Source organism: Leucoraja erinacea, chromosome 8 (genome assembly GCF_028641065.1).
Source record: "Leucoraja erinacea ecotype New England chromosome 8, Leri_hhj_1, whole genome shotgun sequence".
In the NCBI taxonomy this organism is placed as follows: Eukaryota; Metazoa; Chordata; class Chondrichthyes; order Rajiformes; family Rajidae; genus Leucoraja; species Leucoraja erinaceus.
This window is the reverse complement of record NC_073384.1, coordinates 72,638,508-72,926,865: the sequence shown is the minus strand read 5'-3', so window position 1 is coordinate 72,926,865 and position 288,358 is coordinate 72,638,508. Positions and strand designations below refer to the sequence as shown.

The following is a 288,358-nucleotide window of genomic DNA, read 5'->3' as shown; positions in this document are numbered from 1 at the left end:
AGTAGGTAAGAAGTAGAGGGGGAACTGCTTATAATTCCTAAGGGTTCCTTCTCTTCAAGAATTATTCCTCAAATAGGGACTTTGGTCATATTAGTGGAATAGGATCAAGGAGGCACTAAATTTGTTTCACAGCCAACACGAACTTCAAGGGGAAATAAACAAGAAACGTGACCAATAGGTAAGCTCTGAAGTAAAGCCGGGGGCGGGTGCACAAAATTATGTTTAGTGCGTTGGGTGGTAGGTTAATATGATAGACAGTTGTTTCAAAGACTCAGTCATTAGAAAAAGTTAATTTCATGACCTTGTTGTGCCTTTAGTGAAGTTTGGAGAGTACTTTAATTACATGGATCCCAGTAGAGGAAAGTTAGGGACCAGCTTTACATTCCACGAGGAACCTGGATCAGTGAAGAGTCATAGTAGTTAACAAGGCTTGATGATGCCTTTTGATCAAGCAAGATGGGGAGAAAAGTGAGTAAAACAAATGCCTTCACCTTTTTTCAGATTTGTAGCCCATAAAAGTATTATGCAAATTAACCCATAGAAGATTAGAATAATGCATGGTTGGATTAGTTTGAAAGAACCCTGGTTGCTGGTTTTCAATTACCATTTGGAATTAGCAGTGACCTTGCACATTCAGTCATTTCCTTTTAAGAAGGTATTGCTAACGTTCCTACCCATTTCTGGAACAAATCAGTATTTAATAGGGTGATACTCATTGATAAGTAAGTCTTTTTTGAGAATCTGTTAGTAAGTAATAAAGTATTGAGATGGTGCGATAATACGATAATTATGTTCCTAAGAAATCTCATGTTACAAATTTAAAAGCATCTCTTTTAGAGTGCAGAAGAGTTGCAGAGAGCAAATCCATTCCTGCACAGAACTATTATCTTCAAAATAAGTACTAATTTTCAACAAAATAAATTCATCTTCCCCACTGTATTCCTAACGTTCAGTAAACATTTTTTCCTGGTCATGGGGAACAGATTTACCACTGGAATACTATGGATTGGTTTTCTCCTTTTGTAGGAAGAAACAATTCACAAGGCTTTGCTTGCTGCTTTCTCATAATCGACACTCAAATCTGTATTATCTTTTATTACAGTGAGAAAACAGCCCACCAAGAGACATTCATTTTATAATAACAAGCTTATCGAATGGATTGATTGACTAATTGAAAGGCACAGTATGGGAACAGGCCCTTCAACCCTCCTAGCCCACAGCGATCATCCATCACCCATTCATTATTGTGTATCAAAGTACAATGCTAAGTATAAGAATAAAGTGTTCTTTTATAATTAATCCAAAAGACAAACAAAAATATTTGTTACCACTATGGCATTAGCCAACATAAGTATCTTCATTAACAATCTGTTCTTTTACATTCTGAATTCACACTTACCTTAATAATTTTGGATCCCATTTTAAAGGACCCGGTGCTTAATTTTTGAAGAGCACGAAAAGCATCTTGCCGATGAACCATGCAAACATACGCACATCCTCGAGGAGGTATCATCTGAATTAGAAATGTAACAATTGATGTAAAATATCATAGTCATGGATTTTATCACCTCCTTTTTTCCAATAACAGAGTTTACTTAGTTCTGACAGATTAATTGCTCCTCCAGCTATACAGATAGTTCTGATGTAATGTGATAGGTGCATTCATAAGAAACATGTTACATAAAATTGGGGCAGAAAACTAGTTGCTTCAGTGGGGATAAGGGGGCTGAGGCAAGAGTGTTTCAGTCTCGCAAGAAAAAGTTAATCTCTCCCACAGGGTTTTCAAAAATAGAGGTTGTTTTAAAAACCACAAGTTTATTGTTGTTACCGCGAGTTAAAAAAAACACTAAAGGCTATATGTTGCATTGTTTAGTAGAGTATTATTACACAGATGTCTATGGAAGTGACTTGTCAGTGAACGGTGTCCTTAAGAGACCACAAATCTGAAGGCAGTTATGTGGAAATCATTTCTTAAACTTAGACCCCTCCCACCACCCAGGCAGTTTTTTTCCTGCTTATCAAGTTTCAAAGTAACTTTTAAGTAGTCCTCTACTTTATCAATCATGTTCAATTCTTGTTATGGAAACAAGTATTTTAGCAGAGCTATCTGTATGCAATACCAAATTCATACCAACCTGGAATTTGTTTAGTGGATCAAGCTAATTTAATAGTTTTATGTTCCAGATAATGGAAAATGCCAATGAGTTTAATCTATTTAATTAAAGGGCAAATTTCTTATATTTGCACATTGCAATTATTATCGAGAGAATTTTCCAGTAGGTGACAAGCAGAGGAAATGACCAATTATAAATTGCCTTGGAAAAATTACACAGGCCAGATACATAAATAAAACAAATGAACACAACACTAATGTTATTGTTTCTGCGTTGTTGCTACACACTAATCAATTCTAAACCACAACTTAGGTAAAACAAAAATCAGTCACAAGAATGGGATTGGTGGGCAGAAGAGCTGCCAGGTTTGTTGTATTTTTAAATATTCTATCAATTCTCATTTTCCATTTAATAATTAACAAACCCAAGTATGCTGACTACCGAGAAGGTCCAAAAATATCTAGTAGCTATATTAAACTGTCAAATTGTATACAATATAACAAGAACCAAAGAATACATACATTTATTGACTCAATCTGACCAAATTCCTCAAAAAGGTTTGTTATATCCTGTTGTGTTGCTTTTTTGTCCACTTGACCAACCCATAGCGTGGTACTGCATACTAAAGTATGAAATAAACAGAAAGAACAATTAATAAAAATTGATAAAAATTATTAGCAAACTTAATGTTCTTATCAGAGCCGGAGAACAAGTTCCCAATCACCCAACTCAGATATTAACAAAGATACGGATGCCTGGGTTTAAAAACTAGACACTTGTGATATTATTTGGCATTTTCCAGGACCTCTGGATTTCAAAATACGTTTACAACCACTTTATAAGTACGTGAAAAAAGTTATCTGGTAGCATGGCAGCCAATATCTTACAACTTGTTAATGAACCAAGGAATTGTTTTGATAATGTTGATGCTGTTTGTAGAAGACAGAGATCGCTACCCCACCAAGTCCCAAAACCTGGTTCTATTACTATTAACATACCTAATCACCTCTTTAAAAAAAAAACACGAGAACAGATGCAGCCTTGGTTAAACCCCACCCATTTAAGTGGCAGCATTTCAGACAATCCAGCACTCCAACATCACTGTACTGAAGCTTCCACAAGGTTTTGGAGTGGAACTGGAGACAATTTTCTGACGGAAAGGTATGAGCGCTAACATAGAGCAACAGCTGCCATCTGAAGGAGATGTATGAGCATATGGGGCATGCTATCCATGACTATAATGTCCTATCTATAACAGTCAGGGCGGCACGGTGGCGCAGCATTTGAGTTGCGGCATCACAAAGCTTGCAACGCCAGAGATCCGGGTTCAATCTCGATTACGGGTGCTGTCTGCATGGAGTTTGTACGTTCTCCCCGTGACCGCATGGGTTTTCCCCGAGATCTGCGGTTTCCTCCCACACTCCAAAGACCTACAGGTCTCTAGGTTACTTGGCTTGGTATAAAAGTAAACTTGTCCCTCGTGTTAACGTGTGGGGATCACTGGTCGTTGTGGCAGACTCAGTGGGACGAAGGACCTGTTTCCGTGCTGTATCTCTAAACCAAACTAAAAACATAGAGCTGAACATAGAACCCTCACTGTAACCTAATCAGCTTAATTTGAACTTTCAACATATAACATCCTAGAACTTTTAGTTTGAAAAGTACAGAAGAATTTGAACAGTGCAATTGTCCAGGTCAGCAGAAGAGGTGAGAAACAGCAGTGCTTAAAAAGTAAGTCATTTGTGTCCATATCCTTTCAGTTTGAAAAGAGTGGGCAAGTTTGAACAGGGTACAAACAATCGGAACAGCTGAAGGCCGTGAAGGTAAGAGGCAGGCTAATTTAAAGGTAACCATTGGATTGGTTGCAGCATTAAATCAGTTAATTGAATAGTAAATAAAAAAATAAGGCACGTAAAGTGGCTGTGGTGGGATGAAGTACTGGGGAGAGGTAAAGTGTGAGTCTTTGGCTCAAGTCTTAAGTGCTGTTGAGGTAAAGAGTGAGTCTTTGGCTCAAGAAACTTCGGCAAGGAGGCTATCAGCAGCAGGTAGGAGAATAAGGTTCAATCAGCTCTGAGTCTTTTTAGTTATTTAATTATTGATTTGGCTGGAGTGGTAATGGCAGGCAAGTTGTTGCAGTGTCTCCTGCAGGATGTGGGACGTCAAGTGCCCTTAAGCTGGAAGGTTGAAGACACTCGGAGATTAGGTCGCCCAAGTGGAACAGCCCCTTTCGGGAACTGGAGCAGCAGCTGGATGACCTCGGGACCATCTTGGAAACTGAGAGCTTCTTGGACAGGATCTATAGTGAGGTACACCCTCTTGGGAGCTGTTGGGGCAGATGACACTTCAAGGTTGAATAGCAGGCAGGGTTCTGACATTAACCGTGGCCCTGAGGCTCATATATGAAAATATGCTCTCAATTGTAAAGAAGTTAATCTTAATGTTGTATTGTTACTCAGACAATCTTGGTGCAGGTAGTGAATGACTGACAATGATAGCAGCCAATAGTAACTGACAATGATAACAGCCAATGAGAGGTACTGTAATTGATGTGTGAGCAAGTGTGTAAATAAAGTTTTTCTTCCAGTTTGAACAAGATGGATGCCCCACTGTTTTTTACTGCTCTGAATTATCTTTGGTCTAGCACTGGGTAGGCTGCAAGAATCGCTGCACAATGCACCTCTGCCAACAGGTTATGGGCCCAGCTTTACCCAGCTTTACCTAGAGTTACCCAGAGGTACCCAGAGACAGGTTACACAAAAAAGCTGGAGAAACTCAGCGGGTGCAGCAGCATCTATGGAGCGAAGGAAATAGGCAACGTTTCGGGCCGAAACCCTTCTTCAGACTCCCTGAGACAGTTACCCAGGGATTTACCACCGAGAGAAACGTCCGGTGAGAGTTAACTTGCTAAGCTAGCACCATGAGTAGACGGAGCACCCAGTCGAGTAGCCGCTGGTCTCGGCTAGTTTTTGACGGAGATGAAAAGAACTATGAGCTGTGGGAGACTAAATTTTTGGGCCATCTTCGGTTACAAGGGCTAAAGGATACTATCTTGGAAGAGCCTACCGACAATGAAGAAGGAAACGAGGCCAAAAATTCAGAGGCATATGCTGAGCTAATCCAGTTTCTGGATGACAAGAGTTTGTCGCTGGTAATGCGAGAAGCAGCAGACGATGGGCGGAAAGCGCTAACTATTTTGAGAGATTATTATGCGGGTAAGGGAAAGCCACGTGTAATAAGTCTGTATACAGAACTGACTTCACTTCAAAAGTTGAGCAGCGAGAGTGTAACTGAATATGTTATAAGGGCAGAGACAGCCATCACAGCATTGAGAAACGCTGGTGAGGTATTGAGTGACGGACTGTTAATTGCAATGATTCTGAAGGGACTGCCTGAATCTTTCAAACCATTTGCTATCCATGTCACGCAAAGTGAGCAGGCAATGCCTTTTGCCGAATTTAAAACTAAACTACGGAGCTATGAAGACACGGAAAAGATGCGTGCAGCAGCATCCGACGACAATGTCATGAAGGCACGTGTGCAACCGAGTGTGAGACCCGACACGACAAGTACAAGTGCGGAGAGAGCAGACATTGTGTGCTTCAGGTGTGGCCTAAAAGGACATAAAGCCAGAGCATGTCAACGCAAGCAGTGGTGTAGTCACTGTAAAAGCACCACACATCGGGACGCAACCTGCAGACGGAAACAGCGGCGGGACAACGCACGACAAGTTTCCGGGGAGACTAACAACAAGGAATATGCATTCCTGGTGAGTGAAAGGGACGCGAAGATCCAGTCAGAGCGTGGAGTCGAGTTGAAAGGGCTGATGGTCGATACGGGGGCAACTTCGCATATCATCACTGATATAGCAAGGTTCAAGAAGTTCGACGTTATGTTCCAGTCCGAGACACACTGCGTGGAGTTGGCTGACGGAACAAGGTGTGATGGAGTCGCGGAGCGCAGAGGAGACGCGGAGGTTTGCTTGGTCGACAGCCAAGGGCGTCGCCACAACACAACACTGAGGCAGGCATTGTACATCCCCTCATACCCGCAGGACATCTTCTCTGTAAAAGCAGCTACTTCCAGCGGAGCAACCGTAATCTTCAGGGACGGGGAAGACGTCCTACAACACAAGGACGGTACAAAATTCCACATTCATGAGTACAACAGACTGTACTATTTGCACACGGTAAACGTTGAATGTGATGACCAATGTAAGAGCAGTTATGATATGCAGACATGGCATGAGATTCTAGGGCACTGTAATTATGAAGATATTCAAAAATTACCAAATGTTGTTGAAGGTATGGCAATTAAGGGCAAAACAGACAAACCTGCTCTACACTGTGAAGTGTGTACTCAGGGAAAGTTTATCCAAACTAGGAACAGGGACCCTGATGTAAGAGCCAAAGCAGCTTTGAAGTTGGTACACACAGATTTAGCGGGACCGATAGACCCAGAGTCCAGAGAGGGGTACAGGTTTGCGCTATCATTCACTGATGATTATTCCAGTGCAGTGTTTGTGTACTTTCTAAAGAATAAGAGTGACACAGTGCAAGCCACCGAGAGGTTTCTTGCTGACACAGCCCCATACGGGAAGATTAAATGTATGAGGTCTGACAATGGTACTGAATTCATGGGAAAGAATTACCAGGCACTACTCAGCAGAAATTGCATTAGACATGAGACCTCAGCGCCATACTCACCACACCAGAATGGTACTGCTGAGCGAAATTGGCGCACCCTGTTTGACATGGCCAGGTGTATGCTAATAGAGAGTGAGTTACCTAAACAGTTTTGGACCTATGCAGTGCAGACAGCAGCTATAGTGAGGAACAGATGCTTTAACAAGCGCACAAAGCAGACGCCTTACTTGATGCTGACAAGAAAACGGCCCAACCTGTCTAGGATGCAAAAGTTTGGGTCTGAGTGTTATGCCTATAAACAGGACAAGAGAAAACTGGACTCAAAGTGTGAGAAGGGAATCTTTGTCGGGTACGACAAGAATAGCCCAGCTTACATGGTTTACTATCCTGACAATGGGAAAGTAAAGAAGCACAGACTGGTGAAGTTTGTGACCAAAACAATTATAGAGAGGCAGACACAGACTGACATGACCCCCAGTGACGATGACTTTGAGGTGCAGAATAGGGCCAGTAGGATGAGAAAAAATACTGATGAGAGTCCAGGACATACTCAGGGCCAAGATCCAGTAACTAGGCCTGAGGTGAATAGCCAAGCACAGATAGGTGAAAACAAGCATGAGCCTGCACGTTACCCTTCTAGATTGAGGAAGAAACCAGGTTACTTAAGTGAATATGTAACTGGCAAGGCGAGTGATGATCATGTAATGATTAACATAGATTATTGCTACAGATTGATGTGTAACATCCCCCTAACATTCAGGGAAGCTGTAACCTCAACTAACTCAAAGGAATGGGTTAACGCAATGCATGAGGAAATGCAGTCGCTGAGAGAAAATGACACATTTACCCTAACCAACTTGCCTGAGGGTAAGAAAGCAGTGGGGGGTAGATGGGTATATGCAATCAAGAACAATGAGGATGGATCTGATAAATACAAGGCACGGTATGTAGCCAAAGGATACAGTCAAATATTGGGTGTAGACTATGAGGAGACATTTTCTCCTACTGCTAACCTGACCAGTATCAGAGTGATGATGCAAAAAGCAGCACAGGAAAACCTGATTTTACATCAGATGGATGTCAAAACTGCCTACCTACATGCACCAATAGATTGCGAGATTTCATGGAAAACCAAAAAGCAGCCCACCGTTGCACTGTCAACTTGTGAGGCTGAGTATATGGCGTTAGCCGCAACACTACAAGAGTGTATGTACCTAGTACAACTACTAGAAGGTATTGATGGACATCAGTACCCAACACCCAAGGTTTATGAGGATAACCAGGGTACAATTGCATTAGCAAAGAATCCTGTAAGTAGACAGAGGTGTAAGCATGTGGACATAAAATATCACTTCGTGAGGTCCACTGTGAATCATGGCAAAATAAGTTTGGAGTATTGCCCAACAGACCAGATGGTAGCAGATGTGATGACAAAACCTGCAACAAAATTTAAGTTGATGGAGTTTGCAAAGTTTATGTTTGGAGAGTAACCATGTATGTAAAAGTCTACATGATGTAAGGTAGAAAACCTTAGGATGTTTTATTTTGAGTTAAGATAACAATGCGAGAGCAAGTGGGGGTGTTGACATATATGAAAATATGCTCTCAATTGTAAAGAAGTTAATCTTAATGTTGTATTGTTACTCAGACAATCTTGGTGCAGGTGGTGAATGACTGACAATGATAGCAGCCAATAGTAACTGACAATGATAACAGCCAATGAGAGGTACTGTAATTGATGTGTGAGCAAGTGTGTAAATAAAGTTTTTCTTCCAGTTTGAACAAGATGGATGCCCCACTGTGTTTTTTACTGCTCTGAATTATCTTTGGTCTAGCACTGGGTAGGCTGCAAGAATCGCTGCACAATGCACCTCTGCCAACAGGTTATGGGCCCAGCTTTACCCAGCTTTACCTAGAGTTACCCAGAGGTACCCAGAGACAGGTTACACAAAAAAGCTGGAGAAACTCAGCGGGTGCAGCAGCATCTATGGAGCGAAGGAAATAGGCAACGTTTCGGGCCGAAACCCTTCTTCAGACTCCCTGAGACAGTTACCCAGGGATTTACCACCGAGAGAAACGTCCGGTGAGAGTTAACTTGCTAAGCTAGCACCATGAGTAGACGGAGCACCCAGTCGAGTAGCCGCTGGTCTCGGCTAGTTTTTGACGGAGATGAAAAGAACTATGAGCTGTGGGAGACTAAATTTTTGGGCCATCTTCGGTTACAAGGGCTAAAGGATACTATCTTGGAAGAGCCTACCGACAATGAAGAAGGAGACGAGGCCAAAAATTCAGAGGCATATGCTGAGCTAATCCAGTTTCTGGATGACAAGAGTTTGTCGCTGGTAATGCGAGAAGCAGCAGACGATGGGCGGAAAGCGCTAACTATTTTGAGAGATTATTATGCGGGTAAGGGAAAGCCACGTGTAATAAGTCTGTATACAGAACTGACTTCACTTCAAAAGTTGAGCAGCGAGAGTGTAACTGAATATGTTATAAGGGCAGAGACAGCCATCACAGCATTGAGAAACGCTGGTGAGGTATTGAGTGACGGACTGTTAATTGCAATGATTCTGAAGGGACTGCCTGAATCTTTCAAACCATTTGCTATCCATGTCACGCAAAGTGAGCAGGCAATGCCTTTTGCCGAATTTAAAACTAAACTACGGAGCTATGAAGACACGGAAAAGATGCGTACAGCAGCATCTGACGACAATGTCATGAAGGCACGTGTGCAACCGAGTGTGAGACCCGACACGACAAGTACAAGTGCGGAGAGAGCAGACATTGTGTGTTTCAGGTGTGGCCTAAAAGGACATAAAGCCAGAGCATGTCAACGCAAGCAGTGGTGTAGTCACTGTAAAAGCACCACACATCGGGACGCAACCTGCAGACGGAAACAGCGGCGGGACGACGCACGACAAGTTTCCGGGGAGACTAACAAAAGGAATATGCATTCCTGGTGAGTGAAAGGGACGCGAAGATCCAGTCAGAGCGTGGAGTCGAGTTGAAAGGGCTGATGGTCGATACGGGGGCAACTTCGCATATCATCACTGATATAGCAAGGTTCAAGAAGTTCGACGTTATGTTCCAGTCCGAGACGCACTGCGTGGAGTTGGCTGACGGAACAAGGTGTGATGGAGTCGCGGAGCGCAGAGGAGACGCGGAGGTTTGCTTGGTCGACAGCCAAGGGCGTCGCCACAACACAACACTGAGGCAGGCATTGTACATCCCCTCATACCCGCAGGACATCTTCTCTGTAAAAGCAGCTACTTCCAGCGGAGCAACCGTAATCTTCAGGGACGGGGAAGACGTCCTACAACACAAGGACGGTACAAAATTCCACATTCATGAGTACAACAGACTGTACTATTTGCACACGGTAAACGTTGAATGTGATGACCAATGTAAGAGCAGTTATGATATGCAAACATGGCATGAGATTCTAGGGCACTGTAATTATGAAGATATTCAAAAATTACCAAATGTTGTTGAAGGTATGGCAATTAAGGGCAAAACAGACGAACCTGCTCTGCACTGTGAAGTGTGTACTCAGGGAAAGTTTATCCAAACTAGGAACAGGGACCCTGATGTAAGAGCCAAAGCAGCTTTGAAGTTGGTACACACAGATTTAGCGGGACCGATAGACCCAGAGTCCAGATAGGGGTACAGGTTTGCGCTATCATTCACTGATGATTATTCCAGTGCAGTGTTTGTGTACTTTCTAAAGAATAAGAGTGACACAGTGCAAGCCACCGAGAGGTTTCTTGCTGACACAGCCCCATACGGGAAGATTAAATGTATGAGGTCTGACAATGGTACTGAATTCATGGGAAAGAATTACCAGGCACTACTCAGCAGAAATTGCATTAGACATGAGACCTCAGCGCCATACTCACCACACCAGAATGGTACTGCTGAGCGAAATTGGCGCACCCTGTTTGACATGGCCAGGTGTATGCTAATAGAGAGTGAGTTACCTAAACAGTTTTGGACCTATGCAGTGCAGACAGCAGCTGTAGTGAGGAACAGATGCTTTAACAAGCGCACAAAGCAGACGCCTTACTTGATGCTGACAAGAAAACGGCCCAACCTGTCTAGGATGCAAAAGTTTGGGTCTGAGTGTTATGCCTATAAACAGGACAAGAGAAAACTGGACTCAAAGTGTGAGAAGGGAATCTTTGTCGGGTACGACAAGAATAGCCCAGCTTACATGGTTTACTATCCTGACAAAGGGAAAGTAAAGAAGCACAGACTGGTGAAGTTTGTGACCAAAACAATTATAGAGAGGCAGACACAGACTGACATGACCCCCAGTGACGATGACTTTGAGGTGCAGAATAGGGCCAGTAGGATGAGAAAAAATACTGATGAGAGTCCAGGACATACTCAGGGCCACGATCCAGTAACTAGGCCTGAGGTGAATAGCCAAGCACAGATAGGTGAAAACAAGCATGAGCCTGCACGTTACCCTTCTAGATTGAGGAAGAAACCAGGTTACTTAAGTGAATATGTAACTGGCAAGGCGAGTGATGATCATGTAATGATTAACATAGATTATTGCTACAGATTGATGTGTAACATCCCCCTAACATTCAGGGAAGCTGTAACCTCAACTAACTCAAAGGAATGGGTTAACGCAATGCATGAGGAAATGCAGTCGCTGAGAGAAAATGACACATTTACCCTAACCAACTTGCCTGAGGGTAAGAAAGCAGTGGGGGGTAGATGGGTATATGCAATCAAGAACAATGAGGATGGATCTGATAAATACAAGGCACGGTATGTAGCCAAAGGATACAGTCAAATATTGGGTGTAGACTATGAGGAGACATTTTCTCCTACTGCTAACCTGACCAGTATCAGAGTGATGATGCAAAAAGCAGCACAGGAAAACCTGATTTTACATCAGATGGATGTCAAAACTGCCTACGTACATGCACCAATAGATTGCGAGATTTCATGGAAAACCAAAAAGCAGCCCACCGTTGCACTGTCAACTTGTGAGGCTGAGTATATGGCGTTAGCCGCAACACTACAAGAGTGTATGTACCTAGTACAACTACTAGAAGGTATTGATGGACATCAGTACCCAACACCCAAGGTTTATGAGGATAACCAGGGTACAATTGCGTTAGCAAAGAATCCTGTAAGTAGACAGAGGTGTAAGCATGTGGACATAAAATATCACTTCGTGAGGTCCACTGTGAATCATGGCAAAATAAGTTTGGAGTATTGCCCAACAGACCAGATGGTAGCAGATGTGATGACAAAACCTGCAACAAAATTTAAGTTGATGGAGTTTGCAAAGTTTATGTTTGGAGAGTAACCATGTATGTAAAAGTCTACATGATGTAAGGTAGAAAACCTTAGGATGTTTTATTTTGAGTTAAGATAACAATGCGAGAGCAAGTGGGGGTGTTGACATATATGAAAAATATGCTCTCAATTGTAAAGAAGTTAATCTTAATGTTGTATTGTTACTCAGACAATCTTGGTGCAGGTAGTGAATGACTGACAATGATAGCAGCCAATAGTAACTGACAATGATAACAGCCAATGAGAGGTACTGTAATTGATGTGTGAGCAAGTGTGTAAATAAAGTTTTTCTTCCAGTTTGAACAAGATGGATGCCCCACTGTGTTTTTTACTGCTCTGAATTATCTTTGGTCTAGCACTGGGTAGGCTGCAAGAATCGCTGCACAATGCACCTCTGCCAACAGTTGAATAGCAGGCAGGGTTCTGACATTAACCGTGGCCCTGAGGCTCAACGGGGAAGGGCGAGCTGTAATGGTGGGCGACTTGGTAGTAGAGGTGCAGACAGGAGATTCTGCAGCAGCAGTCGAGACCCCAGGATGGTGTGCTTCCTCCCTGGTGCCAGGGTCTGCCTCTGTGTGGTTGCATGACATCCTCATGAGGGATGGGAGGCAGCTGGAAGTTGTGCATGTATAGTGTGTATATTGTATACTGTGTACATGTATATTGTGCATTGCAAACTATATAGGTAAGAAGAGGAAGGCGGTTCTGCAACACGGAATTAGGTAAAAGGCTGAAAAGCAAGACCTCCAGGGTAGTTATATCTGGATTGTTTCCAGTTCTTGTAAGGGGAGATGAATGTGTGGCTGAGGAGTTGGTGCAGAGATAGATTTATAGACCACTGACATTTGTTTGATTTCTAATTTTCATCTATTCTGCTAAAGGATGATTGTCCTGACAGACACATTCAATTTTTATACGATTCTAAGAAATATAAATCACCAGTTATTATATCCAATTACATTACAGTCACAAATTAAAACAAATATGCCTGGTTTTAATAAAGTTGAGGTCAAGAAAACTTTCAATTTCTATGTCCAGGCATTACAATAATAGATCTGTTCATTTACTCAAATCAATATTTGTTTCTCAAATTAACTTTAATTAAATTACAACTATGCTTTCCTATATTTTTTTTATTTTGCAAAGCTTTCAATGAAGTGCAGATTCCTTACTCTGTTTTCTAGAAATCTTTGTTGTAAATAATAATTGCTGCACCATGCAAATTTTTACTATACATTCCAATATGTACTTGGGGAACACTAGGATTTTTGAATTAGGGAGAAACATGAACCAGAATGATTCCTCTGGTTAATTCTGTCCTGAGCAACAATTATAAATTGAGAAACAGGTGTTTATTTGATTACTGATGTGGTACTTGCTACAGACGTAATCTGATGTATTTTAGCTAGGGTTCTCTGATTTGATGAAAAATATTTGACAGTCAATTGTGTTATAAATTAATCTTTCGGTTGTCACATACCGCTAAGAGTCTTGGACCGGACAGGTGGAAGGCCCTTTTTCTGACGTTCTTTTTCACGTTCCCTTGCTCTTCTTTCACTGGAATATGATCGCGAGGACTTTCTTTTTCTCTCTTTTGACCGTGACCGCGAACGTTTCCGATGCTTACGTTTGCGAGAGCCTGACCGAGATCTGGACCTTTTCTTTCGTGGTGACCTAATAAAGACACTTAACATTATATTGTGCAACAAATTGATCTTTAAAATGTATTAACCAACATTTGCAATGAAATGCTTCCAATGTGAACACCAAGTACACCACCTTGAACGGGACCTTGAGCGTGTCCTTGATCTTGAACGCACTAAAATTTTCTTTTCTTCCTGCTGAAATATTTCTTCTTCAATAAGGTCCTGACCATCAGGTGCATCAATATCCATATCCTTAATGATCCAAAGTAGCATGAAAGCAAAGGTGGTATCAATTAACAGACAAATAAAATACGGACCAAATACTTTTTATTTGATCTGGGCCATACAAAGGAAACCAATTGTGTATGTTTAGCTCTTTCTGAATATTCTTACTCAAGTTTGGCTTTGACTCTCGTATCATATTTTCATGGCTAAGTCCCAATGACCTAATATCCCAATGTTCATCTAGGGCATTATACTTTGCCTTGAAATCTATGTAAGAATTCAGAAATGCAAATGGTAAACAAAGAGCAACATTTAAATAGTGCATCTTATGCACATTTAAATGACTTCCTTTGTGAAAGTAAATATATAAGCTCACTTGCTATCTTCTGAAGAGTGATTGCAACTTTTTAAAGCCAAAGTGTGATACAAATTGCTTTAACAAATAAAATATTTACTGCATGAACTGGTTTCAATTGACCGAATATCCTTCCCGTTAAAATGTTCAAGAATGTGTTTTAGAAAAAAAACTGCAAATAAGTCAATTAGTTTTTTTTTTTACTCAGAAAATGGTGAGCATGGAATGCCTAATTATTGAGAATAATTGGCATTAGTATCAGCATTAGAGAATTTGTAAGACGTGGCCTCCTTTTGCTCATTTGTTCAACAAAGTTGAATTTAATTCTGACAACACATTCCAGTGTTTCATTCTTAAAATAACCCGAACATATTGGGCAGATATAGATTGGAAGGGTTCAGAGGGCTCTGTGCCAAATGTCAGCAAACAAGACTAGCCTTGTATGCCAGCCTGGTCAGCATGGACAAGGTGAGACGAAGTGCTTGATTCCATGCTGTTTAGTACTATGATTCTAGCCCAGTATGCTGGAAATGTTCAATTTCCATTCTTTTTAATTTGGCAACCTGCTGAGTAAACCCTGACAGACCAGATATCTTATTCCGTTGTAACAATGGTATGCTCTCAAAATTAACAAAAGTGATATAACCACTTCACACTTACCGAGTGATACCACCGAATGGTACTGATAGATCTCACATTTTTTAATAAGTTTGAAAATTGGTATACTATGTATGTCACAGGTAATTTCAGATTCAAGCAAGTCTATCATACTTTTCACAATCTCTGACAGTACAAACTGAAAATCTATTTTTATGTCTTCTACCTGCTGCTGTTCCTCAAGTGGATCCTCCACTTTTATTTCCTGCTCTTGTTGTTGTTGAGTGCTGCCTTGGGAAGGGGTGACTGACGGTTCAGATCCAAAAGTTACCTCTTGACTATCCAATGTTGTATTCTGCAAAACGAATGCATTTCACAATTAGAAACCTGTATCCAAGGACAATGTACCTATAAACCAATAACTATTCAGTTCCCAGACATTTCCAGTTATTGAAACTTCATAGTGTAAATATTAACTTCAGTACAATAATTGCACAAGTAGGCATTTTAAAATCCTACGTTATATATAAAGAATACATTTATGACACTATTTTGTCATAAGAGGACTTGGTGGTTGCTTTAAACAAGTCTCACATTTAAATTCATGTCATTCTAGAATTCCAAAAAAGGGTCAATAATGAGAACACTTTCATTTCGACTCTACCCATCTGCATTAGGGCGTGTTAACTGCAAATAAATGAAGATCGGGATGATAAAAATGCATAACGCAAAGCCAATTTAAATACCAAATTTACATAGTTTCAAATACTAATTAAAAAAACTTGCGACGAAAAAGCTAGTTTGTAGTTAAATTGTAAATGAAAAGATGCTCATCTGTAAATCATTATCTCATCTCTAATGCAGCCATGAAAATAGTATTTAAGATATTTTTTTAATTGATTTAAACATATAATATTTGCACAACACAGCTATCAATATGCATCAATAATATGAACATAATAAAATAGATGCAAATATCAAAATAATTGGTTGATTTGAGAACGAGCTAGCAGAGGTGAAAAAAAACACTTCAGATTGTATATAATTATTTGACAGCATTGCACAACAGAAATTTGAACAGATGTTTGGCTTTGATCTAGTAACTTTGTTACAATCCCTGCCATCAGTGGCGCTCCAGATCTGCCGATTGCTGTGCGCGTGACTCGAGGGGGTGGGGGATGGGGGCAGTAAACTGCAGGGTTTTCATTGTTGTCTGGGCGGGATTTCCTCTTACAACAAGCTTATGATGTAGAGGAAATCCCGTTCTGTCATCTGTTCGTGTTTTGCTTTTAACACGTTGCTGGTCTATTGAATCACTGGATTTGAAAGTCGGGGCTCAAATTCATGACCTTCACGGATCACAAGTTCATGCTAAAACAAAAGGTCTGTAGAACGTTTACTTAACATCTTATCTAGTATTATCTGTCATTTAATTTTAATCTGACGAAGCGAAATAAGTTAATTAGGCCCCGATATCGGCAACATGATCACTATCCGTATTGTGTAATTGTCTATCCGTGATCATTATTTTCAAGCTAACTATCTGACTAAAAGCTTCCACAGTACATACAGATCGGATTGTGGCCGCCCTCTGTTGAACATCTGTATGTCTGTGTAAAACGGCCCTTTTCCTCAATCACAGCTTTTAAGTTAAGTCAATACAAAACAGGAAACGAGATGCTAATTTCCCAGTATTAAAAAGGCCATAATGTTTTTAATACTGAAGATATGAAAGTGAATTAGGTAAATATTAAAGTTTTTTTATGCTTTATCTGATGGGATAAATTACAGGCTTGATCTAGATGCTACATTTTGCAAACCTTTGCATAAAGCACCAGAAATATATTGGTAAATATTATGAATTTTTAATCAATATGTATATTTTGCAGGCATAATTATAAACCCTGCATATTCACATGTTCACATAAGAACAGAGTTTGCTTCAAGGAAAAGAATGGAAGTATAAACTAAATTGCATCACTTCGTAGGCACAATATTATTTTCTTTTCACTGATTCTTTGCTTTGATCATTACGATTGAAATAGTTAGAAAACGTTAATCCAAGCATTGTACCTAGGATCTTACAAGACCAAACATTAATTATATTAACAATGACTCCATGCTTATGCACGTACCTGCTGGGTCTGCTGTTCCATTAACTGTTGCCGAAGCTGCTCAAAGTTTTGTTGCTGGAACTGTTCAGCCAGCTGCTGAAAAAGTGACGTGTTCATGGTCTCAGTCACAAGAGGTCTGCAAGTCAAAGAGGTAGCAATTTACCATATAGATATAGAGATATGCTGAAAAATTTGCACCAATGCATCAGGTTGACTATAATGGCCATTGATTAGTAAAAATATCTCAGTAGGACAAACGACAGGTGAAGGACAGATTGCTCCTGGTTCCTCTGGGAACTGAATGACTATTAATCAGTGGCGACAGGTGGAGAGGGAGAGAACAGAAAACAGAACTAATACATTGAAAGCAAGTATGTTCCTACACTGCAACACAATACGCTAACAGCATTTTAGTTTAGTTTAGAGATACAGCTAGGAAACAGGCCCCTCCGGCCCACCGAGTCCGCACCGACCAGCGATCCCCACACATTAACACTATCCTACACACACTAGGGACAATTTACATTTATACCAAGCCAATTAACCTACAAATGTGTACATCTTTGGAATGTGGGAGGAAACCGAAGATCTCGGAGAAAAAAACCACGCGGTTAAGGGGAGAACGCACAAAGTCCATACAGACAGCCCCCGCAGTCAGAATGCAACCTGGGACTACTGGTGCTGTAAGATAGCAACTCTACCGCTGCGCCAAGGTGCTGCCCTTTCACTTTATTACATTTCTTCATAACTGCCCTTTGCTGACAAGCATTTAGGAAAGAAATGTTAGACATGGGTAGAATAATGTAAAATGAAACCTACATGTCCCAAGGATTATTCACATACATTGTTTGAGAAGCATGGCATAAAAATAAATAGTGCCCAGATAAGTTCTGAAAATACACTGCAACCGGGCATTCAGTTAGAAAGTATTAAGAACTAAATTTCTAAACGCCGATTTCTTGATCAGTTGTGAAATGGCTCTTACTTTAATTTTTCCCTCCTGTAATACCCAAAGTCAATGTGCCTCTTAATGCACATAATGAAGAAGGGTCTCAACCCAAAACGTCGCCCATTCCTTCTCTCCAGAGATGCTGCCTCACCCACTGTGTTACTCCAGCACTTTGTGTCTGCCTCTTAATGCAACAGCTATGGCAACCTTCTGATTTTAAAACTAAAAACAAAACTGATAACGTTTGAACAGTTAAATTGTTGCTGATATAATGCAGCTGTAATGCAAAATTTATTTTCAATAAAATGAATAAGCTAGAAAACGAAAAATCTTAGTATTATTGTGATGGAATCAAAACCAAGTCATGGTTAAAACACACGATAGACACAAAATGCTGGAGTAACTCAGCAGGACAGGCAACATCTCTGGAGAGAAGGAATAGGAGAAGGAGGCCAGTTCATTGGCTATATTTAAGAGGGAGTTAGATGTGGCCCTTGTGGCTAAGGGGATCAGAGGGTATGGAGAGAAGGCAGGTACGGGATACGGAGTTGGATGATCAGCCATGATCATATTGAATGGCGGTGCAGGCTCGAAGGGCCGAATGGCCTACTCCTGCACCTAATTTCTATGTTTCTATGTGACATTTCGGGTGGAGACCCTTCTTCTGAAACGTCACACATTCCTTCTCTCCAGAGAAGCTGCCTGTCTCGCTGAGTTAATCCAGCAATTTGTGTCTATCTTCTGTTTAAACCAGCATCTGCAGTTCCTTCCTACACACAGTTAAAACACAATGTACATGGCCTTCCTTAGTTATGGAAGACCCGAGTCGAGGAAATCTGATTATATGCAAATTCATTCTTTTCTAAACAATTTTTCAAGACAGAAAAGGCAGTTCAGATATGCAAACTTCTTCAGGTGTTATGGAATAGGCATAATAGCTGGTTAAGTTAAAAGAAAACCATTTAAAGTGTACAAATAACCTCTCTAAAGTAGATAGAAACAGGTAAAATTGACTTTAAGAACATAGCTGCCAGTTCACAGCAGGTTGATGAAAGAGAATGGTTTTGGAAACTGGTGTGGCAAATCTCTTCTGCAAAAACATAAAATACTGTCAACGAAGCAACTTCCATTTAAATGTTAAGACCTTCAAAACTAGCCATTGGAAGTGTGGATTCTGATGTACCCTCATTGAAATTGTTCGTTTCTAATATACAGAAAAAAAAACCCTGTTTCACGACAGTTCTCAGCAATGGAATCCTTATGTAACCTGCCTGCAGTTTGTTTTCATTCAAAAAATCTAAAAACCACTGCACTCCATTTTGATTTTTTTTTTTAATTTCTAAAAGAAATAAACAAACCATTATCTCGTATTATGTGGATTCCAATCCCATGACACGCATTCTAATGCTTCCTCAATTCAAATGTGCAATATGAATGACCTAAATTACAGCATTTGAAACAATTGTTGAAAGCGAAGCGACCCTTTTGCTTGCCAGACATAGGCACTACCTCTGCCCACTCCCTCCCATTCTTATACTCGACAAAACTCCACAGCTGACCAAAATGAAATCGTTATGCAAATTACTAAAAGTGCAATCCAGATATCAATTAAAATCAAGTATCAGAAAACATAGGACTTTTTTCTGATACAGTTTGGAACTCACATTGCGCCACAAACACAATGTACACGAATGAATTACCGGTACTCATTCGGTTTAATCTCCAATATCTTTAAATAAAACAGAAGTACAACTGCATTCTGACCCAGGATTCTCAGAAGCAAGAAATGCACCCATTTACATTTGGAGAGAGAAAAGTATATAAATTAACTTCTTACAGCTGGGATGTAGTAGACGTTTCTTTCTTAGTTTCATCTGAGCGATCAAGCTCTTCATCATATTCAAATCTATCTAGGAGTTTCTGCAACAAATAATACGTCAAATTTAGTACTTTACGACCAGTTTCTTCCATAGTGTTAGGTCATATGGCCCAGTCAACTCGTATGCCATTTGGTTTGTAACGACTACTTCCTACACACATGGGTTTGTTTGTAAGTTCACAGATGACGCCAAGATTACTGGGGCAGCAGACTGTGTGGAAAGTTGCCAAAGTATACAACGGGATATGAATCAGCTACAGAAATGGGTGGAGAAATGACAGTGTTTAACTCGAGCAAGTGTGAGGTGTTGAAATTTGGGAAGAGAAACTCGAGGGGATAATATAGAAGGGAATGCTTTTAACAGCATTGATGTACAGAGGCATCTTGGGGTCTAAATCCATAGCTCTCTGAAAGTGGCAACACAAGTAGATAGAATGGTAAAGGTGGCATATGGTGTGCTTGCCTTCATTGGTCAGGGCATCAAGCATAAGAGTCAGGAAGTCATGATGCAGCTTTCTAGGACGGTCAGACCCTTTTCACAAGATCTAAATGTCAAATACCAGCGGAGCGGGGGGGGACAAAGTTTAAAGGAGATGTGTGACTTTTTTCTACAGAGAGGATGGTTGAGTGCCTGGAACAGTCAGACGTGGTGGTGCAGACCTATACAATCATGGCATTCAAGAGAAGTTTGGATAGGCACATGGATATGCAGTGAATGGAGAGAGAGATATGGATTATGTGCACGTAGATCAGTGTTGGTCATGGCACCATGTTCAGCACTGACATTGTGGGCTGAAGGCCCCGCTTCTACGCTGGTCTATGTCTAAAGGGGGAAATTTCTTTAACATATTCTCTCTACCCAGGCTTTATCCCATCATTTCCCATGTAATGCAGTCAATATAAATAAAGAATATTATAGAAAAATTATTGGGGCTACATTAAATACTGAAATACTACAGATTTTTCATTTTTTAAATAATCTTTTTAGATGTTGCATGTTAAGTCTAGTGCAAAAATCCCAAAGGCATCTTGGTAGTTCTAACAATTTAGTTTGTCAAAAAAAGTTTAGTTCTGAAAAGTTAACTGCACTCATTTCTGTACCTTATTAAAATTGAGCCTAGGTTCCAATGGGTTGAGTGTATTTGCTGTTGCTGCTGCTGTCAGCTGTGCTGTCAGGGCCTGGAGTTGGACGACAAGCCCAGCATCAAGAGCCTGAAGTAGAGATGGCTGAGGCTTTTGCTGCTGCATCTGAAGATTCTGTACCAACTGCTGGAGCTTTACAAAAAGACAAGATTACAGTTATATAGTTTCTAATGCGCACCGTACATGTATATTGGAAATAGAGATAAATAGGGTGACAGCATGCTTTTTCTAAAACAGTTACACATGAGGTGCATGGTACTGCTGCCGCAAGGACCAGATCCAGGCATTTGATCTGTCTGTGACCACATGGGTTTCCCCCAAATCCTTCAGTTTCCTCTCGCATCCCAAAAAGATGGTGGTAGATAATTTATTACTGCAAATTACCTCACAATTTAGGTCAATAGCAAAAAGAGTAAGGGGAGTGGTGGGGGAGGAGGTTGGTGGCAATAATGAGAAATAATAACTTTCAGGGGTACTAGGATATATGGAAGTGGAAAGTGCCAAATGGGACTGCTTTCCTGAGAGCTGGCAAGGATCCCAGGGTTTGGGGCAATAATGAGTTTTCGTATAGAATGTGGACAGATTTAACAAAAATGTAATTATAGATTTAAACAAAATCAGCATAGATTGTTTTTATCATTATTTCTCAGTGTTCTGTGTGCAGCCACACTGCCACCCAGGTCATTAATAGTTTTTTTGTGTTAGTCCCCATAAAATATGAAGCTTAAAATAAAAATCCTTCAGTTATTTTTTTAAATCCCAAAAAGATGGTGGTAGATAATTTATTACTGCAAATTACCTCACAATTTAGGTCAATAGCAAAAAGAGTAAGGGGAGTGGTGGGGGAGGAGGTTGGTGGCAATAATGAGAAATAATAACTTTCAGGGGTACTAGGATATATGGAAGTGGAAAGTGCCAAATGGGACTGCTTTCCTGAGAGCTGGCAAGGATCCCATGGGTTCCTACTGGTTTCGTATAGAATGTGGACAAGATTTAACAAATGTAATTATAGATTTAAAACAAAATCAGCATAGATTGTATCTATATTTGAATGGGCATATTTTTAAATAAAACATGCAAATAGTTTTATCATTATTTCTCAGTAGTTCAGTGTGCAGCCACACTGCCACAACTAATATCTTCATTAATAGTTTTTTGTGTTAGTACACCATAAAATATGAAGCTTAAAATAAAACTCTAAACATTTTGTAAATATTTTTTTAAATAGTTGGAACTAGCTTACTAATAATAAGATATGAATACATACCATGTGTTTCCAAATAAACAATAGTTAAGTATTTCTCATCCATTGCCACCCAACAAAAAAAATCGGTTTTAGTTTAAGCAGAATTGTATCAATTTATGGGAGATAGAGGAGCAAACATGTCGACATGTTACCAAAAGATGCCAAAGCAACAGCTGTTTTGGTGAGTGTCTTTAACTTCCCAAATATTGACTTGGGCTTACTTAGTGCCAGGAGCTTAAACCTGGCAGAATTTGTGAGGTATATCCAAGAGAGTTTCTTGAAACAGCATGTGGACGGCAAGCCAAGATAGGAACATGTAGGACTTTGTGTTGGGAAATGAGCCAGGTGACTGATGTTAAAGAGGAAGAGCATTTCAGGAGACTAATCACAGCTCCATAAATTTCAAAATTGGTTTGCATAGGGAGCAGGCTGGAACTTGGAGTAAGGCAAAGTACAACATTATTAGGCAAGAGCTCGAGAAGAGTACATTTGAAACAATTGTATTGGGTAAGTCCACATCTGAAATGTGGGAGTCATTTAAAGGCCAGATGATCAAAGTTCAGGACCACTATGTTTCAGTAAGGAGGAGGGATAAGGATGGGAAAGCAAATGAATCTTCGATGTCCAAAGAGGTTGTAAATTTGGGCAAAAAGAAAAATGTGCATGCAATGTTTAGTTCAGAGAAACAGCGCGGAAATAGGCACTTCGGCCCACCGAGTCCGTGCCGACCAGCGATCGCCCGTTCACACTAGTTCCGTGTCAACCCGCGGAAAGGAGAGGATGGGGAGAGAGAGAGAGAGGGAGGGAGGGCCACACACTAAATGTTTAAGAGAGGTTGGAATCAGATAGGGCCTTTGAAGAATATAAAGGAGGAAAGAACTCAAGCAAGTGATTAGAAGGGCCAAAATGGCTTTGGCGAGTTGTAGTAAAGATAATCCCCAAATGTTTTTATACCTAATTAAAAAAACAAGAGGATAACCAAGGAGGATGTAGGACTGCTTAAGAATAAAGGAGTAAATTTGTGCTTGGAATGAAGGGATTAATTAGGAAGAATCAACAAGGCTTTGTATGTGGCAGGCTGTGTCCAAGTAACTTGGCCAAATATTTTGTGGAGGCGATGAAGGCGATTATTCAGGGTAGATAAGTGGATGTTGTCTACATGGATGCCCAATGGTAGGCTGATCCAGAAGACTAAGATGCATTTGGTTAACAGTAACTTGGTTGCATGGATTCAAAACTGGCTTACTGATAGAGCAGAGGTTTGTGGTGGGAGGATAATATTAAGGCTGAAGGTCTATGACCAGTGCAGTTCCCCAGGGATTCGTGCTGCCTGTGAAACATATAAATGACTTGGACATAATGGGTTGGCAAGTTTGCAGATGACACCAAAGATTGTTGGGGTTGTGGACTGTGCGGAGGATTGTTAAAGTAAGCGGGGTATAGAACAGCTAGAGAAATTGCAATCCATTTCCAAGCAAGTGTGTGGGTTTGCACTTTGGGAGGTGAAAACATATACAATTCAAGGCATGACTAAACAGCATTGATTTAAAGGGATCTACCACATCCAAGGCATGACTAAACAGCATCATGATTTCCAAAAACGGGTCTGATCTTAAGATCATCAAAGACCCCTCGCACCCCAACCATCCCCTCCTCCCATCAGGGAGGCACAGGAGCCTCAGGTCACGTACCACTAACTCCCCAAAAGTAGCAATTATTCACGTGTAGATAGTGACAAAACTGCATTTCGACATACTTGTATTTGCATATGAATTGCATGGTTGCCCTCATTGCTCCCTCATTGGGCATTGCATACTAGAGTCTGCAAGCCCTGATGCAGCTTTATAGGACTATGGCGAGGGCGCATTTGGCATATCGCATGCAGTTCTGGTCACCTGATTGCAAAAAGGATGTGGAAGGATTGAAGAGGGCGCAGAGGAGGTTTACTAGAAAGATGACCAAATTAGGGGGTATTAGTTACGGGGAGAAGTTTGACAGATTCACATTGTTTTCTCTGGAACACCGGAGGTTGCGGGGAGACCTAATAGGAGTATATAAATTTATAAGAGGCATAGATAGGATAGACATATCCTATTTCATAGGATAGAAGTATCAAATATTAGGCATGAGGCTTTTGAATTGGTATATGAACATGCAAGGAATGGAGCGATATGGATGATGGGCAGGTAGGTACGATTTGGTCTTTGTGTCACGTTCAGCACAAATTCAGTGGACCAAATGGCTTGTTCCTATGTTGCAGTGTATTGTTCTATGCTGTATTTGCATTTGGAGTGTACTAAAAAGACTGGGAACTAAAAATTAAAATTTTGAAGTCAGTTCCTAAAGTTTTACTGCCGTAGATCTTGCATGAAATGCACTTTATGTTTCTATTTCAAAAGTACTTCTGTTTCCAATATTTAAAAAAGGCTATATTGACTAGGACAACATTTACTCTGATACTTGCAGAGGGGAAAAACCAGCAATGCCAAATGTCTAAAGAAGCGTCCGACCCAAAATGTCACCTATATCTGTCTCCAGAGGTGCTGCTGGCCTGCTGAGGTCCGCTAGAACTTTGTTTTTATTTACCCGAGATTCCACTGTACGTTTTTGCATCTCAATGGCTATATGCATGTATGCAAAGTTACCAGCATGGGGGTTAGTATGTAAACTAGCTGAGGTTCCATCCTCCAACTACTCCCATAAATTTACATTTACAATTATTGGTATTTCAGTGGTTGCATCAAAAAGAAAAAAATAAGCCATTCTCACCCACGCCAAACAGTGAGAATGGCTTATTTACCCACGAGGAAAACACCCTTTCCTATTACTCCCACCTCTTAACCCATAGCCCTTTGAGCCAAGGTGATTCAAGTGGAAGTGAAAATGTCAAATGGGATTTTCGCACTGTAAACACTGTATAAGTTTATTACTCATTTACAATAAGCCAAAGCAAATGGCACGGGTGAATCAATTGTGCTGGAATGAGAAATTAATTAAAGCAAAAGAATTGTCTACCTGAAAAAACTTGTATAGTCTGAAGAAAATGTGCAACAGCAGAATTGTGTCAGAGTTAGAAAGCTTCAGGGAGGCCCATGCATCAGGTAAATTCTGCACATTCGCTGGAGTAGCAGGTGTAGCTGGAGTTCCTGGAAAATTAAGTATGAAAATTATAAAGTTTACTGTTGCCATTAAAAAATATTAACAATCCCAACTACAGCAAGACAATGAAATGTACATAATGCATCACCTGCATCCATAAATAATGAATAATCCACAATTTTTAGCAATGTAGTTTCATTTCACAAATCCGATTTTTCAAGGGTTGGAATTTCTTAGTCTCAATGATTCTATTCAAGCAAGTATAGATTTTTTATTTTAAAAAGCTGCAACTTTACAAAATTGATATCTTCAATTACCCTTGTTTATTAGACAAAAAAAAAAAATTGCACATGATGATTGCCAAAATTAAACAGTATAATTATAGAAGTTTACTGTTGCCATAAGAAAGGATAGAATTAGGCCATCCGTCTACAGCAAGACAATGAATCATGGCTGATCTATTTCATCCCCATTCTCCTGCATTCTCCCCATAACCTCTGAATCTGACATGTACTAATCAATGTATCTATCTATCTCACAAATAAAATTATCCACAGGGTTGGAATTCCTTAGCCTTCTGTGGCAATTCAAGCAAGTATTCAGATTTTCTTACTTTAAAAAAATTATCCTCACTTTCCAAAATTGATATGTTCAATAAACCTTGTTTATTAGAGAAAGGTTGAATAATAATGATGATTGCCAGCGCAGAAGGTTACACAGTATACTTGAAAGTCATGTTTAAAATGATGAGAGGGATAGACAGAGTTATGGGACAAGCTTTCCCCTTTGAGAATAGGGAAGATTCAAACAAGAGGACATGACTTCAGAATTAGGGACAGAAGTTTAGGGGTAACATGAGGGGGAACTTCTTTACTCCCATTCTCTTCGGTCCCCAATGACCTCAGACATGAACTAATCAAGAATCTATCTATCTCTGCATTAAAAAATAATCCACAGGCACTTGGCCTCCAATGGAGCCTTCTGAGTGCAAAGAATTCCTGGGAAAAAAAGTTCCCACGGACTTGTAAAAAAAAGATTCTCATCTGTGCTGTAAAAGAACGTCCTTTAATTCTAATAAGCTCCAAGTTCAAAACCATCTTGTGCATTAGACTACTGAAGAAATGCATACTTTTTATTCATTTTCTGACCATGCAATAATGAATTAATTCAAACAAAATCACACCTAAATAGCATTTCATAGAAACTGCAAATGCAAATTTCCAGCATGCAACTGATATTAACCGTATCAAATTTTAATATTTAACTACTAATGAATATATATCTGTACACATGTACACATTTCATTTTATGGTATACTCAAAGTGAATATTATGGTGACTATTAGAATAAATAAAACAGTATTCAAATGTAACATTGCACTTACTTAAGGTTTCAAAACAATTCATTGCCAAAATAATTTAATGAGTTGTCAATTTGCAAGTGTCATAAAAGGTTCCCTAAAAATTGACCAGATAATTTTAGTACTTGGTTGAAGGATAAATGTCAGGCAAATGTCTTGTTGGTTTTCAAAGTGGTCCTACAATTTATGCACACCCGGTCCATATGAGTTTTGCTTAACATTTCAACCAAAAGATTGGGCAGCAACTTTATTACTAAACTGAATTGTCTGCCTATGATAATACAAGCTAGTGGGCTTGAATTCACAAAATCGCCTGGTTTCATGGGTGAGACGAGAATGCTATATAATTTTTAAAAAATCGTTTTTTTTTATATAGCGGACAGGGCCTTTGTGAATATAAAGCAAGCAGGTAAAAACTCAAGCAGAAAATTAGATGTGCTGAAAGGCTCAACAATGCCAAAATGTCATTGAGTTAAAATAGGTTTTTTATCCCTTTATTAAAAAGAAAAGGGCAACTAGGGAGAATGTGGAACCACTCATGGATAGAGGAAATTTATGAATGTAGGATAGGTAATAAACGGGTACTTTGCAGATGTATTCACCAAGTAGAAGCACAAAAGAAAGTTAAATCAGTGCAGGCTACACCAACACGCGAGGGCAGTTTGAGATCAAGAAGGTCGTGGCGTTGGGTCTCTTGAAACCATTAAGTTGTATAAATTGTACTTTGAGAACACCTGTGAAGAAAGCAAATGGCATGTTGGCCTTCATAGCGAGAGGGTTGAGTATAGGATCAAGAAGGTCCGACTCCAGTTGTACAGGGCCCTGGTGAGACCACACCCGGAGTATTGTGTGCAGTTTTGGTCTCCTAATTTGAGGAAGGACATTCTTGCTATTGAGGGAGTGTAGCATAGTTTCACCAGGTTAATTCCCGGGATGGCGGGACTTTCATATGATGAAAGAATGGATCGACTGGGCTTATTCACTGGAATTTAGAAGGATGCAAGGGGATCTTACAGAAACATAGACAATTCTTAAGGGATTGGACAGGCTGGATGCAGGAAAAATGTTCCCGATGTTGTGGGAGTCCAGATTCATGGGTCACAGTTTAAGAATAAGGGGTAGACCATGTAGGACTGAGATGAGGAAAAACGTTTTCACCCAAAGAGTTGTGAATCTGTGGAATTCTTAGCCACAGAAGGCAGTGGAGACCAATTCACTGGATGTTTTCAAGAGAGGGTTAGATATAGCTCTTATGACTAACGGAATCAAGGGATATGGGGGGGGGGGAAAGCAAGAATGTGGTACTGATTTTGGATGATCAGCCATGATCATCTTGAATGGTGGTGCTGGCTCGAAGAAATATATATATTTTTTTTTAATAATGGGGGGGGGGGGGGGGACTGCAGATGCTGGAAATTTGAAACAAACAGAAAATACAAAGTCAGGGCAGGCAGCATCTGAGGAAAGAGAAATAATTAATGTTTTGAATTTAGTAAGTCTTCATTCTCCTCCCTATTCACATAATTGTACTCAAAATAATCCTTAATTTTATCGTTCCCATTCTAATTTATTCTTAATTGTTATTCACAAACATTTCATGAGATGGCGATTTCCATATACCCAAAATTTCCTGCAGATATTTAATACTTAGATAGATTTCCAATAGATGCCAAAGCAACAGGATTGCCTTAACGACTTTAACGTCTCCAATATTGACCGGGACTCGCTCAGTGCCAAAGATTTTAAAAGAGCAGAATTTGAGAGGTGTATCCAAGAGGGTTTTTTGAAACAGTGTGTGGCTAGTCTAACCCGGGAAGGGAACATACGGGACCTTGTGTCAGAAAATGAATGGTGAATGGTGTTTCAATGGAAGAACATTTTGGGAATAGTGATTGCAACGCTATTTTTGAAAATCGTTTTTAATGGGGAGAAGGATAAACCTTGTGGGGAAGTACTAAACTGTAGTATGGCAATCTACAACTATATTAGCCATGAGCTCGGGAGGGTACACTGTCAGTAATTGTTATCCAGTTGGTGTACATCTGACATGTCGGAGTCGTTTAAAGACCAGGCGATTAAACTCCGGAATCGGTATGTTCCAGTGAGGAAGAGAGATAAAGATGGCAAAGTAAAGGGAACCTTGGATGACTAAAGAGGCCGCAAATTTGATCAAAAAGGAAAAGCGTATGTAAGGTTTAAGCTGTTGGTCGAGTGAGTAGAATTACTCCAGCATTTTGCATCTATCTTTAAGCTGTTCGAATCAGACAGGGCCTTTGAGGATTTTAAAAAAACTATAGCAATGCTGCCCAGTGGGCAATAAGAAAGATCAGAAGGGGACACAAAATGTCTTTGCCGAGTCGGATTAAAGAAAACCCCAAAGGTTTTTATACTTATAATAAAAACAAGAGTAACCAGGGAAAAGGTAGGACCGCTCAAGATCAAGCAGGAAATTTTGCTTGGTGTCTGGGGATGTAGGAGAGGTACTAAACAAGTACTTTGCATCTGTTTTCACCACAAAATAAGGTAATAGAGGACAGTGAGATAAATGTGGGGAATACTAATGTGCAAAGGCAGTTTGAGATTTAGGTGGTGGTGGTGTTGGGACTCTCAAAGATCATCAAGGTGAATAAACCCCCAGGACCTGATGGGATTTATCCCAGTGTAATGAGAGAAGCACGAGAGGAGATTGTGGGAGCCGCGACAAAGATCATTGCATCGTTACTAGCCACAGCCGAGGTCCCTGAGGACTGGAGAATAGCTAATGTTGTACCTGAATATAAGGAGGAAAGGAGAGAGAATCCAGGTAAAATAGGTGAGCGAGTCTCACATCAGTGGTAGGGAAGCTATTGGAGAAGATACTTTGGAATATGATTTACTCCAATTTGGAGAACAGGGTAAAATTAGGGATTGTCCGCATGGCTAGTGCAAGGCAGATAATATTTTTCAGCAGCGATGAAGATGATGAATGAGGGTGGAGATGTGGTGGAGGTGGGGATGTTATCTACATGGTTTTTAATAAGACATTTAATAATGGTAGGCTGATCCAAACGATTAAGATGCACAAGATTATTAGTGACGAATGTCTGGATTTGGAACTAGCATACTACATAGAAAATAGGTGCAGGAGGCCATTCGGCCCTTCGAGCCAGCACTACCATTCATTGTGATCATGGCTGATAGAAGACAGATACTGATAGAAGACAGAGGGTGGAAGGATAATATTGAGGTTGGAGGACTGTGACTGATGAATTTCTATTGGGAATGTGTTGGAAGGAACTGTAGATGCTGGTTTACACCAAAGATACACAAAATGCTGAAGTAACAACGGGCCAGGCAGAATCTCTGGAGAGAAGGAATGGGTGCATTTCAGGTTGAGACCCTTCTGCAGTCCTTCTCTCCAGAGTTCTATAGGGATCTGCGCAGGAATCTCTGCTGTTTGGGGTATATAAATGACTTGGACATAAATGCAGACAGGTTGGCTAATACGTTTGCAGATTACTAGGATCGCAGACTATGAGGAAAGCTGTCCAGGTATACAGTGGGTAGACACAAAATGCTGGAGTAACTCAAGCGAGACAAGCAGCATCTCTGGAGAGAGGGAATGGGTGACATTTCAGGTCGAGATCAGCTAAAGGAATCTGCAGGAAAATAGCGAGTGGAGTTTAATCCGAGCAAGTTCTTTTGGAAGTCAAATGTAAGGGGAAACTATCCAATTAATGAAATGACCCTCACCAGCACTGAAGTACAGAATTATTCAAGCCCACGGTTCCATGAAAGTGGTAAAGAAGGAATATGGACATAAAGGGGGCTGGAGTAACTCAGCAGGTCAGGCAGCATCTCTGGCCAACATTGATAGGTGACGTTGGGACCCTTCTTCAGAGTGATTCAGTCTGCATAATTACTCCATAACTTATGTTGTTTCACCTTAAAACTAGGCATCAGAGCCCTTCCTCACCCAGCTGCTGCACCATTAGGTGACGCAGCTATTGTTGTGGCGCTCACTGTAGCCCTTGGGGACAGTGCTTTCTTTAGGCTGCTGCCAACAACAAGACGTGCCTGGTCACTGTGGGGCACCCTTCCCTCTCACTTGCTGCCACTTCCATGGTGGACAATGCCGGCGACTCAGAGGTAGAAGCACAAGGAGGCAGTGCCGAGGTAAAGGCTGATTGGACAGAGCGATGGAAGGAGGTGGCGACGACGATAGGAAGAAGCGGCAGCAAGTGAGCGGGGAGCGAGTCCCACAGTCACCGAGTGCGTCCTGTCTCTGGCTATCCCCAGGGGCTACAAAGTGAGCCGCGACAACAGCAACGTCAACGGGACCATGCGATAAATGACGACGGGCTCGCAGATGCACCATGCTAGTCAGGTCGGGGCCGGGTGTCCTCAGAAGCCTCCACTCTAAGCGGCTGAAGAGGCGGTGCTTGTCTGCTTTAACCAAAATCTATTGTAAATGGGTCCGTTAAAACGAGGGTTTACTGTATATAAAATTATGAGGCACAGATAAAGCAGACAGTCAAACCATTTTCCCGGGTTGGAAAAAAAACAACTACTAGCTTTATGGTGATAGGGACAAAGTTTTAAGGAGACGTGCAGAGCAACTTTTTTTTTTTAATATACAGAGGGTGGTGAATGCCTGGAATGTGTGGATTGGTGGTTGCGGCAAATACGATAGTAGCATTTAAGAGGGGTTTGGATAGGTACATGGATATGCAAGGAATGGAGGGATATGGATTATGCACAGATAGATAAAAGATGATCCTCGCATTATGCTCAGGAGGGACATTGTGGGCCGATGGACCTGTCCTATTCTAATGTACATTCTATTCTTCACAAATCACTTTTAAAGTTGCAGTGCCTTTATGACTCAGCAAATTAAGTGACTCGGCAAATGAAGTGAATATCCAATGAAATTCAGCTGATGCAGGCCAAAAAAGTAGTCTTACATGGATAATTTCAACTAGGTGAGACTAAGTAATATCTGAGAGGTCTCCAATACTAAAATGAAGACAACATTTTGAATTGACAAGCAACTATAAACATGGTTGTAGAATTCATATGCTAAAGAAAAACCGAACATCCACAAAATGATTTTGAACTATACAGATAAAAAAAAAAGATCGAGGCACTCAATATATTGCATTGACCAAGAAACAAGCATCCAACACATGATTTCCCAACACTTTCTCCATCTTCAATGTGATCCCACCACTAGTCACATCTTCTCACCCCACCTTTCCACAGAGACCATTCTTTTTGTAACTCCTTGCTTCACTCATCCATTCCCACCCAACCTGACCCCTTTGCAGGTACTTTCCCCTGCATCCACAAGAGATATAACGCCTGTCCCTACAACCATCCAGGAACCCCAGCAGCCGTTCCAGATGAGACAGATGTTTATATCTTCAAACCTCGTCCACTGCATGGGAATGTGATATTACCGTTGTTATAGAAACATGATTGAGGGATGGGTGAGTGGCAGCATAATGTTCCGCGGTACTGATGCTTCTAGCATGACAAGTAGAAGTAAGAGAGGAGGGGCCACTGATTCAACAGTCAAGAGTTTTTCATTGTCGTGTCCCGAATGAGAACAAATAATTTTTTTGTTGTGCAGCAGCACAGCAGATATTTTTTGTTTTAGAGATTCAGCACGGAAACAGGCCCTTCGGCCCACCAAGTCCGCATCGACCACACATTTTTACACTGTCCTACACACACTAGGGACAATTTACACATACACCAAACCAATTAACTTGCATACCTGTACGTCTTTGTAGTGTGGGAGGAAACCGAAGATCTCGGAGAAAACCCACAGTCACGGGAGAACGTACAAACTCCGTACAGAGAGCACCCGTAGTCAGGATAGAACCAGATCTCTGGAGCTGCAAGTGCTGTAAGGTAGCAGCTCTACTGCTGCGCCACCGTGGCTGCCCGTCATAATCTGTCATAGCAGTTATAATCATAACGTTCCATGGCATCAGACAGGAACTCAGAAGTTAATTGAAAGTGTTTATTTTCAGATAAAGGAATATCTGGCGTGGGAGAATTTTAAATGAGGAATAGGAAGAATTCATGGCCAGCATGTTCCTGTTAAAATGATTTGGATGACGAGAGATATTGAAGGGCTGGTCAGGAAAAAGGAAGCATAGGCGGCTGGGATCAAGCAACTTCCTTGAAAAGTAGAAGGGACATAGGAGGATACGAGGAAATTAGGAGGCCGGAAGGGAACCAGGAGATATCCTTGGCAGATAATATAAAGTCCAAAAGATTCCATAAGCATAAGCGGACTAGGGCAGCTACGGAGAGTGGAAGTCACCTTAAAGATCCGCACAGTGGAGAGTGCAGAAGGATTCACTAGGATATTATCTGGATTGAATAATGGAGAGTTTGAGGCTGGGTCTCTTTTCCTTGGAGCAAAGAAGACAGAGATAGACCGAAGGGCCTGTTTCTATGCTGTACAATTGTATGACTGTCAAAAATGCTCAACACCAACATAGAGCACAAAGTAGCTTGCTTGTCTGGTGTTCTACCCATCGCACAAACCATTCATTCTATTCACTTTAGACGTTACAGACAGAATGGAGACAGGCCCTCCGACCAACCAAATTCACGCCGACACCCCATATACTAACACTATCCCACACACTAGAGACAATTTTTCCAATTTTCCCAAAGGCCAATTAACCTACAAAACCTGTACATCTTTGGAGTCGAGTGTTTTATTGTCATATGTCCTGAAATGGAATAATGAAATTCTTATATGCAACAAAACAGATATGTAAACATATTACTCTGAAAAACCCTTCATAAACAACAACAAAAAGTTAGTACTGACTGCAAAGTCAAAAATAATGTCCCCAAATCTATATAATTTGGAGCCTATTTGGAGGCTGTAGTGTTTAAGAGCCTGGTTATATGATTGTTGCCGGGAGGAAGAGGCTCCTAAACCTCAGGCTCCTGTAACTTCTTCCCGATGGCAAGAGTGAAATTCGAGCAAGGCCAGGGTGATGAGGTTGGCTGGCTGCCTTTGAGGCAGCAACTCTTGTCGATCCCTTCGATGGCGGGGAGGTCAGTACCCATGATGGACTGGGCAGTGTTCACTGCTTTTTGCAATCTTCTGTGTTCCTGGGCATTCGTGTTGCCGTAAACAGGCTGTGAAGCAACCAGTCAATATGCTCTCTACTGTACACCTGCAGAGGTTCAAGAGCGTATTCGAAGACATACAAAATCTTCTCAATCTTCTAAGTAAAGTTGTTGATGTGCTTTCTTTATGATTGCATCAACATGCTGGGCCCAAGACAGATCTTTAGAGACATGCACGCCCAAGAATTTGAAGCTTTTGACTCTCTCCACCATCGATGAAGTCCAGTCAATTCCTTGGTCTTACTGACGCTGAGAGCTGTTGAAGGTTGTTATTCTGGCACCATTTATTCTGTAGATCAATCACCCTCCTATATACTCGGACTCATCATTTCCAATGATGGCAAAGAGGAAACCGGAGCACCCCGAGAAAACCCACATAAGGCTAACGCAGTGGTTCCCAACCTTTTTTAGGTCATGGCCCCCTTGATCTTTTAATTTTTCTGTGGCCACCCCCTGACATTATTAGTGGAAAAAAAGTACTTCAATATTATAATACCTTCCATAAAAATATCAGTATCTATTAATTGCACATATTCTCTTTTATTATATTCCACAATCATAAATATTTCAACTACATAGATTTAAATTTATTAGAACTGAAATTTAGGAGGCAACAGGGTGGTAGCTCTGTGGCCCCCTTCAATGAACCCTCTAAATCCCAATTTTTTTCTGTGGCCCCTCTGAAATTTGCCATGGCCCCAGGTTGGGAATCACTGGGCTAATGTACAAACTCTATAGGTACACAAAAAAGCTAGAGAAACTCAGCGGGTGCAGCAGCATCTATGGAGCGAAGGAAAAAGGCAACTTTTCAGCCTGAAACGTTGCCTTTTTCCTTCGCTCCATAGATGCTGCTGCACCCACTGAGTTTCTCCAGCTTTGTGTACCTTCGATTTTCCAGCATCTGCAGTTCCTTCTTAAAGTACAAACTCTATAGTCGGGATCAATCCCTGGCACCGTAAGGCAGCAGCTCTACCACTGTGTTGCCCTTCAGCACATCATGGCTATAGCCTATATCACTCGCAAACTGCACTGCAGTTTATCATCTGGGCTACTCTCACAACACCAAGCAAACAGCATTACTTGAGTGTTCCTTTCCAAGCATTCGCCTTTCTATATCCATTCATTCACCATCACTGGATCCAAATCCTGCAACTTCCGACCAACAACGTTATGAAGAATCTTTACCAGAAAGACTATTGTGCTACACAGTGGTAATAAGGGTTGCTCATGTTGATAGTAATCTCTCTTTGAAACCATAATGCTACAAGTTGAAGTTTCATTTTGCCTCTGATATCATACAACACAACCCAATCAATTTCTAAGCTTTGAAATAAATTAAAACCATGCAAGTCATTTTTTAAGAACGTCCATCCTATTTCTAGATGAGAAATTTATATGACACCTGCTTTTTTGAGGATCAAATGAAGGTTCAAGAATGAAGGCTTCACTAGACTGCAGGCAGCATCTCTGGAGGACATGGATAGGTGACATTTCATATCAAACTGATTGTAGTAGGTGGTGGTTAGAAAGTTGGAAAAAGAGGCAACAAAGTCTGGCAAATAATAGGCATACAGATGAGACTGGGTTTTATTGGCAGATTGTGTGCACAAAGGCTAGAAATGAAAAGGAGACAAAAGAGCATAAGGAGAAGAAGAGTGAAACGCCGTCATATTTTTGAATTTGATGACTAATTAAAATGGATTTACAGAATACTGCAATGTTATTTCATGTTTACAGCATTGCAGATGGTTGGCCTGCATTCACACCATACCATTATAACAAACATATATTTTTAAATATTTTTTTAAAGATTGCATATATTGAATATTTCAATATCCTTGCACTGGGCCTGTGTCATTAACTCTACATTACTTATTTTATCAGCACTTATACCATTCAGAAATGCTTTAAATATTGTGACCACATTTGTTTTTCCTTCAGAAAACAAATTAGGAAATTCACAATAGAAATGCAACATAGCCTACTAAACCCCTTTTTTCACGGGGTGACTTGACGCAAGAGTTAACCAAAGTTGAACATCGTGGGAACCTCTTGCGATAACCGTACGGCATTCGTGGACCACCGTGGCGCTAATGGCAGGTACTCGTGTAACTTTGACTCGGGAGAAAATTCAAACAAGCTTGAATTTCTCCAAGAGTGACTTGTACACTTGTGGTTGAATATTGCAACATTATATGCACATAGTGGCCAGTGCGATATCCGTACTGACTCTTGCGTGTACCGTGGGAACTCCTGCGAACGGTGAACCCGGAAGCTGGACAGAGGGGACAGAAGGTGAGTAAAAATTGTCTTCTGTGGGATTGAATTTAAAAAATAAAGATTTGAATCCGCATATGGACATCAACTTATTCATGAGTTATGTTAATGTGATTCAAGAAAATAACTACAATCTTTAAAAGGGACTTTACTGAAAGGTCCCGCATTTTTATGGTCCATGAGAAATTTTTCACATGTACTTCTTTGAGAGATACAGCTCGAAGTCCTCGCCAACCAGCGATCGATGCCTTTCCGAAGCAGGGTCCGGAACGCTACCAATCAATGTTCTCCAGATACCCGTGTAAAGGAGTGAACTGCACATGCTGGTTTAAAACGAAGACAGACACAAAAAGCTGGAGTAACTCAGCGAGTCAAGCAGCATCTCTGGAGAAAAATAGGTGATGTTTTGGGACGAGACACATCTTCAGACTCAATTCCGATTAGGATGTCTGAAGAAGGGTTCCGATTCGAATCGCCACCTATACTTTTTCTCCAGAGATGCTGCCTGACACGCTGACTTACTCCAGCTTTTTATGTTTTTCTTCCCAGATCTGACTTACCTGCTGAGTTACACCAACATTTTGTGCCTGTGTTCACTATGAACATTGAATTATTTAACGTGTTCACTATGAACATTATAACATTAAACTCCGCAGAGAGGGGACTACCAACCAAGTCTGTTTTTGTTGTTTTACCTCCCGTTACCAGGTCCTGATTTTATTATTATTTTTTTTTTAATTACTATTGCACCTCATACTTGTAATAGGTCCAGAAACATAGACCACGTCTTTTGGAATTGGTCTGCTTTACCTGCTAAGAGGAATCTCATCTCTTCCAGATGTAATGTTTCAAACATATTTGATATCCACATTTTTATTGTTGGTGTGGGCGCATTTTTCCAGAATTTAAGTATAAGCTTTTTTCCCATTATTAGCCCGTAATTAAATAAATTCTTCTGAAACACGTTTAGTTCAGGGTTACCTTCCGATATTCCAAAAATAATCCATTCTGGTTTTGGTACCAGTTTTATTTTGATTAATTTTGAAAAAATATCAAATATTTCATACCAGAATTTTTGTACAAAAAACAAAAGAGTGCACTATGGTAGCTTCTTGACACAGGCATTTATGACAGATTGGTGAAACATTAGGGAAGATTTTATTTAATTTAGTTTTTGAATAATATAATCTATGTAATGTTTTAAATTGGATGAGAGTATGTCGTACGTTGATCGAACATTTATGTACCTGTAGTAAATGATTATCCCAGCTCTCTTTTGAAATGTTTATAGCTAATTCTTGTTCCCAATCTCTTCTAATTCCATCTGTTGTGGGTATTTCTATGTTTAAAATGATATTATATAGGTACGATATTAGATTAGCTGATTCCGCCTTTGTCTTCATTGCTTCATCCAGTAAGTCTGTAGGCATATTATGATAGTCTTTTGTGTATTTTTTCAGATAATCACGAATTTGAAGATATTTAAAATATTGGTTATTTTTCAAATTATATTTCAGTTGTAGTTGTTGAAATGATAGTAATTTTCCCAATTCATACAGATCTTCGAGCGTTTTGATTCCCATTCTTTCCCATTGTATAAATGATTTGTCTATGATTGATGGTTTAAACGATGGATTATTAACTATTGGTATTAAAAGACATGGGTTTCTTAATTTTAAATTCTGTTTTATTTGTTTCCATGTTCTAATTGTGTTATGTATAATTGGATTTTTATTATAATTTTTATTATTCAAATTTATTGGTGAGAGGATAGTCGCTCCTATATTACTCGGGGAGCAGTCCCCTTTTTCCATTACCATCCAGTCCACCTGCTGGGCAGAATTGTCCAGCAGGTGAATCATATTTTTAATATTTACTGCCCAATTATAATACATAAAATTAGGGAGCGCTAGACCCCCCAACTCTTTTCGTTTATTAAGGTGTGCTATTTGTATTCTATGGGATTTATAATCCCATATAAAATTTGTAATGTCTGAGTCCAATTTTTTGAAAAACTTTTTTGGCAGATATATAGGTATTGATTGAAATAGGTATAGGATTTGTGGTAAGAAAATCATTTTTATAGCATTTATTCTGCCTATTAAGGACATCGGAAGTGTTTTCCAGAATTTAATCAAATGATTTAATTTCTTGAGTAAAGGGATTATAATTGGCTTTAATTGGCATATCAGGGAACCAAATATAGACATAAAGTGCTGGAGTGACTCAGTGGGTCAGGCAGCATCTCTGGAGGACAGGGTTAGGCGACATTTCGGGTCAGGACCCCTCTTCAAAATACCCTGCTGAGGTCATCTGTTGTTGGCCCTGATTTGACCCTTTCTTTTCTTGCTTCCAGTTCCCCCCCTACAATCATCCCGAAGAAGGGTCCCGACCAAAAATGGAATCTATTCCTTTTCTCCAGAGATGCTGCTTGGCCCGCTGAGTTACTCCAGCATTTTTTGTCTAACTTGCTGATTCAGACAGTTTTTGATTTACTCTGAAACACACGTTGGAAATTTAAACTTGGGCGCAACTAACATCGTCTTACTACCGTGGTAACGCTTTAACTCAGCGGGAAGGCAGCAGTTAATTCTTGCTCCCTTCAGTTTCCCAAGGGGTCGGGACGGGACTGGAGTTGGGAGGGAAAGGTGGGGGAGTCGAGGGAGAGGAGGGGGAGACAGAAGGGGGTGTCTTCATTTACTGGCGGCGGGTGTCTGTCACTGAAACCGGCAGGTGAAATTTCACATCCACCTTGTGTGTGCCTCTCTCTCCCTCCCTCCCTCTCACACAGGCATGACTGGAGGAACTCCGCGGGCCAGGCAGCATTTACGGATGGAAATGGACAGGCGACCCATTCTTCAGGCTGCCTTATGTCTCTCTCCCCCCCCCCCCCCCCCCAACTCCCACTCACATACGCGAATGCTGGAGAAACTCAGCGGGTGCAGCAGCATCTATGGAACGAAGGAAATAGACAACGTTTCGGCCCCGCTGCACCCACTGAGTTACCCGATATTCCAATTCCATCTACTACCATGTTCATAATATTGTTGGATAGAGGTTTATCAAACTCGGAATTTAAATGAATTGTGCCGCCATCAATTGATATTTTATTGGACAGACTTCCACAATTCTATCATCTGTTATGTGGTGCTATCTAACTTCCATCCTGAAATGTCTTAACAGTTTTTATGTTGCCTAGGGCAGAATATTATACAGAGAATAACAAAATTGCTTATCTATCCTCAATCAAACTGAACATTCATATTCAGAGAACACAAATTTGGTTTATACCATCTATCTCTATATATCTATATTTATATACACACACACTATTAAAAGTATCTTCTTGTTTGTCTGTCAGTCAGATCAAGGAACTACGCCAAAACGGTACACAATAGCGCAAAATGTTTTCGCAGAATCTTACACAACTTTTTCCTGTGGTCGTTAGTATCAAGTTTGTTTACATTTGATGTTATATTTCACAAGTTATTAATATTTAAAGTTTAAAAAAAGCCAACTTTGAAAATAATAACTGCCTGTGACTAAGAGACTTTTTTTTAGCAACTTCCAGTGTTGACACAATGGCATCTATCGTCTAATCACAATGGGATCTCATTTACAAACGGTGCCGTGAACATTCCGACAACCGAAAATTACACAATGTGATCTCTGCCACCAATACAGAAGCTATGAGAGTTGATGGAGTGGGGGATGGGAGAAGACATTTAAACATTGTCTTTATTGGGGGTGTGTGAAAGGAGAGAGGCGAGGCAGTGACTGAGGGTGGGGAAAAGGAGAGAGGGAGGGAGGGGTGGCAGAGAGGCAATGGGATCAGCAGCTTCAAGGAGAGGGCGAGATTTTTGCCCCCTCTCCACGTGGAAGGATTTATTGCATCTAGGGAGCGCCATAAGTCTAGTCAAGTCGCGTCGAGCCCCCCCCCCCCCCCCGGGAGGATTGATTGGCTCAAGGGAGCGCTGAAACAAGTTGTATTCAGATTGATAATATTCTACAAATTATTGACATTTTAAACTTTACAAAAATCACTTCCCAAATCACTTTCCCACTTGCCCTGCCCGTCAGCCACGTTACAATGACGTCACAATAGGATCCCGAATCTCATTTACAGAAAAAAAAAATCACGATTTAAAATAAATCATTTTAAAAGGTTTTTTTAAAAACTGCGATTTTCATTGTGGGGGGGGAGGTGAGGAGTGGGGAGCAGGGTGACAGGGAGAGGAAGGTGATAGGGAGCAGTAAGGGGTTAGGGTGGGAGTGAGTGACTGAGGGTAGGGAGTGGGGAGGAGGAGAGGGGGAAAGAAGAGGAAGGGTGAAGAGGAGGGGGCTGGGGATGATGGGGAATGGAGAATACGGCAAGGAAGAGGGATGGTGAGGCACAGTTGGGGGAGTGTCGTCACAATGGGGATCTTAGGCGTCACAACGTAAACCCCTCAGCCGCACGTGCTCAGTTGGGGGCTATGGATGAGTGACGGAATATTGCGTTGGGGACGGGGCTCAACGGGTCCGCACCTGGCCTAGTTTCCTTATAAATGTACCCATTGGTCACTGTTAATGTGATTGCCAATTTGCAAGGTCCCCTTTCAGAGGCCAAAAATAACCTTTTTAAAGTACATTACATTAGGAACTTTATGTCAGATATGGCCTCAAAACTGTACAGCTATAAGCAGATTTTTTTCCCTTTGTATTCCAGGTGATCAAATATAAAGACAAAAATCCTATCAGAAATTTTACTCGTTCAATTATGCATTTCACTTCACAGAAGCCTAAATTTGTTTGGATTCCACTGATCCAAGTTTAGCACTAGTTCAAAAGTATACAACATTTTTTTCTGGGTTTGGAAACTTGAAAGGGGAGGTTTCAAATCTATTGTCCTAATTTCTTAAAAAATGTTGATTCCACCTGCCATTGTTTTATCCATTCACATAATCGGTTGAGGACCGTTTGTAACAACAAAACAATGACGGGTGTAATCAACATCGGTTAGAAATGGGGTCATTCAATTTGAAACCTTCTTCTCTGACAAAGTTCTGTCAAAGGGTCTTAAACAATAATGTTAATGCTGGTCTTCTCTCACAGAAGCTGCCTAACCTGCTGAGGATGTCAATCCAGCATCATATTTTTCTTTCGCATTGTCAAGGACCAACAGGTTGTTCCCCTTAAACAGTCCAAATATCTCTTTTTTATATGTACGTGGCCAGACTACTAACACGTTTTTGAAGCGCAGTTGCGGCGACAGACAGACAGACACACACACACACACACACCCCTCCCTGATATTATATTAATACTATTAATTTGCTCCTTTTCCTTCAAAATTTCAATATAATTACATTATATCTATTTTGTGCTCCACTCTGCCTTAAATTCCAAATGCTTTGATTTTAAGTAACATCATTTTAGTTGCCTATATTTTGTAGGCAGGTTGGACAATACACAAAATTCACTCCATCAGGTGACCAAACCTCAACAGTATATTATAATTGGATTGTAATTACAATATAATGCAAACATGTACTCGCCCTGCCTGCTTCAATGTCTCCACTATTGTCCCTGTACCCAAAAAGGATTTCTTGTCTTAATGACTACAGGCCTGTCGCACTGACCTCTATAGCCATGAAGCCACTCGAAAGGCTTGTGCTGGCCAAGCTGAAAAATATCACAAATTCCCTGCTGGACCCTCTGCAGTTTGCATATCGGGCCAATAGATCTGTGGATGACGCAGTCAACGTGGGCCTGCACTTCATCCTACAGCACCTAGACCGCCAGGGGACCTAGGCGAGGATCCTGTTTGTTGATTTTAGCTCTGCATTCAACACCATTGTGCCAGAGTTACTATACTCCAAACATTCCGAGTCGACTGTGCCTGAACCCCTCTGTCAATGGATCACCAATTTCCTGACAGACAGGAAGCAGCATGTGAGGCTGGGAAAGCACATCTCGGACCCGCAAAACTCAGCATAGGAGCACCGCAAGGCTGCATACTCTCTTCTACACCAACGACTGCACCTCCACAGACACCTCTGTCAAGCTTCTCAGGTTTGCGGACGACACAACCCTGATTGGACTGATCCAGGATGGGGAGGAATCTGCCTAGACAGGAAATGTCACAGCTGGCGTCCTGGTGCCGTAGCAACAACCTAGGGCTCAATGCTCTTAAGACAGTGGAATTGATTGTAGACTTTAGGAGAGCTCCCACTCCCTTCACCATCAACAACACCACAGTCACATCTGTGGAGTATTTTACGTTCCTGGGAACCAACATCTCAAAGGACCTTAAGTGGGGGGCTACCATCGACTCCACAGTCAAAAAGGCACAACAGAGGATGTACTTCCCACGGCAGCTGAGGAAGCACAATCTGCCACAGGTAATGATGGTCTAATTCTACACGGTCATCGTAGAGTCTGTCCTCACCTTCTCCATCATGGTCTGGTTTGGCTCAGCCACCAAGCACGTCACTTGGAGGCTGCAGTGAATCGTCCAATCAGCAGAGAGGATTATTGGCTGCAACCTTCCCTCCATTGATGAACTGTACACTGCAAGGGCCAGGAAGCGAGCGGGCAAGATCATCTCTGACCCCTCTGACCCTGGCCACAAACTCTTTGAATCGCTTCCCTCTGGAAGGCGACTCCGGATTGTCAAAGCTGCCACAGCCAGACATAAAAACTGTTTTTATCCACGACTAGTTGTTCTATTCAACAGTTAAAAATCTGTAGCCTCCCTTTGATCTGGTATTTTGTTGGTTCACGTGCTTGATCAATGGTGTTTTATCATTAATGTCTTATTATTATTATTGTTTAGTGTTTTCTGAGTCATTCGTAACTGTCACTGTATGTTATGTTGTTACTTGTGGGCGGAGCACCAAGGCAAATTCCTTGTATGTGAATACTTGGCCAATAAACTTACTTACCTGCTTAATGAACGGCATCCAAAGCACACAAGAAAGACCAAAAAAGGAGAGTGAGAAAACTAGTTAATAGGAACAACATTTGTATGTCAAAATTTTGAATTTGATAATATAGCAGTTCAATCACATGTGTGGGTATTCATAGTCAGGCATTCAGAGTCCAGGAATTTGCCTATACAAGGAAAATTCCTGAATTAAATGTTTGAGGAAAACATTTACATTTTCCTACCATGCCTCCTTTAAAACCATGAAATGTTAGGGATCCAAAAGTAGTCACAAATTTTTAAGAACACTATTTTCTTGCTGCTGTTACTTCTAATAAATCCATCACCAGATGCCATTACTTGGGACTTCTGACCTCAGAACAAGTAAATCTCCAGTTAATATCAAGGACCAGCTGCGCTAGACGGATGAGAGTGTTGGTAAGGGAAAATTACAGGTTCTGCGGTCGAGTAAGAAACAGAGGGCTTTCAGGCCTTCCTGGTGGGGAATGGGGGTGTAGAATGAATGTATGTCCATAGTAAAGATGAGGGAATGGGGGCCTGGAAAATGGAAGTGTTGAAGAAATGAAGGGCGTGTGAGGTGTCTAGGACATAGGTAGAGAGGGATTGGACCAGGGGGATAAGATGGAGTCAAGGTATGTGGAAATGGATTCAGCGGAAAAGGAGCAGGCAGAAACAGTCGGTCTGCCAGGGCAGTTCTGTTTGTAGATTTTGGGGAGAAGGTAAAGCAGAGTCGTGTAGGGCTGGGAAACGATAAGGTTGGACGCTATGGAAGGCAGACAGCCAGAAGTGATAAAATCAGAAATGTACTGCTGGATTATGGCCTGGTGCTCATCTGTGGGATCATGATCCAAGAATAAGTAGGAGAAGGTGTCCGAGGGCTGGCGTCTGGCCTTAGCATGGCCTCATCTCATTATTCAACACTTCAATGCTGTAGATGCTGGAAAATCAAAGGTACACAAAAATGCTGGAGAAACTCAGCGGGTGCAGCAGCATCTATGGAGAGAAGAAAATAGGCAACGTTTCGGGCCGAAACCCTTCTTCAGACTGATACGTTGCCTATTTCTTTCGCTCCATAGATGCTGCTGCACCTGCTGAGTTTCTCCAGCATTTTTGTGTACCCTCTATTATTCCTATTCTCCATTCATAGAATAACCTAATTTGTCACAGTCAGTAGATCTCAATTTTGTATTTTAGGCAGATAATTATATGGAAATAAAGGCAGGCAATAAATGCTGTCTATCCAGCCACACTGGGTCGGTGAGGGCGCTACGAGTCCGCTGCCCTGCCAGCAGCTTGTTCGTTATTTCAAGTTTTTGGGTTTTTTTTAAAGTGTGTCCAAATGTTTGTTTTAGTCTCTTGGCATGTCTTGTTTTAGTCTCTTGGCGTGTGGGGGGTATTGAGGAGGGGAAAGGGGGGGGGGGGGGGGGGGGGGGGGGGGACTGCTTTTTTGGTCGCCTCCTCGACGGAGAGGCGACTTTTTCCTTGTCGCCTCCCTCGACTGGAGCTGCATTCCCGGAGTCGGGCCCGGAGTTTCAGCAGCGGACGCAGTGTGGACTTTTCCATTGCGGAGCGGACAAACCCTTGCCGGAGGTCACCAGAGGACTGTTCCGATCGCTGGCGCGCGGATTGTTACATCCTGAAGCCACGGTCTGTGGAGCTTCTAGCCACGGGCGTGGCATGGACTTACCATCGGGAACCTGGGTTCCCTCGCCAGGGATCTATGGAGAAGAGCTCCGACCACCAGCCTGCGGCCTACAACACCCTGAAGCCATGGTCTTCGGTAAGAAAGTGCCAATTCCGGACCTCCAACCCGGCTGTTTTTGACCGTCCCGACTTCAGAGTTTCAATCATCCCGACGAGGGGGCCTATACATCGGGCTGTCTGTAGCGGCGACTACGGAGGGTTCATGGACCCGACCATGCGTGAACAAGGAGGACTGACTGAACTTTATGTCTGCCACCACAGTGAAGAATGCTGTGGTGGATGTTTGTGTTAAATCTTATTGTGTATTGTGAGTTATATCGCTGCTGGCAAATTAATTTCACTGCACCTTTGGGTGTATGTGACGAATAAAATTGACTTTAGACTTTGACACTTGCATCCTGAATAAATTAACAATAGAAAATATTGGTTTCCGGTTCATACTCATGGTTCCAGTGCATGCAAAAGAGGCCAATTCTGTTAGATACAAGTTCCAAATTATTTTAATATTCACTTAACCCATAAATATTAATTTATGCTACAGCTGCAAGATTGCTACCTGGTGTGTTGCTGCTCACAGTTGCTGCAGTACTGGCAGCAGCAGGGGTAACAGAGGGCGGTGGAATCCCTGCTGCCAGATCCAGAAGTGGCTGTATGACCTCACTTTTGAACACACCATTCTTCTGCCACAGGTTCAGTACCCGTACCACTTTGCTCTGTAAAACACATACGGATCGGCCATTAGATTGCACTAATAACCACCAGCAGTTTGACTACTTTACACACGTTGAAATATTTGCAAAATTCTTCAGAAATTAAAACAACTTATTCAGTTTTGTAATTTGTTCTTAAAGGAGCCTGGAAACTTGCTCTAAAAATCAATATAATTGTTTACAATGCCTGTTCTTCAGAAGGTTTTTTGGAATTGCCATTTTGGGGGATATTGGGGATGGGACAAGGGAAAGATCAGGTTAAAAAATCCATTACATTGTAGAACTAAATGAAGAGTCCCCATAGCAATCAGATCAGGAAATGAATTGTAAAAAAATATACAGACCTTCATGGGAAGTTCCCATTTGGTCATATGGTAAAATATCTGTCCACTGGCTTATAAAATAATTTTGATCACTTTATCGAGTTTGTTCTGCATGTTCTACATGATTAACGCCATAATTTAAGTTCCAGCTATAAAATAGTTTCTGAGTGCTGAGGTACTAGGACCTCTACACAGTCATCGACCTTATGGAATGGGGAAATGCTGGGTCTCTGCAAGAAAATTTTAGTACTGCACTACATATATGATTTCTGCCATTATGTCATCACAACTTATGTCATACTATTGCCTTACAGAATAAAAGCACTATCTGATGTTGTACAAAGCTGCACACGACAGGAAAGTCCCAGGTTCATTTCTAGTACCGAGAATGCTAATTCAATATTTTTTAGAATATAATTAGTTCTTGCAATGAAAGGATTTGGATGAAAAGTAGAAAATGTATAGTTTTTCATCCTTGCTGTATGTTACTATTGCTGGAAATACAATGGGTTAAGCGGACTGATCTTTGATACCCAACATGTCTCAACAAAGTGCAGAAAAGATACAGAAACATATCACAAAAATTGAAAAGATCAAGTAGGTTGTGCTTTTTGCTCAGTGGAGACCCTTAATCATTTATGGATACAATTTATTTAGAAAAATTCTCACTAGCATACTGTTTCTATGGAATTTAGGAATGCTTTTTTTCCCATAATGAGTTGAGAGGATGGTTGTCAGATGGAATGATGTAAATAGATAAGATTCAGGCATTTATGGATGAAAGGGAACAGAAGAGAGAAAATGCAAAAATATATGAAATACCATAGTGGGATCCTAGATCCTGAGAACATTATGGTTAGGGAAAGACAGGAAAATATTTTGATTGCGTAACTGAATCCTAACTAGAGAGCACTATTAAAGCTGGTTAAACAAGCATCAATAAAAATATGCAACTTTGTAATAAAAATTGATAACAATGGCATGAGGGATATATTCAGATGTTTAATGCTACGTGCAAAATATCATCCCTTCATGGGGTTGTTTAGCAGGAATACCAAATCTGTTGCTATAGAACAGTTAAATCTGATCAACATTAAACTGCGTCAAGTCTCCAGGCGCAGTCTTTTAAAAATTACATTGCAGCAAGGACATAACAAGTTCCCATTTTGCATCACAAGTTTGAAAACACAGGAGCATGATAAGCATAGGGGTGAGTGTGGTTCAAGTGTTCAGAGATGCTATGAAGCATAGATGAACAACGCTACTCTTCCATGCTCCACGGAATGCAAAGTAATTAAAAAAATATATTTTCTTTAACGGCCTCAAGCCCTCCCTTTTAGGATATAAGATTAAAAATCTAGTTGACTCATCGTTTTGTATATTTCTAACACAATTTTCACACATTTTACAGAATGATCCTGCAACTGCTGCATTTTACCATCTTAAAAGTTGACTCAATGCTGATATTAGATAGTCACCAAGAATAACATGTGGAACAGCAAGAAGCTTCAATATCTTTACAAAAAAAACGATTTATTGAGGTTGCAGTTGATGCAGCCAGGAATTGTTTTTACACCAAAACCCACGATGCTGAATGCATATACATTAAGATGATGGAACAAGTCCTCCATGTTGCAAATGTTTTGCAGCTTTGCTGAACTCTAACACCCATAACATTTAGTTTATAGCCAAAATCTACGCCCCTACAATCCTATCCCTGCCTGCAGTCTAAATGCAGACACATGCACACAGCAGAGCAAATGTTTCATGTGGATTGGAGGGGGGGACAGGGGTGGGAGATTGCAACCTTCATGTGTTTCGACGAATGCATTCGACCTGGCGTGCACAATCAAATAAGATCAAATGCACCAAGTTGTCCTACAACTTTAGGCTGTGCACGCTGTACGCAAGAAGAAGAAGAAGAAGAAGAAGAGGGAGGACAGGTGTTAGGAATATTATTAATGTTCCATTTTCATGGTTTTAGGAGATCTTCCAGAAGACGTTTTTCCCCTTTGCGAAGTAATCAGTGTTATTCAGATTTTGTAGATTAAAGTTTTACACACCAGCTTGGACAGAGCAGATTTAAGATGGTTTGTTTAGCTCATACAGTTTCACTTCTATCCTTCATGCAGGAATCTGCTCAAGATTTATTCCCAACTTAATTAGAATAATCAAAATCAAAGCAGGCGGGTGAGAAAAATGTGGGTTTAATTTCCCTAAAATGATATAGGAACCCTTAAAGGTTTGTACAGCTATATAGACAGAATGAAAGGAATTGACAAAATTCTGAGACTGGAGAAACAGAAATCAGCCACTATCAACGAAAGAGAAGTTTGGAATTTTCACCCCTATAATCCATTCACATTCAAATCCATGACAACATAGGTTTGCACATAAGTTTAGCTTAGAAATACAGCATGGAAACGGGCCTTTCAGCCCACTCAGACGAGCAATCACCCATACACTTGTTCTATCCTACACACAAGGGACAATTCACAGAAGCCAATTAACCTAAACACACGTGTCTTTGGAATGTGGTAGGAAAATGGAGCACCCCGGAGAACGTGCAAACTCCATACAGTCAGTACCAGAGGTCAGGATTGAATCTGGGGTTCTGATGCTGAACGTGAAATAGTGAAACAGAAGTGCATGGGGCTATTATGGAGTTTTCCCTTGATGAAGATAAGATGTATACAATTTTAACCTACTGAATTCTGCAACTTTTACTGTTCCTATCTACAGTACCTATTAAGAAACCTATTACCGATGGATTAATTAATACTTCGTTGTGCCAGATCATATTTTCCAATAATCCTTCTGAAAGTAATCTCATTGCAGACCCCATTACAGAGGTTTTGCTTTTCTATATTGCTCAGCCTGCACTAATGTGGAGGATGAATACAAGAGTGAATATTTGGATAGAAGTACACCAGGATCCATGAAATCAGCAATTTCATCGGCTCTGCAATCTGCCGTCTTTCGTTGAGATGCATAATATTTTGTCATCCCAATTATAAACTACAAACTAAATAACTTAGAAATGTTTAGTCCAGTACAATTTTCTATCAACCAGATGGTACCACCTTCCCAAGCTGCTGAAGGACCACCTTAGTACAACATTCACTTTTAGGTAAATAAATTTAAATATTCACACCTCCTTAGTAATATTTACTGTGAATGGATTAAAGGACTTCAAAAACCATATCAGATACGGTTCAGGCAAGTATTTTAATACATTTTTTCCCCCACAATTGGCCAGTTTTGAAAAGGACAGGTAAAGGCTGGCTTCAACTCTTGCCAAATCACTAACAAAGCAATAGGAATGGACTACCATAGTAAGAATACAGAGGGTATTAAAACAGAACTATTTCAAATGATTTATCAAGACAGAAATTAATATTTTATTTTTAATGAAGATAATTAAGAAAAAAACTTAATAGGACAAAACAAAGAACATGTAAAGTGGGATTAGAGTAAGCAGGCAACACAAGGCAGAGTTAACATTTCAGGTTGATGACTATTGTTCAGTGGAACAGTGGCTTTCAGTGGAAGGTATAAAAACTAAATGGGCCGGAAATAACAATTTTTATCTGCACAGATGCTGCCTGATTTGAGTGTTTTCAGCACTTCTTGATTTTATTTCAGATCCCCAGTATTGGGCTTTAGTGTCATAGAAATTGACAAACGTACGAGAAATGTTTCCTTTGTCAGAAAAGTAACTGTTGTCTTTCCTATTTCTACAACCACCATTCCAAATAATAGTAAAGACATCCTAGAGAAATTATTATATTTGGAACATACTCAGTTGTTCTAAAAACATCGCCAGGACAAGTAGTATGTCACAGGCCAGGAGAACCCAGTTATTACTATGAAAAACCCAAATATCATTAGATCTTGTGTAGAAGAATTGAATATCTAAAATATATTAGATCCTGGCAACATATTATATTCAATGATGGAATGTTAGTAATGCATGAATTGCAGTGATTGATCGCCAAAAGCTTTTCAAATGGTGAACAGTAAACAGGAGCTCTTTCCTGAGTACACTAACACATCGTAATACTAGTTCAGGGTGATAATTCCAGAGCTTTAGCAGTGGGTTGTCACTTTCTTTCAAAGATGCAATTGATAATCTGCTGGTAAATATTAATGAATAGAGTTGGAAATTTATTTCTTATTTTAGTCAGGTGGGTGAGCTGAGCGAAAGACAGAATGGTTAATGCTATCCATTATCTGGAGTAAAATACGTTGCACTTCCAATAAAAGACCAAACTGAATGGAATGTACTCTTAAATCATGCTCAATTTTTGAAAGGGAAAGTATAAGCAGAAGTTAATTTTTTTTGTCCAGCAGGTGATTACCAAGCCTAATAAAGACATTAATTTTCACTTTCTCATGAACATGCACGAGCCAATGTGTAGTTCAAATGCAGAACAATCCACTTTCCCAGCCACCCATTATTTTAAATTTCTGGCCAAATAACACTTGAATGTAATGGATTTCTCCACTATTTAAAGGTCAACTCTGTTGATTTGATTTTTAACAACTTATGTCCTATTGCCATACAACATTTGTTTCCACTTTTTCCTTCATTTAGTTTTTCCTACTTTCTCAACGACCTTCTGTTTTGTTTTCCCAACGCTCCCCTAATTTCCCTGCATTTAACACATTTAATTTTTTAATTTCTTGACACATACTGTATGTCCCAAGCATATCAGCTGTATGTCGTAGGAGCCAGAGGGTAGTGGTGGAGGGATTTTAAAAATGTAGGTGGTCAGATTAACAAATGGCATGCAAATTAGTGGAATTGCAGACAGCGAGCAAAATTGTCAAAAAAATACCAGTTGGATATTTGGGTGGAAAAATGACAGATAGCGTTTAATCTGGATAATTGTGAGATGGTGTATTTTGAGAGGTCAAATGCAAGAGTATTCAGTAAATGGTAGAACCCTTTGTGATGTACAGAGGGAGATTGGGGATCCAAGTCCATAGCTTGCTGAAGGTGGCAACAAGTAAAGAAGGCATATGTTATGGTTGCTTTCATCGGTCGAGGCACTGAGTATAAAGATTAGCAAGTCATGTTGCAGCTGTGTACAACTTTGGAGAAATGTGTCCAATTCTGGTGGCCAGATAACTGGAAAGATGTGGAGGCTTTGGAGTGGATGCAGAAGAGGTTCAGTGGGACGTTGCCTGGGGAGTAGAATATTAGCTATTGAGGTTGGACAAACTTTGATGTATTTTCATTTGAGTGTAGAAAGATGAGGGAAACCAGATTCAAGTATATAAAATTATGAGGCATACATAGGGTAGATGGTGAGAAACCTTTTCTCCCCGCGTGCAAATGTTGAATTACCAGAGGGCATACATTTAAGGTGAGAGGGGGAAATTCTTAAGTATATCTGCGGAGCATGATTGTTTTGTCGAGTCATAGAATCATACATCACGTAAACAGACCCTTCGGCCCAGCTTCCCCATGCTGACCAAGGTGCCCCGTCTATGCTAGTCCTACCTACCTACATTTGGGCCCATATCTCTTTAAACCTTTCCTATTCGTGTACTTGTCCAAATGTCTTTTAAATCTTGTTATTGTTTCTTCCTGAACTACCTCCGCCACCAGGTTGGTCCATATACCCACCACCTTCTGCATGAAAAAGTTGCCCCTCAGATTCCCATTAAATCTTTCCTCGCTCACATTGTAGTTTTGGAAACACAAGGGCAGTAGGTACCTGAAATGCACTGCCAAGGGAAGTGGTAGGAGCAGACACGATAGATAAGCACAGGAACATACAAGTAATAGAGGGATATGGATCTTGGGCTGACAGATGGGATTAGTTTACTCTGGCATTATGGTTGGCAATGTCATGGATCAAAGGACCTATTCCTGTGCTGCACTGTGTTTGGTTTTTAGTATCCAGTTTATTTTTCCCCCCCATTGTCACTGATTTCCGACCAGATTTTTTTAAAGAGCTACATAATTAATTTGTCATCCTCCCCACCATTAATAACTGTGATTAAGCCCGAGATGTAAGCACCATTCAACTAGTGTCAATCTGTTATCATGTGCACAATGTTACTGTAATTTTTCAACTTTTGCTTTCCTACTTTCAACAGGTGCTCTGATCAGAAACCCAGTTAATCACTTGCAAATTCAAAATATGCTAAACAAATTCAAAAATTGTTACAGATGCAAATTTTAAAACTATTAAGGCCATGTCTCTGACTACTTTTGATGAAATGGTTTAGCCTTCATTGAACAGTTTTTTTTTTAAAGTCGTATTAGTCAAGTTGGATTTATTAATTTTAGACAGTCATATGCCTTTGTTATAAATAATAAAATTACTTTGTTACAATGCATTAAATCTGCATACATTTAAAAAAGAACTGGAGAGAAACCACATACCTTGTCATCAGCAGGACATTTGTATAAGTTCTGGAAAGTTGAATTGATGTTCTTGCAAAATCTGGGAGCAAACACATCCTTTTCTGGACCAAACTGATGACGAGATTGGCGCACAATTGAGTCGATAACATACAGCCCTGGGACTTTGTATTCTGGTTTACACTGTGAATATACATTTAGATACAAATGAAGTATTTCAACAAGATTATATCTAATTTAGTTTGGAACTTTACACTGTAAAGTTTACAGCTACCTTTGATGCTGAATTGTAATCTACCATACGGTGCCTGAAGTAGCATAACGTAGGTTGAACCCCATGGTTCCCCATACGCCATCTTGTTTGTGCCACCCAGGTTATGCTAATTCAGTACTTTTTGAGAAGGACCAAAAATTGGATAGAAAAATTACATTTGCCAGGATTCCACTAAATACCATATCAGCAAAATAATTTAAATCACCCCAAAACCTTTGGGTAAAATTTGGAAAATGTTATCTTCAAAAGTGTGGTCTTTTACACTTCTGCATTGAAGAGACACCAAATATTCAATATAGTCAGCACTGCTGATGATTACATATTGTTTTCACATCCACATTTTTTTCTATTGACATGGTAATTCCAGAATTCAAAAATTCTGGATTTATAAATATTATTACATTCCTGTCTCAATGAGAAATTGTAGACCAATTAAAATCTCCCTCTTCCCAACAAATTGATTAGACAAACATGGTGAAAAGATAAAAACAAAAAAAAATGCTGGAGATACCCAACAGGGCAGGCAGCATCTGTGGAAAGAAAAGCAGTTAAGTTTTCAGTCAAGGATATTTAATCAGAAATTGCAAAAGCTAGGAATATTAGTAAATTTAACATAAATGGGGAGAGAGAAACTAAAGACTTGTGATGGGAGAAAAGAAAGAAATTGACTGATTAAAAATGCAATGCAAAAGTGAATGCCAATGGGGAAAAGAAACATTTAAAAAACTGCTATCTAAAATCACTGATCTCAATGATGAGCCTCAAAGACTGTTTTGTGTTTAATCAAATGACCTTACATTAAGCTTCACTGAACAGTTTAAAAAGCCAATGTCATTGAGGATAATGTGTGGGAAGAATAATTAAAGCAATGGGCAATTGAAAAACTGTGCTATAGTTAAGGATTTTGTAAGGTCATGCTTCAAACCATGCTGCTTTGAGTCCCCAATGTACGAGAAAAACACAATAGTGAGATGCAAATAAAGTATGCTCAACTGAAAACAACAATAATCTACAATTCTATTATTTAGAAATTCTGATTTTGGCACCTTGCCCACCTGGTTGTTACCAATGGTCCCTTCAAACTCACTGGGGCCTCTTTTCTTGTGGTCCCTTTAAATTCACCAGGGCCCCATTTCCCATTCTCTTTTTAAACTCAGAGGCCAGTTTCTCACATTATTTAAACTCGCAGCTCCCTGTTACCAGCACTCTCCTTAAAACTGTTTATATTTCTCATGCTCTTTTTAAAACTCATTGGGGGTCCCCAGCTCTTTGCAAGATTTTGTTTCTCGTATTCTTTTTGGGTTTCCCTCACGGGTTTTATTTGACATGGTCCCTTTAAATTAGCCTGGTTCACCAGAACGTTTATCATGCTACTAACATCTAAACAAAGTGAAGAAGGATCCCGACCCGAAACGTCACCATTTTAATCTTAAACATTTTCTCCAGGGATGGTGCCTGACCTGCCGAGTTACTTTAGCATTTTCTATCTTTGAATTAAAACTATGTTGGTGCATTAAAAAGAGAATAACTTCCAAAAATGAGGAAAATCTGCCAGCCTGGCACCAAAGTCCTGAGGGTACAAGATTACTCAGTTTTACAGTAACAAATAAATTGCTATTTCACTTTAGTGCCCTAGTCAAGACCGAGGGAGATGAAAAGGTCAGGCATTTATTTTGCAAAAAAAACAAAGTGCTGGAGGAACCCTGGTCAGGCAGCATTTGTGGTGAGGAAAGGACAGATGACATTTTGGGCTGGGACCCTTCCTCAGAATGATCAGAAAGGTCCTGACCCAAACAAAGCCTTCTCTTGTCCTTTCCCTCCCAAGATGCTGTGTGACCCACTGAGTTTCTCTAGATCTTTGCTCGGGAATTCAGCATCTGGAGTCTCGTATTTCCATGCATTTCATTGACTTGTGGTGGAAGAGAGAACACAAACAAAGGACAAAATTAGGAGAGGGTGAACAAGATATTTAAAGATAATGTGGTTCCATAATGATCCACAGAACATGCAGGCAGCTGGAATAAAAAAATGGAAGTTGAGGGTAGCCCCATGGTGATTGGGAGGGAAGATGTAGATGTTGAAATACAGCAGACTAAGTTGGGGCTATGATGTATTTTCAGCTAAGAAAGTGGAAAACATATTGGAAACACTGCTATAAAAGGCTGCAATTAGCAGAATTGAAGAGAACTGTCAGAACAGAATGCTCACTGGTGGGTGGGAGGAAGCACTATTGAGGTATTGGATGATTTATTCTGTATATTGGTTGAAATCCTGCGCCGAAGGTAAAGGCTGAGGATGGTATGAAAAGGAAATAGGCCATGTAATGGACAAAGCAAGTGGTGGAAAAGAGAGGGTAAAAATTTAATTTCAAGTTGGCGATATTTTAGTACAAGGAAAAGCAGGAAATGGCATTGCAGCAATCAATGTGCCTGAAAGAGCTAAAGGAAAAGATTTGAGTTGCATTTAAAACAAAGAATGTTCAGAATACTGCATTAAAAAAATGGAATGGAGACGGCAAACACCCATGTATGTTCTCAGACTCAAAATAATTGTTCAAATTGGCAGTGGATGGTTTTTAGTTTAAATTGCATTAAAAGAAAAAGTTGATTGTCGGCAGTCCTTAGGCCTTGGAGTTTGGTAGTGATATAATTAGTTTTGTTTATTACCGTCATGCGTACCGAGGTACAGTGAAAAGTTTTTGTTGTGTGCTATCTAGTCAGCGAAAAGACTACACATGATTACAATCAAGCTGTCCACAGTGTAGAGATACAGGTTAAAGGGTATGTGTCATAAGGAACTGCAGATGCTGGTCAGACAGCCTGAAGAAGGGTCTCGACCCGAAATGTCACCCATTCCTTCTCTCCAGAGATGCCGCCTGGGCCGCTGAGTTACTCCAGCTTTTTGTGTCTATTTCCAGGTTAAATGGTGTAACGGGTTTCGTGCAAGATAAAGTTTACAAACTTCTATACCTTATGTCTATATAGAAGGCATGGACATTCATGTTGAAAAATATATTTTTGGTCCAGGAAAGTGTGTAGACTTAAATATAGTGCAGGCAATGATAGAGCAACGGGTGTTGACAAGAATGGATAGGACAATGATAGCAAAAAAAAAGAACGAAATGAGGATAGAAAATACCATATTTTGGCTCCTGGGAAGATAGGGTTGTGTTGGAAGAGTGATTATGTGAGTGGAGTTTGCAGAGGGAAGTGGGAAGAAAAATGAGGTCAAGCCAATCTAGCAAACAATAGCTTGAGATTTGGTGGAAGATTCAGAGTCCTGGCAAACAGAAGAAAAAGCCAAAACATAGGTACTTTGCCTAAACAAAATAGAGACCCTATCAGTAAATATGAACAGCAGAATCTTAAACAGGTTTAATGACAATATTAGTTGGACCATATTGAACTATCCACACATGTAGAGAAAAGTAAGTAAAATTGGATAGACGTTTACAAGGAATAGGTACATTATTGGACAAGACAAAAGTCCAAGTGGTGAAATGCTGATTTGAAGATAGGATTCGCAGTGATTGGGGTGAACTTCTGCCTGCAAAAAATGAATTTGGAAAAAGAGTTCAGCATTTGAATTTCAGCATTTGAATTTCAGCTTGAATTTCATTGGAACACTGGCAGAAAACGTGGAGGCCCATTCATAACGAGACCATAAGAGGAAGAGAGAAGATAGACACAAAGCTGGAGTAACTCAGCGTAACAGGCAGCATCTCGGGAGAGAAGGAATGGGTGATGTTTCGGGTCAAGACCCATCTTAAAATAATATGGAGCTTGGGATTATTGACACCATTATCAATATTAACTTGTGGACAAGGGTTGCTTTGAGATAGGCAAGTTAATGTTGATCAATCCTCACCTGTATCAATCTATTACCAGCTTGGTGTTGTGTTGCCCCTCCTCACATCCAGCTTTCTTCCCCTCCCTCTCCTCCAATCATTGTGAGTGCTGCCTATCCCCGATCTCCAGAGATGGTGCCTGACTTGCTGAGTTACTCTAGCAGTTTGTCTTTTTTGCAGGAATGAAGATGTGCATATAGAACATAGAAAGTACAGCACAGGAACAGCAGCCCAGGGTCTGTGACAAACATGATGCTAAACTAATCTCCTCTGCATATGTGAACCACATATCCATGTGTTATCTAGATGCCACCATTGTATCTGCTTCAACCAGGCACTCGGGTAGGATAAAAGAGACCAGCAGAAATCCCTATGGAGAAGAGAATTTCTTCAAGTTGGGTATTCATGGGATAAAAGAGCAAATTAAACATTTTCAAGCGATACACATTGCAAGTGGTGGAAATCTGAAATTAATAAAGGAAATTGCTAATAAGCATCTAGAGGCAGAATTAATGCTACTGGCTTATCACATTTCAGTTAAATTTGAGAACAAGATGCAGATAAATGGAAAGGTGGTCAATGGACAACAGTTGTGCATAATAAAGTATACATCTTAGTTTCTGAATATCGACAGAACTAACATTAAAATCTTGGCATTTGAACAAAAAAAATTGCAGATTTTGATCAATTCTGCTAGTTTTATGAAGTATTTAGGTAAAAAGAACATTTAACGTTTGAATGCAACTGGATATTACATTGAGCGGCAGAGTGGTGCAGCGGTAGAGTTGTTGTCTTCCAGCTCCAGAGTCACCAATTTGATCCTGACACTCCTCGCATTCCTTCCTCTAGCTACACAATTTGCACCTCATCAATCCATTTTACATTCACAAATCGCAACCTTATAATCCTTTTGTCTCACACCTTGTGGGTGTTCATCTCTGGCCTTTGTCCAACCACCTGCCTATCAAAATCCACCCTAAGTAAATAATTCATTTTGTGGGACAGCTCCGACAACAAATCTTGGAGTAGGATTTAAACTCCAGGGTTTTAAAAGCAAACAACCAATGGGTATAGCACAGGAAGTGAGTCCAAGTAATCATCTGGATCAAGCCCAACCCAACATTAAATGAAGAATTTCATTAAAATGAAGAGCTCATAATAGAGCAAACTAAATCCAAAAATGGAAAACAATGTCGTTATAGGTTGAGGCTATTAAGTATTTGTTGTGGTTATATTTCGTGTCAGCCAGAAAGAGAAGGAAAGTGCAGGAAAATATAGTTCCAAGTTATGGAATCAGAAGTCCGAGATTACCAAGACAAGAGAGGACCAATGAAGACAAATACTATGCCAACAAGGTAGAAGAGCACCCAATAACTTTGTGGAACATTGTTATGCTTCTTAACTTATTACTTTTGTGCAATTTTACAGCTATAATACACTCCAAACAGTCAAAGAAACTTCTGGCTTGTAATGACTTGGATCTCATTGAAACATAAGATTATTAAGGGTTTGGACATGCCAGAGGCAGGAAACATGTTCCTGATGTTGGGGGAGTCCAGAACCAGGGACCACGGTTTAAGGATAAGCGGTAAGCCATTTAGAGCGAAGATGAGAAAACATTTTTTCACACAGAGAGTCATGAGTCTGTGTAATTTTCTGTCTCGGATGGCAGTGGAGGCCGGCTCTCTGGAACTAGATAGAACTCTTAAAGGTAGCGGAGTCAGGGGATATGGGGAGAAGGCAGGAACGGGGCACTGATTGGGGATGATCAGCCATGATCAAATTGAATGGCCGAATGGCCTACTCCTGCACCTATTGTCTATTGAGTACTGCGGTATACGAAATGTAGCAGCCAAGTACCTGCAAAACATCTTAGAAATATATTGAAAGATAATACTGGCAAGGATGTCGGGGGCTTCTGCTCTTCTTTGAAATACTTTTCATCAACCGAATTTTGGGATATCACAGTAAGACTAATTCAAAGGTACCTTTTATTCAGGGAGGTGATGGCGGAGGGAAGAACTACTGAGCAGGTCTAGTAGAGACCAATACAGACACAAAGATCCAATCACCTCCATTCCATGATTTTACTTGTTTCCATTGTGGAAGGCTGTTAACTGTGCAGTCAGAGGAGCAAAGCAACTTCAGAATATCACGTGCAAAAATCCACAGCATACAAATACATGATCAAGGGAATAACGTTTAGTGCAAGATAAAGTCCAGTAAAGTATATTTAAAGATAGTCCCAGGTTCTCTAGTTGTAGATAGGAATGTTCAGTTCCCTGATAACAGCTGGGAGGAAACTGTCCCTGAAACTGAAGGTGTGCATTTTCACACTTCTGTACCTCTTGCCGGATGGGAGAGGGGAGAAGAGGAAGTGATCAGGGTGAAACTCATCCTTGATTATGCTAATGGCCTTGAAGTGGCAGCGTGAAATGTAAATGGAATCTGTAGAAGGGAGGTTGGTCTGTGATGATCTGGGTTATGTCCATAATTCTATGCAATTTCAAGCAGTCTTGAAAGGGATTGTTCCCAAACCATGCTGTGGTGCATCCTGATAAAATGTTTTTTACGGTGCATCAGTAGAAGTTGGTGAGAGTTGTTGGGGGCATGCCGTACTTCCTAAACCTTCTAAGGAGGTGGAAGCCTTGGTGTGCTTTCTTGGCCATTGATTCGATATGGGAGGTTCAGGACAAGTTGCTGGTGATATTAACTCCTCTGCTTCATCATTGTCATTTCATACCGTATGATTTACGTATCATACGTATGATTTACATCAGGGTGTAATTGCAATCTTGCACAGCTTGTAGCATTGTTGGTTTCATGCAAGTCAGCTGGAGTAAAACTCTAATTCTGGAACAAGTGTATGCCCTGTTTTCAATCTCTTGAACATGTTATCAACTGGCAAGGAAGAAATATGACAACTGCATCTTTTTGGACAACTCTTGTGTTCTGCATCTCACAATTCCAACATATTCTCTTTTGCAGGTGGAAAAGATAATGATTTACCTCTTCAATTGGCCAAACATATTTTCCTCACCACTAAATAGCCTTAGTCTTCATCTCTACCCCAGTAGAGGCCTATCCTTTCTTCTTGCCAGCCTTCCTCCCATCTTCCACTTCAAACACACTTTCTGAAGGATCATTAACCCAAAAGTTAAATGTGGTATCTCTCCACAGATGTTGTCTGATCTGCTGAGAATCCCTGAATTAGAAATGTAACAAATTTTGAGCACCCTTATCTTAGTAAATTATTTGAAATCCCCTGCTTTCAGCAACTCTTTTGGCCCAGATCTCTCTCACATCTTGTCTTAAGATAGCCACTCCTATGGCGTCTCACATGCTCAGCCTATCTGTAAACTCCTTTTCCTCTCTATCTTCATCTCCTTCTTCATTCTGTTCCAGGTTCCTGTCGTCAGCCTCAAGTCTTTGCAGCTTTCACTCCCTTTGTTTGCTCTCTTGTTATTTTCCTTATCTGCTCTGTTTTCACATGCACTCTCCACCTTTCACACAGATAGTTCTGTGCCCTTTCTTTCCCGGTCATTTATCCAGCTTTGGAGACGCAAGGAACTGCAGGTGTTGAGGAAAACACAAAGCGCTGAAGGAATTCAACAGTCAGACAGCACGTGTCAGACGCAGGTTTGACCTGCTCTCAGGTACTCGGTGAGCAGTGCTCCAGTTTCCTCCCAATCCTAAAGATGTTGGTTAATTGGCCTCTGTCAAATTGCCTCTGGTGTAGGAAGTGGATGCAAAAGTGGGATAAAAGAGAATTAGAGTGAAAGTTGATCGATGGTCAACATGGATGCAGTGGGATATGTTTCCAGGCAGCATCTTTCAAACAGTTCAATTTGCATGCGCTAGTCAATCTATACTATTACTAAAACACTCATCTTGACCACTTCCAGCCTACGCTGTAAATACATTTTAGCAAAAATGATACCCTATATCGCTACGGTTTTTTCGCCATCTTACTCACCGTCCTCCTCTCCTCCAAGCACCCGAAGGTTTTTTCCAATTGGTGAAATAATAGAAAAGTTATGAATGTTTAAAAAATCATGAGATCAGCAGATTGGTCTTCTCACCTGTCAGTCACCATGATTAAGGTATCACCCCCTCCTGGGGCCAGGGGAGTAAAGCCCCGGAGGCCGGCCATGAGCCAGTCAGCCTGGAAGACCGTAAGTACGAGTTGAGTCCAAAACTGTGAGTCTACGCTGTGAGTGAACTGAACTGTGAGTCTGCACCGTGCTGAGCAAACTGAACTGCGAGCCTGCACCTTGCTGAATAAACTGAACTGTGAGTCTGCACCGTGAATGAACTGAACTGAACTGTGAGTCTGCACCATGCTGAATCCAGAGGTCGCACTCATTCCGGAAGTCCCGCGCCGTCAGTGATAAGGTCGCGCTCATTGCGGAATTCCCGCTCAGTCCAGAGGCCGCACTCAGCCGTGTGAGTAGATTCAAGAGAGGGTGTGAGTGTGTGTGTGAGATGGAGGGTGTGTGAGTGATGGAGGATGTGAGTGTGTGAGATGGAGTGTGACTGTGTGTGAGATGGAGTGTGTGTGTGTGTGTGAGTGTGTGAGATGGAGGGTGTGTGTGAGCCCACCAGCCGTGAGTGAGCTGCCAGCCCACCAGCTGTGAGTGAGTGAACTGCCAGCCCACCTGCTGTGAGTGACTGAACTGTGAGTCCAAGAATACATTCGGCCCACATTGTCCATACTAGCCCTCAGGAAACCAATCCCTTCAGCCCACAACACCCATACTAGCATTCCTGAAAGCACCCCCACTGGCCACCAATATTGGAATTGGTGGAGATGGAATATTGGTTTAGGGGACCAGCCCCCCGTCGTGTGAACATGGGACCCAACGGTTCCACTTAAGTCTAGTATCCACTAATCTCTCCTCCCTTTTTTCTGTAATCCATGTAAAATACCATGGGAGATTTCATACACATCAAATTGCAAGACCGTTTTAAAAAAGTTATTTGTCAACTGTACTTGTAGCTGTTCAGTGCAACATGCTTTCACCATCTTATTGTGATAAGTTTGTAATACTGATTTTTGTTTTCAAAGTTTCCCACAAAATATTATTTGATTGTGCTCTGGTGAACACCATTTTATTTTTTCCCCCTTTTTTAAAGTGTCTATTTAAGGGTGCAAGGCTAACAGCAATATCATGCTTTCGACTAGCTGTTAATCATAAAACTATCTTGTGGACATAGCCCAGACCATCACGCAAACCAACCTCCCTTCCATTGACCCACATATACGTCACATTGCAGGGCCACCAACAAAATCAAGGACCAGTCTCACCCCAATCACTCCCTCTTCCCCTGCTCCCATTGGGCAATAGATACAGAGGTTTGAAAATGCATATTTCCTTATTCAGGGGCAGTTTCTTCCCAGTTGTTACCAGGAAACTGAACCGTCCTCTCACCTGCCAGAGTGTGGTCCTGACCTCCCATCTACATCATTGGAAACTTTGAATTATCTTTAATCGGCTTGCACAAAATGTTGTACCCTTTATCTCTATACTGTGGATGGCTTGAATATAATCATGTATTGTCTCTTTTTAATGGGCAGCATGCAACAAAAGCTTTTCACTGTAACTCAGTACACATGATAATAATAAACAATATGGTATAAGCAAACTTTGTAAAGTTTTACAGCAAAGAAATACTACATTCTCATATCTTTGCTTAATGGGCTGGCTCTAATTTCAGCTCGTGTCCCATTGTAATGAACACACTACCAAGAGGAAATTGTTTCTCACAGCACTACTACGCATTTCATATTAATTAGTATAGCCCCATTATGTTATGTACTTGAGAATAGGAAATGTAATATGTTTAACTAACCCCCTTCAGTCTTTGTGTCATTCAGATGCATCTGGATTGTATCCACTTCAATTCACCCTCAAACTGATTTATATATACATTGAAATAAACACAGACATTTGATTAAGTCTTGTGAATTTTCCCCCCAGACAAGTCCAGTTGTTTTTCCAAAGCGATTTCTGAGAACCCCAAATTTCTATTTTCTTTTGCAGAAATAGATGATCCCAATTTCGCCAGATTGAACCCCATCTAGCAGTTATTCCCAGTTACGTACTTTGTTAATTCTCCCGTTACAAACAACTTTTACTGACAATATAGAACTCCAGAAAAGACCATTGAAGGAGGTCACTGGACACATCATCAATATGAATCACTATCCTTTGCTCCCTTGAGATCTCCATTTGCAAATGCAGTGACATTTACAATTTATCAAATGCCTGCTGTTTGTAAAAGTAACTGCTATTGACACACTATCTATGACTGTCATCTCAAATTTACAAACCCACTGAATCCCACAATTGCCTTAACTACACGTTCCTCACACACTTCCTCTTTGCAAGAATGCCATTGCTTACTCACAATTTCGTAATCTCCATTTCATCTGCTCCCAAGATGAGTTTTTTTTGTGCACCTCTTTCTTCAGTAAACATGGTTTCTCCTCCGCTGTTGTGGATGAAGCACTGGCCTGTGTCCTTAAAGTTCCGCTCCTGCTCGCCATCCCCAAGATGGACAAGGAAAGTTCCCTGGTCCTCACCATTAACCCCAGCAGCCTCCGCATCCAATACATTCTCTGACATTTCCGCAACCTTCAATGTGATCCCATCATCAGTTGCGTCTTCTCTTCCCCATCCCTTTCTGTTCAGACCAATCACTCTACAACTCCTTGGTTGGCTCGTCCCTCCTCATCCAACCCGCCTCATACTCAAGTACTTTCCTCTGCAATAGCAGAAGATGGAATACCTGTCCCTGCATCACCTCCCACCTCCACCCTTAGACCCTAGCATCCTTCCAAGTGAGAGCACTTCACTTGCTCCTCTTTGAACCTCATCTACTGTATTTGGTGCCTCATTTACAGATGAAGTAAAGACTGGGTGAATATTTTTGCTGAACACTTGCACCAAGGCCTGTTGGGTCTCCCAGCTGCCAACCATTTTAACCTTGCTTTCCATATCAACCTTTGACCCTGGCCCCCTCCATTAACAGTGTGAGACCACACCCAAACTTGAGGAACTAAACCTCAGTTGGGTATGCTCCTAACTAACCTTATGAACATTGAATTCCCCAATTTCAAGGAACCCACCTCTTTCCTGTCTAACCCCACTCCAGTGCACGCACACATTTCCCCCCAATTTCCCCAGCCACACTGCTCGTTTCCCCTCCTTCGTATGCTCATCTCCCGTCCGCATGTCACCTATTTCTCTTTTACTTCCCCGCTTCTTGTCCCCCTGTACCCACATCCCCCTCTCTGGTTTTATATTTCATTCCTCCTTGTATCTGCTAACAGACACCCTTTTATCTCTATTTCAACTAGCATTTGTCACATACATTACCCGACTTGTATCACAATGCAGTCTGGAGGGTCCCGGCTTGAAACATCACCTGTTCCTTTTCTCCAGAGATGCTGTCAGACCCGCTGATTACTCCAGTTTTTTGTTGTCTATCCACCTATCACTTGCTAAGCTTTGCCCCACCCCATTTCTCTTTTCTTGTTTTCTCACCACCCCCACCTCGTCAGTTTGAAGGGTCCCAACTCAAGAATTATCCATTCCCTCCATAGATGCTGCCTGACCCACCGAGTTGTGCTTTGCTCAAGATTCCAGAATCTGCTGTTTCTTGTTTCATTTTCTCATAAATATAACTGGTTCAATTTTATCTGATGTATCATTTACAAAGCCACACTTAATACACTCAAATCAGTTCATAATTGTCTTAAAAAATCAGTTCCTGTTTGTATTTTTGAACCGTACGCATATAGCATTACAGCACTCTTTCTATAATTTCTTGGTTTATCTCTGAAATAAGTGACATTAAGAATTTTCTGAATTGTCAATCACCCCTTCCGGCACCTGCTGTCAATTACCGGGACGAGGAGAATAAAGCCCCGGAGGCGGGGCTGAGTCCGTGAGCCATGCTAATTGAGTCCACATGCCGTGCTGATTGAGTCCACAAGTCGTGCGGGCAAAGAGCAGCATGCGGGATGCTTCTGCGGCGACCAGTACGACGAGCCGGGAGCTGTTAAGTTCAACCGGAGTGAAGTCGGAGTGGGACCGGGAGCTACTGCGTGAGGCCGAAAGCTGAAGGTGCGGGGTGAGCAGTGCGAGCTGCGTCTGCTGCCACTACCCCCCCCTCCATGCTCTCCACCCCATGCCCACACCTATCCTCCCGCACATGAAGAGGTGGGGGGGGGGGGGGGGGGGGGGGGGGAGAAGAGTGCTGGGGGATGAGGGGAAATGAGCCGTGCCTGCGTAATTAGGGACTATGGGTGAGTGATGGAATATTGCGTTGGGGAATGGGTTGCGTTGGGGGGTGGGGGGGGGGGACCAGGCCTCCTGTGTGACTGGGACCCAACGGGTCCCACTTAGTCTCGTTACTTTAAAAAAGTTTCAATAGAATGTTATTTTCCTTCATTTTTTCTGATACTCTATTGTCCTCCTCGACTATGAAGATCATCAAAATATTTCTTCCATCAGCCTTAAGATCCCCACTCTGCTCCTAGCCATCCCTTAATAATAATAATAAACCTGAAACCCTTTAGTTTTCTGATTAATGACTGCCACGAGTCCCTCTTTTTGCAGATTTTACTTTTTTACTGCTTGTTTTTAAGTTAATCTTCTTTATATCCATGCAAGACATAGCTTTTAGTTTTACATACAATGCAGACTGCTATGAAGAAAAGTAGATTTAAAAGAAAACTTTGCAGAATAGCACCATAAAACCAGTCACATTCAATACAGGTGCACAACCTTTTATCCGAAAGCCTTGGGACCAGACACTTTTCGTAATTCAGAATTTTTCGGCTTTCGGAATGGAAGATTTTTAGAGTAGATTTTAACGGCTGGCTCAGTGGTAGAGTGCTCGGCTCATATCCGCAAGGTCGCGAGTTTGCGCCTCGATCCCGGCAGTTACTCGATCGCGAGTTTGAGTCTTCAATGTAGTTTTTTCTTGCAGAATAGGAGAGAATAGGGAGGGTTAGGCTGGGATCATTCTCTGCGAGATGATCTTAGTGCGGGAGACAAGTGTAGGAGAGGTGTACTGACTGTGTGGGCAGAACTTTGGAAGTGATTGCCCACCATTCTCAAAAGCCGCTGTGTCTCCCTGTCCCTCCAACTCCAGAGGAATCCGCTCCCCGATGGGCCGCTACGGCGACAAGTGGCAGTTCGCCCACAGCCCGAGCTTGGCCACCCCAAGAACAAGACGTACCTTGCACACCATCAGCTTCTGCCCCTACGTGTTCCTCTGGAGTTGGAGCGGGGCTGGGCTGGAGTTGCTGATCTGGGATCTCCGTGCTTGCAGTGGGCCTGGGGGTCGGTGTCCCGATGAGGGGGTGCAGCTCGGGCTGTGGGCGAACTGCCACTTGTCGCCGTAGCGGCTCATCGGGGAGCGGCTTGGTGGTCCTGACCTCTCTCAGCTCCTGTCCAGGGGGGTGGCCGGAGACGTCAGGACCAACAGGAACCCGCTACAGGAGCTAAGACTGGGAACTGTACCGCCCTTGCCCCCTCCCTCTGCAACTGCAAACAACCCCACATTTCCCAGTCTCAGCTCCTGTACAGGGGGGTGGCCGGAGACATCACAGCCCGAGCTGCACCCCCTCATCCGCAACCCCAAGACGTATCTTGCACACCATCAGCTTCTGTCCCTACGGGGAGCGTATTCCTCTGGAGTTGGAACGGGGCTGGGCTGCTGCTGGCTGTGGGTCTCTGGCTTGCAGTGGGCATGGGGGTCGGTGTCCCGTTGGTCCTGACGTCTCCGGTGACCTGCTGGCATCGCCGACGCGAAGACAGTGCAAAGCCCCCGTGCCGGTGCAATGGGCGGGGAGCTGGAGAGGGGAGGGAAGGGGTCACACACATGGACGGGAAGCAGAGGGGTGTAGGTGGGGTGAAACTGAAGGGAGCGACAATCTGCTGCTGCCTGCCCGCTGAGTTAAAAAAGTTCCCACGCAAGACTCACGATACACTGTGTATCGTGAGTCTACCGTGGGAACTTTTTAACTCAGCGGGCAGGCAGCAGCAGATTGTCAATTATTAACCCTCCCGCGCAATATACCCTCACCTTCTCTTTTATGAATGGGGATTTAGTTCCCCTTTCTTCGAGGACCGACCGGAGGTTCCGCTGTCACCTCTGCGGGCCGCCCTCGGTGAACGTCTTCAAGGACCTTTCTTCAAGTACCCGAAAAAAATGTCCGCTATTCGGAGCTTTTTGTTATTTGTAACCGGATAAAAGGTTGTGCACCTGTACTTAAATCGTTCTTCAATCTTCACGAGCAATGGATTCACAGAAGTTGGCAACATCATCCACAATGGACTAAAATTTAGAGTTTTAACCAATCTGATACAAACAAGGTCCTGCTTCCAACTTTCAAGCTCATCCATCCTGCTATAGGAAGATAAATAATAGCTGTTGCATATGGACCCTCAGACCTACTCCACTAATCAGCAAGATCATGGACAATTTACTTTCAGGCTCAACCCCACTTTCCTGCTTACTGATCTAACCATTATTTGTCTTGTTGATTACATTTCATTCTCAGCCTTGAATACAAAGACTCGGGTATCCAAAGTCCTCTGTGAAAGAGAATTCCAAAGAGCAATAGGCTCCACAGAAATTGTTCCTTAACTTAGTAAATACCTTATCCTGAAATTGTGTCTTCTAGTTCCAGACTCCCCCTATCAAGAAAATATCCTCATAACATCTAACTCTCTAAAAAATCATGTATAATTACAAATAGGTTTACCTCTCATTCCTCTAAACTACAGACAGCAGAGGGTCATTCTGATCAAAATAAAAGAATGTTTGTCATAAGCACTGGATACAAAATTCTTACTTGCGCAGCTTTACAGGCACATTGGACGCAACAAGAACAAAATAAATAAACACACAATAAATTTGTTATTCAAAGTAACTCATCCCCCTTATTCCAGGAATATCCTTCTAATAAAGAGCTCAAAGTTGGTACATGATCAGTTCCTACACCCAGATCACAATGGCCAGGTATATTTACTTTTCATTTTTGGTTGCTGCTTGGATTTGTTTCCTACCTATTAAGAGAGAGATTTGGTACAGTAATTTGAAAAAAAACATATATCAGTAGACATTATGCTCAGAATGAGACTCTCACAACATGTTTGAGAAAATGATTTTACGTTGCTTTACACTAAAATTCTTATGGCCTTTCATGTAAAAAATTGCTGCAATTAACTACAATTGTAACATAATTGTAATGAATGAAAACGAGAAAACATTTAAAAATCAAGATTATTTCACTACAGGTTGAAAACTGATTTTCCGGCAACTAATGGTCCACCCACCCCTATAATTCAGACAAAATTACGACAGCTCAGTTGAAAGTCCCTGAACGGCCACTGATGCGAGTGGCAAGCGTTCTCTCCAGTCATGCCCCTCCATCGTGAAAGAATTAACTATGCTCTCAATCTTCTCTCCTAACTGTTTCGCAAAGACAATACAGTAAGTAGGTATGTTACAAAACCTACCTGAATCGCCATTGGGAATCTGCCCTCAGCCATGTCGGCGATTTTGGCGCTGTTTGGAGGGGGCCGGTTTAAAACGCGATTTTTACTAGGCTGTACTAATCGCAGATGTTCAGCCTAGTAAATCATTAACGAAAAATCACTGCAAGACCCGGTCGCAAAAGGTATTACTAGTTTTATAGGCCTCGATAATATAGTTATGATAATTTTAAAATTACTGTTTTATTCCGCGACCTCTCGCAGCCCCAGGGTTTTATAGAGCAAACAATTAAAGGTATGTACCTTATTTTTACATTAAATGGGGCATATATATAACCCTGTAATTAAAGTTATCTATAGCGAGTGGTTCATTTTGGGCTTTTTATATCCCGCAGTATTTTTCTCGGCATTTGAGGGCACTAATCTAGCGCGCTGTCAACATTCTAAACCAGCGCGTTCACAGAAACCCACTGGAAAGCCGATTTAAATGGGCATTTATTTACAGCAATTGAACACTAAATTCCTTCCATTTGGCTATAAATTAATGTAAATTAGATATAAAAATCATGTTATATTGTGGATTATTTGTGAATAATCTTTGGACACTTAGGCTATTTAAAAATGTTCATCTTTCCTTAAGAAATGGCCTGTTGACTATCCAAGATCACAGCTTTTTTGTAATGTCCATTGAAAATCAATAGGGAACAAGATGCTAATTTCCGAGTATGAAAATGGCCATAACTTTTTTAATACTTGAGATATGAAAGTGAATTTGGTGTCAAATTAAACTTATTGTTATGCTTTATCTGATGGGATAAATTGCAGACTTGATTTTTAAAATCTCAAAATTTTGTAACATTGCTACAGTAAGCCCTCATTTTAATGACCTCCTTATAACAGATGTCGGATATAACGGACAGATTTGCCGACCCATCCCTGGCTCGCACCATCACCCTGACCGTTTAGAGCCCCTACCACTCCCGACTCGCAAGGTGCACCAGCAAGGACAAAAAGTGCAGGAGTAATTCAGCAAGTCAGGAACTCCATAGGACATGGATAGGTGACATTGAGTCCCTTCCTCAGACTGATTACATCAGCTGAGTCACTCTAGCACTTATGTGTTTCAGTGTTGCCCCTCGGACACCGTAGGGCTCCCTTCCATCTCACCTGCTGCCGCTTCCAAGGTGTAGTATGTCGGCGACTCTAGTGGAAGAGGAGGCGGTGGTGAGGGGAGAAGGTGTCGGTGGGGTAAAGGAGGCAGCAACCCGAAGGTGGGAAGCCGGGGCTACCCTCTGCCACCTCCTTCATCCACCACCTCCTTCTTCCCCAATCGCCGACATACTCCACCTTGGAAGCGAGAGCAGGTGAGAGGGGAGGGAGGTCCACGGTGAACGAGGGCGAACACTGAAACACACAGATAGACACAAAATGCTGGAGTAACTCGCGGGATAGGCAGCATCTCTGGAGAGAAGGAATGGGTGATGTTTCGGGTCGAGACCCTTCTTCAAACTGACCCGTCAGACGGGTCTCAGCACCTGTAACGTCACCCGTTCCTTAGGTCAGAAGCCAGAACAGCCAGCTGAATCGGTGAGGAAGGGTCCTGATGTTACCTATCCCTGTTTCTCCAGAAATCCTGACACATTGAATTACTCCAACACTGTGTCCTTTCGGTGGGTGAAGAATTGCTTGCTGATGCACTTTGCGAGTCCAGAGTGGGGTCAGAAGCCGAGATTTAAATGTCCGTAGAGACGGTGCCAGGGATGGGTCGGCAGGTCATTCCATTCACATTCAGTTTACATTTTATATTTGTTTTATTTAAGTTTCTGGCACTCAGTGGTGTTTTAGACACAGAAGGGCTGCCATTAGCAGGCCTGGGGCATATTGACGTCTCCTCTGTTGATCCAGAAAACCGGATTATCCAGAAAGGCTCTGGAACTAAGGGTGCCAGAAAATCGGTGTTCAACCTGTACAAACCTTTATTAACTATTGGTTAAGCCGAATTGTTTTGAAACATTCTAGTAAGATATTTCACTCGGATCTGGCTTCAAAGGAGCTCTACAAAATACTCTTACGGAGAATATTTCAAATTAAATATAAATTTTATTTGATTGAATAGATGTGATATTCTCTACGATGTTGGAAATCCACTGGGACTTGAAAATGGATAGATACCATGCTGAGGAGTTCAAGGTAGCTGTTATAGAAGAACAATTCAAAATACGAACCCAAAGAACGTTGGCCATTGTAAAAACGACATTTGATGAAAATAGACAAATAGGTTGTAGCTGTAGTAATATTGCTTATTCTTAGGATGTTTACCTCTAAACCAAGAGGGTAGAACATGCATTTAATGAAACAGTTTCATTCAGCCCGAGTTTTGCCATATCAATCACCAAACATTCCTTTTTATAGCCTGGACAATCCATAAAATTACATTTCACAATTGGCATGACTCTTTTTCACTACACAAGCTACAACTAACGCAAAGAGGTTCAGCTCTTCCATTTACAAGTATCAATAACAGCGCTGGATTTTGGAGCGAGCATATGAGAGATCTGGGGAGAGAGCAGGCAAGGGAACCAGGAACAGAAACCAGGTGCAGGAGAGGGAGGGAGATAACTCATCCAATATTGAGAATGAAATTTGAACCTGCTGCATGGCTGCTATTGGGCAGTACCTCACCCAGCACCAAAAGAAAATAGTGAGCATCAATCTGAAATGTTCACGTTTTCTTTTCCTACAGATGCAGCCTGACCTGATGAGTATTTCCAGCATTTTCTGTCTTTAGGTTACCTACATCGAATATGTTTTTAAAATCCTTTTTTGCAATTGGTTGAGGAACCACTGCCAAACAATTTCTTCAATGGCCTTTTGCCTTAACAAACAATAACAAACTAATGACATTTGACAAACTAATTAGAAATTTGCATGTGTAATTTCGAAGAGCTAAAGGTGTCGATATGGCAACACCCACAAGTATAAATTAGGAAATTTCTAAACCAGTCAAACAAATTTCATAAGGAAATGGAATGCATTTTATTGGTATGCATCATTTAAATTAAATGGTAAACCTGCAAGCGAGCAAGACAGTATAACTAGCTTTTGTATTTTCAACAAATCTCCTCGTAAGCCTGAAAATGGGCAGTGAAGCTTAATATATTAACCCAATAAAAAATGAACCAGATATGGCATAATCATGCAAGAACAGACATTTAGTACACCCAAGCCCCTATAATCACTCAACAAAATTATGACTAATCCTTCACTGCAAAAAATGTTTTTTCTAATCTCCATAGGCCTGGATTCCCTTTTGAATATATTCACTCCATTTTGAATGCAGCCAATGACCCAACCTACACTTCTTAACTTGAGAATTCTAAACACTCAGCTCTCCAAGTGCAGATATCTCTCTTTGTTTCAGTCCTAAATGGTCTACCTCTTATACACGTTGTCCTAGACTCCTTAGCCAGAGGGAATGCCCTCCCTGCATCTACCTTGTTGAGCTTTCTAATAAAGCAGATTAAAGGAATGGTTTGGCAGTTGATCAATGTCTCTGATATGCTTTCTGATGACAAACAACAAAATCACTTCCTTGCATAAAGATGAATGAATAATGGAAGAATTCCTCAACTACTTCAGTCCAAATATTGCTACAAAATATTAACCAATATGGAGTATGTATAAGTTTAGATGCCAGTACATTGATATATATCAACAGCCACTTGGTATACATTAAAGAACATAACTGTACATCCTATAAAAACCATCACTCCTTTCTATGCAGTTGTTTTTTTTGGACAATTGTAAGATGGACAATTGGACAATATTGTACCTTGTAAAAGGTGGAGACCCTAGCAACTCTGGCGGACTTACATGAAGCACAGATTCAGAGTTCTGCAAAGTGATGTGAAGATCTAGATAGCATGCTAATGCATAGCTTATCCCAGTTTCACAGACTTAGATTGACCAGGAGATACGATTTGAAATTAAAGATACAGTTCATTGAGTTGTTTGGAAACTCTTCCATTATAGCAATGTCCTGGACACATAGAATAAACTCCAGCAACTTCAAAAACTGCCAGAGATGTAGTACCTTTATCACGTCTACTTGCCCTTCACACTAAATTCTTCTCCAACATCTTCAAGTGGTTAATCTCATAATATTTCCCATGATAACCCTGCTCCCCCCCCCCACAAGAGACTACATAGCTGCAAGATGGGGTCTGGAAATGTCTAGGCATGAAGCTCTAACCATTACATGTAGGATAGGCTTGACGAACCAGGTGTTCTTTCTCTACTTGTCAACTTTATGTTTATAAATAAATAGCAGTCACCAAGCAGCAAGTGCTGCTGAAATCTATGATGAGCTGATTCTTGCATCTGCAGAAACACTGCAAAGGCCCTGGAACTGATCCCTGCAGCAGAGATCCCATCTAATTTAACAACTGCAGCATAAAACCCAAATGAGAATTAGCTTGAGGAGTGCGATAGAAGCCAAAACCATAGCGTATGGGCACATTAATAAATATTTAAAACTAGAAAAGAAAAGATATTTAGAAAAACTCACGTCATAAAATTAATGTTACGTTCAAAGTAGATAATTGTTACTTGATGTGACAGATGACACCTTCCCAAAATTCCTCAGCACACACAGCACATTGTAAAATGATGGGTGGCAATGGAAAATGGTTAGCAAAATCTTGCCAAATGCCCAATGTGAAAATAAGCATCTTTAGTACTACCCAGATACTTTACCCATTAATTAAATAATAAAAAGCAAATGATATAAATGCTAGCGATAAGCCCAGATGCATCATACTGGTACAGCAAGTTCAGCTTTGGAAAAGATCTCATGTCAATGAAATACCGGCGATTGAATTTTTAAGTATCAAATCTATAAAATAGCTGACAAAAAGGGGTTTACAATGTTACCTCAAAATGAGGTTAAGATACATTATTAAACCTTTCACTCACGGTAACAGAATTTACTGACACACAGCTATCTGATTAAACACTGAAAGTTTGTACATCAATTGTAAACTAAATGCAAATTCTTACCCTTTGAATAAACTTTTCCACACTCTGTACCACATGTTTGTAGAACTGAAATGTAAAAAGGAAAAAAAAACATTAAATCGTGGAAGATCGTTGAATAGGTTAAAACATAATACAGGAAAGTCAAGAGGTCATGCTATAGTCATTTAAAACATTTGATTGGTGATCTATTTTAGAGCATCACACATTAGGAATGATGCAAAGTTAATTTACAATGTGGATCCAGGCTGAGGATTGAATTATGGACAGATTGGAAAAGTTGGTGCTGATCTCCTCACAAAAGGAAAGCACAAGAAGATCACTAATAAAGGTTGTTTTCAGTTGATTAGATTCCAAAAAGATGGGAGTGATAGGGAAAAAAATGTTGACAACTGAAACTGCAAAAGTATCTGCAATTGGTTGGCCTCGTCTTTATACTTTTTGATTCCACTAACTTCAATGGACCTATGTACAGGAAGTGGGACAATCAGTGCCTCAAGTTACTCCATTCATTCAAAGCAAATGTAGAAAGACAAATTTATCCTGCCACTGTTTCCAACAACTGATTGGCAGCCAACCAAGAGGACATGGATTTAACAGCCAAAAGTTGTTATTTTATATCAGGGTGGTGGTTACGATTGGAAAGCACCGCTTGACTGGAAACAGATTAAAGACTGATATTGATAAGTGAATTCATTACATTTTGAACAGAGTAAAAATCGTAGGTCTGTCTCAACAGCAAGTCATGGCATTAATTGGCACATACTCTTCAGAAGATCAATATTACAAATATTTTTCAAATAGCTCTTTCCTGTTCTACTCTATTCTATGCAATGCAAAAATGCAATCACAGAAGAAAAATTCAAGCTTTGGAAAAAAACAATGTAGCATCTAAAAACCTCTCCCAAGATGTTCCTGGCATCTGCATGGCAATAAGTGGAATAGGCTAAGGGAATGCAAGGCTAAATCAAAAATTGAACTCAATACAATTAATTAATCAATATTGTTCAAGCTAATTTCTAACCAGGTGAATTTCTGTGCTACACCACATTGCATTCCCTTTTAGATTAATTCTCATTAAAATAAACCTCTGACCATCTGAATTATTATTTCCTTTTAGGTTTCAGTGCTTTATAATCAGATTGTGCTCCTGATTGACACCTTTTAGATAGTTTTACTATATTAAAAGTCATTAATATGATATGGTATTAATCCATGGTGACGGAAGATATCATCTTCCTTCATCCAATTTTCTCAGCTTTGTGGCCAACGGAATCTAAACCCATTTACATTTATGTCCAAGTTATTTATGTACATCACAGAGGTCCCTGCACCCAGAACCTTGCAGAACTCCACTAGTCCCAGACCACCGGGCCAGAAAAAAAGCCCTTCTACATCCCTGTCTTCCACCAGAAAGCCTGTTCTGAATCCATACAACCAAGTCACATGGAATCGTGTACATCTTTATCTTCTTGATCAGCCTACCATCAGGAACTTTATCAAAAGCATTACTAAAGCCCATGGATTTGTGATCACCATCCCCAAATGCACTACCACTGCAATAGCACTCTCCTGGCCAATCTCATTTCTCAATGCCAGGTCCAGTATGGTCCCTCCTCCAATTTGACTGCCCACGTCCTGTTTTAAGAAACCCTCATGGAACCCAACACATAACAAATTCTGCCCCATCTATGCCTTTTGCAGTAAGTCCCAGTCAATACTGAGGATGTTAAAGTCACCTACAATGAGAACCCTGCTCTTTTTACATCTTTCCATAATCTGACTACATATCCATTCCTCTATCTTCTGCTGACTATTAGGGGGCATTGCTCTAACAATCCCATTAGAGCATTGGCACCTTTCATATATTGAACAGTGGTAGAACCCTGCAGTACATCCTCTCAGTATGCTGCCATGACATGCTCCCTGATTAATCGAGCGACTCCTCCATCTTATTTACTCCCTCTCTGACACATCTGAAACATCAAAACCCTGGAACACTGAGCTGTCCCATAACCAAGTCTCCATATATCCACATCACAGCCCCAAGCAGTGTTGGACTACAATGTTATGGTAATAAAGAATCCGGCTTAAAGGAACAGTTTCAAGCAAAGATCCTATAGCAGAGCAAGATGGCCTACTCCTACGCAAAACACGTAGTACGGTCATGGGCAGATTCATGGGTGATTATAGGACCCATTTTAGCAACCAGCCTCCGCCACCTTGCTTCCGGCCAAAGATCGGATCTTTGCTTCCGCCTCCGCTCCCGTCTCTTCGCATATCTTTGACATGGGCGGGGAGAAGGGGTGCGCGGCCCGGGACAGCGGGGAGAAGGGGTGCACGGCCCGGGGCAGCAGGGAGAGAGGAGGGGAGTAGTGCAAGTGGGGTAGTGGTGGCGCAGGAGGGTTGGGTAGGGCCAGGGGAGGGAGAGAGCAAAGATCTTATAGCGGAGCTCCGCTATAAGATCTTTGGGAGAGAGACGGGGAAGGGTCCGGGGTGCAGAGAGCATGGGGAGAGATGTGGGGCTGGGCGCTGGTGGGTTAAGGGACTACAGCATAGGAGGGGGGGGCGGGGGGGGGAGAGAGTTGAGGGGTGGGATAGGGCATAGTGTGTGTGAAGTTGCGGGGAGGTTTACAATGTTTATTATTTAGTGTCCCTTGTCTAGTCTGAAATAAAGTTCATAATTGGATATAAAAATCAGAAGAAATATAATTGTGTGTGTTATATGATTATATACATTTATATCACATTCATGTATGTGTGTTTATAAACATTTTATTCTTTAACAAGAATTAACAGAAATATGAACTAACAGAATTATGAATCTAACCCTATAATCACACACACACACAAACTGTTCCCCCGCAATGTTGATTACACCGCGAGTCGGGTCGGGTCAGGTAGGCTCCGGTCACTAAAATGGGCGGGGGGGAAATGCCCAGGATCCCCTCCGCAGCGAACTACACGTCAGCCCATTGCATTTCGCAGGAGTCGCCTATCTTGCTCCGCTATAGGATCTTTGGTTTCAAGCCTGCGATAGATCAATTACAATCAAATTGAATGATGATGTTAACACAGTTCCTCAATACTCCACAAGACCCTGCCTCTCATGATGTATTAGTGTACCGAAATGCATCACCTCAAGTTCGTCTAGATTAAACTTCATATGCCATGAAGTTCATTTTTCAGTGCATTTCATCAACACACTGCAGCTTCAGATTACCAACCACTTTATTCACAACTCCACCACACCTCTTGTCATCCTATAATCTCCTTCTCCTTAAGCATCTACTCTGACTACCTCAGAACTTAAAGAAATGAATCCACACATTATATTACAGGTGGGGCAGATTGGGCTTGATATTTGCCAGAAACAATATGGTGGGTATTTGCTGTGCGGTCCTTACACCTTTTTTGTTGGGCCTCTCTGGATGCTCCCAATCAAAAGTTTCAATATTTGCTCGCTCATTTTTGAATCTACCTTCGATCAAGAGTTAGGTACTCCTACATCAGTGAGAATGCCACTATTTTGTCAAGGAAGCATTGAGAATATCCTTGAAACATTTTCTCCACCCTCTCGAGCTGATGGAGTTTAATATAAAATCTGGTGTCAGCCATACAATGTGATTTACCCAGCAAGTGCAATTTGCAGCAGAGGAGTAAACTATGACATTGGTTCACTTATTCTACTGCACTTGGGAGGATTTTGCAACAGCAGTGTCAGTGATGCATCATGGTGGTAGCTGCTTACAAACATAGAATAATAGGTGCAGGAGTAGGCCATTCAATATGATCATGGCTGATCATCTCAAATCAGTATCCCATTCCTGCTTTTCCCCCCATAACCCTTCTTGATATGGCTTGTGGCCCATTTTTCTAATGTATTACAGGTTACTTTTAGATCTGGTACAGGCTCAATGGGCCAAATGGCCTATTTCTAAGTATTAGAGAAACAAATAAATATAACAACATAATGACAGGGCATGATCTTGTAATACACTCTCAATAGCTGGAGAATTTGCCCACTGAATCCGTTAGATTAGATCTGGCACTGTAACAATGTGTCAATTAATTTCAATAGTAGAGAGCAGACATTTGAAGGCAACAAATAATCTACATTTCCTTAATAAATTGAGCTGCCTTAAATACTTCAATTGACCAATTAAATTAAGGTGCCTCGTGAAACAGAATTTCTGAAGAGATATTTTAAAAGTTTCATTAACTTTTAAGTTTTGTCTGCCAGAAACATTCAAAAGCTGCACAAACCGGTGGTCAAAAGTGTTTTTTATAAACTGCTTGTTCTAAGGCCATACTATGAATTATTTATGCACCTTATTTATGACTGGCATAACCGAGGAGCACATCAGCAACGGTCAACTTTATTCATATATCATGTCAGTACTGCATAGAAACTACTCAAGTATTTAGATTAGTACTTTTTATATAGTCATGAGGTATACGTTATTTGTTAGGGGGGGGGGGGGGGGGGGGGGGGGGGGGGGGGGGGGGGGGGGGGGGGGGGGGGGGGGGGGGCTGGTGTGTGTGTGTGTGTGTGTGTGTGTGTGTAAAAGAAGCAAAGAAAAGGAAACGGGATTTGCACAAATGTTCACAAACACTGCCTGCCATCTTACAAGCTTTGAGAACTTGACTTGGTATATAAACTGTAAATTTAATATTGATGACTATCACTAGATTTTTTTCTTAATTTATTTTAATAACATTATCTTCTCAATTTTATTGACTGATCATTTTATAAATGAAGTTTATATCTAATTTCTGCAAGTATATTAAGTAAAAACTCTTTTTAGTATTGGTTTACATGGTCTGGTCATAAATTATAAGCATCCAGCATTATGGAACACATACTGCTAAGTTCACACGTCAAAAACAGATTTACTGTGGACTTGTAATTGTAAAGGGAGATGTGCAGAAAGGTGCAAAGACTTGAGGTCTGAGGAGCAAGGAGGCCAAGTGAGCAGGTCTAACATAGAAACATAGAAAATAGGTGCAGGAGTAGGCCATTCGGCTCTTCGAATATGATCATGGCTGATTGAATATGATCATGGCTGATCATCCAACTCAGTATCCTAGTCGTCATAATCTGGCATTATGAAGAGCAAAATTCAATCCTGGACCCACACAGAACTGCAGACACAATGTAAGTAGATACGATGACCCACTGACAGGGCAACTACCTTAAACCTGCAGATGTACAGAACTGGTCCCTTTTTAAAAAAAAAAAGATACAGCATGGAAACAGGGCTTTTGGCCCACCGAGTCCATGCCGATCATCGGTCACCAGTTCACACTAGTTACGTATTATCCAATTTCTCATCCATTCCCTGCATATTAGGAGCAATTTACAGGCGCCAATTAAACTACAAACCCGCACACCTTTGGGACGTCGGTAGAAACCAGAGCACCAGAAGGAAACCCACGTGCTCACAGGGAGTATGTGCAAACTCCACACACACAGCACCCAAGATCAGGATCAAAGTTATGTAAAGTTTGCTTTTCAATTGTCATCACAGAAAAATTGTTGTCTCTTATCTCCTTTGTTGTTCTGATTTTACCAACAACAGAATCCCTTAACTGGAAACAGGCTTCCAAGGCACCATTTCAGAGCTTCTGGGCAAGCAAAAGGCACCCACTTAGGACAAATGTGACCGCTCCTCCAGCATCCCTCCCCCCTTCTAGACAATATACAATTTAGTGTTGGAACCATCAGCAATATCACACATGCATTATTAATTGGTTTGAAGTTGAAACTGTCTCTCGTCAGCTTAGAGACAAGAAGCATGCAGTTGCTGGAATCTGGAGCAACAAAATCTACTGGAGGCAGATGTAATATAATAAAATGTAGATACAAGGGACTGCAAACTCTGGTTTACAGAAAAAAGACACAATGTGCTGGAAAAACCCAGCAGGTCACGCAGCACCTCTGGAGGTCATGAACAGGCAAAGCTTTGGGTTGGGACCCTTCTAGAGACTGATTACAGTTGGGGAAGGCTGGAAGAGAGGTGGGGGCAGGACAAAGCCAGGCAGGTGAAAGGTGGATACAGTTAAGGGTTGTTTGATTGGTTGATGGTTGGACAAAGGCCAGTGATGAAAAGATAAAAGGCTGTGTGTACATCTTCGCTCAGTCTGCCTGGAACTACCTATCTCCCAGTTGCTAAACACTTTAATTCTCCTTCCCAAACTGACCTTTCTGTCCTAGGTCTCCTCCATTGTCAGTGAGGCTAAACGCAAATTGGAGGAACAGCATCTCATACTTTGCTTGGGTAGCTCAGTGGTATGAATATTGATTTATCGAACTCGAAGTAACCCTGGCATTCCCACTCTCTCCATTCCTCCCCATCCAAGTCGCACCAGCTTCTTTTTTTGCCCAACAAACGGCTAACAATGTTTCCTTTACTATTGTTACTTTTTTGCATATGTTCTATATCTCTGTACATCATCGTCTATATCTCGTTTCCCTCTCCCGTGACTCAGTCTGAAGAAGGGTTTTGACCCAAAACGTCATCCATTCCTTCTCTCCAGAGATGCTGCCTGTCCCGCTGAGTTACTCCAGCATTTTGTGTCTATTTTCGTTTTAAACCAGCATCTGCAGTTCCTTCCTTCCTTCACATCCTGCCCATTAGAAAAATGTTGGCCAGCTGAAGGACTGGTTGCATCGTGGCCTGGTTGGGCAACTTCAATGTCCAGAGGGAAAAAAAGTTGTGACCTCTGCCCAGTCCATCACCGGCTTTGACCTCCCTATCGTCGAAGGGATCTATCGTAGTCAATGCCTCGAAAAGGCAGCCAAAATCATCAAGGACCCACACCATACTGGTCACACACTCATCTCACCATTGCCATCAGGAAGAAGGTACAGGAGCCTGAAAACTGTAACATCCAGGTTCAGGAACAGCTTCTTACCCACAGCCATCAGGCTATTGAACACAACAAATAAGCTCTGAACTGCAAAAGACTATATTATTATTTGTTATTTATACTATATTTGTTATTTATTGAACTCTTCTTTTTTCCCCCCCGTTATGTACAATGTTTACATATTCACATATTCTGTTGTGCTGCAGCAAGTAAGAATTTCATTGTCCCGTGCGGAACATATGACAATATAACACTCTTGACTATAATGTCAACTCATTCAGATTTCCACAACTGCATGGAAAATGATCAGTATCTGATATCATCACAAATGACTACATGCTGCCCCCTTTGATTTTACACCTTGGCCCACAGACGGTTCCAGGTTATACTGAACTGGGGCAAATACATTTTGTACCTGGCCCCTCACCTTTCCATCCACCTCGACCGAGGGATAAGATTTATATGCAATTGGACAGAAAGGTGTTGTTTAGGAATAGTCAGCACTTCTTTGTGCGTGGGTGATTCTCTCCTCAATTTTGTGAGGAAGTAATCGATAAGATGTAGGCAGGGTGGTAGACATAGTGTATATGGAAGGCAGCAAGGTTTTTGATGTTTCTGCATGGTAGGGCTACTCTGGAAGGTTATGGGTGATCTTGCTAATCAGATAGATAATAGGCTTGATGGTAGGAAGCACAGGGTGACATGCAAAATATCATTTTTCAGTCTGCAGGCCTATAATTAGAAATAAGCTATATATAGGCGATATCATAGACAGTGAAGAAGGTTATTAGGAATTGCAGTGGGATTTTGATCAGCTTTGTAAGTGGACCAAGGAATAACAATTACAGTTTAATTCAGATTAGGGAAAAGTAGTGGATTTTGGGGCATCAAACCAGGGTAGGCCTTTCACAAGTACACAAAAAAGCTGGAGAAACTCAGCGGGTGCAGCAGCATCTATGGAGCGAAGGAAATAGGTAACGTTTCGGGCCGAAACCCTTCTTCAGACTTTCACAGAATGGTGGGGCCTGGGGAGTATTAGAAGCATAGAAAATAGGTGCAGGAGGAGGCCATTCGGCCCTTCGAGCCAGCACCGCCATTCATTGTGATCATGGCTGATCGTCCCCAATCAATAATCCGTGCCTGCCTTCTCCCCATATCCCTTGATTCCACTAGCCCCTAAAGCTCTATCTAACTCTCTCTTAAATCCATCCAGTGATTTGGCCCTCACTACCCTCTGTGGCAGGGAATTCCACAAACTCACAACTCTCTGGCCAAAAAAGTTTTTTCTCATCTCAGTCTTAAATGGCTTTCCCTTTTTTTCCTAAGACTGTGGCCCCTGGTCTGGACTCGCCCAACAGTGGGAAATTTTTTCCTGCATCTAGCTTGTCCAGTCCTTTTATAATCCAGGTCATAGTTGCTCTGGGGAATATAATAGAGCAAAGTGATCAAGGACTGCAGGTACATAGTTCCTTGAAAGTGGGATCGCAGATAGATGGGGTGGTCAAAAAAGACATTTGGCACACTGGCCTTCATCATTCAGAGTATTGACTATAGAAGTTGGGAAGTCATGTTGCAGTTATACAATATGTTCAGGCACATTTAGAAAATTGTGTTTAGTTTTGGTCATCATGTTATAGGAAAGATGGTGTCAAGCTGGAATGGGTGCGGAGAAGATTTACAAGAGTGTTGCCAGGACTCGAGGGCCTGAGCTATACGGAGAGGTTGACCAGGCTAGGATTTATTCCTTGGAGTGCAGGAGGTTGAGGAGTGATTATACAAAATCTGGAGAGGAATGCGGCCCGTAACCCAAAATCATCTGGCCCGCAGGCGTATTTTTCCCCCCGTAATTATCCGGCCCTCAGACTTCCGTCATCTCTGGTACCTCCCGGGCCTGAGGCCCTGATGATGCAAGGAGACTAGCGCTGCCGGCCGCAATAGCGGAGCCGTCGAGCAGCGCCGAGTTCTGTCTGTACCGCATCTTGCGCAAAACCACCAGCACGGCCACGCACCCTCTGTGTCTGGGCTTCACTGTCGGGATCGGGGTTGTCAATAAGCTGGGGACGAGTGAGTGTGAGTATTTGAGCCACCGCCTTCAGGACAGAGCCAGGGCAATCATAGGTGCTTCATGATCGCGAGTGCCCGTAACTAGGGGCCAGTGCTACGGGTGGCTCCTCGAAGGGGCGGGATCTATGTGAACATGTGATTTGTTGCCTGCCATCCGGAGTGGGATCCATGTGTACACGTCATAGATGTGGCCCGCCATCCACTCACAGACATGTGGCCTGGCCCCTATGCAGAACAAGGTTGCCGAACCTGGTTTAAGTTCAGGGGGGATTTAATAGGAACCTGAGGGGTAACTTTATTTTATACAAAGGGTGGTGGGAGTATGGAATGAGCTGCCAGAGGAGGTAGTTGAACCAGGTACTATCACAACATTTAAGAAGCATTTAGATAGGTGAAATGATAGGTTTAGAGGGATATGGGCCAAACGCAGGCAGGTAGGACTAGTGCAGATGGGGGATGTTGGTCGGTGTGGGCAGGTTGAGCTAAAGGACCTATTTCTACACCGTATGACTGTGATAGTAAATTATATCGTATTATTTTTTTCAAAGAAAATTATAGAACAAAATTATACAATTTTTAAATTTACCTTAATCGACTTGATAGCAGACTTGGTCACCTGGTTCATTTTAGCCCTGGAGATAGGTGGTTTATACTCATTTAAGGAGTACAACTAAAAAGAAAGAATAACATTTAAGAATTGGAAAATGAATATTTCACCAAATAAATTAACATTTTGATACTGATGCTTTCAAAACATTACATTACTCGGCCGTTCTTAAATTTTAAGCAAGCAGAAACAGGAAAAAAAATAAGTACAGCTGGTAACTGAGACCAATATTTAACATACTCCGTGCCCAAATGATAAGATCGCACGGAAGAAAAAGGCATGATGTTAAACCAACTGCCAATGCAGAATAACCTTTGACAGATTAATAATATTTACGTGTAAAGCAAGAGCAACTATTATTAGTTTCTATGTTACTGAATCAAATTTATTTTCATTCTTTTGTTTCCACTTTTAGTAGGTGCAAGGTAAATTATGAAAACAAGGGCAAAGGAGACTATGTTTAATGGCAAGAGAAATGATGACAATAATTCAACCTCACTGCTTTAGTTTTTTCAAGCCATCCTTCTTCCTCCATAACAAACAACATTTTTGAAAATATGTGCTTTTAACATGTAGAAACAGATGGACAAGTTAAATATCCAATTTTTCCAGGTAATGATAGCACTAAAATATCCTTTAATGCTAAATTCCAACGAGAAGCAGATATTACCAGATTCCATAGATCACGCTTTTAAACGGAGGACAGACTGTAAATAGCAAAAATCTCTCCAGATATTTAAAAAAATCTGTATTGCACGCAGAACACCATACTTCATCCAAAAAGGTGAACTGGTGATCCTAAATCTCTTACAATTGCACGTGTATATGCATGGATGGCACTGGATACATTTCCTGTCAATGGGTGTAGGTCAACATCCCATTGGTCCCTTCTGGCACTTAAATTATTATTTTTTAATGGTGTTCCAAATAGACTATTCTCATTTTGTAAACTGGAATGGCAATCTACATTTTGCTGCTCGTTGTATCAAAATTTTGAATTTACATCGATTCATATTTTTACATAACATTTAAACTCTCAATGTATCCAACTAAAGTCCAGATCTTTCAAGTCACCTTTGTACAGTCTGCATGCCAATACATACAAATACATGCATTTAAGAATCCCATCTATCACTATGTACTTTCCTAGCCAATGAATTCACATTAAACAAAACTCAAACTCAGGACATGGACCTGCTGATGAAGAAAGATTCTAAGGGGAGTAGGAGGCAACCGTGGCTGACAAGAGAAGTTAGGGATATAATAAAACTAACAGAAAAGATGTAGAACACAGCAAAGAGTAGCCGGAAGCCAGAGGATTGGGAAACTTTCATAAGACAACAGAAGGAAACAAAATGGGCAATACGGGCTGAAAAGATGAAGTATGAAGGGAAGCTGGCCAGGAATATAAAAGAGGACAGTAAAAGCTCCTTTAGATATGTTAAGTGAAAAAGAGTAGCAAAGTCAAATGTGGGTCCCATGAAGGCAGACATGGGTGAAATTATTATGGGGAACAAGGAAATGGCAGAAAGGTTGAACAGGTACTTCGGATCTGTCTTCACTAAGGAAGACACAAACAATCTCCCAGAAGTACTGGAGGACAGAGGATCTAAGGGGGCCTAGGAACTGAATGAAATTTTCATTATGCGAGAAATAGTATTGGGTAGGCTAATGGGACTGAAGGATGATATATCCCTGGGACCTGATGTACTGCATCTCAGGGTCCTCAGGGAGGTGGCTCTAGAAATAGTGGATGCGTTGGTGATCATTTGCCAATGTTCAATAGATTCAAGATCAGTTCCTGTGGATTGGAGGAAAGCTAATGTTATCCCACTTTTCAAGAAAGGAGCGAGAGAGAAAACGGAGAATTACAGACCAGTTAGCCTGACTTCGGTGGTGGGAAAGATGCTGGAGTCAATTATTAAAGAGGTAATAATGGGGCATTTGGATAGAAGTAAAAGGATTAGTCCAAGTCAGCATGGATTTATGAAAGGAAAATCATGCTTGACTAATCTTCTGGAATTTTATGAGGATGTGACAAGTAAATTGGATGAAGGGGAGCCAGTGGATGTAGTGTATCTAGACTTTCAGAAAGTCTTTGATAAGGTCCAGCACAGGAGACTGGTGACTAAAATTAGAGCACATGGTATTGGGGGTCGTGTGTTGACGTGGATAGAAAATTGGTTGGCAGACAGGAAGCAAAGAGTAGGAGTGAACGAGTCCTTTTCAGAATGGCAGGCAATAGCGAGTGGAGTGCCGCAAGGCTCGGTGTTGGGGCCGCAACTGTTTACCATATATATTAATGATTTGGAAGAGGGAATTAGTAGCAACACTGCAGGTTTGTGGATGACATAAAGCTGGGTGGCAGTGAGAACTGTGAAGAGGATGTTAGGAGGTTGCGGGGTGACCTGGACAGGTCGAGTGAGTGGGCTGATGCAGTATGATAAAGATAAATGTGATGTTATTCACTATGGTGGCAAAAACAAGGGGGCAGATTATTATCTCAATGGGGTTAGGTTAGGTAAGGGGGAGGCACAGCGAGACCTGGGTGTCCTTGTACACCGGTCACTGAAAGTTGGCGTGCAGGTACAACAGGTAGTAAAGAAAGCTAATGAAATGTTGGCCTTCTTAACAAGAGGATTTCAGTATAGGAGTAGAGAGGTTCTTCTGCAGTTGTATAGGGCTCTGGTGAAACCACATCTGGAGTATTGCGTACAGTTTTGGTCTCTTAATTTGAGGAAGGACATCCTTGTGATTGAGGCAGTGCAGCGTAGGTTCACGAGATGGATCCCTCGGATGGCGGGACTGTCATATGAGGAAAGATTGAAAAGACTAGGCTTGTATTCACTGGAGTTTAGAAGGATGAGAGGGTATCTTATAGAAACATAAAATTATAAAAGGACTGGACAAGCTAGATGCAGGAAATATGTTCCAAATGTTGGGCGAGTCCAGAACCAGGGGCCACAATCTTAGAATAAAGGGGACGCCATTTAAGACTGAGGTGAGAAAAAACATTTTTACCCAGAGAGCTGTGAATTTGTGGAATTCCCATGCCACAGAGGGCAGTGAAGGCCAAATCACTGGATGGATTTAAGAAGGCAGGCACGGGTTATTGATTGGGGACGATCAGCCATGATCGCAATGAATGGCGGTGCTGGCTCGAAGGGCTGAATGGCCTCCTCCTGCACCTATTTTCTATGTTTCTACTCGGGATTTCTTTCTGCACCACTGAGAATAATTTACCGATTGTTCATGAAATCGGACAACATGGCTGTTCCACTGGCCTATATTGTCATTATACTTTAAAAGTGCATTGAGATGCACAGAGAAGTGGAACAATGCTCTCCAAAGACATCTTGGATTCCCTTTTGATATGTTGCTTTGAATTAAAGTAATGGTTTACTGTGATATTTTCTCAAAAACATTAATTTCAGAAAAAAAGTGCTGGGGGCACCCAGCACGTTAGGCAGCATCTGTAAAATGAATGGACAGATGTTTTGTGTCGGGTCACTTCAGAAATTCCCTCCATAGATGCTGTATGACCTGCTGAGTTTCTCCAGCACAATTTGTTCAAAATTCCAGCATCAGCAGTTTCAACCTTAATTTCAGGTTATTATATTGATCAATTACAACATGCCAAGGCAGCATACCAACACATTAAGACAATGAATCGCATAAAACAAATTTCCTTAAAAATGCCAGACTGTGCATGTGTGGTAGAGGAATTTTCAGAAACACCGAATTAGAGGGGACATCTGACAGTGGAAGTTATTGGTGAACCTCATGGCAACACACAGATTAAAACAGAAAGAGTTTACAGCTCATGTAGGTTAAGGTGAGCCGATAACTCAAGTTCTAAAAAGTATCAAGATTTTTCAGTGCATTGGAAATATGTCCTTGAATCAAAGATTAAGACCAGATTAGCAATGAACCATATTAGTCAATTGTTGAATTAAGATGGCAGCCAGACAACAGTGACCATAATATAACACAATTTCACACAAGCAAGGGAGATTAATGGATCACAATCCAAGATTTTAAATATAGTTAAGGCAGATTAAGCAGGATGAAACAGGAACTGACCACAGCAAACTAGCTAGAAAGTAGAATCAATGGATAAAGTAAATAATAATTAATATAAGGCTCAATGACCTTTGATACAACACAAGGCCAGGTCCACTTAAATGTCACTGTTTACTGAGGAAATTAATCAGCTACTAAATATAAATTTTAAAAGCAGGCAGATGGACAATTAACACACCTTTTTTACTTTAAAAAAAAAAGTAGAATAAATTATTGGAACCATGAACCCATAAGTCAAAATGGATGGCAGGAAAGATAACAGAATCTTTCTTCAAATAAACTGAAAAACATCTTGATCAACAGTTTTCAAAAGGGAAGATCAAGTTTGATCTAATATTTAAAAGTAAAAAAACATGGACAGAGATAATGTGGCACCTTAATATGTATTGGATTTTTGATAAGAACATATCAATAGCAGCAGTAATGCATATGAACAGGCCCTTGGCCCATAATGTCCGTGCCGAAGATGATGTCAGATTCAAATAATCTCCTCTGCCTGCATGTGATCCATATCCCTACGCATTCACGTGCCTAAAAGTCTCTTTAATGTCACTATCAGAAAAAAAACATGCCCTTCTCACCTTAAAGAAATGCCTTCTGATCTTTGACAATTCCATCTTAGACAAAGGGTTCTGACCATCTCCCTTATCTACACAGCTCTCCGATGTTCCACAAAAAAACAATCCAAGTGTGTCAAAAGTCTCCATATAGCTAATGCCCTCTAATCTAGGCAGCTTTCCAGTAAACCTCTTGTGCACTCTCCAAAGCCACCACATGCTTTCTGTAGTCGGCGACTAGAAATGTACACAATACTCCAAATTCAGTGGTACCAAATACCTGGGCAACCACTCTCAAGGTATTATGTATCTGCACTGCTAGATCCCTCTAGTCTACACTACCCACGGCCCACGCATTCAATGTGAAGATCCTATCCTGGTTTGGCTTCCCAAAATGCAGCACCACATACTTATCTGCATTAAACTCCCATCAACCATTCCTCAGTCCACATGCCCCAGAGCTGCCAAGTTTTGTCAGAGCATTTCAGTATTCTAGTACCTGAAAATCAGTATTTTGCTGAGGAAATCGGTATTTTTACGCAGTGCCATTTTGCTGAAAACATGTTTTTTTAATGTGAGGTCATAACCATGTAAGAGTACAAGAATGCATAACTTTGCTACCAATTGACATGTCTTCTACATACTTTACTTGACAGCGCATTCATTGCCATCTCTTTGTATATTTCTGTTTGAACGGCTGCTTCCTGCTTTTAGCACCAGATGATAATGCAGAAGCCATTTTGGAAGCCTCCCTCTCCCTCCTTCCTCCCTTTCCCTCCCTCTCTCTCTCTCTCTTTCCCTCCCTTTTTTTCTCCCTACCTCCCCGAACAGTCTGTGACCCATAGCGTTATGTGTAAAGGCAATAGCGCTCCAGCTGGTAGCGCTACAATTAGAACCCATTGCGCTGTTCATTTAAATTCCCACACGCTAAATTGACAGCGTTGTTTAAACCTGGAGCGGGACAGGCAGATCAAAGCTTACAAAAATAATCATCCAGATCTTGAAATTTAAAATACTAATAGATTTAATCTGCTATAATTTTTAGAGTTACAATATAACTTTATATCCTTGCATTTTTTTTAAGCAGCAAGATGAAACAGGAAAAAATCCGTATTTTACAAAGCAAACCCATACATCCGTATTCTTATTGCATTTCCGTACAAAATACGGAATATCCGTACTACGTGGCAGCTCTGATCAACATTCTGCTGTAATTCTTGGTAACCATTTTTACTATCTACAAATGGTCTCTACTGTAGACTCCAGACAAATCTGTACATAATCCTAAAAGGGCAAAATATTTAATTGTAATAACCCTTGACAATAGGAAAGACGATACAAAAGTGAAATGAATGCACATTAAAACTATGTTTCAGAATAAAATACTCTTGCCAAATAGCAAGTTTGTATCAGTCTTCACAATAATGAGGGTAAAGGAAATACGACGGATGTTGAGAAGATGTTGCCAGGACTAGAGGGTCTGGGCTATAGGGAGGTTGAGTAGGCTGGGACTCTACTCCTTGGGAGTACAGGAGGATGAGGAGTGATCTTATAGAGGTGTATAAAATCATGAGAGGGATAGATGCCCAGAGTAGGTGATTCTAGGACCAAAGGACATAGGTTTAAGGTGAAGGGGGAAAGATTTAATAGGAATCCAAGGGGGTAACTTCTTCACACAAAGGGTGGGGGGTGTATGGAACAAGCTGCCAGAGGAGGTAGTTGGGTTGGGACTATCTCAGCATTTAAGAAACAGTTCGACAGGTACATGAATAGGACAAGTTTGGGGGGGGGGGGGGGGGGGGGGGAGGGGATATAGACTAAACGCAGGCAGTTTGGACTAGTGTAGGTGAGACATGTTGTGGGCAGATTGGGTCACAAGGGCCTGTTTCCACACTGTATCACTCTATGACACTAATAATAACAGCAATGGGAGTAAAGAAACTAAACAGATTAAATAAGCTTAACTGGTATAGAAAAACCTATAAGATAGGCAATCTGCAGGACTCCTGGTTTCTATCACAATGAGAAAGGTAGAAATAAGTCTCACAATTCAAGAAGCATACTACCTAATAGAAGTTGACATTTTACCATTCCTTATTAAGAAAGGAAAGGACAGAAAAAAAGGAAATTGTAGGCCTATGGCCTGCTAGTAGTCATTGTAGTTACCTTTGGGAAATTGGACAAATCAGAGTGAGCATGGATTCTGTTTACATATTCGACTGAAACTTATGAACATTGAATTTACAAATTATATAGATTTTATGAATTTTATTTAGATGGATTGTCATCGCGTGAAATAATTCTTAAGTGTAAAAGATGAGGACCATGGGGGCATTTAAGAATTGAAAGTATAGAGAAAATATATATCTTCCAGTAGAAATTGTTAAAAGAGTACAGCATTAAATTTCCACAGCAATGGGACAGCTGATAGAGCTGCTGCCTCATAGCTTCAGAGACCCAGGTTCAATCCTGACCCTGGGTATTGTCTGTGTGGAGTTTGCACGTTCTCCTTGTGACCACGTGGATTTCCCCCAGATGCTCTGATTTCCTCCCAGATCCCAAAGATGCTTGCATTTGTAGGTTAATTGGGCCTTGTAACATTGCCTGGTATGTGGAAAATAGATGCTACGGTGGAATAACATAGAAACAGTGTGAACGGGTGGTCGGCATGGTCTCAATGGGCCGAAGGGCATGTTTCCATGCTGTATCTCTAAACTAAACAAGACTATCTTGAGATGGTGCAAAAGAGTGAATCTTTCTATCTGCCTTGCATATCAAAATGCTGACATTGGATCACCTGCAATTTTTAAAACTAAGTTACTGATGCAAGGGTATTACAGTGATTGCACTTAACTTGTGGTGAGGATGAATAGCCTATATTAATGGTCTTAATTAGATACCATGTGACACACTTCCTGGAGACAGGGGGGTAAAATAATATCAAGTCATAGCATTCTCGTGAGTCCCAAAACTTGGTTTTGTGCAGGCACAGCTTATCACCAGTTTGACTACTTGGATACTTTATAAACTTTAATACCGCAGTAAATACCAATGTCCATTTTTTTTTAATGCTGCTATCTTTATCCCTTTAATTTTCTCAGTGTGAAAATTCAAATTAGACCAGAGGTCAGAAACGATAGCGACATTTAAGAGGCTTTTGAATAGGCACATGATCAGATAGAACATGACCTGTTTATGTGATATTTCATCCAATTTTAGTTGAAAAACCATATAAAATGAAATTGCTAGATCAACATAAGTAACCTGAAGGATTAAGGTTACTACCATGTGTCAATCAAACATCCACACTTCTTGGAAATCTGCATATGTACAACTTGTTTTGTTTAGAATAACCTTTTTCATAAATCACTCAACTGTACTCAGAAATGTTGACTAGGTCAGTACAAAGAATCAATGATATATTTGTACAAGAACACTGCCAAAAGTTAACATCTCCAGATTTCAATAATAAAACTACTCTTCCTAGAAGTCAAAAGGATTCTAAGACCAAAGTAAAACAAACAAGGAATAAATGTGCTCCATACGTACCAATGAAAGCATCATGAATGGAGAATGACCATCAGGAATATGAAAGTTGAACACCTGTTGCAACATTTACAGATATGTCCCTCTGATAGGTGGCAGGGTGGTGGAAAGTTGTATATAAGACTATTGTCGATGGTCACATCTCATACTTTCAAGATCACAGGTGCACTAAGTGGTGTACCTGTTTAATAGTATGTGATATAGAATAAAGCAACAAATCTCATCACACTGCTGAGAAAAGGATCCATTTTATTCCCTTTGGATTATACCACAAGTCTCAAAAGTTTCTGATGTTTTGCAGCACGCTTTTAGTGAGATTTTTGCTTAGGTTAATCATTCAACTATGTATGGATACTACAAAAGAGGGCATGCATGTACAATTAAATATAGAAAAATTGATAATCTAGCACTCAATTGTTCAGAAATCCTGATTATCTGACACAAAATAAAAGTGTGCTTGTGTAAGGGCTGCACAGCGGTAGAGTTGCTGCCTTACAGCGTCAGGGACCAGGGTTCAATCCCGACTATGGGTGCTGTCTGTACAGAGTTCATACATTCTCCCCGTGACCGCGTGGGTTTCCTGAGACCTTCAGTTTCCTCCTACTCCAAAGACGTGCAGGTTTGTAGAATAATTGGCTTGGTATAAGTGTAAATTGGTCCTTGTGGGTAGGATGGCGTTAACGTGTGGGGATCGCTGATCGGTGTGGGCCTGTTCCGCACTGTATTAATGTAAAACTAAACTATTAATGGAGTAAAATCCAATATGCCAGAATATCTGCTAATCCCAACTATTTTAGTTCCAAGGGTACTGGTGTATCAATTTTACTGTCCCTCACTCTTCTTTCTACCAGATGTCATCAATTCCTAGTACTGATTGAAAGGATCACACATTCAACTGGAGTAACTCATGAGAATCCCTAAATACTGTTAATGTTTGGTGCCCAAACTTTAGATTGAAAAAGCACATTCTATATTTTCTGCAAAGTGTTTTATTAAAGTTGTCAATCTGTGCAGAACACTACACCAGATTCTCTATGATTCATGCCGTGCAGATATTTTTTGGCCATGACCTTTTGGGTTGGACACCAATTTGCAATCCCTGCCTTGCACTTATGGGTAAGTTTTAAATATTTGGCAATCCCGTTCATGATAATGGACATGGCCCGTGTAGAATAAATAAGCAATCTTGTTGACTTTAGGGAGAAAACCATGTAAAGATTAAGTTTTTAAATTAAACTTTGAAATATCCCCAAGACAGTACTATCCTTATGGACTTCTTGACATTAATTCCAGGTGCTTATGTTGTTAAACCTCCGTATTTAAATTGTGTTATTTTGACAAGTATCTTACATCTAACGTTTAGATCTGCTACACATCCAACTGAGAACACAAAACAGGCCCGTTAATTTTAGCCACTAAGTTGTTTGTAAACATGAGACCCCGTCAACATTTTAATCATTGTGATAAAAGTCTAATGTTCAGTCCTGATGGTTTGATTACAGTAAAACGATCCATCCTTTTCCATTCATACTTTGGGGTTTTTTTTAGTCCAAGTAATTGTAGATGAATCTTTAGAGCTCTGACATAGTTCCTCTGTATAAAGTCCAGTAAAACTTTTGTTTGATTTTCAAAAAAAAAAGCAGCGCCGTCAAGTATTAGAAATTATTATTTTTTTAAAAGAACCCGTTGAAAATGCGAGTTAAAAAAAACAACCCGTGGCAATTACGGGATGGAGATGGAGGCCGCGGGTTAACGAGAGCATGGCTTGAGGCCGCATTGCTCGATGACTCTGCACATCCAGGGTGGAGATGTGGGGGGGCAGCGGCCGCCTGTGGCTGGTGGAGGGGCGGGCAAGGAGCTACTCCAGGCCGCCGTCTGTGGCTGGTGGAGGGGCGGGCAAGGAGCCTCTAGAGCCAGGCCGCCCTGTCCCCCTCCAGCCCGCCGCCTGTCCCTGATCCCACGTCAACGAGGCGGACAACGGTCGGCTCCAGGCCGCCCTCACTCCTCCAGCCCCCCCGCCCCGCCGCCCATAGACGGCGGTGCGGGCAACGAGCCTCCCCCAGGCCGCCCTCTCCCCCTCCCCCCCCCACCGCGGCCGGGCCGGGCCCCGCCGCCACCGTGTAGGCCGCAAGCAGCAGCGGAGTTTCCGTTAGAGGAGCCCGGGGGATGGTGAGGGGGAAGGCCCGGTTTCTTCACCCTCCGCCGAGGCCCGGCTCCACCGCACCGATGTACCGTGATGGTGATCTCCGCCCCCCCCCCACCCCCCACCCACCGAGCGGGCGATGGTGATGGTGATGGCGGCGCCCGCCCGCTCGCCAACCGTCACCTCTCCCCCCACAAACAACAACTGCGGCTCACACCGACCTCGTTATTAAAGGCTTTGACGGCCTCCATGGCTCGACGCTGCTGTCCCCTCGCCTGAGAGAGGAGGGTGGGGGTGGGGGGGGGGGAGGAGGAGGTGATGGAGATGGGGAAGGTGGTGGAGGTTTGCGTCGGAGTCAGACTGGGTGACGGCGGCGGCAGCGCTTCTCCCTCATGGCGGCGGCGGCGGCGGCGGCGTTGGTGCAGCTGCAGTGAGACAACATGGCGGCGGCGGCGGCAGCGCACACACACACACACACACACACACACACACACACACAGCGGACAATCACTGCGCCCACAGCGACACCTGCTGGCCAGCGGCCGCCACAGCCACAGCCGCCCACCCCCCACACACACACACACACACAGGCTGTGGTGAAGCCGCCCCCACATACACACACAGCGGCCGGCCGGCCCGACACTCAACGGCACAGGCCGCAGGAGAGAAAATGATGTGTGTGCAGCCAGGAACTGCAGCTGCTGGGATACACCGAAGGTAGACAGTCCAGACACAACATGCTGCTGGAGTAACTCGGCGGAGACGGGTATTAATAATGGAGCACGAAAGTTACATTTGTCATATGAAGAAAGACTGGATAGACTTGGTTTATACTCTCTAGAATTTAGGAGATTGAGAGGGGATCTTATAGAAACTTACAAAATTCTTAAGGGGTTGGACAGGCTAGATGCAGGAAGATTGTTCCCGATGTTAGGGAAGTCCAGGACAAGGGGTCACAGCTTAAGGATAAGGGGGAAATCCTTTAAAAATCGAGATGAGAAGAACTTTTTTCACACAGAGAGTGGTGAATCTCTGGAACTCTCTGCCACAGAGGGTAGTTGAGGCCACAGTTCATTGGCTATATTTAAGAGGGAGTTAGATGTGGCCCTTGTGGCCAAGGGGATCAGAGGGTATGGAGAGAAGGCAGGTACGGGATACTGAGTTGGATGATCAGCCATGATCATATTGAATGGCGGTGCAGGCTCGAAGGGCCGAATGGCCTACTCCTGCACCTAATTTCTATGTTTCTATGTTTCTATGTCATTCTTCTTCTGGTCCAGTCCACACACAAGATCAGCCAGAGCTGAACACACTTCTCAGCATCTGCATACAATTATACGTCTGAAGAAGGGTTTCGGCCCGAAACGTTACCTATTTCCTTCGCTCCATAGATGCTGCTGAACCCGCTGAGTTTCTCCAGCATTTTTGCGTAACTACAATTATACTTCTTGTGCGTGGTGGTGGAAAGCTTGGTGGAAACAGGGCCGCGACGTGAACGCTCTTTCCTTGACCCCCAATTTGTGTTGTATGGAAACATAGAAAACAGATGCAGGAGGAGGCCATTTGGCCCTTTGAGCCAGCACCGCCATTCATTGTGATCATGGCTGATCATCCACAATCAGTAACCCATGCCTGCCTGCCTCCCCATATCCCTTGATTCCACTAGTCCCAAGACCTCTATCCAACTCTTTTAAATGCATCCAGTGAATTGGCCTCCACTGCCTTCTGTGGCAGAGAATTCCAGAGATTCACAACTTTCTGGGTTACACTGAGAATCATATGGGCTAGCCACAGCCAGACATAAAAACAGCTTTTTTCCCCACGAGCAGTAGCTCTACTCAACAGCCAATAGTCTGTAGCCTCCTTGTGCTCTGGTATTTTATTTCAATAGACAATAGGTGCAGGAGTAGGCCATTCAGCCCTTCCAGCCAACACGGCCATTCACAGTGATCATGGCTGATCATCCACAATTAGTTCCTGCCTTCTCACCATATCCTCTGACTGCTATCTTTCATTCATTCTTCACATGTTTAAATTATTTTTTATTTGTCTACCGTATATCTTGTTATCCTTGCGAGCAAAGCACCAAGGCAAATTCCTTGTATGTATACATACTTGGCTAATAACATTTATTAAATTCAATTTATTCAAAATCACTTAAATGGAACTGAGTTTCAGGGGCAGAGTGCAAAATATAATTGTTACCACAGTGTTGCAAAGCAAATGTGGATCTCCAGACAGAAAACATAAGATTTCACCACGCTAGGTAAGTAGGGAAGGAATATAGTGCTGATCTGCTGCTATCAAAGGAGTATTATTGTGGTTTGATATCATTCCATAATGTTGGTTTTGGAGCTTCCTAATTTATCTCTGAAACATAGACGGAGAAGTGTGGTGGTGAATAGTGAATTTCTACAAAGCTTGTCCTAATGTTTACTATAAACTGCAGAAACCATTTGGAAAAACTCATCTATGCACCTTGTGATTTGCTGGCATGAAGAAAAGTGAGGAGAGACATGTGGCAAGCCATTGCCATTTAACAGTATTTTCACACATCCTTCACACTCAGAATATTGGGAAAATTGTGAGTTCTATCACAGAAATTCATCCATATATTACATCCTTCATGTGCTGATATTCTTGAATTGCACAATATTATCCCCCCCCCCCACCCACTTTGCCAGTATTGATTCATTGAAAGAGCAGTCCAACTTATTACACTATTAATTATTCCTTCGCTGGGGTGCTTGCAAATTCTAATTCTACTTTTAACATTACTATTAAACCGTTCCACTGCTTTTTTCAGAGAATCCTTTCCAGATAATCACAATATATTACATTAATAATTTTGATTAATTTCTCAATTTTCCCCCCCCATTAACTAAAAACTCTACTTCTTGTTTACCAACCATTCTGCTTATGGATGTAATTTCTCCTAATCTGATTTATCAGAATCCAAACCGTTCTGAAGAAGGGTCTCGACTCGAAACGTCACCCATTCCTTCTGTGTAGAGATGCTTGCCTGTCCCGCTGAGTTACTCCAGCACTTTGTGGCCATCTTCGGTCCAAGTCTTTCCTAACTTGGAAGACCTCTATTTGATCCCAGTTTAACAGTCTTGGACTTGATAATGATGCCAGGTGATCTGATCTTTCCAATAATTGATTTCCTTCAGCCATTCTACCATTTTGACAAATTTCTGGCACCCTTTGGAATATCTGAATAATTGTTTACTCAGTGAAAAATATGAAGAAAATTGTGTATGATTTGCTTAAATTAACTTGAGTTTAAATGCTTCCAGTTTGATCCAACAAAGGTTTCAAATGATAAAATAATTATGCAGGACAGATATGGAGAACTTATATGCCATAATGCAAGACATTGGAGCACAAAGTCACAACTAGGCCTGTTCACACAAACAACAAAGAAAATCTGGAACTCTGCCCCAAAAAACAGTAGATACTGATTTAACTTTTTTTTCTTTAGCAAGTAAGCATATCAAGGATTAAAAGTATATAAACTGAGTTGTAGAGCAGATAATTCTATAAAATATGGAGCCGCCTCATGAGCTGAGGGGCTCACTCCCTTTTCTCAGTATTAATTTAATCAATACTTAGCAGATTATGAAGACATTACATTGGAAATTTGCAATGGCCTTATGGTTGCTGGAATGTCCCACATTAGTACTTTTATCTTGCCGGTAAAATGTATTTTGCTCTGCTTATTCCTGGAAGTGCAAGATGATAAAGGGACAAGTTATTTGAGGCCTGAGAATGACCGGACCATTAAAGAATATTTTGAAACGAAGAGGTTTAAGGGTTGAGAGAAGAATAGAGAAATGTTGCAGGAAGAAATATGGTGAACTTTCGTCAACTGAAAAAGTGGGAAATTTAAAAGATTGAATTGAGAAAACGATAAAGCAACTAAAAAGAAAATATATATATATATTATTATTATTAGTTGGTTATTTTTTAAAGCTATTAGTTACATTAATTAATTCCACAATTTTAATCCATCTCTTTCTGATCTGGAAAGGTTAAAGGGGGGGTGGGGTGCTTTCTGGAATGCTAGTATGGGTGTTGTGGGCTGAAGGGACTGGTTTCCAGAGGGCTAGTGTGAATATTGTGGGCCAAATGGATTCTTGAGGTGGCAGCTCAGTGACTCAAGCCTGTTGTGCTGGCAGCTCACTCAATCACGGCTGGTGGGCTGGCAGCTCACTCACGGCAATTCCTTGAAATTCCATTTCAAGCAGGGTGCAAGGCCACCAAATTTAAGTGCAGTTTTCTTACCACTTCAAGCAGGGTGCAAGGCCACTAAAGACAGCGAGTCATGACCTCTCCCTCCTCCATCTTGCAGAGACTGAGCCACGCCCACACTTCTGGGTTTTATAGTCCCTCCCCCTCCCACCAGAAGGGGTGTGGCCTTCATGGCATGATTTACAGGAGAGAGAATCTCAACTTTTTTTTTAAAACACTAATAGCTCTTATTTGTGATCGATGGGAAAAATCCTAGGCACGTGATGAACGGAGGGGAAATCGGAGTTAGATGACCAAATATCACAGCCGTACGTGGTAGCATTTTTTCTAAAATCAATATAAAGCGCAAACAGGAAGTGGTCAAGATTAGACTTAATTATATAGAAGGCACGGCAACTTTAGTATTTCCAAACCAAAGGCAAGGCAACTTTAGCATTTCCAAACCAAAGGCAACACAGCTTTAGTATTTCCAAACCAAAGGTAACACTGCTTTAGCATTTCCAAATTATATTTTCAAACCACATTAAGGGCACTGACAGGTCAGTAAAACCACACAGTTTAGTAGACATGTGTTCAGTGTTATTCACTGCTGAGACTGAGAGACGTGACCCTCTCACTCCCCCATCTTGCAGAGACTGAATGAGGCACTCAACACTTCTGGGTTTTATAGTCCCTCCGGAAGGGGCATGGCCGTCAGGAGAGAGAATCTCAACATTTTTTAAACAATAATAACTCTTTTATTTTTAATCGATGGGAAAAATCCTCTTGTCCTGCGCAGTGAAGGGGGACTCCGAGTAAGATGGCCAAAAATCACAGCCGTAAGAGGCAGCGTTTTTTTCTAAAATCAAATTACGGAACAACAGGAAGTGGTCAAGATCAGACTTTTTGTAATATAGATATGGTTCTGCAACAAATGGGCACGATCTTTTCAGCCGTGCTATTGAATAATTTACAAGCTATTATTGGTATGCTAAATGAACTATTTGGAAAGGTCTGGATGTTTCCACAAGTGGGTTGGAAGTCATTTCATAGTTCTTATGTCAAGTATGGGCCAACAGCATAATAGATAAAGATTGTGAAAAACACAAAATGCTTTATCGTTGCAAATATTGACAATGTTATAGCCCTGTCCCACTGTACGAGTTCATTGAAGTCATCGCGAGTTTGCCCTGATTCGAACTCAGAGATTTATGGTAATGTCCGCTAGTCGGTACTCGGGACTCTCGTGGACATTTTTCAACATGTTGAAAAATCTTCACAAGTCTTCCCGAGCTTACCGCATTTCCCAAGTACCTGCCGTTAGTGTTACGAGCCGCTAAGAGACGTCCCCGAGCTCCGACGTAGCCGCTACGTTAATTCCACGAGTTTGATTTTTTTTTTAAACTCGGGAGAGCACTTGAATGAACTCGTACAGTGGGACAGGGCTTTAAAGCTGTTAAAGTGTTTTTGATCATATTAATTTCCAATTATTCATCGGTCTTTATTGTTCTAACGCATACATTTTGTATTGATCAATAAAAATGTATTGGTCTTAAGCTCCTGAATGAGTATTAGTAAAGTCTGCAAACAATCATTACGAAATCAATCTTTTATTAACAATACTCCAATACTACATTTTGCTTTACAGCGATTTAACACTATTGTCGATATTGTGAATATAAGTTAGCAGTAACAGTATCAGCTCCAATTGAAGGTAAACACATACATATTAAACACTTATATAGCAGAGCTGTGATTAGAATGTCAGTGAATGGTTGTTACAGGCAAATGACATGCCTTATTAATTCTGCTTGTACGGTTAAAAATATCCAGTGGTGCAATTATCAATTTAAACTTGACTGGTATTTTGGAAAGTATTTTGAACTTCACAATGTAATATAAAGTTCAGCTAGTCACACACCACTAATAGAGGAGTCAAAAATAACCTGAAGTGGTCAATTCAGAATAACGTACCATTAAATAATAGAAAAGCTTAGCTACACATCTACTTGATATCTGTGTAGGAAGGAACTGCAGATGCCGGTTTAAACCAAAGATAGACACAAAATGGAGTCACTTTTCAGGGAGAGACTGAACAAGGGTCTCGGCCCAAAACGTCACCCATTCCTTCTCACCAGAGATGTTGCCTGTCCCGCCCCAGCATTTTGTGTTCTACTAGGTATCTGTTCCATGTGAAATCCAACATCCACGTTGCATCTCTAAACTAAACTAAACGAACATCTACTCTCAGCTAAAGGAGGAAATGGTATATTTTAAGGACGGGCAGAATAAGAGGAGTTGGAAGTGTGCATGCTTTATAATTAGAGATTCTTGTTAATGTATCTATATGCTTGAATCTTAATTGTTGTGCTGTGGAGAAGAAAGGGATGCATGTGGGATCACACTCAGGGGAATAGAGAGAAGTGGGATGAGTTTTTACATCGCGAGAGGACCCCAGACACTTTGACTGTAAGATATCAGAACTATATAACACAATTGTTGATTTTTTGGTTACTAGTGTTTGCCAAACTTCTCCATAAAACACAGAGGGTTGAAGAACATTTTTTCTGATCTTTCTTCATTGAAATAGCTAAAATTTGTGGTTTAAATATGAATCCAAATGCCTCTCTAAACTTTCAACGATGCAATGAAGGGCACCTTCAAGCACATCGTATATTCACTATATTCTGCACTTTTCACCATTTATTTATTACACCACTCAACACTGGGGCTTGTATTAAATTAGATTTGCTCTACGGTCACTCTTTGCCCTTTGATGGCACACGTTGTATTTAAAAAAATACTATGTACGTCTATGTACAGTCGCGATGCCTATCAGATATTTTCCCAGGGTGCTCTCTGCCTCTGTTAACCTACTGGTATTCAGACGATAGTCACAAAATTCTGGAGTAACTCAGCGGGTCAGACAGCATCTCTGGAGAAAAGGAATAGCTGACATTTTGGATCGAGATCCTTCTTCAGTATTCAGAAGTATTAAGAGCTTTGCTGCATTATGTTCCCCCGATAATATCTTCTCATGGTTTGCTGTTTAGCAATCATCTTCTGATGAAGTGCATAGTCCTGATGTCATATTTATTATGTTTATTACCTTCTGTTAATAAATGCAACCCAGCCAATTAATGCTGTTTCAGTTAGTTTTTAATCATTAGCTGAATGATAAAAAGTACTGCTAATAATACCATGTAACCCCTATTCACCAATACCCTGCTCATTGGCACTAACTTGGTTTCTATCTGGACGATGTGTGGGAAAGAACTGCAGAAGCTGGTTTAAATCGAAGTTAGACACCTTCTACACTGAGTTCAGTCTGAAGATGGGTCTCGACCCGAAAGGTCAGATAGACACAAAATTCTGGAATAACTCAGCAGGTCAGACAGCATCTCTGGAGAAAAGGAATAGGTGACATTTTGGGTCGAGATCCTTCTTCAGTATTCAGTGGTATTGAGAGCTTTGCTATATTATGTTGCCCTTCCTTATACATTCCTTCTCTCCAGAGATGCTGCCTGTCCCGCTGAGTTACTACAGCATTTTGTGTCTACCTTCTATCTCGACTTTATGGCTTTGGCCCCATAACTCAATCCGGTTACAAATGTGATCAAAATGCCTAAATTCCAGAGGTGATATGAGAATGACTGCAATTGACCAGTAAGCCTCAGTAAAATTAATATCAAAGGGGATTCAAGGTGACAATTCTTCATTTCTGTTGTCATAACTTGTACAAAAAAAGACGATGCTGGAGTTCCTCAAGGCAGTCTGCTAAGCTCAACTATCTTCAGCGTTTTTATCAAAGGCCTTCCCTTAATGATGAGATTAAAAACTTGGTGATTGCACTATGTTCAGTTCCATTTGCAACTTCTCAGATATTGCAGCAGTTGTGATCGGGAGCAGTATGACCAGGACAACATGTAACGTGGGTTGATACGTGCAAGTATCAATTGTATTACACAAGTATCAGAAGACCATTAGGTTCGGCAGGAGAATATTCAATGCAGTATTGCCACTGTCAAATTCCCAGCATGATCATCCAAGGAGTGTTCACTGTTGACTAGATACTTAACCGCAGTGATAAAGTAAATATTGTGGCTGCAAAAGCAGTCAGAGTTTGAGTGTTCTGTACATTATCACATCTATTTTGTTCCTCTCTTTAATTACTGGTCAAAGTACGATGGGACAGCCTCCACGATGTAAGGAGGTTAATAACACCCAAGGGATGCACTTTATCCAAGACGGATGTCAGGGGATATGGGGCGAAAGCAGGAGAATGGGGTTAGGAGGGAGAGATAGATCAGCCATGATTGAATGGCGGAGTAGGCATGATGGGCCGAATGGCCTAATTCTGGTCCTATCACATGAACATGAACTATTTTCAAGGCTGCTTTTATGCTTGTGGAGAAGATGGGCAGTTCGTTTGATCCAACCTGGGTCTCATGGTGAATACGCCTGAAAGGCATTTTAATCTGAAACCATTAGAGTATTTCCAAAGCTACAATAACATGGTCAGCTTTCAGACACGGTCAAAAAAGGTGCAATTTTCAGACATGCACTGGTGAATTACCTCTGTGCAGGTTGGCAAGTATGAGAATTCAACAAGGATTACTTGATACGTTGGATTTCACGTGGAATAGATATCAGGTAGAACACAAAATGCTGGAGCGGGACATGCAGCATCTCTGGTGAGAAGGAATGGATGACGTTTCGTGTCGAGACCCTTGTTCAGACTCTATCTGAAATGTCACCCACTCCTTCTCTCCATTTTGTGTCTATCTTTGGTTTAAACCAGCATCTGCAGTTCCTTCCTACACCGATACCAAGTAGGCTCTTAAAAATACGAGCAGTTTCTCTGTGGCCTAATTCTGTTCCTATCACTTATGACTAGAGCCAGGATTAGGCACAGCAAACTCTGAAATAGGCAGGTAGGCGTAATAAATTACAAAAAAAGCATGAAAAAGGCATTTATTGACAAAAAAAGGCATAAAAAGGTATGTATTTCCACCACCAAAATATGGGTAAAAATGATAATGTAAAGGTATACTACATTAAATGACCAAAGTGGCCTGGTTGTACATAATTACTAGCATTTTTTTTCAAATAATCTGGTGTTAAACTATGCCGTCTGTCAGACAGAATATACTTCAGTTGTGAAAAACCTCTTTCTACCTCAGCTGAGGTCACTGGTGCATACCCGAAACAAGCTACAAAATCTATATTCATGTTGACATCTTCTGCATTACAACTACCTTTGAGAACTTTAACTGTGTTGTATTTCTTCAAGATCTTTTTTAGCTAAAATCACCCTCTCACATTTTCCTTGCATGTCTTTACCTACATCACCAGGAACTTTACGAATATCGTCAGTTACATTGTTGACAACCTGCAAGTTATTCGCTAATGTTTTGCCACGTTTCTCAAGGGAAGTGATAGATTGTGTGAAGTTTGCAAAATTGGAAACAATAAAACACAAGATCGCGACCGGAGAGACTTTTTCTGCATGATTTCACTGACGCTCCTGACTGGAGTAGATTCTTCAAGACAGTTGACATTTACTTTTATCTTTTAAAAATTTGCAGCATAGTAGAGTACAGCAGAGAGCCTTGTACCCCACCTAGTCAAAACGGGCTGATGAGGTAGCGGAATCTTGGTATTTCTTTGAAAAACTGCACACGTGACGGTGCTTTGAGGAAGATTTTCTTGACATTGGAAACTAGGCGATCAACATTTAGAAACAAGCTACATATGTGCTTGGCAATTCTATGAAGTCCTTCAGATAAGCATGTCAAAAGCAACATTTTGGGGAATAAAACTAAGAGCACGAGCAGCTTTTTTCATGTACGGAGCTGCATCAGTCACAAACAGAAGAACATTGTCGTGTTTTATACTTTCTGGCCAAGGTACAGCAAGTGAAGATGTAAATAACTGAGCAATAGTTGAGCTGTTTGACCTCCAATACTTCCGATGTGAACAAATACTCCATTGATGGTTGACCTGCCTCCAGTGCACTACATTGACAACATATCTCCCCATAGCATTGGTTGTCTCGTCTATTGAGATCCATATTTTGTTGCATGCAACTTCATCTCTAATTTTCTACACAACAATGTTGAAATTGCTGTCAACATAATTTTTCCGTAATGATGACCAGCAGTAAATATAGTGAGAAGACAAGCTTGGGTACTTGGCTTGGGTAGTCTACACCCCAGCAGTATCAACATTGACTTCTCTAATTTTAGATAGCCCTTGTCTTCTCCCTCCACCCCATACCCTTCCCAGCTCTCCTTCTAGTCCTACTGTCTCCGCCTCTTCCTTTCTTTGTCCCTCCCCCCCCCACATCAGTCTGAAGAAGGGTTTTGACCCAAAACGTCGCATATTCCTTCTTTCCATAGATGCTGCCTCACCCGCTGAGTTTCTCCAGCATTTTTGCTGGAGAAACTCAGTTTCTCAGCGGGCAGTGGCACGAACAAATGAAAGACCAACGGTTTTGCCCCGGTGGTGGAAATGTTCTTGTAAGTTATACTATGTTAACACATTAATAATAACAACATTAATATTAACGTGTTAACATAGAAAACATCATTGCAATCACTGGAGAAAATAACACGACCTTTTAGCAAATTGGCAAAAAAAGGCTGATTTAGGCATTCAATCGTGAAAAAGGCATTACCTCTGCAGTCCGTCTGTCTTTTTATTATTTTTTGTCTCGTTTGAATGTAGTTTTTATTTATTTTTTTAACTGGGTATGTGTGCGGGGGGTGGGGAAACTTTTAAAATATTTTCCCTGTAAGGAGAACCCGACCTTTTCTCTGTCGGGTCTCCGTTGTCGTTGGGGCCTAGCACCGTGGAGCGGCCTCCAACCGGAACGACCTGGGGCTCCAGTCGCGGGGCTGCGGATCTACTTACCATCGTGGAGCTGGCTGAGTTCGGAGCGGGAGGAGCTGTGGTTGCGCGCGGCTGCGACCTGACCCTGGAGATTCGGAGGCTTACGGTGACACCGGGAGCCCGCGGGTCCCTGCTGGGAGACCGCTTTTCGGGGCTTCCGCAACGGCGACTTCTCCCGCCCCAGTTGCGGGGTTGAAGAGTACCTGGAGTGGGGCCTTACATCATCGCCCGGCGCGGCTTTAATGACCGCGGGACACTTACCATCGCCCGCCGGGGGCTTTGATTCTGACATCGGGAGGAGAATGGGGAGTGCAGGGGAGAGATTAGTCTTTGCCTTCCATCACAGCGAGGAGGAGATGCGCTGTGATGGATGTTTGTGTAAATTGTGTTGTGTCTTGGTTCTTTTCCTTGTGTGTATGACTGCAGAAACAACATTTCGTTTGAACCTCAATGAGGTTCAAATGACAACAAATTAATTGTATTGTATTGTATTGTATCCTGGTGAAATCATCAAAAAGGGCATGAAAAGGCACATGGCATTTATGGCAAAATCCTGGCTCTACTTATGACCTTATGAGTGTACCAATTGGTGCATGTGACAATAGACTTGAACTTGAACTTGATGAAAACGCAGATCCCCTACTCTTTTAGTCACCTTGAATATACAATCCCTTTATTGTGTCCGCAGCATACATGTTTACAAAATGCTTTCCAGCAACTTGTTCCCTGAAGCTCACATCATATCTTGTCTGCCTACTGACCTTGCCCTGGCTGTACCTGTACCTAGATTGGACATCATTTCTGCAATGTCTCCTTTCTGAAATTGTCATCTTTATTTTCGCATCTCTCCAACCCTCATCCCTCCCAAACTCAGAAAACTTCTTTAGTCTTACAACCATTGAATCATCTGCGTCCTCCAGTTCTTGATTTCCCAGCACACTGACCTTCACTACCTCACCACTAGGACCCACACTTAACTCCTGAGGCTCTGAGCTCTGGCTCATGGCTGATTATCCCCAATCAGCACCCCGTTCCTGCATTCTCCCCATATCCCCTGACTCTGCTATTTTTAAGAGCCCTATCTAGCTCCTTCTTTAAAAAAAGTTTCCTAAAACTGTTCTAACCAAATTTCTAGTCATTTGTCCTGATTGGATTACATCACTTGGCAGGTAATGCAGCTGTTTTGAGATGCTGGAACTTAACCTCACTTATAAACCAACAAGAATTTTGCAGGAGGTTGCTGGAAGGTAAGCATGCAGGTACAACAGGCGGTGAAGAAAGATAATGGCATATAACCATATAACAATTACAGCACGGAAACAGGCCATCTCGGCCCTACAAGTCCATGCCGAACAAATTTTTTTCCCCTTAGTCCCACCTGCCTGCACTCGTACCATAACCCTCCATTCCCTTCTCATCCATATGCCTATCCAATTTATTTTTAAATGATACCAATGAACCTGCCTCCACCACTTCCACTGGGAGCTCATTCCACACCGCCACCACTCTCTGCGTAAAGAAGTTCCCCCTCATATTACCCCTAAACTTCTGTCCCTTAATTCTGAAGTCATGTCCTCTTGTTTGAATCTTCCCTATTCTCAAAGGGAAAAGCTTGTCCACATCAACTCTGTCTATCCCTCTCATCATTTTAAAGACCTCTATCAGGTCCCCCCTTAACCTTCTGCGCTCCAAAGAATAAAGCCCTAACTTGTTCAACCTTTCTCTGTAACTTAGTTGCTGAAACCCAGGCAACATTCTAGTAAATCTCCTCTGTACTCTCTCTATTTTGTTGACATCCTTCCTATAATTTGGCGACCAAAATTGTACACCATACTCCAGATTTGGCCTCACCAATGCCTTGTACAATTTTAACATTACATCCCAGCTTCTATACTCAATGCTCTGATTTATAAAAGGCTAGCATACCAAAAGCTTTCTTTACCACCCTATCTATATGAGATTCCACCTTCAAGGAACTATGCACGGTTATACCCAGATCCCTCTGTTCAACTGTATTCTTCAATTCCCTACCATTTACCATGTACGTCCTATTTTGATTTGTCCTGCCAAGGTGTAGCACCTCACATTTATCAGCATTAAACTCCATCTGCCATCTTTCAGCCCATTTTTCCAAATGGCCTAAATCACTCTGTAGACTTTGGAAATCCTCTTCATTATCCACAACACCCCCCTATCTTGGTATCATCTGCATACTTACTAATCCAATTTACCACACCTTCATCCAGATCATTGATGTACATGACAAACAACAAAGGACCCAACACAGATCCCTGAGGCACCCCACTAGTCACCTGCCTCCAACCCGATAAACAGCCATCCACCATTACCCTCTGGCTTCTCCCATTCAGCCACTGTTGAATCCATCTTGCTATTCCTGCATTTATACCCAACAGTTGAACCTTCTTAACCAACCTTCCATGAGGAACCTTGTCAAAGGCCTTACTAAAGTCCATATAGACAACATCCACTGCTTTACCCTCGTCAATTTCCCTAGTAACCTCTTCAAAAAATTCAAGAAGATTAGTCAAACATGACCTTCCAGGCACAAATCCATGTTGACTGTTCCTAATCAGACCCTGTTTATCTAGATGCTTATATATATTGTCTCTAAGTATCTTTTCCATTAATTTGCCCACCACTGAAGTCAAACTAACAGGTCTATAATTGCTAGGTTTACTCTTAGAACCCTTTTTAAACAATGGAACAACATGCGCAGTACGCCAATCCTCGGGGACTATTCCCGTTTCTAATGACATTTGAAATATTTCTGTCATAGCCCCGGCTATTTCTACACTAACTTCCCTCAATGTCCTAGGGAATATCCTATCAGGACCTGGAGACTTATCCACTTTTATATTTTTCAAAAGTGTCAGTACTTCTTTTACTTTGAACCTCATAGTATCCATAGCTATACTAGTTTCCCTTACCTCACATAATTCAATATCCTTCTCCTTGGTGAATACCGAAGAAAAAAAATTGTTCAATATCTCCCCCATCTCTTTTGGCTCTGCAGATAGCTGTTCACTCTGTCTCTCCAATGGACCAATTTTATCCCTCCTTATCCTTTTGCTATTAATATAGCTGTAGAAACCATTTGGATTGACTTTCACCTTACTAGCCAAAGCAACCTCATATCTTCTTTTAGCTTTTCTAATTTCTTTCTTAAGATTCTTTTTACATTCCTTATACTCCTCAAGCACCTCATTTACTTCATGCTGCCTATAATTATTGTAGATCTCCCTCTTTTTCCGAACAAGATGTCCAATTTCCCTTGAAAACCAGGGCTCTTTCCAATTTTTACTGTTTCCTTTCAACCGAACAGGAACATAAAGATGTTTAAGGAACATAAAGATTCTGTACTCTTAAAATTTCCCCTTTAAATGTCCTCCATTTCTCTTCTACATCTTTCCCATAAAACAAAATGTCCCAGTTCACTCCTTTTAAATCATCTCGCATCGCATCAAAGTTAGCCTTTCTCCAATCAAAAATCTCAACCCTAGGTCCAGTTCTGACCCTCTCCATAGTTATATTGAAACTAATGGTATTGTGATCACTGGACCCGAAGTGCTCCCCAACGCATACCTCCGCCACCTGTCCAGTCTCATTTCCTAACAGGAGGTCCAGCACTGCCCCTCCTCTAGTAGGTACCTCTATGTATTGCTGCAAAAAACTATCCTGCACACATTTTACAAACTCCAACCCATCCAGCCCATTTACAGAATGTGTTTCCCAGTCTATGTGTGGAAAGTTGAAATCTCCCACAATCACTACCTTGTGCTTACTACTAATCTCTGCTATCTCCTTACATATTTGCTCTTCCAATTCTCGTTCCCCATTTGGCGGTCTATAATACACCCGTATAAGTGTTGCTACACCTTTCCCACTTCTCAATTCCACCCAAATAGCCTCCCTAGATGAGCCCTCCAATCTATCCTGCCAAAGCACTGCTGTAATATCTTCCCTGACTAGCAATGCAACACCTCCACCTCTTGCCCCTCCAATTCTATCACACCTGAAGCAACGAAATCCTGGAATATTTAGTTTCCAATCACAGCCCTCCTGCAACCACGTTTCACTGATCGCCACAACATCATACTTCCAGGTGTCTATCCAGACTCTAAGCTCATCCACCTTTCTTACAATGCTCCTAGCATTAAAATATGCACATTTAAGAAAACCCCCGTCCCTTATTCTCTGTTTATTTCCTTTTTTTCCTTTCTCCTCTTGCGTCCGAGTGCTTCCCATTTCTGCTTCCTGCCTCCCATTCTGTCTACTACCTTTCGCTATTTGAGTCCCTCGCCCCAACCATTCTAGTTTAAAGTCTCCCCAGCTGCCTTTGCAAATTTCCCCGCTTGGATATTGGTCCCCCTCGGGTTCAAGTGCAACCCATCCTTTCTGTACAGGTCCCACCTTCCCCAAAAGAAGTCCCAATGATCCAGGAACTTGAATCCCTGCCCTCTGCACCAGTCTTTCAGCCACGCATTTATCCTCCACCTCGCTCCATTCCTACTCTCACTGTCGCGTGGCACAGGCAGTAATCCTGAGATTGTTACCTTTTTGGTCCTTTTTCTTAACTCTCCTCCCAACTCCCTAAATCCTCCCTTCAGGACCTCTTCCCTTTTTTTTCCTATGTCATTGGTACCTATATGTACCACGACCTCAGGCTCCTCTCCCTCTGATTTAAGGATATCTTGGATGCGTTGAGACACGTCCAAGACCTTGGCACCAGGGAGGCAGACCACCATCCTGGTCTCCCGACTGCGTCCACAGAATCGCCTATCCGACCCCCTAACAATAGAGTCCCCAATTACTATTGCCCTCTTTTTTTCCCTAGCTTTTGGAGCAACAGGGCCGGTCTCTGTGCTGGAGGCCCGTCCGCTGTCACTACCCCCGGGTAGGCTGTCACCCCCATCCGTACTCAAACAGGAGTACTTATTTGCGAGGTGTACCGACATTGGAGTACTCACTCGTTCCTGCCTCTGCCCCTTGCCTTTCCTTAACGTGACCCACATGTCTCTCTCCCGTGGTTTTGGAGTGACCACCTCTCTATAACTCCCCTCTATGACCTCCTCACTCTCCCTGATCAGAGCGAGGTCATCGAGCTGCTGCTCCAGGATCCTAATACGGTCCCTTAGGAGCCCCATCTCGCTGCACCTGGTGCAGATGTGGACATCTGGAGGGCCATCCGACACCATGACCTCCCACATCTGACATCCAGAACAGTATACTGCTCTGACTGTCATTCTCCCGCCTTACCCTGGAATGTTGGCCTTCATAACAAGAGAAGTTGAGTATAGGAGCAAAGAGGTCCTGCAGTTGTACAGGGCCCTAGTGAGACCACACCTGGAGTATTGTGTGCAGTTTTGGTCTCCAAATTTGAGAAAAGACATTCTTGCTATTGAGGGAGTAGGTTCACGAGGTTAATTCCCAGGGTGGCGGGACTATCATATGTTGATACAATGAAGCGGCTGGTCTTGTATACTCTGGAATTTAGAAGAATGAGGGGGCATCTTATTGAAACATATAAGATTATTAAGGGATTGGACACGCTAGAGGCAGGAAACATGTTCCCAATGTTGGGGGAATCCAGAACCAATGGCCACAGTTTAAGAATTAGGGATAGGCCGTTTAGAACGGAGATGAGGAAAAACATTTTCGCCCAGAGAGTTGTGAATCTGTGGAATTCTCTCCCTCAGAAGGCAGTGGAGGCCAATTCTCTAGATGCTTTCAAGATAGCTCTTAAAGATAGCGGAGTCAGGGGATATGAGGAGAAGGCAGGAACGGGGTACTGATTGTGGATGATCAGCCATGATCATATTGAATGGTGGTGCTGGCTCGAAGGGCCGAATGGCCTACTCCTGCACCTATTGTCTATTGTCTATTGTCTATTTCACCGTGAACGTCTTAATACGACATGGTCCTGCTTTAAATAATGAAGATAGACAAAATGCTGGAGAAACCCAGTGGGACAGGACAGGGGGACTCAGCTGGACAGGCAGGCATCTTCAGACTGGATCTCAACCAGAAATGTCACCCATTCCTTCTCTCCTGGGATGCTGCCTGTCCCGCTGAGTTACTCCTGCATTTTGTGTCTACGGTGTCTACGGTGTAAACCAGCATCTGCAGTTCCTTCCTACACATTAGAACAAATAATCCTTGATTAACTATAATTTTTTTAATCTTTTCTTAAAATAAATTTTCAACAAATGTTATCAGGTTATTGTGCAAATTTAAAAATATTAGCATATGATCATTGATATAAATTAGAATTTTCCTATTGCTGGAAATTTTAATATATAACTCAGTATTATATCTCTCTCACCAAACAACTCCCCCAATGGAACATGGTTTCATGGATTCAGTCATCAGCTGAGTGGGAATAAAGCAAGGAAATTCTTAGATTTGCTGATTATGAAGAATATGCAATTGCTTCAAAAGCTGCATGCCTAGAAATCATGCCACTGGAATTTCAACATAGTGAAAAACTTTCTCCTACAGTGGCGACCAGGGGTTTGACGCCAATTAGCGTATGTGCTGTCGTAGGTTGTTGCCAGTGCTGACTTTGGTGAATTCCATTGTCGTAGTCGCCAGCAGTCGCCTAAAAAATCACCTAAGTGGGACAGGCCCATTAGCCCAGTCGCCGTTTTTTTGGCGACCTGCTACGTCTATGGCAGTCGCCTAAAAATCGCCTAAGCGGAACAGGCCCAATAGGGTAATAATCGGTAGCTGTTAAATGTACAGTACCTTCAGCGCCCAAAATTGGTATGGCAGGAGAGAGAATAACTACATGGTGTGTATTTCTGTGTCTCCTTCTCCCAGAATCATTCTCGTGGAAACACAAGGGCAAAAAGAGAAAGAAGAAACAAGGAAACTGCAAATGCTGGTTTACAAATAAAAACAAAGTGCCGGAATAACCCAGCGGGTCAGGCAGAACCTCTGGAGAACATGCACAGGTGAAGGGACCCTTTTTCAGAGTGATTGTGGGAGGGGCAGGTCAAAACCTGGCAGATAATAGTAAGATTAAACGAGAAATTACCAGTTTGATGTTTGATCTTTATTTTATGAGGAGTTACGATGAGGGATTACGTGAAGACCCCACCAGCATGCATGCGCGACATTCTTCAAAGCAGCGGTGTGGAATCACAGAAAACACAGTAATTGAAATAAACATAGTAAAGATAAGAAGAACTAGGATACCAGTTGACCTTTATAATTGAGGGTGGGAGCGGAGGGCACGTAAACCCTCATCGTAACTCCTCATAAAATAGAGATCAAACTTCAAACTGGTAAGTTCTCGACAGCAACCCTAAGACTTTTGCCTCCATCACAGTGAGGAGGTGCTTGGTGAACTCACTGTGGTGGATGTTAATTTATGTTTATTGTGTGTTGTTTATTATTACATGTATGGTTGCAGGCAACAACATTTTGTTCAGACCGAAAGGTCTGAATGACAAATAAAGGATTCAATTCAATTCAATTTAATTAATTTAATCTTACTATTTTACTTCGGAGTCACGTGAGTGACTACGTGAAGATTTTAAAGCTCTTGTGATTTCAAACCGTGTAACAGTCCATGCTTCACTCACTGCCGAAGTCATCCAAGGGAGGAGGTATGTTATTGTAATCAAACATTAATCAGTTTTTTAAAAAACAATAACAATATTTATTTTAACACAAAGAAAATTAACGCTCCCCCGGGCTTAAATTATATGTTTGCAGTTTAAAATCCTCTCTGCAAATAATACAGGGTTAACAATCGGCTTATTATAGAACGTTTGGAAAGTTATTTCCGTGGACCACCCCGCTGTTGCCAGGATATGGTCCAATGGCACGTCCATATTCTTAGCCACCGATGTAGCTGCTGCCCTGGTGGAGTGAGATGTAAAAATGTCAGTATCCACCCCAGCAGCTCCCAATACATGTCTGAGCCATCTATCTAGAGATGGTTTGTACCGACACCCGACCATGTGGCTTTTTGTAGCTGACCCATAGTGCCTTTTCTCTCCCTCGGGATTCTTTGGTTGTGTTGAGATATTGCAGCAAATGTGTCATGACACATAAACGGGGGTCAGGTGGGTACGCCCGGAATTCCATAGTTAGTCCTGAAGTTCCCGGTCTGCTCTGTTTTACCAGCTCCCAGATTGTAAATGTAACTTGGTCAGCTGATATGACCATGTTGTCCAGTCTGAGAAGGTGTAGGGACTGGACCCTTTGGGTTGAGACTAAAGCCATCAGCTTTACCGTTTTCAGGGTGAGCTGTTCCAGAGTCAGGGATCTGGCTGGTGACCATCCCCTTAGAAATGACAGGACGACACTGACGTCCCAGCTCTGGGTGTACTTTGGTCTAGGGAGGTTGGTATTAAAGATGCCTTTCATTAATTTGGCCACCAGCGGATGTGACCCTATGAACTGTTGTCCTGGTGCCTGCCACAAGTAGGCTGACAGTGCACTCCTACCACAATTAATTGTACTGTAACTCAGACCTTCATCGTAGTGAAGGCTGGACAGGAACTCCAATACGTTCATTATGGTTGCTGTTCTATATGTCGCCCCAGTTCTTGAACAGTATGCTTCCCACTTCCTGATACTGGAGAGGTACTGTTTCTTGATGGATTGTCGGTGAGATGCTGTCATCATGTCCATGGTCCTGTTTGACAGTCCCAGGTCCAATAATGGTCTTTTTACATTCTGCAACCCAACAGATTTATTCTGTCATGGCACGGATGACTCTCGCTTGTGACAGGGTGGACCAACAGATCTGGTCTCCTGGGAATGGTCATGGGTGGTTCAGTGACCATGTCAAGGACAACAGGGAACCATGGCTGTGTAGGCCAGTCGGGTACTACCAAAATACCTGAAGCAGAGTCCATCTGTATTTTGCGTAGTACCAAATTGATGAGGCAGAAGGGGGGGGATAGGCACAGAAAAACAATTTTCCCCAGTTCAGCGAGAACGCGTCCATCGCTGCTGCCTCAGGGTCTGGTTCCCAAGCGATATATGTTGATACCTGGTGATTCAGTCGGGATGCAAAGAGGTCGATAGGTGGTGTTCCATATTGCTTTGTAATTTCAGCAAATACTTTGGGGTTTAACATCCATTCGGTGTTATCATTGAATTTTTGTGACCTGGTGTCTGCCACTGTATTAAGCTTACCTGGTAGGTAAATTGCTGATAACCAAATATGTCTGTCGACACACCATTGCCAGATTATCACATGATATCGATTTTATCCCGCCAATATGATTAATATAGGCCACCACTGTGGTATTGTCAATTTGTAGGCGGACATGCAAATGGTGCATAGCTGAACAGTAAGCTTTTAGCCCATAAAACGCACCCAACATTTCCAAATAGTTTATACCCAGTGTCTGTAGTAGTGATGATTCTTGTATGTTCCATCTACCACCCGTACTAGATATAGTGTTAGTTGCTCCCCAGCCTTGAGCACTAGCATCCGTTTGTATCGTGAATGTTGGGTTATTGATAACGATGGGGCTGGAACTATGCTAAATGTTCACTTTCCACCATTGTAATTCTGATATTGCTTTAGCTGGTAATTTCATGGTTCGGTCAAAATGACCTGTATGTTGTTTTAGCACTTGCACCTTTGCTCTTTGTAAGTTTTGATAATGCAAAGGTCCAAGCTGGGTAGCTGGAAATGCTGCTACTAATTTCCCAATTATTCTTACCACCTGTCGAATAGTTGGTTGATTGGTTATCATTAATTTGTTGCAGGCTTTTGCCAATTCTGCTGCCTTTACTTTTGGCAACATTACAGACATGTGGACTGAGTTAATTGTGAATCCCAGATAGTCCATAGTTGTGGATGGCGTCAACTTAGATTTATCTGGATGCATGACAAACCCCAGAGTTTCAAATAAATGTTTGGTAGCTAATACTGCTGATTTAGCTAATTCCAGAGTTTTGCCCACTATCAAAATATCATCAAGATATGCCATGACAATATGTTTTTGGTTTCTTAGTATTGCCAGGGTTTTAATATCTTGTTAAATAGTCTTGGGGCTGATGTTAGACCATTAGGCAACGCTTTATACTGCCATTGTTGCCCCATCCAGTTAAATTTTAGGTATCTACGATAATCCTTATGAATGGGTACTGAATAGTATGCATCTTTTAAATCGATGCATGCCATGAAGTATCCTCTGGAAATCAATTGTTTGGCAGTAACAAATGTTTCCATTTTGAAATGTATATCATTGTCGTTAAGTCAATGATGATGCAACATCCACCATCTCTTTTGTTTTTAGTAAAGATATTTGATACAAATTCCAAAGGGTCATGTTCCAATTTCTCTAGACTCCCTTTGTATGTAGTCTCACCAGTTCTGCCTGTCCTTCGCATTTTTCTTTTTGTGAGAGGGTAAACTCCCTGTGGGGTGCATGCTGAACTGGCGGCATACTTTTTTGAACGTATTCAATTTTGTATCCCTGAATACTTTGTAGTATATAATTATCGAGAGTGATAGCCCTCCATGCTTCCAAAAACAGGTGTAACCTCCCCCCTGTTAGTAAAGGCCCTGCACCTTTTATGTTCTGGAAGGAATCGGACCCACCTACCTCCATTGTTACCGGTAGAATATTCATTCCTTGGGTTTCCGGCTCTTCATCTGTCGAGGTGTTGCTGTGTGGGGTTGGCGCATTTCCATGGGGTCCGCTCTGGGCCCTGTCCTAAAAAAGACCTCCGGGGATGATATGCGGGCCCCATGCTTTCACCAGTACCATGATGTAGACGCCTACTGGTGGATGCGTAGGGGTGCTGCCGTTTGGGTTGCGTGGCATTGCTCGTTCCGGGGCCTGCCCTCATGTCCAAGTGCTTTAGACTCCTCATCCAGATCTTTTACCTGCTTCGGCAGGTCTCAATCAATCAATCAATCAATCAAGCACTTTATTCATCCCCGAGGGGCAATTTAAAAGGGCGCATTACAGTAGCTTTTAAAAAAAAAAAAGAAAGAGACAAACATTCAAAGCTACTCTCTGCACCTACCGGTCGACCGCACGAGCAGTGACCCGGCAAGGATTGGGTTGTCAACAGCGATACAATAATAAAGAACACACAAAATGTAACACAAACATCCACCACAGCATTCATCACTGTGGTGGAAGGCACAAAAATTTGGCCAGTCCTCCTCCATTTCCCCCCCGTGGACAGGACAGGACAGGACAGGACAGGACAGGACAGGTCTTTACCAAATAGCAGGATTTGTGGTTGTGAGGTCGGCGTTTTACACAACCCTACAAATTTGGGGTTGAGGGCAGGTCTTATGGCTTCCTTCCGTAGGTTGTTGATTTCGTACTGTGTATTACACAGCAGAGCCAGGGTGTCTTGTTGGTTGTTGGTCATTTCGACACCATCCACGGAACGAGCGTATGATGTTATGGCTGACGTCAGGAGCTTCAGAATTTTTTGGAGTTTTAGTTCTTGGGTTCGAATGCCCAAACCAATGTACCGCCAGATTTGGTTATTGACGGCCGGTACATTGAGCGATATACAATTCTCCGGTGGTGTGTATAATTCCAACGCCTCATTGACTACCTGTTCTTGGAGTGGGTTGAAGGACAGGTAGTCAATGCTAGCCGCCAGTTTAGGTTGCAACAGCTGTCCCGCTCGCGGTGTTACAGCGTAGCGGTTTATCACTCCCAGCAGCTCTTCCTGTTCCTGCACCCCCAGCATAGTGCTGTTGTCTTCAGCCAACGACCCCTGTTCTTGACCAGCCGAGCCCTGGTCACCAACACTCCCCTCTGCTGAGGGAGATGCGATGGCCAGTGCTGGATATTGCACTATGGCGGGTGTGCTTGCACTCCCTTGGCGGGCTTGTCCCATCTCCCGTAGCAAATCCCGCTGGAGCATTTGCTCCATTAGCCGCTCCATGCGGGCCAACCGGTCACCTTTGCTGCTCTCGGGCGGTGAGTCTTCCGTGCCGGACTCATCAGAGTCAACTGGCCGGACCAACTTCTGTTTAGCCTTGCCTCCAACCCGCTGCGGTTGTTCGAGCTGTGCAGCTTGCGGCATTGGGCTTGGCTCTACAGAAAATTCTTCGGTGACTGTGGACCACAGCGAGGGCGGTCCAGGTACCACCGGTCACCCCCCACTGCTGGAACCCTCCTGGGCCATCGCAGCCGGACGGGGTGCGACCTTCTTCGTTTTTCTGCCCTTGTCCATGTTCTCTATAACAAGGGTTTTTTCAAATACGACCTCAGAATAAGTTTTACTTACATGGAGGTCCCGTTTTAAACTCTGTTGCGGGAGAGCTCGTTCTCCCGCCCGTCGCTGTTGCACTGCGTGAGACGCTATGGTGCGCATGTGTGCTGGCGGGGTCTTCACATAGTCATTCACGTGACTCCGAAGTAAATTAGGTTAATACAGGTGAGGGGGGATTTGGTTCACATATGGTTAGACTAAAGACCATAGATGAAAGGGAAGAAGGTGTGACTCAAAAGGACTGAACAGTTGCAAAATGTGCAGCTAGGAGAGGAAATGTAGGTGGAAGGTTGAGGGGGGAGGGGGGGGGGGAATAGGTGCTCATCCAGGTGGATCACAGGGGGAGGGGCGGGGGAAGTAGCGGGGGGGGGGGGGGGTGCAGGGGTTGTGGCGGAAGAAGGGAGTGGTTTGTATTATGTCAAATTGGAGAATTCAATGTTCATACCATTGAGTTGTAAACTATCCAAGTGCAATATGAGGTGCTGCTCCTCCAGTCTGCCTGTTGCCTCACTCTGGCAATTGAGGTGGCCCAGGGCAGAAAGGTCAGTGTGCAAAGAGGAGTTAAAATGGTTAGCAACCGGAAGATGCAGTGGGCCTTGGCGGACCAAACACATGTATTTGGTGAAAAAGTCGTTGAGTCTTTGCTTTGTTTTGCCGATGTACTTTGGAATCCCAACTGCTACCTTGAAAATTCAACACTGCTGATTTGTTGGCTGTGCTTCTCACCGTTTAAAAATACTTGCGGTTGTTGTGTATGAAATATGATTAATATATTTAAGGTCTTGCGCAATTGATGCATGCGCAGGAAAGACTCTTCGTGGCGTCCAGAATAAAAGAAGCTCGTTAGGTTACTCCCGTGTCCGAGTATTATTTAAAGTCCGTTTCCAGCACCAAATACACAATAGCGGTGGCACAACATATTTGCCGATAATTAAGCAGGACACATGGGTGTTTATTGCTGAAAGGACAGTTGTGGGTCCATGGAACTGATATCTCCTGCCTTATCTCAGGATGCCATGGATATTGCAGCAAGTTAAACTGATGTGGTGTGAGGCTCAGAGCTGCTTGAAACTACCCTCAAAGATGATCTGCAGTTTTGCCAGTTGAAGGTCATTGACCTTCCATCTTCCAGCACTCTGGAGTAATACCCGTGGAACATGAGGGCTGCACAGTGGTAGAGGAGCTGCTTTACAGTGCCAGAGCCCTAGGTTCGATCCTGACTATGGGTGCTGTCTGTACGGGGTTTGTTCCTTCTACCCGTGACCTGCTTGGGTTTTCTCCGAGATCTTCGGTTTTCTTCCCACATTCCAAAGACTTACAGGTTTGTAGGTTATTTGGGCTGCTATAAATCCCTAGAGTGTGTCATAACAAAAGGATTTGAGTATATGAGCAGGGAGGTTCTACTGCAGTTGTACAGGGTCTTGGTGAGAACACACCTGGAGTATTGTGTACAGTTTTGGTCTCCAAATCTGAGGAAGGACATTATTGCCATAGAGGGAGTGCAGAGAAGGTTCACCAGACTGATTCCTGGGATGCAGGACTGTCTTATGAAGAAAGACTGGATATACTTGGTTTATACTCTCTAGAATTTAGGAGATTGAGAGGGGATCTTATAGAAACTTACAAAATTCTTAAGGGGTTGGACAGGCTAGATGCATGAAGATTGCTCCCGATGTTGGGGAAGTCCAGGACAAGGGGTCACAGCTTAAGGATAAGGGGGAAATCCTTTAAAACCGAGATGAGAAGAACTTTTTTCACACAGAGAGTGGTGAATCTCTGGAACTCTCTGCCGCAGAGGGTAGTTGAGGCCAGTTCATTGACTATATTTAAGAGGGAGTTAGATGTGGCCCTTGTGGCCAAGGAGATCAGAGGGTATGGAGAGAAGGCAGGTACGGGATACTGAGTTGGATGATCAGCCATGATCATATTGAATGGCGGTGCAGGCTCGAAGGGCCGAATGGCCTACTCCTGCACCTAATTTCTATGTTCTATGTTTCTATGTAGGGTAGTATTAATGTGCGGGGATTGCTGATCGGCGCGGCGTGGGCCAAAGGGGTTGTTTTTGATCTGTATCTCTAAACTAAACTAAATGTAAAACATGCACCAAGTGAACAAACGGTGGTTCCATTTTTTAATGTTTTTTGTGAGTGAATTAATAACAGTGAAAATTAATGTGCATATTCGAGTGGGGTTTTTGTGTTGTTGGTCAATTATAAAATGAGGCAAGGAATGTGGGATAATTGGTAATGAAATATTGTGATTTGTAGCACTAAAGATTACTATTCATGAGTGCTGAGGAAAAGTCAGCTTATAGCTTCTTGTATTAGATTCTCCTCCACATTCTCCCAATTTCTATCACTTTATTGCACTCTGCAGGCCTTCTTTCTGTCTAAATTCCAAAAGTAACCTTGCTCGGGGAAAATAGATGAAATCAATTGTATTGATCACAGTATTTTCGATGTAACCAAAAAACTGCTCGCTGAAGAGGAACTAAAAATTGTAGTGTAAGAAACCTCTAGAAATTAATACCAATACACCTTCAAACGGAAGAAATAATTTAGAACCTAATGTTTATGATCCCATTAAATAGCAGAAGTGAAGTTGTCGTTCACTAGGAAAGAATAGCATGAGCAGTCAATAATCTTAAACTTGTATTCAATAAGATTAAGGCTGAAGGTACCTCTTCCATCGGAGCTCCATTTTCCTTCTTCCCTCTGTACACCAAGGTCTCATTCCTCCGCATACTTGATGAAGAAGCAGCCGCAGCCCTGTGATGCAGATAAATCACAGCTTTCGCAACCCGTTGCAGAGTAAAGGGCCTGGTCCACTTGGGCATCATTTGCACGTCACGTCGGTGGCGCGTGAAGATTTTGTGAATCCCTAAATCCTGGGGCGCCACGCGGGACCGGGCGTCACTACCTACGACACCACGCATCATGCGCACGCACTGCACGCCATGCTCGCGTAATGCTTGCCATGCTCGTGTCACGTGCGCGTGTCATGCGTTGTGACACGTAAATTATGTCGTGAAAATGACGTGCAAACGACACCCAAGTGGTACAGGCCCTTAATGCAATTTCTTCTCTTTCAAAATGGACAATCTTCTAAGATAGACACAAAAAGCTGGAGTAACCAACGGGTCAGGCAGCATCTCAGGAGAAAAGTAATAGGTGACATTTCAGGTCGAGACCCTTCTGCAGGCAATGTTCTATCCTGATACTCTACCCCTAAGGTCTGGTCTCCTCAATGTCTGTCTTTTAGTTTTAGTTCAGCTTATTATTGTCACAGGTTCCGAGGTACAGTGAAATGCTTTTGTTGCGTGCGGTCAGTCAAAAAACTCTGAAGAAGGGTCTCGACTCGAAACGTCACCCATTCCTTCTCTCCAGAGATGCAGCCTGTCCCGCTGAGTTACCCCAGCATTTTGTGTCTACCTTCGAATTAAACCAGCATCTGCAGTTCTTTCCCACACAAAGAGAAACTATACATGATTATAATCCACAGTGTACAAATAAAAGATAAAGGATGCAGCATTTTGTGTAAGATAGCCTGATAAAGTCCCATTGAAGATGGTTCAAAGTCTCCAATAAAGTAGACGGCCACATCTAGCTGGAGTGAGGATGGTTTAGTTGCCTGATAACAGATGGGAGGAAACTGTCCCTGGATCTGAGGTGCGCATTTTCAAACTTCTGTACCTCTTGCCTGATGGGAGAGGGGAGAAGAAGGAGTGACCAGGGTTGTACAGGTCCTTGATTATGCTGGTGACCTTGCTGAGGCAGCGTGCAGTGCGGAGGGAGTCAATGGGAGGGACGTTGGTTTGCGTGATGGTCTGGTCTTGTTTACTGTCTCCCGGTATGTATGGTTGTGTGATGCTAAATCAAGGCATTGGCTGGACTAGGGAGAACAGCAACATCTGTACTAGCATAAAATGTGCACATAATTTGATATAATAACTGTCATGTTTTGTATGGTTGCCAGTGGTCATCAGGTGATGTGGGAAACTTGTCTGTCATTTCTCGTTCAGCACGGTGGTGCAGCTGCTGCCTTACAGCGCTTGCAGCACTGGAGACCAGGGTTCGATCCCGTCTACGGGTGCTGTCTGTACAGAGTTTGTCAAACAAGATCTTCGGTTTCCTCCCGCACTCCAAAGACGTACAGGTTTGTAGGTTAATTGGCTTGGTGTATGTGTAAATTGTCCCTGTGTGTGCAGGATAGTGGTAATGTACGTGGATCACTGGTCGGCGCAGACTCGGTGGGCTGAAAAGCCTGTTTCCGCGGTGTATCTCTAAACTAAACTGGACTATTTCCTTCCCCACTAAAAGTCCAAGTTGAAGAGGAATTGGATAAATAGTAAAATAATTTTGGTGTAAGCTGGGCCATTGAGTATAGAAGTTGGGATGTAATGTTAAAATTGTACAAGGCATTGGTGAGGCCCAACTCTGGGCAGTATGGTGTACAATTTTGGTCGCCTAATTATAGGAAGGATGTCAACAAAATAGAGAGAGTACAGAGGAGATTTACTAGAATGTTGCCTGGGTTTCAGCAACTAAGTTACAGAGAAAGGTTAAACAAGTTAGGGCTTTATTCTTTGGAGCGCAGAAGGTTAAGGGGGGACTTGATAGAGGTTTTTAAAATGATGAGAGGGATAGACAGAGTTGACGTGGAAAAGCTTTTCCCACTGAGAGTAGGGAAGATTCAAACAAGGGGACATGACTTGAGAATTAAGGGACTGAAGTTTAGGGGTAACATGAGGGGGAACTTCTTTACTCAGAGAGTGGTGGCCGTGTGGAATGAGCTTCCAGTGAAGGTGGTGGAGGCAGGTTCGTTTTTATCATTTAAAAATAAATTGAATAGTTATATGGACGGGAAGGGAATGGAAAGTTATGGTCTGAGCGCAGGTATATGGGACTAGGGGAGAATACGTGTTCAGCACGGTCTAGAAGGGTCGAGATGGCCTGTTTCCGTGCTGTAAATTGTTATATGGTTATATCGATTGCGATAGGACAAGAAGAGGTACAATTATGAGGGTGTCCGAATATGGATCTCGACTCAAAACGTCACCCATTCCTTCTACCCTCACCCACTGAGTTACTCCAGCATTTTGTGCCTATCAACAATTGTGAGACTCTGGGATGATTACAAATTCATGTTCAATTAAGGTGTGTTCAAAGAATAATATCCATTATTAACATGGCATGGGCGCAGCAGAAGCATTGCTGCCTTACAGCCTTAAAGCAGGTTCAATCCTGACTACGGGTACTGGTTAGTAGGTTTGCCAGGTGACCTGCATGGATTTTCTCCGAGATCTTCGCTTTCCTCCCACACTCCAAAGAAGTACAGGAGTACCTATACCTGTCCAAATGTCTTATAGAAGTCACAATTGTATCCACTGCTGTAGCTTCCTCTCATAGTTCGGTCCAGATAAACACTACTCTCTGAGAGAAAATGGTGTCCGAGATCCTTCTTAAATCTTATCTCGCCACATCACCCTCTATATCTCTCGTTTCCCTTATCCCTAACCAGTCTGAGTTACTCCAGCATTTTGTGTCTACCTTCAATTTAAAGCAGCATCTGCAGTTCCTTAATACCCTTTCCTACTCTCCAGGGATGTTGCCTGTCCCGCTGAGTTACTTGTGTCTCTCTTGCTCACTTTCCCAGTTTCTAGCCTGTTGGAATCTCAGACAACCTTCTTCATTGTCCATTATACTACAATTTTTCTGTCGTCTGCAAATGCCCCTTACATTCTCATTAAACCAATAATATATATGACAAACACCAGGGGGCCTGGCTTTGATACCGGTGTGACGGGCACAGGCCTCCAATCTGGAAAAATATCACTCCATGCTATCCTATGCCTTCTACCACCAAGTCAATTTTGTATTCAACTCGCCAGCTCACCCTGTATTTTATGTGTTCTAACCTCCTGGACAAATCTACAATCTAATCTCATGGAAAGCCTTGCTACATTTTCCACCAGGTGGAGCCAGCAGTGGCTGCCTTGCCAGCAGTTGTTAGTCCTTTCCCTTTAATGTGGATAAATGTGAGGTTATCCACTTTGGTAGTAAAAACAGGAAGGCAGATTATTATCTAAATGGTATCAATTTGGGAAACGGGGAAGTACAATGGGATCTGGGGGTCCTTGTTCATCAGTCAATGAAACTAAGCATGCAGGCACAGCAGGCAGTGAAGAAAGCAAATGGTATTTTGGCCTTCATAACAAGAGGAGTTGAGTATAGGAGCAAAGAGGTCCTTCTGCAGTTGTACAGGGTCCTAGTGAGACCACACCTGGAGTATTGTGTGCAGTTTTGCTCTCCGAATTTGAGGAAGGACATTCTTGCTATTGAGGGAGTGCAGCGTAGGTTCACAAGGTGAATTCCCAGGATGGCGGGATTGTCATATGCTGAGAGCGGCTGGGTTTGTATACTCTGGAATTTAGAAGGATGAGAGGGTTTTTATTGAAACATATAAGATTATTAAGGGTTTGGAAACGCTAGAGGCAGGAAACATGTTCCCAATGTTGGGGGAGTCCAGAACCAGGGGCCACTGTTTAAGAATAAGGGGTAAGCTATTTAGAACGGAGATGAGGAAACACTTTTTCACCCAGAGAGTTGTGAGTCTGTGGAATTCTCTGCCTGTGGAGGCCAGTTCTCTGGCTACTTTGAAGAGAGAGCTAGATAGGGCTCTTAAGGATAGCAGAGTCAGGGGATATGGGGAGAAGGCAGGAACGGGGTACTGATTGTGGATGATCAGCCATGATCACAGTGAATGGCAGTGCTGGCTCGAAGGGCCGAATGCCCTACTCCTGCACTTATTGTCTTTCACGTTTTTTGTTATTTTTTTGTGCGTCTAAATGTATGTTTCAATGTTTCCTAGTATGTTTGTCGGGTTGGGGTTGGGGGGGGGGGGGGGGGGGGGGGAATTGGTGGCAATCGTTTTTTAGTCAATTACCTGGACGGAGATGCGTCTTTTCTCTGTGTCGCATCTTCGCCCCGCCTCCCCTCGCGACCTACCAACTGGATTGGCGCGACCTTTCCTACCGGAGACGGTCCAGAGCTTCAGCAGTGGCACAGCACTGAATTATCACCGCGGAGTGGTGTTTGATGTCCGTAGTGTTGAGCCTGGTGACTTTAACACCATGGAGCTGTGGTTTGCGGAGCTTCTAGCCACGGGCGCGGCGCCGACTTTAACATCGCAGAGGCCTGGGATCTTTTGCCGGGGATTGCCAGTGTTGGAGCTCCGCCCAGCTCGGCATGTGGACTTCGGAAGCCATGGTCTCCGGTAAGGAGCGGCCGATTCGGAAACTCCAAGCCGTGTGTGTTCCAATCCGTTCCGACGCCGGAGTTTCGATCATCCCGGCGAGAGGGCCTGTACATCGGGCCGTCCGTTGCGGCAACTGTGGAGAGTTCACCACGGGTGAAGAAAGAGAAAGATGACTGAACTTTATTGCCTTCCCTCACAGTGGGAAACCTTGATTCCGCTGTTGTGGATGTTTATGTTAAACTCTATCGTGTATTGTGTTCTTTTTATTCGTATGGCGCTGGGGGCGCTGTTCTGGGGGCGCTGTTCTGGCGGCAGCCATGGCAGCAGCGCGTCAGTCTTTCAGTTTTGTTTTTTATTTTTAGTATGTTTTAAAGTGTGTATTTAGTGGGGTGTTTTGTGTTTTGTGTGGGGGGTGGTGTGGGTAGTGTAAGGGGGAAACCGCTTCGGTCGCCTCCTCCATGGAGAGGCGACTTTTTCCAGGTCGCCTCCCCCGTGGCCTACCATCAAGGATCAGCGAGGTCTTTCCCGGAGACGTGCCCGGGGCTTCAGCGGCAGGCGCAGCGTGGACTCTCGGCGTGGAGCGGGTGAGCCCTCGCTGGGGCTCGCCGGAGGGGAGTGCTCCGTTTCACTGGCCCGGGGCAGCCGGCAGCCTGAAGTCGCAGCCTGAAGCCGCGGTCTGCAGAGTTCCAGCTGCTGCGGCGTCTACAGCCCGGGATCTCTCGTGGGGGACCCGGGGGAAGAAGAAGCCGCCATTGCCGGCCCGCGGATAACTTCTACCGCGGGCCCAGCATGGACTTACCATCACCCCTGAAGGGGAGCTTCGACCGCCGGCCCTGCAGTCTACGGTGCTTCTGGCTGCGGCGGGGACTTTAAATCTCAACCGCCGGCCTGCGGCCTACACAATCTTGAAGCCGCGGCCTCCGGTGAGGAAAGACCGATCCTGGACTGGACTCTGGACTCTGGTCTTGTCCACGGGGGGGGGGGGGGGGGGGAGAAATGGAGGAGGACGGCCAAAATTTTTTGTGCCTTCCACCACAGTGATGAATGCTGTGGTGGATGTTTATGTTACATGTTGTGTCCTGTTTATGCATTTTATTATTTTGTTAACCCATCTTTATGCTTTGTATGGAACTGATTTTTAAATTTTGTAAAGCACTTTGGGGTCAATGAAAATTGACTATAAATGTGCTATATAAATAAATTTATTATTATTATTATTATTATTATTATTATTATTATGGCTTTACAGTAACTCAAATCTTACTGATCTAATTGGTGCATGTGACAATAAATATGAACGTGACCTTGAACTTGAACTAAAAAGTCCAACTGCCCTGCTTTTGTCAATTTTTTCAATCATCTCTACAAAAAACTCAATCAAGTTCATCTAGATTTCAAATCAAACATACCACTGTACAAATTTTTCTTGAATAGAAGTAGGGGAACCACAATTTATTGTGTGCCCTTGTATAAAGATGTGTTGCATTTTGGGAAGTCTAACATGGGCAGGACCTACACAGTGAATGGTAGGGCTCTAGGGAGTGTTGTAGAGCAGAGGGATCTAGGAGTTCAGGTACATGGTTCCTTGAAGGTGGAGTCGCAGGTAGATAGGACGGTCGAACAGGCTTTTGGAATTTTGGCCTTCATCAGTCAAAGTATTGATTAGAGAAGTTGGGAGGTCATGTTGCAGTTGTATAAGATGTTGCTGAGGTCTCATTTAGAATATTGTGTTCAGTTCTGGGCACCGCTTTAGGAGAGATGTCTAATTGGAAAGGGTGCAGAGAAGATTTATGAGGATGTTGCCAGAACTTGAGGGTCTGAACTATAGGGAGAGGTTGAGTGGGCTGGGACTATATTCCTTGGAGTGCAGGAGGATGAGGGGTGATCTTGCAGAGGTGTGTAAAATCATGAGGGGAATAGATAGGGTAGATGCACAGAGTAGGTGAATCGAGGACCCAGAGGACGAAGGTTCAACGTGAAGGGGAAAAGATTTAATAGGAATCTAGAGGGTTAATTTTTTACACAAAGGGTGGTGGGTATATGAAACAAGCTGCCAGAGGCTGGGACTATCCTAATGTTTAAGAAACTGTTAGACATGTACATGGATAGGACAGGTTTGGAGGGATATGGACCAAGCTCAGGCAGGTGGGACTAGTGTAATCATTGGACAAAGTCAGCATGGATTTATGAAAGGTAAATCATGTCTGACGAATTTTATAGAATTTTTCGAGGATGTAACTAGTAGCGTGGATAGAGGAGAACCAGTGGATGTGGTGTATCTGGACTTCCAGAAGGCTTTCGACAAGGTCCCACATAAGAGATTAGTATGCAAACTTAAAGCACACGGCATTGGGGGTTCAGTATTGATGTGGATAGAGAACTGGCTGGCAAACAGGAAGCAAAGAGTGTGAGTAAACGGGTCCTTTTCACAATGGCAGGCAGTGACTAGTGGGGTACCGCAAGGCTCAGTGCTAGGACCCCAGCTATTTACAATATATATTAATGATCTGGATGAGGGAATTGAAGGCAATATCTCCAAGTTTGCGGATGACACGAAGCTGGGGGGCAGTGTTAGCTGTGAGGGGGATGCTAGGAGACTGCAAGGTGACTTGGATAGGCTGGGTGAGTGGGCAAATGTTTGGCAGATGCAGTATAATGTGGATAAGTGTGAGGTTATGCATTTTGGTGGCAAAAACAGGAAAGCAGACTATTATCTAAATGGTGGCCGACTAGGAAAAGGGGAGATGCAGCGAGACCTGGGTGTCATGGTACACCAGTCATTGAAAGTAGGCATGCAGGTGCAGCAGGCAGTGAAGAAAGCGAATGGTATGGTAGCTTTCATTGCAAAAGGATTTGAGTATAGGAGCAGGGAGGTTCTACTGCAGTTGTACAGGGTCTTGGTGAGACCACACCTGGAGTATTGCGTACAGTTTTGGTCTCCAAATCTGAGGAAGGACATTCTTGCCATAGAGGGAGTGCAGAGAAGGTTCACCATACTGATTCCTGGGATGTCAGGACTGTCTTATGAAGAAAGACTGGATAGACTTGGTTCATACTCTCTAGAATTTAGGAGACTGAGAGGGGATCTTATAGAAACTTACAAAATTCTTAAGGGGTTGGACAGGCTAGATGCAGGAAGATTGCTCCCGATGTTGGGGAAGTCCAGGACAAGGGGTCACAGCTTAAGGATAAGGGGGAAATCCTTTAAAACTGAGATGAGAAGAACTTTTTTCACACAGAGAGTGGTGAATCTCTGGAACTCTCTGCCACAGAGGGTAGTCGAGGCCAGTTCATTGGCTATATTTAAGAGGGAGTTAGATGTGGCCCTTGTGGCTAAGGGGATCAGAGGGTATGGGGAGAAGGCAGGTACGGGATACTGAGTTGGATGATCAGCCATGATCATATTGAATGGCGGTGCAGGCTCGAAGGGCCGAATGGCCTACTCCTGCACCTAATTTCTATGTTTCTGTGTTTCTATGTAGCTGGGACATGTTCGCTGGTGTGGGCAAGTTGTGCCTAAGGGCCTGTTTACACACTGTATCACTCCATGACTATGTATTGATGCTTTGTGTCGGATCACTGAATAGTCAATGATTTCCCGAGTCCTGTAGTAACATTTGAAACTTTTTATTGAGGCACAACGGTTATACTGCAGCAGAGCAAAGCATTAAAATATCTGCAATTAAAACCTGAACATATCTTATCCGACAAAAGACAAAACTATGGAATTACAACTAAAAGATTAATGGCTGAGACAAAAGACACTGGGCATTCAATTAACACTTTCACACAGAACACACTTTGCTGCAAATCAGACTTCCTTATGTACATAGTGCGATTAGGATGTACTAAGCACCCTGCACCATGAAGGGATCATTGTTCACGGTTCTGTCTCGGTTCTTATCAGTTGCAACCTTGAGCTCACAAGCTGCTCTTTGTCACTGTGTTGAGCAAACCTGTTTTATTTAGAGATACAGAGCGGAAACAGGCCATTTTGAAACAGAACGGAAACATAGCCACTTCCCATTACCACCTTCACCAAAGCCAATTAACCTGCAAACCTGTACGTCTTTGGAGTGTGGGAGGAAGCCGGAGATCCCGGAGAAAACCCACGCAGGTCACGGGGAGAACGCACAAGCTCCGTACAGACAGCACCCGTAGTCAGGATCGAACCTGTGTCTCCGGTGCAGCATTCGCTGTAAGGCAGCAACTCTACCGCTGCGACAGGTGACTGCCCTTTTGTCAGGCTCAGGCAATGTTCTAAAAGAACTTCGCTCATAAGATATGATCAGCTTTTCGCAAGACTATGGTTCCTTTCAGTGACATAGCCCTCTGAGCCAGACCTTCAAAGGGGCTCAGACCTGTTGCTCGATTGGGAGTGCCTCTAGCACCACGTAAGATAATGGGGAGGGCCTGTGGCCAAGGCATTTCCACTTGGTGATATTTAGATAGGTGACCTTTAATAGTGCAATTGATGTGTTCACCCAGATCAGAGGACTTTGGATGCTGAGGACAGTGTAAATCCAAGGGCATAGTGTGCTACAGTGTGGAAACAGGCCAACATGACCCAGCTACACTAGTCCCACCTGCCTGCGCTTGTCCATATCCCTCCAAACCTGTCCTATCCATGTACCTGTCTAACATGTACCTTTCTTAAACATTGGGATAGTCTCATCCCCAACTACCTCCTCTGGCAGCTTGTTCCATACACCCACCACCCTTTGTGTGAATAAGTTACCCCTCAGATTCCTATTAAATCTTTTCCCCTTCATCTTAAACCTATGGTTCTCGATTTCCCCTACTCTGGGCAAAGAGACTCTGTGCATCTAACCGATCTATTCCTCTCATGATTTTGTATAAGTTCCCCCCTCATTCTCCTACGCTCCAAGGAATAGAGTCCCAGCCTACTCAACCTCTCCCTATAGCTCAGACCCTCTAGTCCTGGCAACATCCTCGCAGTGTTCAGGAACCTGCAGGCTTCCTTACAAACAGGACGTGTAAAGTATGTGCCCTGATCTGAGTCAATGGTGGAGGGGAGACCCCATCTTGCTTTTTGGACACTATTATCCACCAGGAGGAGCCATCATGCTTCCCGTCCTCTGCCCTTTGCTCCTCTGGGAGCGGGAGCAAAGTCGAGTGGTTGACTGGACTGACACGGACAATGTGGAGGATTGGGGCTTCCAGTACCGCCATGCATCTTGTCCATCTGGCAGCGGTCACTTGTGAGACTCTGTTAGAAACACTGACATGGAAAATAGGTGCAGGAGTAGGCCATTCGGCCCTTCGAGCCAGCAATATGACCATGGCTGATCATCCCAAATCAGTCCCCCATTCCTGCTTTCTCCCCATATTCCATTGACCCTAAGAGCTATATCAAACTCTCTCTTGAAAGCATCCAGTGAATTGGCCTCCACTACCTTCTGTGGCTGAGAATTCCACAGATTCGCAAATCTCTGTGAAAAATGCTAGCACGTTTTTCTAATGCTGCAGGAACAAGGCAGTGAGGGTTCCTGTAAAGCTAGTGGGCGTAACTACAAAAGCATGACTCATAACATGAGTGACACTGATCTGCACTGGGTAAAAACATTTTTCTTCATCTCAGTCCTAAATGGCCTAGCCCTTATTCTTAAACTGGTTCTGGACTCCTCTAACATCGGGAACATTTTTCCTGCATCAAACCTAACCAATCCCTTAAGTATTTTATATGTTTCTATAAGACCCCCTCTCGGCTTTCTAAATTTCTAAATTCCAGTGGATAGAAGCCCAATCGATCCATTATTTCATCATATGTCAGTCCTGCCATCCCGGGAATTAACCTGGTGAACCTACCCTGCACTCCCTCAATAGCAAGAATATCCTTCCTCAAATTAGGAGACCAAAACTGCTGGGCAGTGGTCACAACATTTTGCAGTCTTTTCCGCTCCTGGACGTTCAAGTTGCCGAACCAGGTCACGATGCAACCAGTCAGAATGCTCTCTACCGTGCACCTGTAGAAGTTTAGGAGAATCCTCTTCGACATGCCGAATCTCCGTAAACTTCTCAGGAAGTAGTGTCACCGTTGTGCCTTCTTTACAATTGCATCGGTGTGCTGGGTCCAGGAAAGATCTTCTGATATATGCACACACAAGAATTTGAAGTTATTGACCCTTTCCATCATCGTCCCATTGATGTAAACGGGATTGTGGGTCCTCATCCTTCCCCTACCAAAGTCCACAATCAGTTCCTTGGTCTTACTGATGTTGAGAACCAGGTTGTTGTGCTGGCACCATTTGGTCAATCGGTCAATCTCACTTCTATATTCTGACTCGTGATTCTGTAATTCATCCAACAACAGTGGTGTCGTCGGCGAACTTGATAATGGAGTTCGCATTATATCTGGCTACGCAGTCATGGGTATAGAGTGAGTAAAGCAGGGGGCTGAGCACGCAGCCTTGAGGTGCTCCCGTACTAATTATCGCTGAGGATGAAGTGGTTCCTCCAATTCGAACAGACTGTGGTCGGTGGATGAGGAAGTCGAGGATCCAATTGCAGAGGGATGCGCAGAGACCCAGTTCCGTGAACTTGGTAACCAGCTTGAAAGGGATGATGGTATTAAATGCCGAGTTGTAGTCTCCAGCCTGACGTAAGTGTTTCTATTGTCCAAGTGGTCCAATGCGGAGTGGAGAGCCAGTAAGATTGCATCCTCCGTTGATCTGTGGCGGTAGGCGAACTGCAGTGGGTCCAGGTTCTTGTCGCGGTAGGAGTTGATGTGCACCGTAACCAACCTCTTAAAGCACTTCATCACCACACACGTTAGTGCCACTGGTCGATAGTCCATTGAGGCACGTCACCTTACTCTTCTTGGGCACCGGTATTATTGATGCCCTCTTAAAGCAGGAGGGAACCTCAGACCTCAGAAGTGAGAGGATGAAAATGTCTGCAAAAACTCCCGGCAGTTGGTCTGCACAGGTTTTGAGAACTCGACCGGGTATACCATCAGGTCCAGGCGCTTTCCGAGGATCTTCTGACGTCGACCTCTGTGACTGTGACTGTAATACCGTCAGGGCGAATGGGGGCTCGGGAAGGCACATCAATGTACTCCCTATCGAACCGTGCGTAGAGCGCATTGAGCTCATCAGGGAGTGATGCTTCACTGTCGCTTGAGCTGCCTCCTGATTTTGCCTTGTAGGAGGTGATTGCATTCAAGCCCCATCACAGCTGCCGGACATCCGTCTCATCCTCCAGCTTGGAGCAGAAGCCCTTTTTGGCCTTTTTGATGGCCTTACCAAGGTCGTATCTGGACTTCTTATATACCTCTGCATCGCCAGACCTGAATGCCCGGGATCTGGTCTTCAGAAGAATACGGATCTCAGGGTTCATCCAAGGCTTCTGGTTAGGAAACACTCAGAAGGTATTTGTTGGAATGCAGTCCTCCACACATTTCCTTATGAAGTATGTAACGACTGTGGCGTATTCATTCAGGTCCGTTGCCGAGTCCCTGAACATTGCCCAGTCTACAGACTCCAAGCAGTCCTGGAGTTGTTCCTCTGCCTCCCCCAACCAGCTCTGAACAGTCCTCGCCTCTGGAGGTGCTCTCTTTAGTTGTTGCCTGTAGGCAGGAAGAAGCAGCACTGCTGAATGGTCGTATTTTCCAAAGTGAGGGCGAGGGTTAGAGTGATAGTCTCCTTTGATGGTCGTGTAGCAGTGGCCAAGGGTGTTTGATCCTCTGGTGCTGCAGGAGACATGTTGGAATAGGAGCGTTTGCCACAGAAGGCTGCAGAGGTCAAGTCAGCGGATATTTTTAAGGCAGAGATAGATAGTTTCTTGATTAGTACAGATGTCAGAGGTTATGGGGAGAAAGCAGAATGGGATTAAGAGGGAGAGATAGATTAGCCATGATGGTGGAGTAGGCATGATGGGCCGAATGGCCTAATTCAACTATTTCTCAAATTATATATAAAATCAATTAAAATAAACTGAAATATTGATTTCTCCAATTTCAAGTAACCCTTGTATCCCCTCTCTCTCCATCCCTCCCCCACCCAAGTCATAATAGCTTCAAAGTCGGCTTGTTGAGTCTCATTGTCTATAACTCGTTTTCACCAAGGCCACAGCTAACAATGGCGTTTCCTTTATCATTGTTACTTTTTTGCATATCTTTCATTCATTTGTTCTATATCTCCCCACATCACCATCTATATGTCTCGTTTCCCTTTCCCCTAACTCTCAGTTTCGTAGAAGGGTCTCGACCCGAAACGTCATCTGTTCCTTTTCTCCAGAGATGCTGCCTGACCCGCTGAGTAACTCCAGCTTTTTGTGTCTTATCGTCAGTTTAAACCTTCCTGCTAATCATGTAAGTTCCTTCCTACTTGTAATTAACTGCAAACAAATATACGTCTGCTTTGGCATGGTTTCCACTGAAAAAGACTCATTAACCTGTGATCACTGTGCGTTCCAATGGGGCACTTTCAAAGTATCGCAGCTGCCAACACATGGATCATGGCAGAGTGCTTAAAGCAGCCAGACAGCAACAAGGCAATCTCATCAGAGGAAGGCTGAAAATCGTTTGACGTCAATCAATAGGTAACTTCTGCTGCATTGTACATACCATTCTTAAAGCTGACAATTAGGGGAGAGACAGACACTCACATGTCTGATATAAATGTAAAAATTGTCCCAAGTGTAGGATAGTGTTAATGTGCGTGGATGGCTGGTCGGTGCGGATTCGTTGGGCCAAAGGGCATGTTTCCACGCTGTATATCTATCCCCCCACAGTGCACCCCCACCCCCACAGACAATTGCTGCCTCCACCAACCCATACCTCAACAATTATCATTCACATCTTATCCTTCATGAAGGAATAGGAAGGAGATCAGCGGAACAGAAGGGTGTCATCTCAGCACAGCCAAATTTAGTTTAGTTTCGAGATACAGCAAGGAAACAGGCCCTTCGGCCCACCGTGACCATGCCGATCAACGATCCCCGCACATTAACACTATCCTACACACAAGGGACACTTAACATTTATACCAAGCCAATCAACCTACACACCTGTACGTCTTTGGAGCGTGGGAGGAAACTGGATATCTTGGGGAAAACCCACGCAGGTCACGGGGAGAACGTACAAACTCCGTACAGACAGCACCCGTAGTCGGGATCGAACCCGGGCCTCCAGCGCTGTTCAGCAGCAACTCTACCCCTGTGCCACCGTGCCGCCCTAGCCTTGCCAATTAATAGATTGGAGGAGAGGGTTGTCCGTCTCATGGGAGAGGAGCCATTGTCACCAATGGGATGAACTCCCTCTGTGTGTTTTATGGTCTGATCACGATCAGAACCCTTTTGACAGATGTTTGATCAGTTTCCAGGGAGACTTTAAGTGTCCTGTCGTGAGCTGAATGAGCCTTTGAAAGACATTTAAATCAACGAGTTGCATTCCCTTTGTGATTTAATTTAGTTTAGTTTATACAGTGTATACAGTGCGGAAAAAGGCCCTTCGACTCACCGAGTCCGCACCGACTAGCGATCCTCGCACATTAACACTATCCTACACACACTGGGAACACTTCACACCAAACCAATTAACCTATGTACCTGTAATTCTTCGGAGTGTGGGCGGAATCCGAAGATTTCAGAGAAAACCCACGCAGGTCACGGGGAGAACGTGCAAACTCCGTACAGACAGCACCCGTAGTCGGGATGAACCTGGGTCTCTGGTGTTGCAAGCGCTGTAAAGCAGCAACTCTACCGCTGCGCCACCCTGTTGCCCCCATTTTCCAATTTTCTGGATTCCACAGTCAATTTTGTGTTGATTGACAGTTGAACATGAACATGAATGAATGAATGAATGAATGAATGAATGAATGAATGAATGAATGAATGAATGATACTTTATTGTCGCACGTGACAAGTCACACTGATATTCCTTGTTTTACACACCCAAGGTATGCAAATAGTCATCACAAAAAGGGCACTGACAAAGTTACAAAGTATAACCATATAACAATTACAGCACGGAAACAGGCCATCTCGACCCTTCTAGTCCGTGCCGAACACATAATCCCCCTAGTCCCATATACCTGCGCTCAGACCATAACCTTCCATTCCCTTTCCCGTCCATATAACTATCCAATTTATTTTTAATGATAAAAAACCCTGCCTCCACCACCTTCACTGGAAGCTCATTCCACACAGCCCACCAGTTACCACACAGTATCCCCCTACTGGTTCCTCCTTTCCCCCCCCCCCCCCCCCCCCCCCCCCCCCCCCCCATTCCCCCCCCATGCCCGGGTTCTTTTCTTCCTCCCCCCCCCTCACAGCCATTCCCCCAAGCCCGGGTTGCCCCTTGTCCCCCCCCCCTCACGGCGGTTAGGTCATCATTAGGTATTCCTCCTGGACAGAGGAGATTTACTAGAATGTTGCCTGGGTTTCTGCAACTAAGTTACAGGGAAAGGTTGAACAAGTTAGGGCTTTATTCTTTGGAGCGCAGAAGGTTAAGGGGGGACTTGATAGAGGTTTTTAAAATTATGAGAGGGATAGACAGAGTTGACGTGGAAAAGCTGTTCCCACTGAGAGTAGGGAATGTGTGGTGTTATGTCTGTCTTGAAGCTGTTGTGGCACTGTAATTTCCTGTAAAGGATTATTAAAGGTTATTCTTCTTCTTCTTCTTCTAGGGAAGATTCAAACAAGGGGACATGACTTGAGAATTAAGGGACTGAAGTTTTGGGGTAACATGAGGGGGAACTTCTTTACTCAGAGAATGGTAGCTGTGTGGAATGAGCTTCCAGTGAAGGTGGTGGAGGCAGGTTCGTTTTTATCATTTAAAAATAAATTGGATAGTTATATGGACGGGAAGGGAATGGAGGGTTATGGTCTGAGTGCAGGTATATGGGACTAGGGGAGAGTATGTGTTCGGCACGGACTAGAAGGGTCGAGATGGCCTGTTTCCGTGCTGTAATTGTTATATGGTTATATGGTTATATTATATGGACAGTGGCCCGACTGGAACCGCACAGCCTAATTTCATTATTGTCGTAATGTTACCTGCAAATGGTCGCACAAGACCACTTTGGATTGCGCAAAGGCTGAATCAAAAAAATACAACACAATCCATGGCAGCAGTGTTTTGTACAAACAGGCACTCCAGCACTAACTCCCAGTCCCTACAGCTGCTGAAATGGATGAATGACCTTTTACATTTTACATCAAGGATTATTCTTAGTACTAGTACTTCCCATGTGGAGAAAACATTCCTGCGGATTGTTAATGTTCTGAGTGACAAGACAGTCCGAGACACTCCTATCAATAATTAAACGCTTATTCGACCTCTTGTTTATTCCAATTTATTATGATTTTATAATGGTGAAAGAATAGAAAAAATATCCTCATTGCACTATGTTTTACAACAAACCTTTGATTGGTACAATTAAATGAGAATGTAAACGAGAATGTACATTATAGACAATTTACATCACTGTAGGACAATTGTTGAAAGAGAACCTCCCCCACTTCCAAACAACCAACCCCATATCCCTGAAGATCATGTCTCTTCAACTACATGTACGGGTGTCAAGGGTTACGGGGAGAGGTCAGGAGAATGGGGTTAGGAGGGAGAGATAGATCAGCCATGATTGAATGGGCGAGTAGATCTGATGGGCCGAATGGCCTAATTCTGCTCCTATCACTTATGACCTTATCGTTTGCAGGCACATTTTTATTGTGCTGATGGTTTCAACTGCAATTGTTTTTAAAAAAAAATGGGACTTAATATGCACATTAGCCTTTACTTTCAGTGGAATCATTGGCATTGTATTTGTTTCTCAAGTGACATTTCATATATACAGATTTTTTTACATGTGCAAATATGTTTCAGATACTGCAGGCTTCAGAACCATTTCATGCCCGATCACAATTGAGAATAAATAGAATAAAACAAAAATAGACTATGAATGTTCTCTATAAACTTCGACCCTCTAAAGAGGTGTTTACTTACAAATAAAACTGTAGCCATTACACAGTGCAATTGCCTATAAATTAAATAATCATTCACAAGTCCTGTGATGAAAGATGAAAATGATGACCTAAAGTCACAATAAGCACTGTTTCTTATTAGTTTACTGGCTAGATTGGCTTGTTGGAAGTCCTATAATTCTTAGTGCTTCAGGAAACAACTTTGTTCGACCAAGACAAAGTACCACATCTGGGTAAGTTAAATGTCCAAATTAAACATCTGATACGAGGGATGACGGTACCCGATTCTCCAGCATTCCAGAATTCCTTGCGGCACAAACTTTAGACTGGGCTCCTTTGCAAATATCCTGCAGCAATAGTGAATAATCTTCTTTCCACTGTCGGAATTTCTCTGTGGTCAACTGCGAACTTTCCAGGAGTATGTTTATTACTGCCAGGTCAGCTTCTTTGGACTGGTGAAGGGAGGGCAATGAAAAAAAACACATGATTAAAAAAAAACATTAATATTTTGTGACAATATAAATAATATATTGTTACAAGCCATGAAAATGTGATTCACTGAAGATAAGTTAACATCAAGTCTGCATCTCCTTACATTTGACGAACATATATTTCTATCTTTGGAGCACTATGACCAACACTAGCTTTCACCTGGATTTTGTTTAGTTTAGTTTAGTTTAGAGGAAACAGGCCCTTCGGCCCACCATGTCCGCACCGACCATCGATTCCTGCACACTAACACTATCCTACACACACTGGGGACAATTTACACTTACACCAAGCCAATTAACCTACAAACCTGCACAAGTTTGGAGTGTGGGAGGAAACTAGAGCACCCGGGGAAATCCCACACAGGCCATGGGGAGATCGTACAAACTCCGTACAGACAGCACCCGTAGTCAGGATCGATGAGCCACCTTGCCGTGCCACGATTTACTAATCGTGGATTTTTAATTATTAATTTGTTTTCATGAAACACTTCTACACTGAGAAGCACATCAGTCCCTCAATGTGTGTTAGTAGTGGCAAAAAGATAAATCCTGCAGAAGGAACATCCTTGGTTAACTGGACTGTTCATTCCATTATGTAAATGGTTGATAAAAAAGGGGAATAGTTGGGATACCAACATGGATCCTTGCTGGATGATATGAGTCATTCCCTGAGTATAACATAAAGTGCTGACCGAACTCAGTGGATTAGACTGCACATGAGGAGCGAACAGGCAGAGGACATTTCAGGACATGATCTTTTCTTCAGTATTACTTTTTACCAGGCTCAGCACCTTCACAATAATCTTTCTGACACCTCCCTGCCACACAAGCAATTTCCTCATGGCTAGTTTTCACGGGGCGACTTGACGCAAGATGTAGCCAGAGTGGAGTGGTCGTGGTCTAGCACGATATCACACGATATAACGGGGGGGTAGACAAAGAGTTCCCACGGTACTCGGCAATTCTGTCATTTTTGCGAGTGACTTGTCCGTCTCCCGATCTTTCCCGTTAATCGTGAATGAACATCGTGGACTGTAGTGTAGTTAATCACGTGGCACAAATGATGTTCCTTTGTTGTCACACACTATATTGGTTTTTTTCACCCGAGCTCTTTAATGAGCTGAAGAATAATCTGTGTTTTTTTAGACAAATGTTGTTTGGTGTGATGCACCTTCTCTCAATATGTGCAAGAAGTCGTCTTTTTATTTTGTCAAATATGAATAAAGACTGTGTCTCACATTGGCCGTGATGATTGTGTTATTTTATGATCTACTGAGAGGTGAAACTTTCAGTCTGAAGAAACTTTCAGCCCGAAACGCCACCCGTTCCTTCTCTCCAGAGATGCTGCCTGTCCCGCTGAGTTGCTCCAAGCAACTGGTGTCTATCTTCAAAGGACTGACCAGGACTGCCTCTCTCTCTCTCTCTCTCTCTCTCTCTCTCTCTCTCCTCCCTCCCTCTCACACAGGCATGACTGGAGGAACTCCGCGGGCCAGGCAGCATCTACGGAGAGAAATGGACAGGCGACCCATTCTTCAGGCTGCCTTATGTCTCTCTCCCCCCCCCCCCGCCCAACTCCTACCCACACACACGAATGCTGGGGAAACTCAGCGGGTGCAGCGGGGCCGAAACGTTGTCTATTTCCTTAGTTCCATAGATGCTGCTGCACCCGCTGAGTTTCTCCAGCATTCGCGTGTGTGGGTGGGAGTGGGGGTGGGGGGGGGGGGGGGGGGGGGAGACATAAGGCAGCCTGAAGAATGGGTCGCCTGTCCATTTCCCTCCGTAAATGCTGCCTGGCCCGCGGAGTTCCTCCATTCATGCCTGTGTGGGAGGGAGAGAGAGAGAGAGAGAGAGAGAGAGAGAGAGGCACACACAAGGTGAATGCGAAATCTCACCTGCCTGTTTCAGTGACAGACACCCACCGCCAGTAAATGAAGACACCACCATCTGTCTCCCCCTCCTCTTCCTCGACTCCCCCACCTTTCCCTCCCAACTCCAGTCCCGTCCCGACCCCCTGGGAAACTGAAGGTTTCCCGCTGTAATTAAAGAGTTCCCACGGTAGACTGTAAAACTGGGACCCTGGTTCTGACCTCCCCCAACATCGGGAACATTCTTCCTCCATCTAGCTTGTCCAATCCCATAGATACGATTAGACAGGTATCTAGTTATTTAATTCAATTAATGATTTCTATCGCCCAGCCTCTCATCTTTCAATCGGGTTCGGCCAGGAAGGAACTGCAGATGCTGGATTAAAACAAAGATAGACACAACATGTAGCTCAGCGGGACAAGCAGCATATCAGAAGGGTCTCGACCCGAAATGTCACCCATTCCTTCTCTCCAAAGATGCTGCCTGCCGTCGAACTCATTCTCTTTAAACCGGCATCTGCTGTTCCTTCCGACACATACACAAGAAATAAGCAACTTTTCGGGCCGAAACGTTGCCTGTTTCCTTCATTCCATAGATGCTGCTGCACCTGCTGAGTTTCTCCAGCATTTGTGTGTGTGGGTGGGAGTTGGGGGGGTAGAGAGATAAGGCAGCCTGAGGAAAGGCTCGCCTGTCAATTTCCCTCCGTAGATGCTGCCTGGCCCGCGGAGTTCCTCCAGTTAGAAACTGCTTTCAGACAAAAAGAGACACACTGACATTAATGAAATGCTTAGCTAGTTTTATTAGATTTGTATGTAAATAGCAAACTGGCTGGATTCACTCTATCCAACTTCCGGGTTCACCGTTCGCAGGAGTTCCCACGGTAACCGCAAGAGTTACTACGGATATCGCACTGGCCACTACGTTCATAAAATGTTGCAATGCTCAACCACAAGTGTACAAGTCACTCTTGGACAAATTCAAACATGTTTGAATTTTCTCCCGAGTACCCAAGTTACACGATTACCTGCCGTTAGCGCCACGGTGGTCCACGAATGCCGTACTGTTACCGCACGAGGTTCCCACGATGTTAAACTCTGGTTACCTCTTGCGTCAAGTCGCCCCGTGAAAAGGGGGTTTAACTAAACCAATAATTGCCCTTAGTCCCTCAAGTTACATATGACAATTAAACACTCTTGACCCTTGACAAGTTCCAAATGAACAAATATGGACTTCCAAATGGCAAGTATCTCAAGGGACTTAGTTAAATTTGAAAGTTTTATGTCATTGTAAAGGGGCTGTCCCATTTCACGACCTAATTCACGACCTCTGCCAAGTTTGCCCTTGACTCATAATCGCAGCATGGTCGTCACAAGGTCATAGGTATGTCGTAGCAGGTCGTGATGCTAGTCGTAGGGACTCGTGGCATCAAGTAGTTGGGGGTGTTTTTTCAACATGATGAAAAATGTCCACGAGTAAAAATGGTCGTGAAAGTGGGACAGGCCCTTAAATTAGAAAATAGATTAACTGGTTAGTTTACATGGTTATTTATAAGAAGTTTGAACAATAATTACACTTCAAAGAATGCCCTATAAAAATGCAGCCCCATTTATGCACAACTCTTCCTTTCCCTCTCCTCATTGATGAACTGGGCTAAAGTTTTTAGATTAAGTTTTTGCTTACTTTGTCTAGAACCTCCTTCTTTGACTCACTAATTCTCAGCATTTTTGTCTACCTTCGATTTTTCCAGCATCTGCAGTTCTTTCCTAAACATTTTGTCTTCACCACTGCGAAATCTCCTCAAGGTATGTCTACTTTGAAGTCACACTCTGAAGTTCCCCCCCCCACCCCCCCCCACCCCCCCCCCCCCCCCCCCCCCCCCCGCCTCTGTGATTCCTCCTTCCCTCCAACTCTATGACCACGTCGAAATCCAGACCCGTTTGTGGTGTATATTATATAAATGGTGTTACCTGCCTCCAAGTTAAAGGGGGAGCAGTGTGATGTATGTGATATAATTAGCATATGTTATGTGTTGTGTGAAGGGACGAATGCACTGGCAGAGACTCAAGGTGGCATCCTGGAATAAAGAATCTTGTTAGTTTACTCCCGTGTCTGAGTGTTATTTTAAGTCAGTTCCAAGCACCCAAATACACAACAATTGGCGACAAGGATAAAAGAAGAAAGAAGAAGGGCTGTCAAGAAAAAACAAAGTTAAAAAGAAGAGGTTGTGTTTGGAAACAAAATGGAATGGCACCAAGCAAAGAATTTGGTGCCAAATGGTTTTGAATTGGTGCCAAGGAAAATAAAGGTCAGAACGGGAAGCAAGAGCACAAGGAAAACAAATGGGGCAGTAAATAAATGTCAACGAAGAACACAGCCGAAAGCTGGAAGCCTAACCAGCAGGACAGCGACGGTGTCAACTTACCTGGAACGCTTTCCAGGGCTGTGCAGCCACAGCAAAGGGGCAGAAGAGGCCCGGCAGCCGGCACCGACTTCGGGTGAGTTCCAGGACCGTGTACCGTGTAGGCCACGGACAGGTCCTGTGACCGCCACGGACTTCGAACATTTTCCAGGGCCGTGTAATCCACAGCCAGGCCCAGGAGCTGCCACCGACGTCGAGTGAGGGCCTAGTACCGTGTAGGCCCCAGACAGGTCCAGAGAAGCCACCGACGAAGACGAAGTCAGCCCGGCCGAGAGCAGAGTCAGCCCAACCGTGAGTAGAAAAGAGGGTCCGGAGTATAACAGAGTATACCGTCCATACAGGGCAATGAGATTGGCAGCTATAATAGTACAAACCCATTATAGGGCACACCTTCAAATGGAAAGAGATCACAAAACTTACATGAAGGTATGCAGCAGCGTTGTGCTGCTTCAGGCTGCCTACCGAGGAATGCTTATTCGAAAGCAATTGCGGTGCATACACAAATCTGCCAAGGTCATACAGACTTATTATCAGATGCATAAACAGCGTCAGTATTTCAAGAAACGACACTGGTCTGCCATTGCGGTACAGCAACGATACAGAGCTTGCCAGATAAGAGATGTCCAAGTGAGACATTATAATAGTTTGAGAAAAGCAGTGGTTTGTATTCAGGCCTTCTACTGCAGGATTAAAGCCAGAGAATTGGTTGAGAAAATCAAGGCAACATGCCATATTAAGTCAGTCTTAATGATGTGCATTACAAGAAAACATTTCTTGATGCAATAGGCAGCTGTAGTCACTCTGCAAGCTGCATACTATGGTTACCAATCAAGGGTACGCTACAGAGCTATGCAACAAGCAGTCATTTCGATCCAGAGATGGTACAAAGCATGCAAAATAGGGCATTCCCAGTTTGTGCAATATCAGTCAATGAGGTATGCAACCATTAGCATTCAGGCTGCCTACAAGGGTATGGTGGTTAGGCAGTGGGTTAAGCAAAAGAGGGCTACTGTAAAAGTTCAGTCAGTACTTTGTATGATTTGGTATAGGAAAGACCTAAGGAGCCAAATAGATGCACAACAGAAAAGGCAAACGATACAAAAGGCTTAAACAATATAGGAAAAAACGTCCTCAAATTGAATTATACAGCAGTTGTAGTGCAGTCTCACTACCTTGCTTATGAAGCAAGAAAACTATACAGAGCACAAATCAAAGCCACTGTTGTATTGCAAAGACAATATAGATCCTACTTCTTGAGGAATAACCAGAAAGGTGATTTAAGAAGACAAATAGATGAACAATAAAAAAAGCTTAAACAATACAAAGAACAGTTAAATAAATGTGTGACAATGACCAAAAAGCTGTTAATAGAAAAGTCTAAAGAAGAGAGGCTTGGCGGTCGAGACAAAAGTATGCAGGACCAATTGCGATTAGGACACTTCACTATAGCCCAGCATGGAGCTTCCTTCACTGAGCAATGGACAAATAGTTATGCATTGCAGAATCTCATTAAACAACAAGAGCAGATAAATGCGCAGCGCCAGGAAATTGAACAACAGAGGAAGCTGCTAGAAAACGAAAACTTGCAGCCATGGGTCAGATCCCACCTACAAAGAGGAAAACAAAGCAAATTCATGAACCAGAAAATGAAACGCAGAACAGGAACAGGAAGAAATTTGCAAATTAGATTAGGACATTTAAAAGGGAAGAAGCAGATTTACACATCGAGGAACAAAAAATGCAAGGCGTAATGTATTTGGTTTAAGGAAGATGGGTGTAATGAAAAATTTGCTAAAGTTTAGATACGATTATTACAGTTATGAGGATGTAATGTAAGATGACTGTAATAATATAATTTTGCAACAGTGTGTTAATCAATTATATTTAATGTAATCACAATGGTGTTATCCGCCTCCGAGTTAAAGGGGGAGCAGTGTGATGTATGTGATATAGTTAAGGGCCTGGCCCACGAGCATTCGACTGCATACGGCAAGCACAATCTAACGTGGTCGCTTGAGCGTACGGCCTCGCGGGGCCGGTCCCACTTTGATCGCCGGAGCTGTATGGAGTTGAGCTGGTCCCGACATCGCGCGGGGCTCCGAAAAACTGACAGTGTTCAAAAATTCCGCGCGGCAATGGCCTGCCGGCCCACAGCCGCCTTGACATCGTACGCACCGCATCGACGGGCATACGCAGCGTCTCAACGCCGGAAACCGTAAGTCATTCGCGAACTTCCCGCAGACTTCGCTCGAACTTCACGTCACTCACTCGACCTCCGCGCAGCCCCCGCTTCCGGTCTGGTTGCGCTTGCCGCATGCAGTCGCATGCTCGTGGGACAGGCCCTTTAGCATATGTTATGTCTTCTGCGAGGGGACGAATGCGCTCAAGGTGGCGTCCTGGAATAAAGAAGCTTGTTCGTGTACTCCCGTATCTGAGTGTTATTTTAAGTGAGTTCCAAGCACCCAAATACACAACACCGTTAGTCCTTGCTTTCTCCCTCCTTCCCCTCCCCTTCCAAGCTCTCCCACAGTCTACAGTCTCCGCCTCTTCCTTTCTTCTTCCGCCCCCCCCCCCCCCCCCCCCCCGACGATCACTCTGAAGAAGGGTCTCGGCCCGAAACATCACCTATTTCCTTTGCTCCACAGATGCTGCCTCACCCGCTGAGTTTCTCCAGTATTTTAGTCTACCTTCGATTGTTCCATCATCTGCTGTTCTCTCTTAAACATTTATTTTTGCATGTCAGCAATTCTCATTGTTAAGTATAATATGTACATGCTGTGTTATACAATACAATACAATACAATACAATTTATTTGTCATTTGAACCCCATTGAGGTTCAAATGAAATGTCGTTTCTGCAGTCATACACACAAGAAAGAACCAAGACACAACACAATTTACACAAACATCCATCACAGCACATCTCCTCCTCGCTGTGATGGAAGGCAAAGGCTTATCTCTCCCCTGCACTCCGCATTCCCTTCCCGATGTCAGAGTCAAAGCCCCCGGCGGGGGATGGTAATTGTCCCGCGGCTATTTACGCCGCGCCGGGTGATGCAAGGCCACGCTCCGGGTCTTGTTGTTGGAGCCCCCGGCGCGTGCTAGCAAAGTCTAGTGTTGTTGCCTTTAGAGCGATCCTGACTACGGGTGCTATCTGTACGGATGTTTGACGTTCTCCCAGTGACCGTGAGGGTTAATTGGCTTGATATAAATGTAAATTTACCTAGTGTGTGTAGAATAGTGTTAATGTGCGGGGATCATTGGTTGGTGTGGACTCGGTGGGCCGAAGGGCCTGTTTCTGCGCTGTACCTCTAAACTAAGTTCCAGTGGTGTGGAAGTAGCAACGTTTTATTCATTACTAGACTAAGTGGGAAACCAATAGACATTGTTTTGCAAGCTTTAGAACCAATAAGCATTTTTCTGCAAGCTTTAGAACCAATAGACATTTTTTGCAAGCTTTAGAACCAATAGACACTTTTTTGCAAGCTTTAGAACCAATAGACACTTTTTTTGCAAGCTTTAGAACCAATAGACATTTTTTTGCAAGCTTTAGAACAAATAGACACTTTTTGCAAGCTTTAGAACCAATAGACATTTTTTTGCAAGCTTTAGAACCAATAGACATTTTTTTGCAAGCTTTAGAAACCAATAGACACATTTTTTGCAAGCTTTAGAACCAATAGACATTTTTTTGCAAGCTTTAGAACCAATAGACATTTTTTGCAAGCTTTAGAACCAATAGACATTTTTTTTGCAAGCTTTAGAACCAATAGACACTTTTTTTGCAAGCTTTAGAACCAATAGACACTTTTTTTGCAAGCTTTAGAACCAATAGACATTTTTTTGCAAGCTTTAGAACCAATAGACATTTTTTTGCAAGCTTTAGAACCAATAGACATTTTTTTGCAAGCTTTAGAACCAATAGACACTTTTTTGCAAGCTTTAGAACCAATAGACATTTTTTTTGCAAGCTTTAGAACCAATAGACATTTTTTGCAAGCTTTAGAACCAATAGACACTTTTTTGCAAGCTTTAGAACCAATAGACATTTTTTTGCAAGCTTTAGAACCAATAGACATTTTTTTGCAAGCTTTAGAACCAATAGACATTTTTTGCAAGCTTTAAACCAATAGACATTTTTTTGCAAGCTTTAGAACCAATATACATTTTTTGCAAGCTTTAGAACCAATAGACACATTTTTTGCAAGCTTTAGAACCAATAGACATTTTTTTGCAAGCTTTAGAACCAATAGACATTTTTTGCAAGCTTTAGAACCAATAGACATTTTTTTTTAGCAAGCTTTAGAACCAATAGACACTTTTTTTGCAAGCTTTAGAACCAATAGACATTTTTTTTGCAAGCTTTAGAACCAATAGACACTTTTTTTGCAAGCTTTAGAACCAATAGACACTTTTTTTGCAAGCTTTAGAACCAATAGACATTTTTTGCAAGCTTTTAGAACCAATAGAGACACTTTTTGCAAGCTTTAGAACCAATAGACATTTTTTGCAAGCTTTAGAACCAATAGACATTTTTTGCAAGCTTTAGAACCAATAGACACTTTTTTTTGCAAGCTTTAGAACCAATAGACATTTTTTTTGCAAGCTTTAGAACCAATAGACACATTTTTTTTTGCAAGCTTTAGAACCAATAGACATTTTTTGCAAGCTTTAGAACCAATAGACATTTTTTGCAAGCTTTAGAACCAATAGAGACACTTTTTGCAAGCTTTAGAACCAATAGACATTTTTTTTGCAAGCTTTAGAACCAATAGACACTTTTTTTGCAAGCTTTAGAACCAATAGACATTTTTTTTGCAAGCTTTAGAACCAATAGACATTTTTTTGCAAGCTTTAGAACCAATAGACATTTTTTGCAAGCTTTAGAACCAATAGACACTTTTTTTTGCAAGCTTTAGAACCAATAGACATTTTTTTGCAAGCTTTAGAACCAATAGAGAGACATTTTTGCAAGCTTTAGAACCAATAGACATTTTTTGCAAGCTTTAGAACCAATAGACACTTTTTTTGCAAGCTTTAGAACCAATAGACACATTTTTTTGCAAGCTTTAGAACCAATAGACATTTTTTGCAAGCTTTAGAACCAATAGACACTTTTTTTTGCAAGCTTTAGAACCAATAGACACACTTTTTTGCAAGCTTTAGAACCAATATACATTTTTTTTGCAAGCTTTAGAACCAATAGACACACTTTTTTGCAAGCTTTAGAACCAATAGACACTTTTTGCAAGCTTTAGAACCAATAGACATTTTTTTTGCAAGCTTTAGAACCAATAGACATTTTTTTGCAAGCTTTATAACCAATAGACACATTCTGCAAGCATTTTAGAACCACTAAGGGCAGTTACATTTGAGTAGGCATGTGTTCAGTGTTATTCACAGCTCAGAGAAACGTGACCCCCTGCCTTCCTCCATCTTGAAGAGACTGTGAGCCACACCACTTCCTGGTTTTATAGCCCCTCCCCCTGCCGCCAGCGGGAGCAGCAGAGAGAATGGAGAATTTTGTAAAAACATTAATATCTCTTCTATTTTTCATCAACGGGAGAAATCCTCGGCACACATGCGGCGGAGGGGGGCTCTGAGCAAGGTGGCCAAAAATGACAGCCGTAGGTGGTGGCGTTCTCTTGGAAATTGCAGCACAGATAGCCAAAACCGGTCAAGAACAGACTTTTAGTAATATAGATTAAGAGCGAGAGGAGCATAATCTGCAACGTTGCACATGCTGCTCTGCCTCGTTTTCAACATGCAGCAGGATAGATAATTTTACAGACTTGCGCTCCACCTTGTAAAGTGAAAGATTGGGCTAGATTGTACTTGATCTAATCTGCAGCCCACGTTTAGCTTCAATGCCAGTTCCAGGGCCATGACATTGCTGATCAGTCTTTTTGGAACTAGTCACTCCTTGATTCTTTAATGACGTGACATGTCTATGATTGTCAACTGGGCCTCTGGTGCCCAAAAATAAGGCCGCATTTCTTCCAAGATGGAGCCCAACCCAGGCGACCATGTTAACCACAGAAGTAGATTGACAAACTCATATTACAATTGCTCCATACTCTTAAATCTCTACTTCCACAGCAATAGAGATAGATAGATTCTTGATTCTTGATTAGTACAAATATCAGAGGTTATGGGGAGAAGGCAGGAGAATGGGGTTAGGAGGGAGAGATAGATCGGCCATGATTGAGTGGCCGAGTAGACTTGATGGGCCGAATGGCCTAATTCAACTCCTATCACTCATGACCTTGCTTTAACTATGATATCAATACACTGTAAATGGATTGACCGTAATCTACGTAATTTCCGCTGTGGTTAGCACGCAACAAAAAACATTTTTACCGTACCTCTGTACGCGTGACAATAAATTAAACCGTTTTGGTCAATCTTCTTAACGAATGGTAACCATCTCATACAGTTGAATGGGGTTGATGATTTAGTTTAGTTTATTGTCACGTGTACCGAGGTACAGTGAAATTTTTTTGTTGCATGCTAACTGGTCAGAGGAAAGACAATACATGATGACAATCATTTACAGTTTACAGATACATGATGAAGGGACTAACATGAATAATGTTTAGTGTTAGATAAAGCCAGTAAAGTCCAATCAAAGATAGTCCAATGAGGTAGATAGTAGTTCAGCACTGCTTTCTAGTTTTAGTAGGATGATTCGGTTGCCTGATAACAGCTGGGAAGAAACTGTCCCTGAATCTGGAGGTGTGCATTTTCACACTTCTGTACCTTTTGCCTGATGGGAGAGGGGAGAGGAGGGAGTGGCCAGAGTGCGACTCGTCCTTGATTATGCTGCTGGCCTTGCCGAGGCAGCGTGAGGTATAAATGGAGTCAATGGAAGAGGGATTGGTTTGTGTGATGGTCTGGGCTGTGTTTACAATCTCTGCAATTTCTTGCGGTCTTGGCTGGAGCGGTTCCCAAACCAAGTTGTGATGCATCCTGATAAAATGCTTTCCACGGAGCATTTGAAGAGGTTGGTGCGAGTTGTAGTGGACATGCCTAAGGAGTTTTAGGGAAGTAGAAGCGTTGGTGTGCTTTCTTGGTCGTTGCTTCAATATGGGTGGTCCAGGAGAAGTTGTTGGTGATATTGACTCCAAGGAATTTGAAGGTTTCGACCATCTCTACTTCGGCACCGTCAATGCAAACTGGGGTATGTGTACCTGGTCGATCACTAGCTCCTTTATATTGGTGACATTGAGAGAAAGGTTGTTGTCTCAACACCAGGACACGAGGCTCTCAATCTCCTTCCTGAACTCCCTCTCATCATTATTTGACATCCGGCCCACAATGGAGACTTTGTCTCCAGTATGCAGCAAAAGCTGAACACGGGATGCAAAGCAAATCTGCCCCTCGGCTCTTTATAATCCAGAACCGCTCATGAACTCGAGGTTCAGCAAGAAGCCAGGAGTTCAAACAATGAGCTCTGCCGTATTTCATACCACTGCATTGTGGTGAGGAAGACAAAATTGCACTGGAAATCGGAGGGTGGTTTTGCGGAGATTCCCTACGAAATCTACCGAACTTCATCCAATCTTTTACTCTGCTGTGAATGGACTCGTTGGTTAAATTGTTTCAACAAGCAGAAAGAATCCTCAATAAAACCAAGATGATCAAGGAAAATATTGTTGATCGCAAACCTTGGGACCATTTCATTGCTGGTGGCGAGTTTATAAAATTATCATCTTATTGGCTTAGAACAAACCAAACCCCTAAACAGTTCCTTATAATCCCACAGGTATGTGGCCATGTGCAAGGCTCTCCGCATCTGCTTGCTGTTAACTCATGAAACACTCTCCTCAGGTTGACTATTGTAACAGTCACCTAATGTCTGCAAAAAATGCGTCTATGGTGTTTAGTTTAGTTTAGAGATACAGCGCGGAAACAGGTTCTTCGGCCCATTGAGTCCGCATCGACCAGCGATCCCCACATATTAACACTAGGGACAATTTTATACATATACCAAGCCAATGAACCTACAAACCTGTACGTCATTGGAGTGTGGGAGGAAACCAAACTCGGAGAAAACCCACGCAGGTCACGGGGAGAACGTACAAAGCCCCATACAGACAGCACCCGTGGTCAGGACCCAGGTCTCTGGTGCTGTAAGGCTGTAGTTCTACCTCTGCACCACTGTGCTGCCCAATGTTATATTGTTAAATAGTATGTTTTGCAGTTGGATAACTTGTATTGAAGAACATTTAGTCAGAGGGCAGTGAATCTGTGGATTTTTTTGCCACAGAAGGCTGTGGAGGCCAAGTCAGTGGAAATCTTTAAGGCAGATATAGATAGATTCTTGATTAGTACAGGTGTCAGAGGTTATGGGGAGAAGGCAGGAGAATGGGGTTAGGAGGGAAAGATAGATTGAATAGGGGAATAGACTTGATGGGCTGAATGGCCTAATTCTACCCCTATCCCTTATAACATTATAAGGTTCAGCACCTCTCTGCTTCATGGGTAAATGTTGTTACCAAGGAGAATGTTCAGAACTCTACTGACAAGAGGAGATGTGTTCTTTTGAATTCAAGACAAACTTTAAGTGTGTTGTTTCCCCTGCTAAATCTCAACACAATGTACCTCCAGACAACATGCACAGCAATCACTTGCAGCAGCGTATTCAGTAATTACATAATTGTAATTATCTTCTACATTGCACATGGACCTGGAGCATGACAAAGTAAAACTATATTCTTGACATTTATAGATCAGAACAAACCTGAAGATAAAACTTCTGAATTTCCCGACGGCCTCTGTATTCTACCCTGGCCGAACAGAATACTGTCCTCAAAACTTCCTTCTATTGCAATTGTATACCTTGGTGTCAATGGCCCGCAGAGTTTGTATTGTGTGGGAAGGAACTGCAGATGCAGGTTTAAACCGAAGATGGATGCAAAAAGTTGGAGTAACTCAGTGGTTCAGACAGCATCTCTGGAGAGAAGGAATAGGCGATGTGTTGGTTCAAGACCTGAAACGTCACCTGTTCCTTTTCTCCAGAGATGTTGTCTGACCCGCTGAGTTATTCCATCTTTTTGTGTCTATCTTCGGATTTTATATTGTTGGTTTCAATGTTGTCATATCACCTGGGATCATCTAACTGAAAATTGCACCTCAACAGAAGCTCCATGTTTTATTAAATATACTATTTTTCAACAGTTTACCCATGCAGATAATTTTGTAGTGCATATTGAAAGGAATTTTGTTTTATCACCAGACGTAAAAATAGACATACCTTTAGCGTACTGTTCAATGTTCTGAATTTGTGCAGTCTTTCATTGACAACAGGATTTTTACTGCGCTTTATAAAGGATCGCCTGAAATCCCTCTTTGTTGACGCTCGACGTACTCCAATCGGAGAAAGACTTGCTTGCTCCAACGATTTATACAATTGCTCCATTTCGTCAGAAGTTTGTGGTTGTTCTTAAAAGCAAAGAGCAAAAGCAATGTTAAAGGAATTCCTCCACTGTGTGAGAAAAAGAACATTTAAATTGACACTGAGGACTCATTGACAGGATTTCTGGCACAAATATATTGAACGAAAAATCACTGATACAAAAGGTAAATAATAAAAATATGAACATAAGGAACTGCAAGTGCTCGAATCTTGTGCAAAAGACAAAGTGCTGGAGGAATTTAGTGGGTCAGGCAGCATCAGTGGAGGGATTGGACAGATGATAGACAATAGACAATAGGTGCAGGAGCAGGCCATTTGGTCCTTCGAGCCAGCACCGCCACTCAATGTGATCACGGCTGATCATCCACAATCAGTAATAATAATAATAATAATGGATGGGATTTATATAGCGCCTTTCTAGATACTCAAGGCGCTTTACATCGCATTATTCATTCACTCCACAGTCACATTCAGTGGTGGTGAGCTACTTCTGTAGCCACAGCTGCCCTGGGGCAGACTGACGGAAGCGTGGCTGCTAATCTGCGCTTACGGCCCCTCCGACCACCACCAAACACTCACACACATTCACACACATTCACACACAGGCAAAGGTGGGTGAAGTGTCTTGCCCAAGGACACAACGACAGTATGCACTCCAAGCGGGATTCGAACCGGCTACCTTCCGGTCGCCAGTCGAACACTTTAGCCCATTGCGCCATCTGTCGTCCCAAGTACCCTGTTCCTGCCTTCTCTCCATATCCCTTAACTCCGCTATCCCTAAGAGCTCCTAGGGATAGCGGAGTTATCCCTAATGTTTCAGGCCAGCCTGATTGGAGTAAGGAAAGAAAGATGGTAAAGAAAGTTTTTTTTGTACAATACTTTATTCCCAAAACAAAATCAACATACAAAGTAGTAGAGTATTCATATCAAAAGCTGCCCGTATCGGCAGTTTACAAACAGAACAAAAATTCAAATTCAAATCCCGCCATCCTTGTCTATAATACAATCGACCTTGGAAAAGACAGGTGGGAGCAGGACAATGTCCAACAAATGATACAAAATGCTGGAGTAACTCAGCGGGACCGGCAGCATCTAGGGAGAGAAGGAATGGGTGACCGAAGAATGGTCTCAACCCGAAATGGCACCCATTGCTACTCTCCAGAGGCGCTGACTTTGTCTCCAGTATGCAGCAAAAGCTGAACACGGGATGCAAAGCAAATCTGCCCCTCGGCTCTTTATAATCCAGGGCTGCTCATGAACTCGAGGTTCAGCAAGAGGCCAGGAGTTCAAACAATGAGCTCTGCCGTATTTCATACCACTGCATTGTGGTGAGGAAGACAAAATTGCACTGGAAATCGGAGGGTGGTTTTGCGGTGATTCCCTACGAAATCTGCCGAACTTCATCCAATCTTTTACTCTGCTGTGAATGGACTCGTTGGTTAAATTGTTTCAACAAGCAGAAAGAATCCTCAATAAAACCAAGATGATCAAGGAAAATATTGTTGATCCCAAACCTTGGAACCATTTCATTTCCGTTTACAAAATTATCATCTTATTGGCTTGGAACAAACCAAACCCCTAAACAGTTCCTTATAATCCCACAGGTATGTGGCCATGTGCAAGGCTCTCAGCATCTGCTTGCTGTTAACTCATGAAACACTCTCCTCAGGTTGACTATTGTAACAGTCACCTAATGTCTGCAAAAAATGCATCTATGGTGTTTAGTTTAGTTTACAGCGCGGAAAACAGGTTCTTCGGCCCATTGAGTCCGCACCGACCAGCGATCCCCACACATTAACACTATCCTATACTAGGGACAATTTTATACATATACCAAGCCAATTAACTTACAAACCTGTACGTCATTGGAGTGTGGGAGGAAACCAAACTCGGGGAAAACCCACGCAGGTCACGAGGAGAACGTACAAATCCCATACAGACAGCACCCGTGGTCAGGACCCGGGTCTACAGCATTTTGTGTCTATCTTCGGTTTAAACCAACATCTGCAGTTCCCTCCTACACATTTCGTCCTTCAAATGATAATTGGATACAGGTGAGGGGGATTGGCGGATGTGTAGAGCAGGTGAAATAGTCTAGGGATGCAAAGGAAACAAAAGGGCATTGGATAAGGAAGAAGAGAGGAAGCGAAATGTAAAGCCGGTGAGAGGGATATAGGTGGAAGGGGATATGTGTGGAAAGGGATATGTGTGGAAGGGGATATGTGTGGAAGGGGGTATGTGTGGAAGGGGGTATGTGTGGAAGGGGGTATGTGTGGAAGGGGGTGTGGAAGGGGATATGTGTGGAAGGGGGTATGTGTGGAAGGGGGTATGTGTGGAAGGGGGTATGTGTGGAAGGGGGTATGTGTGGAAGGGGGTATGTGTGGAAAGGGATATGTGTGGAAGGGGATATGTGTGGAAGGGGATATGTGTGGAAGGGGGTATGTGTGGAAGGGGGTATGTGTGGAAAGGGATATGTGTGGAAGGGGATATGTGTGGAAAGGGAGTTGGGAAAGGGGGCAAAAGTAGGGTGAATAAATAGGGGACACAGGACTGGGAGATGTGTTGGAAGGAGGGCAACGGAGTGACCAGAGGACTTAGGAAATGGATGAGTCAGTGTAGTAGTGAGATCGACCGATTGACCAAATGGTGCCAGCACAATAACCTGGCCCTCAATTCCGGAAGTGGCGGCGCTGTTAACAGCTGCGGCTCGCCTGCAGTCCGTCTGTCTTTACTTTTTTCTGTTGTTTTTTTTGTCTTGTTTTGGTTAAGTTTTAGTTTGTTGGGTTGTGTTAGAGGGGGTGGAACATGTTCTCTGTCTCTTCCTTCGGGGGAATGCGACTTTTTCATGTCGTATCCCCCTTCTCTGCCTCCGTCTGCGCTGAGGCCTAATGGCGGAGCTGGCGGCCTCCAGCCTGCGACCGACCCCGAGGCTCCGGAGGCAGAGCCAGCCAGGGCTTACCAACGAGAGGCTGGCCGTCTTCGGGGCTGAGCAGCGGTGGCCCGACTTGCTGGTGCGGCGTTCTGGCTTTCGGCGGCGGCCTGGGGCTGATGCAGCGGGGCCCGGCGGCCTGGAGCTGGGGCAGCGGCCCAGAGCGGAGACGGCAGGATCTGGAGCGGGGGCAGCGGCCCGGAGCGGAGACGGCGGGACCTGGAGCAGCGACTGCGGGACCAGAAGCTGGCGCGGCGGCCTGGAGCTGGGGCAGCGACCTGGAGCTGGGGCATCGGCCTGGAGCTGGGGCAGCGGCCCGGTGCGGAGACTGCAGGATCTGGAGCTGGGGCGGCGACCTGGAGCTGGGGCATCGACCTGGAGCTGGGGCGGCGGCCCGGAGCTGATACTGTGGCGGGCCGTCTCGGAGCGGGGATGGCGTTCCGGCTATCGGCAGCGGCGACATCACCACGGAGGTCCGCTGGACTGGAGAGCGGCATCTCCGGCCTGGATCGACCGCCTCAGCGCAGAGGGAGAACAAGGAGGGAAGAGATGGAAACTAAGACTTTGCCTCCATCACAGTGAGGATGTGCTTGGTGAACTCACTGTGGTGGATGTTTAATTGGTGTTTATTGTATGTTTTGTTATTATTGATTCTGTGTATGACTGCAGGCAACATAGTTTCGTTCAGACCGTAAGGTCTGAATGACAATAAAGGATCTATCTACCAGCAAACCCAAGGAACTGATTGTGGACTTCGTAAGGGGTAGGATGGGGACCCACAGTCCCGTTTATATCAACGGGTGGATGGTGGATAGGGACAAGAGCTTCAAATTCCTGGGCGTGCATATTTCCGAAGATCTCTCCTGGTCCCAGAACACTGATGCAATCATAAAGAAAGCACAGAAGCACCTCTACTTCCGGAGTGTCGATATGTCAAGGAGGACTCTCTCGAACTTCTACAGGTGCACAGTAGAGAGTATGCTGACCGGTTGCATCGTGGCTTGGTTCGGCAACCTGAGCGTCCAGGAGCGGAAAAGGCTGTAAAAAGTTGTAAACACTGCCCAGACCATCATCGGCTCTGACCTCCCTACCATCGAGGGGATCTATCGCAGTCGCTGCCTCAAAAACCTGGCAGCATCATCAAGGACCCACACCATCCTGGCCACTCACTCATCTCTCCTCTGCCATCAGGCAGAAGGCACAGGAGTCTGAAATCTGCAACATCCAGGTTCAGGAACAGCTTCTTCCCCACAGCCATCAGACTATTAAACACAACTTCAAACAAACTCTGAACTATAACAGTCTATTGCACTTTAACTGTTTATTTATGTGTGTGTATATATATATATATATTCTATGGTATATGGACACACTGATCTGATCTGTATTTATGCCTACAATATTCTGTTGTGCTGCAACAAGCAAGAATTTCATTGTCCCATCTGGAACACATGACAATAAACTCTCTTGACTTGACTTGATTTACATTGTATATACCCTGGGGGGAAAAAAGGGATGGAGGTTTGGTGTATACTTGAAGTTGAAGAATTTAATAAACATACTAATAGGTTGTAAGCTACCTGAGTGGAATATGAGGTACAGTTCCTTTATTTTACACAAGGCCTCACTCTGGTAAGATGGTATGGCAATGGGAAGGGTTAAAATGCTTAGCAACCAGGAGAACCAGCAAGCCATGCAGTTGACCAAATGATATCAAACATTGCACTGCACGATACAATAAATTACAATCTGACATCTTTTTTTGGATCATTATTTCAAAGTTACTTTAAAGTTTGCCTTCTGCATTTCCCCCACTCACTCCACATGACAGAGACTTAAACAGCTGTCTGTGTAGGAAAGAACTGCAGATGCTGGTTTAAATCGAAGGTAGACACAAAATACTGGAGTAACTCGTAACTCAGCGGGTGAGGCAGCATCTCAGGAGATAAAGAATGGGCGATGTTTTGGATCGAGACCCTTCTTCAGACTGAAGTCTTCATTCTGAAGAAGGGTCTCGACCTGAAACGTCGCCCATTCCTTCTCTCCAGAGATGCTGCCTGACCAGCTAAAGATACTCCAGCATTTTTTGTCTATCTTCAGTTTAAACCAGCACCTGCAGTTCCTACACGGTACCATGAGAATACATTGTCCAGGAAGAGAAATTAGGGAGATGTTTTATAAAGCTGCAATTACTGGCCATATTTTGAGCTGTGAAAAGTCACTGTTAACACTGAATACAAATGACTGTGTGCAGGAAGCAACTGCAGATGCTGGTTTAAACCGAACATAGACACAAAAAGCTGGAGTAACTCAGCGGGACAGGCAGCATCTCTGGAGATGCCTCTTGACTGAAGAAGGGACGCAACCCGAACCGTCACCTATTTCTTTTCTCTAGAGATGCTGTCTGACCTGCTGAGTTACTCCACCATTTTGTGTCTATCTTACTCAACACTGCATGTCATCATAAATGTTATTGATAGTGTGAACTTGGACAGTTTCCAAAATAGATGATACTATTTTTTCCCTGCTTGAAAGTATAATCATTTTAGGCTATAGTTTAATCAAAGTTCAGAGACAGTAGCAAAAAATATAAATGATCTTAAATGACGACTTAATTAGAGCACAGCGGGCAGTGGGCAGATGCTATAGACCTGCACGGGAAGGTAGACGCTCCCGCCCCCACCAGTCTCGGGCAGATGGGGCTCGTCAGCCTAGGAAGGCAGTCCATCTAGGAGAGGGAAAACTGATTTAAAACCTCCACTGCCTTGTGGCCATATCCAGTCATGGAAAAGGCTCCAGGAGTAAACCTCAAGAAAATCCGGAGTCGGAGCCCCTAAGGCAGTTTGTCGTTGTCTACAACCTCGCTCTGGCAGCTCCTGCAACGGCGCTGGTCCCAAACTGTAACGGCCCTGCTGTTCCTTTGGATCGCTCAGTGACGTGGAGAGGAGGGACGTACTCCATGGGCAACAGCCTGTCCTCCATATGACATCGCCCAGGCTTGCATCCGACCAGGATGCATCACCCATGGTCAGGCATGACCGAGAGGGGCCTACTACCACTAATTAGACCACATTTAAAACACAATGAGCTGCAGTCAAGAAGAGAGTCAAGAGTCAAGTGTTTGATTGTCATGTGTCCCAGATAGAACAATGACATTCTTAGAACAGAATATGTAAACATAGTACATAATAAACAATATGATAAATAAAGAAAAAAAATCAACACACACACACACACACACACACATATACATACACACACACACACACACACACATACACACAGACACAAACACGCACGCACACACACACACACACACACACACACACACACACACACACACACACACACACACACACACACCGCGAGTTCTGGCGAATTTGTCCTCGACTCATACTCGCAGCATGGTCGACACGAGGTCTTAGGAGGTCTTCGTAACTCTCCTTCATGCTCGAGAGTGGTCTCCGTGTACTCGAGGCCTCAGCTAGGTGGGGTGTTTTTGTCAATATGTTAAAAAATGCCCGCGAGTAAAAAAAGGTTGCCATGGAAAAAATCGATACTTTTTTTGCTCGTAGGTCAGTCGTAGTAGGTCGACATGTTAGTCGTAGGTAATCGAGGGTAGTCGAAGGTAGTTGTGGATAGTCTTCATCATAGTTGAAGGGAGGTCGAAGGAGATCGTCTTCACTCTCCACTATTTGAAGTCCAATTTTCCCGAAGTTAGTCGTAGCTAGTCGTAGCTAGTCGAAGCTGGTCTTCAACATAGTCGAAGGAGGTGGAAGGAGGTCTTCTACATAGTCGAAGGAGGTCTTCAACATGTCATTTTTTTCAAACTCTTCCAAACTTGCCAATTAGGTCGCCCAAGTGGGACAGCCCCTTTACTCCAGCACTATCAACAGCGATAAATGGGCTTGATTGAATATTCAAGAGGGAGATGTTATTGCATGAGAACAATAACAAATCAGGATTCTTCAAACCTTTAAAAGGTGGACAATTTGCAAAGGTGCCTGAGAAGGGGAATGGGTAGTTTTAGGTAATTTCTACAAACACTCCGCTCCCCCTTCCCTTCCCTCTTCTCCCCACTCGTCCACCTTCCTCCACTAAAAGTCAGTTCACCATCCCAGAGTTTGCAACCACGGACCTCACCTTGGCTTACACCATCCCCTGTCAATAATCAGGCTATCAGGAAACCTCACTGCCTGGGCTCATCTGTTGTTGGTTCTAACTTGTCCTGGCTTTTTCTTCTTCCAGCCTCCCACCCCCGTGCAATCAGTCTGAAGAAGGGTCTCAACCTCTCTATCACCTATCCATTTCCCCCAGAGATGCTGCCTGACCCGCTGAGTTACTCCAGCACTTTGTGTCTGTCACAGCAACCTATTTTTTGTTCCCTAAAGGGCCTGTCCCACTTGGGCGTCATTTGCGCGTCCTTTACGTGACGTGCTGGTCGTGACTGTCGCGCGCAAATCGTCTAGTAGTACGACAGTTGTGCGCCAAGTTCTCTTGAGGGCCCTGCTTCTTTTGGGAGCCATTTGTGATGTCGTTCGTACTTAGTCCGATCTCCGTGGCAAGGATTTTCCCGGTGAAAATGTTTCAAAACGACGCGAGCTTTACCCGGGTGGTCACGTGGTGCGGCACTCAAATAACGCGCAAATGGCACGCCAACGGCGTACGGGGGTGCACAGCGTTACGGACATTGACGCATGGTGATGCATAATAAATTAGCATAGACAATGTTCGTGCATCACCGTGCGTAACCATGCGTGACCATGCGCTACACGGATGCCGTCAGTACATCAGCTTATGCTGTCAGTATGTCAGCGTGCGCATGGGATACGCCACGCAGGTGGCGCACAAGGATTTTGAGCATCCCAAAATCCTGCGGCGCCGGGCGTTAACGGGCATACGCCACTACGCCTCACCACGCGCCATGCACGCGTCACATCGTGCCAACCAATTTTTAGGATGTTGCGTAAATGATGCGCAAATGACACCCAATTGGGACTGGGTGTTCAGACCTGGGTGTTCAGACCTGGTAAGGCAGCTACTCTACTGCTGCGCCACCATGGCCACACTGCCAAGAGAAGTGTTTCTCAAACTAGGTAAGAATGGCGACTGAAAATATTTCAAAATAGCAACAGCAGAGGGCAGTGTAAGATAGTAAACTCCAACTTGGAAACCCGAGGATCTGCAGATGCTATTTTACGAATAAAGGCACAAAGTACTGGAGTAACTCAACGGGCCAGGCAGCATCTATGGAGAATATTGATAGGCAATGTTTTGGCTTGGGACCCTTCCTCAGGCTGATTGTGATGTCGGGTGGGGTGTGGGGGTGAGAAAGCTGGAAGATAGCTGAGTTTATCCTGCTGGGTGCAAGACAAAGACTGGCAAGTGAAAAGAGGATACACGTGACTGGGGTATTAATATGTCAGATGGTTGGACAAAGGCCAGAGGTAAAAAGACAAAATTTGAGATAAGGAGATATAGGCAGTGAATGCCCTGGATAGAGTGGATGTGGATGAGGATGTTTCCACTAATGGGAGGGTCTAGGACTAGAGCTCATAGCCTCAGAATTAAAGGACGTTCTTTTAGGAAAGAGATGAGGAGGAATTTCTTTAGCCAGAGGGTGGTGAATCTGTGGATTTCTTTGCCACAAAAGGCTATGGAGGCCAAGTCAATGGACATTTTTAAGGCAGAGATAGATAGATTCTTGAATAGTGTGAGTGTCAGGGGCTCTGGGGAGAAGGCAGGAGAATGGGGCTGGCAGGGAGAGATAGATCAGTCATGATTGAATGGCGGAGTGGACTTGATGGGCCGAATGGCCCAATTCTGCTCCTTTTACTTATGACCTTATGCCAAATTGCCTAAAGACGCACAAATTGCAAAGCCAGAAGAAAGATCATCAGGGAAACTGACAAGGCGAGGGTGAAAGGGATGTGTTGCACCATATGTTAGGGGATTGCAGGTCACTGCAGGAGGAATAAGGTGGTTGTAGTGGGGGATTTTAACTTTCCCAATATTGACTGGGAGTATCACAGTGCAAAAGGTTTAGACGGGGCAGAATTTGTCAAATGTGTTCAGGAAAGTTTCCTCACGCAATATGCAGAGGTCGACACTTGATCCTAGTCTGAGGAAATTGGGAGGGGCAAGTGGATGAGGTGTTCGTGCTTGAGCCTTTTGGGACCAGCGACCACTGTTCTATTATGTGTAAGGTAGTCATGGATACAGACAGGGCAAGGCCAACTTTGAGTATATTAGACAAGAACACGTTCAGGTTGCCAGGAGCACGTTGGTTGAAGGAAAAGGAACATCCGGAGAGTGGGATGTTTATAAAAGTGTGCTGGGAAGAGTTCAGGACATGTATCTTCCTCTTAGAGTGAAGGGCAAAGCAGGTGGGTGTAAGGAAGCTTGAATGATGAGAGAAACTGGGGATCTCAAGAGTCAAGAGTCAAGAGTCAATTTAATTGTCATTGGACCCCTTGAGGTCCAAACGAAATGCCGTTTCTGCAGCCATACATTACAAACAAATAGACCCCACATAATTTACATTTTACACAAACATCCATCACATCGCTGTGATGGAAGGCCAAAAAAAAACTTATCTCTCCACTGCACTCTCCCCCCACCCGATGTCAGAGTCAAAGTCAAAGCCCCCGGCTTTGATCTGGTCAAGAATAAGGAGGAGGCATGGGACAGGTATAGGCAGCTGGGACCGTGAACCCCTGGAGGAGTTTCACCAACGTTAGAAAAGGATATCAGGACAGGAGATAGCTGGCAGATAATATTAATGATAATCCACAGAGATTTTATGTAGAATAATGGATAACCTGAGAGGGAATGGGTCCCCCAAGGAATGAAAGCGATCAACTCTGTGTGGAGCCACAGGAGATGGGCCAAGGTCCTCAATGTGTATTTCTCCTCTGTTTTGATCAAGGAGAAAGATATGAGGACTGGGCAACTTGAGGCAGTCAATGGAATTACCTTGTGGGCAGTCAGTATTACGGTCACGGAGGTGTTGAACTAGGGTTGCCAACTTTCCCACTCCCAAATAAGAGACAAAAGGTCAAAATAAGGGACAAAGTCCCGACGGCAATTCGTTGACCGACTCGGCCGTGGCTGGGTGAATGATGAGTTGGCCCGGGTGCTGGACTGCACACAAAGCCCAGCCGGCGGGCCAGCTGAGGAGTTTTGACCCGGCACCCCATCCAACTTATGAACCGATAATCGGCCATGAGAAGGAGGGGTGGTGGTGTCGGCAGTAAGCGAAGGTCCGAAGGTCGGACAGCTGGCCGGGCTGCCGAACCGACGGGGCCACGGGCGAGGCGCTGCTGCTGCTGCTGCACTCCATGGGCTGCACTACATCAAGACGGGTGAGGCGGGGCCGGACGCGGCGCTCCGACCCGACAGTCCCCCCTCGACCCGAGTAGTAGCGGTCAAATACGAGACAAGGGCAGTCCCGTACGGGACAAACCAATTTAGCCCAATATATGGGATGTCCCGGATAATACGGGACAGTTGGCAACCTTATGCTGAATGTCCCAACTTATATGAAGTACAACAAATCACCCGGACATGATCAGATATATCCGAGGACACTATGAGAAACTGGAGAGGAAATTGCAGGTCTCCTGGCTGAGATATATGAGTAATCTTTAAATACAGGTGAGATGCCGGAAGACTGGAAGGTGACAAATGTTGTGCCTCTGTTTAAGAAAGGGTGCAGGGAAAAGCCTGGGAACTGCAGGCCAGTATGGTTAGAAAGTTACTATAAAGTATTCTAAGCCTATTCCTTTTCTCCAGAGATGCTGCCTGGCCCGCTGAGTTACTCCAGCTTTTTGGGTCTATCTTGGGTTTAAACCAGCATCTGCAGTTCCTTCTGAGGGATAAGATACACATGAATTTAGATGGATGAGGGCTGATTAGAGATGGTCAGCATGGTTTTGTATGTGGGAGATCGTGTCTCATGAAGGTGTGACCAAAGGTTAATGAAGGCACAGCATAAATGTATATATGGATGTCAGCAAGGTATTTGACAAGGTTCAGCATGGTAGGCTGACTCTGTCTCTTTGTGATGGCTATTGTATCAGGGAAACAAATTATCTACATCTAATCTATCATTTACATTTTACCTCGTGCCAAGGGAAATGCTGCCAACAGTTGCTAAGCTACTGGTTGCGGAGTTGGATGATCAACAGCGAGGTAAATTGACTGATAATAAAAATGCGGGCTCAATGCTGTTCACAGGGATGTTTGTTTTAAGTGGCTGTTATCTTATGCAAAACCAGCTTTACTGTGGTATTTAGTGAGTAATAGCTGTTACGCATATGACTTGCTTTGGTAACGCAGCTGCATGAGAATAATATAAAGCATCTTTAAAACAGATGTGCATTTCGCCTGTTTGCTTGGATGACCGAATATCAGAACCGATCACATCCAAATGAAGAAGGGTCTCAACCCGAAATGTCACCAATTCCTTCTCTCCAGAGATGCTGCCTAGCCCACAGTGTTACTCCAGCATTTTGTGTTTATCTTCAGTTTAAACCAGCATCTGCAGTTCCTTCCTCCACATATCCAAATGGAGCTGCCCTTTGCCGGGATTAATGTACCCAAATAGTAGTGCAAGTTAAAGATAGACACAAAAAGCTGGAGTAACTCAGCGGGTCAGATAGTGTCTGGAGAAAAGAAATAGGTGACGTTTCGGGTCAAGACTCTTCTTCAGACTGGTTCTGAAGGCAAGCTAGACGTGCTTGGCTTCACCTCTAAAATCGGTTTTACAATAGTTTAGATTCTAAAGGGCCTGTCCCACTTTCACGACCTAATTCATGACCTTTTTTACTCGTGGATATTTTTCATCAGGCTAGAAAAAACACCCCGACCTTCTTGATGCCACGAGTACCTACGACTAGCATCACGGCCTGCTACGACCGAACTACGACCTCCTACGACCTCGTGACGACCATGCTGCGAGTATGAGTCAAGGGCAAACTCGGCAGAGGTCGTGAATTAGGTCGTGAAAGTGGGAGAGGTCCATTACTATACTGACACCATAGGATTAAATGCATAGCCAGGAGATCACACAAAAGAGCTTTGATTTTAAAACACGTGTAAAATTACGTGAAAATAGCAATGAAGTGGAGAATTTAGCTCGGAAAGATAACTGACAGGTTACAATTTAACTCAAGATAAAACCTTTGGTCGAAGTGGGATTCGAAATCTAAAATGGACGTCAAATTCTAAAATAAACGTTAACTTCAAAGTTGGACACAGGAGCAGACTTATTAACCAAATATTAAAAACATCTATCAAACAATCTTGAAAAGAGATAAAGTCATAGAGTGAGAAATGTCCCAGCTACACTAGTCCCACCTGCCTGCGTTTGGTCCATATCCCTCCAAGGAATAGAGTTTCCCTATTAGCTCAGATCCTCTACATCTCCTACATCCTCATAAATCTTCTCTGTACCCTTTCCAGCTTGACAACATCTTTCCTACAACATGGTGCCCAGAAGTGAACACAATACTCTAAATGCAACCTCACCAACATCATATGCAACTGCAACATGACCTCCCAACTTCTATACTCAATAGGTAGATGCTGGAGTAACTCAGCGGGACAGGCAGCATCTCTGAAGAGAAGGAATGGGGGATGTTTCGGGTTGAGACCATTCTTCAATACCTTGACTGATGATGGCCAATCCACCTGTGACCCCACCTCCAAGGAACCATGCACCTGCACTCCTGGATCCCTCTGCTCTGCAACACTCCCCAGAGATCTACATTTCAATGCCAACGTTAGATTTCCTAAAATGCAACTCCCCACAGATGTGTAGATAACCAGATAACTATATATAACAGATAACTAGATGTTCTTTCCCAACATACACAAAACAGGATAAAATAGCTTCAAACCACCATAGTTAGAATTCTGCCTGTACAAACAGACATTAGATAGCTGTTCGAAAGATGTGCACTTAATGGAAAATGCAAGCATGCCTTTTGCATACTCCATCTTATCTCCCTCGGCTGCTGAATGTACCACACGTTGGGTATGAAGCAAAGTGCTCACAAATCAAACTTTCATTTAAATTATTCAACATGAATATCAATGTGGAATACCAAAAAACATTTCAATAGACAATAGGTGCAACAGTAGGCCATTTGGCCATTCAATATGATCATGGCTGATCATCCCCAATCAGTACCCCGTTCCTGCCTTCCCCCCCATATCCCCTGACTCTGCTATTTTTAAGAAACTGGAGAAGTCAATGTTCATACCGCTGGGGTGTAAACTACCCAAGCGAAATATGAGGTTCTGCTCTTCCAATTTGTGGTGGGACTCACTTTGGCCATGGATGAGGCCCAGGACAGAAAGGTCGGATACGGAATGGGAGAGGGAGTTGAAGTACTGAGCCACCGGGAGATCGGGTTTGTTAATGCGGACCGAGCGGAGGTGTTGGGCGAAGCGATCGCCAAGCCTGCGCTTGGTCTCACCGATGAAGAGCAGTTGACACCTAGAGCAGCGGATGCAATAGATGAGGTTGGAGGAGGTGCAGGTGAATCTCTGCCTCACCTGGAAAGTCCTTGGATGGAGACAAGGGGGGAGGTAAAGCGATAAGTGTAGCATTTCCTGCGGTTGCAAGGGAAAGTACCAGGTGGTTTGTGTGGGAAGGGACAAATTGACCAGGGAGTTACGGAGGGAGCGGTCTCTGCGGAAAGCCGAAAGGGGAGGAGATGGGAAGATGTGGCCAGTGGTGGGATCCCGTTGGAGGTGGCGATAATGTCGGAGGATTATCTGTTGTAGGCATTTGTAGGTGACATTTTAGCCACCTCCAATGGCTATTGGAAGCTTTGTAGATTCCAGCGGTGATGCAATGTAATTATCTTGCAGGTCTTAAAAATAATACACTGAGTATAAATGATATACCTGCTTCCACTTGAGGATGTTTACAGTAGCCCATTAGCCGAAGGGTTGTGGAGGAAACATTTTGGGATGTGTGCTCATTTTGGAGAGCTCGAGGAATGCTCACAGGGGAAATGTACACAATCCACACAGACGGCACCAGAGGTCAGGTTAAACTCAGTTTGCTGCAACTGGGAGACAGCGGGACTACCTGCTGCCTCGCTGCGCTACCGTGGCAAAGTTGCTTGGATATGGCAGTCATTCCCTCGCCCCACAACAGGCAGCACAGTGGCGCAGCGGTAGAGTTGCTGCCTCACACCGGTGCGATCCTGACTACAGGTGTTTGTCGGTGCGGAGTTTGAACGTTCTCCCCGTGGCCAGCGTGGGTTTTCTCCGGGTGCTCCTGTTTCCTCCCACACTCCAAAGACGTACAGGTTAGAAGGTTAATTGCCTGGTATAAATGTAAAATTGTCCCTGGTGTGTGCAGGGTGGTGTTAATGTGCGGAGATCGCTGGTCGGTGTGGACTCGGTGGGCCGAAGGGCCTGTTTCCGCGCTGTATCTCTAAACTAAACTAAACTAAACGCTCCACTGAGATGCATTCCTTACACCAGTCCACATCCACCTTGTCTGACGTCTGTAGCTGCTTATGCTACATGCACGCACAATACTTGCTTTAGTTCCTTTTAGTCTGAAAGGCGACCACAGCACAAAACCGACTTCCTGCCGCTGCTCCCACACTCCCTACAACTGAACTTGTTTTTATACTGTCAGACATCAACACATTATAAATCACCCCTGCAGACAATGTAAGCATATTCTTTACTTGTCAAGACGCTTGTGTTTGTGTTGGGTGGGGGGTAATATGCTTTGAAATCTTAATAAAGGGCCTGTCCCACTTTCCCGAGGTAATTCACGAAATCTCCTGAGTTTTTCCCTTGATTCAAACTCGCAGAATGTTCGTAATGAGTCCGTAGGAGGCCGTGGATATTTCGTAGCGGCTCGTTATGCCAGCCGTAGGTACTCGTGGCATCAGGTAAGTCGGGACGTTTTTTCCAGCCCGATAAAAATTGTTAACGAGTAAAAAAATGGTCGGGATGAAAGAAATTGCAACATGTTAATCGTAAGGAGGGCATCGAAATAGTCGTGGGAATTCGCAGACGTACTCATAGGAGTTTGTGAACATCGTCGTGGAAGGTCGTAGGAGTTCGTAGATTACCACAATCTTGATTTTTTTTTTAGGTCCTTTAAACTCGGCAGAGGTTTTGAATTAAGTCGTGAAAGGGGGGGCCCTTTAATATCTATATTACTAAAAGTCTGATCTTGACCACTTCCTATTTTTCTGTTTCATGATTTTAGAAAAAATGCTGCCATTTACGTGTGTGATTTTTGGCCATGTTACTCAAAGCCCCCCTCCGCTCATCAGGTGCAGAGGATTCTTCCCATCAATTAAAAATTAAAGTGTTGTTAGTGTTTAAAAAATGTTGAGAATCTCTCTCCTGGCAATCACGTCATGAAGGCCACACCATTTTCCGGTGGGAGGGGGGAGGGATTATAAAACCCAGAAGTGTGGGTGTGGCCCAGACTCTGCATGATGGGGGAGGGAGAGGTCACTACTGTCTGAATCAACCGAACACACTGAATGTCTACTGAACTGTGGGTCTGGTGTTTTGTGGGGTTTTATGGTGGTTTTATGGTGGTTTCACCCTGCTTGGAATGGTATGAAACTGCATTTGAATGTGGTGGCCTTGCCCCCTGCATGAAATGATATGAAAATGCATTTGAATGTCGTGGCCTTGCACTCTGCATGAAATGGTATCAAACTACAATTGAATCAGCAGGTGCGGCAGCATTTTGGTAGCGAAACTTTAGGCAATGTTGTTTGCACGAGTAAATTGTATTTTGTTCATAAAACGCACCAGCTATGGCGGAGATTTTCGGCCATTCGGCCCATCAGGCCCCTCCGCACTCAATCATGGCAGAGATCATGGTTTCTGCCCACAGCGGACCAGGAAAGTGCAGAGGATTAAAAAATGTTGAGAATCTCCTCTCCTGGCATGGTCATGAAGGCCACCCCATTTTCCGGTAGGAGGGGGGAGGGATTATAAAACAGCTCCCATCCTGTTTGGGGTGTGGACCCAGACTCTGCATCGTGGGGGAGGGAGAGGTCATACTGTCTGAATCAACCATCCAGGACAAACAGACTAAGGAATAGTTGCTTTCCGAGTTTTATGGTGGTAATATAAATTCAAATCCACACATGCAATGACTGACACCGCCCAACAATGTGACTTCCCCCTGCATGAAATGATATGTAAATGCATTTGAATGTCGCACCCTTGCAGCATGAAATGGTGCAAACTGCAATTGAATCAGCAGGTGCCCCCCCCATCTCCCTTCTGTTTTTTTGCAATTTTTCGTTTCGCGTAAATTGTGTGCTAAATTGTATGTAAGCACATGAGTACGAGCAGAATTCAGTTTCACTGTACATGTCAGTGACAATAAATGGCACTCAATCATGGCTGTTCGATCTATATCTTACATCAGGCCATCTTTTTAAACATCAGAATAGCAATGTGTTTGTGGCACAGCTAAAGCCTTCCAAATATCAGCAAAGAAAATATAAATTCTTCATATAAACCTTGCTGATGATCAGATTGCTCGGTGCATTGAGACTTGCCAACAGCGATGATGACAGTGCAAAACTGATAACATACAGAGAGCAACGTTACACTGTGAAGAAGGTGACAGGTTTCCTTTGCATGGCACAGAGGGCACAAAGACATACAACTCACAAGGACAGGGTTGTAAACAATGGTGTGAAAACCTGAGGAGCTGATGTAGATTTTGGAGGGGAAGACAATTGCTCAAATTGGAGAGAGAGAGGCAGGGAAGGAAAATGCAAAGGTGGGAATACGAGAGCTGAAAGCTCGACTACTATTTCTGGGAAGAGGTGAGAGACAGACACACTTACGGCTGGAGAGTTTACTCTGGAGTTTAGAAGGATGAGAGGCAATCTCATTGAAACATATAAGATTATTAAGGGTTTTGGCACGCTAGAGGCAGGAAACATGTTCCTGATGTTGGGGGAGTCCAGAACTGGGGGCCACAGTTTAAGAATAAGGAGTTAGCCATTTAGAACAGAAATGAGGAAACACTTTTTCTCACACAGAGATGTGATTCTGTGGAATTCTCCGCCTCAGAGGGCAGTGGAGGCAGGTTCTTTGGATGCTTTCAAGAGAGAGCTAGATAGGGCTCTTACAATAAACCGGAGTCAGGGGATATGGGTAGAAGGCAGGAATGGGGTACTGATTGGGGATGATCAGCCATGATCACATTGAATGGCGGCGCTGGCTCGAAGGACCAAATGACATACTCCTGCACTATTTCTATTGTCAATTGTCTATTGAGAGAAGGAGTGGGTGATGTTTCGGGTCGAGACCCTTCTTTAGACTGAGAGTCGGGGGAGAGGGAGATTAGAAATATGGTAGGGTAAGGTGTGAAGACGACGATCAAAGCTTTCCTTCTCTCTCTGTCCCTCCCCCGCCTTAGTTCTCCGACTGGTTTCACTGTCTTCCTGATTAATTTTACTGATTGAATGCCTCATTGTCACCTTCCCCTCAGCTAACAATGAACCATTCTACATTCCCTTAAACATCGTCTACTTTGATCTGTCGTTTTCACACCTTGCACTTCCTTGTCCCTATGTTTCCCTCTCCCCTGACTCGCAGTCTGAAGAAGGGTCTCGACCCGAACCGTCACCCATTCCTTCGCTCCCGAGATGCTGCCCATCCCACTGAGTTACTCCAGCATTTTGTGTCTATGTACATCATAGCCATTTTGTGTCACTGGGAGGCAGCATGCTGATGTCGATGAAAATAAGCAGAGATAGACCTTTGGGAAAACAATTGGTGGCAGCAGGAGGAGAAAAGAGAGGTCATTACCAAACTAGCCGTGCCCAGAGAATTGGAGGCTATGCAAGGTCAATGTCACCAAAACAGATATTGGAGGGGTGTACTTGGCCTTCTTGGCAACTGCAGAAAGATTGACCCTAAGACCATAAGATCATAAGTGATAGGAGTAGAATTAGGCCATTCGGCCCATCAAGCCTACTCCGCCATCCAATCATGGCTGATCTATCTCTCCCTCCTAACCCTATTCTCCTGCCTTCTCCCCATAACCTCTGACACCCGTACTAATCAAGAATCTATCTATCTCTGCCTTGAAACTATCCACTGACTTGACCTCCACAGCCTTCTGTGGCAAAGAATTCCACAGATTCACCACCCTCTGACTAAAGAAATTCCTCCTCATCTCCTTCCTGAGGCAGAGAATGATGATCTTTCCCATGGATGAAGGCAGAGACAATGTAAAGTTGATGAAAGCCATAGAGAACGTTACTCTTAGCCATGATCATTGCAGTGGGACAGTGATTTAACAGCAAGGCTGGTTTATATATAGGCATTGAAGAGAGATTCATGGTAGATGAGGGGGGAGGGAGAGAAGGTACAGAGACATAAGGGTGATGCCAGAATGGATATTTAGGTAGAGAGGAGTTCGCTGGTCATGGAATAAAAAGAAACAAGAGCCTCGTGTTTACATTATATTTATGGACCAGGTCAGCCTACAGCACTTGCCTCAACCCTTCGTTTGAACAGTGCATGGGATGCTAGCTGAGAGGATGAGTAAAGCAATTGGTTCCTTTCTTGTCTCGACGCCACCTCCGTGCAGCACTCTCTCAGTCCACTGGTGAGCTAGGGAGCTAATGGTTTGGATCGGAATATGAACCCACAAACTATGACTCAGAGGCAAGAGATCCACTCTCAAAGCAAAGAGAACATGCACAAAGTTTGCAAGATGCAAGATGAGTTTGTGCAAGAAACTGGCTTAGCAAGGGTGGCACGGTGGCGCAACAGTAGAGTTGCTGCCTTCCAAAGCTCACGGCCTGCACCGCCATTCAATATGATCACAGTGCCAGAGACCCAGGTTCGATCTTCGCTACGTGCTTGTCTGTATGAGTTTGTACGTTCTCCCCGTGACCTGCGCGGGTTTTCTCCGAGAACTTCGGTTTCCTCCCACACTCCAAAGACATACAGGTTTGTAGGTTAATTGGCTTGGTGTAAATGTAAAAAAATTGTCCCCAGTGTGTGTAGGATAGTGTTAGCGTGCGGGGATCGCTGGTCGGTGCGGACTCGGTGGGCTGAAGGGCCCATTTCCGCCCTGTACCTCTAAACCAAAGGATGCCAGCATATGAGGAAAAGTGCGGAGAGAAAGGGTTCAAGAGGTAGGAGAGAGAACATGAAGATAGTCAAGGGGAAGTGGAGGGGAAGGTGAAAGTATTCTCCACAACATCCTAGTGGTATTTTCATCTGATTGGGGAAGGGAGGTGAAGAGGCGTTTATATAATTGTTATTGGTTTGTAAGAGTTTCTGATTACATTGATTGTTCGTAAAGTTGATGATGGAGCGGGGACATAGATGAGGCAGGGGTGGGATTAGTGGCCTGGTGAACAGGATCAGCTCTCTGTATCTGGCATGCTCAGGGAATGGGGACCCAGGCAGTAAATGTGGATAGACACAAAATACTGGAGTAACTCAGCATCAGCGGAGTGGACAGGCAGCATCACCGGAGTGAAGGAATGGGTGACGTTTCGGGTCGAGACCTTTCTTCAGACCGGAAGACTTGAAGTCTGAAGAAGGGTCTCGACCCAAAACGTCACCCATTCCTTCTATCCAGAGAAGCTGCCTGCCCCGCTGAATTACTCCAGCATTTTGTGCCTTTCTTCGGTTTAAACCAACATCTGCAGTTCCTTCCTACACAGTAAATGTGGGTCATTGGCTCTTGCAGAGAAATCCATCCCACTCAGTTTGTGGTTCAGAACAAAATCCAATAAAGCTAGGAATGATGCACAACAGTGGGATTGTAGGAGCCATTAAGCTTAAGTCAGTGTTATTATCATGCCTGATATTTTTAGTTTTAGCTATCTGCATGTACTTTTGTAGGTGGGATTTGGTACGTAGTAAGGATGTGTTCTTTTGTTGGAGGAGTCTCGCGCAGACTCGCAGATTAGAAGTTTTGGTTTTGTGTCGGAGTTTGAGGGGAGATAGTTTTCTACCACAATCATGACACGCATGTTACGAGACGACATAAGAAGTTTTTATGTGATTTATATGACGTGACGGGAACAGCGATTAAGAACGTAAAGTTATGAGTTATTTCTTTGTTTTGTAATATTTCACTAAACGACTAATTAAGTATGAAATGACGTCTGGAAGATTCATCTTTGCCGTCTTATGTACGTCGTGAATGTGTTAAGGGCCTGTCCCCACTTGGTGATTTTTTTCGGCGACTGCCCGCATCATTGACTGACCTATAAGGTCACTGAAAAATTTGCGGCATGATACAGAGTGACGCAGCGTGATGCAGCGGTGCGCGGCGTGATGACGTATGACACGCGGTGTTTTTTTCAAGTGTCGCAACATTTTTTTTGTCGCCGCTGGATTCTACAATGTTCAAAATCTTTTGGCGACCCTGACATGACGCTGGCAATCGCCGAACAAATTGGCACGTGGGACAGGGCCATAAGGCTATACCTTCAAATCATACTCAACAAATTAATGGCTATCGAAATTGGATTTTGAGAAGGTTTTTAAAAACTGCCGTTACAGGGATCATCAGTCACAATTGAATGAACAGGAGAAAATGCAGATGAACCAACATTGCTGCAAAGCGAATGCTCTCATGTAGTTTAGAAAACTCTTAGATATACTGTAGGTGTCCTGAAGGGTGGATTCCTGGCCAGTATGTGAAGTATTGTTTGTACATACATTACTCCACTCTGTCATTGAATCAAACTGCAATATAATTAGCTGATTAGGTCATGTTAAAACAGTCCTCCCTAAGTATCTTCAATTTCCTAATTAGATGTTGTGCAAGATGATATGGATCTTAAAGACTGCAGATTTCTCAGCTTTGAATGTCGAATGCACAGTTTGTATTGCACAGCTAGGAAATATTATATAGACAATAGACAATAGGTGCAGGAGTAGGCCATTTGGCCCTTCCAGCCATTCAATGTGATCATGGCTGATCATCCCCAATCAGTACCCCGTTTCTGCCTTCTCCCCATATCCCCTGATTCCGCTATTTTTAAGAGCCCTATCTAGCTCTCTCTTGAAAGCATCCAGAGAACCAGCCCACACCGCCCTCTGAGGCAGTGAATTCCACAGACTCACCACTCTCTATGAGAAAAAGTGTTTCCTCGTCTCCGTTCTAAATGGCTTACTCCTTATTCTTCAACTGTGGTCCCTGGTTCTGGACTCCGCCATCATCGGGAACATGTTTCCAGCCTCTAGTGAGTCCAAACCCTGAACAATCTTATATGTTTCAATAAGACCGAGCCTCTCATCCTTCTAAACTCCAGAGTAAAGACAAATCTTTGCTGTTGCATGTATATTTTGCCCAACTCTGAAGAAATCATGTTGAAATGGTAACATTACCAATGAGGATCAGAATGGCTCAATTCCTATAAGAATCAGAAAGCATTCGGAATAAGTGTTATTTCCACTTGACTGATATATTAATGTTATTGGCTTTAAGTTGTGATTATAATTTGCGGGTAGTATCTAAAATAGTGGGTGCTTCAGCTTTTTCTGGTGCATTTACTGCTCACCATTGAAAAAGTGTATAAAAGGAGAGGGGGACAGTAAACAAGTGAGAAACAAAATGCAGCCGCATTTCAATAGAAATGAAAAGTGAAGAAGGAACAGACAGACAAACATAATAATATGTTTGAAAAAAAACGAAATGCTTGCAGCATGCAATGGAACGTGAAGTAATGGATTGGGGACAGTTTAGCAGCTGTGGAAGGGAGTGAAGCATTTTGTGGTTACTGTTCATTGCAAAAAAAGAACAAGCATTTATATCGACTTCACCCAATCCTTCTCTCCAGAGATGCTGCCTGTCCCGCTGGGTTACGCCAGCATTTTGTGCCTATCTTCGGTGTAAATCAGTATCTGCAGTTCCTTCGTACACTTGATATTGATTTTATCTTTTAAATATCCAAACATTTTGGAATGTGGGAGGAAACTGGTTCACCCATAGAAAACCCACGGGGTAACAGAGGGAACCTACTGCCACTGACATTTTTTTGGGACATAGTTCTGTAATTTCTTAAAGATTGAAATACATGTAAATTATATTTTCATAATCATAATCAAAATAGTACTTTATTAGCCAAGTATATTTTGCAACATGCGAGGAGTTTAACTTTGTGAAATATGTGCACAGTAATGGCTCATACTTTCTTGAGAAATACCACCAGTTCTGCCTGCAATTGTCAGCACTTCCCCACTTAATTGTCAGGAAGTCGAGAACCCTTGCAAATGAGTAACTTCCCCTTGGGGGCCTTGTTGCTGTCATACTGATTGTGATCTGAATGTTGTTCTAACCGTTTCGTGTGTTCGGCATGTGTAGGAAGGAACTGCAGATGCTAGTTTACACCGAAGATAGACACAAAATGCTGGAACAACTCAGCGGGACAGGCGGCATCTCTGGAGAGAAAGAATGGGTGACTTTTCGGGTCGAGACACTTCTCCAAAGTGGTAAAAGGGTCAGTGACCAATGCAGAATTCTTCAGTCTGAAGAAGGGTCTCGACCCGAAACGTCACCCTTTCTCTCCAGAGATGCTGCCTGTCCCGCTGAGTTACTCCAGAGTTTTGTGTCATATGTGTTGTGTATTCCATTGGAATAAAGCGCAATTTGTCCATTCAGAATATTATGAAAGGATTGAGCATGTCATTTGAGTTGTGGGAAATGAACCATTTGTGATGTGAACTTTCATTCTTATGCTTTCATCTTCTCAAGTAAAAACCATCACGTGTGGTGATTTAAAAAAAAAATCATTATGCTTTCTTCTGGGAAAGATGGATTCTTCTAGGTCCTCAGATATGTTTCAGAACTTGTGTTGAAAAACAAAAAAAAACCTGTTCACAGAAATGCCAAGGGCAAGAACAAAGAGAAAGAAGTGAGAAGATTGCACTGATTGTGGAATAACTTTATGAATTCTAACTGATCGTGACTCACTGGTGCTTTTACAGACTACCTTTGAAAAGATTAAAGGAACACGTATTCACCAAGGACCTTGACCTGGAGGACAGGGGATCTAAGGTGATAGAGGAACTGAAATAAATTTTCATTAGGCGAGAAATAGTATTGGGTAGGCTAATGGGACTGAAGGATGATAAATCCCCTGGGCCTGATGGTCTGCATCCCAGGGTCCTCAGGGAGGTGGCTCTAGAAATAGTAGACGCATTGGTGATCATTTGCCAATGTTCAATAGATTCAGGATCAGTTCCTGTGGATTGGAGGAAAGCTAATGTTATCCCACTTTTCAAGAAAGGAGCGAGAGAGAAAATGGGGAATTACACACCAGTTAACCTGACTTCGGTGGTGGGAAAGATGCTGGAGTCAATTATTAAAGAGGTAATAATGGGGCATTTGGATAGCAGTAAAAGGATTAGTCCAAGTCAGCATGGATTTATGAAAGGGAAATCATGCTTGACTAATCTTCTGGAATTTTTTGAGGATGTGACAAGTAAAATGGATGAAGGGGAGCCAGTGGATGTAGTGTATCTAGACTTTCAGAAAGCCTTTGATAAGGTCCCGCACGGGAGACTGGTGACTAAAATTAGAGCACATGGTATTGGGGGTAGGGTGTTGACATGGATAGAAAATTGGTTGGCAGACCGGAAGCAAAGAGTAGGAGTGAACGGGTCCTTTTCAGAATGGCAGGCAGTGGCGAGTGGAGTGCCGCAAGGCTCGGTGTTGGGGCCGCAACTGTTTACCATATATATTAATGATTTGGAAGAGGGAATTAGGAGCAACACTAGCAAGTTTGCGGATGACACAAAGTTGAGTGGCAGTGTGAGCTGTGAAGAGGATGTTAGGAGGTTGCAGGGTGTCCTGGACAGGTTGAGTGAATGGGCAGATGCGTGGCAGATGCAGTATAATATAGATATATGTGAGGTTATCCACTTTGGCGGCAAAAACAAGGGGGCTGATTATTATCTCAATGGTGTCAGGTTAGGTAAGGGGGAGGTGCAACGAGACCTGGGCGTCCTTGTACACCGGTCACTGAATGTTGGCGTGCAGGTACAGCAGGCAGTGAAGAAAGCTAATGGAATGTTGGCCTTCATAACACGAGGATTTCAGTATAGGAGGTTCTTTAGTATCTGGAGTATTGTGTACAGTTTTGGTCTCCTAATTTGAGGAAGGACATCCTTGTGATTGAGGCAGTGCAGCGTAGGTTCACGAAATTGATCCCTGGGATGGCGGAACTGTCATATGAGGAAAGATCGAAAAGACTAGGCTTGTATTCACTGGAGTTTAGAAGAATGAGGGGATATCTTATAGAAACATATAAAATTATAAAAGGACTGGACAAGCTAGATGCAGGAAAAATTATCCCAATGTTGGGCGAGTCCAGAACCAGGGGACACAGTCTTAGAATAAAGTGGAGGTCATTTAAGACTGAGGTGAGAAAAAACTTTTTCACCCAGGGAGTTGTGAATTTATGGAATTCCCTTCCACAGAGAGCAGTCACTGGATGGATTTAAGAGAGAGTTAGATAGAGCTCTAGGGGCTAGTGGAGTCAAGGGATATGGGGAGAAGGCAGGCACGTGTTATTGATATGGCTCAAAGGGCCGAATGGCCTCCTCCTGCACCTATTTTCTATGTTTCTATGTTTCTATCCTTTTGAGATAATTCAAGAGAAAAATAATCCCCGTTTACAATCATATGTTGAGCATTATGGATGTCCCCAATTGGCAGAATAATATTAGCTAATATTAGCTACCACAACCAGAGAGCAGTGTTGAACTACTATCTACCTCTTTGGTGACCCTTGGACTATCCTTGATCAGACTTTGCTGGCTTTACCTTGCACTAAACATTATTCCCTTATCATGTATCTGTACACTGAAAATGGCTCGATTGTAATCACGTATTGTCTTTCCGCTGACTGGTTAGCACGCAACAAAAGCTTTTCACTGTGCCTAGGTACACGTGACAATAAACTAAACCAACCTAAACTAAGCTGCTAATGAATGCGGTCATCCTAACCAAGTAACGCAAAAAGGTCGCAGCTTTGAAGGAACTGATTGAATTCACTCCATGCAAAAGAAATGCAGCTAATCCACTTTCTAGCTCTCTCCGAATAGACCATCAATCGTTTTCCCTTCTAGATGGTTATTCAGTTCACTTCTGGATGTCATGATTGAATCAACTCCCTTCACCTAACTAGCAATGAATTCCAATTCCTACCCATTGCCGCATTAAAATGTTTTTCCTTGGGTTACCTCTTTGATCAATCAACCTCTTTCTGTGCATGTTGGTTCTTGGTCCTTTTACCAGTTTTACTTTAGTTTAGTTTGGAGATACAGCGTGAAAACAAGCCCTTCAGCCCACCGAGTCCGCACCGACCAGCGATCCCCGCACACTAACACTCTCCGACACACACCAGGGACAATTTACACTGACACCAAGCCAATTAACCTACAAACCTGTACGTCTTTGGGGCGTGGGAGGAAACGGAAGATCACGGAGAAAACCCACGCGGTCACAGGGGGAATGTACCTTTAATAGGGAATTGGACAGGTTCACGGAATGAAAAGGTGTAGAGGGATAACGGCCAAATGCAAACAAATGGGACTGGCTCAGTAAAGCAACTGGGTCATTATGGTTGAGATGGGCTGAAGGGCCAGTTTCTGCCCTGTACAACCCTATGACTATACTTAAATTAGTTAAGGCCATAGTTATCCTGGAAGAAGAAAGAAAAAATGGTTATACTGTTCCTGAAGTTACTATTTTACACATAGATACGTGGTGTGTTCTTACTCACTTGCACTATTAAATGAACTGGGTTTAAAAAATTCCAAATGTATATATACTTTCTACTGTAACCACATGAGTATCTTTTAGAATTAGTTCTGCTTACAGTTGAATTGGCAGGAGGCTGATTCCACGAATATCTTTAGTTCCTTAGTTTAATTCCTTACTGCTACAAATGACGGAGCTATTTCTATCAGAGCCAGTGACTTCCTGAACAGTTTGCAGAAGTTCATACTAACCATCAGTAAAAATATCCTGTGCTTTGTATGCAGTGAAATATAAGAACATAAAGCTGGAGTAACTCAGCGGGACAGGCAGCATCTCTTGAGAAAAGGAATGGGTGACGTTTTTGGTCGCGACCCTCCTTCAGACTGTCCGAAGAAGAGTCTCGACCCGAAACGTCACCCATTCTTTCTCTCCAGAGACGCTGCCTTGTCCCACTGAGTTACTCCAGCATTTAGTGTCTATCTTTGGTTTATCTGCAGTTCCTTCCTACACAGTGAAATATACAATTCTTTATAAATAATCTGTCACTATTTTACCAAATATTATGCGCAGAGAAATTTGACCTTTCCCCGACACATTTCTTTTGAGTATTTTCCCTAAAATTGCAATGAATTTCTTGATGGTACCACGTATAGGTTTAAACAGGGGCCCTCTTTTGTGGTCGAAAATGATAAATCATTAACTGAACATGAATTTCTTTGGTCATTATCTTCACCTTTTTCATCTTCGCTTGAGTTAACCGATTCCTAAATATTTTATTTGCTTTTACTTACAAAAAGCACACGTTTAAATTTGTAGCATGTTTAATGCTTATTTGGTGCAGGCAAGGGGTGCAGGATGGGATGGGAGGACCTAGGACCTCCTGCTGGCTGCTCTTCATGCAACAATAATGGGAAGGTAAAACAATTTTAATCTCGCTCTAAATAAGTCCTATTTCAATAAAACGCAAATTATAGAAGATCTCAGTCTAGAAACAGAGATCAGATAGATTTCAAGGTAGAGAAAATTGCTGGAGAAACTCAGCGGGTGCGGCAGCATCTATGGAGCGAAGGAAATAGTCAGTTTCAGGCCAAAACCCTTCTTCAGACTGATGCAGGGTGGGGGAGGGGGAAGAAGAAAGGAAGAGGAGGAGCCAGAGGGCAGAGGGTGAGCTGAGAAGGGGAGGAGACAGCAAGGATAGATTGCATGACTTATTCCATTGTGACTTTAATAGTTTTAATTTTGCAAGGATATATAAGCAATATTTTGGGATTAATATTATCTCATTTATTTCATTAAAGTTATCACCATTCAGAAAGCTGGCCTTGATCTATTTCAATCATTCATAATAAACCTCTTTATTTCTCTAAATATTCTGTACAAATTCCCAAAATCTAACATCGTTAAGATGTGTTCACTGCTATAGCCATAAACCAATACTTTGGCACCATCTATAAGTGAAATGAATCATATCAAAAATACCACCATAGGTTTCTAAATAACTCTAGCTACTTTTAAAAAGACTAATTTAATTTTTTAATTATTTGTAAACATTTCTTACAATTGAAACAGGGAATTATAAATCTGCCTCACATTATCATGCGCTGGTTAGTCGTGGTAATGAATAGGATACAGAATGCAAATGGAAAGAAGACTAGCATTCTTACTGGTAATGTGATAGAAAGCACTCCTCGCAGACAATGTTTTGGTGAATTAAACTAACTGTACATGTTGTCAATAGACACAAAATGCTGGAGTAACTCAGCGTGACAGGCAGCATCTCTGGATAGAAGGAATGGGTGACGTTTCGGGTTCAAGACCCTTCTTCAGACTCCTCTGACAGGTCTGAAGAAGGGTCTCGACCCAAAACGTCACCCATTCCTTCTCTCCAGAGATGCTGCCTGACCCGCTGAGTTACTACAGCATTCTGTGTCTATGGTCGGTGTAAACCAACATCTGCAGTTCCTTCCTCTACATACTATCACCCATGCGTAATTATTCTGTCAGGCACCACATGTAAAACTGCAATGGTACAATGCGATTTTCAACACTAACAAAAGATTCACATTGGGTAGACTTGGATAGGACAGGTTTGGGAGGGATATGGACCAAATGTTGGCAGGTGGGGCTAGTGTAGCTGGGACATATTGGCTGGTGTGGGCAAGTTGGGCCGAAAGGCCTGTAGCCATTCTCTGACTGTGACTCTAGGGCTGTGATACCTCAATAATCGATACAATGGTTCCAATATTCTGGATCTATAGTTTCCAGCTGGCGCACGTTCTATCTCACTTCCAATATGTGAAAGAAGTGTTTGGACTGAAAGATGATCGGCGATTAAAATCAGTGGCTAGATAGTCATAAGGTCATAAGGAACTGTTGTAGAATTAGCCCATTCGGCCTATCAAGTCTACTCCGCCATTCAATCATGCCTGATGGTCTTACCTTTCTCACGGGTGCTGAGAACGCCAGGGTGTCCTGATGTTTCCGTACCTTCACCATAGACCAAGGACTGTGGTCCTCCTGTAGCACGATTGTCCCCTGGTCCAGAGGTAATCCTGTTCAGCTCTTGTGTAGCATTTCCGCACGTTACTTGCTGCGACGATCCCACACTATGTTGTGCATCAGATGATGAGCAGAGGGTTCCAATATCAGTTTGTGATAAACGGACAATGTCTTGACAGGATTGCCTTCCCGGGGAGTTGTGCTGTGACAGTGAAGCTGCAGATGCTGATGCACAAGATGCGGTGCTCTCCAGGGATGAAAATGTATTCAACGTTTCGCTGGGCGTGAATGAAGATTGTAGTGGGGTTGCCTGTGAGATTGGGACATTCAGAGCAAAGCCCAGTTTATTTTACATCATGTACATTCTCTATACTTTTAAAGATGTCTAAACTGTTACTGTACACATTCCTGCATTCATACTGCACATTGTACCATCAACTTAAATGTTGTCCAAGTCTCTTGTCTATTTCCTGCACAATTTCTGTCTCGTGATCAATCACGGGTGTTTTGGGCGACACGGTGGCGCAGCAGGTATTGCCGCTACCTCACACGAAGGTTGGTGGGTGTATGCTGCCAGCGGAGGTAGTTGAGGCAGGGACTATCCCAAGGTGTTAAGAAACAGTGAGACAGGTACATGGATAGTTCAGGTTTGGAGGGATATGGACCAAACGCGGGCAGGTGGGACTAGTGTAGGTGGGACATTTTGGCCGGTGTTTGCAAGTTGGGCTGAAGGTCCATGTGGTATCATTCTATGACTCTATGACTCACAGCGCCAGACAGCCGGGTTTGATCCTGACCTCTGGAGCTGACAGTGCGGAGTTTGCACATTCTCCCTGAGACTGGGTGGGTTTCATCCAGGCACTCCGGTTTCCTTCCACATCACAAAGACAAGCGAGTTTGTAGGTTAATAGGTCTCTATAAAATTGTCCCTAGTGTGCAGGGAGTGGATGGGAGAGTGGGATAACATAGAACTATCATGAGCAGGTGATGCATGGTCGGTGCGGATTCGGCGGGCCGACGTGCCTGTTTCCACGCTGCAACTAAACAAACCTAATTACCCTCTCCAAACGCCAGCTCCATTCACTTTTTTGATGATAATTCGCATTCTACTTTCATTGAGGTAGACACAAAATGCTGGAGTAACTCAGCGGGACAGGGAGCAGCTCTGTAGAGAAGGAATGGGTGTCGTTTCGGGTCGAGACCCTTCTTCAGACTGAAGTTTGTTTTAGATGACATTCTCTACATGTCTATAGACTCAGGATACATGACACCACGATAGACAAATCACTGCATTCTTCTCTCTTCTATAGTCCTCTATCCAACACAGAGTTCTTTTAATTATTTTCAATTCCTGCAAGTAATTGTCCTATAACCTCATGTTTTCCTTTGCAGATGTTATTCGTCTATTATGTTCCTCTACATACAATACAATACAATACAATTTATTTGTCACTTTGAACCTCATAGAGGCTCAAGTGAAATGTTGTTTCTGCAGTCATACATACAAGAAAAAAAGACCCAAGACACAACACAATTTACACAGACATCCATCACAGCGCATCTCCACCTCGCTGTGGTGGAAGGCAAAATAAACTTATCTCTCCCCTGCACTTCCCTCTCCCCCCGATGTCAGAGTCAAAGTCAGAGCCCCCGGCGGGCGATAACAATTGTCCCGCGGCCATTAACGCCGCGCCGGGTGATGCAAGGCCGCACTCCGGGTCTTGGTGTTGGAGCCCCGGGCGGGCGCTGGCAAAGTCCCGCAGCCGTTGAAGCCGCGCCGGGCGATGATGTCAGGCCCCGCTCCAGGTCATCCTCGACCCCGCTACTCGGGCGGGAGAAGTTGCCGTTGCGGAAGCCCCGAAAAGCGGTCTCCCAGCAGGGACCCGTGGGCTCCCGATATCACTGTCCACCAGACCTGCAGTAAGCCTCCGAATCTCCGGGGGTCGGGTCACAGCAGTGCACCACCACCGCTCCTCCCGCTCCGGACTCGGCCAGCTCCGTGATGGTGAGTAGGTCCGCAGCTCCGTGACTGGAGCCCCAGGACGTTCCTGCTGGAGGCCGCTCCACGTTGCAGTTCCAACGACAACGGAGACCCGGCAGGGAAAGGTCGGGTTCTCCGTGCAGGGGAAATTTTTTTAAGTCCCCCCCCCCAACCCCCGCCCCCCCCACACACACACACACACACACACATACACACGCACATACACAAAAAACTACATTAAAACGGGACAAAAAATAACAAAAAGACAGACGGACTGCAGGGGCCGCTGCGACGTGAGTCGCGCCGCCCACCAGAAATCGCCGTTTCATCGAACCAAATGGTCAGTTCCTAGCCCTCCTCCTCTGATAACATATATCCAATTTAGGTTGGTCTTTCCTGTTAACAACTCATGTAATGAAACACAGGTCCTTTCAAAAACTGGCAATGTAAGAGTATATCGGATTATGTCTCTCTATATTTGTCATATGTATATTGCGCATGTTCATACATATCAACTGGAGCACGAGTCAGACATTCAGCTCCTAAAGTCACTCCACTATTTAATAAGTGCTCATCTGATAGTAACCTCAACTCTGCATTCTTTCCTACTCATTGCAACTTTCCACTCACAGGGTGGCACGCTTTCATTGCTTATTGAGAAAGAGATTATGACCCTCACCTTATTTAACCTGTCTCTGCCTTAAATGGTATCCCTTATTTTTAAAGAGTGACCATGGTTCAAAATGTTTTCCTTGGACGAAAGATCCTCTCCAAATCCATCCTGCCAAAGCCTCTCAGAGTATCAATCAATCTCCTCTCAGTCTTCGAGTCTCAACCTGAAATGTCACCCATTTGAGGAAGGACATTCTTGCTATTGAGGGAGTTCAGAGTAGGTTCACGAGGTTAATTCCCGGGATGGTGAGATTGTCATATGTTGAAAGATTGGAGCGGCTGGGCTTGTACATTCTGGCATTTAAGATGAGAGGGGATCTTATGAAATATATAAAATTATTAAGGGATTGGGCTGTATAGGGCCTGTCCCACCTTCACAACAATTCACGACCTCTGTCGAGTTTAAAGGACGTAAAAACAAATCAAGATGGTGGTAATCTACGAACTCCTAGGACCTTCCCCGACTATGTTCACAAACTCCTACGAACTCCTACAAGTATGTCTACGAATTCCCACGACTATTTCGATGCCCTCCTTACGAGTAAAAAGTTGCAATTTCTTTCATCCCGACCATTTTTTTACTCGTGGCCATTTTTTATCGGGCTGGAAACAACGTCCCGACTTACCTGATGCCATGAGTACCTACGGCTGGCATAACGAGCCGCTACGAAATATCTATTAACTCCCACGGCCTCCTATGGACTCGTTACGAACATTCTGCGAGTTTGAATCAAGGGGAAAACTTGGGAGAATTTGTGAGTAACTCGTGAAAGTGGGACAGGCCCTTAAGCTTGGTTAGTGGTACAATGGAGGACCCGGCTTGGGGGGGGGGGGGGGGGCGGAGGGGGGGGGGGAGGGCGAGAGGGGGTTCTGTGAGGGATGGGGGAGAAGGGAGGGGGGGAGGAAAGGGAGAACTGGTGCGGGGAGGGGAATTTGTAACTTACTGCCCTTTACAGCGCTTACAGCCCTTTATGGCGGCGCGACTCACCCGTTGCAGCGGCCCCTACAGCCTGTCTGTCTTTTTTTTATTTTTTTGTCTAGTTAAATGTAGTGTTTGGTGTTTTTTAATAGTGTTTTTAAATGTGTACATGTGGGGACCCCTGCTTAAAATCTCTTCCCTGTCCGGGAGACCCGACCTTTTCCCTGTTGGGTCTCCGTTGTCGTTGGGGCCTAGCACCGTGGAGCGACCTCTAACCTGAACGACCCGGGGGCTCGGGAGACTGTGGAGCTGCGGACTACTCACCATCTGGCCTGCCTCGGAGCATGGGGAGTGGTGGTGACTCGCTGCTGCGACTTGACTCCTGGGGCTCGGAGGCTCCAGCAACGCAGCCGCAGGTCCGGTTGACTGGGACATCGGGAGCTCGCGGTTCTGGGGGGAGAGACCGCTTCCCGGAGCTCCCGCAACGCGACTTCTCCAGCCCGTATCGCGGGGTTGGAACGATCCGGATCGGGACCGTACATCACCTGGCGCGGCTTCATGGCCGTGGGACTCACCAATGCCCGTGGGGGTTCCAACCTTGTACTTTCAGACCGGGAGCGGGGCCGTAAATCGCCCCGCGCGGCCTAAAATGGCCGTGGGACTTATCATCACCCGCCTGGGGCTTGGACATCGGGAGAGAAATTGAGAGCAGGGGAGAGAAAAGACTTTGCCTTCCATCTCACTGGGTTCACTGTGATGGATGTTTGTGTGAATTTAATTGTGTGTATGTCTGTAGGACATTGTCTTTGTTTGTATGGCTGTGGAAACAAAATTTCGTTTGAGTCTCACTGGGGCTCAAATGACAATAAATTTGTATTGTATTGTATTGTAACTATTTGCATACCTTTGATATGGCATGCAAGCAAAGTATTCCACTGTGACTTGTGACAATAAAGTATTCATTCATCCAGCAAGTAGAGACACTGCCTCTCAGCACCAGAGACCTGGATTCAATACTGACATCTGGTGCTGTCTGTGTGGGGTTTGCACGTTCTCCCTGTGAGGTTCTCCCTTGGGTTGTTCCTGTTTCCAAGAACCTATAGCCACTGGAAAAGGTCCCCAGTGTGCTGTTACATGGTGGAATCGGGATATTGTTGGTACACTGGCCACACACTCATTTCACCCCTGCCATCGGGAGGAAGGTATAGGAGCCTGAAAACTGTAACGTCCAGGTTCAGGAACAACTTCTTCCTAACAGCCATTAGGCTATTTAACACTACAACCTCCAAATAAGTTCTGAACTACATAGACTATTACTGTTATTATTGCACTATTATTGGTTGTTTGGTTTTTATGTGTACGTTTGCGTGTTTGCGTCTATATATATATGTGTGTGTGTGTGTGTAAGAAAGAACTGCAGACGCTGGTTTAAATTGAAGGTAGACACAAAATGCTGGAGTAACTCAGCGGATGCATGCAGCATCACTGGAGAGAAGGAACTGGTGATGTTTTGGATCAAGACCCTTCTCCAGACAGATCATATATATAGATATATATACGATCTGTATATATATATATATATATATATAACCATATAACCATATAACCATATAACAATTACAGCACGGAAACAGGCCATCTCGACCCTTCTAGTCCGTGCCGAACACGTATTCTCCCCTAGTCCCATATACCTGCGTTCAGACCATAACCCTCCATACCTTTCCCGTCCATATAACTATCCAATTTATTTTTAAATTATAAAAACGAACCTGCCTCCACCACCTTCACTGGAAGCTCATTCCATACAGCCACCACTCTCTGAGTAAAGAAGTTCCCCCTCATGTTACCCCTAAACTTCTGTCCCTTAATTCTCAAGTCATGTCCCCTTGTTTGAATCTTCCCTACTCTCAGTGGGAAAATCTTATCCACGTCAACTCTGTCTATCCCTCTCATCATTTTAAAGACCTCTATCAAGTCCCCCCTTAACCTTCTGCGCTCCAAATAATAAAGCCCTAACTTGTTCAATGTATATGTATATGTGAGTGTGTATATATGATTTTATTAATTCTCGTTTATTATATTGTTTACAGTGTACTATGTTTACATATTCTGTTGCGCTGCTGCAAGTAAGAATTTCATTGTTCTATCTGTGACATATGACAATAAAACACTCTTGACTCTTGGATCTAGGGAGAAGAAATCAGGATTAATGTAAGTGGGTGCTGGGTCCTGGGCCCATTTCAATGGGCTGAATGGCCTATTTATCTGCTGCACCTTTCCATTCCGCCCAATTGCTGTTCTATGTGTGAGGAATCCAGCCCTGTGTATTTCTGTAGTCCATTTTACAGACATGTTGTGATACTTAAACCAGCCTACAGAACTTTCTTCGCCTGTGTATAAATGGACACTTACATGCTGCTCCTGTCGTCCCGATGCATGCGCTGAGTTTGGTGCCTCTGCTGAAACATCAGCATCTTCCTGCTCACTCTCACTCCAGCAGTCTGCAGTCAGGAAGAATTCACCATCATCAGAAAATTAGCTTCACAGAACATCAGGAAACAGAATAAAACATATTGAATCGACGAGTTTAGATTCAAGATTCAAGATTCAAGAAAATTTATTGTCATGTGCCCCACAATGAAATGCTTGCTTTGCTTCAGCACACAGAACATAGTAGGCATGAATACAGAACAGATCAGTGTGTCAATATACCATTATATAAATATATACACACATGAATAAACAAACAGATAAAGTGCAAATAAACAGAAAACGTGCTATTAATGTTCAGAGTTTTGTCCGAGCCAGGTTTAATAGCCTGATGGCTGTGGGGAAGTAGCTATTCCTGAACCTGGTTGTTGCAGTCTTCAGACTCCTGTACCTTCTACCTGAAGGTAGCAGGGAGATGAGTGTGTGGCCAGGATGGTGTGGGTCTTTGATGATGCTGCCAGCCTTTTTGAGGCAGCGACTGCGATAAATCCCCTCGATGGAAGGAAGGTCAGAGCCGATGATGGACTGGGCAGTGTTTAATACTTTTTGTAGTCTTTTCCTCTCCAGGGTGCTCAAATTGCCGAACCAAGCCACGATGCAACCGGTCAGCATGCTCTCTACTGTGCACCTGTAGAAGTTAGAGAGAGTCCTCCTTGACAAACCGACTCTCCGTAATCTTCTCAGGAAGTAGAGGTGCTGATGAGCTTTCTTGATAATTGCATTAGTGTTCTCGGACCAGGAAAGATCTTCAGAGATGTGCACACCCAGGAATTTGAAGCTCTTGACCCTTTCAACCATCGATATAAATGGGGCTGTGGGTCCCCCTCCTACTCCTTCCAAAGTCCACAATCAGTTCCTTGGTTTTGCTGGTGTTGAGGGCCAGGTTATTGCGCTGGCACCATATGGACAGTTGCTAGATCTCTTCTCTAAACTCTGACTCATCCCCATCAGTGATACGTCCCACAACAGTGGTGTTGTCAGCGAACTTGATGATGGAGTTCGCACTGTGACTGGCTACGCAGTCATGGGGAAAGAGTGAGTACAGCAGGGGGCTGAGCACGCAGCCTTGAGGTGCTCCCGTGCTGATTGTTATCGAGGCTGACACATTTCCACCAATACGAACAGACTGTGGTCTGTGAATGAGGAAGTCGAGGATCCAATTGCAGAGGGATGCGCAGAGACCCAGTTTTGCGAGTTTGGTAACCAGCTTGGAGGGGATGATTGTGTTAAATGCTGAGCTGTAATCGATGCATAACAGCCTGACATATGAGTTTTGTTGTCCAAGTGGTCCAGAGCGGAGTGGAGGGCCAGCGAGATCGCATCCACCGTTGATCTGTTGTGGCAGTAAGCGAACTGCAGTGGGTCCAGGTTTTTGACGAGGTAGGAGTTGATTTGCTCCATGATCAGCCTCTCAAAGCACTTCATCACCACCGGCGTTAGTGCCACTGGTCGATAGTCATTGAGGCACGTCACCTTACTCTTCTTGGGCACTGGTATAATTGATGCCCTTTTAAAGCAGGTGGGGACCTCAGACCTCAGAAGTGAGAGGTTGAAAATGTCCGTAAAAACTCCAGCCAGTTGGTCCGCACAGGTTTTTAGAACACGACCGGGTATACCATCAGGTCCAGGTGCTTTTCGGGGGTTCACCCCTCTGAAGGATTTCCTGACATCGGCCTCTGTGACTGAGACTGAAATGCCATCACAGCGAATGGGGATCGGGAAGGCACATCAGTGTTCACCCTATCAAAGCGTGCGTAAAACGCATTGAGCTCGTCAGGGAGTGATGTTTCGCCGACATTCGAGCTGCCTCCTGGTTTCGCCTTGTAGGAGGTGATTGCATTCAGGCCCTGCCACAGCTGCCGAACATCTGTTTCATCCTCCAGTTTGGAGCAGAAGTCCCTTTTGGCCTTTTTGATGGCCTTACCAAGGTCGTATCTGGACTTCATGTAGGTCACTGTATCATTGGAAGTGAATGCCCTGTGTCTGGACTTCAGGAGAGTGCGGATCTCAAAGTTCATCCAAAGTTTCTGATTGGGAAACACTCGGAAGGTTTTTGTAGGGATGCAGTCCAATATAATCCAAGAAATAAATACCTGGACAACCTCCCCCTATAACTAAGACCCCCAAGTCCTGGCAACGCATCTTTACACTACTCAGAGCTTAATCACACCTTTCCTATGGCAGGGTAACAAATAATGTACCCAAAACTCTAACTGCAGCCTCGCTGACATCTTGCACAACTGCAACTTAACATCCCAATTCTCAAGGGCCTCTCCCACTTGGCGATTTTTTTGGCGACTGCCGGCATCATTTATTGATGCTCTATAAGGCGCTCGTAAGGCCGCATTTGGAATATAGTGAGCAATTTCAGGTCACCGAAAAACTCGCGGCGTGACGATGTATTGACGCACGCCGTCTCGTCAAGTGTCGCTTCAACATTTTTTTGTCGCCGCTGGATTTTGAAATGTTCAAAATCTTTCGGCGACCCTGATATGTCAGTCAATGACGCTGGCAGTCGCTGAAATAAAATCGGCAAGTGGGACAGGCCCTTTACACTCAGTGCCCTGACTGATGAATGCCAGCCAGTTCAGTTTATTGTCACATGTACCGAGGTACAGTGAAAAGCTTTTGTTGTGTGCTATCCAGTCAGCAGAAAGACAATACATGATTACAATTGAGCCATTTACACTGAATATCATTCACTTATAAAAAAGAGCACATATACCTTCTGTTTTTGCTTCCGAAGGGGGCAGAACATACTCAATAGCAGCTAATCCCATTTTGTTAATCCATCTGAAATAACAATGAAATCCATGGGTAGAATTCAACAAATAGCGATCAAGGTGAATGAATTTACCAAATATTTTCCAAAATGTTAACCTGCTATTATTGTAATACATAAATTTTTTGCAAATCTTTAAACGTGCAGTTGAAAATCTTTGGCACTCTTGTCAGGTCTCAACAATAAAATAATCAAATCAAATGTGTGATAAAACAGGCACAAAATGCTGGATTAGCTCAGCGGGACAGGCTGGAGAGAAGGCATGGGTGACGTTTCAGGTCGAGACCCGTCTTCAGATGTATAGATTGGAATGCTCCTTTGGGGTATTTTGTGCAGTAATAAAATATACATATTACGGGACTCTCATATTTCATTTTGATTTATGTTCTTTTTAAAAAAAGAAATGTACATTATTTATATATTTTACGAGCCATTTCTGCTCAGGATACTAGAAGAAACCTTTTGTCCAGAGGGCAAACTGAGTCATTGCAACTTTACCTGTACGTTATATATCTTATGAAAGTCCCCCTGCACCATTTCTTCTCATTATTTTTTCACCTGAGTTGAAATCAGAGTTGCCCTGCACAGTCACCTCCTCAGTCATTCCCAGGGGGCTGTAGAGAAGTTGGTCCCCACGACTGGGCTCTGTGTCGGCGCCACGGAGCGGTCAGAAGAGGAGCGGTCAGAAGAGGACCCAGCGGCGGTCAAGAACAAAGGAGGAACCAGCATGGGGGGAAACGCTGAGAGAACAAAGGGTTAACCAGCATGGGGGGAAACGCTGAGAGAACAAAGGGGGAACCAGCATGGGGGGAAACGCTGAGAGAACAAAGGGTTAACCAGCATGGGGGGAAACGCTGAGAGAACAAAGGGTTAACCAGCATGGGGGGGAAACGCTGAGAGAACAAAGGGTTAACCAGCATGGGGGAGCTGAGAGAACGCTGAGAGAACAAAGGGTTAACCAGCATGGGAGGAAACGCTGAGAGAACAATGGGGAACCAGCATGTGGGGGGCCGCCAAAGATAAGGCAGGACCATTGGAGACTAAATGGAATACTTTTAACTTTGTCGGGACCCTTTAGGTGGCGACTATTTGCATACCTTGTGAATGCAAAACAAAGAATATCAGTGTGACTTGTCACATATGACAATAAAGTATCACCATCTTCTACAATGTCACTATTATGGACAACTATGCATTTTCATGGATTTTTAAGATTACAAATTAACATCTCGTCACCATAACCTACTTCTGTTTATTTTCCAACGTTCCAAAATTTGATGAGCATGGGCATTGGATTTCAAAAAAAGATCTAATCTGAGAAATATATTGAGTTTACCATAAAACAAACGACAGCATTGCCCCAAAACCTACAAAGACAGCCTCTCCACGGGATACTTACGTGTTCATGTCTTCAGCATTCTCTGCGGCAAAGTAGAAGTTCTTGTGTTTTGAATGGCTGGCCTTTATTGCGCTTGAAAATAGACAAAAAAGGGACAAATTTAAACTGTGCACGGTAGCGTAGCGGTAGAGTTGCTGCCTCACAGCGCCAGAGACTCGGGTTCAACCCTGACTACGTGTGCTGTCTGTACGGAGTTTGTACATTCTCCCCGTGAACTGCGTGTGTTTTCCCTGAGATCTTCGGTTTCCTCCCACACTCCAAAGACATACAGGTCTGTAGGTTAATTGGCTTGGTATAAATGTAAACTGTCCCTAGTGTGTGTAGGATAGTGTAAATGTGCGGTGATAGCTGGTCGGCGCGGACACGGTGAGCCGAAGGGCCTGTTCCCACGCTGTGTCTTTAAACTAAACTACACTAAACTAAGAATTGCTCAAATTTTACTGTTATATTGTTGATAGTCAAATAAACAATAACTTCTACTATTAGTCCAGAACTTATGTTGTACTAAAAGCAAGCACGGTTTGTAAAAACATTCCTGTTTAAGAAAATGATCTGCTTCAACTGAGATAAAATTTATAATTTCCAAATGTTATAATTCAAAGATCTACATTAATATTTATTGCTTTTTTACAAAGCCCTTCATTGTCATCAAGTTTGGCCAAAATTGAGTTGATCTCAATAAGCATTTAACTTTTCCCATGTAGAATAACTGTACAATGTTTCCTTATGATGAATGTCCTTAAATTATTTGGGATGGCTGGCATGTCGAGGATTTCAGCTGCTCAAGCCAAAGAGTATATTTTGTTAGACGTTGATTGATGCCTCAGCAATCCTTCATCACGAGAAATTAAAGTCATCACGTGACGAATAAAATAAATATTGAGAATAACACTTTAGCATTTAGTTACCGTATACATAAAATCAACAATGGATCCATATTTAAAAGCGTTCACGTTCCATGCTCTCATTGCAGAATTAAAATGGACTTCATTGCGTAGGAGTAAACGGGTCCTTTTCACAATGGCAGGCAGTGACTAGTGGGGTACCGCAAGGATCAGTGCTGGGACCCCAGCTATTTACGATATATATTAATGATTTGGACGAGGGAATTGAATGCAACATCTCCAAGTTTGCGGATGACACGAAGCTGGGGGGCAGTGTTAGCTGTGTGGAGGATTCTAGGAGGCTGCAAGGTGACTTGGATAGGCTGGGTGAGTGGGCAAATGCATGGCAGATGCAGTATAATGTGGATAAATGTGAGGTTATCCACTTTGGTGGCAAGAACAGGAAAGTAGACTATTATCTGAATGGTGGCCAATTAGGAAAGGGGGAGATACAACAAGACCTGGGTGTCATGGTACACCAGTCATTAAAAGTAGGCATGCAGGTGCAGCAGGCAGTGAAGAAAGCGAATGGTATGTTAGCATTCATAGCAAAAGGATTTGAGTATAGGAGCAGGGAGGTTCTACTGCAGTTGTACAGGGTCTTGGTGGGACCACACCTGGAGTATTGCGCACAGTTTTGGTCTCCTAATCTGAGGAAAGACATTCTTGCCATTGAGGGAGTACAGAGAAGGTTCACCAGACTGATTCCTGGGATGTCAGGACTTTCATATGAAGAAAGACTGGATAGACTCGGTTTGTACTCGCTAGAACTTAGAAGATTGAGGGGGGATCTTATAGAAACTTACAAAATTTTCTAGGGATTGGACAGGCTAGATGCAGGAAGATTGTTCCCGATGTTGGGGAAGTCCAGAACAAGGGGTCACAGTTTAAGGATAAGGGGGAAATCTTTTAGGACCGAGATGAGGAAAACATTTTTCACACAGAGAGTGGTGAATCTGTGGAATTCTCTGCCACAGAAGGTAGTTGAGGCCAGTTCATAGGCTATATTTAAGAGGGAGTTAGATGTGGCCCTTGTGGCTAAAGGGATCAGGGGGTATGGAGAGAAGGCAGGTACAGGATACTGAGTTGGATGATCAGCCATGATCATATTGAATGGCGGTGCAGGCTCGAAGGGCTGAATGGCCTACTCCTGCACCTATTTTCTATGTTTCTATGTTTCTATGACTTTATGTTCGCCCCATCTGCTGTAAAAACACATTGACATCGAAAAACACAGTATCTTCGGAATCTGAGCACGGTTAGTTACTAATCTCAGGCTATAGTGAGCGGTTGCAGAAAGCGAAGTTTATTCAAGGCTTTGGTTGAAATCAGCCCATCAAGTCTACTCTGCCATTCAATCGTGGCTGATCTATCTCTCCTTCCTAACCCCATTCTCCTGCCTTCTCCCCATAACCACTGACACCTGTACTAATCAAAACTCTATCTATCTCTGCCTTAAAAATATCCACTGATGGACTCCACAGCCTTCGGTAGCAAAGAATTCCACAGATTCACCAACCTTTGACTAAAGAAATTTCTCCTCATCTTCCACCTAAAAGAACATCATTTAATTCTGAGGCTATGTCCTTGACTCTCCCATTAGTGGAAACATCCTCTCCACATCCACCCTATCCAAGCCTTTTACTATTCTGTATGTTTCAATGAGGTCCCCCCTCATTCTTCTAAACTCCGGTGAGTACAGGCCCAGTGCCGACAAACGCTCACTCCTGGGACCATTGGAACCTCCTCTGGACCCTCTCCAGAGCCAGCACATCCTTCCTCAGATATGGTGAGAATGCGCTGGCTTTCACAATATTCCAAATGCCGCCTTACCAGCACCTTATAGAGACTCAACATTATATCCCTGTTTTTGTATACAAGCCCTCTTGAAATAAATACTAGCATTGAGTTTGCTTTCTTTACTACCGATTTGATTTGCAGATTAACTTTTTTGGGAATCCTGCACCAGCATTCCCAAGTCCATTTGCACCTCCCATTTCTGAATTTTCTTCCCATTTAGAAAATAGGTTACGCCTTTATTCCTACTACCAAAATGCATGACTCCACACTTTGCTACACTATATTCCATATGCCATTTCTCTGCCCACTCGTCCAACCTGTCCAAGTCCTTCTGCAGAGTCCCTGCTTTCTGTACACTACCTGCCCCTCCACCTATTTTCATATCATCCGCAAATTTGGCCACAAAACCTTCAATCCCCTCGTCCAAATCATTAATACAAGATGGGAAGATATGGCTAGTGGTGGGATCCCGTTGGAGGTGGCGAAAATGTTGTGGGATTATGTGCTGTATGCGACAGCTGATGGGATGAAAGCTGAGGACTAGGGGGACCAATTATCCTTGTTGTGACTGGGGGAGAGGGGGAGCAAGAGCGGAGCTGAAGGGATACAGAGGAGACCCTTTGTTAGTGATTCCTACTGTAAATCTGAGTACATTTCTACTGAGTTACAAATATTTTAAATGTTTTAAATTTAGAACCATTCCATGTCCAGTTTCTTTTTCAGTGGACATAGTGGCCTCTAGTATGACTTAAGGGCCTGTCCCATGAGCATGTGACCTGCATGCAGCAAGCGCGACCAAACCGGAAGGGGGCTCGCGCGGGGGTTGCGCGGAGGTCGAGTGAGTGACGTGAAGTTCGAGCGAAGTCCGCGGGAAGTTCGCGTGTGACGTACGCCGTCGAGACGCTGCGCACGCCTGTTTAGGCAGCTGCGGGCCGGCAGGCCGTTGCCGCGCAGAATTTTTGAACACGGTCAGTTTTTCGGAGCCCCGTGCAACGTCGGGCCCAGCTCCGCACAACTCCATACGGCTCCGGCGACCGAAGAGGGACCCGCGAGGCCGTATGGCTCAAGCGACCACGTTAGGTCGCGCTTGCCGCTTGGAGTCGCATGCTCGTGGGACAGGCCCTTTAATGACCTTTGGAACAATTCATATTTCTTACACAAACAAACATTGGACAATCGTGGTGACTGAGTGTCTGAACGGGTTCTGGCTTTGCATGAGTCAGGAACTCTAACTCCATCTAAAATTGGAGCACATAATCTAGACTGGGTCTTTAGCACTTTACAGCTGGTCATTGGGGAGTGCTTTCTTTTAAATTAAAAATTAAAGTGCAATGAAGTGTTTTACTTTGAGATATTGAAGAAAGGCAAATGGTGTAATTGGAAATGTTATTCATTAAACAACGATTTCTCGGAAGCTCCTAGGTACATTCTAATCAATCTAAAATATTTTTGCAAGATTAAATCTTAATGTAAGGTCAAGCTAGTTATTAATCTTTCTGAGATTTATAAATTTATTTCAGTATTTAATCTTTTGCTCTCCATACACACACACATACACATTTGTTAAAATCAACAGCAAGTAAAAAATTGCACATGTTCTAAATCAAATGGAAACAGAACATGCTGCAAATATGCAGCAGGTCAGGCAGCATTCTCAGAGAGAGGAACATTTAATGTCCTGACAGTCTTTCCAGGTGAGGGAGAGGTTCACTTGTACCTCCTCCAACCTCATCTACTGTATCCGCTGTTCCAGGTGTGGACTCGTATATATTGGCGAGACCAAGCGCAGGCTCGGCGATCGTTTCGGCGAACACCTCCGCTCAGTCCACCTAAACCTACCTGATCTCCCGGTGACTCAGCACTTTAACTCCCCCTCCCATTCCCAATCTGACCTTTCTGTCCTGGGCCTCCTCCATTGTCAGTGTGAGGCCCAGTGCAAATTGGAGGACAGCACTTCATATTTTGCTTGGGTAGTTTACACCCCAGCGGTATGAACATTGACCTCTAACTTCAAATAGCCCTTGATTTCCCTCTCTCTCCATCCCCTTCCCCTTCCCAGTTCTCCCACCAGTCTTACTGTCTCTGACTACATTCTATCTCTGTCCTGCCCCCTCCCCTGTCATCAGTCTGAAGAAGGGTCTCGACCCGAAACGTTACCCATTCCATCCCTCCAGAGATGCTGCCTGTCCCGCTGAGTTATTCCAGCTTTATGTATCTATTTTAGGTTTAAACTAAAGAAAGTTTATCTTAAGTTTAAACTAAATTAACGAAGGAATGGGTGACGTTTCCGGTTGAGACCCGTTTTCAGACTCAAACCTGAGGACATCACCGCAAGAGAAGGAGCAATGGAGGACCAGGCGATGGGTAGGGGGGAGGAGTGGGGGGGAGATAAAAAGGGGAAGCTGGTGCAGGGATACTTTGTAACTTTGCAAGTGCCCTTTATGTGGCGACTGTTTGCATACCTTGGGTTTGCAAGCAAAGAATTTCACTGTGACTTTTCACATGTGACAATAAAGTATTAATTAATTAGTTCATTAATCTAATGAAGCAGATGATTGAATGACTTACTGTTTCTTTTTGCATTCTGTGCCTTGATCAATTTTGAAATCTGGCAAATTAACGAAGCCTTCAGCTTTCTCTGCCTGTGGAAAGGATAGAATTGATTTCATTTAGCAAAGAAGGGATCAATAATTATCCGTGTGTGTTTGTCAAGACCTGTGCTTTAATCAATTAGTCCCTGGGATTCTAACTTTAAAATTGATCATAGACACTCAACTAGACCGAAGATTATGTGAAAGCAAATTCTACTGAACTTCTAGATTAGTAGGGCAGCACGGTGGCGCAGCGGTTGAGTTGCTGCCGTACAGCGCCAGAGACCGGGGTTCGATCCTGGCTACGGCTGCTGTCTGTACGGAGTTTGCACGTTCTCCCCGTGACCTGCGTGGGTTTTTCTCCAATATATTCGGTTTCCTCCCACACTACAAACACAAATAGGTTTGTAGGTTGTGTTTAAGAAGGAACTGCAGATGCTGGAAGATCGAAGGTACACAAAATTGCTGGAGAAACTCAGCGGGTGCAGCAGCATCTATGGAGCGAAGGAAATAGGCGACGTTTCGGGCCGAAACCCTTCTTCAGACTGATGGGGGGGGGGGGGGGGTTTCGGAAGGGTTTCGGCCCGAAACGTCGCCTATTTCCTTCGCTCCATAGATGCTGCTGCACCCGCTGAGTTTCTCCAGCAATTTTGTGTACCTTAGGTTTGTAGGTTAATTGGTTTGGTATAAAATGTCAAATTGTCCCTAGTGTGGGTAGGATGGTGTTCGTGTGCAGGATCGCTGGTCAGTGCGGACTTGGTTGGCCGAAGGGCCTGTTTCCATACTGTATCTCTAAACTAAACTAAACTAAAGATTGCCAGAACTTCCAAGAAGCACATATCTTTAAGCTTTTCACAAACCAGACAGACGAATATTCAAAGACCTTTTGTTTCCACCCACAACTCAGTATACAAATACTGATGAAAAATATCGATCAAACCCAGCCTAACTCTTCTCTCGTTGCACAAAGCCCTTCATCACTGTCCTGTGGTTTTGAACAGAACTTAACACTCTTCTCTCTGCTTGATGGGCCTTTGAACTTACTGCAACCAGATGGTAATGAGGGAAACTATTTGCAGACCATGTGGAATATTATGTAAATATTTTAATAGCTGAGAAGGGCAATAATTTCTCATGCAAATCTTAATCAGTCGGAGGAATGGACTCGTTTAAATATGATGTACTAGTCGAGTAAATGTATTCAAAATATTCAAGATATTGAGGGAGATCGATGATCAAGTCTTCAATTGGTGTTTTCTTAAAAATGGTATCATGGAATATTTTGGTTCAGTTCAGTTTAGTTTATTGTCACGTGTACTGAGGTACAGTGAAAAGCTTTTGCAGTGCGCTCTCCAGCCAGCTGAAAGAGAGTACATTGTAACAATTGAGCCATTTACAGGGTATAGATACAAGATCAGGGAATAACATTTGGCCTGTCCCAGTGTACGAGCTAATTCAAGAGTTCTCCCGAGTTTCCCCCTGATTCGAACTCGGAGAATTACGGTAATAGCCGCTCGTAGGTACTCGGGGCTCTCGTGGACATTTTTCAACATGTTGAAAAAATTTCACGAGCTTACCGCGTCTCCCGAGTACCTGCAGTTAGCGTTACGAGCCGCTAAGAGACATCCCGAGCTCCGAAGTACCTGTTACATAAATTCTACGTGCTTACCACGAGTTTGATTTTTTTTAAACTCGGGAGAGTTCTTGGGTAAACTCGTATAGTGGGACAGGCCATTAAGTGTAAGATAAAGCCAGCAAAGGCCGATCAAGGATAGTCCGAGGGTCACCACTGAGGTAAATAGTAGTTCAGTACTGCTCTCTGGTTGTCGTGGGATGATTCAGTTGCCTGATAACAGCTGGGAAGAAACTGTCCCTGAATCTTTGCCCAACACCTCCGCTCAGTTCACACTAACCAACCTGATCTCCCGGTGGCTCAGCACTTCAACTCCCCCTCCCATTCCGAATCCGACCTTTCTGTCCTGGGCCTCCTCCATGGCCTGAGTGAGGCCCACCGCAAATTGGGGGAGCAGCACCTCATATTTTGCTTGGGTAGTTTACACCCCAGTGGTATGAACATTGACTTCTCCAATTTCAGGTAGTCCTTGCTTTCTCCTTCCTTCCCCACCCCTTCCCAGCTCTCCCACAGCCCACTGTCTCCGCCTCTACCTTTCTTTTTCCCGCCCCCCCCCTCTCCCCACCCCGACATCAGTCTGAAGAAGGGTCTCGACCTGAAACATCGCCTATTCCTTCGCTCTATAGATGCTACCTCACCCACTGAGTTTCTCCAGCATTTTTGTCTACCTTTGAATCTGGAGGTGTGCGTTTTCACACTTCTATACCTTTTGCCTGATGGGAGAGGGGAGAAGAGGGAGTGGCCAGGGTGCCACAGGGTGTCTAAATACGTTTAGTTTAAATTCCAAACATTTCTCTATTCTTAAAGACCCTTTATCAATTTTGTGCATCGGAACATTTAGTGTGAATTGTATTGCAATGATAAAAAATTGCATCTAACAATTTTACAAATTTTAAATGTTTTCACTGCAAAATATATGTCTATTGAAATTTGAACAATTGCCAGAATATAAACATTAACCTGAGAAGCCAGCAATTCCTGTCAATTCCCCAAACCTGGCTAGTTTCAGAAATATCTAATAAAGAATATTTCAACATAGCCATTAAGGCCTTTAATAATTGGTTCTTTGATTCACAGCATAGTGGAGCAGAGGTAGATTTGCTGCCTTGCAGCACCAAGACCCGGGTTCGATCCTAACTACGGGTGCTGTCTGCACGGAGTTTGCATGTTCTCCCCATGATCACCAATTCTGTTATCTCACTTTCGCATGCACACTTTACACCCAATGGGAAATTCACCGAGGCCAATTACCCTACAATCCCACATGTCCTTAGGATGTGGGAAGACACCGGAAACCCTCAAAGGTCACAGGGAGAACATGCAAACTCCACACAGACAGCATCTGACGTCAGGATCGATCCCAGTTCTCTAGCTCGGTGAGGCAGCAGCTCGACCAGCTGCACCACTCTGCATGGGAGGAGAGAAGGGGTGGGGGAGAGAGAGGTGTGGGGGAGGGGGGGGGGGGATTGGGGAGGGAGGGGAGGAGGGAGATGGGGGTAGGGGAGGGAGTGGGAAGAGTGTGGAGGGACAGGGGTGGGGGAGAGAGAGGGTAGAGAGTGTGGAGGGAGGGGTAGGGGGAGAGGTGGAAGAGGGACAGAGGGGTAGGGGGAAGGGGGCGGAGGGAGAGAGGGGGGGGGGGTGCGGGAGAGAGGAGGGATGGGGGTGGGAGGAGGAGGGGGAGGAGAGGGAGAGAGGTGAGGAGAGGGAGATGGAGAGGGGGAGGAGAGAGGTTGTTGGGGGGAGGGGAGGAGAGAGGTGTGGTGGAGGGGAGGAGGAGGGGAGGGGGGAGGAGAGAGGGGGGGGGGAAGGGGTGGTGGTGGGGGGAGGGGGGAGATGGGGTACCACCATGAGGCACCACCTCCAGTTTAAATTCCATTTGGAATATTTTGGAGGACCAAGCACCAAGAATCCCACACATGTCTCCATGTCTCTGAAGTGATGTGGTCTATAACTTCCTTAATTGTAGTTAAATGTACAGATATAATGAATGAGATTAAAACAGTGCATTGCATATCACAAATCATGCATGGGGCAAAGTGAAGGCACAGGAATAATACACACAATAGAATATACTCACAGCTTGGTTGATGTACCAATACAGGTAGGTCCCTTTCAGCACAAACCAATACTTTTTCCATTTGTTGCCAATAAAGCCCTTGTTGGATTTCTTCTTGTACAGCCATCCCTGGTGGTCTGGCCGTCCAAGGTCTTTGCAAGAAATTCTTCTCCTGCTCATTCTTGAACTTCCTACAAACAGTAAAACTAATTAAGCACTCGGTCAGCTGCGGACTTTCAAACAAAAGCCACCCGTTGAATTCAGAACGCCGTGCGTTGGGGCGTTACCTTTAGATATCACATCATCAAATAACTAGTGATCGTCAAGCCGTTTTAATTACAACGGCAGCTAGAGTTCATGTTATTCAACAGAGCACTTCTCTCTATAGAGTCACACAGCATGGAAACAGGCCATTCGGCCCAACTTGCCAGCATTTACTACCATGCCCCATCTGCACTAGTCCCATCAGCCTGCATTTGGCCCATATCCTTTTGAGTCACAGAATCGTACAGTATTGTGGCGATCTTTTTAGTTTGGTTTAGAGATACAGCGCGGAAACAGGCCCTTCGGCCCACCGACTCCGCGTCTACCAGTGAATCCTGCTCATTAACACTAACAGCATCAACGCTAACACTAGGGACAATTTATATTTATACCAAGCTAATTAATCTACAAACCTGTACGTCTTTGGAATGTGGGAGCAAACCAAAGATCGTGGCGAAAACCCGCACAGGTCACGGGGAGAACATACAAACTCCGTACAGACAGCACCCGTAGTCTGGATGGAACCAGGGTATGTGGCGCTGTAACCGCTGTAAGGCAGCAACTCTACCGCTGTGCCAGTGTGACCGCCCAAGAGACCTAATGAGCAATAGTACATGAACAGCGCAACAAAGTTACCTCCAGTCCTCCTTCTAGCTGAACGCAGTGAAACCTATGAAGATAAAACAAAATAACACGTATCATTTGGATTACAAGTGCACAGGCATTTTAAGCCATACCACGCAAGCAGCCATCTGAGTCTTGAGCACTTGCACTGATATCTGGCAGCAGCTATAGTTGCAAAACACACACACACACACACACACACACACACACACACACACGCACACACACACGCACACACGCACGCGCACGCACATGCACACGCACACAGTCACACACACAGACACACACACACACACGCACACACACACACACACAGACGCACACACACACACACACACACACACACACACACACACACACACACACACACACACACACACACACACACACACACACACACACAGACACAGACACACACACAGACACACACACACACAGACACACACACACACACACACACACACACACACACACACACACACAGACACACACACAGACACACACAGACACACACACACACACAGACACACACACACACACACACACACACACACACACACACACACACACACACACACAGACACACACACACACACACACACACACACACACACACACACACACAGCACACACACACACACACACACACACACACACACACAGACACACACACACACAGACACACACACACACACACACACACACACACACACACACACACACACACACACACACACACACACACACACACACACACACACACACACACACACACACACACACACAGACGCACACACACACACACACACACACACACACACACACAGACACACACACAGACACACACACACACACAGACACACACACACACACACAGACACACACACACACACACACACACACACACACACACACACACACACACACACACACACACACACACACACACACACACACACACACACACACACACACACACACACACACACACACACACACTCAACAAAATCAAATGAGGATTTAGTGAACATCCTGTGGCCAGGCCTTCCTATGCCTCTCACATACGTGAGCTGAGAGGTTCAGAGAACAATCCCAATGCAAAGACATACTTACAGTTGTATTGCCATTAGCTGCTGCTGCAGCTGAGACTGACGCCGAGGCAGGCTGAAACAAAAAATTAAATGTAAAATAATTTTTAAAATTGTGGATTCGTCACGTTGAGGCTTCACTGTGTGCCACAAACAGGAAGCAAAGCGTGTCAGGTGGGGACCAAGTATGTGGGCTTTTGACTGCGCTTTATACTTCAAAACATGGTATCTTATAACTGCTTTGTTTCCCTCGGCAGTTTTAACCAACTTTACAAAGTCATATGATAGTTGCCCAAGTAGAAATGAGAACGGATGTTCTCGTCCTTGCCACTTGAAGGATCAAGACTACCCGACCCTGAAATTCAAGTGAATTTACCCCAATTTTCTCAGAATCATCTGGAGCAATTCCCAGTATGAAGTGTGTCCTTGTAAAACTGTGCAAAAGAAATACAGACCTTCAAACTTAAGCAAAAACCTGAATCCCAAAGTTGTCGATGTTTTCCATCAAAGGATTTACTCGGGCACAATAACGTGATGTAAACGCACGCGGAAGAAATAACCTGCACTGATGTGGAGTCACTGAGGTTTAATTTAATGATTCATCAATATAATGCCGAGTTCTTTGGCAAAGTTTGTTTTTGGTTAAACCTTTGCCTGCGCTAAATCACTTTATCCTGCCTCGACTTGAGAGATTTCTGTACTTGGAAGGGTGAAGGTCCTTGTTTCTCTACAGCTGATTGCTTTTTCCCATTCTTTAGTATCAAAGGTTCGAAGGTTCATTTATTGTCACATACACCAATTGGACCAAGTGAAATTCAAGTTGCCATGTAATAATAATACAACACAACATTAAAGAAGAATTTAACATAAAATATAAAAACATCCCCCCACAATGGTTCCCACTGTGAGGGGAGGCACAAAGTGTTAGTTTAGAGATACAGCGAGGAAACAGGCCCTTCGACCCACCAAGTCCGCACCGACCAGCGATCCCCGTTACACTACATACGAATTACACGCTGCACACTAGGGACATTTCACAATTTTTACCAAAGCCAATTAACCTACAAACCTGGACATCTTTGGAGTGTGGGCGGAAACCTGTGAAAACCCACGCAGGTCACGGGGAGGACGTGCAAACTCCGTACAGACAGCACCTGTAGTCAGGATCGAACCCAGGTCTCTGGCGCTGTAAGGCAGCAACTCTACCTCTGCGCCACCGTGCTGCCCATAGATATATAAAGTTCCAATCACCTTACAGTAACGTGGACCTCTCACATCTGTATGTTAAACTGCTTCTTCCATAGATTTCCCTACTCAATCTATTAATACCATTCTATACCATTCTGCCTCCCGTGCACACTATTTACTGTGCCTTTGATCCTGCCTGTATATATGCCTCTAGTCCTTTATGCATTACAGTATGTATGGTGTACACTGCAAGGGCCAGGAAGCGAGCGGGCATCATCATCTCTAACCCTCTCACCCCGGCCACAAACACTTTGAATCACTTCCCTCTGGAAGGCGACTCCGGACTGTCAAAGCAGCCACAGCCAGACATAAAATCAGTTTTTATCCACGAGTAGTTGCTCCAAAAATCTGTAGCCTCCCTTTGATCTGGTATTTTGTTGGTTCACATGCTTGATCAATGGTGTTTTATCATTAATGTTTTATTATTATTAATGTTTAGTGTTTTCTGAGTCTTTATACGTCATGCCCCTGTACGTCATGTTGTTACTTGTGGGGGGAGCACCAAGGCAAATTCCTTGTATGTGAATACTTGGCCAACAAACTTACTTACTTACTTATACATAAATATAGGTAAATGAAAAACCAAAGGCTCTTTTATTAATAGACCTTTTTTACAGTATGTGTGATACCACTAGGAAAACAAGCAAGCATTAATATAATACCTTTCTTTCAAAGTTTCAAGCAGGTAATTTTTAATCTAGTTGATGTAATAATAAATTTGAGTACAGCTAGGTCCAGTAAGCAGCAAACAGTAACTGGTTTCACCAAGATGCAGGACAGAACTGGTGGCTGTGGAATGAGCTTCCAGTGAAGGTGGTGGAGGCAGGTTCGTTTTTTATCGTTTAAAAATAAATTGGATAGTTATATGGACGGGAAGGGAATGGAAGGTTATGGTCTGAGCGCAGGTATATGGGACTAGGGGAGAATATGTGTTCGGCACGGACTAGAAGGGTCGAGATGGCCTGTTTCCGTGCTGTAATTGTTATATGGTCATATGGTTATATAGAACGCCACAGGAGATCCTTCTTCCCTGTGGCTATCAAACTGTACAACTCCTCCCCCTTCTGTCGTGGGGTAGACTGAGACTGACTCCCCCCCCCGCACCCCTTCCCCAATCTTTGCACATCCCCAATACTTTCCACTTATTCATGTATTTTGTATTTTTATGATTGTTGGCAGACCAATTTCCCCCCTGGAATAAATAAAGTTCTATCATGTTGATAATACCAGATAATTAGTTTAAAGAAGATGGTTAAATCATGGAGAGGTCAGAGAGGTAACTAATTATTCAACCCATCTACTGCCTGTCAGCTTTGTAGGGCTATTGAGTTTGTCCTCGTTCCTCTCTCTTCCCTGGTAGCTCTTGAGAAAACTATTTTCTCTTTACCTATCTAAATATCCTACAAAAACTGCAATTAACCGTCTTTTCATTAATTTTTCAGGCAATGTCCAAATGGAGCCTTGTTTTTAAAAAGGTTTCTCCTACTCTTTCTGTCCCTTTCACCACAACACTGGGGATTAAGGGCCTGTCCCCTTCCTGGCCCTTGCAGTGTACACCATACATACTGTAATGCATAAAGGACTAGAGGCATATATACAGGCAGGATCAAAGGCACAGGAAATAGTGTGCACGGGAGGCAGAATGGTATAGAATAGTATTAATAGATTGAGTGACCATAATATGGTGGAGTTCTTCATTAGGATGGAGAGTGACATTGTTAATTCAGAAACAATGGTTCTGAACTTAAAGAAAGGTAACTTTGAGGGTATGAGACGTGAATTGGCCAAGATTGACTGGCAATTAATTCTAAAAGGGTTGACGGTGGATATGCAATGGAAGACATTTAAAGACTGCATGGATGAACTACAAAAATTGTTCATCCCAGTTTGGCAAAAGAATAAATCAGGGAAGTTAGTACATCCATGGATAACAAGGGAAATCAGGGATAGTATCAAAGCGAAGGATGATGCGTACAAATTAGCCAGAAAAAGCAGCATACCGGAGGACTGGGAGAAATTCAAAGACCAGCAGAGGAGGACAAAGGGATTAATTAGGAAAGGAAAAATAGATTATGAAAGAAAACTGGCAGGGAACATAAAAACTGACTGCAAAAGTTTTTATAGATATGTGAAAAGAAAGAGATTAGTTAAAACAAATGTAGGTCCCTTGCAGTCAGAAACAGGTGAGTTGATCATGGGGAACAAGGATATGGCGGACCAATTGAATAACTACTTTGGTTCCGTCTTCACTAAGGAAGACATAAATAATTTGCCGGAAATAGCAGGGGACCGCGGGTCAAAAGAGTTGGAGGAATTGAGTGAAATCCAGGTTAGCCGGGAAGTGGTGTTGGGTAAATTGAATGGATTAAAGGCCGATAAATCCCCAGGGCCAGATGGGCTGCATCCCAGAGTACTTAAGGAAGTAGCTCCAGAAATAGTGGATGCATTAGTAATAATCTTTCAAAACTCTTTAGATTCTGGAGTAGTTCCTGAAGATTGGCGGGTAGCAAACGTAACCCCACTTTTTAAGAAGGGAGGGAGAGAGAAAATGGGGAATTACAGACCAGTTAGTCTAACATTGGTAGTGGGGAAACTGCTAGAGTCAGTTATTAACGATGGGATAGCAGCACATTTGGAAAGTGGTGAAATCATTGGACAAAGTCAGCATGGATTTACGAAAGGTAAATCATGTCTGACGAATCTTATAGAATTTTTCGAGGATGTAACTAGTAGCGTGGATAGGGGAGAACCAGTGGATGTGGTGTATCTGGACTTCCAGAAGGCTTTCGACAAGGTCCCACATAAGAGATTAGTATACAAACTTAAAGCACACGGCATTGGGGGTTCAGTATTGATGTGGATAGAGAACTGGCTGGCAAACAGGAAGCAAAGAGTAGGAGTAAACGGGTCCTTTTCACAATGGCAGGCAGTGACTAGTGGGGTACCCCAAGGCTCAGTACTGGGACCCCAGCTATTTACAATATATATTAATGATCTGGATGAGGGAATTGAAGGCAATATCTCCAAGTTTGCGGATGACACTAAGCTGGGGGGCAGTGTTAGCTGTGAGGAGGCTGCTAGGAGACTGCAAGGTGACTTGGATAGGCTGGGTGAGTGGGCAAATGTTTGGCAGATGCAGTATAATGTGGATAAATGTGAGGTTATCCATTTTGGTGGCAAAAACGGGAAAGCAGACTATTATCTAAATGGTGGCCGATTGGGAAAGGGGGAGATGCAGCGAGACCTGGGTGTCATGGTACACCAGTCATTGAAGGTGGGCATGCAGGTGCAGCAGGCAGTAAAGAAAGCTAATGGTATGTTAGCTTTCATTGCATAAGGATTTGAGTATAGGAGCAGGGAGGTTCTACTGCAGTTGTACAGGGTCTTGGTGAGACCACACCTGGAGTATTGCGTACAGTTTTGGTCTCCAAATCTGAGGAAGGACATTATTGCCATAGAGGGAGTGCAGAGAGACAGTTCACCAGACTGATTCCTGGGATGTCAGGACTGTTTTATGAAGAAAGACTGGATAGACTTGGTTTATACTCTCTAGAATTTAGAAGATTGAGAGGGGATCTTATAGAAACTTACAAAATTCTTAAGGGGTTGGACAGGCTAGATGCAAGAAGATTGTTCCCGATGTTGGGGAAGTCCAGGACAAGGGGTCACAGCTTAAGGATAAGGGGGAAATCCTTTAAAACCGAGATGAGAAGAACTTTTTGAGTTTCATTGTCTGTAACTCGTTTTCACCTAGCAGACAGCTAATAATGGCCCCTCCTTTATCATTGTTACTTTTTTGCATATCTTTCATTCATTCGTTCTATATCTCTCTATATCACCGTCTATATCTCTCGTTTCCCTTTCCCCTGATCCTCACTCTGAAGAAGGGTCTCGACCCAAAATGTCACCCATTCCTTTTCTCCAAAGATGCTGCCTGTCCCGCTGAGTTACTCCAGCATTTTGTCTATCTTCGGTTTAAAACAGCATCTGCACTTCCTTCCCACACACCAGTAGCAGCAACAGATGTACTTGAAGATGATGCCTCTGACTACTGAAGGCACCACACAAGACTGCATTGATGTTGAACAGCAGTAGCAGCATGCTGCACACTGAATTAAGCAATCTCACAATCAGTGCGAGGGATTAGTCCCTTTCCACAGAGATCGTCTCGCATGTCGTGCAAATGATAAGATGAAATGTTTTCAACTTCCTTCAGCCAGAAGTGTTGAGTAAATGATTCATCCCAAACTTATCCTGTGGTCCCCTTCATTACAAATCTTGATTTGTGCGAAGGAGTTGCTGCCTTACAGCGCTTACAGTGGTAACGTCAACCCCATTGATGTTATTTCAATAGGGCGGCAGGGCGGCGCAGCGGTAGAGTTGCTGCCTTACAGCGCCGGAGTCCCGGGTTCGATCCTGACTGCGGGTGCTGTCTGTACAGTGTTTGTACCTTCTCCCCGTGACCTGCTTGGGTTTTCTCCGGGATCTCCTGGATGTCGGATATCGGCAGTAAAGAAAGCAAACTCAATGCTAGCATTTATTTCAGGAGGGCTTGTGTACAAAAACAGGGATGTAATGTTGAGGCTCTATAAGGCGCTGGTAAGGCCACATTGGAGCAATTTAGCACCATATCTGAGGAAGGATGTGCTGGCTCTGGAGAGGTTCCGGAGGATATTTACAAGAATGATCCCAGGAATGAGTGGGTTAACCTATGATGAGCGGTTGTCGGCACTGGGCCTGTACTCGCTGGAGTTTAAAAGAATGAGGGGGGGGACTTCATTGAACCATACAGAATAGTGAAAGGCTTGGATAGAGTGGGTGTGGAGAGGATGTTTCCACTAGTGGGAGAGTCTAGAATTAGAGGTTTTAGCCTCAGAACTAAAGGACGTTCTTTTAGGAAGGAGATGATGAGAAATTTCTTTAGTCAGAGGGTGGTGAATCTGTGGAATTCTTTGCCACATAAGGCTGTGGAGGCCAAGTCAATGGATATTTTTAAGGCAGGGATAGATAGATTCTTGATTAGTATGGGTGTCAGAGGTTATGGGGTGAAGGCAGGCGAATGGTGTTAGGATGGAGAGATAGATCAGCCATGATTGAATGGTGGAGTAGACTTGATGGGCTGAATGGCCTAATTCTACTCCTATCCCTTGACCGCTGGTGACTGGGGACAGTGGCCCGGAGGGGGAGGAATTAACCCACAGACTGAATTAGCCCACAACTTGCTTTTCCACCTATTGTTGCGTCACCCGCAAGCAAGGCTGGGATTCCCTTCCTCCAAGTCACTGATGTATCATGTGTGCAGTCAGGAGTGAAACTCCCATGATCTATGTTTATATTCCTTGCTAGCTGCCGATTATTTTTTTACCCTGGCTTCTACCCTCCTTTGCTAGATTCAGCATTTATCCACCACTAACTTGTGCCTCAGTAGTTTTCTCTGTCGTTGACATTTCCTGACCTCCTGCGGCTCACTGGCCTCAGCCTCCCTTATGGCTTGGAGCCATGAATAACCTCATTAAAAGCTGCCACTGACCACCCATGGCTTGGCCCTTGATCTTTCTCCCAGTGGCATGATTTGTTTAGCCTGTCTCAACCTCCCTCCAGCCTCCAGTACACCCCACTGCAGGCAGCCCAGGGTGGGTGTTACTCATCGCCCAGCCAGTGCTGAGAGCCAGTGTGTGATACGGCTCTGTTTCCAAGTGATGCATTCAAGAGAGAGTTAGATTTAGCTCTCAGGGCTAACGGAATCAAGGGATATGGGGAGAAAGCAGGAACAGGGTACTGATTTTGGATGATCAGTCATGATCATATTGAATGTCAGCAACCATATAACCATATAACCATATAACAATTACAGCACGGAAACAGGCCATCTCGGCCCTACAAGTCCGTGGCGAACAACTTTTTTCCCTTAGTCCCACCTGCCTGCACTCATACCATAACCCTCCATTCCCTTCTCATCCATATGCCTATCCAATTTATTTGTAAATGATATCAATGAACCAGCCTCCACCACTTCCACTGGAAGCTCATTCCACACCGCTACCACTCTCTGAGTAAAGAAGTTCCCCCTCATGTTACCCCTAAACTTCTGTCCCTTAATTCTGAAGTCATGTCCTCTTGTTTGAATCTTCCCTATTCTCAAAGGGAAAAGCTGATCCACATCAACTCTGTCTATCCCTCTATTCATTTTAAAGACCTCTATCAAGTCCCCCCTTAACCTTCTGCGCTCCAGAGAATAAAGACCTAACTTATTCAACCTTTCTCTGTAACTTAGTGTTGAACCCCAGGCAACATTCTAGTAAATCTCCTCTGTACTCTCAAATCTCCTCTGTACTTTCTCTATTTTGTTGACATCCTTCCTATAATTGGGCAACCAAAATTGTACACCATACTCCAGATTTGGTCTCACCAATGCCTTGTACAATTTTAACATTACATCCCAGCTTCTATACTCTATACCTCTATACAGTGCTGGCTCGAAGGGCTGAATGGCCTAATCCTGCACCTACTATATTTTCTGTTTCTATGTTTCTTCCGATTGACCAAAGAAGTCCAGGTTTGTAAGTTTATTGGCTTGGTATAATTGTAAATAGTACCTAGTAAGTGTAGGATAATGTCTGGGTATGTGGTGATCGCTGGTTGGTGTGGACTCGGTGGGCCGAAGGGCCTGTTTCAATGCTGTATCTTTAATAACTGAAAAAACCCCAAATGCCAGTATTGTCCTGTCTGATTCCATGTAATGTCATTGCATGTAGCAAAGGTTGTGGGTCCATTATGTGCCATCTGAATTTCTGCTGACTTATGGACTGTTTTGCAATGATCCAGTGCTGGTGCACAACTACTCTCAGCTCGCCAGCTGGAAAATTGTCAAAAACAGGGATGTCAAAAAACAAACCCAAAATACTGGAGAATCTCAGCAAGACAGGCAGCATCTCTGGATAGAAGGAATCGGTGACGTTTCGTGTCGAGACCTTTCTTCAGACAGGTAGCACCGCAGTAGTCAATTCTCAGGAGCATAAGGCGGCAACAGTAATGTTACTGAACAGCATTTCTTTGCTAAAATCCTGCTCATCTAAACTCAGTTTGGGATCGCAAAAGACTACTTGACTCCAGACATCAAAGGACAGGAGGTATCCCTGATGTAAAGGAAAATAGTTGAGGTTGTTGGCAGTTAACCCCTGCCAGTCTCATGAAATTACATGGTGGGACAGGCAGCATCTCTGGAGAGAAGGAATGGGTGACGTTTCGTGTTGAGACCCTTCTTCAAGCTGAAGAACGCATTTGACCTGAAACGCCACCCATTCCTTCTCTCCAGAGATGCTGCCTGACCCGCTGAATTACTCCAGCATTTTGTGTCTATTTTTGGTGTAAACCAGCATCTGCAGTTCCTTCCTACACACTCAGGAAATTACATGTTGCCTCAGACTTGTGTGTTCGGGTTATCCATCTATGGTTATTCAAAGAAATTTGAACGATCATGGAACAAGGAATAAAAACTTGGTTATATTCTCTTGGCAAAGAAATTCTATTCTCCTTGATGATATTTTTTTGTACACCATTGGTTGAATTGCTGATATATTTATTTGGGCGTTGATACCCAATGCATGTCTTTCGCTCTGGCAGTGGATGTACGGTAATCATTGTTGGAGAATACATGCTGCAGTAACAACCGGGTATACCTGGATGCAAACCAGACGTAGTGTGTTTTAGTTTAGTTTAATCTAGAGATACAGCGCGGCCACAGGTCCTTCGTCCCACCGGGTCCACGCTGACCAGCGACCCCCACATATTAACATCATCCAACACACACTAGGGAAATTTACATTTATACCAAGCCAATTAACCTACAAACCTGTATGTCTTTGGAGTGTGGGGGGAAACCGAAGATCTCGGAGAAAACCCATGGGGTCACGGGGAGAACGTAAAACTCCATACAGACAGCACCCGTAGTCAGGATCGAACCCGGGTCTCCAGCGCCGTAAGCGGTGGAAAGCAGCAACTCTACCGCTACGCCACCGTGCCGCCCCAATGTCCCAAACATTGATGATAAAATGATGTGTGAAAGGAGACATTAAACCATTTTACAGTGCAACGAAAGAAAAGCCTGCAGGAAACAGCCAGATTTGTTCCTCGACAAGTTGTGTCTTTAGGGCCATCTCCACACTGTATGACTCTATGACTTTATCATTTCCTGTAGCTGTTTGAATTTTGGGAAAGGGAGTTAATAATGCCACTGACGTGACCCATTCAAGAAAATTCCAAACTCAATACAAGTCACCATCAACCATGGCATAACGTCAGCAAATTCTAATTGATATTATCCTTATTGATATTGATATTAAGTCCTTATTGATATTGCTATTGTCCTTATAGCAAGTCCTTATTGCAGACCCCCAGCATAGGAGCACCACAAGGCTGCGTACTCTACCCTCTCCTCTACTCTCTCTACACCAACGACTGCACCTCCACAGACACCTCTGTCAAGCTTCTCAAGTTTGCGGACGACACAACCCTGATTGATACAGGATGGGGAGGAATCCGCCTACAGACAGGAAGTGACACAGCTGGCATCCTGGTGCCATTGCAACAACCTGGAGCTCAATGCTGTTAAGACGGTGGAATTGATTGTAGACTTTAGGTGAGCTCCCCCTCCCCTCACCCCACTCACCATCAACAACACCACAGTCACATCTGTGGAGTCATTTAAGTTCCAGGGACCTTAAATGGAAGGTCACCATCGACTGCACAGTCAAAAAGGCACAACAGAGGATGTACTTCCTGCGGCAGCTGAGGAAACACAATCTGCCACAGGCAATGATGGTCCAATTCTATACGGCCATCGTAGAGTCTGTCCTCACCTTCTCCATCAGGGCTGCAACCTTCCCTCCATTGATGAACTGTACATTTCCTCTACAACTCTCACCAACCTCTACAGATGCACCATAGAAAGCATTTTATCAGGATGCATCACAGCTTGGTTTAGGAACAGCTCCATCCAGGACCGCAAGAAATTGCAGCGAATTGTGGATGCAGCCCAGACCATCACACAAACCAACCTCCCTTCCATTGACTCCATTTATACCTCATGCTGCCTCGGCAAGGCCAGCAGCATCATCAAGGATGAGTCGCACCCTGGACACTCGCTCTTCTCCCCTCTCCCATCAGTCAGAAAGGTATAGAAGTGTGAAAATGCACACCTCCAGTTCTTCCCTGCTGTTATCAGGCAACTGAATCATTCTACCACAACCAGAGAGCAGTGCAAGAACTACTATCTACCTCTTTGGTGACCCATGGACTATCCTTGATCGGACTTTGCTGGCTTTACCTTGCACTAAACGTTATTCCCTTATCATGAAAGAGAAAAGGGGGAATTATAGACCAGTTAGCCTGACATCGGTGGTGGGGAAGATGCTGGAGTCCAAGTGTTTGGTGGCTTCATGCTACATGGTGTGGTCTAGATAGTTGTCGTAGTCAGTAGGTTTATAATAGATGTCAGTCGATATTCTATCTCCTGTGATGGAAGGGGAGGGAGGTGTCATAGATGGTCCAAGTGAATTTGAGTGCAGGATGGAAATTGGTGGTGAAATTAATGATGTCTATGAGTTCTGCGTGGGTGCAGGAGGTAGCACCAATGCAGTTGTCAATGTAACGGTGAGATCTGGGCTGTTACATTTTGCAATTTGAATAAATAGAGTTGCTTTCTGGGCCCCTTCAGAGGGCATTAAGAGTCACTATGAAAGTAACTCATTTAAGGAAAGGACAGGATATTTCCTTCCCTAAAATACTTGCCAAGAAATATATCATGGTTCCTTCTTTGCTTCTGCAACTCCTTACTCAACACAAAGTGTCATATTTTTGCACTATTATTTGTTTGTTTTTTATGTGGACATATATGTGCGTGCGTGCATGTGTATATATATATATATATATATATATAGATGCATATATATATATATATATACGGTATGTATATAGATGTAAATAGGTATATGTAGGTATGTGTATACACACTGAATTTTTTTCCCTCATTTATTATATTGTTTACAGAGTACTATGTTTCTGGTCAAGACTTTTTTTCAGAAAACTTATAATTCCATGTCACAGTTACTGATTATTTAGTGAACTAAGTTGAAATACTAGCATGATGTGATCTTTAAGATGTTCTTTGCAAACCGTTTGTCCAGGCCTCTGGATTACCAATCAGGTGATACAACTCTGTAGGAAGGAATTGCAGATGCTGATTTACACCGAAGATAGACACAAAATGCTGGAGTAACTCGGTGGGACAGGCAGTATCTCTGGAGACAAGGAGTGAATGATGTTTTGGGTCGAGACACTTCTTCAGTTTGACCCGAAACTTCTCCCATTCCTTCTCTCCAGGGATGCTACTTGTCCCGCTGAGTTACTCCAGCATTTTGTGTCTATCTTAAATGATACAACTGCCTGGATTGTTCAGGATAATACAAGATAAAACATTGCCGTTTCTTCCCATTATCTCAAATATCAGGTAACACTGTTGGGATTTCAATGTGGATATAACATGCACGGAAGTACACATACATATATAGATGTAGGAATTCCCAGCCACTTGCTGCTCAGCAGTGGGCTGAGACCTGACATGCCATCCTCATGGAGTTCACCTTGGAAGCTGCGGCAACCGCTGGAGAACTTGCTGGCAATTGGGATTTTATTGGAAAATGGGCACGATGGCTGGAAAAGTCCCAGGCAAAAACTTTATCACCAGAAAATAAACTTTCACCTGGACTTCATTAAAAAGATATTCACGAAAACACTTGGAATTATTGTTGGAAGTATTTCAACCTTATGGTGAAGATGGATTTCAATGTCTCAAAAATATTGAGAGTTTCTAAAATATTAAGATTGATAGTTCTGGGCGTGTGGGTGTATGACTTAACTGACCACATTTTGTGGGTAGGTTTAGTTTCACTGGTAGACACAAAATGTTGGAGTAACTCAGCGGGACAGGGAGCATCTCTGGAGAGAAGGAATGGGTGACATTTTGGGTCGGGACCCTTTAGTTTCTCGATGTCTTGTGGGGCTTCTTTCAACATAAAAGTGCTTATGGTATCTAGAACCTCACCCTGGAGAATCCTCCAAAGGCAGTGGTTCTTAACCTATTTGGCACCAGTACGCACATAGGGGAACAAAATACTGTATGTGGTCTGTACCTTTGTTAGGTTTTTAAACATGGGCTCAACAAATTGTTATGTTGACCCCCGGCAAAGACCCAAATGACCCCCAGGTGAAGAACCAAAGTCCTAAGGGTTATTACGGGTCCTTGCTGGATCTCCAAGCTGTTAAGCTGTTTTTAAACCAAGGTCTATGGTGAGTTGACATTGCTTTCTATACCTATGGTTTTCCTTGCTCTCTACCTATGGTTTTCTAATTTCAAAGTAGCAGGATATTTCCCAAATTTACTGTAGTATAACCTGTTAGGGAAGACCAGACGAGCTAGTGGGATCATAATGTTTTTCAAGAAAAAAAACTGCAGTAATCAAAGCCCCAAAGGGTAGGATGGGGCTGAAGCTCAGCGTTTAGACATTGGAATGGTTTTTCATCATTCTAATCGAATGATTTTCCAACTCCAGTGATAATTAAACTTCTTTTTTTCACTCCTAGTTTCCTTTACATATTTTTAGGATGTTTAAAAAGTCGAATGAAATAAACACTTAAGAAACGAGTTAATTTATGTTTTTTGCTCATGTAACAACATATATATATAACATGATAAACACGGGAGAATAAGACAAAAATGACCAAAAAAACGTAAGAAAATGTAGTCGAGGGCGAATGACATTTTGTGATAAAGACTCAAGGGTGACTAGTTTAAGAAGCACTGATTTAAGCAACCATTCAACTGTTTTCTTTCTCTTAGTTAGTTTGGTTAATAAGAAACAAAGATGACCAAAATGAAACTGGATATACTAACGTCAAGATTGACTGCCCTGTCAGAGCGGGAGATGCAGAACCATAAACCATATAACCATATAACAATTACAGCACGGAAACAGGCCATCTCGACCCTTCTAGTCCGTGCCGAACACGTATTCTTCAAATAGTCCCATATACCTGCGCTCAGACCATAACCCTCCATTCCCTTCCCATCCATATAACTATCCAATTTATTTTTAAATGATAAAAACGAACCTGCCTCCACCACCTTGCACTGGAAGCTCATTCCACACAGCCACCACTCTCTGAGTAAAGAAGTTCCCCCTCATGTTACACCTAAACTTCTGCCCCATAATTCTCAAGTCATGTCCCCTTGTTTGAATCTTCCCTACTCTCAGTGGGAAAAGCTTATCCACGTCAACTCTGTCTATCCCTCTCATCATTTTAAAAACCTCTATCAAGTCCCCCCTTAACCTTCTGCGCTCCAAAGAATAAAGCCCTAACTTGTTCAACCTTTCTCTGTAACTTAGTTGCTGAAACCCATGCAACATTCTAGTAAATCTCCTCTGTACTCTCTCTATTTTGTTGACTAAACAAGTATGCCAGTTTAAAAACTAAATAGTGAGAACAGGATTTGAGCAGCAGAACTATTCATGGGTGGCAGGGGTAGCGCAGCGGTTGAGTTGCTGCCTTGCAGTGGGCTCGATCCTGACTATGGGTGCTGTCTGTACGCAGTCTGTACATTCTCCCTGTGACCTGCGTGGAATTTCCCTGGAGCTCCGGTTTCCTCCCACACTCCAAAGACGTACAGGTTTGTAGGTTAATATGCTTGGTAAAATTGTAAATTGTCCCTAGTGTGTGTAGGGTAGTGTTAATATGCGGGGATTGTGGTTGGCGCAGACTCGGTGGACCGAAGGGCCTGTTTCAGCGCTGTATCACTAAAGTAGACTAAACTAAAACTAAAGATAGACGCAAAATGCTGGAGTAACTCAGCAGGAAACATAGAAAGCATAGAAATCCGGTGCAGAAGTAGGCCATTCGGCCCTTCGAGCCAGCACTGTATGATCATGGCTAATCATCCAAGATCAGTATCCCGTTCCTGCTTTCTCCCAATATCCCTTGATTCCGTTAGCCCTAAGCGCTATATCTAACTCTCTCTTGAAAACATCCAGTGAATTGGCCTCCACTGCATTTTGTGGCAGAAAATTCCACAGATTCATAAATCTCTGGGTGAAAATGTTTTTATCTCAGTCATTCAGGCAGCATCTCTGGAGAGAAGGTATGGGTGACATTTTGGGTCGAGACCTTTCTTCAGACTAAAATTATTAAAACTAAACTATTCATTACTAATAGAAACATAGAAACATAGAAATTAGGTGCAGGAGTAGGCCATTTGGCCCTTCGAGCCTGCACCGCCATTTAATATGATCATGGCTGATCATCCAACTCAGTATCCCGTACCTGCCTTCTCTCCATACCCCCTGATCCCCTTAGCCACAAGGGCCACATCTAACTCCCTCTTAAATATAGCCAATGAAGTGGCCTCAACTACCCTCTGTGGCAGAGAGTTCCAGAGATTCACCACTCTCTGCGTGAAAAAAGTTCTTCTCATCTCGGTTTTAAAGGATTTCCCCTTTATCCTTAAGCTGTGACCCCTTGTCCTGGACTTCCCTAACATTGGGAACAATCTTCCTGCATCTAGCCTGTCCAACCCCTTAAGAATTTTGTAAGTTTCTATAAGATCCCCTCCCAATCTTCTAAATTCTAGAGAGTATAAACCACCTTGCAGTCTCCTAGCATCCTCCTCACACCTAACACTGCCCCCCAGCTTAGTGTCATCTGCAAACTTGGAGATATTGCCTTCAATTCCCTCATCCAGATCATTAATATATATTGTAAATAGCTGGGGTCCCAGTACTGTGCCTTGCGGTACCCCACTAGTCACTGCCCTGCCATTGTAAAAAGGACCCGTTTACTCCTACTCTTTGCTTCCTGTTTGCCAGCCAGTTCTCTATCCACATCAATACTGAACCCCCAATGCCATGTGCTTTAAGTTTGTATACTAATCTCTTATGTGGGACCTTGTCGAAAGCCTTCTGGAAGTCCAGATATAACACATCCACTGGTTCTCCCCTATCCACGCTACTAGTTACATCCTCGAAAAATTCTATAAGATTCATCAGACATGATTTACCTTTCGTAAATCCATGCTGACTTTGGCCAATGATTTCACCACTTTCCAAATGTGCTGCTATCCCATCTTTAATAACTGACTCTAGCAGTTTCCCCACTACCGATGTTAGGCTAACTGGTCTGTAATTCTCCGTTTTCTCTCTCCCTCCCTTCTTAAAAAGTGGGGTTACGTTTGCTACCCGCCAATCCTCTGGAAGCAAAGTTCCTCCAACTACTGGTTCCTTTTAAGAATCTTTCCCCACCCTTGTCTTCCCTCTTTGCCACCTACAGTTCACTTCAATTTCTGGAAAAAAGAAGCATGTGGAACCTCAAATTAATGACTGCTGACACAAAACCACTCGCAAGAGTACTCAATTAGTAGGCATCATCTTAATGAGACAAGTAAATGATCATTTGGCAATTATCATTAAGTCCTGTCATTAAAGCTTTCAAAATACTTCCCACTAGAGTTGCCAACTTTTTAAATGTTGCACATGGAGAGGTATTCCCTGTCTCATCCGCCTACCGGGCAGGGAGCATTCCATGCTCAAAACAATTTGGTATAAACACTTTATCCTCTAACTTTTTTATTTCTCTAACTTCAAATAAGCCCTGCATTCCCTCTCTCTCTCCATCCCTCCCCCACCCAAGTCACACCAGCTTCTCGTTCCCACCTAGCCCACAGATAACAATGGCCGGTTTTCTTTATCATCGTTACTTTTTTGCATATAACCATATAACAATTACAGCATGGAAACAGGCCATCTCGGCCCTACAAGTCCGTGCCGAACAACTTTTTTTCCCTTAGTCCCACCTGCCTGCACTCATACCATAACCCTCCATTCCCTTCTCATCCATATGCCTATCCAATTTATTTTTAAATGATACCAACGAACCTGCCTCCACCACTTCCACTGGAAGCTCATTCCACACCGCTACCACTCTCTGAGTAAAGAAGTTCCCCCTCATGTTACCCCTAAACTTCTGTCCCTTAATTCTGAAGTCATGCCCTCTTGTTTGAATCTTCCCTATTCTCAAAGGGAAAAGCTGGTCCACATCAACTCGGTCTATCCCTCTCATCATTTTAAAGACCTCTATCAAGTCCCCCCTTAACCTTCTGCGCTCCAGAGAATAAAGCCTTAACTTATTCAACCTTTCTCTGTAACTTAGTTGTTGAAACCCAGGCAACATTCATTCCCAGGCATATCCCAGGCAACCCAGGCATATCTTTCATTCATTTGTTCTATATCTCTCCACATCGCCGTCTATATCTCTCGATTCCCTTTCCCCGACTCTCAGTCTGAAGAAAGGTCTCGACCCGAAATGTCACCCATTCCTTCTCTCCAGAGACGCTGCCTGACCCGCCGAGTTACTCCAGTACTTTGTGTCTACCCTTTACACTCCTTCTCATCAGTATTTGCCTAGTCAAAATTAATTCTCCTCATTATTTGACTGCTTTTCTAACACGATAGATTAAACATCAATGTACTTTGAGCACCTTCTGAACCTCGCCAAGGCAACTCCACCACTAATTTCTGAAAAATATTGGCCAACCAAAGTAAAATCGAAGTCTTGAGGAAACTCATTTATCTCCATAGCTGCAGGCATAGTATTATTATATGGCAAATAGTTAAGGGTTAGGTTGAGAAATGTGTGCACTACCGTACACAATGCAATATCAAGAACAAAGCAACTCTACTGAAACCACCTACAATTCAACAAAACAAACACAGCCCATAGAAGGGAGGCACTGAGTAACTCAGCGACTCAGGCAGCATCTCTGGAGAACATGAACACATGTTGTTTCAGGTCGGGACCCAAACATGTTGGAGTAAGTCATTGGGTCAGGCAGCATTTCAGGAGAACATGAATAGGTGACGTTATGGATTGAGACAATTCTTCAGACTGAAGAAGGGTCCCGATCCGAAACGCTTCCTAGTCATGTTCCCGAGAGATGACCCGCTGAGTTACTCCAGCACTTTGTGTCTTTTCTAAACCAGCATCTACAGTTCCTTGTCTCTGCAAGAGAAATGAGCTGTCATTCAGTAGCTGCAAGCTATGATGATGAAAAAGTGAACATTTGTAAATTTGAATGATGCATATTTTTTGGCATCATTTATGAAAGCAAATGAGCAATCAGCTGACAACTTACCGAACACGCCGACTTTACCCTAACACCCTTCTGGCAAAAGTTGAAAGCATCCACACAGCATGAATCATGAGCTCGGAGAGCTGAAAACTTTTTTTTAACTTGTGAAGTTTCTGCAAAGAAAGTTACTTTATCAGGTCTGCGTTCTTCCTCTTTTCACATTGCTGAGTGGCGCAACATATTGAGTCAGCAAACAAATACATTTTGAAAAAGAACAAAAACCGTGCAAAAACACAGTAAGTACATACCAAATCCTTCAAGTCACCGAGCCTCTCTAAAGCTACAGTATATTGGTGAAATGACAATGTCAAAATGCACAGGAAATGTCAGTGCAAACTGGTCAACACCACAAATAATGTGAGCAGAACGAAGTGAGCAAATTCATCTTTGTTCACACATTGGTTAAACTGCTTTCCTGTAGCTCTTCCGCAAGTCCTCAATTGTAGAAATGGATCCATTTTATATCTCAAAGCAAGCCAAACTGTACAACTTTATTTTGGATTAACGCATGCTGCATTTATCTTTCGGTGTATCCCCTTTTGTAGCCTAAAACACTGCTTGCAGCTACATATATCCAGTGTAACTCACGCTGGGAAAACTCACTGCCATCCAGCACAGGAGGAAATTAAGACATCCATCCACTTCACCCGATTGTGAGTTTCTTTGAACAGCAGCAACATTTGCCAACGACACAATGAGTCATGTTGGTCACAATTTTGACAAAACAACATCTCACAAGTTCACGTTATTGCGGTAGAATTAGGCCATTCAGCCCATCGAGTCTACTCCGCCAATCAATCATGGCTGATCTCTGCCTCCTAAAGGGGCTGTCCCACTGCGACGACCTAATCTGTGAGTTTAGACGGGTTTGCCCTCGACTCAAACTCGCAGCATGGTCGACACGTGGTCCTAGAAGGATCTATGAGGTCACTGGAACACTCCTTCATGCTCGAGTGAAGTTCCCGAAAACCCGTGGCCTCAGCTAGGTCGCGGAAATTTTTTCAGCATGTTGAACATTTTTCCACGAGTAAAACTTGGTCGCCATGTTTCTTTTTAACTTGTAGTGCAGTGGAGTGGGGTCGCTATTTAGTTACAGGCAGTCGAGGGCAGCCGTAGGCAATCTCCTTCACTGACTGGGCATCTTGATTGTCTCATTGCTTTTCAGGACCAAGGAAAACCGACCGGTAGGTAAAATGCCCACTAAACTTTATTGTACTTCTTAAAGGTGTCTCCATTCCTTCTCCCCCCCTTCTCCTACCCCCTCCGCGCTCTCTAAAGGATTTACCGTATACTGTGCCAGCGTCTTTTACCTTCCTGTTCATCGCGGGTGTGAATTTTAGACAGCGCTCCCCCGCTTTCCCTGGCCCCCGCCATTGCGGTGTGTGTGTGTGTGTGTGTGTGTGTGTGTGTGTGTGTGTGTGTGTGTGTGTGTGTGTGTGTGTGTGTGTGTGTGTGTGTGTGTGTGTGTGTGTGTGTGTGTGTGTGTGCGTGTGTACGTGTACGTGTGTGTGTGTGTGTGTGTGTGTGTGTGTGTGTGTCGGTCGATCCAGCTCGCGGTTTCAACGCGGACTGCCGATCCAGCTCGAGGCTTTCCAGGCGAGTGCCCTCGAGCTTGAAGGTCGAAGACACTCTTCTTAACTCATGGATTAGGTCACCGCGGTGGGACAGTCGCTTAATTCCATTTTCCTGCCTTCTCCTTTTAACACCCGTTCTAATCAAGAATCTGTCTATCTCTGCCTTAAAAATATCCACTGATTTGGCCACCACACCTCTCTGTGGCAATGAGTTCCACAGATTAACTACCCTCTGACTAAAGAAGTTCCTCCTCATGTCATTTCTAAAAGAGCGCCCTTTAATTCTGAGGCTATGACCTCTGGTCCTGGACTCTTCCACCAGCGGAAACATCCTTTCCAAATCCACTCTTTCATTATTCTGTAAGTTTCAATGAGGTCTAAACTCCTCCAGCGAGTGGAAGCCCAGTGTTGTCAAGTCCTTCAAACCATAAACATTTGCACTGAAGATCACAGAGTACTTACTGCAATGGCAACTGATATTCATGGATGCTAGCAGTAGTGGATAAAGATCAAGTATTATTGTTCATTTGGTCCAGCAAGTGTTCTCACGTCTTACTCAAGAGTTGTTCAATTGCACATTCTTTATCAACCTTTCGGTCAAGAGCCACGCTAAGTGCTGGAGTAACTCAGCGGGCCAAGCAGCATTTCTGGAGAACATGGGTAGGCAACGTTTCAGGTCAGGACTCTTTTTCGGAGTGATTGCAGTAGGGGTGAGAACGCTGAAGGAAAGGTGATGACTGGTCATAGCTTGGCGGGTGATGGGTGGATATAGCTGAGGGGGAGGTTACTTTGCATGTGTTTGGCCAAAGACCAGAAATGTAAACTTCTGTACCTCTTGCCTGATGGGGGGGGGGGGGGGGGGGGGGGGGGGGGGGGGGGGGGGGGGGAATATGGAGTGACAGGGGCGAGACTTGTCCTTGATTATGCTGCTGGCCTTGCCGAGGCAGTGTGAGGTATATATGGAGTCAATAGAAGGGAGGTTGGTTTGTGTGATGGTCTGGGCTGCGTCCACAATTCGCTGCAATTTCTTGCGATCTTGAATGGAGCTGTTCCCAGACCAAGCTGTGATGCATGCCGAAAGAATGCTTTCTATGGTGCATCTGTAGAAGTTGGTGAGAGTTGTTGGGGACATGTCGAACTTCCTAAGCCTTCTAAGGAAGTAGAGACATTGGTGTGTTTTCTTGGCCATTGCTTCAACATGGGTGGTCCAGGAGAAGTTGTTGGCGATATTTACCTCTGAGAATTTGAAGCATTTGGACATCTTTACTTCGGCGTAGCCAATGTCTGTGTGCACCACTTCACTTCCTGTGGGTGATCACTATCTCCTTTGTCTTGTTGACATTGAGAGCAAGGTTTTTGTCTCGACACCAGGTTACGAGGTTCTCAATCTCCTTCCTGTACTCCATCTCGTCGTTATTTGATATCTGGCCCATAACGATGGTGTCATCCGCAAATTTGTAAATTGAATAGAATTAGATTTGTACATGGCTGCATAGTCGTGGGTGTAGGAGGAGTAGAGAAGGGGGGCTGAGAACACATCCTTGCAGGGCACCAGCGTTGTGGAACATTGCAGAGGATGGTTTGTCCCCTATCCTCACTGATTGGGGTCTGGTGGTCAGGAAGTCGAGGATCCAGTTGGAGAGATTGGTGCTGACACCAAATACCGTTTGGTGATGAACTTGGATGGTATAATGATGTTAAAGGCAGAGCTGCAGGTTATGAATAGAAGTCTGATGCATGCGTCTCTCTTATCCAGGCAGTCCAGGGATGAGTGTAGGGCCAGGCAGATGGCATCGTCGGTGGACCTGTTGTGGTGGTAGCTGAACTGCAGTGAGTCAAGGCCGCTGGGTAGACTGGATTTAATGCATTCCATAACTAGCCTCTCAAAGCACTTTGTGAGGGTGGATGTCAAGGCCACTGGATACTAATTATTAATGCATGAAATCTTACTTTTCTTTATCTCCGGAATGATAGTAGTCTTCTTAGAAAACATAGAAAACATAGAAAATAGGTGCAGGAGGAGGCCATTCAGCTCTTCGAGCCAGCACCGCCATTCATTGTGATCATGGCTGATCATCCACAACCCGTGCCTGCCTTCTCCCCATATCCCTTGATTCCACTAGCCCCATGAGCTCTATCTAATTCTCTTTTAAATGCATCCAGTGAATTGGCCTCCATTGCCTTCTGTGGGAGAGAATTCCACAAATTCACAACTCTCTGGGTGAGAAATTTTTTCCTCATCTCTGTTTTAAATGGCCTCCCCTTTATTCTTAGATTGTGGCCCCTGGTTCTGGACTCGCCCAACATCGGGAATTTTTTTTCCTGCATCTAGTTTGTCCAGTCCTTTTATAATGTTATAAATTTCTATAAGATTTCGTCTCACCCTTTTAAATTCCAGTGAATACAAGCCCAGTCTTTCCAATCATTCATATGACAGTCCCGTCATCCCGGGGATTAACCTGGTGAACCTACGCTGAGCTGGCTCAATAGCAAGAATGTCCTTTCTCAAATTAGGAGACCAAAACTGCACACAATACTCCAGATGTGGTCTCACCAGGGCCCTGTACAACTGCAGAAGGACCTCTTTACTCCTATATTCAAATCCTCTCTGAAGGCCAACATGCCATTCGCTTTCTTCACTGCCTGCTGTACCTGCATGCTTACTTTCAGTGACTGGTGTACAAAGGGAGCAGCTGGGTACGTCAGGATGGAGTAGGGAGAGAATAAAGATGTCCGTCAACACTCCCTCCAGCTGATCCACGCAGCTACTAATGACATGGCCAGGAATTCCGTCTAGGCCTGTTGCTTTTCATGGGTTTACGATCTAACCTCTGCAACAATGACCCTGGGAAGAGGCACTCTTGAGTCTGATGAGATGGATGGCATTCTGCTCAAAGCGAGCATAGAAAGCATTCAGTCCATCAGGTGGAGCTGCACTATCACCAGTGATGTTGCCTGACTACAATTTGCAGCCAGTTTTAATATTCAGTATACTGTAATTGGACTGCAGAAGGGTCTCGACCCGAAACGTCACCCATTCCCTCTCTCCAGAGATGCTGCCTGTCCCGCTGAGTTAATAGACAATAGACAATAGGTGCAGGAGTAGGCCATTCGGCCCTTCGAGCCAGCACCGCCATTCAATGTGATCATGGCTGATCATCCACAATCAGTACCTCGTTCCTGCTTTCTCCCCATATCCCCTGACTGCGCTATTTTTAAGAGCCCTATCTAGCTCTCCCTTGAAAGCATCCAGAGAACCAGCCTCCACTGCCCTCTGAGGCAGAGAATTCCACAGACTCACAACTCTCTGTGAGCAAAAGTGTTTCCTCGTCTCCGTTCTAAATGACTTACCCCTTATTCTTAAACCGTTACTCCAGCATTCTGTGTCTCTCTATATGATTCAGACCGTGCCACATTCAGCGTGGGACCACATGATTACGCTGGCACTCAGGTTTGTCCTGGTATTGTTCCTTGGCGTGGAGAGCTTTGCGTAGATCATAACAAGCTTTCTTGCACAGCTCGGGATATGCACAGATGCATGAGTGTGTGCATCCTTATGCATGAGTGATTCTTAAGTCAATGTTTTACAGATTGCATAACTTTATGTTGTTAGCTAGAGACAAGCAATGACACTCCTACATAACTGACCCACTCTGAGTGTAGGAAGGAACAGCAGATGCTGGTTTAAACCGATGGTAGACACAGAAAGATGGAGTAACTCAGTGGCAACTTAACCATCCGACTGCAACCAGAGAGCAGCCTTAAACCTATCTACCTCGTCCGGGACCCTCGGACTATCTTTGATCGGACTTTACTGGCTTTACCTTGCACTTAACGTTATTTTTACACTGCGAATGGCTCGATTGTAATCACGTATTGGCTTTCCACTGGCTGGATAGCACATAACAAAAGCTTTTCACTGCGCCTCGGTACACGTGACAATAAACTAAACCGAACTGAACAGATTGCAGTAAACCGTGGATTACATGGATGACTCCCCTTTGGCTCCATGTTGCCATGATCTTTGGAACAGTGCCAGTCCCTCCCCACCCTCAGGTCAGTTGACTCAGCAAGGAAATGTGTGACTCAGAATAAAATGAATATGCAGATTTATAATCATTCCTCAAAACATCTAGCGTTATAACTAATACCTACAAGTGGGTAGGTTTTAATCTGTTGGATAATGCTGGGCTTATCATGTATCTCTACACGGTGAACGGCTCAATTGTAATCGTGGGTTGTGTAGGAAGGAACTGCAGATGCTGGTTTAAACCGAAGATAGACACCAAGTGCTGGAGTAACTCAGCGGGACAGGCAGCATCTCTGGAGAGAAGGAATGGGTGGTGTTTCGAGTCGAGGCCATTCTTCAAACGAGTCTTCTTCACCCACATTGATCCTATTTGATCCTTTCAGATTCAAAATATGATTTTCTCTCCACAAACAATCACCATGTCATTTTGTCTTTGTGCTTATTGTCTGCTGAACAGTTGCTGTTTATAGGAACATCGGTATCTGGATGACTCGGGAGGTCCAGCGGCTGTTGAAAGAGAGGAACGCCGCTTTTAGGTCTGGCGATAGGGCTTTATACAGCACGGCCCGAGCTAACCTGAAGAGAGGCATCAGAGAGGCCAAATCAAATTACAGGAGGAAGATAGAGGACCACCTGGACAGTAATAACAGCAGGCAGGTGTGGCAGGGGGTCCAGTATCTCACCAACTATAAGACCAACCTTGGAGCTGTTGAAGGTGACGCCTCACTGGCAGAGGAGCTGAACCACTTCTTTGCTCGCTTTGAATTGGAGCCACCCGAGGCAGCCACATCACAGCACATGGTCTACAGCAGCCTACCCCTCAAGATAGAGGAGCATGAGGTGAGGCGCACTCTGCGGGCCATCAATCCAAGGAAGGCTACTGGACCTGATGGCGTATCTGGACGCGTGTTGAAGGACTGCGCAGACCAGCTGGCTGGAGTCTGGACGAGGATTTTTAACCAGTCTCTGGCCCAGTCCACTGTTCCACCCTGTCTGAAATCCTCCACCATAGTCCCCTTGCCCAAAAAAAACAACATCTCCAGCCTCAACGACTACCGGCCAGTCGCACTCACACCAGTGGTGATGAAGTGTTTTGAAAAACTGGTCCGGGGTCATATCACATCACTTCTGCCCCGAAGCTTTGACCCCCACCAGTTTGCGTACAGAGCGAATAGATCCACAGAGGACGCTGTAGCCACAGCTCTCCATGCTGCACTGTCTCACCTGGAGCAGCGGGGGAGCTACGTGCGGATGCTCTTTGTGGACTACAGCTCTGCTTTTAATACTATCCTTCCCCACAAACTGGTGGACAAACTGGGGGACTTGGGACTTCCACACTCCACCTGTACGTGGATAAATAGCTTCCTGTCGGGTCGAAGCCAGAGAGTCAGAGTGGGCCATCACACATCCACGGCCCTCAGCCTCAGTACCGGCTCTCCACAGGGCTGCGTACTGAGCCCCCTGCTCTACACCATCTACACGCATGACTGCACCCCCGCCCACCACAGCAACACCATTGTCAAATTTGCGGATGACACTACAGTGGTGGGACTCATCTCCGCGGGGGACGAGTACGCCTACCGGGATGAGGTGGAGCAGCTGACAGTGTGGTGCGAAGAAAATAACCTGCTCCTCAACACCTCAAAGACGAAGGAGGTAATAATAGACTTCAGGAAAAACAAAACGGACATGGTACCACTGACCATCAGAGGGGACTGTGTAAAGAGGGTGGCGGATTTCCGCTTCCTGGGAATCCATATTGAGGAGGACCTGACGTGGAGCGTGAACACCACTGCGCTGCTGAAAAAGGTCCAGCAGAGACTGCACTTCCTGCGGGTGCTCAGGAAGAACAACATCACTCAGAGGCTGCTGCTGTCCTTTTATCGGTGCTCCATTGAGAGCATACTAACATACTGTGTATGCGTGTGGTACACCAGCTGCACAGTGGCTCAGAGGAAAGCGCTCCAGAGGGCCATTGACAACGCCCAGAGGATTGTCGGCTGCCCGCTCCTTACCTTGGAGGACCTACACAGTTCCCGCTGCACCAAAAAAACCCAGAATATAATAAAGGACATCTCCCACCCCGGACACTCCCTGTTTGAACTGTTGCCGTCAGGCAGACGGTACAGATCCACAAGGACAAGGACAAATAGACTAAAAAACAGTTTTTACCCCACTGCTATAAAAGCACTAAATGTGGCCGCCAAGGAACGCAGGGGCGATACAGACTAAGGGACTGTGGTAACGGTGAAATCGACAGAAGGATGGAGGGTTGGGTGTGTATGCGTGCTTTGTCTGTGATTTTTATTTATTTGCTTATCTTTATTATTTTACCGTGGATGTTTCGTTAGCTTTAGAAATGTTTGAATGCTGCACTGACTGGCTGACATTTTAAATTTCGTTGTCCATGGCCCATGTTACAATGACAATAAATAAACTATTCTATTCTATTCTAAACTCAACTAAGACATTTGTGCCAATTTTAAACTATTGAGCAAATTTATGAAATATAGTTTGAACAGTTGTAACAATCTAACACCTGTAGTGATTTCCTCAAAGGGGAACATGGTATAAAAGGTTGTGAAACTGGATTCTTATCTCTATGTAAACTTTTGTGTTCACTACTCCTCTGCAGACTTGCCAGCAGCTGTTCTATTTAAAATCTATTTGCGAATGGATTTGTCAATTTGCTTCAGTTGATCAAAGGACTGATAACCACACCTACTCTTTCCAGCTGTCCACACCACCCCAGCGATAGACAGAACCCACAGCATCAGAGAATGAACGAGGCTGTCCAATCTTGTCCACTGAAGATAGACCCAAAATGCTGGAGTAACTCAGCGGGACAGGCAGCGTCTCTGGATAGAAGGAGTGGGTGACGTTTCGGATCGAGACCCTTCAGGTTTGAAGGCGAGATGTCACCCCATTCCTTCTCCCCAGAGATGCTGCCTGTCCCGCTGAGTTTCTCCAGCATTTTGTGTCTATCTTTGATGTAAGCATGTGAAGCATCTGTAGTTCCTTCCTACACAATCTTTTCCACTACCAAGTCAGCCACAGAACCGATACACAGATTTGTTAAAACCTTCCTCATAACCATTGCCATGGTGACCAGGATCATGCTGCATTTAATGCAATACATTTGAGACAATAGACAATAGGTGCAGGAGTAGGCTATTCGACCCTTCAAGCCAGCACCGCCATTCAATCGTCCCCAATCAGTACCCCGTTCCTGCCTTCTCCCCATATCCGTCGACTCCACTATTTTTAAGAGCCCTATCTAGCTCTCTCTTGAAAGCATCCAGATAACCTGCCTCCACTGCCCTCTGAAGCAGAGAATTCCACAGACTTACCACTCTCTGTGAGAAAAACTGTTCCTTGTCTCCATTATAAATGGTTTCCTCCTTATTCTTAAAATGTGTCCCCTGGTTCTGGACTCCCCCAACATCGGGAACATGTTTCCTGCCCCTAGCGTGTCCAAGCCCTTAACAATCTTATATGTTTCAATGAGATACCCTCTCATCCTTCTAAACTCCAGAGTGTACAAGCCCAGCTGCTCCATTCTCTCAGCATATGACAGTCCCACCATTCCTGTAATTAACCTTGTAAACCTACGCTGCACTCCCTCAATAGCGAGAATACACACAACTTTATGAGCTGTTAAATAATGTGCTTTGGTGAAGAGGGCATCTATTAGGTTAGAAAATGTATTGAACCAATTCATATTTATCATGGTAATGGCTCTAAAAAGCTTGAGCACCCATCTGGCTATAGAGATGTGTAGGAAGGAACTGCAGATGCTGGTTTACACCCAAGATAGACACAAAAAGCTGGAGCAACAGCTGGACAGGCAGCATCGCTGAAGAGAAGGAATGGGTGACGTTTCGTGTTTAGAGGGGGAGAGGTTAGAGTAGATAAAGGGAGTGAAAAAGTTGAGAAGGTTGACGTCACACCCGCAGCTAGATATGAAAAGGTCTAAAGAGGGTAGGCGGCCATCGAGGGGAGTCTATTCCCTATATCCGGAGATGCTGCCTGCCCAGCATTTACTCCAGCATTTTGTGTGCATCTTCAGCTATAGTGATGGCTATCCACATGTCTGTGTAGGAAGGACCTGCAGATGCTGGTTTAAACTGAAGATAGGCACAAAAAGCTGGAGGCAGCATCTCTGGAGAGAAGGAATGGGTTTCATTTCGGGTCGAGATTCTTCTTCAGACTGAGGGGTCTAGAAACAGCATCAGCAACCTACACACATGAAATCTCCCCAGAGCCACTTGGAAGAAAGTGGATCCACATGTCCACGCTTTCTTCCAAGTGGCTCTTGGCAGAGTTCATGTTAAGGGCCTGTCACGAGCTCGTAGGAGGCCGTAGGTAGGTCATCACGACCTCCTATGACCTACCTATGGCCTCCTACGACCTCGTGACGACCATGCTGCGAGTACGAGTCAAGGGCAAACTCGGCAGAGGTCGTGAATTAGGTCGTGAAAGTGGAACAGGCCCTTAAGGCTGCAGATGCTGATTCTAGATCCCACACCTCCCGTCAGTGAAGAGGATCCTCAGTTTTAATCAAAGTTACTCACATTCCAGGCAAATGCCGAACACACAAACCACAACATCACAATAACCAAACCTTCTTTGCCAGCAATGATGCCAATCGAATTTTTTCCTACACGTGACTCAATATATAATATGCATTATATAAGATTTTACTTCGGAGTCATGTGAGTGACTACGTGAAGAGCCCGCTCAGCACGCATGCGCGGCATTGCGTTCAGCAGTACAACAGCGGCCGCATCGGGAGTCAGGCGCTCCCGCTACAGGGTGAAAGAACGGACCGTCAGGTAAGTACCCTGAGGTCGGTTTTCTTTCACAGGAGAGCCTTCTGCTTTGTTTCACAGGCAGAGAACAAAAAGGCTCTTGAACAAACCTGTCCCCCGCTCGACTCCAACGGAGGAGCGTTCCATCTGGGGGGGGGACAGCAACAGGCGATAGGACCGCTTACCGGGCGCTCCGCCATCCCCGACACCGTGCCGAGGCCAGTCCCGCTAGCGCCTGAGCAGCGGGCTGGATGTAAAGCTACCGAAGAAGCGTCCGGCCGGTGGCTTCCGACTTGTCGGACGGGGACGTCTCTCCACCCGCATGGGGGAGAGACAGCCGCCTGAGCCGCATAGAGCGGCTCCTGGAGCAGGTGCTCCAGCGGGACGTGCCGCGTGAGGGGCGCTCTCACAGGGGGAGTTCAGGCACTCCCTCCACAGTGCCTTGTGCACTGCCCATTGCTTCCTCCTTACCCGAGGGTAGCTTTGGTGACCAGGACTGGGCTGGTCAAGAAGAGGGGACGCTGGCTGAAGATGTCGGGAGTATGCAAGGGGTGCAGGAACAGGAAGAGCTGCTGGGTGTGGTGGACCGCTACGTGGCAGCCCCACGTGCAGGAGGCCGTTAAAGGCCAAACTAGCGGCCAGCATTAACCACCTCTCCAACAGGCCCCTACAGGAGAGGTGGTCAATGAGGCCTTAGAAAACTGCAGCGGATCCTCAGGCTCCTGACGTCAGCCATCACATCGTTTGCTCGTTCCGTGGACAATACGGAGATGACCACAACCTTCGTAAACAAATCATAAGACCTGCCATAAATCGTAAATTTGCGGGGTTGTGCAAAACCCCAGCCACTGAGCCAGACACACTGCTCTTTGGCAAAGACCTCAAAAAGCAAATGAAGGATATGGAAGAGGCCTCAAAAACTTTCGGTCTCATGAGGGCAGGCCCCGGGACGAGCAAACCAAAAATGATAATTCCCAAGCGGCAGCACCCCATCGCGTCCATCAGTCGACGTCTACCATATGGGACTGGTGTAAAGCTCGGGGTCCACATTCTATCACCGGAAGTCTTTTTTTTAGACCAGGGCCCAGAGCGGATGGAAAATGCGCCACCCCCCAACATCACCGCCACGTCAGACAACGCGCAAGACTCGTTGGACCAGGAGGAAACAGAAGAAATACCCATAACCATGGAGGTAGGTGGGTCTGGTTCCTAACAGCATATAGAAAATAGGGGCTTAATACTAATGGGGGGGGGAGATTACACCTGTTTAAAGAAGCACGGGAGTCTATCACGAGTGATCAGTATATACTCAATGGCATTAGTGGATACAAAATACAATTCATACTAGAAAAATTGCCATCAGTTCAACATTCACCCCAGAGGGAATCTTCCCTCTCAGTTAAAGAAAAACGAGAGGGACAAGCTGAACTGGTGAGACTAATTACAAAGGGTATCATTGAAAAAACAAAACATGAACCCTTGGAATTCATATCAAATATATTCACTAAAACCAAAAAAGATGGTGGATGTCGCATCATCATTGATTTAACTCACTAAATATGTTTTGTTAAGTATATACATTTCAAAATGGAAACGTTTGTTACTGCCAAACAACTAATTTCCAAAGGATACTTCATGGCAAGCATTGATCTTAAAGATGCTTACTGTTCGGTACCCATTCACAAGGATCATCGCAGATACCTGAAATTTACCTGGATGGGGCAGCTATGGCAGTTTAAAGCGTTACCCAATGGGTTAAACATCAGCCCCAAGATTATTCACCAAGATACTAAAACCAGCTCTGGCAATATTAAGAAGACAAAAACATATTGTCATGGCATATCTTGATGATATCTTAATAGTAGGCAAGACCATGGAATTGACTATGTCAGCTGTATCAGCTACCAAACAGTTGTTCGAAACCCTGGGATTTGTCTTACATCCAGATAAATCTAAGTTGAAGCCATCCACAACCATGGACTACTTGGGCTTCACAATTAATTCAGTCCACATGACTGTAACATTGCCACAGAGACAAAACAGTTGAATTGGCACAATCGTGCAACAATTTAATGGTCAACGAACGACCAACTATTCGACAAGTAGCAAGAGTAATTGGGAAAATGGTAGCAGCATTTCCGGCTACACAATTCGGACCTTTGCACTATCAAAACTTACAAAGAGCAAAGGTACAGGCACTAAAACGACATGCAGGTCATTATGATCATGTCGTGAAGTTACCCACTGAAGCAATATCAGAACTACAGTGGTGGGCAGAAAACGTTTGGCATAGTTTCAGCCCTATTATCATCACTAACCCTACGTTAGTTATCCAAACAGATGCCAGTGCTCAAGGCTGGGGAGCAACTAACTCCATATCCAGCACAGGTGGTAGATGGACTAACCCAGAGTCATCATTACTACTTACACTGGACATTAATTATCTAAAGATGTTGGGTGTCTTTTAAGGTTTAAAAGCATATGCATCAAATATGCATCACTTGCATGTACGGTTACAAATAGATAATACTACGGTGGTGGCCTACATTAACCATATGGGCGGCATAAAATCGTTATCATGCGACAAGTTGGTCAACACAATTTGGCAATGGTGTGTCGAAAGACATATTTGGCTATCAGCAACTTACCTGCCAGGTAAGCTAAATACAGTGGCAGACACCAGGTCACGTAAATTTAATGACAACATCGAATGGATGTTAAACCCCAAAATATTTGCAAAAGTTATCAAGCAATAAGGCACGCCAGATATCGATTTATTTACATCAAGGCTAAATCACCAGGTACCTATGTATGTCGCTTGGGAACCAGACCCTGAGGCAGCAGCGGTAGATGCGTTCGCGCTGGATTGGGGAAATTTCTTCTTCTATGCATTTCCTCCCTTCTGCCTCATCAGTCGGGTACTACGCAAAATACAAATGGACTCTGCTTCAGGTATTTTTATAGTACCAACTGGTTCCCAATACTCCATGACATGGTTGTCGAAACTCCGATGGTATTCCCCAGTGACGCAGAGTTATTAACACACCCAGTGTCAGGCATAAGCCACCCGTGCCATGAAAAAATCAAACTCCTGGGTTGCAGATTCTGAACAGACAACTTCTGGGACTGGGATTATCAGAACAAACCGTCGACACCATGTCAGCATCCCTCCGAACATCCACAAGAAAACAGTACTTGTCCAGCATCAAAAAATGGGAGAAGTACTGCTTGGATACAGGGACCACCTACTCAACCGCTACAGTTACCAACGTACTGGAATTCCTGGCGAACCTTCACCACGATGAAGGACTCGGCTACAGTGCCATCAACACAGCTAGAAGTGCCCTGTCTGTCTATTTAAAACAAGCTCCAGGACAACAGGCCATGGGGTCCCACCCGCTGGTGGTCAAACTAATGAAGGGTATTTACAACTCTAACCCTCTAGACCAAGGTACACCCATATATGGGATGTCAGTGTGGTCCTGACATACCTCAGGGGATGGCCACCAGCCAGATCCCTCAACCTGGAACAATCTATGCTCAAAACACACATGTTGATGGCACTTGTATCTGCACAGTGGGTCCAGTCACTACACCTATTGCGACTGGACAGCATGATCACAGCTCCAGACCAGATCTCTTTCATTATCCAGGGACTGATCAAACAGAGCAGACCAGGAACACCTAATCCAGTCGTGGAATTCTGGGCTTACCCGCCAGAACCACGGTTATGTGCCATGACCCACCTACTGTCCTACATAGACACAACCAAAAATATTCGAGGGAGTGGAAAAGCCTTGTGGGTCAGTCATAAAAAACCTTATGGTCGGGTGACGAGCTAAACCATTTCGAGATGGCTCAAGCAGGGCTAAAAGCTGCTGGGATAAACACTAACATGTACAAATCTCACTCCACCAGGGCAGCATCCACGTCGATGGCCAAAAGAATGGACGTGCCTATAGACCACATCCTGGCTACAGCAGGATGGTCGGGGGAAAGAACGTTCAGAACTTTTTATAATAAGCCGTTGGCAAAACCTGCTTTATTTGCAGAAATTTTTTTACAGACTGCAAATATTTAATTTAAGCCCAGGGGAGCAATTTAATTTCTTTGTTGTTATTGTTAAAAAATACCATTGTGTTTTTCTACAAACAGATTCATTGGTTGATTATGATAACACACTTCCTCCCTCAAGGACTTCGGCAGTGAGTGAAGTAATAACTGTTACACGGTTTGAAATCACAGAGCTTTAAAATCTTCACGTGACTCCGGTAAAATAGTAAGATTAAACGAGAACTTATCAGTTTGAAGTTTGATCTGTATTTTATGAGGAGTTACGATGAGGGATTACGTGCCCTCCGCTCCCACCCTCAATAATATGGGTCAAACTGATAACTGATGTCTCCTTTTCTTTACTATGTTTATTTCAATAACTGTGTCTATCTGTGGTTCCACACCACTGCTTTGAAGTATGCCGCGCATGCGTGCTGAGCGGGCTCTTCACGTAATCCCTCATCGTAACTCCTCATAAAATACAGACCAAACTTCAAACTGGTAAGTTCTCGTTTAATCTTACTATTATCATGCTTTTGTTTGGTGTTGACCAGGGTGAAAACATCACTACCTTCAGGGTGAATTTAGAGAACCCAAGCCAATTTGGCACATTATCATGTTCACATGACAAGCATTTACAAAGAAATATTGTGAATGAAAATGCATTTTAACATCGCGCACAACATGTTTAATTGTTCACAAACATCCTCCACAATAACAGGGACACAAACTTCGATCAAAAGCTTTGCGCAGACTATTGAAAAATATGCTTTGCAACTTCACTGGTCCCCTGGGCAGACTGGAGCCTAAAGTCAGAATTATTATTTTTGTCCTTTGCCTAGCTGTTATTTTTATATTAGTAATTTTTCTAATAATAATTTTCCAGCACTATTCTCTCTCTCTATGGCTGACCATGGAATCTACCATGGTTATTCCCTTATCATGTATCTATATGTAAATGGATCAATTGTAATCGTGTATTGTCTTTCCGCTGACTGGTTAGCAGGCAACAAAAGCTTTCCACTGTGCCTTGGTACACGTGACAATAAACTAAACTAAAACTGGTTTTAAAGTGTTTTCCTGAAAATAGTTTGCTTTCGTTAAATCAAGAGAGAGAATAAAACTCTTCTTGACCAACCAGTTTAAATAAACTAGTAAATGACAAAATGATGAAGAAGGGTCCCAGCCTGAAACGTCGCCTCTTCTTTCCCTCCACGGATGTGCCTGACCCACTGAGTTCCTCCAGCACTTTGTGTTTCACTCACAATTTTGACATCTTCAGTTTCGTGCATCTCTAAGCAACATAGTTTAGGTCTGACCCACTAATCCTTTTTAATCTTAATTGGAGATTAAAGAAGTGTACATTCACCACTGAAGTTTAGACTTTGAGAATATGTGAAATGGAAACTGATTTCGGCAAATGGCAACTCACGCCTGTTCCATCAGTCAACGAGGCCATGTCTGATCTTGTACCTCAGCCTGCTATTATACACCCAGAGAGTCCAGGACATGTACTCAGAATGTCACCAGAACGTGCACCGAAGATAGCACTGACATGGCAAGCTGACGGAAGAAGGTAAAGATGCCGACCAAAACTCCCACGGGGGTGAATAGTCCAGAAGGATTTGGAAGCCCGGGACGCTAACCTATCGAGGGTGGAAGACGTCGCACATGACCAAACAGAATGGCGAAAGCTTGCTGCTCAATGCTTTACTCCTTGTTCACCCACCACCCTGCAGCCATGTACAAATCTGATTCAATTTTTCAAATCCGCAGACGACACCAACATTGTGGGCCGGATATTAAATAATGATGAGACGGAGTACAGGAAGGAGATCGAGAACCTCGTGGCCTGGTGTGGAGACAACAACCTTTCTCTCAACGTCACCAAGACAAAGGAGCTAGTGATCGACTTCAGATACACAAACCCCAGTTTGCATCGATGACACCGAAGTAGAGATGGTCATAAACTTCAAGTTCCTACGAGTCTCCGGAAGTGGTGGCACGGCCCAAGCAGCTGAGGCTCGCCTGCAGTCTTTTTTTTGTTTAAGAAGGAACTGCAGATGCTGGAGAATCGAAGGTTACACTTCTTTTTGTATTGTTAGACGTATGGTTTAATCTATGTTTAGTTGTGTCTATGTGGGGGGGTGGGGGAAACTTTAAAGAAAAAATTCTTCCTTCAGCAAGGATGCGACCTTTCCCTTGTCGTATCTCCATCTCCATCTGTGCTGAGGCCGAATATCGTGGAGCTGGCGGCCTCCAACTGGAATCAACCTTGGGGCCTCTGGTAGCGGAGCCTGTGGACCCACCATCGTGGAGCTGGCTGACTTCGGAGGCTGTGGTGGCGTTGTGGCTGCAACCCAACTTCGGAGCTTCTGAGGCTTCGGCCGTGAGCCCTGTGGACGGTAACATCGGGAGCTCGCAGGTCCCTGGTTGGTGACCGACTTTCGGGAGCTCCCGCGGCGGCAGCTTCGTCCACCCCGAGACGCGGAGTTTGAATCACGGGGTTTAAAATCGGCCGTTGGATTTACCATTACCCGGCGGAGGCTTCAACATCGAGAGCCTCGACGCAGCGGCAGCGGGAGAACAAGCAAGGAAGATATAAGACTTTTTGCCTTCCATCACAGTGAGGAGATGTCTGGAGATTCACTGTGATGGATGTTTGTGATAAATCGTGTTCATTGTGTGTTTTGTTGCTTTTTTTCTGTTGTGACTACATGGTACGAAATCTCGTTCAAACTTGTTTGAATGACTATCAAAGGAAATTCAATTCAATATCACCAACAACTTCTCCTGGACCACCCATATTGAAGCAAATACCAAGAAAACACATCACGCCTCTACTTCCTTGGGCGGCTTAGGAAGTTTGGCATGTCTCCCTATAACTCTCACCAACTTCTCCACAGATGCGCCATAGAAAGCATTCTACCAGGATACATCACAGCTATGGTTTATACCTCACGCAGCTCCATCGGCAAGGCCAGCAACAAATCAAGGACAGTGAATTGTGGACACAGCCCACCCCATCACACAAGGTATAGAAGTGTGAAAACGCAGCCTCCAGATTCTACAATTTCTGCCTGGCTTTATAGGCCTGAATTATCCTACCACAACGGAGCAAGGCTGAACTACTATCTACCATCATCCCTCAGACTATCCTTGATTGGATTTTGGTGACCCCTGGCCACTCCCTCTTCTCCCCTTATCCTATCTGGCAAAAGAGCTATAGAAGTGTGAAAACCTCACACCACGTCTAATGAAGAGGACTCGTGGAAAAGATTGTGTGGAGAGACAATTTCTTACAGGATGCTGGCTGTTATCAGGCCCAACTGGATCATCCCTACCAAAATCAACCCCCCCCCCCCATGTGAGATATATAATTCTTATCAATTCAATACCTGAACTAGCTTCAAAAGAACTTTGGTGACCCCATGACCTCGCGCGCCTTGCGATTGGACGATTTGGTGACTTAATACCGCAATAAAGACCTTTTTTTTACCCAAACAAATTATTCCTCAAAATAACATCAAACATAAACTGTACACTGTACCTGATGGGAAATCCAAAAAAATAAAAAAAGTAGGACCCAGGAGAGTCCCCCCTTAAGAAGGCCCCCCTGTGGGGCTCAACCCAAAACTAGGGGGAGGAGGAGCCATTCCTTCGCTCCATAGATGCTGCCTGGATCCTGGGGGGAGTTACTCAGAAGAAGGGTCTCAACCCAAAACATCACCCATTCCTTCGCTCCATAGATGCTGCCTGTCCTGGTGAGTTACTCCAGCATTTTGTGTCTGTCTTTGGTACTAGGGGATCTGTACTGTTAGAGGGGCTCAAGCTGCTAGCAGGGAAAGAATGGAAAGATCTATTGATAGGTCATAGAACTAAGACAGGGAATATCAGACATAGAAAGACTTTAAGGTAAGAAACATGCACAACACAAGATGCAAAATAGCTATAAAATATAAATGTGAAAGTCAGAGAGGAACATTCTATAATTGATGATCACTATGTCATAAACCATAAAAAAAAGACTGGATGGTGGAAGACTAAAGATCAAAGTTATAAACTAGAATAAAATGTTATTAAAATTAATCGAATGAATGATTGAAAGAAACAGCATGGAAACAGACCCTTTGGCCCACTAACCATCTGTTCTGTACATATACTATCCCACTTCCTCATCCACACTCAACATCCCGGGGGCAGCAAACCCACACATCTTCAGGATGTGGGAAGAAACAGGAGCACCCGGATGAAACCCACGCGGTCACAGGGAGAACATGCTAACTCCACAAAGACAGTAACAGAGGTCAGGATCGAACCCGGTTCTCTGGCACTGTGAGACTGCAGCTCTACCAGCATGCGTCTTTGGGCTACCCTAACGTAAGAATGTAATTGTTGAACTGGGAAAAAGAAAATCTTAGCGATCAAATGGCAGTGAGACACATTAAAGAAATGGATCAATAAAGTCCAGAAAATTGTACACTACTGAAGGCAAGAACTGGCTGATCAAAGAAAAGGAAACCATTTAACACCAAGAATACAGATAACAAAGAGGAGGAAGACAAAATGATACACATAAAGATTAGAATTTTTTAATTTAAAAAGGAAATGAAAAATTAAGAAACAGTTCAAAATAGTCAGATATTTTACAAATGCAAAAATAAGAAAACTGAAATCCATGTTGACATAGAGCCATCAATGATTCCTGCATTTTAACAGACTTGTAAGGACCGCAGTGCCCAAGGTATTAAAAATGTAATTTCACTTGATATTTACTACCGAGATAGAACGATGTGGTTGATAATAGAAGTGCAAAAAAAGATGCAAGCATTTAGCATAGAAAGGGAATATAGACACAAAAAGCTGGAGTAACTCAGCGGATCAGACAGATCTCTGGAGAAAAGGAATAGGTGACATTTTCAGGTCGAGACCTCCAGATGAATAGTCTGAAGTTTCTGAAGCTACATCTATCATTTTGATTTTTGCTTGGGAGCGCAATATAGTTCTGGAGTTTTGAAAAGACACAGGTCAAAAGTTTTTGGAGATATACAAGTCCATCAGCATCTGAAACGAGGGGAAATTGCTTAATATTCTGCATGCATGGAAGACATAAAGAACCACGGATGCTGGAATCTTGAGCAAGCAAGAAAGTGCTGGAGGAACTCAGTGAGTCAGGCATCTATGGAGGGGCCTAAAAGGGCAGCTCTTTGCAAAATAGGAACTAGATTTTAGCCGTCTTGACCGCATCAATACGCAGAGTAGAGATGAGATCAAGTTCTCTGATCAAATAGAGTAATCGAAGCATTCAGCACATCGACAGGCCATTCAGCCCTCCAGATCAATCCACACACGTCTAAACCTGTCCCATTTACCTGCTCTTGGTCCACAGCCTGATCACTACAAAAAGCACAACTAAATCTTAATGTCCTGGCAATGGATATTTTAAGACGTGGAGAGGGTTGAGGATTTCTGGTTGATGTAGTACAATTCTCTGAAAGAGCATAAGTGTGAGCAGGGCATATTAAACCTGCCCCAAAATGTAAAAAAGTTGACTATAAATGGCAGTAAATGGAGGAAATCATTCAGTCACAAATTACTGAGCTCACTGCTCAGTCAAGAGGGCAGCAAGAAGATAATAATATATCGTTTGTTAACTTTCTGCTAAATTTTATTCAAACTATGTGAGAAACAGGAAGGTCAGAGTGATATCATACGGCATGCTGAAATTACAGGCTGTAGCTGTAAAGATCAAACTTATAGACATGACTGAGTTAGTTATTAAACTTGGATAAAGTTGTTTTTCAAAAGAAGTTAGTTGGTTCAGAAAAAGTGGCAACAAAGAAATCAAAGGCTGAAATCACTTGAAATGCGATTACATTTCACAGGACGAATCTTCATCATGTCAGAGTGGCACGATGGCGGAGCGGTAGAGCTGCTACCTCCCAGAGACCCGGGTTCGATCCTGACTACGAGTTCTGTGTATACGGAGTTTGTACATTCTCCCCGTGACTGTGTGGGTTTTCTCCGGGTGCTCCGGTTTCCTCCCACGTCCCAAAGACTCAGGTTTGTAAACAAATTGGCCTCGGTACAATTGTAAACTGTCCCTAGTATGTGTAGGGTAGTGTTAGTGGGTCGCTAGTCGGTGCGGACTTGATGGGCCAAAGGGCCTGTTTTCACGCTGTATCTCTAAACTAAACTAAAATAGTCAGTTTAGTTTGGTCTAGAGGTAAAAGAACGCAATTACCAAAAAGATGCTCTTTGCTCTTCTCATCACTGGTCCCAGGATTAAAAACAGAGAGAAAGTGATTAAATTAGTTTAGTTTAGAGATACAGCGCGGAAACAGGAGACATTCATACCAAGCCAATTAACCTACAAACCTGTACGTCTTTGGAGTGTGGGAAGAAACTGAAGATCTCGGAGAAAACTCACACGTGGTCACGAGGAGAACGTACAAACTCCGTACAGACAGCACACGTAGTGGGGATTGAACCCGGGTCTCTGGCGCTGTAAGGCAGCAACTCTACCCGCTGCACTGCCCTGCTGCATGTCTTTCAGACTTCAGTTTGTGCAATTATTTAAATCAAAGATAATTATACTTTGCCAAAATAGATTTGTGTATTTTGAGTGGTGCCACATAAACCGTCTCAGCACGGGAATAAACAGACTTACTTTACAAGGCATTACATTTCGATAAAGTTACCTCCATTTCCAGAGTTGTGGATGCCATCTGACATTGCAAGCCTGGTTAGATGTGTTGCCAAATCGCCAGGCACTTTTTACATGACTTAACCATCCACAGCTTTCTAATTACTGAAAACGTATAAATACCGGGAATAGCAACAATGTTAATCCATGGTAGACAAAAATGCTGGAGAAACTCAGCGGGTGCAGCAGCATCTATGGAGCGAAGGAAATAGGCAACGTTTCGGGCCGAATCCCTTCATCAGACTGATGGGGGGTGGCGAGGAGAAGAAAGGAAATGTTAATCCATGTACTGCCACCAAGAATGATCAGGCAGTGTGGTTAATCTAAGATCTCCTCCTTGTGGTTGAATTGCAGAGAGCATATTAATCTCTACATCTAGCCCCACAGAGTAATGTCTGACACTATGAGATATCAAACTATTTCTGTCACTAGCTCGGAAGTGTCACTGATGTAATCCATTTTTTTCTATTAAATTGACTTCTAGCTTGTTAGTTTGGCGAGTCGGAGAAGGTAATGTGGTTTGAATAGTTTTATTTCAACAAAACAACGAGACAACGAGAGTTGATAAGACGACCAAATGTACAATGTGGGTTCCACAAGTGTGGGCGCTAGACTTACTGTTACTGACAGTCACAGCAAAAACACTGCCAATAGAACACCCGCCAATCTAGCCAATCACGAGGGTTCGATTACCCAGAGCCACCACCGGGTGGTGCTACAGGCCCCCACCCCCCCCCACCCCCCAGAACCCGAGGAGCGAAACCTACAGGGAGCCGGATAGAGCAACCTGAACAGATCCCTGACAAATTGGCAGGCATTCAGGTTATTAAATACTGTAACCTCCAAATAAGCTCTGAACTACATAGACTTGGGGGCATTGGTTTTGTCTTTTTGCACTATTATTGTTTGTTTGTTTTTATGTGTATGTGTGTGTTTAGAGTCATAGAGTGACACAGTGTAGAAGCAGGCCCTTCGGCGCAACTTGTCCACACCGGCCAACATGTCCCAGCTACACTAGTCCCACTTGCCTGCATTTCGCCCATACCCCTTCAAACCTGTCCTATCCATGTGTGTGTGTATAAGTGTATATATGTGTGTGTATGTATATGTGCATATATGGATATGTGTGCCTCTGTACACTGAACTTTTTTTTCTCGTTTATTATATTGTTTTCAGTGTACTTTGTTTACATATCCTGCCGTGCTGCTGCAAGTAAGAATTTCATTGTTCTATCTGGGACATATGACAATAAAACACTCTTGCCTCTCTTGGCAGCCAGCATCATCAAGGAGTTACACCACCCTGGACATGCTCACATTCCCCTCCTGCCATCGGGAAGAAGATACAGGGGTCTGAAAACCACGACCTCCATTTCAAGAACAGCTTCTTCCCAACAACCATCAGTCTCTTGAACACTACAAACACCAAATAATCTATGAACTACAGTAAACCCTCGTTATAACGGACCATGGGGGGAGGGGAATGGCGTCCGTTATTGACGATTACCAGCTATAACCGAGTAGGGTATTATCATTGTATAAGTAGTAGAAACAAACAACTGCAGTTGCTGGTTAATAAACAAAAGGACACAAAGTGTTGGAATAACTCAGCAGGTCAGGCAGCATATCTGGAAAAAGGTGATGCTTCAGATCGAGATCCTTCATTAGACTCTCAGTCTGGAACTAGGCCTGGAATCCAGATGTTGACTGTCCCAGCCTGTTGGCGGCATGAGGAAATGGGCAATCGGCAGAGTCGTTGGTCGTGGCCCACGGGCGGCCAGAGTGCAGGTAACGGTGGCGGTGGAGGTGGTGGAGGAGCTGAGAATGTGGTGCAGGCCCGTGTTAGTGGCCCGGTCGGAAGGTGATGGGGGAATCGGTGCAGGCTGGCGTTGACAGCCTTGGAAGTGGCCGTGGAGACGGTGCAGGCCTAGGGTTGCCAACTGTCCCGTATTAGCCGGGACATCCCATATTTTGGGCTAAATTGATTTGTCCCATACAGGCCCTCCCTTGTCCCGTATTTGACTGCTACTTCTCGGGTCGAGGGGACTGTTGGGTTGGAGCGCCACGTCCAGCCCCACCTCACCCGTCCCGACGTAGTGCAGCCCATGGAGTGCAGCAGCAGCAGCACTCGCCCGTGGCCCCGTCGGTCGACAGCCCGGCCAGCTGTCCGACCTTCGGACCTTCGCTTACCGCCGACACCACCACCCCTCCTTCTCATGGCCGATCATCGGTTCATGAGTTGGATGGGGTGCCGGGTCAACACTCCTCAGCTGGCCCGCCGGCTGGGCTTTGTGTGCAGTCCAGCACCCGGGCCAACTCATCATTCACCCAGCCACGGCCGAGTCGGTCAACGAATTGCCGTCGGGAATTTGTCCCTTATTTTGACTTTTTGTCCCTTATTTGGGAGTGGGAAAGTTGGCAACCCTATGCAGGCCGGGACTGGCGTCTGCAGCCTGGCTAGACGGTGATGGTTAGCAGCTCGGCCTGGAAGCACCAGGAAGGTGGTGCAGGCCGAGACTGGCCTTGGCAGCCCAGCCAGGGTATAAAGACTGTAACGAAAATCCGTTATAACGAAGTCCATTAAACACAAGGGTTCACTGTATGTCTTGGTTACACTGTGAACTTTGAGCTTATTTGCATTAATGCTGGAGTTTTACATTTACAGATTTTTAACAAGTTTATTATGATGTTATTTATGAGTACTGTGTTTACAGACCAGTTATGCTGCTGCAAGTAGGTGTTTCATTGTTATATATTTGGTACATGTGACAAGTAAACACCCCCAACTCTTGCCTCTGTTGCACCTTATATATACACCCCTGGTCCTGTTGGTGTTATTCCAAAAACATTCTGCATCGAGTATCCTCGTTAGTATCAAAACACCAATGACCTTAATGTGTAGGAAGGAACTGCAGATCAAATTCAGATTCAGATTCAAACTTTGTTGTCATTGTGCAGTGTACAGTACAGAGTCAACGGAATGCAGTTAACATCTCCCCCAGAAGTGCGAACATAGAATAATGAGCAATAAATATATATACATACATACAGTCGTAGTAGTGCAATTTATCTGGGGGAAGGAGTGTCCGGGAGGGGGGGGGGGGGGGCGGGGTGATTGGCAATCATCGAGATGCAGAGTTAAGTAATGTAACAGCCGCAGGGAAGAAGCTGTTCCTAGACCTGCTGGTCCGGCAACGGAGAGACCTGTAGCGCCTCCCGGATGGTAGGAGGGTAAACAGACTGTGGTTGGGGTGAGAGCAATCCTTGACGATGCTGAGCACCCTTCGCAGACATCGCTTGCTTTGGACAGACTCAATGGAGGGGAGTGAGGACCAGTGATGCTGGTTTAAACCGACGATAGACAGAAAAAGCTGGAGTAACTCAGCGGGACCTACAGCATCTCTAGAGCAGTGGTTCCCAACGTGGGGCGTACGCCCCACAGGGGGGCAATTTGATTTTTAAGGGGGGCAATTGAGCGCGACTGAGGAGGTCTGGGTCCAAATTTTCGTTTTATTTTTTTTTACAATTTTTTAGTAATTTCTTGCTCAGAACTTTAACTGTCTTTTGTTTATTTCATTTTTCTTTTTCATGGATGCCATGTTCTTTTGAAGCTTGTTTAAACCAAGGTATTGGCGTTTTAAGCTTCTTCAGCTGAAACGGAGTTCACTTTTTAAATGATAAGAATTATATATCACCACATGGGGGGGGGGGGGGGCATCAGGATTTTAGAGGTGATTAGGTGGGGCATGGCCAAAAAAGGTTGGGAACCACTGCTCTAGAGAGAAGGAATTGGTGATGTTTATGGCTTGAGAAGAAGGGTCTCGACCCAAAACCTTTTCCCCAGAGATGCTGTCTGACCAACCAAAGAAATTAAACTGGATACCAATTGTCTACATAATTGTCTGAAGAAGGGTCTCGACCCGAAACAACAGTCTATTGATATTTGCTGGTGTTTAATGTTAGTAAACAACAGTGACCAGTTCATGATACAATGGTGATGTTAAAAATAACTGATAATGTCACCTCTGCTACCTGTCAACTGATGTTAATTCAACAACCTTATCTAGGTTTACAATTAAATCAGGGGAAGTAAGGATGGGCAATAAATGTTGGCCATACTATCATAGTCATCAATGGGAAGAAAATATGAGAAGCTGCAGTGATAGAGGACCACTGCAAATATCTTTCCATCCTTCGACACCAAGTCAATGGATATTTTTAAGGCAGAGATTGATAGATTCTTGAGTAGTACGGGTGACAGGGGTTATGGGGAGAAGGCAGGAGAATGGGGTTAGGAGGGAGAGATAGATCAGCCATGTTTGAATGGCGGAGTAGACTCGATGGGCCCCACGGTGGCGCAGCGGTAGAGTTGCTGCCTTACAGCTCTTGCAGGGCCGGAGACCCGGGTTCAATCCCGACTACGGGTGCTGTCTGTACGGAGTTTTACGTTCTCCCCATGGCCTGCGCGGGTTTTCTCCGAGATCTTCGGTTTCCGCCCACACTCCAAAGACGTACAGGTATGTAGGTAAATTGGCTTTGGTAAATGTAAAAAATGTCCCTAGTGTGTGTAGGATGGTGTTAATGTGTGGGGGATTCCAGGTCGGCACAGACTCGGCAGTCCGACGAGTCGGTTTCCGCGCTGTATCTTTAAAATAAACTAATCTGCAGTTACTTCCTACACAATTGTTTGTGCAGGTTTGTTTTATTTTAAATGGGGAAGTGGTATAAATGTGAATTTAAGAAATGAATGAAGCACGTGGTATGATATTTGAAGTTAAAACGACAAGTGTTGGGTGAAGGTCTACTGTTTCACTGAAGCATGTTCTGCTGAAAACGTTACTTCAAGACTGGAGGGTGACTAATGTGCCTCCATTTAAGGACTCCAAAGAAAAACCTGAAAACTATAGAACAGTGAGTCTAACATCTGAGGTAGGAAGGATAAGGTCCTGCCCCACTGTACGAGGTAATTCAAGAGCTCTACCGAGTTTAAAAAAAATTCAAACTCGTGGTAAGCACGTAGAATGCGATTCCTCCTAATGGATAAATCAGACCAATTCATAACGAGTTAACCATATAACAATTACAGCACGGAAACAGGCCATCTCGGCCCTACAAGTCCATGCCGAACAAATTTTTTCCCCTTAGTCCCACCTGCCTGCATTCGTACCATAACGATGGAGTTGGTCTCCATTCGTCGTTTTTTTGTAATCATATGGTGCAACACAATTGTAAAAGAACTGTTTCAGGACTGGACGAGGGTTGGTCAAGATTATAAATAATGATCTCCTTCTCTTTTTTATTTTATTTTCTTTTCTCTATTTTCTCTCTCAACTTTCTTCATTTACTCGTTCTCTTTCTTCACACACTATATATTTCACATCTTTCTATTCTTTACTATCTAACTTCTTTTTCTTATTCTAATCTTTTTTCAATGTAACAAAAAAAAAAAGAAGTTGTACATAAAATGTATCATGAAAATATATATTAGGCACTTTGGTGCCATATGACTGTACTTACTTCTAATTAAAAAAAAAAAAAAAAAAAAGCATGTAGAATGTACGTATGTCAGAGCTCGGGATATCTCTTAGCGGCTCGTAACGCTGACCGCAGGTACTCAGGAAACGCGGTAGCTCGTGAAGACTCGTGAAGATTTTTCAACATGTTGAAAAATGTCCACGAAAGCTCCGAGTACCTACGATCGGTTATTACCGTAATTCTTCGAGTTCGAATCAGGGGAAACTTGGGAGAACTCTTGAATTAGCTCATACAGTGGGACAGGCCCTTTACTCGAAAGGACTCTGAGGGATAAGATATACATGCATTTGGGAAGTGAAAGGTTGATTGGGGATTTTGTGTGATAGTTAATTTTGTGTGTGGTCGATCATGTGCAGCAAATTTGAGTTTTTTGAAGGTTATCAAGAAGGTTTAGTTTAGTTTAGAGATACAGCATGGAAACAGGCCCTTTGGCCCACTGGGTGCACACTGCGATCCCCACATATTAACACCATCCTACACACACTAGGGACAATTTTTACATTTACCAAGCCAATTGACCTACATACCTGTACGTCTTTGGAGTGTGGGAGAAAACCGAAGGTCTCGGAGAAAACCCACGCAGGTCACGGGGAGAATGTACAAACTCCGTACGGACAGCACCCGCAGTTGGGATCGAACCCGAGTCTCCGGCGCTGCATTCGCTGCAAGGCATCAACTCTACCGCTGCGCCACCGTGACCGCCCGTCACCAAAGGTTGATGAGGGCAGGACCAAAGTTGTGATCCATATGGACATCAGCGAAGTCTTTGATAAGGTCCCGCATGGCATGCTGCTCTGGAAGGTTAGATAGCATAGGATCCAGAAAAACTAGCTAATTGGATACAGAGTGTTCAAGAGGGAACTGCAGATGCTGGAAGATCGAAGGTCAGTGACTAGTGGTGCATCTCAGGGATCAATGCTGGGGCTATTGGTGCTTGTTATCGGATGACGATGTACAAGGCATGATTAGCCAGTTTGCAGTTGACACTAAGGAAGGTAGTACAGTAGATAGTGAAGATGGTCATCAAGAATTACTGCAGGAATGATCATTTGCAAAGTGTGCCAAGGAATGATTGGAAAATTGCCAATATTGCCCGCTGCACAAAAATGGAGCAAGGCAGAATAGTGGGAACTATAGGCCGGTTAGTCTGACTTTGGTGGCCGGTAAGAATTTTTAGTTCATTACAAAGGATGAGGTTACGGAGTATTTAGTTCATGATAAAATAGGCCAAAGTCAGCATGGCTTTGAGAAGGGGAGGTCTTGCTCGACAAATTTGCTGTAATTCTTTGAAGAAGTAAATAGCAGGACAGACAAAGGAGAGTCAGTAGATGTTGTATACTTAGATTTTCAGAAAGTCTTTGATAAGGTGCCACACGTGAGGCTGCTAAGGAAGATGAGAGCCCATGGTATCAAAGGGCAGATACTAGCAGGGGTAGCGGGTTGGCTGGATGGCAGGAGACAAAGAGTGGCAATAAAGGGGGCTTTTTCTGGTTGGCTGCCAGTGACTAGCGGAGTTCCGCAGGGGTCTGTGCTGAGGCCTCTACTCTTCACGTTGTATATTAATGATTTGGACGAGGGGATTGAAGGCTTTGTGGCCAAGTTTGCGGATGATACGAAAATAGATGAAGGGGCAGGTAGTGTAGAGAAAGCAGGGACTCTGCAGAAGGACTTGGACAGGTTGGGAGAGTGGGCAGAGAAGTGGCAGATGGAATATAGTGTAGCAAAGTGTGGAGTCTTGCATTTTGGTAGCAGGAATTAAGGCGTAGACCCGTGTTTCTTAAACTATTTCAGTGTCCTTCACCCTTGAGTCTTTATCACAAAATCTCATTCTCCCTCTCTAGGTCGCGGCATTTTTTCTAGCTGGATGAAAAATGTCCATGAGTAAAAAAGGTTGTGAATTAAGTCGTGAAAATGGGACAGGCCCTTTATGAGGACTCTAGGACCTGAGGTATAGCGAAAGGTTGGACAGGCTAGGACTTTATTCCATGGACACAGGAGGCTGAGGGATGATCATATAGAGTTGTACAATATCCAAAGGTCTGCATCCCGGGGGCATGAACATCGAATTCTCCCAATTTTGTTAGTCCTTGCTGTCTCCTCCCCTTCCTCAACCCCCCTGCTGTCTCCTCCCATCCCCCAGCCTTCGGGCTCCTCCTGCTTTTCCCTTTCTTGTCCCCACCCACCCCCGCCCCCGATCAGTCTGAAGAAGGGTTTCGGCCCGAAACGTTGCCTATTTCCTTCGCTCCATAGATGCTGCTGCACCCGCTGAGTTTCTCCAGCTTTTTTGTGTAACCTCCAAAGGGCAATAGATAGGTAGGATACACAGAGTTTTTCTCTAGGATGGGGGAATCAAGAACTGTAGGGAGTAGATTTGGACGGGGCAATGACACAGTGCTAGAGTTGCTACCTTACTGTGTCAGAAACTTGGTGCCGATCCTGACCATGGGTTCTGTCTGAATGGAGTTTGTATGTTCTCCCTGTGACCACGTGGGTTTTCTCCGGGTGCTACGGTTTCCTCCCACACTCCAAAGACGTACTGGTTTGTAGGTTAATTGGCTTTAGTAAAATTGTAAATTGTCCTTAGTGTGTCGGTTAGCGCTAGTGTACGGGGTGATCGCTGGTCACCTGTTTCCACACTGTATCTTTAAAGTCTAAAGTTTAAGGTGAGATGGGAAAGATTTAATAACAACTTAAGAAGCAACATTGTTTGCACAGAGAGTGGTGGGTATTATGGTTCGAGCTGTGAGAGGAAGTAGTTGAAGCTGGTACATTAACAGCGTTTAAACAAGATAGACACACAATGCTGGAGTAACTCAGCGGGACAGGCAGCATTTCTGGAGAGAAGGAATGGGTGACGCTTCAGGTCGAGACCCGTCTTCAGAGTCTTAAGGGCCTGGCCCACTTGAGCGTCATTTGTGCCTCATTTACGTGTCGTGACGCGGGGGGGAGCGTGGGTGACGCACGCATTGCACATGGTGAGGCGTGGAATCGCATGTAGTGGCACACGGTATCGCGCAGAGCTCCGGGATTTCGTAGTGTACTGAAATCCTCGCACACCACCTGCGTGACGTATCGCTGACGCATTGGCATCGCATGGTTACGTCATCGTGCGTCAACGTCCATAAACATGCGACGCCCGCGCCCATACGGAGTCGGCCCGCCTTTTACGTGTCATGTAACATCTGAACTCGTCCACACAGACCTCTTCCTGGGTTTCTTGCTGGCCTTTCTTGTTGTACTCCTGCCTGGCTGATCTGTAAGTATGAGGCCTGCTGCTAACAGAAGTCTCTGTCATTGCCATAGCAATAAAATCTGTAGTTCGTCCATGCTGGTCATGATGCAGAATAGGGAAGCAGGGTATTCTAATGCCGTCACGGGCACCAGACGGCTGTGCTGACGCATGATGATGCGTGATTTGCACGCGATCGTCGTGCATCAGTCACTACCGGCCTGTCGCGTGAATGATGCGCAAATGAAGCCCAAGTGGGAGAGGCCCTTTAGACAATATTTAAAAAGACATTTGGCCAGGTACATGGATAGAAAAGGTTTGGAGAGATAGGGGTCAAAAGCAGCCTGAGGGGTTATAGCTTAGATGGGCAACTTGCTCGGCATGGATGATTTGGGTCGAAGGATTTGTTCCTGTACTCTTTGACTCCTTTATGACTCTTACATTTAAAAAAAAAATTTTTTTTTAATTCAATTTCAATTTTATTTTTAATATGTTTTATTATTTATTTATTATTTATTATATTTTTTTGTGATTTTTTTTAATGATACTGCCTGTAAGGGAAATTCATTTCGTTGTCTCAAATTGAGACAATGACAATAAATTTGAATACAATACCATACAATACAATACAATAAATGGTTAAGTAAGCACCAAAGCTTGGTTTGGTTTGGTTTGGAAACAGCTCCTTCCAAGACCACAAGAAATTGCAGAGAATTGTGGACGCAGGCCAGACCATCGCACAAACCAGCCTCCGTTCCATTGACTCCATTTATACCTCACGCTGCCTCGGCAAGGCCAGCAGCATCATCAAGGACCAGTCGTACCCTGGCCACTCCCTCTTCTCCCCTCTCCCTTCAGGCAAAAGGTATAAAAGTGTGAAAACGCACACCTCCAGATTCAGCGACAGTTTCTTCCCAGCTGTTATCAGACCACTGAACCATGCCACCACAACCAGAGAACAATGCTGAACTACTGTCTACCTCATTTGGAGACCCCCAGACTACCTTTGATTGGACTTTATTGGCTTTACCTTGCACTAATGGTAATCCCTTATCATGTATCTGCACACTGTGAATGGCTCGATTGTATTCATGTATTGTCTTTCAATAGACAATAGTTGCAGGAGTTGGCATTTCAGCCCTTCGAGTCAGCACCGCCATTCAATGTGATCATGGCTGATCATTGCCAATCAGTACCCCGTTCCTGCCTTCTCCCCATATCCCCTGACTCCGCTATCTTTAAGAGCCCTATCTAGCTCTCACTTGAAAGTATCCAGAGAACTGGCCTCCAGGTGTGATCTCACTAGGGCCCTATACAACTGCAGAAGGACCTCTTTGCTCCTATACTCAATTCCTCTTGTTATGAAGGCCAACATGACATTCGCTTTTTTCACTGCCTTCTGTACCTGCATGCTTACTTTCATTGCCTGATGAACAAGGACCCCCGGATCCCATTGTACTTCCCATTTTCCCAACTTGACACCATTTAGATAATAATCTGCCTTCCTGTTTTTGCTACAAAGTGGATAACCTCACATTTATCCACATTAAACATCATCTGCCATGCATCTGCCCACTCACTCAACCTGCCTGTCACCCTGCATCCTCATAGCATCCTCCTCACAGTTCACACTGCCACCCAGCTTTGTGTCATCTGCAAATCTGCAAATTTGCTAATGTTACTTTGAATCCTTTCATCTAAATCATTGATGTATATCGTAAATAGCTGCGGTCCCAGCACCGAGCCTTGCGGTACCACACTAGTCACTGCCTGTCATTCTGAAAGGGACCCGTTAATCCCTACTCTTTGTTTCCTCTCAGCCAACCAATTTTCTATCCATGTCAGCACTCTACCCCCAATATCATGTGCCCTAATTTTGCCCACTAATCTCCTATTCCGGTCCTTATCAAATGCTTTCTGAAAGTCCAGGTACACTACATCCACTTGCTCTCCCTTGCCCATTCGGCCCCTCGGGCCAGCACCGCCATTCACTGTGATCATGGCTGATCATCTACAATCAGTACCCCGTTCCTGCCTTCTCCCCATATCCCTTGACCCCGCTATCTTTAAGAGCTCTGTCTAGCTCCCTCTTGAAAGCATCCAGAGAACCGGCCTCCACCGCCCTCTATGGCAGAGAATTTCACAGACTCACAACTCACTGTGTGAAAATGTTTTTCCTCGTCTCTGTTCTAAATGGCTTACCCTTGTTTCTTAAACTATGGTCCCTGGTTCTGGACTCCCCCAACATCGGGAACATGTTTCCTGCCTTTAGCGTGTCCAAACCCTTAATAATCTTATATGTTTCAATAAGCAACCCTCTCATCCTTCTAAATTCCAGAGTATACAAGCCCAGCTGCTCCATTCCATCAACATATGACAGTCTCGCCATCCCGGGAATTAACCTGGTTAACCTATGCTGCACTTCCTCAACAGCAGGAATGTCCTTCCTCAAATTGGGAGCCCAAGACTGCCAACCTGAAATGGTCCCAACCTGAAACAGCACCCATCCATGTTATCCAGACATGCTGTCTGACCTACTGAGTTAAGCCCCTGTTCCACTTTTCCGAGTTACTCACAAATTCTCCCGAGTTTTCCCCTTGATTCAAACTCGGAGAATGTCCGTAGCGAGTCCGTAGGCGTCCGTAGATATTTCGTAGCGGCTCGTAATGCCAGCCGTAGGTACTCGGGGCATCAGGTAAGTTGGTATACGGCTGGCATCTCCAAGTTTGAATCAAGGGGAAAACTCGGGAGAATTCGTAAGTCACATGGGGCTTTACTCCAGCACTTTCTGTCTTTTTTTTGCAAATCAGCAAAAGGGGAGAAAATAGGGGAGAAAAAGGGGAGAAAATGAAGCAAAGGGGAGAAAATAGTGAGGTGTAAATTGAATGCTGGAAACTTTGCTTTTCCCTCTGATTACTGGATATTGACTCAAAGAGAATCACCTTCAGTTGCAAAAGTCATCATCATCGGCCGTTACTGGAAACGAGTATGACTGTCCTCTTTTAGGAGGACGCCTGTGCGTGACTTTGTTTAACGTGGGGAGACTGGTGCACAGACAGCCACCACACGGTCCTTGACAGATCTGAGTCAGGATCCAGTGGCATGGAGTCCAAGACGACAGGGGATACCATGAGTGGCCCTACCAGGAGCATAGCTCCAGACGGCATTGCTCTCAGGATGTCAGGTCCACACAAGCTTCTCCACCACGACAAGGTGCCAATCCACGGAGAATGTGCGAGGAGGATAACAACTATGCTTCATACCTTTCATGCTGAATGACCGACCAAAGGATCAAATGTACATTTCAGTGAGGGAAATGTGTGGAAGAAGTGTGTAGGAAGGAACTGCAGATGCTGGTTTAAACCAAAGATAGGCACAAAATTCTGGAGTAACTCAGCGGGTCAGGCAGCATCTCTGGAGAGAAGGAATGGGTGACGTCTTGGGTCGAACCCCTTCTTCAGACCCGGAATGTGAGTGCCTGATGGAAATTGGTGGTGAAGGGTCTTGACCCGAAACGTCACCCATTCCTTCACTCCGGAGATGCTGCCTGTCCTGCTGAGTTACTCCAGCATTTTGTGTTTATCTTGTGGTTAGAGGAGAGTCTTCTACACACAATAAAATCCAATTGGTGAAAATTGGCAAAGAGACAAGAAATTTGATACAGTGAGCAACTATAAAAGCCAACCTGAATTATGCTGAGATTTAAGTAATGCTTGTAAATCCCAGGAAGAGGAAAAAGAGAAGTACAGATCTGGCAACGCTACAGGAAGTTTGATTAATATTTGGTTTCATTGCCTCATGATGCATGCACCTGCCACGCCAGTTGTTTCTCAATTAACTCATGCAATAGTCTGCTCACACCCTCTGGCCTTGTATTCTTCCTGTTTTTGAGTTGAGTTTAGTTTAGAGATACACCGCGGAAACACGGCCTTCGCCCACCGAGTTCTCACCGATCAGTGATCCCTGCACATTAAAGGGCCTGGCCCCACTTGGGCGTCATTTGTGACTCATTTACGCTTCATGTAAAGGGGGGGGGGGGTGCGGCGGCGCGTGGGTGACGTGCGCATAGCGCATGGGGAGGCGTGGAATCACATGTAGTGGCACGCGGTATTGCGCGGCGCTCCAGGATTTTGTTGTGTACCAAAATCCTCGCGTGACGTATCGCTTATGCATGCTGACGCCCCCCCCCAGTTTATAATGGCCAATTAATCCAGCATCTACACAGAGTCATAGAGTGATATAGCGTAGAAATAGATCCTTCAGCCCAACTTACCCACACCGGCCAACATGCCCCAGCTACACTAGTCCCACCTGCCTGCGTTTGGCCCGTATCCCTCCGAACCAGTCCTATCCATGTACCTGTCTAACTGTTTCTTAAATGTTGGGATAGTCCCGGTCTCAACTACCTCCCCGCTGGTGTTGGATAGTTGCCCTCACATTTTCTCACCTCTCTTGGCCTGTCTGTGCCTGTCTGTGCCACTGCCAGCAGTGTGGGTGACTTGCTTTTTTAACTCTGTGTAACATTTATGCAGGTTGCCATGAGAATATGCAACTGCTTCTCAATTCGCCCGATCAGTGTGAGCACATAACGGCCTTCTGACTCGACATCTAAACCTCCAGCTCGAGGTCACTCACTTCCCCTAACCAGGTGAGAATTGACTGCTTCTGCTACTAGTTGACCCTGGTGGATGGTGGTTCAGGTTTTTCCTTAGCCTTTAGGTTAGCCTGACCTCCTAGGCATATGCCAGAGACCTTTGTTAGCAACATAAGGAAGGGTAATTACTGTCTCAACTATAAGTGTATACACTGTAGACTAGTTTAGCTGGGATAGGTTGGCTAGTGTGGGCAAGTTGTTTCCACACTGCACCACTTAATGACTCTATGCCTCTGGCCCATTTAGAAACATAGAAAATAGGTGCTGGAGTAGGCCATTCGGCCCTTCGAGCCTGCACCACCATTCAATATGATCATGGCTGATCATCCATTTGACCTGATCTCTCTCCATCCTGAATCTCAACCTGCCTTGTCCATGGCAGGTCATGTCTCACTCTACCAGATATTGACACATCCTGTAATGTTGAGGCTCTATAAGGCGCTGGTCAGACCGCATTTGGAATATTGTGAGCAATTTCGGGCACCATATCTGAGGAAGGATGTGCTGGCTCTGGAGAGGCTCCAGAGGAGGTGTACAAGAACGATCCCAGGAATGAGTAGGTTAACATATGATGAGCGTTTGTCAGCACTGGGCCTGTACTCGCTGGAGTTTAGAAGAATGAGGAGGGACCTCATTGAAACGCGCAGAATAGTGAAAGGCTTAGATAGAGTGGATATTTACACTAGTGGGAGAGTCTAGGACATAGCCAAATCAGTGAATATATTTAAGGCAGGTTGAGTGATTCTTGATTAGTATGGGTGTCAGAGGTGATGGGGAGAAGGGAGAATGGGGTGAGGGGAGAGAAATAGATCAGCCATGGTTGAATGGCGGAGTAGACTTGATAGGCCGAATGACCTAATTCTGCCCCTATCACTTGTGATACATCCTTCTTGAAACCTTTTTTCAACTCAACTTTATCTCGATCTCTCAGATCTGAGGAAGTGTCCTGCAGGGGCCATGGAGCGTTTTTGAAAGTGGGGGGAGCTGAGCGATCACTGATCACCAGCCTCAGGGGGTACCCGGCAAGCGAGCGGTGGGGGGGTGTGGGAAGTCCCACGGTAGGGACTTTCTCAAATTTGATGTGTTAAAATCATGTTTCAGTGCATTGTAGAAGTGTGAATTCAATGTTTGTTGTTTGAAGTATTTTTAAGGTAATGCAGGGCCTTCATGAGAGATAGGGGCAGGTGATTATTATTTTAGACCCGAAATGATACATCGCCCGTTCATTTTCTCCAGAGATGCTGCCTTACTGAGTTACTCCAGGGTTAGCCAGTGTTTGCCATGGAAGCTCACTGTGTTTTTTGTTCCTGATTCCTCTATAAACAGGAGCAGGAAGGTTGGGTTGTTCAGCAGCATTCTCTATTAATCTGACCACTTGACCTTGTGCCCTCTGCCCCCCCCTCCTGGTGTGTTACGGGTGAGGTTGATGCTTCCTGCAGACCCTGAATCCGTGTCGGTCACTAAAGTACATCCGCTGGACTGGTCGCTAACTGCCAGAGGAACCATGTCTAAAAAAGTGAGGGGGCTGCAGCCCCCCCGGCCCCCCTAGTTCCGTGGCCCAAGCCCTGAACATGAAACATTACCCCTGTTTCTCTTTCCAAAGCTGCAGCCTGATCCACTGAGACTCTCACTCATTTTCTGCTTTGAATCCAATCCTAAATGTCATTCATGACTAGTTCCGATGAGCTATTTTAATCCTGACCAGCAAACGTCTTTCCAAATAACAAACCACAAATGCCATCCACTCCAATGACAAAAATAATAATTATCATAATCACCTTGTTGTTGAGAAAGAACTCGTAGTCTCCTTCCGGAGATAAACATGGAGATAAAATCTGCGGATGCTGGTTTAAACCGAAGAGAGACACAAAAAGCTGGAGTAACTCAGCGGGACAGGCAGCATCTCTGGAGAGAAGGAATAGGCAACGTTTCGGGTCTGAAGAAGGGTGTCGACCCAAAACGTCACCCATTCCTTCTCTCCAGAGTTGCTGCCTGTCCCGCTGAGTTACTCCCGCATTTTGTGTCTATCTTAGAAACATAAAAGATAGGTGCAGGAGTAGGCCATTCGAGCCAGCACCACCATTCAATGTGATCATGGCTGATCATCCACAATCAGTACTCCGTTCCTGCCTTCTTCCCATATCCCTTGATTCCGTTTGACCAAAGAGCTCTATCTACTCTAAACACCATGTCCCACTTACGCGATTTTTTTGGCGAGTACAGGCGACTAGACTCTCTCGCCACATGGTCGTGAGGTGATGCCTGTATGGTTGTGAGTAGTCTCCTCAAGTTGCCTAAACAGTCGTAACGTTTTTCTGATCGCCGCTGGATTTTGAAATGTTCAAAACCTTTCGCCGAATTCGGGCTTGACTTAGCTTGTCTTCTCCTGCTGTAGATGCTGTCGAAGGTTGTCGCCAGGATGATGCAGGTTGTCGCCAGGTGATGTTGGTTGTCGCTGGGTGCTGACTTCAGTGAATTCCATTGGCGACTACCTACGTCAACCCACATCAACCGGCGACAGGTAACGGCGACTGAATTGGCTTTAGTTGTCCTCAGTCGTCACCGACAGGGTCGTTGCTTTTCGTATTGTCACGGGTGGACGTAGGTTGACTTTGGTTGTCGCCTGTGTGTCGTAGGTGTGGTCGTAGCTGGACATCCTAATGGGTTGCCAGTTGTCAGTAGCTTGCCCTAGCTTGATGTCGACTAGGTGGTAGGTTGTCGTAGACATTTTCGTTGGAGGGGGTCCAGTCGCTGCTTTTCCGGTGACCTACTACGACTGCAATAGTCACCAAAAACATCACCGAAGTGGGATAGCCCCTTAATGCCCCTGTCCCACTTAGGAAACCTGAACGGAAACCTCTGGAGACTTTGCGCCCCACCCAAGGTTTCCGTGCGGTTCCCGGAGGTTTTTCTCAGTCTCCCTACCTGCTTCCACTACCTGCAACCTCCGGCAACCACCTGCAACCTCCGGGAACCGCACGGAAACCTTGGGAGGGGCACAAAGTCTCCAGAGGTTTCCATTCAGGTTTCCTAAGTGGGACAGGGGCAGAACTCTCTTTAGAATGCATCCAGTGATTCAGCCTTCACTGCCTTCTGAGGCAGAGAATTCCACAAATTCACTACTCTCTGGGTGAAAACGTTTTTCTTCATCTCAGTTCTAAATGGCCTACCCTTTTTCAGAGAGAGGTAGGTAGGTGTATGGAACAAGCTGCCAGAGGAGGACGTTGAGGCTGGGACTATCCTATTGTTTAAGAAACAGTTGGACAGGTACATGGATAGGACATATTTGGAGGGCTATGGACCAAGCATAGGCAGGTGGGACTAGGGTAGCTGGGACATTGTTGGCCGGTGTGGGCAAGTTGGGCTGAAGGGCCATAGAGTATTAATTTATCACTCTACGACTTCCCTTTTCAGCCACAGTCACCTCTTACTGCCCTTCAAATCGTCCTTCCTCTTTGGAATGAAATGATCCCGCACCTTCTGAAATGATCCTGCACTTCCCAGAAATTCCTGCCATTGGTGTTCCACCGTCATCCCTGCTAGGGTCCCTTTCCAGTCAACTTTGGCCAGCTCCTCTCTAATGGCTCCATGGTCTCCTTTATTCAACTGCAATAGTGACACTTCTGATTTCCCTTCTCCCTCTCAAGTTGCAGAATAAAACTTATCATATTACCTCCTAATAGTTCCTTTACCTTGAGTTCCCTTATCGAATCTGGTTCATTACTCAACACTAAATCCAGAATTGTCTTCTCCCTGGTTGGCTCCAATACAAGCTGCTTTAAGTATCCATCTAGGAGGCACTCCACAAACTCCCTTTCTTGGGGGTCCAGTACCAACCTCATTTTCACAGTCTACCTGCATGTTGAAATTTCCCATAACCACCGTAGCATTACCTTTGTAACAAGCCAATTTTAACTCTTGATTCAACTTGCACCCTATATCCAGGCTACTGTTTGGGGGCCTGTAGATAACTCCCATTAGGGTCTTTGTACCCTTACAAATCATCAGTTCTATCCACAATGACTCTACATCTGTTTTATGTCACCCCTCACAAAGGACTGCATTTCATTCCTTACCTCCAGAGCGACCCCACCCCCCTCTTGTGTGGTGAGGGAGCCTGGCGTGCAAATAGTGTGTAGTTAACAAATAGTTAATAGTGCTTTGCTTGGGTACAGGGAGGGCAGAAAAGGCTGTGGGCCTATGCTATCGGGGCCTAATGGTGCTGGTCGGAAAGGTATTGGCGAGAAGTAGTGCTATGGTGGCCCCTTGCTTCATTTGGTATAAAGCAGGCATCTGCAATGTGCTCTGTTCTATGATGGGCTTCACTGATGGGTTGGGTTCACTACTTGTGCCTCGGACTGGGCACAGAGATTGGGAGGTGTGTTGCTGTAGAAGGCGCCCTGCACAAACCTAGATACGTTGATGTATTTACTCTCGATTGCCAACAAACCTGATTTATACTGGTACTGAAGGTGTGAGCCTTTCACTATCCTATCAGTCAGGTCCTTGAACCTGTTCCTTTGCAACAACTTAAAGCCCTGTCCCACGGTACGAGTTCATTCCAAGAGCTCTCCCGAGTCTGCCCTGATTCGGGCTGCCCTTAGCTGATGCTGTGGCAGGCCGTCTCGGAGCGGAGATGGCGTTCCGGGTTTCGGCGGCGGTGACATCACCAAGGAGGTCCACTGGACTGGAGGGCGGCATCTCTGGCCTGGATCGATCGCCTCAGCGCAGAGGGAGAACAAGGAGGGAAGAGACGGAGACTAAGACTTTGCCTCCATCACAGTGAGGATGTGCTTGGTGAACTCACTGTGGTGGGTGTTTAATTTGTGTTTATTGTATGTTTTGTTTTTATTGATTCTGTGTATGACTGCAGGCAACATAATTTCGTTCAGACCGAAAGGTCTGAATGACAATAAAGGAATCTAATCTAATTCTAATTCAAACTCGGAGATTTACGGTAATGGCCACTCGTTGGTACTCGGGGCTCTCGTGGACATTTTTCAACATGTTGAAAAATCTTCACGAGTCTTCCTGTGCTTACCTGCCATTAGCGAGTCTTCCAGAATACCTGCCGTTAGCGTTACGAGCCGCTAAGAGACGTCCCCGAGCTCCGACGTACCCGCTACGTTCATTCTCCGTGCTTACCACGAGTTTGATTTTTTAAAAACTCGGGAGAGCTCTTGGAATGAACTCGTACCGTGGTACAGGGTATTAATGTTGTTTTATGCAGAGAAAATGGATATTCACATTACGGTGGTGACACAGAAGTTGATGGGTGGGGAGATTCATGTAAGATGAAAGCATTCAGCTTAAATGATTGAGAATTTGATCAATGTTATTTTGATTAAGGTGAGGCTAAGTACTGTACTAAGTCATTCTCTTAATACTTTGTCCGAAATAACAAGCATGAAGAACTCATGGGTTTTCATTTCAAATACTAACGTATCAATTTTGAGAATTCAGTCTGATCTTCTTCGATCTCTCCTTCACTGCTCTCATCCCTATCACTTTGTCTCCTGACTCAGTCTGAAGAAGGGTCTCAACCCGAAACGCCACCCATTCCTTCTCACCAGAGATGCTGCCTGTCCCGCTGAGTTACTCCAGCTTTTTGTGTCTACCTCCAGTGTATTAGGGTGTGCTTCTCCCCGTATCCCCTGCTATCACCAGGTTAGTCCACCTGGTGGGATCCAAATACTGCTCTCCATTTCACCATGGACCACCAAACCTCTTCTGCACTCTCTGCAAAGCCTCCACACCCTTCCTGTAGAGAGGGGGACCAGAACTGTGCACAATACTCCAAATGATGCCATACCAATGACCTATACAGCTGCAACATGACTTCCTGACTCTTACACTCGATGTTCTGACTGATAAGACCATAAGGTCATAAGTGGTAGGAGCAGAATTAGGCCATTCGGCCCATTTTATGTGTTGTGACCACTGTTCCCAACATCGTGTTCCACTGAAACATCAGTTACATGTCCAGACCCATTTCCCAATACAAGGTCCAGTCTTCTGGGGGCAGTCATAGAGTCATAGTGATACAGTGTGGAATCAGGCCCTTTGGCCCAACTTGTCCACAATGGCCAACATGTCCCATCTACACTAATCCCACTTGTCTGCGCTTGGTCCATATGGGTCCAAACCTGTCCTATCCACACAGAGCTCTTTTCACACAGAGAGTGGTGAATCTCTGGAACTCTCTGCCACAGAGGGTAGTTGAGGCCAGTTCATTGGCTATATTTAAGAGGGAGTTAGATGTGGCCCTTGTGTGGCTAAGGGGATCAGGGGGTATGGAGAGAAGGCAGGTACGGGATACTGAGTTGGATGATCAGCCATGATCATATTGAATGGCGGTGCAGGCTCGAAGGGCCGAATGGCCTACTCCTGCACCTAATTTCTATGTTTCTATGTTTCTATCCATGCACCGTTCTAACTGTTTCTTAAACGTTGCGATAGTCCCAGCCTCAACTACCTCCCCTGGCAGCTTGTTCCATACGCCCACCACCCTTTGTGTGGAAAGGTTACCCCTCGGATTCCTATTAAATCTTGTCCCCTTCACCTTAAACCTATGTCCTCTTAAATCTTAATCACTGTATCCCTTAAGTGGAAAATCATCTTAAATCACTGTATTGCTTTGTTGAAGCTGCTCTCACAAGACCAGGCTCACCTGAGGGGGAGCTCTGGGGTATAGAGCCAGTGATGTGGAAGGAGACCCAGGCTTGTAGTATCAACTGTGTGTGGACCTCCCTCATCCCTCTGGGCGAGAGAGGCTGCAGGTTTCCAATATGCTCTCACTGTAGCCATGAAGATGTTCATAAGTGATAGCAGCAGAATTAGGCCATTCGGCCCATCGGGTCTACTCTGCCATTCATTCACGGCTGATCTATCTCTCCCTCCTAACTCCATTCTCCTGCCTTCTCCCCACATTCCTGTTCCTGCAAACAACCCTGTTCCAATCAACTCAGATAGCTCTCCCTGGATGCAATGCGATCAGTTCCTTTTATTTTAAACGCTATAATTAGAAGGAAAGATTAGTTCCGTTTAGTTTATTGTCACAAGGTACAGTGGAAAGACAATACATGATCACAATCGAGCCATTTGCGGTGTATAGATGCATGATAAGGGAATAACGTTTAGTGTAAGGTAAAGCCAGCAAAATCCAATCAAGGATAGTCCGAAGGGTCACCAATGATGTGGATAGCAGTTTAGGACTGGTCCCTGGGTAGGTTGGTTCAGATTAAAGATGATCCATGTATGCAACCATCTAAGCACTGAATCCAAAGGGAAGATTGTTTGGTGGTTGTGGTGGGATATATACTAGGAAGTAATCCTTTGAGCTAGAGTCTATGACAGGCATTAAAGAATGAGGAGAGAGATGAGAAGACTTTTTTTGTTGGATATGAATTAAACTGGCAATATCAGTAGTTGCCCATTTACACATGGATAAATATCATCACAGTTAGGGATGTACATGGGTTTAGGAGAAAACAGAGTTTCATAACAATTAATATTAACAGTAAAGGGCCTGTCCCCCACGCATGCGACGTGGTCGTTTAAGCCGTACGGCCTCGCGGGGCCGGTCCCACCGATCGGCGGAGCTGTATGGAGTTGTGCGGAGCTGGTCCCGACATCGTGCGGTTCTCCGAAAAACTGGCACGGTCCAAAAATTCCGCGTGGCAACGGCTTGCCGGCCCGCAGCAGCATTGAGGCCGTACGCACTGCCTCGACGGGCGTGTGCAGCGTCTCGATGCTGTACACAGCGTCTTGACGCCGTACACAGCGTCTTGTCGCCGTACGCCTAGCGCAAACTTCCCGCGGACTTCGCTCGAACTTCACGTCAATTCATATGGGATCACTCGACCTCCGCCCGGCCACCGCTTCCAGTTTAGTCGCGCTTGCCGCATGCATCCGCATGCTCGTGGGACATGCCCTTTACTGTGTCTTTCCTATTTGTTCATTATTGAGATCAGAGAGAACTGGCAAAGCCAGATTTTAATATCTCGGTGTAATTGCCCCTAAGACAGTGGTGGTGAGCTGCCTTCTAGAGTTCCTGCCGTCCTTCTTGTGAAGGTATTAACACAGTGCTCTGACAAGTTAACAAAGAAACATAGAAAACAGGTGCAGGAGTAGGACATTCAGCCCTTCGAGCCAGCACCGCCATTGAATATGACTAATCATCCAAAATCAGTACCCCGTTCCTGGGTTTTTCCCCATATCACTTGATTCCGTTAGCCCCAAGAGCTAAATCTAACTTTCTTAAAACCATCCAGTGAATTGGCAGAGAATTCCAGATTCACAACCCTCTGGGTGAAAATGTTTTTCCTCATCTCAGTTCTAAATGAGTTACAACTTATTCTTAAACTGTGTGACCCCTTGTTCTGGACTCCCCCAACATCAGGAACATTTTTCCTGCATGTACCCTGATTAGGAAGGGAAGGCCATTGATGAATAGCGATGAAGTGAGCAATGAGAAGATACGTGCAATCACATGCACCTCCGAATGATGTTAGTGTGATGCAACTCAAGATCAGAGGTAGTGCTGAGGAAACATTCTTCAGGTCGGCAATAGTGCAAGATCTGGTGGAGAGGTCGTTGGCCAGTTCACAAATTATGGGTGCCAGCAGTGGAACCTGGTAAGGATAGCTGTAAAAAGTTGGAAAATAATGTCCCTTTCCCACTTAGGCTATTTTTTAGGCGATTACAGGCGACGAGGAGTTGTCGCCGGGGAGTCGCCTGTATGGTCGTGAGTCGTCTCCTCAGTCACCCACAGAATTGTAGCATTTTTCTGGTCGCCGCTGGATTTTGAAATGTTCAAATCTTTTCGGCGACAGTCGGCAACAGTTACCTTGTCGTAGGTTGCCGCCAGGATGATGTGGGTTGTTTTCGGTGCTGACTTCGGTGAATTCCATTGGCGACTACCTACGTCAACCGGCAATAGGGTGCCGGCGACTGAATTGTCTTCAGTTGTCGCCGACAGGGTCGTACCTTGTCATAGCTTGTCGTGGGTGGACATAGGTTGTCGTAGGTATGGTCGTAGGTGGGCGTCCTAATGGATCTCCGGTTGTCGGTAGCTTGCCGTAGCTTGCCGTCGACTAGTTGGTAGGTTGTTGTAGACATTGTCGTCGGGGGGCGGGAGGATTCCAGTCGACGGTTTTCGGCGACCTGATACGACTATGACAGTCGCCGAAAAAATCTCCTAAGTGGGACAGGCCCTTTGGAGACCAGTGGAGGGTTGTGCAGAGAATGATAGTTATTTTCTGATTCAAGTTATTTCAAAATTCCAATGGAGCAGAAACAAAGTATGAAATTCCCTCTGTGGGAAAGATAGACAAGACTTTGGAAGACAAGACTTCCAATGAGTTTAAAGAAAAAGCTTGGAGAATAATAACTGTTCAAGTGCAGAGGGCTGCAGGTGGAAGGGGTGGTTTCACCAGATTTAAACACCAGTGAAACAGCTCCATGCAAATAGCTCTGTCACCTCACATGGAAGCTGAATGGTTAAGGTTTCAGAGATGTGGGAACGAGAGCGTTTGTAGTCTCAAGAAAAAAAATGTGCACAATATTGGTAACAAAATCCAAGGAAATTTAATTTCAAAATGAAGTTTTGTGGAATCAAAATATCTGACTTGAATATATAGACAAAACAATGTCGTTATGTGTTATTTCAAGGGGGCATGGCTACATAAATAAAAGCTTTGCAACTGAGATTTGATCAGGTGGGATCAGTCTCTAGTTATGAGACAAGCATTCAAAATCTTAACTTTTGGACAACCTTCAAATATAAGCAATGCCCACACACCGCAACCCACCAATCCCACTGTGTGTGATTACTGAAGAAACTGCTGTTTTTCAGTTGGGTGGAAGTTGCAGGATTTAGACTTCGGCCCACCGAGTCCGCACCGACCTTACACTATCCTGCACACACTAGGGACAATTTTACATTTATACCAAGCCAATTAACCTATAAACCTGTATGTCTTCGGAGTGTGGGAGGAAACCAGATATCTCAGAGAAAACCCAGGCAGGTCACGTGGAGAAGGTGCAAACGCCGTACAGTCAAGCACCTGTAGTCAGGATCAAACCCACGCAGGCTTTGATAGGGACAACACTGATGTGGCTTCCTGAGCCCCCATGGTATTACAGTCAGTTACAGAGACCAACGTCAGAAGATCCTTCAGGTGGTTGAACCCTCGAAACACGTCTGGACCTGATGGCATGCCCGGTCTAGTTCTCAAAACCTGCGTGGACCAACTGGCTGGAATTTTTGCGGACATTTCAACATGAGGTCTGAGGTTCCCACCTGCTTTAAGAGGGCATCATCAATACTACCGGTGCCCAAGAAGAGTAAGGTGACGTGCCTCAACGACTATCGACCAGTGACACTGACGTCTGTGGTGATGAAGTGCTTTAAGAGGTTGGTTATGGTGCATTTCGACTCCTAACTCAACAAAAACCTCGACCCACTACAGTTTGACTATTGCCACAACAGGTCAATGGAGGATGTAATCTCACTGGCTCTCCACTCTGCACTGGACTATTTGGACATTAAAAATGCATAAGTTGTTTATAGAGTACAGCTCGGCGTTCAATACCGTCATCCCCTTCAAGCTGGTTACCAAGGAGTTGGTGGACTTCTTCTTGGGCAACGGAAAGCACTGGGTATCTGCAGCGGTCCTTAGTCTCCCGATCGAGGAGGGCGGTCAGTCGCTGGTGTGCACTCAGTTGGTGTCTCTCCACCTCAGGACCTTGCAGAGATACCTGTACTCAGGGCATCCTCTCAGATGGCACGTGCTTGCGAAGCATTTTTTCCAGCAGGGGCGTTGCTTTCAAGGTGGTATGTGGAACCCAATGGTGGGCGTCAGCCGTGCCGTCCTGCTGGGGATGCCCGGCTTCTACAGGGACTTGTTGAGAGTCTGGAACCTGGTTGCCGTCGACCGGGCCCCCCCTTGCCGGCAGAGGGCGACGGCCCAGGCGTGAGAGCAGCCAGTCCTTGTCCCGCCTCACCGGGTGTTGGGGGGGGCTCAAACGTGTGGAGTACTTACAGCTGAGCAAACCCTCGCTCAACTGGAAGCATTCGTCGGACCCAGGCACCGTAATCCTTCACGGGAGCCGGTTCCACACAACTTGAGCCGCCTTTCCTCGACACCCTCCATCTCCCTCTGAGACGCAGGGAGGCGTGTCCTGTACGGGCTCCTCCTCCACACCCTGCACCGGTGGTGAGCGTTGTTGCCTGCTGGGGGTTCCTCTATGCAGGGATTCTGGTTACCCTGCAAAAACCTGGTTACCAAGGAGTTGGTGGACTTCTTCTGGGGCAACGGAAAGCACTGGGTCTCTGCAGTGGCCCCGATCGAGGAGGGCGGTCAGTCGCTGGTGTGCATTTGCACCAAGTTGGCGGCTCTCCGCCTCAGGGCCCTGCAGAGATATTTGTTCTCAGGGCCTCCTCCCAGCTGCCACGTGCTGGCGACGCACTTTTTCCAGCATGGCCATTGCCTTCAAGGTGGTACGTGGATTCCGATGGTGGGCGTTAGCCCTGCTGGGGATGCTCGGCTTCTACCGGGACTTGTTGAGAGTCTGGAACCTGGTTGCCGTCGACCGAGCCCCCCCCTCTGCAGGCGGAGGGTGACAGCGGGCCTGAGCAAACCCCCGCTCAGCTGAAAGTACTCGTCGGATCCAGGCGCCATAATACTTCACGGGAGCCGGTCCCACGCAACTTGAGCCGTCTTTCCTCGACAGTGCCATCAAACACTCATCTATGTTAACTATCTATGGTATATCTATGTCAATATTATTTTATCTGATAGGACAATCTGCTGAATGAATTGATTATTTGCCATTAAAAATATTCAGGTCGTCTAGGATGCATGAATCACAAAATCTTAAAACCTATGAGTAAATGCACTTGATGCTCACTTGAGTTGATTTGAACAGTAGGCTTCAAGACAAGTCAAAACAGTTGAGGACTTGTTCTCAAAATCAGAATGCAACCATTGCCTCTTACTGGCCTGAAAGGATAGTCTCACTAATGTACTTATATGTTCACATGAATTTAACAAATATTATTAGGACTGGAAAGGCAACATCTTGTTACCGTCAAAAGAATGAAACATGGTAAAAGCTTATGTGTAGGAAGGAACTGCAGAAGCTGGTTTAAACCTAAGATAGACGCAAAAAGCTGGGGTAACTCAGTGGGACAGACAACATCTCTGGAGCATTGGAATAGATATCTAATATTAGTATTATTGTATTACAGTAGTATTATAGCAGTACTAGTATTATAATACCAGTACCATAATATCTCTCCACATCACCGTCTAGATCTCTCGTTTCCCTTTCCCCTGACTCTCAGTCTGAAGAAGGGTTTCGACCCAAAACGTCACATATTCCTTTTGTCCAGAGATGCTGGTCCCGCGGGGCAGACACTTTAAAAACAACACAATATAACTTTCACATCATTGAAGGGGAAGACACTTTAAAAACATTCTTTTCTTGCTCAATTTTCGTGCCACACTGATATCTCGGATTATTTAATGCCCTTCAGATAGCCCTGGGAAATCAAGACATTGTATTAAATTGTAAATCTAATCCCCTGGCATCATTGGTAATTGGGCATTTGTAGCCAGCGCCTCAATCACCGGATGGCAGATACTGGCAGAGCATAACATAGAAACATAGAAACATAGAAAATAGGTGCAGGACTAGGCCATTCGGCCCTTCGAGCCTGCACCGCAATTCAATATGATCATGGCTGATCATCCAACTCAGTATCCTGTACCTGCCTTCTCTCCATACCCCCTGATCCCTTTAGCCACAAGGGCCACATCTAACTCCATCTTAAATATAGCCAATGAACTGTGGCCTCAACTACCTTCTGTGCCAGAGAATTCCAGAGATTCACCACTCTCTGTGTGAAAAATGTTTTTTCTCATCTCGGTCCTAAACGATTTCCCCCTTATCCTTAAACTGTAACCCCTTGTTCTGGACTTCCCCAACATCGGGAACAATCTTCCTGCATCTAACGTCGGATTAGTCTGGGAAGAACAATGAATCCACACAAGAAACTCTATATAACCATATAACCATATAACAATTACAGCACGGAAACAGGCCATCTCGGCCCTACAAGTCCGTGCCGAACAACTTTTTTCCCTTAGTCCCACCTGCCTGCACTCATACCATAACCCTCCATTCCCTTCTCATCCATATAGAAGTTGCAATAAACAAACAGGGGTTTTACTTCACAAATACATGTACATCCTCTGAGCATAAGCTGCTGCAGTTTATTTTAAATATTAAACTGGGAACACAGGAAAGCAGAACAGGTATTTAAACATTTAAAAACAGGTAGACAAAATGCTGGAGAAACTCAGCGGGTGCAGCAGCATCTACGGAGCGGAGGAAATAGGCAACATTTCAGGTCGAAAGCCTTCTTCAAACCCGAACGTTTCTACCCGAAACGTTGCCAATTTCCTTCACTCCATAGATGCTGCCTCACCCGTTGAATTTCTCCAGTATTTCTGTCTACCTTCGATTTTCCAGCATCTGCAGTTCCTTCTTAAACATTTACAAACAGGTGTTCTCTTGCGAGTTACATCAATTAATCCAAACTATTTGGTGCAACTGGGCTTCACGCTGAAGATAAACACAAAATGTTTGCGGAGTAACTCAGCGGGAACAGGCTCGACCTGAAACGTCACCCATTCCTTCTCTCCAGAGATGCTGCCTGACCAGCTGAGTTACTCCAGCATTTTGTGTCTACCTTCAGTGTAAACCAGCGTCTGCAGTCCCTTCCGTGCACATATAGCCCTCGCATTAAATCACAGTCGCATGAAATTTAAAATTCACCTCGAAGTGTTGCCTGGTCTTCATGCCCCACATGGCGTCCTCTCACCAGAAAATGTGGTTGCAAGGTTTCATCTGTAATGGTTCTTCCTGAAAACTGAACATGTTTTAGCGTAGGTAGTTTGATTCGGGTACGAGGAAGTCACTTGGAGGCCCACTCAGTGAACACAGAAACTCGGGTTCTCTAGAACGCTAAATAGCTCAGGCTCAGCTTGCATGTCAAGCAGCTGCCTCCTTGCTGGTGATCACCCACTAATGAACCACTTCTCGTTACGAATGCCATGGGAATTGTGCATCATACCACGTGGCGCATGGTAATCTGAGTGGTTATCTCTGATGCACTGTTGCAAATCAGGAAGTAGAAAAGCTATTAAGAACCTCAGCATTGTGCAGAGATGGAATTTGTGGAGCATGTCGTAACGTGTCCTGGAGTCTCTACTTCCCCATCGGTAATTACCTAATTATTTTGCTGCTGCCCAGTGTACAATATCTGTTCCGAAAATGCAGAACTTAATTTCCATTAAGTTTGTGTTAAAAAGTTCTGTGGCTGGCTTGAACCATGTCTCTGCACCGGTGCCTCTCAGTATACACTGGAAAGCAATTCATACATTGTTGGTGGTGCAACTGGCTGGTGGTACATGCATAGCAATTGGAGGTCTCTCTGGCAACCTCCACTTGTCATTAGACATTCAGAAATGTCCCTGTTGGAGGCGGCAAACATTTTTCTGTGGCTTTTCATACAACAGGTTTAGCAACTCATATTTCTCATTGTTCATCGAAGTACGAATGGCATCTCATATTTCGCTTGGGTAGCTTACACCCCAGCGGTATGAACATTGACTTCTCTAACTTCAAGTAGCCCTTGATTTCCCTCACTCTCCATCCCCTCCCCCTTCCCAGTTCTCCGACCAGTCTTACTGTCTCCGACTACATTTTACCTCTCTTTGCTTTGTTGTTACCTTCTCCCAGTTAACAATGATCTATTGTACATTTTCCTTGATCTCCATTCACTTGGTCCTGTTTTCACACCTTACATTTCCTTATCTAGTTACTGCCCACTCCCCTGACATCAGTCTGAAGAAGGGGCTTGACCTGAAACGCCACCCATTCCTTCTCTCCAGAGATGCTGCCTGTCCCGCTGAGTTACTCCACATTTTGTGTCTATCTTTGAAGTATTAATGCCAGGAATCATCTGGGATTTGTGAAGGTGAAGGGGGCAGAACCGCACTGGAAAAGGTCGCAGTGGTTATGACATGGAAGGTTAGTTAAGAAGGTTCAATTGTTGGGTATTAATAGTGGAGTAGCAAGATGGATTCAACAGTGGCTGAATGGGAGATACCAGAGAGTAATGGTGGATGGCTGTTTGTCAGGTTGGAGGCCAGTGACTAGTGGGGTACATCAGGAATCTGTGTTGGGTCCACTGTTGTTTGGCATGTACATCAATGATCTGGATGAAGGTGTGGTAAATTGGATTAGTAAGTATGCAGATGATACTAAGATAGGTGGTGTTGTGGATAATGAAGTAGATTTTCAAAGGTCTACAGAGAGATTTTGGGCCATTTGGAAGAGTGGGCTGAAAGATGGCAGATGGAGTTTAATGCTGATAAGTGTGAAGTGCTACATCTTGGCAGGACAAATCAAAATAGGACGTACATGGTAAATGGTAGTGAATTGAGGAATGCAGTAGAACAGAGGGATCTAGGAATAACTGTGCATAGTTCTCTGAAGTTGGAATCTCATGCAGATAGGGTGATAAAGAAAGCTTTTGGTATGCTAGCCTTTATAAATCAGAGCATTGAGTATAGAAGCTGGGATGTAATGTTAAAATTGTACAAGGCATTGGTGAGACCAAATCTGGAGTATGGTGTACAATTTTGGTCGCCAAATTATAGGAAAGATGTCAACAAAATAGAGAGAGTACGGAGATTTACTAGAATGTTGCCTGGGTTTCAGCACCTAAGTTACAGAGAAAGGTTGAACAAGATAGGTTTTTATTCTTTGGAGCGCAGAAGGTTAAGGGGGGACTTGATAGAGATCTTTAAAATGATGAGAGGGATAGACAGAGTTGACGTGGATAAGCTTTTTCCATTGAGAGTAGGGAAGATTCAAACAAGAGGACATGATTTGAGAATTAAGGGACAAAAGTTTAGGGGTGACATGAGGGGGAATTTCTTTACTCAGAGAGTGGTAGCTGTGTGGAATGAGCTTCCAGTGGAAGTGGTGGAGGCAGGTTCGATTTTATCATTTAAAAATAAATTGGATAGGTATATGGACAGGAAGGGAATGGAGGGTTACGGTCTGAATGCAGGTGGATGGGACCTGGTGAGAGGAAGTGTTCGGCACGGACCAGCAGGGCCGAGATGGCCTGTTTCCGTGCTGTAATTGTTATATGGTTATATGGTTATAATTATCACACAGCATACTTTCACAGACACTGACCAGACAGACATGCTGGAGTAACTCAGCGGGGCAGGCAGCATCTCTGGAGATAAGCAGTGGGTGTCATTTTGGGTTGACACCCTCCCCCTGACCGGATAAGGTGACTCTCATGGTTACATGAGGATTTTGGAAGCACAATTTAACTGGCCTTCATCAGTCAGAGTATTGAGTATAGAGGTTGGGAGGTCATGTTGCAGTTGTATAAGATGTTGGTGAGACCGCATTTGGAATATTGTGTTCACATCTGGGCACCATGTTAAAGGAAAGATATTGTCAAGTTTGAAAGGGTTCAGAAAAGATTTACGAGGATGTTGCCAGGACTAGAGGGTGTGAGCTATAGGGAGAGGTTGCGTAGGCTGGATCACTATTCCTTGGAGTGCAGGAGGATGAGGGGTGATCTTATAGAGGTGTATAAAATCATGAGAGGAATTGATCAGGTAGATGCTCGCTCTTGCCCAGAGTAGGGGAATTGATGACCATAGGTTCAAGGTGACGGGGAAAAGATTTAATAGGAATCTGAGGGGTAACGTTTTCACACAAAGGGTGGTGGTTGTACGGAACAAGCTGCCAGAGGAGGTAGTTGAGGCTGGGACTATCCCAACGTTTAAGAAACAATTGGACAGTTAGATGGATAGGACAGGTTTGGAGAAATATGGACCAAGCAAAGGTAGGTGAGACTAGTGTAGATGGGACATGTTGGGCTGAAGGGCCTGTTTCCACACTGCACCACTCTATGACTTTGCAACTAAAGGGTAACACCTTTGATAGTCAAGCCCTCCTCTAAGAGGCATAGAAGCAGTTCGGTTTTAAAGTTCTGAAGAAGGGTCTCGACCCAAAACGTCACCCATTCTTATTTTCCAGAGATGCTGCCTGACCCGCTGAATTACTCCAGCTTTTTGTGTCTATCTCCAGTCCAAAACAGCATCTGCAGTTCCTTCCTACACAATCCTTCTGCTTTATTTTACTGGGATCCATGGTTCTCTGCTATTTATTTAAATATTGGGTTGCACAAGAATGCTTCACAATATGTCCTGTATTGTTGCACAATGATCAAAGCACAATGATGCATTTAAGTACAGTGCACCACATGACACTTAGTACGATTTACTACTCAAATGAATTCCTCCGCAAAATCTACGCAGTTTTTTTTTTCAGAATTTAGCCAAAATGTAGTTTAAATCTTTATATTTATTTCAGGAAGATTGTTGGACTGTGCAATGTTTAGGTAAATCTATCTCCCCATTATGCTGCTGAATGCAGATTGAATGGAATAATTGGAGCCTTTACTTAAAGTTCATGTTGGGAATCTGTTTAGTTTAGTATAGTTTTGTTTCGTTTAGTTTAGAGATACGGCGCGGAAACGAGCCCTTGGGGCCACCAGGTCCGCGCCGACCAGCGATCCCTGCACATTAACACTGTCCAACACCCACTAGGGACAATTTTTACATTTACCAATCCAACTGGTTGGAAGATTAGCTTAATGGAAGGATGCACAGGGTGGAAGGTTGTTTATCAGACTGGAGACCTGTGACTGGTGGTGTGCCTCAGGGTTCAGTGCTGGGCGCATTGCTGTTTGTGGTTTATATCAACGATTTGGCTGCGAATGTACACAACATGATTAGTAAGTTTGCTGATGACACTAAAGTGGGCGGTATTATAAATGGTGGAGTTAGCTATCAAAAATTACAGCAGGTTCCTGATCAGCCGGGCAAGTGGCTCAGGAATGACTAATGGAGTTCAATACAGATAATTGTGAGGTTACATGTTTGTAAGTAAAACCCAGGCAGGATCCTCACAGTGAATGGTAGGACCTGTACAATGAGGGGGGATCTCATTGAAACATACAGTATAGTGAAAGGCTTGGATAGAGTGGATGTGGAGAGGATGTTTCCACTAGTGGGAGAGTCTAGGACTAGAGGTCATCGCCTCAGAATTAAAGGACATTCTTTTAGGAAGGAGATGAGGAGAAATTTATTTAGTCAGAGGGTGGTGGGATTCTTTGTCACCGAAGGCTGTGGAGGCCATGTCAGTGGATATTTTTAAAGCAGAGATAGATAGATTCTTGATTAGTATGGGTGTCCGAGGTTATGGGGAGAAGGCAGAGAATGGGGTTAGGATGGAGAGATAGATCAGCCACGATTGATTGGCGTAGATTTGATGGGCCAAATAGCCTAATTCCTATCCTATCCCTGATGACCTTGTCAAGAGTTGGAGAGCAAAGGGAGTTTAGGTACATAGTTTCCTGAAGGTGGCATTACAGGCAGAACCCCTGAAAAGCACCGGGACCTGATGGTATGCCCGGTCGTGTTCTAAAAACCTGTGCGGACCAACTGGCTGGAGTTTTTACGGACATTTTCAACCTCTCACTTCTGAGGTCTCAGGTCCCCACCTGCTTTAAAAGGGCATCAATTATACCGGTGCCCAAGAGGAGTAAGGTGACGTGCCTCAATGACTATCGACCAGTGGCACTAACGCCAGTGGTGATGAAGTGCTTTGAGAGGTTGATCATGGAGCAAATCAACTCCTACCTCGACAAAAACCTGGACCCACTGCAGTTCGCTTACCGCCACAACAGATCAATGGTGGATGTGATCTCACTGGCCCTCCACTCCACTCTGGACCACTTGGACAACAAAAACTCATATGTCAGGCTGTTATTCATCGATTATAGCTCGGCATTTAACACAATCATCCCCTCCAAGCTGGTTACCAAACTCGCAGAACTGGGTCTCTGCGCATCCCTCTGCAATTGGATCCTCGACTTCCTCATTCACAGACCACAGTCTGTTCGTATTGGTGGAAATGTGTCAGCCTCGATAACAATCAGCACGGGAGCACCTCAAGGCTGCGTGCTCAGCCCCCTGCTGTACTCACTCTATACTCATGACTGCGTAGCCAGACACAGTGCGAACTCCATCATCAAGTTCGCTAACGACACCACTGTTGGGGACATATCACTGATGGGGATGAGTCAGAGTACAGAAGAGAGATCGAGCAACTGTCCATATGGTGCCAGCGCAATAACCTGGCCCTCAACACCAACAAAACCAAGGAACTGATTGTAGACTTTGGAAGGAGTAGGAGGGGGACCCACAGCCCCATTTATATCAATGGTTGAAAGGGTCAAGAGCTTCAAATTCCTGGGCGTGCACATCTCTGAAGATCTCTCCTGGTCCAAGAACACTAATGCAATTATCAAGAAAGCTCATCAGCGCATCTACTTCCTGAGAAGATTACGGAGAGTCGGTTTATCAAGGAAGACTCTCTCTAACTTCTACAGGTGCACAGTAGGGAGCATGCTGACCGGTTGCATCGTGGCTTGGTTCGGCAATTTGAGCGCCCTGGAGAGGAAAAGACTACAAAAAGTAGTAAACACTGCCCAGTCCATCATCGGCTCTGACCTTCCTTCCATCGAGGGGATCTATCACAGTCGCTGTCTTAAAAAGGCTGACAGTATCATCAAAGACCCACACCATCCTGGCCACATACTCATCTCCCTGCTACCTTCAGGTAGAAGGTGCCTGAAGACTGCAACAACCAGGTTCAGGAATAGCTACTTCCCCACAGCTATCAGGCTATTAAACCTGGCTCGGACAAAACTCTGATTATTAATAACCCATTTTCTGTTATTTGCACTTTATCAGTTTATTTATTCATGTGTGTATATATTTATATTATGGTATATGGACACACTTATCTGTTTTGTAGTAAATGCCTACTATGTTCTGTGTGCTGAAGCAAAGCAAGTATTTCATAGTCCTATACAGGGACACATGACAATAAACTCACTTGAACTTGAACTTGATAGGGGAGTTACAATAAGAAGGCTTTCAGTAAATTGGCCTTCATCATTCAGGGTATTGTGTATAGAAGTTGGGATGTTATGTTAGAGTTGTACAAGACATTGGTGAGGCCACATATGGAGAATTGTATTCAGTTTGGTCATCTTGCTATGAGAAGGATGTCCTCAAGGTGGAAAGAATGCAGAGAAGATGTCCCTGGATGTTGCCAGGACTCGAGGGCCTGAGCTATAGGGAGAGGTTGGGCAGGCTAGGACGTTAATCCTTGGAGCGCAGGAGGCTGAGGGGTGATTTTATAGATCATGAGGGGAATACAAAGAGTGAATGCACAGATGATTCACACTCTCCACCACCTCCCATGACTCCACTCATTTCCTCCAATTTAAAGATTTAGTTCAGTTTAGAGACTCAGTTTAGAGATTCAGTTTAGGGAAACAGGCCCTTCAGCCCACTGAGTCCACACCGACCACACATTAATGCTATCCTACACACTAGGGACAATATACATTAATACCAAGCCAATCAACCTACAAACCTGTACGTCTTTGGAGCATGGGAGGAAACCAAAGCTCTCGGAGAAAACTCACGCAGTTCAAGGGGAGAACGTGCATACTCCGCGTAGACAAGCACCCGTAGTCAGGATCGAACCCGGGTCTCTGGCACTGTAAGGCAGCAACTCTACCGCTGCGCCACCGTACCGCCCACTTCACCTAACGTTCCCTTGCTGCGATGGAGATTGGACTAGAGCACTTGTTTCCAAAGTCAGAGTTTCAGCTACGTGACGGAAATGAAGGATTGTTGAGTGTAATCACAGTCCAATTTCTGGGAATAGAATGTCGCCATCGATGGGTTTGGGGGATTCCGCTGAGATAATTAAGTTGCACCTCTTTGGAGCTTGAGTGCAGATTGTAGCAATTCCCTGTTACTGAAGCATACAAGGAGGGTGGGAGAATCTGCTGCTTGGGAGACCGTGACTTTCATGTCCGTTTTAAGGCCTTCATTGGAACATTTTTTCCTGTGACGGTCTAAATCCTCTGCCACACTAGATGCAATGGTGGATTTCAACATTGGTGTCTATCTCTCTGAGAGGTGGTTTTAATTATATGGAAAATAATGTATTATGGACTTTTACTGTTGGAGGCAGTGGGCAGTGCAGATAGTTTGGTGGAATAGTATGGGTGTCAGGGGCAATGGGGAGAAGGCAGGAGAAGGGAGAGATAGACCAGAGATAGATTGAATGGACTTGATGGGCCGCACATTTACACTATCCTACACACACTGGAGACAAACTTTATACCAATCCAATAAACCTACAAACCTGTATGTCTTTGAAGTGTGGGATGAAACCGAAGATCTCGGAGAAAACCCACGCAAGCCACGAGGAGAATGTACAAACTCCGTACAGACAAGGACCCGTAGACAGGATCGAACCTGGGTCTCCGGCACTGTAAGGCAGCTACTCTACCGCTGCACCACCGTGCAGCGCTAAAAAAACGCTTTGCGAAAATGCGTGTCATCCTTGCATTTCACACCCAAAATATAACATCTCCCACTCGTCCAGCCTAAGCCTCCATCTGCTATTTCTCCTGCCATATGTTCAACCAAGGGCAGCACCGTGGCAAAGCTGGTGGAACCGCTGCCTCACAACACCAGAGACCAAGGATCGATCTTCATCTCAGTGCTGTCTGTGTAGAGTTTGCACCTTCTCCCTGTGACCAAGTGGGGTTGCTCCCACATCCCCAAGAGATGTGAGTCTGCAGGTTAATTGGCCTCTGTAAATTGCTCCAGTTTCAGGGTGGATGAGAAAGTTGGATAACATGGAACGAGTGATCGATGGTCTGCTGCATGCAATGGGACTAAGGACATGTTTCATTGCTGTATCTCTAAACTAAACTGGTCTATACCCTGTTGTATCCTTTGACATCTTCCACCAATTTTTGGGACTGCAAACTTAATCAGCTCATCTGTCCCAGATCCATTTTCCTGCTCTATCCTTATATCCTCTGTACCCTTAATATTTAAAACAGATTGAGGTTTCTGAATGAATTCATTGACTACGAGCAGCACGGCACTGTAGATTAACCCTTATTAATCCATGCCATTTATAATCTCCACTACACATATATGCATGCCACCCATTACATGGTATTACAGTACTACATCGCTTTACACTAACAAGGGCAGCTGCCTCTCACAAGCCACGCCGAGCTGGATATGAATGGCTGGCAGTTTAAATGTTCCAGATTGCTTATGGAATAAACATTGATCTTTCACTATGTGTGTTGTCGTGGATCATTCACAAACAGAGGGGCAAGCGCTGCCTTGCAGCACTTGCAGCACCAGAGTCCCAGGTTCGATCCTGACTATGGGTGCTGTCTGTAAGGAGTTTGTACGTTCTCCCCGTTTTCTCCGAGATCTTTGGTTTCCTCCCATACTCCGAAAGACATACAGCTTTTTAGACCAAGTAGAAGCATAAATTGTCCATAGTGTGTGTGTAGGATAGTGTTAGTGTGCGGGGATCGCTGATCGGTGCGGACTCGGTGGGACGAAGGGCCTGTTTCCGTGCTGTATCTCTAAACTAAACTAACATTGGCATCTCCACCCAGACAGGAGACACAACAGGCAGGAGATTGCCAGCCAGGTCCAAAGAATAAGACCAGCTTAACATCTTCCCAAAGGACAAGCCAGGATGAAAGTGTAACTTGTACAGCGCTAGACCTATGGAAATGATGATGGAATGCGGAGAATTTTAATTCTGATAAGGGAGCATGCATTGTCAATACTAGTTAATCCCGCAAATAACTTGGATCCAAGCCACCACAAATAATAATGTGAAACTAATCTAAAGATGAACTCAGCAATTCTCCCATATCTTTAGTCACAACAGAATGGCTCAGTGGCGTTCCCTATGGGTAAGGAGCTGACTTCCTCGAAATAACTGAAAAATAGTCCAGTGGGAATTTGCCAATCTCTTGCATTAATCTAACTTTACAATCAGGGTGGCACAGTGGCGGTGTAGCTGCTTTAAGGCCCCGTTCCACTTTCCCGAGTTACTCACGAATTCTCCGTGTTTTCCCTTTGATTCAAACTCGGAGGATGTCCGTAGCAAGTCTGTAGATATTTCGTAGTGGCTCGTAATGCCAACCGTAGGTATTCGGGGCATCAGGTAAGTCGGGACGTTTTTTCAGCATGTTGAAAAATGTCCACGAGTAAAAAAAATAGCCCCGAGTACCTACGGCTGGCAATTACCGTCATTCTCCTAGTTCAAATCAAGGGGGAAACTCGGGAGAATTCGTCTTAACTCGGGAAAGTGGGGCTTTACAGTACCAGAGATCCAATTTCGATCCTGACTATGGGTGCTATCTTTATAGAGTTTGTACGTTCTCCTTGCGACCATGTGGGTTTTCTCTGGATGCTCCCGTTTCCTCCAACATTCCAGGTTTGTAGGTTAATCGGTTTCTGTAAATTGTCCTTGGTGTGTCGGATAGAACAAGTGTACGGGTGATCACTGGTCAGTGCAGACTCGATGGGCTGAAGGGCCTATTTCCACGCTATCTCTGAAAGTAAAACAAATGGAACAATTTTCATGGTACATGGATATTAAAAAAAGGCAGAAACTGAGAAGTTTATAAGCATTAAGGAGCTGTTTACAAGGGCAGAGAAGGAGCAGTACAGATATCTCAATGTAAAAAATGCTGTATTCGAGTTTGGTGGTAAAATGGCAAACTTCAGGTTTTGTCTTATTATTGCCACGTGTGTTGATGTACAATGAAAAGCTTTGTTTTGCATGCTATCAGTCAGATAATACTCATCATCATCGGCAGTCACTGGAAACGGGTATGACTGTCGTCTCCTGAGGACGCCTGTGCGTGACTTTGTTTAACGTGGGGAGACTGGTGCACAGACAGCCACCACACGGTCCTTGACAGATCTAGGTCAGGATCCAGTGGCATGGAGTCCAAGACGACCGGAGACCCTTTTCTGTTGCAGCCTTCATCCGCCTTCCCAGCTGTTGTGGCTCTCCACTAAAGTGAGCCATCGTCCTCCGCCTGTTCCTCCGTTGAGGTCTTGGTTGGATTGCTCTTTGTCAGAGACCTCGCCCTTGACCTTACCGGTCAAGGCATCGATCTCAGGACGGCACAAGCTTCTCCACCACGACAAGGTGACAATCCACGGAGATATACATAAACACAACCAAACAGAGCAAAGGGGAAGATAGAGAGCAGGATTTTGTTCTCACCATTGTAGTGCACCAACATCCAATGTAAGGAATGGAGTAGATGTGAATTGGACAGCACCCGAGCTTATGGAAGGACCATTCAAAAGCCTAGCAACCGAGGGAAAGAAGCTGTTTGCCAGTCTGGTGGTGCATGCTTTCAAGCTTTTGTACCTTCATCCTGACATGAATCAGACTGGGCCAAGGCTGGTTGCTTTTCCTGAGGCGTAGCAAAGTGTAGATGGAGCCAATGGTGGGGAGTCTGGTCTGTGTGATGCATTGGGATACATCCACAACACCATGCCATTGTTAGTGGTCTCAGGCAGAGCTGTTCCCAAAACAAGCTGCAATGTAATCCGACAGCATGCTTGTGTAGAGATTTTTCAAAGGGCATTAGAGATGTGCCTGACTAAATTAGCATTGGTGTGCCTTTAGTGTAGTTTTAGAGATATAGCACGGAAAACAGGCCCGTTCGGCCCACCAAGTCCACGCCGACCAGCGATCCCCGCACATTAACACCATCCTATATCCTCTAGGGACAATTTTTACTTGTAGACCAAGCCAATTAACCCACACACCTGTACGTCTTTGGAACATGGGAGGAAACCGAAGATCTTGGAGAAAACCCACGCAGGTCACGGGGAGAACGTACAAACTCCGTACAGACAGCGCCCGCAGTCAGGATCGAACCCGGGTCTCCGGTACTGTACTTGCTGTAAAGGCAGCAGCTTTACCTGGGCGGGAGATTGCAACCTTCACGTATCCACCCTGTTTTGACTAATGCAATCAACCCGACGTGCAGAAACAAATAGATGTAGTGTTTTGTTAAGGGGCTGTCCCACTGCGGCAACCTAATTGGCAAGTTTAGAAGAGTTTAGGAGAGTTTGAAAATGTGTCATCTTGAAGACCTCCTTCGACTATGTGGAAGACCTCCTTCGACCTCTTTTGACTATGTTGAAGACTAACTTCGGGAAAATTGGACACCGAATAGTGGAGAAAGAAGACAACCTCCTTCGATCTCCTTCGACCTCCCTTGTTGAAGACTGTCTACGACTACCTTCAACTACCCTCGATTACCTACGAATAACATGTCGACTTGCTACGACCTACTTCGACTAAACCTACGTGTAAAAAAATAACAATTATTTCCATGACAACCTTTCTTTACTCGCGGGCATTTTTCAGCATGTTGAAAAATACGCCGCGACCTAGCTGAGGCCTCGAGTACGCAGGGACTACTCTCAAGCATGAAGGAGAGTTACAAAGATCTCCTAGGACCTTGTGTCGACCATGCTGCGAGTACAAGACGAGGACAAACTCTTCTAAACTCTCCAATTATGTCTCCGCAGTGGGACAGCCCCTTTAGGCTGTGCACGCCATACGCAAGAAGAAGAAGCAACTCTACTGCTGCGCCACCATGCCACCTTGACAGATCGCTAGTAATACTATAATCAGAACTGAAACTTCAATCCTGAAGGTAGACAAAAGTGCTGGAGTAACTCGGCGGGTGCAGCAGCATCTACGGAGTGAAGGAAATAGGCAATGTTTCGGGCCAAAACCCTTCTTCAGACTATGTCCTGAAGTCCTTGAAGTTTTGCGGGACTTCAAACAAACTCCCTAGAAGAACGCACCGACCAGCAATGTCCCAGCTACACTAGTCCCACTTGCCTGTGCTTTGTCTATATCCCTCCAAACCTGTCCCATCCATATACCTGTCTAATTGTTTCTTAAATTAGTCCCAGCCTCAACTACCTCCTCTGGAAGCTTGTTCCATACACCCACTACCCTTTGTGTCAAAAAGTTACCCCTCAGATTCCTATTAAATCTTTACTCCTTCACCTTGAACCTATGTCCTCTGGTCCTCGATTCTCCTATTCTGGGCAAAAGACTATTCCTCTCATGATTTTGTACCCCTCATCCTCCTGCGCTCCATGGAATAAAGACCCAGCCTACTCAACCTCTCCCTATACCTCACACCCTCTAGTCCTGGCAACATCCTTGTAAATCTGTTCTGAACCCTTTCAAGCTTGACAATATCCTTCCTATAACATGGTGCCCAGAACAGAACACAATATTCTAAATGTGATCTCACCAACGTCTTATACAACTGCAACATGACCTCCCAACTTCTATACTCAATACTCTGACTGATGAAGGCCAATGTGCCAAAAGCCTTTTTGACCAACTTATCTACCTGCGACTCGACCTTCAAGGAACCATGCACCTACACTCCTAGATCCCTCTGCTCTACACTACCCAGAGGCTTACCATTCACTGTGTAGATCCTGCCCTTGTTAGACGTCCCAAAATGTAACACCTCACAATTCTCTGTATTAAATTCCATCAACCATCCCTCCATCCACCTGGCCAATCGATCCAGATCCTGCTGCAATCGTTTACAACCATCTTCACTATCTTCAAAACTACATATTATCAGCAAACATGCTAAACTGGCCATGCATGTTCTCATGCTTGACAAACAGTAATGGGCTCTGCACTGAACCCTAAGGCACACCACTGGTCACAGGCCTCCAGTCCGAGAAGCAACCTTCCACCATCACCCTCTGCTTCCTTCCATGGAGCCAATGTTCTATCCATTCAGCTATCTCTCTTTGGATCCCATGCGATCTAACCTTCCAGAGCAGCCTACCAAGCGGAACCTTGTCGAACGCCTTACTGAAGTCCATGTACACAACATCTACAGCTCTGCCCTCGTCAACCTTTTTTGTCACGTCTTCAAAAAAATCAATCAGATTTGGGAGACACGACCTCCCACGTACAAAACCATGTCGACTGTCCCTAATCAGCCCTTGCCCATCCAAATGCCTGTATATCCTATCCCTCAGGATACTCTCCAGTAACTTACCAACTACAGATGTTAAGCTTGCCTGGCTTATAGTTCCCAGCATTTTCCCTGCAGCCCTTCTTGAAAAGAGGCACAGTCTTGCGGCACCTCTCCTGTATTTAAGGACGACTCGTAAATTTCAACCAGGGCTCCCGCAATTTCCTCTCTAGTTTTCCGCAATGTCCTTGGATATATCTGACCAGGCCCTGGAGATTTAGCTACCTTCAAACACGACAGTACCTTCAGTACTTCCTCGACGGTAACCCTGACTGCTCTCAAGACACTTCCAGCGACTGCTCCAATTTCCTCCGTCCTAAATACAGAGGAGAAATACTCATTAGTGAATGCTAATCTTTTAAACCCCAAATCCAATCCCACTAAACATCAGTAAATAGAACAGCGAGCAAACATATGTGCAGGAGAGAACTGCAGATGCTGGTTTAAATTGAAGGTAAACACCAAATGCTGGAGTAATCGAAGGCAGACACAAAATGCAAGTCTGAAGAAGGGTCTCGAACTGAAACGTCACCCATTCCTTCTCTCCAGAGATGCTGCCTATCCCATAGGGAGCAAACATATGCTGTTGTCAATGTATTTTACATTTACAAAGTAGGGGGAGCAGTTGTGACTCATTTTAGAAAAATGAAACCTTTTATGTATAGTAGAACAGATTAATATCCTTATTTTGGGAGGAACCTGTGAATAGCTGACTGTTCACATTGTGTAGAAAGGAACTGCAGATGCTGGTTTAAAACGATAGACACAAAATGCTGGAGTAACTCAGCGGGCCAGGCAGCACCTCTGGATAGAAGGATGGGTGACGTTTCAGGTCGAGACTGAAGGGAGTCTGGAGAAAGGTCTCGGCCCGAAAACGTCACCCATTCCTTCTATCCCGAGTTGCTGCCTGTCCCGCTGAGTTACTCCAACATGTTGTGTCTATCTTCTGTTGACTTTGTGTCTTAGCTTCTGCACAGGGGCAGTGAAGAGCGGACATTAGCGTTGTACAAGATGAACGCATGTGCATAGGAAGGTCCTGCTCCACAGCTGTAGGTTCACCATCAAGACCAGAGGCAGCACGGTACTGCAAGAGACAACACACGCACCTCACTTTATATCAGGGGCAGCTGACGAACTTTTGAATGGGACTCTGCAGGGAAAAGACAAGGGCCTTGATATAAGTATGTGATGTGTTAAATTTCTACAATGTAATTCTAATTTAACATCGAAAAATATCAGACTATTCAAAGTTATTTGAATAGTTTTAACATCTACTGGAAGTGTTCAAAAGCATGTTAATATTGGCTGTGCTGGGGAGTCAGGGTATAGGCGCCTCCCAGAGCCCACCCTCTGATCGGCGCCATCGCCACCTCTAAAGTGGCCCGGGACGTGTAGACATTCAGTGTTTCTAGCTCTCTGCATTGGCTACAAGTAACTTCCAGTGAACCTGAACCTCTCGACAATAAGGTAAGAAATTGTTGTTCAACACTATCTGCAGCTGTTGAGATCAAGCATCTGACTGATGAGATTCTAGGTCAGTTCCGAATCTCTCATTTAGCACCGTAGTGGTGTGTCAATTGAGACTTCAGCTTCATAGGTACTATGCTGTGGTCATAGACAGAAGCATCTGTGAGATTGAGCTTGTTTCCGTCACAAACTGATGCAAAATAACCCTGGCAATTATGTTGTTCGGATTAAGCCAGCTGGATCAATTTGTGCTCTTGTAACAGGGCACAGCTGACAAACATCTGGACTGACATCTTCAACCTGTCACTTGCCCAAGCAGTTGTCCCCACGTGCCTTAAAACCACCTCCATCGTGCCAGTGCCAAACCACTCCACTGCGGCAAGCCTCAACGACTTCCGCCCAGTTGCACTTACCCCCATCATCACCAAGTGCTTCGAGAGGCTGGTCCTGGCACTCCTCAAAGGCTGCCTACCCCCCACACTGGATCCCTATCAGTTTGCCTACCGCAAGAACAGGAGTACGGAGGATGCCATCTCAACGGCACTTCACTCCGCCCTCTCCCACCTCGACAACAGAGACACTTACGTAAGAATGCTGTTCATCGATTACAGCTCAGCATTCAACACCATTATACCATCTAAACTGATCACCAAACTCGGTAACCTGGTCATCGACCCCTCCCTCTGCAACTGGATACTGGACTTTCTAACCAACAGACCCCAGTCTGTTAGGTTAGACAAGCACACCTCTTCAACCCTCACCCTGAACACCGGCGTTCCACAGGGCTGTGTGTTGAGCCCCCTCCTCTACTCCCTCTTCACCTACGACTGCACACCTGTACATGGTACTAACACCATCATCAAGTATGCAGATGGTACAACGGTGATTGGCCTCATCAGCAACAACGATGAGTCGGCCTATAGGGAGGAGGTCCAGCTCTTAGCAGCATGGTGCGCTGACAACAACCTGGCCCTTAACTGCAAGAAGACCAAGGAGCTCATTGTGGACTAGAGAAGGTCGAGGGGTGGCACGCACACCCCCATACACATCAACGGGACGGAGGTGGAACGTGTTTCCAGTTTCAGGTTCCTGGGTGTTAACATCTCCGATGACCTCTCTTGGACCCACAATACCTCAACTCTGGTCAAGAAGGCTCACCAGCTTCTCTTCTTCCTGAGGAGACTGAAGAAGGTCCATCTGTCTCCTCAGATTCTGGTGAACTTCTACCGCTGCACCATCGAGAGCATCCTTACCAACTGTATCACAGTATAGTATGGCAACTGCTCTGTCTCCGACCGGAAAGCACTGCGGAAGGTGGTGAAAATTGCCCAACGCATCACCGGTTCCACGCTTCCCTCCATTGAGTGTCCAAAGCAAGCGTTGTCTGCGAAGGGCGCTCAGTATCGCCAAGGACTGCTCTCACCCCAACCATAGACTGTTTACCTTCCTACCATCGGGGAGGCGCTACAAATCTCACCGTTGCCGGACCAGCAGGTCCAGAAACAGCTTCTTCCCTGCAGCTGTTACACTACTCAACAATGTACCCGGGTATGTCGCCAGATCCGGAAAAGTCCACATACCCGGGTATGTCCCCAGATCCGGAAAAGTCCTCATACCCGGGTATGTCGGATCCGGAAAAGTCCTGTATGTCGCCAGATCCGGAAAAGTCCTCATACCCAGGTATGTCGCCAGATCCGGAAAAGTCCTCATACCCGGGTATGTCGCCAGATCCGGAAAAGTCCTCATTCCCGGGTATGTCGCTAGATCCGGAAAAGTCCTCATACCCGGTTATGTCGCCAGATCCGGAAAAGTCCTCATACCCGGGTATGTCGGGTATGTCGTCAGATCCGGAAAAGTCCTCATACCCGGGTATGTCGCCAGATCCGGAAAAGTCTTCATACCCGGGTATGTCGCCAGATCCGGAAAAGTCCTCATACCCGGGTATGTCGCCAGATCCGGAAAAGTCCTCATACCCGGGTATGTCGCCAGATCCGGAAAAGTCCTCATACCCTGGGTATGTCGCCAGATCCGGAAAAGTCCTCATACCCCGGGTATGTCGCCAGATCTGAAATGTCTTTTCCAGATCTGGCGACATACCCGGGTATGAGGACTTTTCCGGATCTGGCGACATACCCGGGTATGAGGACTTTTCCGGATCTGGCGACATACCCGGGTATGAGGACTTTTCCGGATCTGGCGACATACCCGGGTATGAGGACTTTTCCGGATCTGGCGACATACCCGGGTATGAGGACTTTTCCGGATCTGGCGACATACCCGGGTATGAGGACTTTTCCGGATCTGGCGACATACCCGGGTATGAGGACTTTTCCGGATCTGGCGACATACCCGGGTATGAGGACTTTTCCGGATCTGGCGACATACCCGGGTATGAGGACTTTTCCGGATCTGGCGACATACCCGGGTATGAGGACTTTTCCGGATCTGGCGACATACCCGGGTATGAGGACTTTTCCGGATCTGGCGACATACCCGGGTATGAGGACTTTTCCGGATCTGGCGACATACCCGGGTATGAGGACTTTTCCGGATCTGGCGACATACCCGGGTATGAGGACTTTTCCGGATCTGGCGACATACCCGGGTATGAGGACTTTTCCGGATCTGGCGACATACCCGGGTATGAGGACTTTTCCGGATCTGGCGACATACCCGGGTATGAGGACTTTTCCGGATCTGGCGACATACCCGGGTATGAGGACTTTTCCGGATCTGGCGACATACCCGGGTATGAGGACTTTTCCGGATCTGGCGACATACCCGGGTATGAGGACTTTTCCGGATCTGGCGACATACCCGGGTATGAGGACTTTTCCGGATCTGGCGACATACCCGGGGGTGAGGACTTTTCCGGATCTGGCGACATACCCGGGTATGAGGACTTTTCCGGATCTGGCGACATACCCGGGTATGAGGACTTTTCCGGATCTGGCGACATACCCGGGTATGAAGACTTTTCCCAATCTGGCGACATACCCGGGTATGAAGACTTTTCCCAATCTGGCGACATACCCGGGTATGAGGACTTTTCCGGATCTGGCGACATACCCGGGTATGAGGACTTTTCCGGATCTGGCGACATACCCGGGTATGAGGACTTTTCCGGATCTGGCGACATACCCGGGTATGAGGACTTTTCCGGATCTGGCGACATACCCGGGTATGAGGACTTTTCCGGATCTGGCGACATACCCGGGTATGAGGACTTTTCCGGATCTGGCGACATACCCGGGTATGAGGACTTTTCCGGATCTGGCGACATACCCGGGTATGAGGACTTTTCCGGATCTGGCGACATACCCGGGTATGAGGACTTTTCCGGATCTGGCGACATACCCGGGTATGAGGACTTTTCCGGATCTGGCGACATACCCGGGTATGAGGACTTTTCCGGATCTGGCGACATACCCCGGTATGAGGACTTTTCCGGATCTGGCGACATACCCGGGTATGAGGACTTTTCCGGATCTGGCGACATACCCGGGTATGAGGACTTTTCCGGATCTGGCGACATACCCGGGTATGAGGACTTTTCCGGATCTGGCGACATACCCGGGTATGAGGACTTTTCCGGATCTGGCGACATACCCGGGTATGAGGACTTTTCCGGATCTGGCGACATACCCGGGTATGAGGACTTTCCCGGATCTGGCGACATACCCGGGTATGAGGACTTTTCCGGATCTGGCGACATACCCGGGTATGAGGACTTTTCCGGATCTGGCGACATACCCGGGTATGAGGACTTTTCCGGATCTGGCGACATACCCGGGTATGAGGACTTTTCCGGATCTGGCGACATACCCGGGTATGAGGACTTTTCCGGATCTGGCGACATACCCGGGTATGAGGACTTTTCCGGATCTGGCGACATACCCGGGTATGAGGACTTTTCCGGATCTGGCGACATACCCGGGTATGAGGACTTTTCCGGATCTGGCGACATACCCGGGTATGAGGACTTTTCCGGGTCTGGCGACATACCGGGTATGAGGACTTTTCCGCATCCATACCCGGGTATGAGGACTTTTCCGGATCTGGCGACATACCCGGGTATGAGGACTTTTCCGGATCTGGCGACATACCCGGGTATGAGGACTTTTCCGGATCTGGCGACATACCCGGGTATGAGGACTTTTTCCGGATCTGGCGACATACCCGGGTATGAGGACTTTTCCGGATCTGGCGACATACCCGGGTATGAGGACTTTTCGGGATCTGGCGACATACCCGGGTATGAGGACTTTTCCGGATCTGGCGACATACCCGGGTATGAGGACTTTTCCGGATCTGGCGACATACCCGGGTATGAGGACTTTTCCGGATCTGGCGACATACCCGGGTATGAGGACTTTTCCGGATCTGGCGACATACCCGGGTATGAGGACTTTTCCGGATCTGGCGACATACCCGGGTATGAGGACTTTTCCGGATCTGGCGACATACCCGGGTATGAGGACTTTTCCGGATCTGGCGACATACCCGGGTATGAGGACTTTTCCGGATCTGGCGACATACCCGGGTATGAGGACTTTTCCGGATCTGGCGACATACCCGGGTATGAGGACTTTTCCGGATCTGGCGACATACCCGGGTATGAGGACTTTTCCGGATCTGGCGACATACCCGGGTATGAGGACTTTTCCGGATCTGGCGACATACCCGGGTATGAGGACTTTTCCGGATCTGGCGACATACCCGGGTATGAGGACTTTTCCGGATCTGGCGACATACCCGGGTATGATGACTTTTCCGGTTCCGGCGACATACACGGGTATGAGGACTATGAGGACTTTTCCGGATCTGGCGACATACCCGGGTATGAGGACTTTTTCGGATCTGGCGACATACCCGGGTATGAGGACTTTTCCGGATCTGGCGACATACCCGGGTATGAGGACTTTTCCGGATCTGGCGACATACCCGGGTATGAGGACTTTTCCGGATCTGGCGACATACCCGGGTATGAGGACTTTTCGGATCTGGCGACATACCCGGGTATGAGGACTTTTCCGGATCTGGCGACATACCCGGGTATGAGGACTTTTCCGGATCTGGCGACATACCCGGATGTGGCGACATACCCGGGTATGAGGACTTTTTCGGATCTGGCGACATACCCGGGTATGAGGACTTTTCCGGATCTGGCGACATACCCGGGTATGAGGACTTTTCCGGATCTGGCGACATACCCGGGTATGAGGACTTTTCCGGATCTGGCGACATACCCGGGTATGAGGACTTTTCCGGATCTGGCGACATACCCGGGTATGAGGACTTTTCCGGATCTGGCGACATACCCGGGTATGAGGACTTTTCCGGATCTGGCGACATACCCGGATCTGGCAACATACCCGGGTATGAGGACTTTTCCGGATTTGGCGACATACCCGGGTATGAGGACTTTTCCGGATCTGGCGACATACCCGGGTATGAGGACTTTTCCGGATCTGGCGACATACCCGGGTATGAGGACTTTTCCGGATCTGGCGACATACCCGGGTATGAGGACTTTTCCGGATCTGGCGACATACCCGGGTATGAGGACTTTTCCGGATCTGGCGACATACCCGGGTATGAGGACTTTTCCGGATCTGGCGACATACCCGGGTATGAGGACTTTTCCGGATCTGGCGACATACCCGGGTATGAGGACTTTTCCGGATCTGGCGACATACCCGGGTATGAGGACTTTTCCGGATCTGGCGACATACCCGGGTATGAGGACTTTTCCGGATCTGGCGACATACCCGGGTATGAGGACTTTCCCGGATCTGGCGACATACCCGGGTATGAGGACTTTTCCGGATCTGGCGACATACCCGGGTATGAGGACTTTTCCGGATCTGGCGACATACCCGGATATGAGGACTTTTCCGGATCTGGCGACATACCCGGGTATGAGGACTTTTCCGGATCTGGCTGGCGACATACCCGGGTATGAGGACTTTTCCGGATCTGGCGACATACCCGGGTATGAGGACTTTTCCGGATCTGGCGACATACCCGGGTATGAGGACTTTTCCGGATCTGGAGACATACCCGGGTATGAGGACTTTTCCGGATCTGGCGACATACCCGGGTTTGAGGACCTGGCGACATACCCGGGTATGAGGACTTTTCCGGATCTGGCGACATACCCGGGTATGAGGACTTTTCCGGATCTGGCGACATACCCGGGTATGAGGACTTTTCCGGATCTGGCGACATACCCGGGTCTGGCGACATACCCGGGTATGAGGACTTTTCCGGATCTGGCGACATACCCGGGTATGAGGACTTTTCCGGATCTGGCGACATACCCGGGTATGAGGACTTTTCCGGATCTGGCGACATACCCGGGTATGAGGACTTTTCCGGATCTGGCGACATACCCGGGTATGAGGACTTTTCCGGATCTGGCGACATACCCGGGTATGAGGACTTTTCCGGATCTGGCGACATACCCGGGTATGAGGACTTTTCCGGATCTGGCGACATACCCGGGTATGAGGACTTTTCCGGATCTGGCGACATACCCGGGTATGAGGACTTTTCCGGATCTGGCGACATACCCGGGTATGAGGACTTTTCCGGATCTGGCGACATACCCGGGTATGAGGACTTTTCCGGATCTGGCGACATACCCGGGTATGAGGACTTTTCCGGATCTGGCGACATACCCGGGTATGAGGACTTTCCCGGATCTGGCGACATACCCGGGTATGAGGACTTTTCCGGATCTGGCGACATACCCGGGTATGAGGACTTTTCCGGATCTGGCGACCCCGGGTACTACCCGGGTATGAGGACTTTTCCGGATCTGGCGACATACCCGGGTATGAGGACTTTTCCGGATCTGGCGACATACCCGGGTATGAGGACTTTTCCGGATCTGGCGACATACCCGGGTATGAGGACTTTTCCGGATCTGGCGACATACCCGGGTATGAGGACTTTTCCGGATCTGGCGACATACCCGGGTATGAGGACTTTTCCGGATCTGGCGACATACCCGGGTATGAGGACTTTTCCGGATCTGGCGACATACCCGGGTATGAGGACTTTTCCGGATCTGGCGACATACCCGGGTATGAGGACTTTTCCGGATCTGGCGACATACCCGGGTATGAGGACTTTTCCGGATCTGGCGACATACCCGGGTCTGAGGACTTTTCCGGATCTGGCGACATACCCGGGTATGAGGACTTTTCCGGATCTGGCGACATACCCGGGTATGAGGACTTTTCCGGATCTGGCGACATACCCGGGTATGAGGACTTTTCCGGATCTGGCGACATACCCGGGTATGAGGACTTTTCCGGATCTGGCGACATACCCGGGTATGAGGACTTTTCCGGATCTGGCGACATACCCGGGTATGAGGACTTTTCCGGATCTGGCGACATACCCGGGTATGAGGACTTTTCCGGATCTGGCGACATACCCGGGTATGAGGACTTTTCCGGATCTGGCGACATACCCGGGTATGAGGACTTTTCCGGATCTGGCGACATACCCGGGTATGAGGACTTTTCCGGATCTGGCGACATACCCGGGTATGAGGACTTTTCCGGATCTGGCGACATACCTGGGTATGAGGACTTTGATCCGGATCTGGAGACATACCCGGGTATGAGGACTTTTCCGGATCTGGCGACATACCCGGGTATGAGGACTTTTCCGGATCTGGCGACATACCCGGGTATGAGGACTTTTCCGGATCTGGCGACACATACCCGGGTATGAGGACTTTTCCGGATCTGGCGACATACCCGGGTATGAGGACTTTTCCGGATCTGGCGACATACCCGGGTATGAGGACTTTTCCGGATCTGGCGACATACCCGGGTATGAGGACTTTTCCGGATCTGGCGACATACCCGGGTATGAGGACTTTTCCGGATCTGGCGACATACCCGGGTATGAGGACTTTTCCGGATCTGGCGACATACCCGGGTATGAGGACTTTTCCGGATCTGGCGACATACCCGGGTATGAGGACTTTTCCGGATCTGGCGACATACCCGGGTATGAGGACTTTTCCGGATCTGGCGACATACCCGGGTATGAGGACTTTTCCGGATCTGGCGACATACCCGGGTATGAGGACTTTTCCGGATCTGGCGACATACCCGGGTATGAGGACTTTTCCGGATCTGGCGACATACCCGGGTATGAGGACTTTTCCGGATCTGGCGACATACCCGGGTATGAGGACTTTTGCGCATCTGGCGACTTTTCCGGGTATGAGGGCTTTTCCGGATCTGGCGACATACCCGGATCTGGCGACATACCCGGGTATGAGGACTTTTCCGGATCTGGCGACATACCCGGGTATGAGGACTTTTCCGGATCTGGCGACATACCCGGGTATGAGGACTTTTCCGGATCTGGCGACATACCCGGGTATGAGGACTTTTCCGGATCTGGCGACATACCCGGGTATGAGGACTTTTCCGGATCTGGCGACATACCCGGGTATGAGGACTTTTCCGGATCTGGCGACATACCCGGGTATGAGGACTTTTCCGGATCTGGCGACATACCCGGGTATGAGGACTTTTCCGGATCTGGCGACATACCCGGGTATGAGGACTTTTCCGGATCTGGCGACATACCCGGGTATGAGGACTTTTCCGGATCTGGCGACATACCCGGGTATGAGGACTTTTCCGGATCTGGCGACATACCCGGGTATGAGGACTTTTCCGGATCTGGCGACATACCCGGGTATGAGGACTTTTCCCGATCTGGCGACATACCCGGGTATGAGGACTTTTCCGGATCTGGCGACATACCCGGGTATGAGGACTTTTCCGGATCTGGCGACATACCCGGGTAT

The 288,358-nt window shown here is 44.3% G+C and overlaps 2 protein-coding genes across 3 annotated transcripts in view; both read right to left on the bottom strand.

The window, feature by feature from the left end:
- Positions 1–93,134, bottom strand: part of scaf8 (SR-related CTD-associated factor 8) — a 110,316-nt gene extending 17,182 nt beyond the window's left edge. The window contains exons 1-14 of the mRNA XM_055639985.1: positions 92,913–93,134; positions 82,342–82,425; positions 72,843–72,887; positions 52,169–52,330; positions 45,292–45,448; positions 25,243–25,373; positions 20,940–21,113; positions 19,797–19,879; positions 17,032–17,146; positions 15,123–15,251; positions 13,853–13,971; positions 13,554–13,747; positions 2,636–2,736; positions 1,400–1,513 (exon numbers count right to left, since the gene is read on the bottom strand). Of these exons, the coding sequence (XP_055495960.1) occupies positions 1,400–1,513; positions 2,636–2,736; positions 13,554–13,747; positions 13,853–13,971; positions 15,123–15,251; positions 17,032–17,146; positions 19,797–19,879; positions 20,940–21,113; positions 25,243–25,373; positions 45,292–45,448; positions 52,169–52,330; positions 72,843–72,887; positions 82,342–82,425; positions 92,913–92,942 (1,638 nt within the window). The 5' untranslated portion in view covers positions 92,943–93,134. The remainder of the gene's footprint in view (positions 1–1,399; positions 1,514–2,635; positions 2,737–13,553; positions 13,748–13,852; positions 13,972–15,122; positions 15,252–17,031; positions 17,147–19,796; positions 19,880–20,939; positions 21,114–25,242; positions 25,374–45,291; positions 45,449–52,168; positions 52,331–72,842; positions 72,888–82,341; positions 82,426–92,912) is intronic.
- A 40,842-nt stretch (positions 93,135–133,976) lies between these two features.
- On the bottom strand, positions 133,977–268,439 carry ipcef1 (interaction protein for cytohesin exchange factors 1). 2 transcript variants are annotated; one of them, XM_055639982.1, is made up of 11 exons: positions 264,753–268,439; positions 198,860–198,910; positions 197,759–197,792; positions 196,880–197,049; positions 193,147–193,220; positions 187,895–187,966; positions 186,439–186,506; positions 183,636–183,724; positions 177,592–177,961; positions 149,294–149,481; positions 133,977–135,713 (listed from the first exon to the last, which is right to left on the bottom strand). In XM_055639982.1, the coding sequence occupies exons 1-11, from the start codon at positions 264,783–264,785 to the stop codon at positions 135,513–135,515; spliced, it is 1,350 nt and encodes a 449-aa protein (XP_055495957.1). In that variant the 5' UTR covers positions 264,786–268,439; the 3' UTR covers positions 133,977–135,512. The 2 variants fall into 2 exon arrangements, with proteins under 2 accessions (XP_055495957.1, XP_055495958.1); XM_055639983.1 differs by lacking the exon at positions 264,753–268,439 and adding an exon at positions 216,320–217,677 and having other exon boundaries at positions 133,978–135,713.
- Between the last annotated feature and the right edge of the window lie 19,919 nt (positions 268,440–288,358).

Bases quoted from the DNA above. Each gene is read 5' to 3' on its own strand.
- ipcef1 (XM_055639982.1), bottom strand. From the start codon at position 264,785: ATGTGGGGCATGAAGACCAGGCAACACTTCGAG. The intron at 186,507-187,894 runs GTAAGTATCCCG...TTGTTATTTCAG, and splicing joins AATGCTGAAGACATGAACAC to ATGGATTAACAAAATGGGAT. The intron at 149,482-177,591 runs GTAAGACCATCA...TTTGCTTTTAAG, and splicing joins TCTCAGCACCCGTGAGAAAG to AACAACCACAAACTTCTGAC.